Below are 288,358 nucleotides of genomic sequence, written 5' to 3'. Positions count from 1 at the left end.
TCGGCCCAGTGTATATGTGTAAATACACCATCTATCACACAAGTGCCATAAGTCTCAAGTTACCTCACTCCAAGGAACCCCAAACCCTGGCTTAATGTTTGTGCCCCTGCAGTTCTTACTACTCAGAGAACTGGGCTATGGTGGCATAATATCTTAGACAGCAAAACCCATAGTCCAATCCACTCATTTGGTGGAGAGACCCTGATCTTTGCTAAACAACTGTAGTACAGATGGAGGACATAATTTGGAGCAAAGAAGTGAGAGGAGTGAGAGATGGTCAACCCGCTTCTGCCCACATCTTTTCTAGTTCCAGAATTAATTTTTGAATTAATTATCCTCCTCCTAGATGACCCAGAATTTAGGAGGAGCAGGATGCAGGGTGGAAAGGACTCATGGAAATAATACAGGAACAGAACTGGGAAAATCCTCTCACCCCTACTGATTGGCCACCTTGCAACTCTGGCAGAAAACAGTTCTCAGACAGAGCTATCCTCAGAAGAACATGTATTTTGTGTAATAATGAGCCATTTTTATTTGCAAAGTTTTGTTCACAAGTTAGGTACATTCTTTCTCTGGAACAGCAGGGGGCAGATGATATTTTTTTAATTTAAATGTAAGTATAAAAATTGTGATGATTACTACATGGATTTGCCAACAAGTACCCTTCTCATCAACCGAGAGTAATGAGTAAGAGGACAAAATATTCTTGCCATGTAACACTCCTTCTGTTTTGAGGTCCCAATAGATCAGTTTTCAAAATGATTAATTCTATCTGATTGATCTATTAACATTTGCAGCTCTAACACATGGCTTTGGGAGATGGGTGCATTTGCCAAAATTGAAGGAAATGAATAATAAGTCGTTCCTGAGATGCTGGATTGCTGAGATGACTGGCAGGACACCACCCATAATTTATGTCTTCAGTTCTTCATTAATAAGCCTCTGTCTTGGGAGGAGGAGACACATTGTTATAGGCTGGAGGAGGAGGAGGAGGAGGACTCACACTTGCAACAGGAGGAGCCACACTCGCAACAGTCACACCGTATGGCACAAAACTTGAGACCTGAAATACAGAAGAAATGATTCACTGCAAGAACTGCAGAAGCATCATGGTGATCTATTTCAGTGCCATCTTCTCTCTAAAGATCATCATCATCATAGTAATTGCTCCCAAGTTCTTCTGAAGCAGAACTCTTTTAATGCAATCTGTCAATCCTTTCACTATTATGGTCTCCACAGTCTGGGAAAAGGAAAAAAGTTGCTTATTACCAGAACCATGAAGCTGAAACCATTTAGAAAATACTATCCACCCCCCGCCCGCAACTAGTTTATAGCTGTCTGATTTTCTCTGTCTTGATTTTCTCATTGAAATTGTGATTTTTAATTCGTATGTTGGAAAGAGAACACTTGTTATTGGACAGTGTAAGTTTATCCATGGAAAGATTCCAGGTGTTTATAAGGCATCACCATTTCTTTAGGCTTTTTAGATGGGGGTCAGTTGCAATCTCCGTCCTTATCAGTGTAGGTTGCCAACACTCAGACGTATTTATAAGCAAGAGAGGACTCCCTTGATTGGGTCGGAATCCTAATCCAGACCCAGCATACCATCAGAACCTTCAGAGAACGATTCGGGAACCCCACGGTAGCCTGAAGGCATTTTCCCTCGTGTTTTGTTCAACAAGTTTCCCATATCATTTTCTCCTCTGGTTTTTCAACACAACCTGTTTACCCTCTGAGCGAAATAGCCAATGCTCACCACCTCTCTCTTACAGCAGGCCACCTGGCATCCAAAATGCGCTGTCGAAACAGTGATGCAGAACTCCAGCAAACTGAACAGCAGGAGCAGGACACTCACCCCAATGGCACTTAGATACTGCAGAGCAGAGAAGCAGGTAAAATGACGTATCTTATTTTTCCTCATAGTATTGGCAGATTAGTTGAGCAGTTGCATCACAGCACATTGAAAAGAGCTCCAAGAACCCCCTTGTGGGTGTAAACATCAATGGAAAATTCACTTTGACAAGATCTGGATGCAATTTTGGCCATTTTGAATCATTTGGTCAAGGGGTCTGCTAGACATAGAAACAGAGCACTACGAGGCAAGGATCTCTGACATCATTTAATAGGCAATGATACTTGGAATGCATCAAAACGGCTTTCTTTTTCTTTTTCTTTCTTTTTCTTTTTCTTTTTTTTTTTGTGGCCAATCTGAAGGCTGTTTATGACCCTGTTTAGATGACATGCTAAGCCATGATAGTTTAGCGTTTTGAGCTAAACATTATGGCTTAGCATGTCGTGTGAACTTTTCTAACCACATTGGCTACATAACCATGATTTAAACATACTAACGCTTTGATATTGGGCCTGTTCAGATGACACACCATGGCTTAGTGTGTCATCTGAGCAGGCCCAATATCAAATAGATCACAGAAGAATTATCAAATATACATTCTAGATTATGATCTTTATATCAGTGTGAGAGACGAATTAAGTGAAAAACTAATTAAAGCTTCATGTCCTCATTATTAATCTTCCTGGATCATTTGTTGCATGTCCTTTTAGAACCTTGGGACTTGTGGAAAGGAAGCAGCTGGAGAGAACAGCTGGGAGTAAATGTTCTTTTTTGAACATTCTTCACATGTAGCCTTGTTCTTTGGATCCTGCCCACACAATCAACAAACTATGTGGATTTCTTCACTTATTAAATAGCTATAGTATAGGTAATAGTAAAAAAAAATTAAGATTCATTTATACTCAGCTCTGAGATATATAGGGCGATGCCAATTAATGCTATTATAGCACTTATGATGTTCATTGCCACACTGCAATTCACCTAAAGAGACAAAGAGTCAAGAATGAGCTAACAAAAATTACACAGAACACAAAAATTACACAGGTCCCCTTGAAAGAAAATAAAAGGATGGCAAAAACCCATTGCAACAAGCTCAATCACATAGGCCTCAGTAACTGGTGGCCAACTTACGTCCATAGCAATAGAAAATACAATAAACATTGGGAGCAAGAGAGGGAAAGCCAGCAATGGCAATGTCCAAAGCTATGTGAGAGGCTTTGTTATATGCCAAGGCGTTGACCAGACAGGGAGGTTCCTCTCCTAGGTCTCCGCCTTAAAGGCCAACTCATGGAAACCAACCAGCATCACTGATTGAACTATACTCCATCTGCCACATGGCTGTAAATCTAGGGTGACCATATTTTGGAAACCAAAAAGGAGGACAACATGGTCGCCCCCAAGGGGGCGTGTCCAGTACCAAGGGGGCGTGCCCTCCCGAACATAGCCTTGGTCACATATCTGATTTTACAGCACACATTTAAGACAAATCTGTTCTACATAACATCTTAATGTTAAAATCACTGAAATAAAGAACAAGTGAGAGATTCAATGTATCTGAAATTAACTTCACTCACTCCTACTTTTGTAGGTTTTGCTGTACTTTGAAGCTTTTGCTATACTCTGTGGGTTACATTCTCCCCTTCCCTCAAATATCTTTTCTGACTGTATCTTCACTCATTGCAAGCTGCTGTTGTTGTTAACAGGGTTTGCTACTGGCCCCAGATCTGTTTCAAATTTGGTATGGCTAAAGCTCTACCTAAAAGCTATCATGGTGCCAACTTTCAGCTCTTTATCTTTAAAAATGACAGTTTAAAAAATAATAATTTTAAAATCTCATTTTTAAAAAAATTCCTAAAAAATCAATGGATGAACGGATCTGTTTCAAATTTGGTGTGGCTAAAGCTCTACCTAAAAGCTATCATGGTACAAAGTTTCATCTCTTTAACTTTAAAAATGACAATTTTTAAAATAATAATTTTAAAACCTCAATTTTTAAAAAATTCCTTAAAAATCAATGGATGAATGGATCTGTTTCAAATTTGGTATGACTAAAGCCCTTCATAAGAGCTACCATTGTGCCAAGTTTCATGTCTTTATCTTAAAAAATGATGGTTATAAGCATTTTTGTTAATTCCCATTAGAGCTGCTCCCGGATTTGCTGTCTCCTGCTTATTTTGGCCTGCAAGAAAAAAAGACACAGAAGACCCCTTATGAAGGACTGAATACAGCTTAAAGACCAGGTGTCTGAGTGGTTTCTTAACACCTTCACATTCTTGTTTGTCTTATAAATAATGTTAACATTAACATTAGGGTGTTAAATACCTGTGATCAGCCTTGCTTCAAATAAAAATGTTTTAAAAATCTAAAGAAATAAAACAACCCTTAGAATCACTCTAAAAAGACTATCTAGTTGCAATGCGCCTGATAAAACTGTTACCTTAAAAGCAGACATTATGTCTGTTGTGACAATTATTTTTCCATATAAGTAAAATAGCATTAGTATAATGACAATGAAGCTTAAAACCAAGAATGAAGCAACAAGAAACTGCTGTGCTATTGCCAAATAGGTATGAAGGGAAGGGGAAATAATAGTAAATCAAGGTGGATCAAAAACAAAACAGAAGCATAAAAATGTCGGAAGGAAATATGTAATACCATTAGGAAGAAAGACCATCCATGTCAATGAACCACAATAAACAGACATTGTTTCAGAGCAGTTTTCTAACGGACGTTTTCATGTATGCATTGCATGATCATTACCTGCATGATCGTGTGCAGGATCATAACTTCTCCAACCATTCCTTTGGAGAGAGTAGGTTGGTTCGCACGATCACTACATAACTCTTGCATAAGTCACCCTCGATGGGTTTGTACAACACAACAACAACAACAACAACAACAACAATAATAATTTTATTTGTTACCCGCCTTTCCCTCTGGATCCCAGAGCAACCACCTGTTGGGGCCCATGACACACTCCATATACGGTTTTCAACCCGTTTTCAAAGTGTTATATCTTGCTCGGTGTAGATCTGGCCCTGGTGTGTTTAACACAAGAGTTTAAACAAGTGCCAGAGCCAGGCCTGTGAAGGAGGGAAGAGAAGTGTGGAGGGGAGAGTGGCCTAATTTCATGCAGCCCCCCTCAGTTCTTCAGACACTGCAGGGTCACTCCTGCTCTCCCCAGACTACCCCTCTGGGAGTTGCTTCTTCATCTGAGTGTGTGGCGGTGTGCGAGAGACAGGGGGAGGTAGAGAAGGGTGGGGATGGCACACAAAGAGCTATGCGATGCTCCAATGCTGCAAAGTCTGCGTGCCATAAATAGCCCTTCATGGGAGGAAAGGTTCACAACCCCTAGTTTATCAGAACAATCTACCGTATTTCTTCGATTCTAAGACACACTTTTCCCCCTAAATTAACAGCTCTAAAAATGGGGTGCGCCTTAGAATCGATGGTGTCTTAGAATCGAAGAAATACGGTATATAAGAATACGGTTGTGTAAGGCTTATAACTTGAGTTCTACTAGGCTGATTTTATTCATTTTGCTTTGAACTAAAGCTTGCACAGTATAGACATGCAGCAAATTTTGGAACTTTGAAAAAGTTCAAAGCTTGAGCTTTAATAGCAATATCATTTCCTCCATGCCAAACAGGCAGGGCAGCCACTTTGCCAGCGGCATGACAGTCAGCCCTGCTCAACCAATCAGTGTGGCGTGAAGGTGGGTGCTTGGGCACAGGGGCTGTCACCGGCAGCAGGGAAGAGGATGAGGATGGAGGCAACCAATCGGGGCAGGTGAGGGAGGGGTGGGGCGGGGCGGGGCTGTGCCACATGCAAATTTTGGAGGGGGCCTCACTATGCATGAGCCACATCTGCATTATTCATGAGCCCCTCTGTGGTGAGGGGACTGAGGGGCAAAAAAGCAGGAAAGGCGCAGAACTGCTTGTGCCCATGGCGACAAGGGCTTTTCCCTGGTATTGTTATATCTGAACTGGCCTAGGATCTTATATTGAGTTGCAAGTATGTTGATCCAGATCATGATTTCAAACAAAGCCCTCCCAAATTCCTCCCATTGTTCTTCTTGAACAGTTTCTTCAAATCCTGTTCTCATGCCCAGGCATACGAGGGTAGGGGTAAAGACTTACAGGCAAGTAGCATTATGATGCCTATATCATGGCCACATTCTTTGAAAGACTTCCAATATGAGACAAGCCTCCAATGAATGATTCAAGAATATAAGGATGTTAAGAAATGTTTCAACTGTATAGACAGATATTCTGCAGGTTGTTGCAGCTTTGACATATATTATATATACATATATTATTACATACACCTGACCTGAACAGCATTATAGAAGAGGAGGAAATGTTTGCTGTCTTACCAAGCAGGCGCCTTGATGTTTCTCTGAGCTAACTGCAAGGGATCCTGAAATAATGAACTGTCCAAAACAAGAAGGAAAATATATTTGACTGCAGTTCACTTAAAATGTCCAGAAATATTCTCTGTGCTCTGAAAAATTGGGTGCAATATGAGCGATGACAGGTAGTACCATATTTTTTCCCTTGAAGGACAAGTGGTGTCACGTATCCTTAAAGAAAGAGAAATATTGCCCTTGTGTATCTTAGGTTCCTTCTACCTCTGTCTCCAACAGAAGTGTGTTCAGATGTGGCAAATAGGTTGCATTAAACCTACCTAGTTTTGAATTAGTAAGTGTGAGTCTTGCATGGAAAAACAAAACAAAACACATTTAAGATATAAATGTTACCCCTACGTAGTTAATTCAGTTGAGTTACCGCCATTACTGCAAGGGTGTTGCCTGGGCTCCCCTCAACGGGGGCTTGTTTTTCTCTAGCAAATGCATTGTTATTGGAGACAAATAAAATTCAAAAGTGAATCCTCCACAGTTCAGTGGAGGCTAGTGACTCTGATTTCATTGGGGCTGAGTTTCAGTCAGAACTAGCCAGAACTCTAAATAAGCTACCCATCTGCAAAATCAGTTCAGCACATTGGATTCACAGCCTCACGGAAATCAAAGACACCAGCCTCTACTGAGCTATGGAGGATTCAGTCTGGATCTGGCATCATTTGAAAGATGCTTCCAATTCTAGTTAATTTGCTTGCTTGCTTCAGATTAGTAAACTGCTTGTCAGGTTAGGTAAAATGAAGGCCAGTCTTCCCCAACCTGGTGCCCTCCAGATGTTTTAGACTGAGGGCTTCTTTAGATTCAGGGGAAATCATGTTTGCTTACTCCGATTTTGCTTCCTGCTTCTCTTAAGCAATCATAATGGGGCTGCATTACACAGCTGGATAGGGGTGACCATGTAGTCTATAACAGAAAACTTCCCCTCCTCTCACTGCTTATATCCCTGAACAGGACAGTGTTCTGTGGTGGGTAATTTGTAATGCAACGTCCCCTGTACATAGTAGGAAATCCCAAGATATTTCAGCAGAATCTAGATTACGCAGGGTTTTTTTTAAAATTGAATTACTGGGGGAAGGCACAGGAGACATGCAGGAGGTTGCTGACATCATCAAAAAGACCCACAAACTTCCATGAGTGGCTAGTCACGAGCGTGCATTATTTCATTCATGTGAAGAAGCCCTGAAACTCCTATCATCTCTGGCCATTGAGGATGTTGACTGGAGCTGATTAGAGTTGCAGTGCAAATCATCTGGAGGGCAGATGTTGGGAAGTCCTGAGCCAGTCCCATGCAAGGCTACCAATGGCTTCTAGTCCTGATGGCTATATGCTAACTCAAGTATCAGAAGCGGTATGCCTATGTACAATAGTTGCTGGGGGACATGGGCAGGAGGGTGCTGTTGCACTCGTGTCCTGCTTGTGGGTTCCAAGTTGACATCTGGTTGGCTACTGTGTGAACAGAATGCTGTACTAGACGGACCCTTGGTCTGATCCATCAGGGTTCTTATGTTGTCTTTGTCCAATAGAAAACAGAAATAGGGGCCAATGTACACCAAGCAGGATATAACACTTTTAAAACAGTATGAAAACGGTATATGTAATGTGTCCTGGGCCTGAACAGTTGTCATAACCCTTATTAACCGTTATAAGCAGTAGTGTAGATCCTGCCAATATCTTTGATTTACCCAGAACAAACCAATTTGACCTCATTTTAATCCTCCTTGCAGGTAAAATAGAATAGCTGAAAAATGCTTTCAACCCTCCCACCAAAGAAAACTTTGGGAGGCCTGATTATCCCCATAATGATTTTATGATGATCCATTCTAGAGAATAAATATTCTGAGCCTAAAAGAATGTCTGACCCATTGGTGACTCTGTAACAAGGAGGGACACACACACACACACATTTTTTGGCCAAAGGGCCAGATTCCCTTCCAGAACAACAGAAACAGGTAGGGCAGAGATATAGAAAATCCCTCTCACTCTGTGTTCAAACAATGGGGGAGTGTGGAGAGAAGTATGGGTTAGCGTGTCATCCAAACCCAGGGGGTAGTGCAGTAGGGGTGGCTTTGTACCCACCCTATAATCCCTACTGCACATCATGAGTTGTAGGATGGGTATGAAACCACCCCCACTGTGCCCCACGCTGGGTTCAGACAACTCGCCAACTTCCGCTGCTCTGCAGGTAATATGTAAACAACTGATGGAGGTGCAGCAGGCCATGATGGCTTCTGCCCCCCAATTCCATGATTGACTGAACCCAGGGGCTGTCTTCGCAGTGCTGAGTTGGCACCACCACCATCCCAAAAACCCACGGTTTCACTTACCCAGTTGGCACATATATAGCCCTCAGCCTCCTAACAGAAATGGATGTGATCTCTGCCTTGAGTTTGAACTTCCATTCAAATCAATAAAACAGTGCCATCTCATGGCAGAATTATAGCACTTTTGGGGTAGTCTGGAAGTAGCTTAACCATTTCTCCCTTGTTCTGCTGAAGAGATGTACAAATATAATTGTTCAAGGTTTGAATAATCTGAGCACCTACTTGGGCGATGTATATCAAACCTCCCAGTTAGTATGGGGGTAACGTAAGCATTTTGAGGTGCACTTTTTGTGGTAGGGGATTGGGAAAACATTTTCAGATGCTTCTAATAACCAGACTGTCTCAAACTGCCAAATGTCAGGGCTCCAGCTTGTTAGGAAGTACCCAAATAACTCAGCCCCACGAGTGAGTCATTCAGGGCTTCTTTAGATTAAGGGGAAATTGTGTTACCTTACTGGGGCTTTGCTTCCTGCTTCTCCTGCACAATCATAATGGGGTTGTGTTACACAGCCAGAGAGGGGCGACCACATGGTTTGTAATGGAAAATTTCCCCTCCTCTCGCTGCTCATAGCCCTGGATGGGACAGCGCCCTCTAGTGGGTGATTTTCAGTGCAATTTCCCCTCTACATGGTAGGAAATTCCAAGATATTTCAGAAGAATCAGCATATCATAGGGGGGTGTGTGTGTGTGTGTGTGTGTGTGTGTGTGTGTGTGTGTGTGTGTTTAAATGAATTATTGGGGAAAGGCACACATGCAGGAAGTCGCCAACCTTGTCAAAAGGACCCATGAACTTCCATGAGTGGGCAGTCATGAATGTGCCTTATTTTGCTCAAGTGAAGAAGCCCTGTGTCAATCAGTTGATTTGTCAATCAGTCAGTGGAGCGAAAGTGTGTGTGCGTGTGCATGAGAGAGAGAGAGCCCTCCATTACACCAGGGGTTAACCTGCTCCCTACCGTCGCTTCTCCACCGGTGTTTTCATTATTCAGTTACTTCCTCTTTCAAAAGAGGAAGTACACAACGAGCATGAGGCCCATTGAGTCCGCTGCTCTAAGGGCACTGCTTGGCAGACGCACCACTCGTTGGGGACAAGGAGATGTGTTTACTCAGAAGTAAGTTCCCCCGCGCATGGAGGGTACATCTCCACTCCCTCCCACCCCCATTTCTGCAAGGCAGAAGCTTTTCGTCCCCCAATGATACATTCCCATGATGCAATTTAAAAGTCACCAAAGGCGCGATAAATCACAAAAGTCAAGGCAATTATAGAGCTGGTATAGATGTAGCCCTGCACACAGCAAGAGAGAGCAGCAATTCTGTGTTTAACAATACATCAGACTTAACCAGGGGTGTTTTTGTCACACAAGGAAAGCCAGAAGGGGCAGAGGGCACGCGGGAGGCAGACAACGTCATGTGAGGGACCTGAGCAAACTCCATGAGTGTCCAGTAACGAGCGTGCAATGAATGGATGGAGCTGAGAGAGAAGCCAGAGAATGACCTTGATTCCAGATGATCCTTTGCAGGGTATCTTTTGACCCAAAGGCTGGAATGTAAGCAGATATCAAAACACACTTACCCCTAGAGTCTTGGTTTCTGCCCGACAGAGTTTCTCCAACACCCCTTCTCGTGGGTTGCTGGGGCTTGTAAACTGCTGGCCTCCATATTGGACTTATTGCACTATCCCTGGTGGTTGAATAACAGTAGCAGGGATTCCTTGAGTTGTTTGGATTTGGTGGCTTCCATTGGGGGGAACGAACATCACTGTTGTCATAGCTGAGATGACTGGGGAGGAAAAATGCAAAGAAGTTAACTCTGCCTCACATTTGGCCAAATATTACAAACATACATGAGACACACGTATGTGAAATTAAACCCCTCAATTTGGATTCAGTCCAATGAGGGATTGATTCTTAAGTAATTTCTCTGGTGCTCTTTGGAAACATTGGTTTTATGTGCCCACACAAGCACAAGCACATGCTTGTGGAAGGGAGATAATAGAGACTTTGCCTCTTGTTATCCCCAAAATTAGGGTGACCATATGAAAAGGAGGACCGGGTTCCTATATCTTTAACCGTTGTATTGAAAAGGGAATTTCAGCAAGTGTCATTTGTATATATGGGGAACCTGGTGAAATTTCCTCTTCATTACAATAGTTAAACCTGCAGGTGCCCTGCCCTCTTTTAAATCTGGTCACTCTATATACCTCTTGCAGCTTTAACTGTGGTGATGAAGAGGAAATTTCACCAGGGGGGAATCCGCACGTCATTCTCAGGGCGCTTCCATCTGCCCCCAGTGCACCCCGAAAACGATCGTGTAACTTGCCTGTAAAAGAGCTGAGGAAGAAGCGTCCTTGCCGGCGCCGGTGCCGCCACCCAACTCCCTCCTCGCCGGCCGGCTCGGAGAGCTCGGCAGAAGAAGGCGGGGTGGAGAGCTTCTTCCGCTCTCCACCCCGCCTTCTTCCCCCGAGCTCTCTGTCCCAGCCGGCGAGGAGGGAGTTGGGTGGCAGCGGCGGCGGCAAGGACACCTCTTCCCCGGCTCTTCCAAAGGCAAGTTACACGATCGCTTTCACGTCGCACTGGGGTCGCTTAGAAGCGGTCTCGGTACGACGTGCGGATTCCCCCCAGGTTCTCCATATATACAAATGACACCTGCTGACATTCCCTTTTCTATGCAACTGTTAAAGATACAGGAGCCCTGTCCTCCTTTTCATATGGTCACTCTACCCAAAATAACAAGAGGGGGGGAAACCTTTTTTTTTCATTTGGCTATTTGAGGTGGTCCACCCCCAGTGTGTGCACATCCAAAAATCTTAAGAAATCCTTTTAAAAAGCCTTTTCTTTGAATTGTTCCTTCAAATATTCTTTTAAGTCCATTCAAGGCAGCTGCGTGCATTTACCTCTCCCATTAAAAAATCTTCTTGTACTTCAGTGTTTGTGTGCTCTGGGTTGTACAGTGTACACAAGCGGTACACAATTAATAAAGCACAATTTGATAGCATTCCATGAGGCATGGGAAACACTGACTGCTTCTGCTGGTTCTGGCCATGGGGGTGGGGGGGGAGAGGGGGAGTGCAGGGCTGGTTGGTTGCATGTTTCTTCTCGGACTCATAGGGCTCCATCACACCTACAAGTTTGCCCTCAAATTATCCGCCTTCGTTTCCATAGCGTCTGAAAGCCTGATCATTTACACCTTTGCGCTTTTATGTTTCATTCATCTTTACACCTCTCCTCTCCTGCACATGAGCACATTGCTGTTGTTCCGTTGAGATGCACAGTCAGATCTCCTTTCTTCATCCCCCTACAGTTCATTGGTTGGACACCTCGCCCTGGAGAGGGTTGCAGGATTGTGTAAATCCCATTTATTTCAACTGCATTTACATCCAATTCATACTAAAATCCCATGCATGCTTACCTTTGAGTAACCCATTGAACAGAGACAGACTTACTAAAATGGGGTTTACTCAAAGGTAAGCATGCATGGGAGTTTAGTATGAACTGGATGTAAATGCAGTTGAAATCAGTGGGATTTACTCTTGAGTAAGGGAACCAGCAGATCTGTAGTTTATGAACGTGAAGATGCACAGCTTCAAAGGAACGTAAGATCGATCCTTGAGAACTGCCAGGAAAATGGGTTTAAGGGGGTGGGATTAAATTTAAGGGGGGGGGATTAAAAAAAATCATAATTCAAACTTGGCATGCTGAAAACCTCCTTATCTGCCTTCGTTTCCATAGCATCTAAAAGCCTGATGCTGGAGCATCTCCCCTATGAGGGAAGGTTACAACAGCCTACAGTGTACTCCTTTCATTGCCAGCTGAAGACCTTTTTATTTTCTCAACATTTTAACACTTAATTTAACTTAAATTTAAACTCTGATGTTTTAATTCTATATTTTAACCTATATCAATTTTTGCTGTGTGGTTTTAATCCTGGTTGTGCTTTTTATATTGTATTTTGTATTCATGTTTTTAAATTGTTGGTTGTTTTTATGCTTTTCATGGTTTTAATTTTTGTGAACCACCCAGAGAGCTTTGGCTATTGGGCGGTATAAAAATGTAATAAATAAATAAATAGTTTAGCTTGGAAAAAAGGAGGCTAAGGGGAGACATGATAGAGGTGTACAAAATTATGCATGGTGTGGAGGACGTGAATAGGGAGAAATTTTTCTCCCTCTCTCAAAAAAATACTAGAGCCCAGGGTCAACTCATGAAGCTGATTGGTGGGAGATTCAGGACAGATAAAATGAAGGATTTCTTCACACAGCGCATAGTTAAATTATGGCATTCACTACCACAAGATGTAGTGATGGCCACCAATTTGGATGGCTTTAAAAGGGGGTTGGATAAATTCCTGGAGGAGAAGGCTTATGTTCTTATGATAATATTTTACCCTGCAAAGCTGAGGCAAAAAATTTCACATGAAAGGTTTTGACTCTGCCATATAGGAAAGGCTAAACAGACAGATGAAAAAGTCTAGTCTAATGATTTTCCCCCCAAAGGGCTTTGTGCCATTGACCCGGCAATTTGCCAAGATGAAGCCAGTGAAAGAACTGTAGCACTGCTCTTGACAAACATGAGCAACTTTAAGCATGTGTACAGCACTTTAAACAATGAATAACTGGGTGGCCTCTTTCTTATAGCCTCCAACAACAGTCAGGCAGTGTGAGGAGGAAGGCGGTGCTTGAACTCCATCCAGTCCACACTAGGGTGACCATATGAAAAGGAGGACAGGGCTCTTGTATCTTAGTTGTATTGAGAAGGAAATTTCAGCAGGTGTCATTTGTATATATGGGGAACCTGGTGAAATTTCCTCTTCATCACCACAGTTAAAGCTGCAGGAGCTATACTGCAGCTATACTGTGACCAGATTTAAAAGAGGGCAGGGCACCTGCAGCTTTAACTGTGGTGATGAAGAGGAACTTCCACCAGGTTCTCCATATATACAAATGACACCTGCTGAAATTCCCTTTTCAATACAACGGTTAAAGATACAGGAGCCCTGTCCTCCTTTTCATATGGTCACCCTAATCCACACCCCTTCCCCAGGTTCTCCATAGTATCAGGGCAGGACGACTGCTGCTGCCAGTGCTAAATTGTACTCTAAGAAGGGATATCAAGCTGCCATATACTGAGTCAGCACCTTGGTCTACCTAGCCCAGTATTGTCAACAATGACTGGCAGAAGCTCTCCAGGGCCCGATCTACACCAAGCAGGATAAAACACTTTGACAACGTTTTGAAAACTGTATATGGAGGGCCGCAACAGCTGTCAAAACTGTTATAAAGCGCTTTAAAGCAGTAGTGTAGATCCTGCCCAGGGTTTCAGGCAGGAGTTTCTTCAGCCCTTCCTGGAGATGCTGGGCATTGAACCTCGGACCTTTTGCATGCGAAACACATGCTCTACCACTGAGCTATGCCCCCTGAGCTCCCACTTAGCTCCACTTTTCCTGGGATGCTGATGTGCAGCTCAGAACTTAGTAATCTACCAGCTTTTGCACTTCCCAATTTTCCAAAGCAGTTTGTAGCTCAAACATGTATAAAAGTGCATTTACTATGCCTATTTTGAGAGAAAATATGTTTAAAAATACATGTTCAAATATACATTTTGAAGTGTTTTTCTCTTTTTAAATGATAGAATAATGCGGAAACAGGATGGAATGGAAATGACTTGTGAGTGCATACATCCGAGAGTGGCATGAAGTGGAAATAGATTGATTTATCTGTCCCAAATTGTAGGTTTCTTCAGAAGAAGCAGGGGCAGCCTCACCAAAATATTAATTATTTTATTTATTTATTTTATTTATTTATTTATTAAACTTATATACTGCTCCCATAGCCAGGGCTCTCTGGGCGGTTTACAGAAATTCTAAAATTGAGGTAAAAACAAGTATACAAAATTTAAAACTCTAAAACACAGAACATACACACATAAAGCATTAAAAACCGATTAAAAACTAAACATGTGGGTAATTAGGATGTGCTGCCATATGCCTGGGCAAAGAGGAAAGTCTTAACTTGGCGCCGAAAGGATAGCAGCGTTGGCGCCAGGCGAGCCTCATCAGGGAGATCATTCCACAGTCTGGGGGCCACCACCGAAAAGGCCCTATCCCTTGTTGCCACACTCCGAGCCTCTCTCAGAGTAGGCACCCGGAGGAGGACATCAGATGTTGAATGTAGTGACCGGGTATATTCATGTCGGGAGAGGCGTTCCGTCAGGTATTGTGATCCCAAGCCGTGTAAGGCTTTATAGGTCAAAACCAGCACCTTGAATTGGGCTCGGAAACATACAGGCAGCCAGTGCAAGCAGACCAGAGCAGGTGTTATATAGTCAAACCTTCTGGTTCCCGAAATCAATCTGGCCGCTGCATTTTGCACGAGCTGCAGCTTCCGAACCGCCTTCAAAGGCAGCCCTATGTAGAGCGCATTGCAGTAATCTAACTTGGAGGTTACCAGAGCATGGACAACTGAAGCCAGGTTATCCCTGTCTAGATAGAGGCGTAGCTGGGCCACCAACCGGAGTTTGTAGAAGGCACTCCATGCCACTGAGGTCACCTGAGCCTCAAGTAACAATGATGGGTCTAAAAGAACCCCCAAGCTACGAACCTGCTCCTTCAGGGTGAGTGCAATCCCATCCAGAACCGGTAGAACACCCCCCATCCTGTCAGCGGAATCACCTACTAACAGCATCTCAGTCTTGTCTGAACTGAGTCTCAGTTTATTAGCCCTCATCCAGTCCATTGTCGCAGCCAGGCACCAATTCAACACATCCACAGCCTCTCCTGCTGAAGATGAAAAGGAGAAATAGAGCTGCGTGTCGTCAGCATACTGATGACAGCACACTCCAAAGCTCCGGATGACCGCACCCAGCGGCTTCATGTAAATGTTAAACAACATGGGGGACAAAACCGACCCCTGCGGGACCCCATACTTGAGAGTCCATGGGGCTGAGTAATGTTCCCCAAGCACCACCTTCTGTAACCGACCCGCCAAATAAGAGCGGAACCACTACAGAGCAGTACCTCCCACTCCCAGCTCAGCGAGTCATCCCAGAAGGATACCATGGTCAATGGTATCAAAAGCCGCTGAGAGGTCGAGGAGAATCAACAGAGTCACACTCCCTCTCCTGTCTTTCTCCCGACATAGGTCATCATACAGGGCGACCAAGGCTGTTTCCGTGCCAAAACCAGGCCCGAAGCCCGACTGACATGGATCCAGATAATCAGTCTCATCCAAGAGTGTCTGGAGCTGGCCCGCAACTACCCGCTCAAGGAGCTTGCCCAGAAATGGAATATTTGCTACCGGCCTGTAGTTACTAAGATTTTCCAGGTCCAAGGAAGTTTTCTTCAGGAGTAGTCTCACTACTGCCTCTTTCAGACGGTCTGGGACCACTCCCTCTCGTAGGGAGGCATTAATCACTTCCTTGGCCCAGCCAGCTGTTCCATCCCTACTAGCTTTTATTAGCCAAGAGGGGCAAGGATCCAGTACAGAGGTGGTCGCGCGGACCTGTCCAAGCACCTTGTCCACGTCCTCGAGCTGTACCAACTGAAAGTCATCCAAGAAAACAGGACAAGCCTGCGCTCTGGATACCTCACTAGATTCAACTGCTATAATACTAGAGTCTAAGTCCTGACTGATGTCAAAGATTTTGTCCTGGAAGTGCCTGGCAAATTCATTACAGCGGTCCTCAGAGAGTTCTACAATGTCCTTGGGGCCAGCATCTAATAACCCCCAAACAACTCTGAAAAGTTCCACTGGGCGGCAGATTGATGAAGTAATAGTGGCCGCAAAATACTGTTTTTTTGCTGCCCTTACTGCCTTTGAATATGTTGTATTATATGCACTTACCAGGAGTTGATTACATCCATCTGGAGCTCGCCTCCATCTGTCCTCTAGCCGTCTCCTATTTTGTTTCATTGCTCTCAGCTCTGGGGTATACCACGGAGCCGTACGAGCTCTACTCAGGAGAGAGCGCTCGGGAGCAATCCTGTCAACCGCCGGGTCATTTCTGCATTCCACAGGTCAACCAGGGTTTCGACAGGAGAGCCAGCCCTATCAGCCAGAAAACTCCCCAGAGCCCTTTGGAAACCAATCGGATCCATTAGTCTCCGGGGGCGGACCATCTTAATGGGTCCCCCACCCTTGCAGAGGGGAAAAGCCGCTGTAAGTCTAAACCTCAGCAAGCAGTGATCTGACCATGACACGGGGACTGATGTAAAGTCCCCCACTTTCAGATCACCATCTCCCTGTCCAGTTGCAAAAACCAAGTCTAGAGTATGCCCTGCTACATGCGTCGGTCCGATGGAATACTGGGACAGTCCCATGGTTGTCATGGAGACCATGAAATCCTGAGCCGCCCCGGATAAGGTGCCCTCGGCGTGAATGTTGACATCCCCCAGAACCAACAGTCTGGGGGCTCTCAACAGCACATCCGAGACCACCTCCGTCAGCTCAGCCAGGGAGCCTGTTGAGCAGCAGGGTGGGCGGTACACCAACAGGATCCCTAATCTGTCCCATTGGCCCAACACAAGGTGCAAACACTTCAGACCAGTAGTTAAATGGACAGGGAGCCTGGAGAGGGAGATGGAATTCCTATAGACCACAGCAACCCCCGCTCCCCGGCCCTCAGGTCTACCCTGATGCTGAACCAAGTACCCCGGTGGGCATAGCTGGGAGAGACTGACTCCTCCCTGCTCACCCACCCAGGTCTCGGTTATACATGCCAGATCAGCTGCCTCATCCACAATTAAGTCGTGGATGAGGGAGGTCTTATTATGCACCGATCTGGCATTTAAAAGCAGCATCCGGAGGCTGGCTGATAGGGCAACCAACAAACCTGCGGGTGCATGGAGGGCCGGAATACGGGACAGCCATTAACTGTCTGCTCCGAGTTCCCCTAAACTGGCAAGTCCTTCTCGCAACGCCATATCTCCCTCTACCCGTCACTACACTAATTTATTACATGTGCTTTATATTTCGCCTTTCCTCCACAGAGTTCCAGACAATAAAGGGCTCCCAGTCAGCATCCCATCCAGGCCTGCTTAGCTTCAGCAAAGTCCTGGCTCCACACGCTTTCAGGCCAACTTCTGCGTACACCATAATATATGTGGACAGGCTGCTCCTTGTTCACACTTTCCTGGATGGAAAAAAATAATGTGGGAACAGAGGAGCTGTTGTGCAACTGAACAAAAGAAAGGTGGTAAATTACTTTGCAAACTGGAAATCTTATGTAAGTGATAAAATAAAAGCAAAAACAGAAAGACTGAGAAGCTTCAAGAGAAAGGCTGGATGTGAACCCAGGTGGATATTGATAGGAGACAGAAAAGTCATACTGACCTGGGAGTAAGCCCCACTGAACTCAATAGGAATGCACTAATGTTACACATTTGATTTAATGAAGGCTACTTGGTATAAGCTCTAATCACGATTGCTTTAATAAGGCCTGTCTCTTAAAAAAGAAAAATGTTTGAAAAACTACAGTTGGTTCAGAATACAGCTCCCACACACCCCTGCCCTGCAGCCTATGATATGACTTAACACTAGCTGAGGCAGTGCCTGTTAACAGGAATAACATGTTACGTAGGTGGACAAGTGAAATAGGAAGGGCCATTTGGACTGAATTCAGGCATCATCTTTCTCTGTACCTTTTGATGGACGCTATCAGAAAGTGATAGAATGGATCACTTGGGAGCCGTCCACGCCACAGTCAAGACATTTTGCTGCCCCAGAGAGTGCAGTAAAATGGTGCGCACACGCACACACACACACACACACACACACACCCTTCCAAAGGCATTGTGCACAGCACCCAGGTTACGTTGGTACCTCAGGCAGAAAATCCCACAACCAACGCCCTCCTTCCATGGTAGTAAATACACAGTAATGCAGTAAATATACAATAGTGCTAAATTAAAACAACTAACAATCCCCTGCTCTTTCAGGACACCCCAAATCAGCTGCCTGGTGCAGCCGTCTCACTCTTCCTAATGGTACGGATGCATCTTATGGGCAGCTGATTCATGTAGCAGTCTAGTCCAAAAGACAAAATTACAACTTCTGCACTCATTACTAGGCAGAATTGCAAGTCATGGTTTTGGTAAAACCTGTATAGCCTAGGCCCTGAGTGCTTGGAGGAGCACCATCTCCCGTATGTTCTCTCCTGTGCTTTAATATCATCTAAGGAGGCTCGGCTAAGGGGACTACCATGATGTGACATTCTTCAGGTCACAACAAAGACTAGGGCCTTTTTTATAAGGATGCCAGGAAATTTCACTGTTCTCCTTTCAGAAATTATTATTTTTATATAAAAACCTGTCTTCTTCAATAGGAAATGGTGCTCGGGGGGTGGGGTGGGGGGTGGAATTCGTAGATTACAGTGTACTTAACTCCTCTGTTGTTCTGTATAGTATGGCTATTCCATTTGAACACGCATGCACAGCGTCCCAATAATGAATACTGTCTATCTGTAAAAAAAAACACGCCTAGAAGCCCAATAATGAACACTGCATATCTGAAAACCAGCTGGCCTAATGAAAACTATCGCCTTACAATGGTTTTGTCTCTGGAAACCAGATGCAATTTCAGGACAGAATGGGGCAAGTGGAGGGTTCTGCATTATGCATCAGGGTATTACAGAACTGACCAGGGAATGAAAGACAAGGGCCTTGGGCTAAAGCACTGTTTGCACTCTCGCTTCACGCATTTAGCACTGTAATTCACAGATACCCCTATGCGATACATACGGAGTGGCACTCAGGTGTGTACATGCAGTGAAAAGGTACAATGAAACTGGTAGATTCCCCACACACACACCCCAGATCTAAATGGTCTGAAACCATTCTCTACATAGAGCCTAGTAGAGTACCTATCCCATAGTTTGCCTTTCCCTCCATTCACACCTTGTCATCCCTGCAGGTCACATTTCAACCCTTCTTGACAGCAAGAGATTAGATTCCATTGCAGCCCCTGCTGAGCTCCCATCTGCTTTCCTACCTTCACCTGTGTTGATGGCAAAGGAAGCATTCAGGCAGAGCTACTGGGAAGAAATAGGCCTGGAGAGAAGGAGCACCAGCTGTGCTTGGATGAGATCTTAGTTGAAGAGAGAGCTCTTCAAAGAACCCTGGACACGTTCTGGGGCAGCACGAAGCCACGGCAGGATTTCTTGCATCAAGCAGTCCCGATCGTTTGCATGCCCCCCTCCAACTCTGTGATTCTATGGCAATGAAACCAGCTTACCTCTGCAGTATAGAAAGACACATCCTTAATAAAGCTCCAACTTTCTCCAGTTTACTGCAGTGCCTAGCTTTGCGGAGCGGAGAGGGAGGGATTCTCAAGACATGACCCTGAAAGTTATTTTTATTTTTAATTCACACTTGCCTCATTAACCATGAAATGAAGTCACGGCAGAATGTAGCTACATGGATGACTGTCAAGACAGTAACTACACAAGCAATTTATTGTGCACTCATGATTGGTCACTATGGAGGTTAGCAGATCCTTGACATGGCATCATCAATGTCCAGGACATCTCCCCCTTTATCCTGCTTTCGAAAAGATCAGAGATAATGTGAAAAGGGACACTATATCAACTATGTGAAATGCCGGTGTAGCACTATGATGCTGCCATCTATTGACTGTAAATTGAAACACCCAGAAACAGTAAAGGAGCATCGTAATCCGACAAAGAAACCAAAAACAGAAAGCCCTAATGTAGAGAAGCTCTTAGTAATTCCATTGAAAGGAGCCATTCTAATGGAAAGTAAATTCCATGGGAATGTGTGATCCCGCTCTCCTCCATCTATATTTGGGCCACTAATTAAGAGCTTTCCCTGCAAAGGATTTTTTTAAAAAAAATATCATAATCTTTCCATTTTAAATTGGCTCATAATGAACTTCCTCACAATGCCACATAGGAACTGTAGTGCAGAGACAGGCAGCAGCACATTACGATTCGCTTATGGCCCAGCTTTTCCGCAGCCCCGGCCTAAGGCCAGGGCTGTGGAAAGTCTAGCAGGGTCCGTGGCTTTTCCCGGCTGCTCGCTTACTCACGAGTAGCCGGGAGAAGCCACGGACTGGGCACAGCACTCATAAGAGCGCTGTGCCCATCGGGCCGGGAGGGGGGAATCACGGGGGGGGGGGGGAGATAGGGGCCGGGAGAAAGGCCGGACCCGGCAGGAGAGGGGGGGAAGAAGGACAGAGGGCAGGCCATGGACATGGCAGACGGGGGAAGAAGGACGGGGGACAGGGCACGGACATTGCGGACGGGATGGGGGAAGAAGAACGGGGGACAGGGCACAGACATGGCGGAAGGGGGAAGAAGGATGGGGGACAGGGCATCGGGGAGGGGGGGGAGGACGAGCGAGCGAGTGGCCAGGGGGGCCATCAGGCATTGTGGGGGGGGGAATCAGGGGCAGGGGGAGCGGGGACCCTATATTTATTTTAAAAAACACTTACCTTCTCCAGCGGTGCGCTCCTATGCACATGGCCCTTTAATTCTGAACAAAAATGGCAGACACGACGGGGCTTCCCCTTGCCCCGTCGCGTCTTATGTGTGGAAAAGGGCGGCGGCGCGCGCTACCTGTAGCACGCCATCACCCCGACTCCCAGCCGGATTGTCCTGTCTTCAGCAGGATATAAACTGAAATCAATAAGCAGCAAGTAAATGCCTTAATTCCCCTTTCCAAAATCTTAAATTACTCCATATAAAACAATCCAAATGAGCATAAGTATATTGCATACCTGTATCCCCTTCTGTTCTCTGTCCAAGTCTGATTCTATAGATACTTACGTGCAAAGTTTATTTAACAGTATCAAAATACCTCCTTCCCACTTCCTCCTCCTCCTCCCCTAACACAAGTATATATGCAAAACATGCACCCTAACACAAACACAACGTATGCAGGTGATTCAAGAGCAGCTAATCTCTCTTCAAACACTCCCTTTTCACATCTCATGAGGTGCATAATTGTAGGAATTTCCATTGACCGATAAAGAATGAATACTGTATTTTATTTAAAGTCTGGAGGGAATACTTTAATCACTAAGCAACAGGATTCTTAAAGTGCATCAGTACAATCTGAAATATTGATATCAGGATAATAGATTCTTCATTCATGGGATCTGCTCTCAGCACAAACTCTCCCATTAAAGGGCCTTGCTCATGACCTCCTAGTGTGGAAGCTGAAGCAAGGCACTCTAATGGCAGCATTCCTCAACTTGGCGCCCACCAGATATGTTGAACTACAACTCTCAGCATCCCCCAGTCAGCTGTGCTGGCTGGAGATGCTGGCCGGAGATGCTGGCCACTGTAGTCCAATACATCTGGAGGACACCAGATTGTGGAAAGCTGCTCTAAGGGAAACTGTTAACCCAGCAAAGGTCCAGGGGAGACTAAAAGCATTATATACGTCCTGCCAGCTATTCCTCTTCCTGGTCCTTTGCTGCTTCCTTGTTCACATCTGGGTCTGTTTCCTTCTCTTGAGTAAGTCCCACCTCCCCAATAGCCCTCTCTTCCTGAGTAGTGTCCTGGCACAAGAGCTGCCTTCCTGGTGGCCTAAGGGCACTCCTTCAGCAGTTCCGCATTTGCCACTGGGATCCACTGCCACCTTTGCTGTTAATCAATGTTATTTCATGTTTCAGCAATGATATCATATGTCCAGAATTTAAAAATTGATATATGTGATAAAAAGTATTCTATTACCCCAGCTTTGAAATGTATTATAGATTAGTAGTTGTGTCCCTTGTGCATTATATATTTGTTTGATTTTGTCAACTGCTGCCTTCTGCCTTGATTTACCCTCTACAGTCCCAATAGCTGGAACTGTTGAGCATTTCACTTACCTTGGGTGGCGTCAGATAATTCCGATTCCAAGGAGGGAGCCTGGGGATTCCAGCAGTCATCCGAGTACTGAAGCTGCCCGCCCGCCCTCTTCCTGGTTTCCGGTGACCAATCACCAGTCACCATCCTCCAGATCGGTTACGGAGCAAGGTCAGATGGCAGAAGAGCTGGGATGACCTTGCTCCCACCAAAAAAGTCAAAGTAAGCCCCAGACTTTTTTGCTGTGCAGCTTCACTTAAAAGCCCCACAGAGCAGATTTCCAGCACTGCGGAGCTTTGAGCATGTATAGACAGCCCCCTGATCTCAGCTGGTGGTGACCAACCAAGAAAGAGATCTTGGGATTGTGGTGGACAGCTCAATGAAAATGTCAACCCAATGTGCGGCCACTATAAAGAAGGCAAACCCCATGTTTGGCATTATTAGAAAAGGAATTGAGACTAAAACGGCCAATATCACACTGCCTTTATACAAATCTATGATGTGGCCGGACTTGGCATACTGTGTACTGTTCTGGTCACCACACCTAAAAAAGAAAAAAAAATATTGTGTAGCTGGGGGTGGGGGAAGTGCAAAAAAGGGCAACTAAAATGATCAAGGGGCTGGAGCATCTCCCCTATGAGGAAAGATTAAACAGCTGGGATCGTTTAGCTTGGAAAAAAGGAGGCTAAGGGGAGACCTGATAGAGGTATACAAAATTATGCATGGTGTGGAGAATGTGGATAGGGAGACACTTTTCTCCCTCTTTCAAAATACTAGAACCTGGGGTCACCCCATGAAGCTGATTGGTGGGAGATTCAGGACAAATAAAAGGAAGGACTTCTTCACACAGCACATAGTTAAATTATGAAACTCACTACCACAAGATATAGTGATGGCCACTAATTTGGATGGCTTTAAAACAAGGTTGGATAAATTTCTGGAGGAGAAAGCTATCAATGGCTACTAGTCCTGGTAGTTATGTGCTACCTCCAGTATCAGAGGCAGTAAGCATATATGCACCTGTTGCTGGGGAACATGGGTGGGCGGGTGCTGTTGCACTGTGTCCTGCTTGTGGGTTCATGGTTGACAGCTAGTCAGCCACTGTGTGAACTAGACTAGATGGACTCTTGGTCTGATCCAGCATGGCTCTTCTTATGTTCTTACCCCTGTTGTGACATCCTCAAGCACAGTCTTCCCCTTGGAGGAAGTCATGCTACTGGAAGAAAACACTGTTGAAGTCAATGTGATTTGGTTCTGATTAGGCATGCATAGCATAGAATTGTGTTGTCAGCTACTACGTTTTTTGTTTTTTGTTTTTTGAGACAAGGGAAAGTAAAGGAAAAAGATGGGGAATGAAATAGGGAAGGCTTGAGAAGGCACTCCAAGCTCCCACCACCACCACCAAAGGATGCAGGATAGAGGAGAGAAGCAGCATTGATCTCACTTTCTGATTCATTGGGGAAGGCAGGCACACACACACACACACACACAGAGAGAGAGAGAGAGAGAGAGAGAGAGAGAGAGAGAGAGAGAGAGAGAGAGAGGAGTGGGAAGCCCTTCAGTGGGAGGGAGCTGAGAAGGCTGTTGAGAAAGGCTGATCAAGACCCTTCTCCTCCTACAAGCTGCCACTTGTGCATGGTCAGCTTTTTAATTTTTTAACAATATTTTTCAATGTGTACCTTCAAAGCTCCATACTTACGCGGAACAATTTAATAGGGAAATGAGTCATTTGCAGATGTATGTGAGCATTAGCAAGTACAGGTGGGTTTTTTTTTGGTTTTTTTAAAAAAAGTTTTAATTCCTGTTAATGCTTCCCCATTGCTCCCCCAACAGGAAATGGGGAACAAATCTCTAGTACTGCCGACAAATCTATCCTCCCCACCTCACCCCCCACAAAGCCAAAGGTGGGAAGAAAGGTTGCTGAACTGGTTCTATCAGATGAAGCTACCTATACCTACACATTAACATATGTAAATGTTAGGCATATCTCTGACCTCTTTTTCTGGTGATGCATTTTCTCTTTTTTTGGCAATGCATAAATGGCAACCCCAGCCCCCTACTCTGCCCCCTTTCTTTTGCACTAGCATTCACCAATGAAGATCCCTTCCATGCAATAAGAAAAGTGGTGTGAGCTTTGAATGTGTTCACTGAAACAAGTGAAAAGCAATCAATGTGGCCCATACAGGGTCACATCCACTCTTCCAATTAGGAAGCTTTCCAACCTCTTGCAAACAGGACACTGCGTTGTGTTCACAGCACAAGTCAGGAATCAGCATCTCTTTCCCTGGACTCACTGCAGACATCTCACTTTGGCACTCAGCAACAACTTCACAACAAACTCCTTTGTCTTCATAAACAAGGTGTGAATTCATTGCTTTGTCCTGGACAAGTAATTTAGCGCTCCATCACACCAGCATTTTATCACACTTTCATCCTGCCTTGTTTATCATTTTGTCCCACAACACTCACATGATATCATCCCTGTCCTGCAGTTGTCTCGCCTCTTTCCCCTCCATTTTCTGTGTTTTTCTAGGGCAGGGAAAGTCCAGTATTTTTTCTCCACGTGGAATAAAACTGCTCTTCCGTCCCTGTGTATTGCCATCCTTGCACTATGACCCGCTTTTCTGGAGGCGTGTTCATTGAAGGGTGGCCTTGCTGACAAAAGAGGAGGGCATGCTGAGTTGCTTGTGCTGAATCACTTGAACTGATTTCTGCTGCTCCAACCCCACTCTCTTTGATCTCTCATTGCTGTTTCTCCCCCTTGAAAGGCAGAAACGGCGTTTAACCAATCAAATGCTAATTCATTAAAACAGTAGACAACAAAACCAGAACAAGGGTTTTGTTCACGTCCATCACAATGTCCATCAACCACAAGAACCAAAGAACTGGAGGAGGAAGCAGAAGGGGTGTGGTGGGGTGGGGTGGGCCAAGTGCAATAGCAGGAGAGTGTTAGCGTGAGCCAGCACAGGTCAAAAGGTAAACAAGGCAAAATAACGCAACAGCGCATGCGCGTGAAAGTGACTAGTGCTTGACACACTAATGAAAGAGAGGTAGAAATCATGGATGCATGTACTTTCCAAAAATTGTCTCATTGTTTGACTTCCTCATTTCCCCATCTGTAAAATCTCCACACACACACACACACACTTTACCTTTTATGATGGAAAGAGGAAGAGGGGGAATACCAAAACTGGGTTTCTTGTTTTATCTTTGGGGAAGTCACTTTCTTTCAGCTTCAATTTCTGATCCTAGATTATTATTTTCTTTACTTGCTTTGTGTCTTTACTTGCTTTGTGTCGACTTTAGCCATTGAGGAGGAATTATTCTGAAGTCAACGTTCAAGATCTGTTTGACTGGGACAAAAGGGAGCCTTCTCTGTACTAAGGCAATAGAACTCTGTGCCTAGGAAGCCCTGCCTACTCTCTCCTTGATGGTCTTTTGCCACCTCCTGAGGACTGTTTTAGCCCAATATTCATTTGGCTTGTTCATTTGTTCTTGTTTTTCAGCTCCCTAAAATTGTTGGCAATCATTTTATCTGCTGCTTCTCTTTTTGATGCTGCCTCTTTTTAATGGCTTGTGGTTTTATATATATATATTCTTATTGTGGCAGTTGTTTTTAGTACGATGCTGTATAAGCTGCCTTGAGTGTATTTATTAAACCAGAAAGGTGGGATATAAATGGTCTAAATAAATAAAAGTGAAGATGCACAACGCATCAAGTGACTGAGATTGCCAGCGGCTCCTGTGTCTTTAGCAGCAGCCTGAACATACTGAAAGAAGCATGGGTAAAGTTTTTCCCATCAGTTTAACTCTAGGCCAGGAAACGTTTCACCCACTAGCATTCCTGCATGCCAGACTGCTGTTAAAGGCAAAAAAAGGGAGCTAGCAAAAACATTGGCAACTCTATTTGAGATTTGGGCTTCCAAGTTTAAATAACATATTAAGCCCCATTTTCAGCAAGTTCACCCCCTCTCTGAAAAGCAGGCACCATGAAGATCAGTTAGGTCTTAAAAGTGGAAAGGAATTTCTTTTTCTCAACCCCTTTGGCCATATTTGTGGTCAAACTAGAGAACATCTTGTGCCATCCTTCTTTCCTTTTAAAAACATATAAACCATTCTGTAAAATATGCCTAATGCATATTCCTAATTCTCCAAATCCAGCAAATTATGCCATTTTTTGTAAAATCACTAAGAGAAGTTCAGCAGTGCTATGTTTCACTTGCTGCATTGCCCTATATCTAGTTGTTATGTAATGTTGCCTCAGAAACTGCCTCTTGCAAGCTCTGTGTGGGCTCATTCTTCTGAATTGTACAATGGCAGCTTCCTGTTGTTTTAGCTACTGGTTTAGATGAGTATCTCCTACACACACACACACACACACACACACACACACACACACACACACATTTGCTGGAGCTCCCAGGATTCCCATACCTTCCTTTATGTCAGTCAAAGCAGTCTGATAACTATATTCCCAGGCAGGATAAATAAATCAGCTCATTTCACTGCAGATAGGAGAGCCAAAGCAGTTTTACGCTGAACAGGATTTGTCTAGCCTCTGCTGCCTTTGTATCAGTCTAATGTAAACTATTTCAGTCATTATTGTATCTGGCTTTAGAGTGCTGGGAGTTGTAGGGCCTTTGTCTGTCTAAACATGCATAGGATTGCACCCTTGGTTCATCATAAGAACATAAGACGTGCCCTGCTGGATGAGGCCAAGGGTCCATCTCGTCCAGCACTCTGTTCACACAGTGGCCAACCAGCCATCGGCCAGGGACCAACAAGGCAGGATATGGTGCCACAGCACCCTCCCACCCATGTTCCCCAGCAACTGGTGCACACAGCCTTACTGCCTCGAATACTGGAGATAACACACAAGCATCATCTGGCATGAGTGGCTACAGGATAAATCTGGTTTTGGTCTGACAGTTGGATTTCAAAATTTGAAATATTTCAGCGTGTCTATTCGGCGTTTTAAAATCTGAAGGCATGTTTTAGGACTGGATTCTTTCCTAATAAGCATGTCTTTGCTCTTTTTCTTCTCTTTTTCTTTTTTATTCCACTTTGAGCTTCCACCAGAAATTTAAGAGTCAGGAATATAGCATCAAAGTCTACTGAGTCAGACCTTTGGTCCATCTAGCCCAGTATTGGCGACACGGGCTGGCAGCAAAGGCTCTCCAGGGTTTCAGGCAGGAAGTTTTCCTCACACCACCTGGCGATGTCAGCAGTTGAACCTGGGATCCTCTGCATGCAAAGCAGGAGCTCTGCCACTGAGCCACGGCTCTACAATACAACCTTTTCCCTCAAATTCATTGGCAGTCCCTCCATGAAGCAGCTGCCCGGCTGCAACGAAGTGGGGAACAGAATGCTGAGTTTGCTTTCCCAGGCCCATTTTGTTCTGGATAAGAGTAAAAGGAATAAATAATGGTAGGAGGATGGGGGACCTTCTGTTAAACAGCAGAGAACAGTCAAAAGACAGATGTGTTGTTTCAGGTACATGTTTTATTGGTGTTTTTTTTAAAAAAAAAATCGTTTCCACGAAAAGCAAGATCAGACCTAGAAAGAGTGAATCAACTGCAGAATCTAAAACCTAAACTCTTCTAAGACCAAATAAACAGCTACAAGAATTAGACCTCTATGAGGTCATCACCCAAAATTAAGTGTCCCTGTTTCACAGACAGGCATTAAATAGTCAGTAGAAATTCCCCATGAAAACATGCTCTGAAGAAACGTTAACCAAGATGCTCAGAAGCCCGGGGAATTTGGTCCCGATTCAGCCATTCCCAGTTCCTTAATAACAATACAAAATCTTAAAAATGACAACTACTACTTATACAATATGCAGCTGAAAACAAAAATACAAAACAAAAAACCAACCCAGCACTCTTGGAGACCAGGATCAACCAGGAAGTTCTCCCAAAAGCACGACATGGTCCTATGTAGCTCCTATCCATTTAGATGGTGCTCAAGCGAGAAAAGATTCTGGAGGACTGTGCTGCATCCTTGCATTCACTTAGGCACCCTGAGGTTGCATTTAATTCAGTGGGACTCTAAGCACACATAACTGCAATCTAAATGCCTTCCGACTTACAGCAGACATCTTCTTTTAAATCAGCCTTCCCCAACCTGAGTGCTTCCAGATGTTTTTGTTTACAACTCCCATAATCCCTGACCATTGGCCATACTAGCTGGTAGGAGTTATAGTCCAAAACATCTCAGAGGCTGGTATAAACCAACAAGGCTCACTGCTCCTAGTTGTCTATGTAGAAGCAGGGACTAGTCCCATGGGAACCCCTGTCATCTCTTATCCTGGGGTCTGGCTCAGGGCTACTCGCTGACCTTGAATACTCTGAAGAAATGCTAAAGGTCCAACTAGAGAAATAATGACTGCAAAATGTTGCCAAAAGCTTTCTGACATCCACTAAAAAAGGGATGTCATTTCTTACAAAACCTCCAGATGTTAGATGACAGTGTCCAGCTCCTGAATGATGAAAGCTGGAAGTGATCTGGAATGTGTAACCCGGGCGTTATCACCTTTTCTCTGAGAACGTGTAAGACTTATGCCCAGTGACGGGAGCAAGGCCACGGCTAGTGAAAAAGAGAGATACAAACTGCTATTTTAGCTCACCATCTCTGCAAGCCATCATCTCACAAAGTGATGATCCTTCTAGAGAACAAACTGCCAGAACATTTCCCAGAGCAGGAGTTGTTCTATGAATATCCTTAATGGGCATGTATGTACAGTTAATTGAAAATGAAAACAGACTGCGCTGGAGAAAGCAGCGGGCAGTGCTCAAGAAAATCCAGCCTTGCTGATCAGCTACTTTAAATTCATTCTCAGATGCAGCTTTCTACATTGGACCCCTCTTTCCATACAGAAGCACAAAGGAGACGGCTGTAGACATTGGGGCCAAGGCAACCCCCCACGTTAGCTATATCTCAGAGGACTCAAGTTTGGTCAAGAGTCATTCTAAACCAGCTGCAACACTGGGCACACTGACCCATCGAAATCAATATCATCAAAGACTGGTTTCTCTTTCAGCTTGTACCACGGTCAGCCATGGAGCCAAGCAGAGGCAGGAAAGATGCACTAAGGACCGCGCTGCTACCTGCTGCTGTATCGTGTTCTTTGTGTCCCCAGCTGTCCTGTTACCACCACCCTGAACACTGTATCCAGACTGTCTTCAAAAGCACTTTGACGTGTAAATGATCCATGTGCCTGACACAGACGATTCATTCCATACACAGCCTACCAAAATGGAGTCCAAGTGTAACCTCCTAGTCCAAGGCAGAGCATATCAAGCCACATGCTTCTTAGCCCAGCCTAAAACTGAGACTGTATTGGAGAAAGAGGAGAGATAAGTCCCTTTGACCTCGTTGGCCTGTCAGCTAGAGTACTGGCAGTAGTTGAAGGAACTCCGTCATGCAGGAAAGGGCCAGCTTTTATGCCTCAATAAAGGTGTGGCTGGTGTGATTTCTCCATACAGATTCCTCCGTTTGAGTCTTCTACACAGTCTCTACTTTTAGATCGTAACTTACATCGTTGGAATTTGGAGGGTAGGTTACCGATGAATCTACTGAAGGGACCTCAGTATCTGTTCGGATGGTGTTTGGTTCAATCAATATGGCCTAGAAAACAGAATATATTAGTTTTGCTTATATGTCCAATATCTCCCAGAATTCCTCTGAGGAACTAATTCATTCTATGAATTAGTCAAAACATGACTGAATGGATCAGGCCTTAATTTTCCTTCTCCCCATCCAATCCAAAGCTATTTTCTTATGAGCTGCAAGATTCTCCCACCCACTTATCTGCCCAGCTTGGCTGTACCATCCTCCTTACCATAACTTCTTGCCTGTGGTGGAGCTAGATAATTTTAGAACCTGGACTTAAAGGTCTTATGTCCACCATCACCACCTTTAGATGGATATGTGTATTACTTCAGTTGTAATACTAATATTGCTATTCTGCCCTCCCCTTCTTTTGTATCTGGTCACTCTGGGCAGGGCTCCTGCAGCTTTAACTATTTATTTATTTCATTTTTATACTGCCCAATAGCCGAAGCTCTCTGGGCAGTTCACACAAATTAAAAACCATTCAAAATATAAAACAAACAGTATAAAAACATGATATAAAATACAATATAAAAACACAACCAGGATAAAATCAGCAGCAGTGCAGAAATACAAATTTAAAATACAAATTTAAAACAGCAAAGTTAAAATTAAATTTATAAAGTGTTAAAATGCTGAGAGAATAAAAAGGTCTTCACCTTTAACTGTTGTGATAGAGAGGGAATTTCACCAGGTGCTGCATGCATACAACTGGCACCTGCTAAAATCCCCTTTTCAATACAACTGTTAAAGATACAGGAGCCCTGTTCTCCTTTCCATATGGTCACCCTACCAAACACAGATACTATTATCATCCTGGTGAGAATCATGCAGTCACCTCGTTGGAGTCCGAGCGGGTTGCCCGGCACCAAAAGTATGCAGTGGCAGATGCGATGCAAAATTCCACGATGGTGAATGTCAACAATACAATGGCGATCCTGTTGCCTGTCTTCTCCCAAAAGAACACATATGCAATGTTACAAGCCAATCACCACATTGAAATCTATCCATTTATCTGATTCCTACAGGATGTTTGGGGGTTGTGGGGGGTTGTTGCTTTGGTCCATTCTGTACGAACGTAGGAAGAAGGCATTTCAAGCTGTAAAGTGAATGTCAGCACCTTCCTCCTTACAAGTAGCCTAATTGTGAACCACCCAGAGAGCTTCGGCTATTGGGCGGTATAGAAATGTAATAAATAAAATAAAATAAAATAAATTTAAGAGGCAACATTCAGATCTTGAGTAAATCAGCTTTGATTTGGCTGTAGCATGAGAGTCTAGCTGTTTACAGCAGGTGACACTCCAGTTGTAGGGCTGCAGCCTTACCCATGAGCCTAACCCAGGAGTAAGTGTCACTGAACACACTCAGATTTACTTCTCAGAAAACATGCATAGAATCTGGTCGCATGTGTCCTTAATCCAAATTATTTAACCTGAGAAAGCATCTTCCTTTGTATTTTGATTTGGGCTTGGTGCAAGCACTTTGATGCTATTTGGTTGTGAGTGTGTGAGGGGAGGGGGGTGAGAAGGGAAGAGAAAATGTGAGAAGGCAGGGGGAAGAGAGACAGACAGTCTGTTGTTCCCAGCACAGTCTGGCTCTAGTCTCAGCTGGAACCTTTCAGGATGCATTACTAATAAGCAGCACCGCAGTGTCAATGTTCTTAGGTTCCCTCTTAACTAGGATTTCAAGTCAGGATTGAAAGCTGGTTAGCAAACCCTGGTTAAGAGGTAAACCTGGTTTACTAGCATTCCTGATGCTTAATAGTGCTGAGGTAACATCTTTACCATGGTTAAGGCAGGTGCAGGAAGGTAAGGGAAAAGGCATGCTGGAGAAGGGAGGGCTGGGAGAGGGGACATATAATTCTGTGGGTCGCTCCCATTCTCTTCACCACCATGAAAAGGTTGCAAGCATTATGTTGTTGCTTAAGTATGGACACTTACCATCACCAGGGAAAACTGATGATTATCATCCGAATGAAATGGCACATTTATGCTCAGATCGACTATAAAAGCCAATATTCCAAGTAACGCAAAGATGGCACTGATGATATTCATGGCTTGCGAGCCTTTCACCTGAAATACACAAACACTGGATGGTAGGAGGGGGAATTCTAATAAACATTTAGAGCAGCCTTTAGACTACAACTCTCATTGCCCCTGGCCAGACTACACCTCCCATCATCCCCCACCATGTCCATTATGCAGTTAGGAAAGGCAATTTTAGAGCAGTGGCAAATTGGAGAGCCTTCGGAATCTCTCGTTCTGCTTCTATAGGCTTTGGAAATGAGCTCTGACTCTCTGTGCCTCAATTCAAATGTCAAGTGAGAGTCATGATGCTTCATTATGAAGCACTCAGTGACTGGGGCTGCCAGCCAGAGAAGCTGCTTATGCTGGAGACAGACGATACAGCTATTGAGAGAGCTGAAGGAGGCATGGTAGAGACATCATTTTCTTCTGTCCCATGGTTATCTCTGCTCAAACAGGTATGGCAGGTTTCCAAAACACTCCCCACAGCTGCAAAATCTGTGAACAGAGACAATAGTGGGGTGAACATGCACACACTGTGGGCAACAGTGATTGTCTCCTGTACCTGATAACGAACCAACTGCTCCCCTCAGTCTGAATCCCTCACCCTCTCCATTGTGACTCCATCTTGGGACCTTAGAGGCCCAACATCTCCCTACAAAGGCTTTCTTTGTCATTCTTCCCATAAGAATGAAGGCTGGGTAAGAAATTGGATGAACTGAAGACTTGAAGCTCTTTTCTACAAAGGTTTCCTCAGATACAACTCACACTGAATTCCACGTGGGTGAATCCTGAGGAGTATGCATAGAATTGTTGCCTTAACCCAGCAGTCTTAAAACTTAGTTTTTATAATAGGGTTGGGGGAACCTCAGGCCTGGGGGTCCCAGTCCAGCCCTCTGGGGTTCCCCAGGTGGCCGCTCCCCTTCCCCTGGCCCCACTCTTTTCCCTTACCACCAATTGTTTGAGGGTTACCCAGCTTTTCCCCATTCTAAAAGGCAGAAATGCCTCTCCTAAGGCTTAGTTACTGGCAGTGAGAGCTTTAAACTACGGCATGCTGGTATTATTTTGTATTTTTGGCTCTGCTCCCCTTTGCCTTTAGCCCCACCTATCACTGTAATGTAGCCCCTGAGAGCTTCTCTGAAATTTAATTTGGCCTTTGTGCCAGAAGTGGTTGCCCACTCCTGATTTATAACCATTCCCACGGGGTGAACTGGAATTCCCTTGGCAATGCCGGCTATAAACAGGAAGAGCACTTCTCACTCCTGCAGCAGCCATTCTATAGGGTGGCTTTAAGAATGATTGCTAAATCCTGGGCAACCAGGGAGCATGGTTTTAGTTGGACGTGTCATCTGCTATAGGGGAAGAAGAAGCCATGTACATACGTTCCATCCCCGCAACATCCTCCTCCAGGTGGTACACACAACATGCAATGGCCTTTGGCTCAATCCAGTTCATGGCTAGTCCATATGGAAAATGTGCCAGCTCAGTTACACGGAAGGGTCTGAAATAAGCTTAACAAAGGACATAAGCTTCATGCCAAAAGAAATAAGACTACTTTTGCTTAAAAAATACTTTCTGGTTTGATAACTATCCACCAGAGTATCCCTTGCACACCTTATGTTTCGCCAGTTCCTACTACCCCTACTTCCCATTATAATACATACTATGTATTTTGAACCACTTAGAGCTTTTAGGATATTAAGCAGCATACAAGTACTATAAATAAACAAATAAAATAAATATAAAACTAAGCTTTAGCAAGGTGTCTGAATATGCCCCCAGACCCTGCTCTGGGCAATTGTCATTCTACATAAAATAGAAATGTAATAATAAATAAATAAATAAACTGAGCAGTTCCTTTCAATACAGGATACAAACTTTATGCATTGAGCAGGAGGTTGGACTCAATGGCCTTGTAGGCCCCTTCAACTCTGCTATTCTATGATTCTACACAACACAGAGGAAATTCATTGAAATCTGGCTATAAGCTATCGTCTAAGCCAACCATCTAAGCCTCATCTAAGCCAATCAGAGCCCAAATCAAGAGTCTACTTCAACCTCAGGGTCTACTTGCACTTGAGGTGATTAAAACAAAGTCTCCACTATTTATTCATTATATTTCTATCCCAGCTTTCCTCGAAGGAATCAAGGTTCTTCCTCCCTGCTGCCCAGTTTTGTTCTCTCATGAAAACCCCAAGTGGTAAGTTCAGCTGAAAGAGAGAGTAACTGGCTCAATGAAAGTCATGACTGAAAGGGAGGAGGGTTGAACTGGGGACTCCCCAGTCCTAGTCCGACTTTCTAATCACACTACACCACACTAGCATTCCAATGGTTCCAGACATACGCCTTCGGTGTTCATTCCAGGTGGAATTAACAGAGTTAAACTGGAGCTAACAGAAGGGGGAAAGAACACCAGGGTGACTCACGGCACACTCTGTAGGGCTCTTCTCAGCACCAATGGAGAGGCATCCAGAAACAATGAACTGTTTGGGAAGAAGAAAACAAGGATGTCGTTGATTGTCACATTATCAATAGTCTCCCATCCCACCATCCATGGACCCACCTCAGATGGCTGCGTTAAAAATGAAGAGGAAGATGGTTTGATCAAGAAAGAGAGGCTATTATATCTTTACACCATGCAATGAGGTGTCTTGGCATCTGGCCAGAAGGTCACACTTTCTAGATGGTAAGAGGCCTCTACTGTTTGGGACATTGATGTTCTTCCATCTTATTTGTTAACTTCCCAATCTTTTACTTCAATCTTCTATGCTGGGCCTCAAAACTAAGACTGTTTCTGCACTTTCCCTTGGCAGGAAGTAGTTATGAGGCACCTCATCCCCCCACACCCCAAAGAAGATGGAGATACAAGATGAACGAAGGCTGACACCTCCATTCTGCTCTGATGCCATGTAGACTCCCCCAGCGCATGATTTCTCAAGCAATTGCTCTTAGCCATGCTATGTAAGGATTCTCTGCTGTGGAGCCACAGAACGATGCAGTGATGAGCCTGATGGGTTCGATTTTAGGGCTGAGATGAAACTCCTTGTCTTGTTTCAGTGTTGTCTCAAAATCATTCAGGGTGCCATTTTCAGCAATGTTCAACATCTGCTGTGAACACATTTGCTTTTTTCCCCCTGTAGTGACTCCTTCTCTGTGCCATTTTCCATCTCCTTTGCCCTCACAGACTTCAGTCCCATTTTCCTACACCACTGCTTAGTCCAATTGGCTGTCCAGAACCACAGTTTCATCAGTGGTGTCATGGAGGAAACACCTAATGTGATCACGTCATGGAAACTTGTGAGAGCACCACCAGCAACCAGATGAAACAGTAGGGCGGTAAATGAAGCTGAGGGCAGTGAGAGCAAAGAGGATCAGAACAATGCAATTATTCAGTGAGGTGTGTATTTCTTGTTTATCTATGCTAATTTCAAGGTGAATATTCATTGCAGCCCTAATCAGGTGTGAGAAACAAATGCACCTTGAGATAGACATTTTGCAGACTTCACTTATGGATGCTTTCATGTGTGAGGCTTAAATAATCCTTGACCCCCTCCCTTGCTATTCTTTGTAAACACATTATCATTTTTAATCTGGCCCAACATCTGAGTAACGCTAGTTCAGGGGCATTGTGGGAAATTTAACATGGTGGCTGCTGCTTGCCCATCACTGCCAGTAGGTAAGTCTGCAGCTGGGGTCCCACGGACATAGGCCCCTTCAAACATGGAGTCAGCCCTGTTGTTACTTGCTGGGAAGCAGAGGAGAGATATTTGTAATGAGAATGCACATACTTCCCAATTGATGCAAGAATATCTTTAAGCCTCAGACATGAAAACATAAGACAATACAGAAGAATGTAGGTAGGAAACGAATGAAAACCAAACTAGAGCATGAGATCCAAATGGTATGAGGCAGATGGCGACAGGAAGACGTGTGAACACAGAGAGCAAGATAAACATAACAGGAAGGAGTTGATGAAGCTGCTCAGAAAAGACAGTCACAACTTGACAGTAAGGAAGTAAGCGCAGATAATACACCACACACTGCTCTATCCCACACATCCCCAAAGAGCATGTGCTGCATGCATCGCCCTAAAGCTAGGTGAGGATGCACCCAGGAGTTTTTGCATGATCGGCTAAAGAAAAATCATATGAGGAGGTAGCACTTTCCAGATCGCATTTCATGATCTGCCTCTGTGTAACAGTCCACTCCTTTAAAAGCAAAAACAAACTGTGAGCACACAGGTTTCATTGAAGAAATAAAGACTTTTCACCCATGGCCTGGATAGAGCCTTCATGCTGTTTCTTCCCTGTCTGTGGCCTGTTGCCCACCCACTTCCAAAGTGAACTGTCGGCATAGTTTGATTTCTTTCAGTTGCTAAGTTGGGGTCATTGCAGCCATCCAGAGACAGCTCTGACATCCTTTCAGCTAATTATTTTTATCGGAAGCTCAACCTGCTTGCTTCCCAAACTGGGCTATTTCACAATCTTTCCCCCTTTTTCAAAATCAGTCGACATCCAATTTATTGGGGTGCATAGGAGCACAATTACATATATTCATCGGTTAAAAAACAATTCCCTGAGACCGCACTTCTGGGAGGGAAAGGCATGCATGCACAGGGAGCGAGTATTGAAACAGTGCAGGACAAAATTGTCTTAATGTGGGTTGAGGGGTCTTAATGGAATTGTTTTATATGTGATTGTAAAGCGCCACGATACCAGAAATGGTGAGGTGGCACTATAAAAATGCTTTAAATAAATAAATAAAAATAAATAAAATAAAAGTGAAAGAAAAATGGGACATGTCCAAAGTGTCAATATGTGCAATCCCCCTGAGAATAAAAGGAGTTGCTTTTTTATTGTGATTGTAAGGGCTTAAATAGACTTTAGAGTGAGGGGTGTTGACCCACATCTCCCATACACATCTCCCTGATAAGATTTATTAAAAGAACCCCGTGTTGTCGCTGTGCATTGCATTTCCCCACCTACCCTCCAGTTGATTAACTACTGTAAGGTGTGTCATTCCAGGACATTATTGAAAATTATAGAAAATCCCCCCTGACATCATGGAAAGAACAAAAACCAGGACAAATCCGGGGAAATCCTGACAGTTGGTCAGGATTTCCCCGGATTTGTCCTGGTTTTTGTTCTTTCCATGGTGTCAGGGGGGATTTTCTATAATTTTCAATAATGTCCTGGAATGACACACCTTCCTCTTTAAGGCTGCCATTAGCATGGCAGGAGGGAATGACATGCTTTCTTGAGGCACATCATTCCCCCACCCCGAGCTCCAATTGAGGTCTTAAAGGGGAAAGTGGGTCATTCGTGGACATTATAGAAAAGGCCCCAATTGGAGTGGATGGTGGTGGTGCAGAATGAAATCCTTTCCCCTCCTCCACTCCAATCGGGTTCTTTAAGGTGGCGGGGGAATAACGTACTTTCTGCAGGACTCAGAAAGCTGCTTCCCCCCCACACACACACTAGGTGTCCTCTTTTTTGGTTTCCCAAATATGGTCACCCTAAACTACTGCAAGAGATGAGGAAATGACATCACATTACAGGTTCCTTTGACCAGACTTTATTGGTGAGATATGGACAGGGGATGGGGTGGGTGAGTTGGCAGCAGCCTTCTATCCCATTAATATCTCATTAGGCCCTAACAGCAGCAAATGTATATAAAATGTATATAAAAGCTTTGCACATCGTGGAACAAAAGCTCCAAGCTCTGCACTGGAATCTGAGAAGAAGCATGCAACTTTCTGAGAATCACACCTTTCCTTTTTAAAAGCAAATTTCTAGTCCTCATAGCTGTAAACAGACTTTGAAAAATATGCAGACATTCCCGGATGAAAAGGAGAAAAGGAAGGCACATGGTGAAAAGGACTTTTGCCAGTCAACAGCTGGGAGTGCTTTGCTCTGCATAAGCTGAACTATAGCTCCCAGTGCTAGTATTTTCCCACCCCATAGCTCCAAGTCTTTTTTATCACTGGAGTTCTTAGGATAACATACACACCCCGCCTTCTGTAAAATCCAGTAAAGGTAATCAGATCAGAACAGATAGGGAACACTTATCACATGCTTAATTTTGAGCACAGGTTGAATTTTGGTTACCTTGTCAACACATTGGGAATGCTTAATATTTATTTATTTATTTATTTATGGAAGCAGAGTATGCCAATCCCAGGTTGGAATGTGCCAAGCACAAATTGACGAAGTCTACATTTTGCCGCCTTCAGGTTTCTGCTATAAATATGTAAATCATTGCAGACTTGATTGGATTTAGTCTCCGGATAAAACAGACACTTCCTGAATCAACATGAAGAATGTATCAATGTACAGATATAGCAGGAAAATCTGGAAAGGCCTCAAAATGTGTTTGGTAGCCCTGATCCTAAACGTATTTACACAGAATTAAATCCATTGGGGATTTGCTTCCTATTAAATATGCTTAGGGCTGCAGCATAAGGTGCTCCTAACACAAGGTCAAGTATGCTGTCATTCCTTTCACATCCGAGGGTGACAAGTGAAGAGACAAGGGAAAGAGGCACACTGAGGCGGAGTGACGTGGTTGTGCTTTTCCGGGATAGTTGTGCATTGGCGTAACAACCACTGCAGAGAGGACATATGGCATACCAGTTTGGAGTCCGTGCTGCAGTGGCAGAGACAGATGGTAGCCCAACATGCACCCTGGACAGATTGTGCTATTCCTAACTCTACAGTATGTTAAAGCTCCTTCTACCCTGACCAAAAAAGGAGACATTGGCAAGCCCCAGAGAACTCTTGTCTTCTTAATTACCTGTTATGGAGTGGGGAAGGGAAGGGCCAAGGGGACAAGCTAGGATCAGGGCCAGCCCTACCATTAGGCAGAGTGAAGCAACTGCCTCAGGCAGCAGATATTGGGCTGCTCGTTCCGAGTTATTTAATTTGTAATAATTGTATTTTTACTGCCAGAGAGGGAGAGAGACGCTGGTGGGATTTTCAGCCTCCTGGGCCCAAATAACTGGACTGGCTTTGGGTACTGTGCGCCTTGACTTGGGTGGGTCAGTGAGTGGGTGTGCCAATTACTGCTGCATCTCAGGCAGCAAAATGTCTTGAGCCGGTCCTGGCTAGGATGCATATTGGGGTAGACATGATTCTTGAGATGCTGCCAAAGCCAACTTCCTCTGAGGCTTCTGGGGCACTGCCAGTGGGGCTCCAGGCATCGAGCTCTCAGCACCACTGAAACAGCTTTCAAGCCGAGGGGAATGCCCAGTCTGATCTCTGCTGCTCTGCAGTGCCACCCTGCCGATGGCCTGGCCAGGCCTCCCCCAGCAGAGGGTTCCGGTGGTGGGTGGGCCCAAAATATCAGCATGCCGTAGCTTAAAAGCCCTTACAGCCAATAACGAAGGCTTAAGAGAGTCATTTCAACCTCTAAGAATGGGGGGGGGGGGACTGCACAACCGCTGAGAAGCCACAAAATGATCAGTGTCAGAGCAAAGGGGGCAGGGCCCTCTGGGTAATGCCAGAGAGCTAGATTTGGACCCCAGGTGGGCCTGAGGATCTGCACCCCTGCCATACAACTACTGACTCAGACATAGCTCCTCAGAGTTGCCTGGAAGTCCTGCATGGGCCTAGTGAACTGTTGTCCTGTCCGCAGACTGTTTAAACGTTCTAGACAATTTCATTGTCTGGAAACAAAGAACACTTTTGACACTTTTTCCCCCCTTTGGTTTTCACTCGCACCCCACACCCAGCCCTCGAGCCAGGGTACGTTCTAACCAGTGATGATGAATAATGTTGAAACTGATTCCTGTTACCTCAAGAGATGAAAAATACATGGTAGACTGAAGTGCTCATTGGATTTTGTGTGCAATCACAGTTTTAACCATCCGCCTGCCATTTGTTTTGTTTTGTCAAGTTTTCTGTATGTGAAATGCTTGTTAATAAATATTTTATTAGGCTGTGAAGGTGGATTTTTATCAAAGGGTAACTAGGTGTGCGCGCGCACATACTTGACTTTGCAAAAGACAGAATCAGAATTTCTTAAATTTAGCAAGGTTGAAGGTGCCTTTTATCCTTTCCGTAAATAATAACTACATGTGAGACTTGGAGACCTTTATACAATAATGTATTTACTTCATTACAGTTACACTGAAAATCTTCCCTATGGCTGTTTTTCTTCAGTGCAAACTACAATGACTAAGTTACTGCAGACTTACTCACTACTTAAACTTTTTATCTCTTAAAAAATGGATTCATCTCGTTCTTAGACATTGTTTCTACACGTCAAAATTTAGTTATGACCCTCATGGAATATTCTAGCATGCTTCAATATATGCTTTATAAATATCCCTGTCAACATTGCAAGCGAGCCCATAGTAACAACGTGCATAGCACTTTCCTCAGAAACCTGTACTTTTCAGTTTGTTAAAAGACGCATTTAGTTACTTTGTCCTGAGCACATGTCATACTACATATTGTTCATCTCTAGTATTGGAGGCAGTATGCCTGAGGAACAAGAGCAGGGGGGTGCTATCGCACTCATGTCCTACTTGTGAGCTTCCCTCAGGCAGCTTGTTGGCCACTGTAGGAAGAGGATGCCAGACTAGACAGACTTTTGGTCAGATTCAACATGGCTGTTCTTACGTTCTTATCTTCAAATGACTTGTAATAATAACTTGCTCAGTTACATGTTCACCATTCTCAGAACCTGATGTCTATTTCCACAGTTTGGGAGTTTGTACGGAACTGTGCCCCCATGAGCGTATTGTTCAAGGAGACACATTTCAGCAGCCCACACTTCTTCATGCAACTTCAGGCTAGTAGATTAAGCAAGGCCTGAACTGCTGGTGAACCCTCCCGTCCAGTGCCCAAGCAGCTACTCAATCCCATCTTTGAATTCCTACTTCCAGCCCCTGCCAACAGGACTTGATGTCATTTTGTAATTCTCCAAATTCCAAAAAGAAAAAGTGAGGCAGTCACAACAGGGCCTATTTATTATAGGCACTGTTGTGTCCTTCTCACTTGTTTTCTTTTGGTGATTGGAGTGCCTCCCTGCTGAACGTCTCCACATTGCAACCTAATTTACACATTTGGGCATGTTTCATCAAGGTAGTCCCTTCACTGTTGCAGTTAGTTGCTGTCTATCTCTCTTTTCTTTGCCCAGAACAGGTGATATCTCAGGTTATTGACATTCACTGTGGAAACTTTCAGCGCCTACAGAAAGCATGTAGAAATGCTCTGATTTTTCATTAGCGCTGAAGACAGATTCCACACTTGCCCCAATTCAATATAAGACAGTCTGTGTTTCTTTAGCAGTCGTCAAGATTTATAGGGCATTTGCTTTCCCTTTGCCACCAAGTGCACTTACACCATCACATCCAGTGAAGGCATGTGTTCCAGAACTAGAAGTAGAATTAGCAGTTCCAAGTATTCAATGGGCTTCACATGCATTATCTAGTTATAAGTCCTACAACAACCCTGAAAAGTAAGTCAGTATTATTACCCCCCATTCTGCAGATGGGGGGACAGAGGCTGAGAGAGAATGGACTATAGACTGCCTGATTTGTAGTTCAGTCTTACATGTCTGCCTAAGCTTGACCCTATTTTTCTGATGTCAAATGCAGTAGTGTATAATCTAGCACCACACTTGAGGTCCACCACCACCCCAATTTCTCTTTCTTTAGACCTCACATCCTGTCCCTCCCTCCCTTCCTCCCTCTCTTGCATATGGTGTTGAAAGTTTTCAGTCTGCTCCTTTTCCCATTCACTGCTCATGACATTTCCTTGCTGTGGGACATTCTCCAATTTCTTATGTTGGAAGATGGCATAGCATTGCTCCCCAATGGGAAAGGCATTCATCAAATCAGAGCAATGTCCCTAGCAAGCTGCCTTTCTACAGAAATGCTCCTAAGATTCTGGTTTTCAGCAAATGGGCTCCCCTTGCTTTGTAAGAGGCTCACAACTGCTGGCATCATGGCTTCCTTGTCCTTTTGCAGCCTTGACCTCTTGAGGTCTGCAGTGCTGAGGTTCCCCTTTCCTCTCCCTCAGTTGTCCAAGGAAAGCATTCTGCTGCTATTTAACAGCACTAGACATGAGGCTGAAACCTGCGGTACCCCTGGAGTTTGTGTCCTGGCTCACCCTAACTTTGGAGGCTGGATCTGAAGGGATATACCCAAAGTGATGGTTGCTGGAGATCAGAAAGGAGCAGCTGCCTCCCTTCAACACTCTAAACACATCAGGATGACCCTTTGCAAAGTTAGCCATTTGTGGGGAGCCTACTGACAGATCTCTTGCATAATTTAGATTGTCAAAGGCAAAGCACCTTGGGATCTATGAGCTCCATCAGACGAGCATTTTATTGCATGCTTGTTATGAATTTCTGCAGGTTCCTCTCATGACAACGTCTGCCTCCTGTGCACCTCCTGCCCCTTCTAGCCTTCTTCCCATGACACAAACACACACCAGTAAGTTGAAAGTTGCCACTATCTCCTGCTGTGTGCAGGAGAAGCGGCAGGATCAAAAAGGCCCACTGAATGGGCCATGTGCAAGTTGTTTACTTCCTATTTCAAAACAGGAAGTAATGAGGGACAAACGCATGGGTGGAGAAGCAACAGTAAGCAAACGCGATTTTTCCCTGTGTGATGACACTCATTAACCTGATCTTACCTAATGATGTACCTGAGGTCTCCTAACCTGTAGGCATTTGTCTGTGCTTACAATTTAGTTGTGTGGGGGAGACCCAAACTGTGGTTAGTAGAGCCTAGTGGCTCCAATTTTGGTGGGGCTGTGCTTCCATTTTTGGTTTCAGGCAGAACCAACCAGAATGCCAAAAAAGCTATCCAAGGTCCTGAACCCTATCCTCAAAATAGGTTCAGCACTTTGGATATCTCCTTCAGAGTTCTAGCTGGTTTGGGCTGAAACCCAGAGTGTCTTCATGGTCCCACCAAAATCAAAGCCGCCAATCTCCTCTGACCATGATGGCTGTCCTGTGACCACACAAAGCACTCTGTGTTTTGTATTTCATGCCCTGCCCCCATGGTCTTGCCATATGCAGATCACTTTACACCCTGTTGCATGGTTTATCTAAGGTTTATTTAGGTTGTGGTTACACACAAAACCCAGTGACTGCTGCAGCTCAGGGTGTAAATCACTATACGTATTATGCATCACAGATGTTACGGATTTTGGTCCTGGCTCGAAGACTACCAGACAGAAATGACCACTGGCTTTAGGAAACCATAGAAACATCAAGGAATTTAACATAGCTGTGATTGCGCAGCATGGTGTGTTCCTTATCACCCAGAGGTAGAAGCAAAGGCAAGGGCCTGTGCTCTTTCTAACTTTGAAAGGTTCTCATGTGAAATGTGTTATTGTTGTTACACACTTTGAAAATGTGATGAAAACACAAATACAACTTCCTAGCTATTAAACGTATATTGCAGGTGGGGGCTGCAACTGAGAGAGAGTGGGTTATGGTAGTCCTGCAGTGCAATCCACTGCCAGCCCCACACTGAAAAGGGGAATTTTAGCAGGTGTCATTTGTATGCATGCAGCACCTGGTGAAATTCCCTCTTCATCACAATATTAAAGCTGCAGGAGCTATACTAGAGTGACCAGATACAGCTTTAATTGTTGTGATGAAGAGGGAATTTCACCAGGTGCATACAAATGACACCTGCTGAAACTCCCTCTTCATCACAACAGTTAAAGCTGTATCTGGTCACTCTATACAACTGTTAAAGATACAGGAGCCCTGTCCTCCTTTCCACATGGTCACCCTACATTTGGAAACCTGTGTGAGGAAAAGCAGGAAGGTGATTTTGAGCAGGAAAGAAATGCCAGCAGGGAAAAGGTTAAGCACTGCTTTGCCCTGCCACACGCCCACTAGAAATTTTAGACTCCTGAGGCTGCTTTTCATTTTAAAAATACCAAAAACTCAGTCAATAATTCATTAAAAACATGTGCATATAGCAGGTAGTTTATACCTCAGAGGCTCAAGGTAAGGCCTGCACTGCATGCCATGCTTTTTTGCATAATTCTACATGGTGACCCATGACAATTGCATCAAAGGAAAACATCCTTGGGTGACAGGACGTAAAACAAGCCTTTCTGTCATTGGAAGTTTAGAGCATATCTGCTTGATATCCCAACAGCATCTAGATTTCATGTAAAAAGGAGGGGGTGGGGAACATACACATACTTTCTAGATTGTACCTGTTTGCTCTAACATGAAATTGATGCAGAACCCTAATTTTGGCTTCTCAGAACAGAAGTACACACTCTATTTGCTCCAAGGAATTCATTACAAGGACCACTCAGTATAGCACAGATAGATGATTGATTGATTGATTGACTGATAGATAGATATCTTTCCCTTCTCTAGAAGACAGAGAACAATGTTCTCTTCAACATCTCTGATAAAGTTTTGCATATACGGTATATATATATATATATATATATATATATATATATGGAAAAGGACATGTACTAAAAAAATTAGTGAGAAGACATCAGGAATACAATAAAATAAAGAACAGGATTTTGGACATTTCAAGACAGAGGGAGGAAGGAAGTCCAAGTCCAACATTATAATATTTTTTTCAAGCACATAGGACATTTTTAGGCAAAACACTTAATGAGATTCAAAATGGATTACACACTTTTGAAAGATGGAAAACATCATCTGTGTTGCCATCAGAAGCCAGGCAGGCATCTGAAGGTTTTACCCCACAGCACTGACTGAAATCTGCAATCCTATACCCACTTACTAGGGCGTAAGCTCCATTGAACCCAATAGGGCTTACTTCAGAGTAGACATGTATAGGATTGCAGTGCAGATCACACTGGTCCTGGAGCTTTCTGATGGCTCTGCAGAGTTTTCCTACAACAGCTGATGCCCCTTCCTTCCATTACCATCACTAGCGCCTTCTCACACATGGCATGCCGGGGGGCTAGCATGCTCTTTCCCTCTTCATTTCTCTCTGCTCTTGCCTGCCTGCCTGCGCTTTCACCTCACTCCCCATCTACCCGGGGGGGGGGGGGATTTGTCCATTCCCATGTGTGATACTCACGGATGCTCCTCCCAAGAAGGGGATCTCTCCAGACACAAAGAATGAGGCATATACACTGGTCAAGGTGCTGAGAATGATCCCAAAGCTAATGTGTATGAAGCCAGTCATGATCTGGATGGTCTGTGGGAACAATCAGGGGAATAATACTCGGCACTTGATGGATTAAATTCACACACACACACCCTTCAATGATGACACTGGCTCTAAAGGGTTGACAACAGGGAATCTGCCAGCTTGAAACTTTTTCATTGCACAGTTACTACCGTTTGTTTTGGTCCAGAGCCTCTTTCCACAGAGAAAGTGCTTCACAATCTTCACCTGTGTCACTATTGACTTTGTGTTTCATGAGATCTTTATGTTCTAAGTACTTCCCAAACATTCGTGAGAATAGTTAATGTCATCTGCTAGCTGAATGAAATCTGACATTTACAAAGCTGTTCTAATTAACACTTCCATACTGCTCAGATGCTAAGCAGACGGGAGGGCACCCAATCAAATCTAATACTGCACCAAGCTGATCAAGGTCAGCCTATGAGTAAGGAGGAATGGGAGTTGGGGTTGGGCATGTCCATTACCCAGAAAATATGATTGGATGGCCCCGAGTATTCTGAGGTCTCCCAGGGTGCAATGAACTCCTGACTATATGATCATCAGGTTAGCTCTGCTTATGGGAGATCATAGGACAGCTTTGAAAAATAGGTGGGCCAACAAGTTGAACTCCAGACACTCAGCTGGTTATAGTAGCCCACCAGGGGACCCTATAACCATCTTAGTTTTCCTTCCTCCCTGTCTCAGCAAAAATGTGGCATGTCAAGGACCTGGCTGACAACATTATCTAGCTGATGGGGTATGTCCCCAACTGGGTCACAACTTGTGCTAGAAGGGGGCATGGGGGTGGGTAATATCCTGTATCCATTCTGCTCTTGCACACAGGCAGCATCTTGGGTTATTTTTATCTGGTTTACCATCGCCATAGATTCTATGTGGTACCTGTGAAAAGGACACTGTTAAAATCCACTTTTCAGCTAAAAACAGTGTTGATTATCCAAATATTAATCCTCTCAACGTGTGAGAGAAGAGAATGAATAACGTCACCATGTTCTATCTGAAGAAACAGCAGCAGTGTATTAACATAAGCCTCTTGCATTTTTGGTCAGTGGTACAGACACTGATTAAGGCCCACACATGACGGACTTGGAGCCAGTCAGAAGACAGGAGAGGCAGAAAAGTTTCTTGAGGAGCAAGCAGGGGGCTGCCTGTCTCCTGGGGCCTAGGCTGTTTGAGGACCTTTCTTCTGCTGTCCTGGCACCAGCTGAAAAGCAGCTGAAGGTAAAAGGCCAAACACAGAAAGGAGTAAGGAGGGGAATTATGTAAGTGAGTGGTAGACCTCAGAAGGCAATTGAGTAAAGGGATTAAAAACCACAGAACATTGTTTGTGTGCCTGTGTGTGTGTGTGTGTGTGTGTACTACATTTCTCCCAATTATCCTCAAAGTAATATGTGAAAAACTAAAGAAAGTCAAACAACATGCTAACTCACACTCAGTAGTTGAGTGTGGTGGTTGTTGAACCATGGATTGTGTGTTGAACCATGTTGTCTAAATGTCTATAGGTGGCTTGTTAACCATGCAGTGTGAGTTATTTTCTTGAACAAGCCTCCTTGAGAACTTGTGGATTTTTGCTGGGTTGTTCAGGGGCAGTTAACAAGCCACCCTGTGGACATTCAGACAACACGCTAAGCCACGGTTCAACAAACAACCTACAGTTCAACAGCAACCCACACTCAACAACTGAATGTGGATTACTGTGTCAACTGAATGGCCCCACTGTGTGTTGCTTGATCAGTTTTTTAAAGTTAGGGGACACTGATGCATCTGATGAAGTAGGCTGATGCCTACAAAAAGCATGTACCATGAAAAATAAACTGGTTTGGCCACATCAGAGGACGGGTGAGAATTCTGCTTCAGATCAGTTTTGATAAGAATTTACCAAAACCCCCAAATTTTTCCATATAGAAGAACTTGAGATTTAAAGCAGTTGAATGTGGAGGAAACCAAAATTGACAGATTCATCCATCCAGGCTCTGGGTTTTGAGTGTTTAGTTCTTGAGAGTCTGGTTTTGAAAAAGATCCCAGTGTATTCAACCATGATAGTGCTTAATTAGGGTTGCCACTGCTTTTTTTGTGGCATGCTTCCTTCCTCATCTTTAACACCTCTGTGGTAGGCAGGTACATCATGGTCCTATCCCTGATTAAATAGCAGTACCTAATAAAGTTGGCTGGTACGGGTGGGGATTTCATTTCATTTCATTTTTTAAAAATTAGAATTTACCAAAAGTTACTTTTACTTGGGAGAGAAAGAACATGATTTAAGAAATGTGAATGTGGAAGATTCACTCATCCCTAACGAGGCCCTGTGCCTGACATTACAGAGAACAGCCCCCTGTTTCAAGGGTTCTCAAGGGACAGTCCTCTATTGAAAGGGCCTTCTAGGTTTAAAGATAAAGGGCCATATGAAAGGAGAGCAGCAGGGGCAGTTGGCCATCAAGAGTGACCACCTGGCCAGCAGACCCAGCAGTCACACAAATCACCTGGTCACTCTTCCTTGCCTATCGTGTGATGTATTGTATTTCTATTTAAATCCTAGTAATTGTTTCTACACTCGCATTTATACACATAAAACAGCGTATGCAAATCTGAGCCCTCTTTTTTGTCAGTGCATTTCCTCTATTGTTTGGCAGTGCATACGTGGCCACCCTAGCTACATCTTCATTGCTGGTGAATTCAGTCCCATTTGGTGGAGTATCAGTTTGTTCAGCTCAAAAATAAGCAGCGTTTGCCATCGGGAGACTACCAGCTGCATCCACACACACGCAGCTGCAATAACTGGAACAACAACCCTGGCCAGCATTTCTAGGTTGGCTTTAAAACGAACCTGATTATTTACAGCCTCCTTTTTTTCTTTTCTTTTTTAATCGACTGAACAAAAGTATCTGTCCTTCATTTTTTTTTTTATCTAAACACAATATTCAATTTAATGCATTTGTGCATTAAAAGAGAAAATGAGACATACCATATGAATTACATTTGTGCCAACTTCTTGGGACAGCTGGGAAGGAAGAGTAAATATAGTTCTTTTCAGCCAGGTACAACGTAGCACAGCAGAAGAATGTGCTGACACCGATTTCCTCGGATACAAGGCTTTTTGGTGGAGACCCAAAAAAACTCTGAGAGCATATCTGATTCCTCACAAGCCCACACACATTCATCATGAAGGGAATCAGTGCTGATGGTCTGGGAAATCCCAGCACAACAGTGCACCTATTTTTAGCAGGTAAGGGAAAGTCCCTTTCCATTGTAGTACTAAAGCATTGAATGAACCACTGGATTCCCCTTTGTAGATGTGACATATGCTGCACTCTGGCTTAGGCAAGACCAATACACGTCATTACACACAGCTATGTCTATGCGCATCCCGAAAGACCTAGGCCTGGGTCTAAGCTGTAGTCTTAAAAGCACAGCCATACATTTTACTGCTGCAGAATAAGAAACTTTCTTATAGCAATAGACAGCCTTTAAACATTATATTGGGAAGGTCAGTTCAGTAATGTGGTCTTTGGGAGCAGCCCTAGAGCTTCGTCTTTCCTCGAAGTGCCTCCCTCTTGTCTTGTCTTTTTCCATGGCTCTATGAAGAGCCAGGAGGAGAGGGGGTGGGGAGAAGGTTATTGTTGTGCAGGGGAGCGGGGCGTGGAAATGCTGATGTCCCTTCCAATTATCTGTTTTTAGCTGAACCGCTTGGAGATCCTGGGATGTCAGGCGGTTTATAAGTACCTTAAATAAATAAAAAAATCCAAGAGTAGGCATCTTTTGACTCTGCCCTTAATGGAAGCCATGGCAAAGATAACTCACTTTGCTTCCAGGCAAAAGCTTATTTTGAGTGATTGCTCAACAGCTTTCAGTCCACGAATCCATCTTAAAAGCTGGGCCTGAGCCCTGGCTCAAGCAGGTGGATTCATAATGAAGAGAATGCCTCTAGGCATGTGCAGAGTAATCACAGCCACAAGCACACCAGATCTGGGATTAGTGCTCAGGATTCCCAGATTAGCTTCCTGAACAGTTCCCGTACACTGTCAGCCAAATGCAGAACAAGCGCTACTTGGATCTGGCCACGGTTCCAGCTAGTCCAGCATTCTGCTTCCAGTAGCCATCAGCCTGATGCCTCTGAAAAGCTCAGGAGGGGGGAATAAAAGTGATGGCCATCCTTTGTTCGTCCTTCGCAACTGATATTCAGGGATATACTGCCTCTTACCATGGAGGATTGATTCAGCTATCAAAACTCACATCCCTCAATACAAGAATTCTCTCTTTTAAGCAGTTCTTTGACAGTGTTCTGCCCACATTTGTATTTTCTTAAAAAAATACTGTGTTCCTTGAGCGATGTTGCTCACTTCCATCCCTTATCAATGTAGAGGTAGTAATGCACATCGCTGTCCTAAAATTGTTGCTGAAGTCTGTACCCCAGCTGCAGAGACCAGGGTACTGGGCATTCCAGAGATTGAGGGTTAGCAAGATGATTTTCCACTCTCCTTGCTGGCTGCAGAATTAAATATTCCCAGTTCCCTGGGAATATTTAGCTTGGGAACACACACACACACACACACAAACACACACACACACCAGGTCAACATTATCCTGAGAATGAGATGCTTTCAGAAAGGTACTCCTACCAAATGGGCCATAAATTCCCCCTAATCTGAGGCAGAAAAGGCATAATAAATCCTGACATTATTTCTCTCCCCCATTCCCTCTGTTCCCCCTTCTCCACTCTCTCTCACATAAAGAGAGAGAGAGAGAGAGAGAGAGAGAGAGAGGGAGAGAGAGGAGAAATCTAGAATAACCCTCCTAAATTAGAAGATACGGTGCCATTTCAGGGAAACCCATGCCAGCCTCTCCCTCTCCCCCTCCCACACAGCTCCCTCCCCAAAGTGCTTCCCCCACCCCACGGCTCTGTCACTCACCCCCAGCACTCGGTTCTTCCCTTTGGGTATGGTTTCCACAGTGTACATCACGGTCCTTCTCCCCAGCCGGAAGGTCCCCATCCCCTGCATAGGAACGAGCTGGTGTGTTTGCTCCCGAGTCTACTGGGTCCCTAGCAGCCACTGAACGCTCCGCTGCATCAGCCACCCAGGCTGAGCATGGATGACAGCTTGGCTGTTCAGCTCCAGCACTCTCTCTTCAAGGGAAAGGAGAAAGCCTGGTCTTATTGGCTCCTGTCACTGATGATGTCACACACAGTCAGAGCTGCTGCAGAAAATGCAGAATGGGGTTTGGGGGGGGCATGTTGGGGAGGGCTCTTACTACCCTGCTCATAGGTAAAGCCTGCTTTCAGCAGAATTGCTCTCTCAGCAGGCAGCTAGGAAGGGCAGGAGCAGGTGTGTGTTTTGCACGACAGCCATACAACTGCTTTATCAAAGGGCACTGACAACTGTTGGGGCCCATTGACACATACCATATACCGCTTTCATACTGCTATATCCTGCTTGGTGTGGCTCCTGATTTATTTATTTATTTACTTACTTACTTACTTACTTATTACATTTTTATACCACCCAATAACCAAAGCTCTCTGGGTGGTTCACAAAAATTAAAACCATAAAGAGCATAAAAACAACCAGCAATCTAAAAACACAAATACAATATAAAAAGCACAACCAGGATAAAACCTGGTTTTATATACCGCTTTCATAGTGCAATATCCTGCTTGGTGTAGATCTAGCCTTATTCTCTTTCTTCGTGCATAACCTTCCAGGGGCTGCATGCCAGTGGTGGTCTGAGCCAAAGTGAAAAGTGGGAGTGGCCAAGGCCACAGGCACACTCCCCCTACATCCATTCACACTCTCCTCACACACACACACAAACACACAACCCACCAGTCCATCTACACTGTCTCTGACACACATGCATCATTCATACATACATGCATATACATCTCACCTACAAAGCTCAACGTATTCCCCTTAAGCATGACTTCCTTCCTACACACACACACACACACACAGAGAGAGAGAGAGAGAGAGAGAGAGAGAGAGAGAGAGAGAGAGAGAGAGAGAGAGAGAGAGAGAGTCCTACTGCAGCCCCTCAGTGCCAGGAGTTCCTGATGACCATCTGCCTCATCTCCACTCCACTGTGGTTACTGGAAGCTTCTCGTGTTCCCGAGCATCAACAGGCACTCTCGGTGTTTCTGATGTTTCCTGGAGTGCCGAGTGCTTCCGATGCTTCCCAAAGATCTCCAGTGTTCCCCACTGCTCCATGTGCTCACAGGATCAGAGGATAACATTGATCAGCTGCAGTCCCATCTGATCGCTGACTATGGTCTTATAATGGTGGTGGAGGAGATGGGCACAGGGAGGAGGGTCTTGGGTCTTGCTGAGAGCAGGCATGGCTGAGGGGAGAGGGCCTGGCCTGGCAGGAATGCTAACAGGCTGAATGAAGAGGCCTAGCTGGCGGATCCAGCCTGCAGGCCAAAGGTTCCTCACCACTGCTCTATGGGTAAGTTGCTCCCACAGATGTTGTGTCAGGAGTATGATAGGGTCTAGCAGCCACCTTCTCAACGTCAAAGCTGGACATGATCCCTCTCTGCCACCAACTTTCTCCAAACTTACAAAGGTGAGGGACAGTGGGGAGTTTTGATAGTAACTATAACCCTGGACTGCGAAGATGTTTGCGCCCAATCCAAAATGTACCCATAAAATTCACTGTCTAACACACATATACCCTCCAAAGTCTGGACTCCGACTCTTCACTAGTCCAACCAAAAGAAAGGGAAAAAATGATCACCCAAACATTAGCTTGGACAGAAACAAGCAAAAAATAAAAATGTAAGAAATGCCCCAGTGACTGTACCCCTATTCAGCATTCAAAGAAAATGTGGAAGGGATATCATGTGTATAGGGCATGAGGGCACACGTTCCAACCCTATCCCAATGTCCCCACAGGCGTTGACCTCGCCCCTTCCCTTCCTGACCTTCACACATTCAAAAGTCTGAAGGGAGGTTCTAAGCCAGTTCAGCTGGACTCATTTACAATCTCCCTTCAGAATTTCTGATCGAACTCACAGAGGTTGGAAATGGAAGACATGGTGCCACATTTGAGCCCTCACATGTTGAGCCAAACGCATGAGGTAAGATAAACCATTGCTATTAAACGCTCTTGAGATAAGATAAAACACTGCTATTAAAAATAAGCTAAATACTAATAGATGTAGAGCAAAGCTCTAGATAATAATCCAAGTCCATATTATACATAAAGGATGCAAAGGTGATTTGTGATATTCTTGAATTCAAGATTTCCATAGCAACCTCAAAAATAGTTGAAATCTCCCCCACACCCAAGACACACACACTGAATAGCTGCTGAGTAACAAGCACTATGAAGTCACGTAGGCACAATGTCCCAGTGCTAAACATAAGTTTTAATTAGACCCTTCATGCTGAAGGGAATTTTCAAAATGTATCCTAATCATCTGACCCGTGTACTATGATTAAGTCTGAACGCAAAGTAGCTAACAATTAAAACTAGATCTGGGCTGATAGTTTTGGTCCTGCTCATTTCGGCCATTTGTAGATGCGAGGAAATAGACACCCAAAATTGGGTAGGAGTGGAGGAATTGCAGAGAACTTTGGGGTGGAGTGTCATTTACCAATCTTCATAAGCGTAGGGGGTGGCCGGGGATTGTTATTCTTAAATGCATTATTTGTTTTGAACCTTTAAAAAAACAGCAGTGGACTGCTCACAACATTTTCAAGGAATGCTCTTGGTTGGATTTTAGGTGACGATGTCCTCCCATAGACATCTCTGGAAGAATGCCAGACACAGAGGTTGTAGAGATGCCAGAGAGCGGGACAAAACTTCTTTTTTTAAGTTAAAAGTTTTATCCTGTTACTAAACTGCCCCACATTAATTCAGGGAACAAATGGAGCCACAGAACTGGACCCATTTTTAGCACACCTTTAATCAAAACACAATAAATACAATATAGCCATACAATGACGTACAATAAAATGCTACATTGGATAATATCAGTAGAAGCCATTTTAAAAAATAATAACCAACAGTGCAATCCTGGACTTGTCTACTCAGAAGTAAATCTCATTGTGTTTCAACAGGGCTTACTCTGTTGAGTATAGGATTTGAGCCTAAATCTACTTAAAAGCTTACCCTGCTACTGCAGGGAATGGCAACCTCTGGCCCATCAGCCTAATTTGGCCCATGCCGGGGCCTAATCTGGCCCACAGAGAATTGAGCACACTTTGCAGGTCCCTCCCTCTACCCTCCCCATGCACCCCGCCCCTTTGTGGGGAGAGGAATCTCCATGTTATCACCAACTGGAGATAACAAAAGGATTCCCTTTTTCTCCAAACAAGAAGGCATGTTGTTTATTCATATAGCACCACAGTGTACATGGCACTTGACTTTACAGTCTCTGCCCCAATGTGTTTATAATCTCAATTTCCACCGCAGAGGAAAAGGAGGGAAATGGAGCCACAGGGAAACAATATGCATTTATTTCAGTTGCATGTCCTTCAACTTTATTATAATAGAGAGCATGTGGAATTGGGAGCTGAGCCAAGATTAAGGCCAGCCTAACTATTAGGCGAGTGAGGTCGATGCCTCCAGAGGTAGGTGCTGAGGGGTGAGAGCAGCTGCAAGGTGTTAGAGGATAGGGTTGTGTGTGCCCAGTCCCCTAAGCTAGCCTGCTGCCCTCAGGTGTGGTGGAGGACACTATTCTGTCACCAGAGCTGAAGTAAGACTCATCTGCCAGTCCAGTCAGCTTCTGTATAGGGAAGTGGGGAGAGACTCCATCTTGCTCTTCACCTCAAGCAGCTCTCTTGGCCAGGCCTGACCAAAGGCTTTGGGGGGAAAAGTGGGTTTTGAAGAGATATTTGAAGGACCCCCTTAGGTGTTTTCAGGGGGCAGTTGCACAGGGAAGGGGAAGAATCCTTTGAAGAAGTCGGAGACCTTTGGTTGTCTTACTTATGTTTTACTTCTGTACTGTTCTAATACACTATATTGTACAGGAGTACATTCTCCACTGTTTCCCCTCAAGTATGATTACATCCAGACTCAAAAAATAAAATAAAATTGGGGCATTGCATGTTTGCTGCCGAAAGCAGCAACCCCACGCCTTCTAATGTTTAATACTAAAAATGGACGATACAGCATTCTGTTGCAAGTTTCTCTGTTTTGCTCCATTGCTCTTCATTGTAGGGATGGAGTGATTTCCAATATGACAACATGTATTTGTTAGTACTAGATTAGACATTATCAGGAAAAACATGTGATGTGGAGCTGATACTGTCAGCAGCAAACTAGGAGTGAATCAAAGCACAAGATTTGCCGATGCATAAAACAGATTATTTTTTCTTGGATTGATTTGGAGACTGTCCACCTCAACTCTGGTCCGCATTTGAAACTCCATTCAGAAACCCAAATCTCCATGCCTCCCGTTGATTAATATCATCAATCAACAAATGGCTATAATCTTTTCTACGTTTGTCAGATTTGGATGATATTTGCAGGCATAATCGCCCCTTATGAGGGGATTATGCCTGCCAAATTTCAGACAAATGGACGCAGGGATTTTTGTTCTACACACATTTTTCCATTTTGATTTTTTTAAAGGGAAGTGCCAATAACATGTTGTTATTATTTCTTGGCAGAATTAGATGAATTTTTCAGGGACAGTTTCCCCTTCTGAGGGCATCACATCTGCCAATTTTTGGATTAATAAGTGGAGCAAGCTTTGTGTAAGAGCAGCATTTACAGTTTGGGCATTTCCCAAAAAAGGGACATGCTTATCCCCTTATGGTTTTTTTTTTTTTTTTTTTTTTTTTTGTGGGCAATTGTTATGAAAACAACCTACACCAGAAAAGGCCCTTGTTAAGAAACCTGCAAAATTTCAGAAGTATAGGTGCAGCATTTCTTATGGAAGGGAAGTGTTCAATTTTTTTTTGAGCGGGTGAAGTGTTTTACTTTCCCTTACCACCGCTACCTTGTCTTTGGTGGGTTTTCTTTGGCAATTGTATGAAAATAGCATATGTCACAGAGCCCCCCCTCAAAAAAAAAAAAAACCCTGATGAATGGAAAACAGTGAAATGAAAAATGAAATCCTGAATTTCCAAGAGTATTCAGAATTGGTTTCAATCCACTTCAGAAGAGACTCACTTCAATTCGGGCATCTCCCAAATCTGACCAAATCAGCCAGATATTCAAAACGTATTAAAAGCACCAGCCAAAAGAAGGGGAAATACTTCCATAAAAGAATGCATATTTAAACAGAAGACTGCACTATAACTCAACCACAGAACAACCACCTATGTAGACTCATACAAAACACACTTAAAACAGTACAAGAGTTAAAGTGTGTTTAATATTTCAGCAAACGAAACAACTTTGTGTGAATACTAGGGATGGGAGAGAAATTCATCCAATTTACATTTTAATGCACACGTACTAATTTTACACTTTTGAACTAAAACGTGACCAAAATTTAATTATCCTTGCAAAACTTCAGAAGGATAGGTGCAGCAGCTTGGCTTGTGGAAGGTGAGTGTTCAATTATTATTTCTTTGAATGAGTTAAGTATTCACTTTCCCTCCCACCACCACCACCACGACCAGATGTGGGTAATGTGCACATCTCTTAATTTTTGCAGTAGAGTTCTCCAATTAAAAGTGTATTTATTAGGCTGGGAAACACGCACACAAAAATATGTATATTAGTGAAAATAACATTAAACTGCATTATATTAGGAAAATTCTTTGCAAAAAAATGTGTATATTAGGCAAAACTATACAAAAATGTGTGTATTACAAAAAATATACACAAAAATGAACATGAACTGTCATTCAAACTTTTCACAAAATCTCAAAGACTGGATGACCAAGAAACTGGGTGAAACTGAAAGATTCATTCATCCCTAGGGAACAAAAGAGAATTGTAGCACAGTTCCCACTAAATTCTGGACTAGGGATCATGGCAGGGGAGATGCAGAGAACCTTGTGGTCCATACAACTGGCCACAAGACTGTTTTTCAAGTGCCAAAAATGAGCAAGAGAGAGAAGAAGACACAGAGAAAATTCAGCCATGTAGTTGACTAAAAGTTGGCAATCTCCCCTCCCCTTAATGGTCAAATGAAAATGGCAAGGAGGGATTTTGCCCCACCTTTAGGTCAAATACAGTTTTCAGTAGGTGGAGACAAGGGGGCTGCCCTGACAGCTACTGTGGGGGTGTGGATGCTAATCCCCACACTGAAGACAGCCTGGGGGTGTTCCGGCAGCCATTTGGTTCGACTTTCACCCAGAAATGCCTCTGCATCGAGGATGGAGTGAGGTTAGACAGCTGAAGGGCCATGTTTCCTTGCTCCATCCTGATGAGTCACGGTAAGTACTCGACTTTTAAAATGTGGAGCTTCTCTGGAAAACCTCACTGTGACTTCGAGGTGGCTGCTGTGTCGTATAAGTGATGCAGCGCCACCACAGATCCAAGTCGGGGCTTCCAAAGCACATAGAAAGCCCTATGCAAAGAATGTGATCATATAATGGGTTAACTGGGCTGCAAATTGATCCCACACAAATAACCATTTCCTTGAATGTCTCCATTCATTAAAGATATGGCTTTGGTAGACAGTTCGCTAATGTTTCATGAAAAGTACTTAGCTGTAATAGAAAACATTTTCAGATTCCATTAGTTGCTCTTTGTGCGGAAAGATGTGTTATTCTTTGCTTTTTAGAAGTAACGTTACACAACACCACTGTGCCTAAAAATATACACATGCTGCTAGACAGACTACCTTCATAAAATGCAGTCTTAAACACAGAGTTCTACCTTTCTAGATAGGTCCTTGGTTATTGGGGAGGGGGGAGGCATGAAGTTGTATCTCCCAAATTCCTATTAGATAACTAAAATAATTAAGCTTGCAGCATGATCATTGGCCCTGCCCCCAACAATCATGCGTTAATTCAAAGATTTGGATGGAGCCTATGTGTGGGCAACCATGTGCATGTAGGCTTTCTGTATGTGACTGAGCAGAGCCCTAACTAAAGCTTTTAAAACCTGATTTTGTTCTGACCTTATACTGTTAGTTTTACCCTACCCAGTGCCTGTTTACCCTACCCTGTGCCTGTTTGCATTCTCTTCCCCTCCTTATTGTTTTATTATGATTTTATTAGAATGTAAGCCTATGCGGCAGGGTCTTGCTATTTACTGTTTCACTCTGTACAGCACCATGTACATTGATGGTGCTATATAAATAAATAAATAAATAAATAAATAAATAAATAATAATGACACCTTTCAGAGGCTATGTGAATCTGTAAAGGGGGGGAGAGCAGGGTTCTCATTCATGTGGAGAAGTTGTACATGTGTGAAGGGAGGGAGGTGTTCTTCACAGGCATTGCATGGATATGTGGATGCCAATTATATATGATTTCATTCTCCCCCTTCCACATGTTCACATAATGTCTAAAAGGGGCTACACCTTGGCTGAATAAATGGAGACCAACAGTGGGGAGTATAGGAGCCCATCTTCACCCGTATCCGTCCAACACATGCTTTCAGTGAATGTGTGAAAAGGTCTTTGATGACTCACAGTCGAAGGTGCATCCCACCTCCACTGACACCACTGACAATCATGAGACATCATGTGATACAGATGTTTTGTATGTAGGGAACTGATCTGGGATGGCTCATTCAGACATGCAAATCACCATAAGCTGCAGTCAGTGAGTGAACCAGCATACAGCAATCTCAGAGACACTTGCGAGGAAGTAAGCCCGTTGAACTCAGAAGGACTTACTTCTGAGTAAATATGCTTAGGCACAGACAGAAAGTGAAATTCTGTGTTGCACAGAGTCTGAACAAGAGCCGGTTCGCCAGCTTCAGGCACCACATGAGACTTAACTATTGCTTCAAATAGGACATAAATAGCATTCTGTGCAGGCCTGGGCTGCCCCTTTGCCCAAATGTGAATGCCACCCTGTACGAAAAGAATTAGAGCTATTCAAGAAGAATGACTCAAGACCTACACGCAGCCTTTCGCTGAATCTGGCATGGGGGGATATTTGGGACAGAAGCCCGTAGGGGTCTTCCTTTTGATGAAGAGGAAAGGCTCTGGTGACTCACAGCAAACCTTCCCCTCCGCTCGCTCAGTGTGAACTCAGCAAACTGTGTGGTGTTGACAGTGATGCAAAGAGAGAGTGAAGGGAAGGGGGGGAGGCAGGCAAGTCCATCTGTGCTCAGGCAGCAGGAGAATGGGGGTGAGAAGGAGCACAGGCCTCGGAGCACCTCAGCAGTAAGCGAAGGGGGGCTGCTACACTGCCTGAGCATGTGGCAGAACCGAGGGAACTGTGCGAGATCAGGTTTGGTTTGGGACCATGCCACAAGGACACACGAGGGCTCCTCTGAACGACTGGCAGCCCATCCCCACGCAGGCTTTTCATCTGGGTAGAAAGCAAACAAACGGCACAGCTATAAGTAGGCACAGATGGAATCAGTGCAGCTAAAAAAAGCACCAGCCGCTGAAGCGTCGCGTAAAGCTCAGCCCCCAAGGTTTGAAAGCATTCCATCATGATTTCTTCGTCTTTTTTCTTCATCATGTTCTTTCAGATAGAGCGGGTCACATCCTCGGCTGTGGCAAACTGGCACAGCTTTGTCAGCGTTGTAAATGGGGAGATGGGGGTAGCACACTGATGTGCATGCATCCACTGCACAGGGTAGAAGCCTGCATCTTCACCATGGGGCAGCTGGTTGTGCTGTAGCACAACGGTGAGAAAAGGGAGTGCGGCTTCAATCAGTGACACCCCACATTCCCCAGACATTCAGCCAGGGCACACTTGGAGTGCCACAAAAGGCAAATGCATGAAATAACAGAAGGCCGAAAGAACCACCCACGGAAGAAGAGGCCCAGGCTGTGGACTGCGTGATTCCCTGCTCTGGGTTTGCAGTCCCCTTCCAATCTGATTCTGCTGCAGGGTGGGTGGCTAGAGAGAAGAACTTCTGCTGCATCACTGCATTGCGTGCAACTGGATCAGTCAGTCAGTCTCAAGGCAAAGGAACCTATTTTCTTTGTAGTATTTTAAAGATTTTTACACCATCCTTCAGCAGAGCTTCCAGAGCAGTTTCTAAGAACAAGACTAAAGACAAATAAAACAAGTTGAAAGATCCATTTTCATACATGGGCAGGTCAATCCTCTTGTTTATTCAGAGTGCTCTGACATTGCTGGCAGGTCAGAAGGGAGGGAGGACGAGTGGCATTTGCCTCTCCTTTCATTCTGTTCCACCACCCCCTCCAAAACCTATTTCCTTCCTACTGCGCATGAACCTAGGCTAGCTCTTGGGTTGGTTGAAGAGTGCTTTCAGATGGGGTTGGGGGGGGGGGGTCGCATTTCCCTACTGTCCCTTTGCCTCCTGCTTCTCTCCCACAATAGGAATGAGCAGCTTCCTTTTTCTTAGAATCATAGAATAGTAGAGTTGGAAGGGGCCTATAGGGCCATCGAGTCCAACTCCCTGCTCTTCACATGGGGAAGAAAGAGGAAGCAAGCAACGACCACGAGGCCCATTCAGTGGGCGTTTTTATAGCATAGCTTCTCTTGCACACAGCAGGAAATGGCGCCAATTATCATCAGAGTCAAGAAGAAATGGATTTTCCAGGTCTTATTTTGTAGCGCATTTTTAAAGGTAAAGAGATCAAAATTGGAACAGTGATAGCTCTTAAGTAGGGCTTTTAGCATGCCAAATTTGAATTAGATCAGTTTATGCCTTTATTTTTTAGGAATTTTTAATCCCATTGATTTCAACTGCATTTACATCCAAGTCATACTAAATTCAGATGCATGCTTAGCTCATTGAACACAGACTTACTTCTGAGTAAACACATATAGAGCTGACTTTTAATAGTATAACTCAGCTTTTATTAAAGTTTAAAACAACAAAGTGGAAAGAAGTGCTCTACAACCCTATGCTTACTTCTGAGGTCTTACTTCTGTTTACTCAGAAGTAAGTCTCTCTCTGTTCATTGAGGTTTACTCAAAGGCAAGCATGCATCTGATTTTAGTATGACTTGGATGTAAATGCAGTTGAAATCAATGGGATTTACTCTTGAGTAAGGGAACCAACAGATCTCTATTTTATGAACTTGGAGATGCACAGCTTCGCATGATCAAAGGAAAGGAAAAGCAATGCTTCACTCTGGTGGACTATTTAAGAGGGGGAAATTTTGAAATTCCTAAAAAATCAAGGGATGAAACAATCTGATTCAAACTTGGCATGGATAAAGCCCTCCTTAAGAGCTATCACTGTGCCAAGTTTCATCTCTTTATCTTTAAAAATTATGCAGATGTAAGCATTTTTGTTAATTTCCATTTTTAAAATTCCTTAAAAATCAAGGGATGAACCGATCTGAATCAAACCTGGTACGGGTAAAGCCCTCCTTGAGAGCTATCACGATGCCAGGTTGATCTCTTTAGCTTTAAAAATTATGCAGATGTAAGCATTTTGGTTATCTTGGAGCAAGAAAGGGGACTTGACCACCTTTACAAAAGAAATTAGTTAAAATGATTGTTCATCTGCCCACCCTTTGAAATGAGCAAAAGAAAACTTTGCTCCTCCACCCCACCCCGTGTAAACGTTTCCCAAGCGAAAGGGCAACAACAGTCTCGGCTCCCTCCTGCTTCCTACAAATGGCCTTCCTTCCTTGGAGTTTGTTTAACATGATCTTAGGGGAAAGTATAGTGTGTTGTTTTACCGTAATTGTGCAGTTTCAGGTTGCTGTACAATTGTATTTGGCAGAAATAAAGAAATATTTTTTTAAGATAAACAATTAACTGCAGGGGAAAGGAGAATGTAGGGAGTGGGGTGGGAGATTTCACCAGCATAGTAGCGCTCCAAGTGAAAAGATACATGAGCTGAAATAGCACAACACACAGATGTGAAAGTACCCACATGCAAGTTAGTGCCCATCGAACTTGCATGTTTCAGATCATATTTAGATAAAAGTTAATTGCTTGGGTATGGCGGGGGCATGCAGAGGGAGGGGGAGGGGCTCTCTTAAATACTTTGTCTACTTCTACAAACCCTAGGATTCTACACTCTCTGCTAAAAGCTTCATTCATTCATGTTCACATCATCCCCAATGTAGATACCTTGAGCTCCATCTGACGAGCGTTTTATTACATGCTTGTTACTGGGCACTCATGGATTTCTCAGAGGTCCTTCACACAATGTCATCTGCCTCTCGTGCCCCTTCTGGCCTTCCTTGCCCCACCAGAAAAACCAGAAAAAGTCCGGTTGCTGCTCTCCTGCTGTGTATGGGAGAAGCAGCGTGATTACAATGCCTGAATGAATGGGCCTCCTGCTCCTTGTTTAGTTCCTGTTTTCAAACAGGAAGTAACTGAGCGACAACAGAGAAGCAACGGTAGCCAGCGTTTCTTTCTAGGTGTGATGGAGCTTGTTGGTGCCATTCCTTATTTTCAGTTTTAAGAGTTGCTCTCCTGCAACATTTTTGGTGTGAATGTACCATAAGCGTGTGCTGTCTGCACAGCATCCTGTGTATTCTTCCAGACAGATGGAGGACATGTAGCATTTGGCTCTCAGCAAGATCAACTTCACATCCATCTATCTCAGACTTTCCCATTTACTATTCCTATTGAATGTAGGACTGCACATAAAACTTAACCAGGTGTGTGAATGCAAACAAAAGTACAGAATATGATGTTGGGTCCTGCATTTCACTTCCTGAGAAACTCATCTTTTCTTTTCTTTTTTAAGGGCATGTTTCTAGCCCTTGTCTGCTGTAGCAGAATATGATTTCTGAATGGAAAGGGGTGGGGGGTAGGATTGCAGCCTAGGACACAACAAAGGCCCACAAAAAGCTTATGCATCTAGAACTTTCAACTCCATCTCCTCTACTACATGGAACTCTTGCGAACTCTGGTGGACACGTAGTACAGCCAACAAGAGCCGCCGTGTCTCAGACGGACTCGCTCCTGTGGCCAGGCTATTGGTTGACGCGGTGGTCGAACATTTCCCAAAGGGTCTTCAACAGCCTCGCTAGCACAGGCTCACAGGCTTCATAAATCTCATGAAGAGCGCCCGACAGCGACACTGGCACCCAGGGCTTATCTCGAGCAGGTGGGATTTTCCTATGAAGGTTGGCATTTCTCTCTCTCAACATCTGTGTTCTTTCTCCCTTCAAAGTACTTTTGTATTTCATAGTGCAATGTTTACTCGAACGTAACTCTAACCATGTTCACTCCCGGGTATAATTGTGCATAGGATTGCAACCTAAACAGCGCGATCCTCCTCGTGTCTACTCAGGAGTAAGGTCAATGGGGCTTACTCCAGGGTAAGTGGGCATCGGATTGCACCGTGAATATTGATGGCACAGTCCCATCCCACAAGGACCGTTATTTTCCAAGGGAGTGGAATTCGTGGTTTAGGAGCCCCGTGTGATTTAAAATCAAGACGAATTGCTTCCTGAGACTAATATCAATGAATGAACTGCTGAACTGACCAAAAGCGAAAGAAAGCAGCCATCGCAAAAGTGACAAGGTTCTTTCTATCTGTTGACGTTTCCCGGGAATAAAACCCACAACGGGCCTCTTTATCTGAGTTGATTTTTTTGGGGGGGGGGGGGGGATGGATGGATGGCGTTGGCGTTATTTGTATATTGCCTTATTTCTCTTGAGCATCTTCCGCCCTACTTGCATTATGGGGCTTGTAGTTTAATCGCGCATTTGCCCAGGGCTGTACACCGCCAGAACTACACTTCCCAGTAGCCGTGGGAGAGACGGAGGGACCCTCCCTTCTCCCACGTGCGACAAACTGCTAATGTCTGTGTGCTAGAAGGTGGCAATAGGCTGCTTATCCTCATGGCACTGTGAGGCTCGTGCACCGTTGCTCAGAAAGCAGCGAGCGGGTGGCTGGATTCTGCCCTGTGGGCGGCTGAGCCCGACTATTAAGAAGTGCAAGAGGTAAGTAGGAGGTGGTGGTGGCGGCAGCAGCAGCATGGGCCTGTTGCTGAGCGTCAGTGAGAAGAAAATGCTTGCGTGCTACCTGTCTGGAAGACAACAGGACCGAAAAGTGCTCTGCCCCTTCAACGAGGGGAGGGAGGGAATGGAGGGGTGACCGCCTGCTCCCGTGTCTTCACTGTGCTCTCTGGGCTGTGTGCTTGGTACACTGAGAGGGAGTAGAGGTCAGGCGTCTGAGCAGGACTGCGGGTTTACACAACTTGTTTCTCCAGTCCGCTGTGGTTTCACATCCCTTCTGTACGGAGGACCTGGGCATGTTGGGAGACTAAAAGGGAATGCGAAACTAATAGAAATCAGAGCTTTTATTCTTACTTGTGTGTGTTTGTGTTTATTTCTTTAAAAAACAAGTTCTTAACCCTCTTTCCCTCCAAAAGTGGCTAACAGCACGCTATTAAAAGAAATGCAGTAAAATAAGATTACGAAAATTGCTAGAACAACAGGAACACACGCACACAACATTCGAAAGCAGCTATTGAAACAATTGGGTATCTGGTAGCGGTGAAACAATTCTATACAGCAAGGTAAAACAAATAAGCAAACAGGAATTTAAAAACAATTGATGGCCCCAAACTCTTCCTCAGTAGGAAGGTTTTAGCCATCTGGTGGAAAGCTATTAAAGATAACCTGGAATTGAGCTCATTTACAGTTCAATTCTAAGCACATTGAGTTCAAGGAAACTTACTCCCCAGCAAGTATGTTTAGGATTGCATCTGTAAACTGTTGAAGATCTGTAATCCATAGTCCTGTCTACCAAATTTGCATGATAAAATAAACTGTGTTCCATGAAAGCTTATGTCATAATAAATGTTAGCGTTTAAGGTGCTATAAAATTCTTTATTGGTTTTCCTACAACAGAGTAACATGGCTATCCCTCTAGAAAGTTTGCAAAAAAAACCTGTGCTCTCCTGAAAAACTACACCTTGGTTTGCATGTCGTGACAACCCAGAGGTTTTTGAAACGGCTCTTTGCAAGCGAGTGAGGCTTGTGTGTGCTGCCAATTCCTGGGAGAAGCTAAACATTCCAGGGACACAGTGGCCCTAGGTTGCTTAGCACTGAGTGTGAATCAGGAACTCTGGCTTGTTGGGAAAGAGACAACTGTGATTTAGAATCCAGGGTTTAACACTCATAAATCCAAGGTTTAAAAAATAATCTGGGTTGTCGTGACGTACAAACTGGACCTATTTGTAATGACTGTAGCTCTGTAATACTGATTCCTATTGATGGCACAGACGGAGAGCTGGGCTTGGTCTACCTAATGATTTTTGACAATATTAGTTATAAAATGGTGTCAATGATGTTGACCTGGTTTGCATGAAACAGTGCAGCTTGTCGTGGGTTATTTAACCCATGACCAGCTGCAATGCCCATGGACACCACTTCTCATATCCAACCCTCACTCCGGGGTTGTCGTGTTGTGCGAACCCGGTGAGCATGCTTGAGTTATGTGAGTGTTAAACAACTGTCGCATGAGCCTGAAACATACCTGAACAGTGGGGAGATAGGCAAAATAGCGGCCACATATGCCTCAACCTGTGGGCTGTGCAAACTGGCCTGTTACCTTTCATCAGACCAGGAGTGGCACACGGTTGTGCTGCAGAGTTACAGGCATACTCATAAACGTTTCTGCTGACCGTAGTGGATGGGTAGAATTGTGCAGGAGAAGATGGTTGTTCCTTTTAGCCCAGTGGTGGGCAGAAGGTAGATCTTCAGATGTTTTGGACTTTAACTCCTGGAAGACCCTGCAAGCATGACGTCAGGAATGCTGGGAGTTTGAAGTCCAAGACATCTGGAGATCTACTTTCTGCCAACCCCTGCATTTAGTCCCAACCCGTATAAAGGCTTTGAAGGTAATGTCAGGCACTTTGAATTAGGCACAGGAATGAATTGGCAGCCTGTGCAGTTGATATAAGAGAGGATTCAAATGCCCTGAACAAAAATTATGCCATCTGAATGCCATAGCAGCTGCCACCATAGCAGAACCATAGATCAGCCTGCCCAGTTCTCAGAATAAAATGTTACACAGTGCACACGTGGTGGTTGTCTTATTAACTGGCATGTATACTAAGTTTTAAAATCTTTGATCAAAAATAGTGCAAATTTTATGGGTTCAGGAGAATGCCTTTAAATGTCCATTGCAGTGGTTTTACTTTTGCATGACCATCTGTCACCACCCATGTTTGACAGATCAGAGAAGGTGCTGCCCCCCCCCCCCTACGCTTTCACAGATGAGTTTCCTGAAATTCACAAGCTTACACTTTGACCACTGGAAGTAGCCTATATGTCAGCCAATGGCTGGCCAGGGGTGATGGAAAATTGTACACTAACACATCTGCCAGGCACCAGGTTGGAGAAGGCTGCTATATATGCAGCACTTACATACAGAACATTTATTTTGTGTTTCAGTGCAACAAACAACTTTTCATTTAACTTTGATATTTCACTTGGCAGAATATTACTCTTGGGTTGGAGCCGGATGGTGGATGCAGCCCTATGAAGATAGTTGGCAGCCTTCGAACTCGGAGGCTGCCGAGTATCCTGTGCAGGATGGAGGTAGCGCAGAAGCGGTCTTCGCCTTTGCTCTCCAGACACCCTACATTTTCACTAGATGGGCGATTTCACCTGTCTAGTGGAGGTTTCAAGAAGGGGGAGGAAAGGAGGCTGGGGATAGCTCACAGCCCCAGTCTCCTCCCCTCAGTGCCCCCAGGAACGCCTCCTTTCCCCGTCTTCATGCTCTGTTTTGCGAGCGTGGAGAGGTAGCCAATAAGAGGTAGCCCCCTCCATGGCAACTACGAGGGGGCAGGGAGCACGGTTTCCTGGCTCCCAGCTCAGAGCCCAGTGAAGGCAGGAAACGGAGCAATCCCATGTCTGCCCAGACGCTGTCTCCGGGACATAGGGTTGCTCTCTCAGTCATACTTTGAGTGGTCCCATTGAACTCAATTGATTTCAGTGGGTCTCCTCTTAAGTATGACTAAATCTGGATCCAGATTGTGGTCTGGTATTATTGTTCTCTTGTTTTAATGCCAGTTTCACTAGCTACTGGAGTGACCAGTGTGGAAGTTACAGAAAGTGGCCTGTAAACAAAATGGTTTTTGACCAATTAGCATCACAGTCGTCGGCATGTTTATTCATTTGTAGGTCCTGCTATATGCAGTTGGACTTTCTCTCAGGTATGATATGCATAGAAGTGCAGGTTAGGGCTGCAATCCTATACACATTTACCTGGGAGTAAACCCCAGTTAACTCAATTGCCCTTAGTTCTGAGCAGATATATACAGGATTGCACTGATGTTCGCATTATATAAGAGAAACAGTAGTATAGATGTAGTAGTATAAATTTAAGGCGTCTAGTGCTAGTGTACAATTTCCTGAACAATTTGCGACCAGGATACCCAAGAGAGCATCTTCTCCCTTAGCAACCTGCCCAGTCACTGAGGACATCAGAGGTCATTCTCCTGGTGGTTTCAGATGGGCCTATGGCTGAATTGGCACCCACCAAGAGAAGAGTCTTTAATGTGGTGGCCCCCTTCCTATGGAATTCCCTGCCTTTGGAGGTCAGGTGGGCACCAATGTTAGGTTGCTTCTGATGCCTCCTGAAAACATTGTTATTTCAGGAAGACTTCCTTGAATAAACAGTTATCAGACCTCGGTTTTATCAGAAATGTTTCTTTTTTTAAAAAAATAGTTATTATTTTAACATGGTAGGGTTTTTTTAATCCTATGTGCTGTTCACCATTCTGAAAACTTGTATGTGGAGTGGCATACAAATATTGTAAATAAATACAAAAATAAATGTTCATACCAAAACTCTCAGAATGGGGAGCTATACTGTTCTGGAATCTCTCTCCAACTCAGTAAGCAGTCAGGTTTTTCTGCTATGTTGACATGTTTGCAGAGAAGCGTATCTGTTCTCTGCTTGGACATCATTATAGCAGATTAGAGCAATCTTGTACATAATGGTTTTATGATGCTGGGTTCTGCAAGTAGAGCAAGATCTCTCAACTATTCTAAGAACTAGATTTTAAAGGCAGACTCTGCTATGTTGTAAAAGGTAGGACTTGTTTATTGGTAGAAAAGTCATTCAGTCTAACCACAAATCTATGAAACTCAACACATTTGGATTTAATGGAATGTGGACTACAATCCTGTACCCACTTACATGAGAGTAAACTCTGTTAGGACGGTTAGGTTTGCATTATTAATCCAGAGGGGCAACCCCCAAGAAATGCAGCTTAACAAGTTTATGAATGGTACTCTTGGACAGTGGAACAGAAACTTCCCTTTCTTGATTTGAAACATCATTTTTTCCTGTTAGATTTGAGTAATTTCTGCATCTAACAGGAATGCTTCCCCCCCATATAATTCCATTCCATCTCTTCCCCCCCCCCCCACACCCCACCCTTATTGCAAAACTTGATAGATCATTCTCTTCATGGATAACCTTAATTTGCCAGTATGGTTTAAGCTTGTTAAAGATTGGTGAGATTTGTTCTGTTCACATCTCTGAAGTTGCAACATTGTACTAATACTGAATGAGCAGAATGGCAAAATATTCTCATTTGCTCCTGAATACAAAGAGGAGGTAATACCAGTTCAGTGGTTCTTTTGGATATATGCAAGAGGCTTATAAAATTCAACTTAATGAATTTTACCATATTTCTGAACACAGTAACAGTGACAAAACATTAGCATTGTAGTAGTAGTTGTCGTCGTCATCATCATCACCACCACTCTGAGTGTAATGTGGCAGTGGTTGGGCCCCATAGAAACTAGTCACTTCTGCCCCACTTTTCTAACTGGTCAAATCAACTTACAAATAAACACATTTATCAAAACGTTACAGAATTTGTTTAGTAGCAGCCAGAAAAGCTTTCAATGTTGTAAAAACATAAAGCAACAACAGAAAGAGCAGCAAGGCTGAATAAAGAGTGTTGGGTTTGAAAGCACAAGAAAATGGCACCTTCACCTGGCATCGAAAAGATTATTTATTTATTTATTTATTTAAAACATTTATATCCCACCCTCTATCATTAAGATCTCAGAGCGGCGTACAGATAAAAGCATAGAGTATAAAACAATAAATATGCACAGTAAAAAACAAATTAAACCATGAACCAAGTTAAAACAATATATAATTAAAAAGCAGTAAAAGCAGTTAAAACAATGTGCCAGTGAGTTTAATCATCAAAGCCATGTTTTTTACTTGGTGCCAGTATAGCACCAGGTAGACACCTTAGGAAAAGATGTTCCAAAGCTGTAGGGCCACCACAGAAAAGGCCTCATTTCTGGTCCTCATCTGGATTGCCTATGTTGGGGGAGTGACCCCATGCCACTTAGAACTTTATAAGTTACTCAACAGCAGCACTTTGAATGCCATCAAAACTTGGAGCCCGTGTAGAACTTCGGAAAACAGGAAGCTGCCTTATGCAGTATCAGACCATTTGTCCTTGTAGCCCAGCATTGCCTGCTCTGACTGGCAGCAGTTCTTCAGGGGTTTCAGGCGGGAGCCTTCCTCAGCCCTGCCTGGAGATGCTGGGGATTGAACCTGGGACCTTCTGCATGCAAAGCAGGGGCTGCATTACCACTGAGCTATGGCCCTTCTTTCAGTCCAGGCATATGTTCCTTGCCCTCAGTCCCTGTTCAGAGCCTCATCACAGCCATATCATCATTATCATTGTTACATTTATAACCTGCCTTTCCCACCCCCCCTCTTGAAAGGAACCCAAGGTGGCTTACTTGGCCGTCCACTCCATTTTATCTTCACAACAACCCTGTTAGGTAGGTTAGGCTGAGAATCAGTGACTGGCCCAAAGTCACCCAGTGGGAAGACTAGAACCTGGATCCTCTGAGTCCCAGTCCAGCACTCTAACCACTATATTACACTGTCTTTCCATTTGAAATGGCTGCATTTCCAAGTAGTCTTGAAAGGCAGTTTGACGCACAGTGCACTACACTAGGTTAAAACAGGCATTCTTTTAAATGTGTGTCTAGTAGCTATGTCATTTTTTTAAAAAAATGCTCTAGAGTAAAATGGGTCCCTATTGGGACTCTAGTATGTGAGTGGAGAGTGGTGCCACGACACAGGCTCTGAACACCAGACCCGACCATGGCTGCTCCCTGCTCAAGCCAAGCACCACCGCTTGATACGCCTGAGGCAAGTGATAAAAACCACCTTCCTCCAAACTATGTGGAGAAAGGTGTTAAAATGGAGAAGGATTTTAATATATAAAATAAAACACTGTGAGTTATATCTGCTTAGGTGAATGATTGTCAGAGTGGGTGTTATATGTGTAAACTTAAGATGATAAATGCCAAACAGACACGTGGGATTTTTGTGGTAGTTTAAAAACAAAACAATCAAAATTTATTTTTAAAAATTCACAAGCTTTGTTTCAACTAACAACATTTAAAAACCTTTTTGAAACCTTTCATACAATCCTGTCACTCATTCACATACACGCTTTCCTTTTTCTCACACAATCACTCTTGAACTTTCTTTATTCTCAGTATTGATTAATATACTTCCACTACGCGCACACCACACTCTAAAGACACCACTCACTACACTGACTCTCAAATTTCCCAGAACTTAAGTACCATAAACACAGAGAGCACTACAGACTCTAAGAGTACCTAACAAGTCTCCCTGAAAAGTTTTTTCAATCCCTTCAGTCATGCCCTTATATATCACTCCTCCCCCCTCCCAAGACATTCTAACTCCACCCACTCAGGCCAACATTCTAAAAACCACAGACTTAAAAACCACAGACATACATTTGGAATTGACTTGTGGGGTGTAACGCCACAAGTGGCTTTTAAAATCCTAATCAGGTACCCTGTAGAGTAAAATAAAAAATAAAAAAGACATTGCTGCTAAGCCCATATTGAAATTAACATCTGCCTTGGCGTTTAAGAGTACTCTAAAATAGACAGGATTAGATCCTGGGTAACTGTAGTAATAATTGCTGTTAATGACTGTTGATACTGCCAGTAATTACTATTATTGAGGGTCATTGAAGTATAGTGGCTATAGTGTTGGGTTTGTATGCAGAGGGAACCTGGCTCAAATCCCCACTCAGCTGTGTTCCAACCTGTGTGATCTTGGGTATTTCTCATCTTCACCGACCTTGTAGGGTTGTTGTGAAGTTAAAGGCAACTGTGTTCTAGGCTCATTGGAGCAAAGATAAGTGAAGGGATGAGATGGATATGTCTCATGCCTTGCTTCCAAACACAGCCATCCAGCTGAGTAAACCCTACGACACTCCAGCGTCCCTTGGCTCTTTTGAAGTTCTGATCTGGCAGCCCTAAAACATTCCATTGAAATGGTCACTGGGCAAAGTGTACAAACAAGCAGCGGGCGCCTTAAATGACATGTCAGCGACTGGGGCAGGCCAAGCAGGGCTTGTGATTGCGAAACTGAAGTAAACAAATTCCTGTTGTGATGACTGTGGGTATTTAGCTTATAAGAGTCTCTCCAGGAAACCTGATGTGGTGCCAGGCTCTTTCCTTTTCCTTCAGATATGCCAGCGGGACCGTACCTCTGCCTCTTGAAGACCTTATGCCACAAAGAGGCCAAGACGCAACCCTGAGAACGGCTCCGGCTGCGTGGGCTCCACCGCAAAGAACCGCTGCCTCCGGAAAGTGACCCAGGTGATGCCAGTGAGCGATGTCTGCTGAGGCTGAAGCCCCGGAGAAGCAGCCTCCCGATCCTTCCCTAGACCCGCGCTGGAAGCTCCTTGTCTTCTACCTCTGCTTCTATGGCTTCATGAACCAAATCCGACCTGGCGAGAGCTTCATCACGCCTTACCTGTTGGGAACAGAGAAGAATTTCACCATGGAAGAGGTGAGCAAATCTGACGGTTCAGCACACAGGGGAAAGTTGCAGGAGGGGAAAGTTGCAGTGGGCTGTAGCAGGCAGTTCCACTGATTTTTTCTTCTTCTCCTAGTTTTGGACCCATAAATGGCTGTCCTGTCCACACACATACACACACACCCCGGTTCTTCCTGGTATTTTACTGAGAAAATGGAGGGTGGGGCATGACCTATCCACAGTTGTGCTTGTGGAAGGAGATTGGTATATGGCTCCTTTCCCAACCTGGTGCCCTCCAGATGTATTGGGACAACAACTCCAGCTACAGCAGGGATGATGGGAGTTGGATTTCAACACTTCTGGAGGATATCAGGGTGGAGAAGGCTGATACATGGCTGGATGGATCCCTCTCCCCCTCCACCCCCCCAAGGCTGGAGTTCAGTACCATAAGATGTGGTGATGGCCACCAAATTGGATGGCTTTAAAAGAGGGGTGAATAAATTCCTGGCTACTAGTCCTGGTAGCTATGTGCCACCTCCAGTATAAGAGGCAGTAAGCCTATATACGCCATTTGCTGGGGAACATGGGTGGGCAGCTGCTGTTGCATTGAGTCCTGCTTGTGGGTTCCTAGTCGACAACAGTTTGGACACTGTGTGAACAGAGTGCTGGGCTAGGTGGACTCTTAGTTTGATCCATCATGGCTCTGCTTATGTTCTCCCCTATCCGTCACGAGATCCCCTGTGAGGTGTTGGGTTGGGGATTTGGACTGAGGAGCATGGCTCTTCTTATGTCCTTATGAGCATAAGTAACTTGCCCTTAAGGAGAAGTGGAGGACTGGGCTGGGCTGTGTTCATAGGCAGGTAATAGGCCTCCTGTTTCATGTAAGGACCTGCATGCACTTATGAAGCAGCCAATGTGGGAAGAGGGCCCACTGATCCCATGCCGACCCCCTTGGATGTACAGCAGCACCTGCCGGCAGGAGGGTGCAGGATGTACCCCAAATTATTAATATTGCAATGAGAATTATTGCAATCGTGTTGCAGTGTGGCGATCTGCTCCTTTTGGAGTGAAACCAAAAGCAAAACCAACAAGAACTCTCAGGCTGCCTGTTGCCTTGACGACCTGAGATGCCAACTCAAAATGTAACCTTTGAGGAAGTGAGTTGTTTGGCGATGCAGTTAGCCCATGGATCGTGTGCCAAAGAGAACTGCTACAACAAGGTGCAGTCTTCTTGCCCCTGAATGACGCAGCAGGCTGAAAATGAACATCGTTGTACGGTTTCCCTTCCACCCTTGTTGTTTTTGTCTATCCACACCTTTGTGCTGCTCCCGCTTCCCCAGCCCTGGTTTCACGTTTGCCATGATGTCTGAACTGCCCCAGTCTGCCTAGGCTTGTTCACCTTTATCGCTCAATAAAACTAAGAGTTTCACACTTTGCAAATACTTACTCGTATATGGAACTAATAAGTTGGGAATGGCTTTGTGTTAACCCTTTTCAGATAATGAAGTGTTGTTTATTTGCCGCTTCCAGTCAAAAGCACTCGGGCTCAGTCTGAGATTCATGAATACTACCAAACATGTCTGGGCTTTGCACAATTTCAGGGAGCAGGATCAAGCAGCAAGGAAATAAATATTTCTTCTGCAAGAGATGGGGTACTGCTGGTCTTGCTACAGCGACTGCTGGAGTTTAACCAAGCAGGGTTTTATTCTGCTTAGTTACAATTACAGTGTGAGTGTGTGTGTGTGTGTGTGTGTGTGTGTGTGTGTGTGTGTGTGTGTGTGTGTGAGAGAGAGAGAGAGAGAGAGAGAGAGAGAGAGAGAGAGAGAGAGAGAGAGAGAGAGAGAGAGAGAGAGAGAGAGAGAGAGAGAGAGAGAGAGAGATTTATATATTTGGGGTGTTCCTCGTAAGGGGAAGAGGTGAACATTCAAGGCAGTAAGACCAAGAAATGAAAGGGAGTAACTGATCAAGACATTGTAACATTTGCTAAGTAAGCTGACAAATCACAATTCCCAATATTATAAGGCCTTATCCTGAAATAATTTACTTAGTAAATATCCAATAGAAATAAAGAAAATACTTTTTTTATTTAAGTAAACTGATGGAGGGTCAACTAGGCAGCATACCTCTAGTTTAAGAACTGGATGTTGTTGTTGTTTTAAAAATATAGAGAGAGATTTCTCTCTGTACTAGCCTTAAAGAAGAAAATGCTCCATTTTATTTCATTTTAGTGAACTATGAACTGTTCAAAAGAAAATAAGTCAGGATTTTGCAAGAGCATTGCTGACCTAATTCTGCCTTGCTGCCCATGTAGTTTATGTTTAAACCTTCGACCTTCCTCTTGAGTAATGAGTAATTTATATTTTTCCCCCTTGATCCTCCCCAGAGGTCTCTCTGGGATACGGGCAGCTCGTGTTGCTTGTGACAGAAATGATGCCACGCAGGGCTGGCCCTGGCAAAGGTAGCAGGCAGGCAAGAACTGATCACTTATTTCTGCCTTCCAGCTCTGCCCTTTGGAAGGGTCAAAGCTCAGATTCGTTGGTGTGCTAATTATTGCATCAGTAGTTCCTTAACATGCAGAGAGAGCAAGGGCAGGGTGGGCGGGGCTTCTACCCCCAAATTATAGGAGCTCTTTTTTAAAATAAATATTTAACCTTTTCAATGTCCAGTGGAGCAGTAAAGCCAGGCTAAAGAGGAGTCTCCAGGTCAAACGACACATTGACCAGGTTTGCATGATCACGGAGGGTAAATAAGCCACAGTGGTTATTTTCCCTCTCTGCGGGTGCTGGTCACAAGCTGCCTAATTGGCATAATTGCCCTTGTTGGGCACAGGTTGCCATGATTTCTGAACATAGCAAGGATGGGTGGCTTACAGATCACCCTGAAACTGTTGGCTTGTTTTGGGGTGGTTGGGTGCTGTGTAAACTACTCTGGTCAGCCCCCCTCGCTGAGTTTGGCTGTCATGATAACCAGCGCTCTGCAAGGGTAGTTAGGGAAATCGGGTCACGGGCCTAGAATGTGCGAGGGTGGTTAACAAGCCACCATGGATGATTAATCCCTCTCATGTCATGCAAAACAGGCTATTGTGTTAATTGCCTAGCATGTAACTGAACCTTGCAGTTTTCTTGCCTTGAGAGTAATTGTGTGTTTCCCTGGTTCAGATTGGGATCCATGTGCACCAGAAGGGGTGCATTAAACCTTCCCCTCACCCACCCCTTTTGTTTCCCAAAATTCCCCTACAATTACGGGGATTAAAATCTTCATCAGAGTCTTTCCCCCCCCCCCCCTTGTTCAGTGGGGAGGAGCAGAAAGTGCTCTGTCGTGTGTCTCTCTGTGTTGTTGACTGTAGACTTTGATGGAGTCTTTCTGTTCCAGTCCAAAGATAAAAGGCTGTGGGGAGAGGTTATGCCCTATTAGGGTAGGGATAAGCCAACACTTTTACAGATTGAATTCTAATAGATGGCTTAAGACAGGCTTCCCCAGTGTGCTATCCTCCAGATGTTTTGGACTTCAACTCCCATCGGCCCCAGCCAGCATCATCAGTGGTCGGGAATCCTGAGACCTGTAATCCAAAGCATCTGGAGGGCATCTTGAGACAAGTTGCAGGGCAAGGAACTGCAGGTTGGAAACGTGTTTCTGACAGATACCAGGGGCCACCAGTGTCCTCCCAGGGCAGGGGAAAATGTATGGTGTCTAGGACCACCCTATAATAAAGAGTCCCAGAAGAAGTCCCCGAAGACAGACCACTACCCTGTGCATTGGCTCCACCTATCAGCTGTGTGTTCAGATGCCTTTGCTAAAATATCCAAAACCATATTGATCAGAAAACCAGACTGGAGCTGGCCATTCTTCATGCAAATCACTCAAGTGGACAGACAAGGCGATTGCATAAGGGCAGAGGAAGGAGGAGCAGAAGCAAAGGAGCCAGCAGGGCTGGTGCTGACAGGGGGAAGAGCTGAGGGCAAATAAGTGCACCAGCACCAGGATTGGCGTACTTTCCCCTCATTGTGAGGAATGGGGGGCGCTCCCCCAATCTGCCCTGAAATGCCTCCAGAAACCACGTCCCCCTCGGCCCGCAGACAGGCCGATCCACAAAATCCTACGGCCATTGGAGCGTCTTCCCAAGGACCATAGGGTTGCGCCCCAAATCTGCTGCCTTTACATAAGAGTGCTAATTTGTTAGCTGGTGCTGAGTTTACCCCCTCCCACCCCCCATTATCAAAGCTTCTTACTGTTTCCGTCTTTTATGGGAGTCTCCTGCTGATTGTGCTTTCACTCTGTGTGATGTTTGTTTCTCGATTTCCCCTGCCCTCCATCTCACCCGTTAAATCGGGCTGTGTGTTGAGATTCTGAAAGGGCTCCTGTAGCGAATGGAAAAGTGCACTGGGTACAGCTTCTAAGCAGGTCTAGTCTGGTCTGCGCCTGAGTGGAGACAATTTGGAAACCCCAGTAGCCATGCTGGCTGGGGATGACAGGAGTTGTAGTCCACATTCCAGAGGCCATCAAGTTGGGGAAAGATGCTGTGTAGCATCTTTTCCTTTTTTTCTTTTTAACTTTCAAACTAGATTTAAGTTTGGATGGTGAGCTATTTAAGATCTATGTGTGAATGTACAGAGAAACCTGCATTTTTATGATTTGGGTAACAATTTTTTTGTGGTGGGCAGAGGAAGAAACCCTTGACAAGATGATTGGGTTGAATATCCCTTAGAACAAGGGATGGGGAACTTCTGGCTCTCCAGGTGTTCTGTCCTACAACTCCCATCAGCCCCAGCCAGCATAACCAGTGGTGAAGGATGATGGGACTTGTAGTCTAGAACATCTGAAGTCGCCCACCCTCCATTTTAAGCGATGCTTTTTGATCTCTTGTCAGTGAAAGTTAATTTAAATCCCCCCGCCCCCGCCAGTGTGTTGGCGAAGCTCTTCCCCTGCACCTCCCCACTCCCTGTGGGTGCAGGTTTTTGTCCGTGCCCCAGGGCAGCTCTGGCTGGCCAAGGATCAGAGTGTCCTGTTTTGTTCCCATGGCTAAATCACAGCAAGTTCCAATCCAAAGAGGCTGGAAGAGGCTTAGCTGACCTCCTTGGCAAGGGATGTGGATGGGGGTTTAACTGCTGGGCGCAAACACAAGGAGCCCAAGGTTATTGAAATTACTATTATTTTTAAAAGACCAGCTCTTTATAATTAAGCAGCTGTGACCAGCAGGTAGCTGTTTTAAAAACCACAGGGCTCCAGAACATTTTGCATAATTCAGCAGATTCAAGTGCCACCAGAGTCTTGCCTCCCACAAACCAGCACAGAGTGGTGTGTGTGTGTGTATGTGTGTTTGTATTAGTATGCCTGACTGTTACAGGCCCTACGGAAATGTTCTCAGTGTGTTGCAAAAGAATCTTGGAAAACAAATACTCAAAATGGTGCATGGGCCCTTTTGAAAATGAACTCTGTCTCCACCTGATACTTACCCACTTCCCTTGGCCTCAAAGAGAACTCTGCAACATCACGCTTTTCAGGTTCGTTGTGGTGAGCACCTGTCTAATTGTTGTTTGAGCCTCCCACCACCACCAAGATCGTCATAAAAATTAATCACCACTGAGCCATGGGGAGGGGATGTGGCTCAGTGGTAGGGCACCTGCTTTGCATGCAGAAGGTCCCAGGTTCAATCTCTGCCATCGCCAGGTAGGGCAGGTAAGCCCTTGCCTGAAACCCCGGAGAGCTGCTGCCAGTCAGTGTTGACAATACTGGGCTAAAAGGAGTAGGTAAAAAGCAGCTTGCTAAGTTGTTCTTGTGCCCTTCTTCAACAAGAAAATAATGGAAAGGGGAGGCAAGAGAGCTGGGTGCCTCCGGTCCTTATATGAACTTCACTGGGCACAGTGGACCTGTTGGCTTCATAATCTGGGTCAGTCTGACTTGTGTCACTGCAGTAGAACATCAGGTCATGCATGGGGGAAGAAGGAATGTGGGTTGTACCTATTGTGGCTCGGTGAAACCATAACATTTAATGTGGGTTTGCTGAGGAGGACTAGCACTGAGAGTAAGCCAAATATTGAGTGTGCTATTCCAGAAGGACACTCTGAAATACTTGAACTTAAGCTGCATATACAGGATCCTACTAGCAGAGGCAATGTTAATTTTAAGTTCAAGAGCATTGAAATGCTGAAGAAAGAGTGGACTTGGAAGGATTGGAAAAGAAGATTTACAGGATAGGCCTAATCGTGTGGGCCCCAATCTGGAGATCTGCAAAGGCCTATGGCTCAGTGATGGAGCCGCACCTGACTTGCATGCAGAAAGTCCCAGATTCAGTCCCTGGCTGGAATCCTGGAGAGTTGCTGCCAGAGTTGGTCAGCCTCCCCCCACCTGGGGCCCTCCAGATGTTTGTGGATTATAACTCCCAGCATTCTTAACCATTGGCCATGCTGGCTGGAGCTGCAGGGAATTGTCATCCAAAACATCTGGTGGGCACCAAGTTGGGGACAGCTGGTGTAGGAACACAGGTCTGATGGTCTGAGTCCATATATGGCTGCTTCTGATGGAGGTGTGCTTGTGGAGCTGCCTTCTCATACCTATCAGTGAGATCACCTGTGAGGAGTTGGGTTGGGGAGTTTGATTGAGGAGCAGGGGCTCTATAGGTTCAGCATGCTGCATTCCTGCCTCTTTGCAGTATGGCAGAACATGCATGGAGTCCAGCCTGTTGTCTCCTGTAAAATCCTCTTGTGTGGGTGCAGGGGGTGATTGTGTTGCAGCCTCATTGATTACAGCTGGTCTTACTTCTACTTTAAGCTAAAATTCCTCAAAGTGATCACCGTCATGTTGCAGTGCTTTTGTTCAGGGTTCCAGCCAACCATTCCATCTCTCATCCCCTGCCCCCACCCCGGTATTCATTTCCCCCCTATCCTACAGTCAAGTCAGCATTCAGTGCCTGTTAAGCATGCTCAGTCCTCATTGGCCTATCTTTGTGGGATTTTCCTCTATTTTGTTCCATTTGGGTTTGGGGTGGAGGTTTGGACACACTTGTGTCCAGTCCCAGTTACATTTAGTAATTTGATTTCTCCATTGATGTCTATGGGTAGTTTTATATCTTGTCCCTGGGGACATTGTAACATAGCTTCTTAATGTAAACCAGGAACTAACTTATCCAGACACTGAGATGGTTCCTTCTACACTTTTTGGTCTTTCTATACTTCTATAAGTCTCTTCCTCTTTTTACAACCACTCCATTCTATTCACCCTCCCACCAAGTATTCAATTTTGACCTCCCTCCCTCACCCAACAAGCCACTTAGTTGTTGAAGGGGAGGAGTTTCCCCCCTAAGGGTTGTCCTCTAAATAATTTTTGCATGTCTGCGAACCTCAGCTGGGTTAACCTGACTCTGCTGATACCTCTCTCATGTGGGTGGTCCGTTTTGGCTCCAGGATGGGAAGACTCAAATGGTTACTAGTATAATATATGACAATCATAAAGGCCTCTGAGCTTTGAGGAGGAATGTGGCGAGACAGCTCCAAAATCAAGGGTTGGTTGTACTGGTGGAGGAGGAGGTCCTTACGTAGTCATACTACAGATGCAGGTGAGTGTATGCACCCCTGAAATCTGCTACACTGGAGTTCCTCTCAGCAATACTGCCCAACATGGATTTGGTCTTCGCAGAAGAGGGATGCCCAGTGACCTGATGGTTCCGTGTTCCGTTAAGCATTGCAGTTGGCTTGATTTTATCTTGCAGGTAACCAATGAAATCACCCCTGTGCTCTCCTACTCCAACATGGCGGTGTTGGTGCCCATCTTCCTGCTGACGGACTACCTGCGCTACAAGCCGGTGCTGCTGCTACAGAGCCTGAGCCACATCGCCATCTGGCTGCTGCTCATCTTCGGCACCACCATCCTCACCATGCAGTTCATGGAGTTCTTCTACGGCATCACCATGGCCGCCCGAGTCGCCTACTCCTCCTACATCTTCTCCCTGGTCACCCCTTCCCTCTACCAGCGCATGGCTAGCTATTCGCGCTCTGCCGTGCTGATGGGGGTCTTCACCAGCTCGGTGCTGGGGCAGCTCTGCGTCTCAGTTGGGGGCATCACCTTCACCACCCTGAATTACATCTCACTGGGCTTCATGTGCTTCGGGCTGATCTTGACTCTCTTCTTGGAGCGCCCCAAACACAGCCTCTTCTTCAACAGGAGCGAACCTGTGTGCAACGGGACCTCGCCTGCAGAGCTGGACAAAATAAACCCCGGGAGCCCGGGGGAGCCCAGGTGGCACCAGGCCCCTGCCTGGAAGAACCTGGTCTTTTTCCGGATGCTAAAGGAGCTGGCCCACATTGTGCAGCTGCCCCAGCTGAGGCTGTGGTCCCTCTGGTGGATCTTCAATTCCGCGGGCTACTACTTGATGCTGTATTATGTGCAGATTTTATGGAAAGAGATCGACCCCACCAGCGATCACAGGAAAGTCTACAATGGAGGTGTGGAAGCTGCTTCTACGCTCCTCGGTATATTGATCCTTCCCCTCCTCGCTCTGTGCGCTTGATGCGTCTGTGTGTGTGTGTTTCTCTCTTTCTGCATGGTTGTAACCCATTCATGAAACACAAGCAAGCCCTGCTGTCAGCCCTGCAGGCTGTCCTGGGCCGCTGACCTAAGCATCTTGGTGCCAAGGCAAGATCTCCTGAAACTGCTTGTACTTACAGCTGGTTCGGCTGTTCAGAAGAGCTTTCAGGTGTGATGCACCCCAAGAACCCCCTTGCATGGAGAATGTCACGTGCAACTCAGCCCCCCCAGGACTACAGAGTACAGAGCCTCTGTAGCCATTTGGAAGCGGTTCCCATTATTGCGGTCACTAAAAGATGTGCTGCCACCCTTTAATGGAAATCCCTGGGAGGTGACTGGATAGCCCGAGGCAGATGTTTACCATGCGAATTTGAATGGAGACGTGGCCTATGGAGTCCGCACGTAATGAGCACATTATTGTGGTTTGTTTTCTACAGCACATTTTGGACGCTTATCATTTGCGTAAGAGCTCAGGTGCTATTGCCCCTGCCCTCGGCCCTGCCCAGTACCCAGGGGACTCTCTCTGGCTAGTTCACAAGGCTGATGCATATAGCAAGTCATAGGATCATGGCGTCAGAAGGGCCTCTGGAGGTTGTCTGGATACAATCCTAGGCTGGTCAACTAGCCAGAGGGAGCACCCGGTGTTCTGGGTGTGGGAAGGGCAATTTCTCAATGCCAGCTCTGCACTGCAGGGGGCAGGTAGAACATCCCTGACAGATGGTGGTCCTCCAGCCTCTGCTGAAATGCCTCCAGCCCAGGAGAATCCACCACCTGCCAAGGCAGACTGTTCCACTTCAGAAAAGCCCCCTTCTCTCTGTGTATAAGAGAGCGCTGAGTGGTGGGGCCATCCTCTGCACACAGAAGATTGCTGTCTCTGTTTCCACAGTCCAAAGGGCAGGGAAGGGCCACAGTCAGTCAGAGCAGGCACCACTGGGAGCCAACACACTAGTGGCTGACCAAAGTCTTACGTGCACCATCCTTATCAACTGGCTTTCTGAGGGAGATGTGTACTGGCCTCATCTTGGGATGCCTCTTCCACTCTCTGGGCCGTGCACTGCAATTTCCCCACCAGTAATACAGTTTACTGTAGTCATAACTTCCTCTTAAATTTTTACTCTGTTCCTGCCCCTGGAAAGCCTGTTTGATTTACATCACCCCTCAAACCAAGCTTAAATTGCAGCATTTGCTGGATTTCAGTACATCCTTGGTGCAAAAGGGTGGTGCCTGGAAGCAGAAATCTGCAACTGCTGCTTAACATGAGCTGCCAGCCACCTTTCTGCATCAGCTACACAAGGAACTGGGCCCAGAGCAACCTGCTGGCCAAACATTTCCAACGGGCTGCCTTGGGACAGGTTCTCTTCTCTTTCATTGAGGCCTAGAGCGTTGCACTTCACTGGATCTGAATGCCGCCAAGTCCAGTATCCGTCATAATCTTGTTTGCTAATTGTTGCCTTCCCTACGGTAGCTTTTGGACAAACCTGCTAATTTCCTACACTTAACGCCCCTTGGCAAAGTTCTGCCTCGGAAAGACGACGGCTGGTGCTGTCACCTCTTGGTAACGCTGTGCGCTTTCTCCCAGGTGCCATCACCTCCTTTGCTGCTGGCTACATGAAGATCCGCTGGAAGCTCTGGTCAGAGCTGGTGATCGCTGTAGTGACGGCATTCCAGACAGGCCTGCTTTTCCTGATGAACACGACCACCAATATCTGGCTGTGCTACATGAGCTACGTCCTTTTCAGAGGCTCCTACCAGTTTCTCGTGCCCATAGCCATGTAAGTGGGGGAGGGGGGGACAACTTGATGAGCAGGTTCGCGTAACATACAGAAGCCCCCTCAGCCTTTGGAAATGGGTTGCAAACCGATTGCAATCCTCACTAAAAATTCAGATTTTATTCATGGCTACCCTAAATGGGTTTTAGCCAAACACATGTTATCACATATTATTACATAAAAAAATTGCAGTTTGCGGTGCACTATACAGCAATTACTCCCATCAACACACATCTTCTGCAATATACAAATCCTACTTCTACGGTGACACCTGAACCTGTTCCTTCCTAATTTTTGCAGCTCTTACCGCAAAATAGGCCAAATTCAGTAGGGTCAATTTTTCTGCAGTTAGTAAGTAGCCTAATTTCGCTTGGTCCCTTAGGCCCGTTGGTCCGTTTGACCACCATAGGGGCCAAATACCTAGCTAAATATTTATTCCTAGGGCTATTGTATAATCTGCAATATAATATATAATGAGCCGAGTCCTCCACCTCTTGTACTCCACAACAGCAAATTGTTTGATCTCTTGGTATATTGTTAAATCTTCCTTCTCTAAAATTCATCTGAACTATTTCAGCATTTGGGGGGGGGGAACTGTACAACTGTCCCAATGAATAGCCTAGAGCTGCTTGACTTTCTACTACCGCTGCTTTCCTAAAGGAGAGCTTATCGCCACAGTATTTAATCCTTTTCTGTAAGCATGCCAGAACTGGCAAGAACAGCTGACTGTTTGGCTCCATGGCAGATTCATTGTTGAAGGTTTTTAATATTTTAATAGGTTAGAAAAATGTGTCAACTGCTAATGCTCTGAATGGTATGAACTAATCCGTTGGAAATTCCAGAGGGGCAGGGATAGCGACTGCAGGTTGAGCTGAACACAAAGGACTGGATCAGGTGGCTTTCAGTACCCTTCCGGGCCAACATCTATATTCATCTCATCCTAGAATGTGTCGCTGATGATGATGATGATGAAGCGTTACGTCTTTCAGTACCTGCTCTCCCTGCCCCCCACCCTCACCCCAATTCCTAGCTGCTTTCTAAGTCCAACACAAACTTCCTAGCCCTCGCTGCATTGCTGTAGCACAGCTTTCCTCATTTTGACACCCTCCGGGCACATCGGACTATAACTCCCATCATCCCCAGATGGCTGGGGTGATGGGAGTTGTAGTCCCACACGTCCAGAGGGCGCCAGGTTAGGGAAGGCTGCTGTAGCACTTCCAGATTTGAAATTACAAAGCCTCGCCAGCACTTACGAGTGCCCCTCTTGGTCTTTAGGGTGGATTTAGGGCGGATTCCTGCATTGAGCAGGGGGTTGAACTAGATGGCCTTGTAGGCCCCTTCCAACTCTGCTATTCTATGATTCTATGGTCAGGGACGCTTCAGCATCCTCGCTGAGCGCCTTGTCCATAAAGTAACCCTCCTTTCTGCCCTTGTCAGCAGAGCTGATTTTCCTTCCCTCTCTCTTTGCCTGAAGTTTCCAGATTGCCGCTTCCTTGTCCAAAGAACTTTGCGCCCTGGTGTTCGGAATCAACACTTTCCTTGCCACCGTGCTCAAGACCATCATCACCATCATCATAACAGACAAGAGAGGCCTGGCTCTCTCAATCCACCCTCAGGTGAGGGGCCCCTGTTTACACTCTGGTTGTGGTTGCCAGCTCTTGTTCAGCCCTAGCTGTCTTTTAGACAGGGCTCGCACCGCTGCCTGAAGGTAGTATTGGTAAGCATAGTGGGGAATGGGCTCGGGTGAACTTTAGGGGACGTGTAGAATTCTCAGCTGTAACCTCTCTTGCTTTCCTTGGACCGTTCTGCTGCTTTTGTACTTCATTTTGTGTTCAACGAAGCTTACTCCCGGGGGAGTGTGTATAGCATTGTAATCTAGGCTGCAATCCAAAACACACTTACCTGGGAGTACGTGTGGGAGTTACTTCTGAGTAGACCCGAACAGGATTGTACTGCAAGTTTCTGTTTTGTATTGGAAGCCGGGCCACCAAAGGCATGTCAGCCATAGGCTGACCATGTGGAAAGGAGGACAGGGCTCCTGTGTCTTTAACACTTGCAAAGAAAAGGGAATTTCGGCAGGTGTCACTTATATGCATGCAGCACCTGGTGAAATTCCCTCTTCATCACAACAGGTAAAGCTGCAGGAGCCCTGCTTTCTTGTATCTGGTCACAGTAGGCAGGGCTCCTGCAGCTTTGCCTGTTGTGATGAAGAGGGAATTTCACCAGGTGCTGCATGCATATAAGTGACACCTGCCGAAATTCCCTTTTCTTTGCAAGTGTTAAAGACACAGGAGCCCTGTCCTCCTTTCCACATGGTCACCCTAGCTTAAAGCAGCATTTCCGTTCTCTATTCTTTCATTTCTGCCCTGTTTCATCCTTTCCAAATGTTAAAAGGGTTTGTACCAGAATTTATACCTTGATTCTAAACAGTCCCATGAGTCTAATGGAACCTGTTGCCAGGCAACTGCTGCTAAATGGACCCAGCTAGCCCAAATAAACATGCAGATTACTACTGAATGTTCTCCACTTGCTAATTTATCTTGTATTGCCTTCAACAAAAACTCCATCTATGCTGCAAGGATTAAGCATACACATTATTGGGAAAGAGGCAGGTTAGGGAGAGCAAATCTAATCTGTTCTCCTAAGGGTTGCCATGGCTTGCAAACGGTTACGGTGGGCTTAAGAAAGCTCTGTAATTACCTGCAGCCACGTGAAAAGGGCAGTGCATTGTCACAGGCTGGAAATCTGCAAATTTGGTCCTGTTAGTGCAGGTGGGCTCGACCACTGAGGCAGGAAGTGCAGGTGGTTTCTTTAGCTTGCTTCCAGCTCTGTGTACATCACCAGAATTGAGGGTGGCAGGATTTCTTCCCCCACCCCACTCCATTAGATGGATTCCTGCTGCTGGCAGAGGGGAGGACCAGACGTTGACTCAGGATGGCTGAATCGAATGTCCGTGTTCAAACATGGTATGCTGTGGAACAAAAGTGGGGAAGGCTGTTGCCCTTGTGCCCAAGAGGCATCCGGCTGGTCGCTGGGAGGCAGGATGCTAGACTGGAAGGGCCTTTGGGAGGCAGGATGCCTTCCAAAGGCTCATCTCCTCTAGCCTCCTGCCTCCCAACACACACACACGCCTGCCAGTCTATTGCATTGCACTGCACAGGACTGTCCTTACATTCGTACACATCCTTTCCATGCCTGGGGTTCTGCGGGCTGCTGAATAATTGTAATTTTGGATGCTTTGAGACCCTGCATTTTGCTTTCATTTAAAGACCATCACTCCCCCTCCCCTTTTCTTTTCCAGTTCTACGTTTACTTTGGCTACTTCACACTCCTGACCGTGGGGTATTTTGTAGCGTCGGTGTGTGTGGCTGTGAGACACCAGGCGTGCAGGAAATCTCAAGAGGCAGCACCAGCCAATGAGCTCAGCAGCCCGCTGGAGGAAGTCATGGGCAAGGGCAGGCTGACAGAGCTGGCGAGCTCCGAAGCCTGAGAGATGCAGCGGGCGGAGGAAAGGCAAGGACCTGCCGGCGCCCTCCCTGTTGGGAGGTGATCAGTGGAACTGCCATGACAATCAGCACTTACAAGGTCCACGCGTCTTTGGTTTCCAGAATATCGGAACACTGGAGGGACCAAGAGGTGGTGGTGGGGGAAGCCTTGCTTGATTTTCAGCTAGGAGTTGCGAACGGGCAACGTGTATCTGGCAGACAAGCGTCTCTTTGCTCTCTCTGGATCTTGCACATGCCCTCTGCACACTCTCTTCTGCGTGCCCCATCTCCTGAACCAAGTGGCGATTACGGAAGCATTTATCACTGTTACACTTGGGCAACCCAGTGATGGTAAGGAAGTTTTTAAACTCGGATGTTCCCCCTCCTAGCCTGTAAATGAGCCAACCAGGCAAGGTAGATACAAGCACTTCTTCTTTTTTTAAAAAAAGAATAGTTCAACCTTTTATAAAGCTTACCTATTCATTGGATACTAGTGAATATACTCTGCTGGGGCATTACGGTAGGATCCGACTGTACCCTATGGCTGGTGGCTAGCACCACCGGTCGCGGTATGTGCCAGCAGTGATGAAGCGTTTCTGGGGCAAAGCCCCCAACTGACCGGAAATTCTGATTTCTGGAAGGTGCGACCTGCTCTTTCCAGAAATGTGCATTTTTAGTCATTTTGGGCCTTTGCCCCTGGCAGTGCTACATTGCCACCAGCAGTAGAGGCTGCCCGTGTGCCATCACCAATGGGAGCAGCTGCATGCATACGGGCACTGGCCGCTAGCAGTAGGGCACTGTTGGGTCCTACCCATTGTGTTAACAATATTTTCCCCTCTTCCAAGAACATTGAGTTCATTCTTAAGTTTGGCTTTGAGGGTTCCAAGCTCTCCTGCCATGCTCAGGAATCCCACTGTTGAGAGTCAGGCTCCCCAAAATATGCCCTCAAATCCCTAGTGTGGGGTGGGTGGGTAGGGAGTGACTGGGAGACACGGGACCAAGGTGTGTTTGACAATCCTTTCAGATTTTGTTAAACAGCTTGCATTTTGCTCTGACATCAATTCTCGTCCTCCTCTCCTTTGCCTTCCCCCTGCCCTAAGATTTATTTTTGTGTCACTTTCACTGCCCCAGGCTGACCAATGGGGTCAAACAGTAAGCATTTGAGAGGAGGGCAGGTCAGGGCTTCAGCAGAGATCATGTCCCATTAGCAGCCCTGATGAGATTCTGAACCACCTGTCAGGTATGCTTTAAGGTGGATTTCTCCATTGAGCAGCGGGTTTGACTCGATGGCCTTATAGGCCCCTTCCAACTCTACTATTCTATGATTCTATGAACTAGCCTTCAAGAAAGAGGAAGGCTAGACAGACGGTTCTAATTTTTTTTAAAAGGTGCCGGGTCTCCAAATAACAGGGGGGGACACCCTTTGACATGGGACCCCTCCCCCCATCCCTAAGCCAGGAGTTTCAGTTGAGGCTGCCAGAGAGCCCTGTACGATTTCATGCATAGGAACAACAAAACATTAAAAGAGGATACTTTCCTTTATTCAGTGCCTTTAGAAAACAGTTTATAGAACAACAACACAACTGACAAAGATATAGAAATCCACAGGCTTTCAAAATCGCATTATTATTTCCCCCCACAAAATACAGTAGACAGAAACTGACTGTGTGACTTGCACAGATTTGTCCCCACCCACCCTGGTAATAAAATTTCACGACGACAACAGAAGGCTAGGTATAGAAGTTTAGCACCGTTCTTTTTTAAAATCAACTCACAGATCAGTGTTTAAAATGGAATTGGGACGTAACAAGCTTCTGCCTGACAGTCTTGTGGCATTGAAGCGGGAGGGGGGCCGTGACGTGGCGAGCAGGTCCTTGGTCACGCTTGAGCCTACGGACAGGGAAGGCCTCCAGCCTCTCCTTCACTGTGCATTCAGCCATCAGATAACTTCAATGCTGCTGGGCCATGACCCTGCCTAGCTGTGCTTCTGGGTGCTGAGCAGTGGATACATCATACCAGACAGTGCTTAGTTGCCAGACCTTGAAAGAGCAGCAGAAGTCACCATCCTGCTTTGGAAGCGTGGCTGAATGTACAGCAGTTAGGAATGGCTTCGGCCTAGTGGTTCCTGCCATAGAAGAGGGGTTGAGGGGGACGATAGATTTGATAGAGGTGGCCCTCTTCTACAGTAACTCTGATTCAGGAGCAGTTGCTAACGACAGAGTCTAGGTCTGACATAGATTAGGGCCAAGGATTTGGGAGAATAGCCACGGATGGAGGATCACCATCTGACCTAGTATAAGACAGCTTCCTGGGGCCCCACCTAGCTCTACTGTCAACTCTTAACTGACAATAGTCCTGCAGGGTCTTGCGTAGGGATCTTTCACATTGTCTGTTACTGGATACTTGTGATTGGAGATTTGGACCCAGGCCTCTTGCATGCAAAGCATGGGCTAGGCTAAAGCACAGGGAGGGTGGGCAGGTGTGTTTCCAGGGTTCTGCAAACCAATGGGAACTGCAGGAGTTCAGCCAGGGCCTGCCACTTGCTTTGGCACCAACCCATTTTCTGTGAAAGCGCAGAAGACAAGGTAAATGTTTTTTTAAAAAAAATACTTTAAAAAAACAAATGCAGATTCTTTTAGCGGCAACTTTGCTTCACTTCTACTTCCGTCACACCCCTAATGAAAACACATTGGCAAAATCACTTGTAAAGCTGTTACTGAACACTTCTGGCTCTCTTACAGAACTAGATATGGTAAAGGGCAAAAAGTGTGTGTGCAGAGGGGGAGAACTGTTCATAGCACGACATGCAACCACGTTCTCACTGCTCTGGGCATGTTGTCTCAGCAGACAACACTGCAAATTCAGCAACAGAAATGGTAAGCGGGCTACGAAGAGTGTTTTTCTCTTCTGTGTTTGGGAATAATAAGGCATAAGCAAACAGTTAAGCCTGCGGGTGAGTCAGGCAGAGCTGGGGGGAAAGGCTGTCTGACAAGCCCATATACAGCGAGTATATGGGTGGTTGTGCTTGGAGAGGGAGGCGGGAATTTTGCCCCTGTTCCTATCCTGGACAGCCACAGCAAAGCCAGCTCTGTGTTCACAGATGCCTTAACTGTGGCCGTGTGCTGTCCACCAGGCTCTAGTTTATGCCCTTAGCACTCTGCTCCCAATATAAAGGTAGGCCATGCCAAGAGTGCCTGGTAGCAAGTAGAGCTGCAGGGCTACACTCACAGGAGCAAGCTCCAAACAGCAGCACTATCACCACCCCTCTGCTTTAGGATGGCCTTCTTATGTTAAGCCAACCACAATAAATAGAATTTCTGATGTACCCCCACTTGGCCTTGGTTTTCTTTTCAAAAGGAACAACTGAGTAGTTTAGAAAGGCAGGGGGGAAAGAAAGTCAAACAGGACAGCTGAATGAAAAATACAAGTCAAGGGTTCAACATGAGGAGGATTAAGGAGAGAGAGATTGAAAGAGAGCATTTCCTGTACCGCGCTTGCCTGGAGATTGCCTTGCACACAAGCCTGTCCTGCCCCAGCCCCACCAAAGCAGGCAGGCATTGCTCACCACAGCCACGCCAGGAGGAAAATAACACACACAAATACTCAGCACCAGATCTGCGCTGGAAATCATAGGAAGACACTCTTTGGCTTTTTCACTCATTGATCTGCTTGACTGATATATGGTGGAACTGGCTGGAGACGTTATCCTGGTTGGGGGTGGGGTGGGGCGGGGGGGGGGGGAACCACCGCCCGCTCCCCAGGCCTTAAGGGAAACGTTTGGGCTCCCATCCTCCGCTTGCAGTCAGCGCTTTCGGTTGTGTGCCGCTTTTATTTTTTGGAAGAAGTCATGAAGCTGTTTTCGATGCACAGGACGACAAAGGCGTTCTTACAGCTGCTGTTCTTCTGCTCGAGGAGCTTGCCCGATGCTAGTGAGGAAGCCTGGCCTGTCACCACAGTGTCGTCTGTCCGCCATGTCTCACAATAGCTCTCTGTTAGCCGTCGTCCTTGAGCGTTGGAGCCGTGCCACACGTACTTCTGAGGCCTGAAAATCATCTGAGCGTTAGGGCCACTTCACACAAAAACACTGCACGTTCCCAGGCAACTACCCCCCAGGGCTGATGCATCATGGTTTTGTACAGGGCTTGCTGTGCCAAATGGTGTGTTGATTGTCATGGGCACCCGTTCATGTCATGTAAAGGTAAGAGGGGTGAGTTGCATCTTCTAGAAATGAATTGTTTCCCATCTAGGGGAGAATTCACCTACAGCCTGATCATAGGTCGATATGAGACGTTTGCTCCAATCTTGGGTTTGGGCTCAGCCTACAAATGTATATTATACTGCTAAGAGACTATTACAGAATATGCCTGGCAAAGTAATGTGTAAACATTTCAGTGTTGCAAACCTGCTCCAAGTAAAACAACACACATTGCTTGGAAAACAATACAACCTGGAAATCACCATGACATTCTGTTTATAAAGAGGAGGCTCTTGATTGATGCCTTCGGAGTTGTGAGACCATGGAGGAGCCAGGCCCAGCGGGAGGAAAAGCAAACATGCAACCCAAGTGCATTCCCAGATCTCCATCTACAGGCAAACATTTTCCCCCCACCTACCATGCCGAGTCTCTCAGGACGTCCCTTCCATCAAAGGAAAGGATACGAACCCCACTTCTGAATGGTGCCTCAGAGCCTGAGAAGAGGTTCTCCCAGTTATTAAACAGCACTTCATCCTGGAAAGGAAGGGAAAAGGGAAAAGGATTTGAATAAACATTTAGCCAAGGACAGTTTCTGCCGGTCTGTGATCATTTTCCTTTGCAGGAGGAAATCTGTCCTTTTCGTTACAAGGGCCACAACTCACTGGTGGAGACTGCCTTGGATCTGGTCGCAGATCCAATCCCTGGTGTGTCTGATTAAAGAATCCCAGGTAACAGGGATGGGAAATATCCCTTCCGAAGTATCTTGGTTCCATATAAGGCAGCTCATATAACTAGTCCTTTTGAATCTTTTTTGGAAATGTATACTCAGTATTCAAGGTAGAGACTTCTCACTGATCTGTGTAAAGATATTACGCTATTTTCTGTATTATTTTTATCTTTTCCCAAACCAGTTTCCAACACTGCATTTAAACCCTTTTTAGAGGATATGATACACTGACCTGGTGCTTTGGGTGAGATATCTAACAATGGATTTTTCCTGAGCAGCAAATGCTCCCATACAGTGAGTTGGGAATAATATGTCAGCTATTTTATTGTAATCCATTTTGGTTGTCTTGCAGAAAAGCGGGATACAAATATTGAACTTACTGCTGTGCTTCTCAGAACTGAAATTTATTTGCCATGTTAATTATGCAGCTGATTCAGCTTTGCTAAAAAAAAATCTCTTTAAAGATTACACGGTTAGCCTTTTTAGCTGCTGCATCACACTGCTGACTCCACTACAACCCATAGGATCCTTTTACGAAGTACTGTTGTCAAGCCATGTGCCAACCATACTGTATTTGTTTATCTGATTCTTCCTACCCAAATGCAGGACTTTACATTTATCTCTGTTGAAATTCATGTTCTTAGCTTTGGCCCAGTTCTCTATCCTGCCAAGATCATCTTGAATACAGTGTTTGTCTTCTAAGGTAGTAGCTACCCCACTCAGTGTGGTGTCATCTGCAAATGTGATGAGCATCCCCTCCACTCATTCATCCAAGTCATTTTGAAAGACGTTGAACAAAACTGGGCCCAGGACAGAACCCTGCGGCACGGCAGCCTACTTGTCACTTCTCTCTAGGTTGACAAGGAGCTGTTTATGGGTACTCTTTGGGTACAGTCCATCTACCACCCAACAGTAATTTTGTCTTACCAGCTTGCCAACAAGATCTTCATGGGCAGCCTTGTTGAAAGCTTTTCTAAAATCAAGTTATACTATGTCCCCAGCACTCCCTGATCCACTAGTCTAGTAATTCTATCAAAAAAGAGAGATAAGGTTAGTCTGGCATGACTTGTTCCTGAGAAACCCATGCTGGCTCTTTGTGATCACAGCATTTCTCTCCCTAAACGCTCACAGACCAATCGCTTAATGATTTGTTCTATGACCTTTCCAGGTATGGACATCAAGCTGACACATTAGTAGCTGCCTGGGTCCTCTCCCCCCACTTCCTTTTTGAAAACTGACTCACTTCAGCTACTTCTGAAAAAGCTCTGGGAGAAGCTTTCTGAAGAAGATGGTGAGTGAAGGGATGCTGCCCTGTAGCTGCGCCCCACTTCTGCAGCTATTGTCTTTGCAAACAAGTCTCAAGAAGTGGAAGTTCTGAATGCACCATCAAAGCCCTCCAATAATGTCACAGTCCTACAATAGGTTGCACTGAACTTCATGTATGGCTTCCATGTTATAAGAGTTTGATTTCCTCAGTACTTCCCACACCGCATGGAATTCACTACTGCAAGGCATGGTGATGGCCACCAATTTGGATGGCATTAAAAGGGGGTTGGATAAATTCCTGGAGAAGAAGGCGATCAATGGCTAGTAGCCCTGGCAGTAAGCCCATATACACCAGTTGATGGGGAACATGGGTGGAAGGGTGTTATTGCACCGTGTCCTGCTTGTGGATCCCTGGTCAGCCACTGTGTGAACAGAGTGCTGGACTAGATGGACCCTTGGTCTGACCCAGCGTGGCCCTTCTTATGTGAGTAGACCTACCTTGAGATTGACTATAGGCACTGCGCCCCTGTCTGCCCTGCGCACTATGCTGTAAAGGTCTTGCAGGCGGGAGGAGAGGAATGCTCGGAAGGTGCCCGTCAATCCAACCTCCCTGGCTTGCTGGAAACACTGGAAGTCAGCTCCCCGGATCCCCCGCATGCTGCCACTCAGGGGAGTGTTCAGGGCTACAAGGTGGAGCTGAGAAAGGAAAAAAGAAGAGCACACGTGAGGAAGAGCCAGCATCATTGCTTCATGGAGCTATCAAGTGCCAGTTTCTGAATGCGACTGGCAGGCATGCTAAGAGGGAGTGTGGTCCCCACAAGCCAAGCAACCAGTGAGCAATGGGGGCTCCAGTCTGTTCACGCCTTGGTTGGCTCCTATTGTTACATCCAGGGAAATGGCATAAAGTACCACCCTCCGTCTCATCACAGCTACTATGACATGGCTCTAAGATGCATCCTGTGAAATAAACACTGGATATACTAAACCTATTTTTTTTAGGAATGACACCTGAACAAGTACAAATATGCAAACAGTGAAAAAATATTTACACTTGCTGGGATAAATATTTTAATATATACAAATGTTTCCTTGAAGGCATCTTATTTATTTTCCCCTTTTTCTTTTGTGGCTTTTTTGGGGTGGGGGTGAGGAACCTCCTGCTCGTGGACTGGTTACAACCTGTGGGAGGCCCTCATCCAGCCTGCCGGCTTATCAGAGGAGTTTCCCCTCCTCTCTCCCCCACTGCAATGAGGCTGTGAAATAAAACCCTCTCCACTCCTTCCAATGAAGCCTGGGATGAGGAGTCTGTCTGCCTACCTGCCTTTGAAAGCAGGCACCATGTGGGTGGACATGATCTTCACCTGCAAAGCAGGCAGCAGACACCCTCTTCTTGGTGGAAGGGGGACTGGGCCCTTTCGGTATTCTGAACCTTGAACCTCCACCCTCCCCAGGGCTTTCAGTATGTGATTAGGCTACTTGAGGAGTTCATTTTAGTGCCCCTAAAATGAACCCCTCAGCCTTTTGCTTGCCTATCCCTACTGTTAGCAAAGGTAACAGAAGACCATTTAGGATCATAACAATGGCCAGTGTTTTGTACTGTACAGGCAAACTTTAGTAAAATGTGTGAGGAATATGTTTGCCTGGGTACCATCCTGAATATTTGAATTGACCAGTAAGGCATCCCTGAGGACACACATGCATACAGAATATAGCAGACTGCAGGCTGAGCTAGGTGGACACAGTGATGTGACCCAGCACAGTATGCAGGGCACCCATAAACAAGTCCCCACTTCATCATCAGGGGCAGCTTGGTTCAAACGCATGCAGAGAAATTCTTCAAGCTGCTACAGAGATGGAAGGCAGGACCCACCTTCCTATGTTTCCTATGCTTCCACAGCTTGTAACAATGGGTGTTATTTCTGATGCTTCCTTTTATTGTGACTTTATTGTAAGTGTTTTAATTTACGGGTTTAATCTGTTTGATGTTTTTAAACCCTTGCTTCTTAGCTGCCTTGTTATCTGCTTCAGTTGAGAGGCATGGCATACATTAAAAACAAACAAACAAAGAGCTTAGTCAGGCGAAAAGTAACTAACGTTTCATTAAGATGGGCCATGGATGAGGCTGGGCTGTAGAAAATGTAAGAGGAGAGCGTCTCAGCCAACCTGTAAAGTTGGCAACCCTTGCTCTAATGATAGAGGCAGGGACACCTCCCCAAATCCTAGTCCCCACAATTTCTGTTTTCAGTGATGGTCCCAATGCACCATGTGCTGCTCCATGTGATAACCAAAGGGGGTTACCAGTCCTTCTTGTCTCCCCCCAAGCTCTTACAAGTATAATCTGTGTCCTGTTCCCCAATTTCTGCTGCACCACTTGTTGACTGGAGCCAGTTGCTTTTATGACCCTGCCCTAAACCTCTTTCTGTGGGGTCAGTTGAGACCGCCACCCTAGCAATACTCTAGCCACAGCCAGAGTGACGACTCTACCCAAAAAATGTACAGGGCACTCACAGCAGGCTGGAAATCATGGTGTGTATGAACAGCAGAAGGAGCAGCCTCAGGCTGGCGATTGTTGAGAAAGAAGGTATTCAGTGACTCTTGCTGGTGCTGTGCTCCCTGATGGGGTTGGTGGATGGCCGGTTGCTCAGGAAGGCGGTGCTGGTTGGGAACACTCTCGTCCCCTCTCCAGGGCTTGGCCGTGGAGTAAGTGCTATATTCTCGGTGCGAATGCACGGGCAAATGGTGTGGGAATAAGCGCTGGGATCCAGAGGATGCTGTGCCTCCATGCGAGTAGTGGACACTGGGAAGCCTATCGTGCACCTCGTTGTCCTGGAAGGAAATGAAGAAACGTATTCCTAGACCATTTTCTGAGTGCTTTCGTATGTGGTCTGTGCCACAGAGCAGAACAAACCATGCCAAACCCACGTCTTCTGCTGCTCACTGTGCAAACCTGTCCCATTACCAGGACGGTCCAATGTGCATGCCAGCACAACACTCCATCACCACAACCCAGTATTGGTGGTCTGCAAGCCTTACTGTGGCCTAGTCATTCAACGTGCCTTCCCCTATGATAATGTAACTTGTTTGGATTTCTACTCCAATCTATCTCTGAGGAAACAATGTGGGTCTCTAGTACATATTGAAATACAATAATGTTTTAAAAGCCATATATGAAGATTGAAAATCTCTGCAACACAAGAGTCCTGGCAACTTTATAATGACCTTGTTCAGACGACATGCTAAGCCATTTGCAGAATGCTAACTCTTTTGCAGAAAATGATTAGTGAGCATGTTCAAACCATTGTTCAAACACGCTAAGCCATAATGTTTAGCTCAAAATCCTTAACCACCATGGCTTAGTGTGTCATCTGAACAGGGTCAACGTCCTATAATACGCCCCACCCATGGTACAATGCCAAATAATAGTGTTTCACTTACCAGCCCAGCACCAGAAATGGATATTTTTTCCTCAAGCTGTAATTAAACCAAGACCATTATTTTAGCATTTAAACAGTGCTCTTTGCTTTTTTGGGTAACACTTACAACAACCGTGTGAGATAAATTGGTATTATTATCCCCATGTTGTGGAAGGTCTCAAGGCTTGCCTAAAACCATCTGGTGAATTCATGGCTGGGGAAAGATTGGAACTAGGGAATTCCTAGCTCCCAGTTCATATTACTGCTTCCTTCCCATGAAATGAGTTAAAGGAGACATTTTGGAATGCAATGTTTCCCACTTAATTTGATAGGAAATTCATCAAAGAACTGAGCGATAACTGTTGCAAATAATCTTTTAATTGGTATTTTGGGTTGGGGTAAGGGAACAACTTCAACAGAAAAAGAAGAGGGTTCTTTGAAGAGTGTTTTAGACCAATTCTTCATTATAAGATAGCTTCCAGTGAAGGTTTAAAGCAGAATGCAGTACTTGGGTAAACCTGTAAATGTGCTACTCTAAAATAAGCAGCTTTTCATGGATTTACTGAAGGACCATCCAATGCATTTGAGGGCGTGATCGAAGTGGATATGTAACCTTAGTTAACAAACCAACACCTCATTGCCACTATAATGCATGTATATCTGAACCACTAATGGGCGAAGAGCCTCATATCCTAGAAGGCTGCTCAAGCTTGGTCACGTGACAAAAGGGACATGAATCTCTGAACAAGAACAAAACAGATGGAGAGGGGAAAGCTAGATATACCAAATTAAAGAACATACCTACATTTCAAACACTGGGAGAAGCCTATTAATGGAGAAGTGGACCTTATATCACTATATGTAGAGACCTTTATTAAGAAGCTATGCTATAGGCCAGGTTCTGACAATCAGGCGCCTGGGTGGCTTTTTAGCAAGTAAGGTGGTATATAAATGTTAATAATAATTCAACAGAAGACACGTGATGCTCCAAAGTAACTGTTCATATAAAGCTTTATAATAAAGTCCCCAATAATGCTGTAACTCAGTTTTGGGTACTCACAAGGATTCTCTTGAAACCACTGCGGACACGGATGTAGAGCTCTTCCCTCTCTCGGATGAAGACAAGCTGCCCTTCAGGCACTTCGTGAGCTCTGCCGATCATGCTCTGATAGGTTGGCAAGATACGCAGCTGCTGGGAAACAGGTCGTTTGAAAAAAGAAAAAGAAAAAAGTGCATTTTATTTATTTATTTATTTATTGCATTTATATCCTGCATTTTTTACTCCAAGGAACCCAAGGTGGCCTACATAATCCTCCTGCCCATGTTATCCTCACAACAACAATCCTGAGAGTCTGTGGCTAGATCAAAGTCACCCAGTGGGCTTCCATGGCTGAGTGGGGACTAGAACCCGGATCTCCCGACCCCCAGTCCAACACCTTAGCCACTACACCACACTGGCTCTCATCTTTGCTGCCATTCAAGTGCTAAGGTTTGATGCACCATTAATACTATGTGCTTCTAAACCTGCAAGACTTGGCTAAAACCAGTGAAGCTAAACTACAATAACTACAGCTATTAAAAGCTAACTTAACTTTTTAATTCCTGTTTGAATACAGCCTATTTATTTGGCCTCTCCTGCATCTGAATGGAGCCTGTTTATTTGGTAAACTCTGTATTCTGATGGCATATTGATAGCTCTTGCTTTAAGCAGGCAAGATCCTTTATCGCATATAGAGCATTTCATTTGCAATGGTCACAGTTACAGTCAGATATGCTGGATAAATGCCAGAGGCCAAAGCCAAATTTCCTGGCCATTACTTTTATGCTAGTATTGTGTCTAGTACAATGATAATTTGGAATAGTATCTATGAACTTAGGAATAATATCTAGGAACTTAGTATAGCGATGGTGCCGATTGCTACCTACTCTTCAGAGAAGCATCCTGTAATGTTAGAAGTATTTGTCAATGTTTGTAGACACTGCTTCAACAACAACTTCCCAGCACCAAAACACCCAACCGCTGGCATTCACTCATGTTGCATTATGTGCATGATGATATCCCATTGGCCTGTTTTCTTACCCCAGAAGAGAGGGATGTATCACTACTGCCTGGAGGTCCCGGTGGTCCTGGTGGCCCAGGTGGTCCAGGAATACTGATGGCTGGAAAGGAACCAAAACTGGAACTAAACCATGTGACCTGGTTTGTTATGGATCTAATACAAAAAGTAAGGCAACTTAAACAGCTAGGTGAAAAGGCTCCAAGTATCTACTCACATTGCCTATGGGGCCCTGGAAAAGAAGGTGGTCCTGGAGGACCAGGAGGACCAGGGGGGCCTGGAATTCCTGGGCGTCCCTCAAATCCTGCACCAGGAGGTCCTTGGGGTCCTGGAGGGCCAGGTGGACCCCTTATACTGTCCCCTTTGGTGCCCTGAAAAAACAAATAAGATACATGTCAATAGAACCATCGAAGGAAAGAACTGAAGGGTCATCTAGACCAACCCACCAATACTAATGAGTGTAATTAAATTGCTTGGACTAAAGTTCATAGTCCAAACCCTCCCATGCACCCCACTCTGTCCTTTCCAGGGCCCCTTGGTATATTAAGGGAGGGGCCCAAGACCAGTGACAGAGTACATGCTTTGCATTAGGAAGGCCCCAGGTTCTCCAGCATTTTCAGGGCTGGAAAAACCCTTCCTGAAATCCTGGAGAGCCGCTGCTGCCAGTCCATGCTGACAATACTGGGCTAGGTCCACCCATGGTCTGACTCAGTATGGCAGCTTCCTACGTTCCTAGAGTCACCGTTTTGCTCCTTGCTCTAAGCATCTTGTTTCAGCGTCTCATCCAGACACACCCTCCTTTTAGACGGTGTTGGCCATGGGCCAAGCAAATACTCCAAAGCTATAGCTACAACCTTCCACTCAAGGAGATCTCCTGCAATTGTAGAAGGTGCCTCCATTGCAAACTGCCTCCTCTCTCACTTGTCTTGCTCCCTCCCACCCCCCTCACTGCCATTCTTTCTGCATTGGTGCCTCCATCACAACGCTGGACAAAGCATTTGGAATGGTAGGCAGCCTCATGGGAGGAGGAAAAGCATTACTATTTGCAGGTCAGGAAAAAAAGGAAAGGAACCTCTCATGCAAGCACTGAGTCATTACTGACTCTTGGAGGGACGCCAGCTTTCGCTGACGTTTTCTTGGCAGGCTTTATAGCGGGGTGGTTTGCCGTTGCCTTCCCCGGCCATGATTACCTTTCCCCCAGCTAGCTGGGGACTCATTTTACCGACCTTGGGAAGATGGAAGGCTGAGTCGACCCGAGCCGGCTGCCTGAAACCAGCTTCCGCTGGGATCGAACTCAGGCCTTGGGGAGAGTTTCAGCTGCAGAAACTGCTGCTTTACCGCTCTGCGCCACACGAGGTTCAAATGATTTGCAAGACAAGCCCTATCTAAATGACACTCTTCCCTGCATTTAATAAAAATAATAAAAATTCACAATACTACATTTTATCAATCTGAGGATAGAAAACAAAACTTGCCACCTAAGGCAGCTATTTCTACTCTGCGTAATGATAAGACTAGACCTGCCAAACTGCCTGGGCAAGAGGCAAAACGTGGCTGCTAACATCAGAGGCTCCGGGTAGAAGAGAAGCATTGGAAGATGGAGAGAATCATTGCCTGGCCCTGCATCAAACACAAGATACCCTGGACCATGCTGGGAGGAAATTAATTAGTTGATATTTTCCCTAAAGGCTGCGCCAAGGCTGTTGCCAACCTGCTCCAGAGCATTCGGGTTTCACAGTAAAGCACACAAGCTCTGGTTCTAGAGCAAGGGCACTCAAGGGCTTATGCCCTCGGCTTTTCCTTCGTAGTCCAAACCCTCATCAAAGTTGCCACGTACCCAGGCTCAGCTTCCCTCCACCCCCTTGGAAAATATCAAAGAATGCAGAAGGCATCACCCCATGCATGATGCAGTATAGACAGCTCACCGGAAGGCCAGGATATCCTGGGGGACCTGGAGGTCCAACAGCACTTGATCCAAACAATCCTCCACCGCCTGGCTCGCCCTTTTCACCTTGCATTCCAGGGTCACCTTTGTCCCCTCTTTCTCCCTATGGAAAGTTATTAAACGAGCAAATATACAGCAGTCAGACAAAATGCACCCACCTCACCTCCAAAATTAGGGCTTTTCCCTTCTAGAGTAGGTCTAGGAGGAAAGAAATAAAACCACCCAACTGATGACACAGAGCTAAGAAAAAGCCTCAAGTGAGCCATAACCCAAAGACCTGGTATCAAACGGAAAGCTGCCATTGGCCATGATGCTCAATGGGTGCATACAGGCGTGTCACTCTACTCCTGTATCTCTGCACTGCACACTCTATATTTGGATGGCACTGGCAATTTGAGAGGCAAACTCGTTCAATTTAATACCAATCAAATGCCAGTCAGTACTGCACTGGGGATTGACTGGCACAGACCCAAGGGCAGAAAAACAGCTGCTTGCACCTTGCATGCACAGAAAGGGATCCATGTATAGGGTACTGTGTTGGGAAGGGTCCCTTGAGGAATATGAAGGAGTGAAGAGAAGCCTGTTTGGGGACTAAAGTGAGTTACAGGGTTAACTCCTAACAATAACAGAATGGAGAATTGTAAATGGAGAAGCAGCACAACAGGAAATGATATACTGGGCAGACTGCTAGGAAAACCAGCTGATCTGAGCTCCTTTGCCCAACACGTCCAGCTTTTAGAGGTACAGAGCAGGCACAATCAGTCTTGCAGGCAAAGGTCTCAATTCGTATGGAAATCGGCACCATCACATCAGAGAAGATTTGGACAATGTTCTCCTGTCTCCTGCTGCCAGCTCTGATTACAGCAGTTGAATTTTAGCCATTCAGCCACCCTAACAGCAGGTGAATATAACTGAACGCTGGGGCTTTGGCAACTTCCAGGGGCACTAAATTTGAATGCTGTTAAAACTGAGGAGTAGAAGGGAGAAAATGCGATCGCTCACGAAACCTGAAATAGAAATATCCTGGGAACCAAAAGTCTTCCCCTATGGCTGTTACCCTGCCTCAGTAAACACATTTTAAGCAAAAGAAGGTTGCCTTCTCTCTCCTAGATTCACTGCAATAGTTCCCCAGTGATCCTCCATTTTCTATACTTGGCATACTTAGAAGTCTAGATATTCCTCCCAAATGAAGAACACTTACCCTAAAGGTGGAGCCAAATCTGCTGAAATCATAGGGGAACTGGCCTTGTGAAGAAAGGAGAAAAAGAGAGGGATTAAATGTTCCTAATGGCAAAGAATGCACTCTGCTGAGGAGCTCAATTCCTCTGTAATGTTTGGTGCTTGCTCTCTCTCTCTCTCTCTCTCTCTCTCTCTCTCTCTCTCTCTCTCTCATATGATATGGCTTCAAGGTACAACTCAGCCATTTATGATTTTATGAAAATGGTCTTTATGTATTACTGGAAGAACGTTTTGGAAGTCATTCCCCTTTAAACATGCATCTTCATGAGTTTCTAAAGCACCCTTCCCCAACTTAGTCCATTCTCCAGATGGGTTGGGCCACAACTCCCATCATCTTCAACCATCATGGCCGATGGTGGCTAGAGATAATGGGCATTGCAGCCCAACACATCTGGAACACTCATCATGTTGACAAAGGCTTTCTAAAGAGATGTCTAAAAGCAGGGCTCAAATAGGAGTCATGTGCTGACTCCTAACACAGAAAGGAGAGGCAATGACTCCCCCCCCCCCCCCGGCAAAAAAAAGGCAAGGGCATAACCTTCTTAAGTGAAGTTGGTGGCAGTAGTGGGAAAGGAATGTTTAGGAGACCAATACAGAGGGAGAAAACAGGAGAAATACCTTTCAGAAACTTCTGCATATTATTCTTGTCCAAAAAAACCTATGAGAGGCATGTCATGTCTTTAAAGAATGATATTATGGGTCTTCAGTGATTCAAACTCACAGCCTCAACCAGCTTGCATTTTGGTGGGTGTAATTTGGCCTGCCATGTAATGTGCACCCTATTTATGCATGTAGGTTTGCTGGTGTGTACCAATGTGGTTGTGACTTTTTCATCTGCAAGAATGAATCAACCCTAGGCTTGAATTCAAAAAGCCAGCACATACACTTTCAGATTTGTTTCTGGAAGGGTAAAGATGAGATCAGCTAAACCAGTGACGGTCACTACTTTTCATGTTGGAGTCACTTTTACAACAACAACAACTTCAGTGCAAAAGCCACATTAACTTACAACTAAAATTAACACAAACTAATCATATGCAAAACTGACTTTGGGCCTCAAGTCCCATCAGCCCCAGCAAACAGAGCTGGGAGTTGTAGTCCAAAACATTGGGAGGGCACTAATAGGGGAAAATGGAAATTTCTGCTTGTTCCTCTGCAAAGCACGGGGGAGGGCACCTGCTTACGGCACTGGGCAGGGGGGAACTGACTGTGCAACACAAAAGAAACCACCCCAAATTTACCCTGGTCAGCTGCACCCTGCTTGCAGGGGTGGAGGAGGATTAACCTAGTCAGTGTCCCTTTTTACATTTTGTTGGGCAAAGACACAACTCTCCTTGCTCCCTCCCTGCTACAGATCCATTGTCCTGCTTTTCTCTTTTCTTCCGTTTTTAAACTTTGGAGGGGGCTTGGCTCTTTGTGGACCCTCCTTGACAAAATGCAAAAGATTGCTGCTGGTTGGCATATACTAGAAACCAAAGTTCAGCACTGATTCCAATGTTGCAGTCACACACCATTTTAATTGAAAACATTTCCCTCTGAATGAGAGTGGCAGCACGCTCAGCCAATCCAGTTAGGGCGATGGGGAGTTGAGGGATCCTCACTGGCTGCATGAACAGAAAGGCGGAGTCTGGCTGAGCACTTTGCTATTATCACTCCTCCAAGATAAACATTTGAAGTTAAATATTGCTGCAAATGCATCATTTAGCTTCTGCCTGGCTTGCTGCTGCAAGTGTAGCGTGTGTGTGTGTGTGTGTGTGTGAGAGAGAGAGAGAGAGAGAGAGAGAGGGAGGGAGGGAGGGAGGGGCTGGACATGTGTTTGGGAGGTGCCAGAGCAGTGAAGAACAGTGAATTAAAATTTGCCTTCCTGCACCATAATAGAGGAAGACCATTCCTCAGTGGTACAGTGCCTGCTTGGTATGTAGGTCTGACCTCTGGCGTCCCTGCCTAAAGGTACTCAAAGGTAGAAGGACTGGGAAGGTGCCTCTGATGCAGAGAACCAGCCTAGATGAAACCAGAGTTATTCCAGCCCTACAGTTCTTTGATTTTGTGAGTCTGATGAGATTTCTCTGTGGTAAGCCCTGTAAGAGCAACATTTCTTTCAAGCACTGTGGTTATTTATTTACAAAATTTGTATACTGCTCCATATCTGAAACAGATTGCAGAGCAGTGAACATAAAAATTAAAACAATAAAAGATGCAAAAATTAAAACACCATTATTATACTAAAACACACACACACACAGAGAGAGAGAGAGAGAGAGAGAGAGAGAGAGAGAGAGAGAGAGTCAAGGGCTGTCAGTCAAGGAATGCTTCCTGGAATAAGACTGTTTTCAGGAGGTACTGGAAACAACACAGGGTTGGTGCCTGCCTGACCTCTAGGGGTAGGGAGTTCTACAGAAAGGGGGCCACCACAATTAGGCCATAGGTCCACATGGTACTACCAGGAGCATGCCCTCTGACGACCTCAGTGACCTCAGTTATAAAACACAGCCCGTAGAACAGGTGCAAGAAAATACTTGGCTGTGCCTAACTGGTGGCCTAGGACAGCAGGACATCAAAGTGGGAAGACGGGCTAACAGTGAAGGTGATCTGCTGCGAAGCAAGAGCTTGTGTGGTGCAGCCTCCCACAAAGCAGCCCACCTAAACCACAGCATGCTGCAAGCTTAAGTCAGGAGCACTAAGCAGTACTACAGCACCAGTGCTTGGGGGGGGGGGAGGGAGCTCAGGATGGTTCGAGCAAGGGAGCCAGGCCACAAGGGGCTTCCATGCTTGCACTAAACACATGAATTACTCTTGTTAAGTGTTGGCAAAAAGGTGGAAGCTGAACGGAAGTATTGCACTACAGGGAATCTTACCTGGGGGCCCTGGAGGACCCATCTCGCCTCTTTCTCCCTTCTGCCCAGGAGTACCATGATAGCCTGAAACAGAACACGGACATAAGTCTTGACAATCCCCAAGTGTCTCTGAGAAGCACTACAGAGCAGACCAGTATAGAAAGGTAGACCATCGTTTGAATTCAGCACACAGCCAAAACTCCAGAATTCCTGGAAGAAACTGCTGATTTATTTATTTATTTATTTATTACATTTCCATACCACCCAATAGCCGGAGCTCTCTGGGCAGTTCACAAAAATTAAAACCATTCAAATACACTTGCATGATTCAAACTATCATGCAAGTGTATTCACAAATTCAAGTTCAATCTAAAATAAAATTATTTTAAATGCCTCTTGGACAGAAACAACAGCATGGTTCTGTACAGAGACAGACATACAGCTGGTGCTAAATAGACATCAAGATCAAAAATCTTTAAATGGTAAGTCAGAAAGGTCTGAAGCACTGTGAAAGGAGAATGTCGTCATTTCTTCCCCAACCTGGTGCCCTCCAGATGTTTGGGGCTAACATTTCCATGAGCTCCAGCGAGCATGCCCAATGGTCAGGGACAATGGGAACAGTAGTCCAACACATCTGGAGGAACCCAGTTTGGGGAAGGCTGTTTTCTTGACTTTCAGCCATTAACACAGATAAATTCCCCAGTTTGTACATTTCCCAGTTGCAGCTTTCTGAATCTATCCCCACCCCCACCTCCAATAGTTTGCAGAGCATTTGCCTCCAGAATCTTATGGTAAAACCCAATATTTCCCATCCCATCATGTACTTTAATGAGCTCTACAACGTTCTTACCAGGCAATCCTGGAGGTCCGGGAGGGCCCGTATCACCAAATGCCTGAAATTTTAAAAACAGCTTGTCACCTCATTGTATTATAGATCACTATGCATTCCATTTTTGGCCCTAAGCACAGGGCCCATCCCCAAGTTTCCCCAGAAAGCAACGTTCATTTAGTCCATTACTCACATTATTGTCATAAACAGGCACTATGCTTCCAGGAGGACCTGGAGGGCCAGGAGGGCCAGGGAAGCCTGGAGGACCCTAGAGAGAAGAAGAGAAGCACAACCAATGAGAGTAATGGTGTAATGGTTAGAATGCTGGACTGAGACTCTGGAGTTCTGGGTTCTAGTCTGCACTCAGCCATGAAGCCCACTGGGTGACTTTGGGCCAGTCGCAGACTCTCAGCCCAACCTACCTAACATAAAATAGAGAGTAAGAGGAGGAGGAGAATTATGTAAGCTTCTTTGGTTCCTTGCAAAAGAGAAAAAAGGCAGGTTATAAATGTAATTAATAAATAATTACATTTGATGGGGTTAGGTGCAGAACAGAGGCCAGAGAGAATGCAATAAGAGGGAAATACAATAAGCCACTGGCCAATATCCATTCAACAGGAACAGATCTGTAGCCAGCCTGTAACTCTGTGTGAGTTACAGCTGCTCTTAGTGGAGCACAAGTTCCTGTGGAATGGCTTTGCCCATAAACCAAGAGTCATAGTGAACCCAAAGCATGAAAAATAGGAAGGCAGCCTGGTCACCGGAATATAAACGCTAGACTTTGTTTCACCTCCTTATCACACAAAGCACCAGCAATAATGAAAACAAACGCATTTTCATGTCCTTCCACCACCCACAGACAAAGAAAGAATACTTGCTTCCGCCAGCTTTGCAAATCCTGAGCCAGCACAAAGACTTCAAAGACTTCGCTAGTTTGCACTGACACATGGGCGGCACACTCAATACATTTAGGAAATTGCTCTTGCAGTGTGGAGACAGCGTGGAGACAATATCATCCTTTTACCTGAGTCCCTTTCTCAAAGACCAAGTGGCATGACCAGTGGAAGTTCTGCTACTCCTGGATGAGGACCCAGGCAGGCCTTTGTTCCTGCCTTTCTCCCCAATGCTATTCTGCTGCCTGACTCTCAGAAAAACAATCACAGAATCACTCCAAGGCAAAGGGAATTTAGATCCTTGCATGCTGTGGGTTTGATTGCCAAAATGCTTGGCTATCACTGCCTTGAAAAATATTAGCGCCCTGTTTCCTCAGATGCTGGCAGCTGCGCTAGGACAAGGCTGACGAAGACGTTATCAGACACACTGTTTTTAGATGCACCCGGGAGAGGCTCTTTTTCTTCTCATAATAACAGAGCTTGAGAATAAGAACATAAGAAGAGCCCTGCTGGATCAGACCAAAGGTCTATCTAGTCTAGTATTCTGTTCACACAGTGGCCAACCAGACGCCACCATTGGGAAGCCCACAAGCCGGACATGAGTGCAATAATGCCCTCCCACTTGGGTTCCCCCAGCAACATAACACATAACTGTTTCTGATCCAAGAGGTAGCATATAGCCATCGTGACTAATGGCCATTGGTAACCTTATCCCATGAATTTGTCTAATCGCCTTTGAATCCTCACTCTCGGTCAAGCACGGGTAACATGTAGCCCTCCAGATGTTATGCCCTGAAATTCCCACCAGCCCTAGCCAACATAGCCAATGATGTGAGTTCATGGGAGTTGTAAGCCAAAACATCTGGAGGGCCACAAGATGCCGACCCTTGTTCTAGGTGATAAAGTAATACAAATAGTATAAAAGCTACCAGCTCCGCAAGTGAATCTTCACCACAGACTGCAGTGTACAGATAGGGGTGATCATTTTTCCACTTACCCTTAAGCCCAGCCCTCCACTTGAGTCTGCTGGATCACCTTTTTCTCCCTTCAAGCCATTCATACCAGGTCGACCCTGCAAACAACAAACAAAACAGCAGAATCAGCTTCAAGGGTCCCTGTAATTACCAAGCAACCATCACTTTTCTTGTACACATAACAAGGGTGGGGTGAAAGGGCAAAGACAGAAAAAATAACTAGTGATATCTCCAAATGTGTCTGTGGGTAGCTCCTAAATGACAGTCCTGCATCAAAAAGCTTCAAGAGCGGGAAGAGCTATATTGTGGTTATGTCTTGAATGGCTGAGTAGGCCAAGGCAGTCTGCCTGAGGTTAGAATTAAAGGGTGCACATGACCTCTCAACTATCACAGATCCTTGGTTAATTGTGGTTGGTCTAGCAAGACAGCCTCTGACCTGCAAGAGAGAGGCACTAATAACCAAGCCATGGGGTGAACATGAGAGTCATTCCATAGCAGCTATGGGAGATGTGATGTACGCATAGAGCAGTGGAGAGAGGCTACTTTAGTAGGCAGTTATCCTGGCTGGAGAAAAAGACAACCACTACATGGGCAAACCTGGTATTGCTGGGGGGTGGGAGGGTCATGGGCAGGAACTCACACGAGAATGTGAGGCTGGCATGAGGCTGGTCCTGCTGTGTCTATGCAGAGCAACCCGCTTTAGGGAGGCTGAAGGAATATGGAGGGGACCTACATGTATATTTCCAGCGCCGGTGGAATGCAAATCCACTGTGTTATGGAAACTGCATTTCTTTCATTAGGATTTATTTTCCATTTCTTCATGGTTCAGTCCCAAGTGAAACTCTGTTGGAATTTTGATTTCTGCAGCCACCCTTCTACTCCCTACCAGGTGGAGAGTATTTCCTAAAGAATGTCAGATTTGCCCTCTTCCCTTCCCACCCTATTTATACAAAGAGATGATACATCAGAAAAAATCTAAAATAAAATTTTCTTACAGCTCTTCCTGGAAAACCAATTTCTCCTTTCTGTCCATGCCGCCCAGGTGGCCCCTAAAAGAAAAAGAGGGGAAACAACAGTGGTCTGGATTAGAAAGATGTTAAAGCACTTGTAAATTTTGAATTCTTGTGATGCCTGTAATGTAATACCATGTGCTGTAGGATGCATAATAGAAACAGAAGCCCAAAAGACCATTATTCCTTCAAATAGCAAACTCAGGTGATGAGTGTTGACTAAAATGGGGCCAAAGTGGGGGTAACAGATAAGCAAGAGGTAGCAGCACGCTCAAGGGACTCTCAAGATCTGAGTTAAGTACCCCCCTCCCCCATTCAAACCCTAAAGGGCATCACTTGCAAAGAAACATCCCAACGGGGACTGAGCATGCTCAGCAGCCCCAGAATGTTGGGTTTCAATTGGAAAAGAAAAAATGAAAGGAGTGGGGAGGAATGTGCCCTGTCCCCCACCCCACCCCGCCCAACTTGAGCTCTTTCCAATTCATAGTATCCTGGAGAAGGGCAGGGATGGCTAGCAGGAATCCTGAACCAGAGCACTCCTATAAGGAGGTGAGGACACATTTGGTTGCAGATTCTACCAGTACAATCTATCAATCAGCTTTCCTAAGCAGTCCCACTGAAATGACTGGGACAAAAGCACAGCTGTATTTTCAATATTATGCACTACAACAATTGAAAGATGTTTTAAATGTCTGACCAATCAAAAAATCGAAACAATGAGCAATTGTTGGCAATGCTTAGATCTGGGTAAATTCCTTGCATAAAAGCAAAGATACCATTTATAACTTACTGCTGGCCCCAAAGGTCCTCTTGAGCCTGATTCACCCTGTAGAGAAACATAAAAAGTGATTCGACAGACATATAACTATTTAGAGCACCACGCATTATTTTGCTTGGGTGATCAGAGGATGGATTATTTCATGAGATGGGCCAATATATTCGGAGCAATTGGTTGCAGAAGAGCGGGTGTCCAGAACTTTTCCAGCCTTAAAAATACAGTAGTGCCCGCTCTTCCACAATTTGGAGTTTCCTTTTCTATCAGCAGTTGTCGGTGCTCCTTTCCATTTCTGTAGAGTAGTCAAGGGGGGAAGGGACCTCCACCCACAGGAGGCATCTTAGACTGTTCTGTTCAAACACATTGTCACTGGCTAGCTAGCAGCCCCCAGCATGGGCCCTGATGTGAATAGGAGCTGTCATCCACCATGTGCTTGCAGGGTGCTGGCTGAGTTGCCTGCTGCCTCCACTGCCACCTCCTCATGGTTACCAGGAAGGACAGCCTTTCCCCTCCCCAATTCCATCAGGCCACAATGACTGCAAGAGCAACATCTCACCAGCCACTACTGCTCTCTATCAGCTTCATGGCCACACTACAGGCTGCAGGCTTCTTTTTCCGGAAAAGAACTGAATGATGCAAGTGCCGGCTTTAAAAGGGGGGCCCTCAGACCATCTGGGGAAGCCCATGTAAGCGGTTGCTAACGCGCACTACATGGAGCGCACACATCCAAAGACTCAGGGGCGCTCCCTCCCAGATCACCAAAGGAAAACGGGAAGTTTCATTGCAAAAGCTCAACTGGATCAGGGGCTCTCTCACTCTTTCCTTCTTTTAAAGGAAGTTAAGGAAATCCTTCATCTTCTAATTGCGCAAGAACAGAACTGGATATGGGCACAACATTCTTCACATGAGAGCAAAATACACTTATTTCTACCTTTTCTCCTTTTGCATTAGCTGCCACGACTGTTCCATCGGGGCCAATTATAACTCCTGGCTCTCCCTTTTCACCCTGTCCAGGAGACAGAGGGCAGGAATGAAGACAAGTCTCCTCAAAATGTAAACTTTACAGTGATTTAAGTGATGTTACAGAGCAAATGTATCCCATATTACAAGAAACTATCTAATATAATGATCTTGTTGAAGCAGTGACAAAATGAGATGGATCCTCTAACGGTAATTTTTAAAAAATATTTGCCCAAGTTATTGTACAAGATTTTTAAGACTCGGAGTAGCATCAGACGGGGGGATACTGCATTTCCCTACTATCGCTTTGCCTCCTGCTCCTGTCCCACAATAGGGATGAACAGCTTCCTCTTTCTTCACACAGGGAAGAAAGAGGAAGCAAGCAACAACCACGTGAGTTGTTGTGGCCATTTTTACAGCACAACCTCTCCTGTACATGGCAGGAAATGGTGGCAAGCTTTGTCACAGCCCCCCCAAAATATCAGATTTTCTGGGTCTTTTTTTTTTTGTGACAGAAAAAAGCAGAACAAGTGGGAGACGCATGGGAGGCAGGTGTCATTGTGAAATGGACCCGCAAAAATGTGTGAGTTGCCAGTAATGACCATGCAAGAAAATGCTCACATGATGATGCTCTTGATCTGCCACTAAAAGCACTTGTGGAAGCGACTAGGTAGTTTCATCCCAAGCTGACCCATGTCAGCTTTGTCTTATATGCAGTGCATCCACTGCCCCATCATCAGCACATGAAATGATTTCCCCAAGGCTCTCTAACTGACTGAAAGATTCATTGTATTTTCTTATGGTTTTGGTGGGGAGGATGGAGGCAAGTTGCCCTGCAAACCTAAGGGCTGGTTAAGCTGTTCCAACCACTCCCATATGCATGTTCACATGTACAGATGCAACCAGGTAAATCATACATATTGGCCAACAGAAAACTCCATGACTTTTCCAGTCTTTAAGACGGCCGAAGCTACTACTGGACCAGCATGCACTATGTTTGCACATGCAAGCCTGCATGTAGAGACACTGAGATTATTCATATGAGCAAGGAACATAAGGTTTGAACTGGTTGTAAAAGTGCTCTTTTCTAGTTCATTTAGGAATGGCTATGTACTATTGTACATCCTTTCTGTTAACTTCTCCCAAAGAGATGACACATGGCTCTCTCCACATTAGGCTTTATTACACACGGGCTATTATCCTTTGTGCTCTTCCTAGAACAGTGAGAGGCCTTTACTTGCCATTCCCCAAAGAAGGTAATAAAAAAAAAATCTTATGAAGGATGTTTTAAGCAAAGGAAAATGAAAATACTGGAAGGTATAATCATTTGAGAAGATTGGTGGTTTTTATTCATACTTATAGCTTCGCTTTGACACCCCAAATTCCATCTAGTTTCATGAGTATTTGATTTATTTTCTCTGGTGCTAAATGTCTCCATTCCCAACAGAGCTTCTTCTCCAGTCTCCCACCAATAAAACAGCCAGCTAATATTCTTCTAGTGTTGAGGAGGGTTGCTGGCTGGGGAGAGTTCATGGAAACATGACATGCTATACTTTCCATTCCCCTAATAAATCATGGTAATGCTGAAGGAGGCCAAAGACAGAGTGACTGGTACTTCTGACGGTTGAAAGGGAATTGGACAGAAGACAGCAGCAAGTGCAGGAATCCTGTTGATGATCAAGAAATCTCCATTGCGTTGACCAAATTCCAAACGGTATTGAAAAAGAAAAGCACTTTTTATTGTCTTACCTTCAGTCCTGGACTGCCTTCAAAACCTGGGGATCCTGGGTCACCTTTTGGTCCCACTGGCCCCTGTGGATGCAACCATGGAAGAATACATATGATGATCATCCAAACACCCCTCAACACACACATATCTTTTCAGCGCTAGGGCTCAGTGGAGAAATCCATTGGGGACGGGGGGGGGGGGGGTTCTAACTGCAGGCCCTTCCCCTGGGGATACTAAAGCATGCTGCAAGCCAGCACGACTCTCCTTATTTTCTTTGATCTGCTTGCCTTGCTCTAAGCATAGTGGCAAGGAAATAATCAGCCTTGGACTAGTTGTCTTCCTGCCTTGGGAAACCTAATGTCGAGGAAAGCTGAAGAACCCTCTTATAAAACCAACAATATTCATTATTAAAATATTGGTGTTCTAAAAAGAATTTGGGTATCTGGGGTCATATAATACTTAGTCTACATATACTTTCTCCCTCTTGTAGAATTATGGATGGTTTGCTGTGTTGTTATCAGGTGGAAACTAATTATATAGCAGGAACAACTATTACCAGGCGGGAAAGGCTATGGGGCTGAGGAAGTGCCAGAGGAAAATCATTTAGTGTTTTCCCTAGTCTAAAAATCCATGAAGACTTCAATTCCCAAAATGCAGGCGCAGCTAGAGATCTGCAGCAGAACTGCAGGACTGCAGGTCCCTGCCTGTAATATTGAGGGGAAAGAAGTGGAAGGTGGACAAGCGTTGCCATTCCCCACCATCGTCATGCACACACTCCCTGGGTTGTGTTGTTTTGTTTCATTCCCTGTGCAACATATGTAACCCCTGACAAATAAAACAAGCAACCGCCACAGCAACCACATTGTTTGTCAACCCTCAAAAGCTGTTCTCCTTCACATCAGGGTTGTTGTAGGGAAGCTCTCAGGCAGAAGAAGCCCTCTAGGAGCGAGAGTAGCTCACAAAGGCTCGGAGAAAGGTTCACCCTGCCTCCTATTGCACTAACTTCTGAAGGACCACTCCATAGTCCGCACACATTTATTCTGGAGAGTCTTCAAATGGCCCCTTTCTGGAACAAAATAGTAAACCGCCCAGAGAGCTTCAGCTATGCGGAGGTATATAAATGTAAATAATAATAATAATAATAATGATGATGATGATGATGATGATGCCATGTCTGCAGTAGCATTATGACTCATTGGGAAAAAGCAAAAAGTGGGGCAACCCCTTTTCCAGAATGTATAAGTAGGTAAGTCCTTAAAAAAGAAAAGAAAGCTCAAGTTACATTGCCAAGAGTTGCTTGCAAGACTTTTAAATAGCTGGAGGAATTTGGAATAAAACTAAGGATGATCTCTGTCTATCTATCTAGATGGTCTATCTGCACATGCGCACACTCACACCATGCATGCATTCGTAATGACACGCGCATGGAGGAAGAAAGCACACTAGTAAGGGGGAGTCAGCAAACTTTGTGATCTTATTCGCAACGCTGATTTAAACATTGGGTGCAATCTTTCTCCTGCTTTCAACAGAGGTTATAACAGAAAATCTCTTGGATGTATTATAAGAGAAAATCACCCCCAGCCCTGAGTAGTTTCAAAGATTTATAGTAGCTGAAATCTTATATTATGAGCGCTATGACATCATTATGACTGATGAGGATGAACAAAACGACTTACTGGGAAACCAGCATGCCCTTGCTTGCCCTGCAGGAAAAAGAAGAAGTATCATCACCTTTACAGGAAATGGCTTCAGAAAATATAGGAGGCACCAAACAACTGGTGATGCTTTTAAATAGTTTTGGGGTTTTCTTAAACACAGCTTAGACATCAATTCAGCTAAAAATACAGATAAGGCCATATTTATCTGCAAGAGGCAAACTTCGTATTCTGAATGTGAAGCCTAGATTGCAGTTGGATTGCATTTTTAAGCAAATGGCACTATAAACATAGGAATACTTTGACCTGAAACAATCATTCATGAATCCTCTCTTTCCTGCATGCCAGGCATGGGAAACCCTTTTAGAACCAAGCAGTGCATTGGTTCCAAGCAACCATGTTGAAAGCCATACCAGCAGTGGGTGGGGTCACACTCACTGCTTGCATTCCTCTCCCACCATGCTTTTCCAAGCACACACATTGCAAGGAAAGGCAGCAAACTGCCCATGGATGGAGAGAGAGAGAGAGAGAGAGAGAGAGAGATCTTCCTCCATGGGCAGTTTGCTGCATTTCTGTGCTGTGCAGGGAGGAAAAGACTCATCACTGTGCACCATACAAATTCAGCAAATTGCCCCCAGAGAGAGAGAGAGAGAGAGACCCCGAGACCGAAACCCTTTTACCACACAGCAGGAGAAAGCCCTTATCTTGGATTAGCTGTTCAACAGAACTTTCCCCTACCTGGGGAGAGTGGGCAGGGTCTAGGGAAGAGGCTGTCAGGTGAGATGGAGAATCCCTGCAGGTTGCATCCTGCCTGTAGGCTCACAATAACTAATTGCTTGGGTCAGGTATAAATAACCTTCAAGTGACTACATCTAACCCAAAGTTCCATTTGTGCTGCTTATGCCCAGTCTTTTAAAAATAAAAGGTATTGCTTGCTTGCACTCAATGAAGCTCTAAGCTCCCGCTTTCTATATGAGTGAGGGTTGCTATAGTTGCTCAACCCTGGCATTCAAAATAGGTTCCTAGGGCAAGCCCAAATGTAGTGAGCCAAATTAAGAAGCAGGGAGAAAGATAATGGAGATGTTCCATCCATTTCCGTTCTTGGATTCTGAAGCTGTTGGTAAGAAATGACTTACAACTTCAACATTTTTTGCTTGACTTTATAGATATCTGTGGATGGGATGTCCATTATGATGACCATCAGCTACGTTATTACCTGTCATACAACTATTTCTGTTTCCAGAATGATAGCCATGTTATCCTATTGAAGGAAAAAAACCACAAAGGGCCTTGTGAAACTTTGAAGACTAATCAATTTATTATGGCATAAGCTTTCATGGACACAGTCCACTGCATCTGATGAAATGGACAGTGTCTAGAGAAGCTTAAGCAGGGTCTAGGGAAGAGGCTGTCAGGTGAGATGGAGAATCCCTGCAGGTTGCATCCTTCCTGTAGGCTCACAATAACTAATTGCTTGGGTCAGGTATAAATAACCTTCAAGTGACTACATCTAATCCTTACATCATCATTAGCCAGGTAGGTGATTTGTCCTGGAGGGCCAGGAGGACCTGGCAGTCTTATCCCATCTCAACCTTGTTTACCTGAATACTGTTTTGTTTTCAAGGCACACCAAGCCTCTTCATTGTTTTAACTATTTCTGTGTTCTTAAGGTTTATGTCTACTTGAAAACTCATATCACAAAGTCTGGGTGAATTAAACCACCGAACTAGAGATATCATTGTACTTACCTCTGTGCCTGGCAAAGTAGATAAGGTTTTCTAAAAGATAATAACAGTATCATACGTTTATAATGTGGTCTATATTATTGCAGCCTACATCACTTAGACAAATTCATCACAAACCTTATACCCAACTAGCATACAGAAGCTCAGTGTTATTATCCAGAATCATAAAGGAATGTGATTATCTCCAAGGTAACAGCTGTAATCAACTTTATTACTTTGTTAGCATAGTTCGGTTGAAATCCAAGTGCAATTATGCACCATTTGTTGATTTCGATATAATCAACCTTATCTATTAGCTATTGACTTTGAACTTTTTCTTCAACCTCCTATGAACCTCTTTTATGTTTTAAAAGATTATTCTAGTAACTGATCCAACAGGGTGCTGGATTTCCTTGACTGAAAACTAAAATGGGTAGGTGGGGGTGGGGGTTGCATATCAACCCTCTCTTAGCACCCTATGGAGACCAGCCATGCCATCAAGGAACGTAGATTTGAGGAACACTTCAAACATTTTCTAGAGGCAATTTCCTGGCAGGAAGGAAATTGCAAAATGTCTCTCGTTGAATTTTAGTGTGTTAACATTTTCATGGTCAGCACTGAACTGGAAAATACAACAATAAAAAATAGCCTGAAACAACAAATGAATCTCTACTGAAGTAATTAGTTTTATGGTTTTGTATCTAACCCTATAGGTCAAAGCAACCTTCCCCAGGCCAGCAGTCTCCAGGTGCGCTGAACTACAACTCCAGTCATCCCCATTTAGCATGGCATATGCTGCTAGGGTTGATGCAGATGTATTGAAGTTCAACCCATCTGGAGGGCTCAGGGTAAGGGAAGGTGGGAGAAAAAATGATCATAGCTGACAATTTCTGGTAGTTTAACTATGCCTGCTGATTGCTGGGATCCTTGCAAAGAATTATGGACAAGTGGATGTGGATCTGATCCAGCAAGGGTACATACACCCACTGAACACAGATTAGTTATAATATAAGAGATCCTGAGCATGTACTCATGCTTTGGACAATTAAAACCTATTAGTGGATCATATAGGTTCTAATAATAATAAAAAAGTAAATCATGCAAGACTCAGGTATGTCCACTTGTGCTATATGTAGTAAACCTTTTTCAAACTTATCTGTAAGACTTTTGGTTAAAGACTTTTAACCAAAATTTATTATGATGATCCTGGAAAATATTGTTTTTCTCCCAAAGTACCACATCACCTTTGTGGTCATGCAATAATAGTTACTTGACAGTAGAAGCTATTCAAAATAAAATCAACTCCTTAAAAATTAGAAGTAAATATTTCTATAGTGAATCCTATAATTTTTATCCATCTTGAAGAGATAACAGGATTCTAAAAGAGTAAAAGAAAAGGGTCTGTAAAAACCATAAGTATCCTTACATCATCACTGGCCAGGTAGGTGATTTGTCCTGGAGGGCCAGGAGGACCTGGCAGTCCTATCCCATCTCGACCTTGTTCACCCTCAAAAGAAAGGAGAGAAAAGTTTTTAGGGAGTTCAGTTACAAACTTTCTTGACTGCACACATCTTAACCAACTTATGCCACTCTTGTGCCATTAGGGGAAATGTCTGGATATAGTGGAAGGCTCTGGTTTCAGTTGGATTCCTGCATTAGACTCGATGGCCTTATAGGCCCCTTCCAACTCTACTATTCTATGATTCTATGGTTTTAACAATAAATAACACTAGGTCAAATTGCTCTCTTCATCTTTCATGAGAGAGTTTCTGACACTACTCTTAGGGTGCTTCCAGACAGATGGCTCCTAGTGCTACCCATCAAAATACATCATGAAGCTATTCCATCTTTTCATCTGTGATGTGGTAAAAATAAAGATGGAAGAAGTGGTGGGAAAACATGGGAGGGGTTGAAGCTAAAACCAGCAATGTATGGACTCCCCTCCCCGACCCTTGTACAATTCTGTGAATGAGGCAGGGCAATTTCACGATAAAAGCCTAGTCTGGAAGCATCCCAATGTGATTAGATTAAAATTCTACATAGGCCTCTACCACTGTCTGGAGCAAGAGCTCAAACAAGGAACAATCTTAACGGTAGTCATACATTCCCCTGCCCAGTAACACTTCCCATAAGAGGCCCTGGCACAGAGAAACTTTCTGCTCCTCCGATCTATGGTGGCAACTTAAACAATGGGGAGAGTAGGTCACATTCAGAAAAGAGGGAAATTGGGGGTTCATGTTAGAACATGTTATTGGCACAGAAATATATTGCCCAAAAGTTTTGAAAAGCACAGTCTTAAAAAGCAATCACTGTTACCACAACCAAATTGCATATTTTTAAAAACTCATGTAGACACACACACACAGTAGTTTTTCCTCAAATCCAGGATGTTACTTACTTTAGCCCCTGGGTCCCCACGGTCACCCTTTTCCCCCTGAGATGAGAAGATGGGGAGATAAACACAATTTCAGGAAAGGAGACAATTTCACATACGTAACAGAGAACTGTGTCTGGTGATGGAATGTGTTGCAAATGGCAGCCAGTGTGGTCCAGCAGACGGAGGCTGAATTCCCATTTCAGCCCTGGACTCGTTGGGTGGTTTGGGGTAAGCTAGTAACACTCAATCTGTTCCCCATTTGCGAACAAAGAAGAATAGTGACCTCTCTCTCACGGATTAATGCAATCAATATTGTGTGTACTGAGAGCTATACATAAGAACAACAAACATTTGAGGTATGTAATCACTTACAGATGAGAAAAGCAACAATGTCACTGTGAGTCAACTGTATGGGGGCACAAACCATACAAGGGAGATGAGAACATAACTGCTATGGACTCAAAGTCCATTTTCAGCAGTGGTTTCTGCAGTGTTTCTTGCACATATGTTATTTATAGGATTATCTTAAGTTTCTGTTTCCAAGGACCAGAACCTTTTGAAAAGAAACATTACTAGAATGTCACTTTCTGTGAGTTTGTCAGCAAGAACCAACTTGAGCACCATTTTAGCAGAAAGGCAGGATATCTTAAACACCGAACTATAGAATCCTGAAGGAATCACTGCGTAGAAATATATGCTCACCTGGGGTCCTGGGAACCCCTCCAGTCCAGAGCGACCATCCAGCCCTGGAAATCCACGGTCTCCCTGTAAAACAGATGAACAGTGTAATAAGGAATCCTAGACTTCACCACAAATGCCAATCACCAATCCAATCCCATCCAACCCCCTATAAAGTATTTAAAATAATACAATTAAACATTCCACAAAAACAGCATCCATGAGAGTAGAGGCAAAGGTTTCAAAGTATTTTTGCTTTATGATTCATATTTACCTTCTCTCCTGGCAAACCAGGGAGACCAGGGCTGCCAGCATCTCCCTGAAAGTTAACAACAACAAAGGACATTGCATACATTGCATGATCTACATATAACATAAAATGGTCACTTGTGTGTCTGCCTGTGCCCTGCTAGGCTATTGGAACGATGATTCTTAGCAATTGGCACTCATATTTTTGGCCAATATTCATCTTTCCTGAAAATTACAAAGCACAGGCATGAGGAGAATATTTATTTTATTTATTTATTTAAAACATTTGTATCCCGCCCTATATCACTAGGATCTCAGGGCAACGTACAAATAAAATCATACAATATAAAACAATAAATATACACAGCTAAAAACAAATTAAACCATTAATCAAGTTAAAACCAATATATAATTTAAAAGCAGTAAAAACAATTAAAACAGTTAAAGCAAACCAGGTGAATTTAACTATTAAAGGCTTTATTAAAAAGCCATGTTTTTACTTGGTGCTGGAATAGAGTCAGCGTTGGCGCCAGTCGGGCCTCCAAGGGGAGGGCATTTCACAGTCGGGTGCCACCACAGAGAAGGCCCTCTCCCATGTCCCACCATAGCGTATGTGTTGCGTTGGTGGGATGTGGGGAAGGGCTCCTCCAACAGATCTCAAGTCTTGGGCAGGCATACATAAGGAGAGGCTCTCCCTCAAGTATCGCGGTCCCAAGCCGTTTAGGGCTTTAAATGTCATTACCAACACATTGAATTCCAACCGGAAGTGTATAGGCAGCCAGTGCAATTCCTTTGCAATACCCAACACTTGTCATAGATAGGACTGAGCTTAGTGTCATGACAGGCTCGTCTTATACCCTCAATAACCTATAGTCCACTAGCGCTTGTATCTACTGCTATGCATTTTTTTTGCCTTATATAATTAATATGAATTAATATGATTGGCTTGGTAGGGAAACTATGTTAACTTGAATAGCATAATGAGGAAACCAAAAATGATCACTCCTAAGCCATACTAACAAACAAACAATCAAAACATTTCCTGACCTTGAGTCCTGGAAGTCCTGGTAAACCCTATAAAAAGAAAAAGTAAGTTATCAACCAAATTTCTGATTTCATGAGCTATAGGAGAATATGGCCTCCTCAAAGACATATTAATTCCTGCTTTGTGTGTATTTAGCAGTAGCTAATAATATTCATAGTGGAATCCTCTGTTCCAGTGCAAACAAGATCCGCTACTCAGATCTTAAATATCACAGCCTACAAACATGGCAGTCCACTGTTGATTGTGAAGTAATGTGCCAATTAGTGGTCTATGTACTTCATCCCTAGCATGCTGGTTTCTGCAAGAGAGATAGCAATTGAGCAGGGATCTCTAACTGAGAAGTGGCAACACAAAAAGCTTTCAGTGCATGTCCAGTATAGACCCGTTATGCTATATTGTTCTTGCAGCTGAGGAGGTCAGAATATGATTTCAAGTGTGCATCATTTTCTTTAGACTGCATCCCTTTATCACTAGCAGTAACCCATGACATTTGTGTAATGCAGTGTTGAAATAGTAACCATGACACCCCATGAAAATATCAAAATTATTTGCAGCCTAATCCTATGGAAGTTTGCTAAGAAATAACACTCACTGTATTATTCAATAATGCTTGGTCCCAAGTGAATAGATGGGGTCTTGGAGTCTCAGAGAAAGAAAAGGTTGAACAAAGGAGAGAGGAATTACCTGTTGTCCTTCTGGTCCACGTGCTCCAGGGACAGCAGAAACAAATGGCAGTCCTGAGCCCTCCATATCATCCTAAATAATAGCATATGGCATTAGTTACTCTACAAGTATGTATCTTGTAACTTTTCTCTTTGTATGTCATTTTGTGAGGGCTTGGCTCCAAAAAGCATATTATAAATACTTTGAATAAACAAACAAACAATCATGGGTAGAGTTACAACCCTGACAGTGGCCCAATTTGGATGCTTAATTCCTGGCTTGTTGAGCAGTTGGGAACAAATAATAGGGGCATATGTTTGTTCCTCATCCCTCCTCTCCTCAGTCAGCTGTTACATCGAAAATGGAGAACTGTGGTTTAATGTCAGTTTACTAACCAGGTTCTTAAACCAACTTCAAATTGGTTTAGATGCTGATTAGTAAACTGTCATGAAATCACCGGTTCTTCATTTCAGACAAAATGGCTTATTGGGGCTTAATTAAACTCGGATGCAAACACTGAAGAAGTGTGCACTTTTCCTTAATATACACATTTTCACTTTTTTTTAAGAAATCCATTGCAAAACTCAGAGAAGTCTGAATTTCAAGAGATAACAGAGTTTCGGTCCATACCTTAGTTCAAATGTGCAAAATTAGATAAGTTCTCATTAAAAAGTAAACCAAGCAAATTTCGCCCCATTCCGTAGTGAACTAAGCCTCACTATGTGCAATAGCTGAATTGAATGCTTGTCCTCCTCCTGTTTACCCTTGCCTCTCTCTAACTTTCTTCCCTCTGCATGGAACTTTAGACTGTAAAGTGACCTGACTTTTGCATGTTACTCTGTAAAGCATCGCACATGCATTGCTAACATCATTATTATCAACAATAAGAAACTGTTCAGTTTTTCAGCATTTTGCGCCTCTGGATCTTATTCCAGTCCACCCAACAGTGATGTATCAAATCTGGTACTCACAAATCCAGCCGCAAGTCCTGGCCCCGGGGGACCCGGAGGCCCAGGCTGTCCTCGGGGACCCATGGGCCCAGGAAGGCCTGCCAGGCCAGTTTGACCTGGTGCTCCCGGCAGCCCGGCATCTCCTTTACTGCCCTGGAGGTAAACAGGAAAAGATGTTTGAATACAGGAAAGAGCTGTAAAGTAAAAGTTGGCCAAAGAATAGCCAATAGCATGTCATAAATGGCCATATCTGTGCACCAGCACATACAAATGCAGAACCTGAGCAATGCATCCCTGATAATAGAATATTATGCACAGTATTCTCAGGACAAAATGTTGCAATGCTGCCTCTTGCATTACAAGCATTCAGCATATTTGTACATACACCTGTCCAGAATTGCATATGCTGCTTATCTGCACTCTGTACAGCCATCTTAGCAACCTGGTGCCCTCTAGATGTTTTAGACTACAAGTCCAAGCATTACTATCAGTCATGTTGGCTGAGGCTGATGGGGTTTACAGTGTAATTTTCCACATTATTGAGGTAAGTGTGCATAACTGGACAAAAGAACCCTGCTGACTTATCTTGTGTTTTGCAGTTGTCGATCAGCATCCTATTAAGTGAGTATATACCTTTGTAGAACACTACTCACAACTTCAGTGCACATGTACTCAGGGCATACATCTTCCTTGCACTGTCGTTCATCAGTAGGCTTGTGTGGCCCAAACTGGTGGTCTTCACACAGATAAATATCTTGTATGAGCAAGGGTTCTGAGGATATGTGGGGAAAACCTGCTTCAGTCCAGACATCTGACAACAGACACTGGTTTCAGGACTGTGCCCAAAGTCTTTGCATGTTGTTTACAGAATATGTGTGCAATAAAGAGAGAAAGTAATTATGATCTATCGGCAACATAGCTTACAGAAAACACATACCATTTTTATTTAATAGACGTATGCTATTGAAGTTCAATAACAAAAGGCATTCTCATTTGAATTCTTTTCTTGCATTCTCTAAACTGAATAATAATGCAAAACATTAACTCTAAAAATGGGAGGAAGTAAAACATGCATCCTTTTCTCTAACAGCTCTTAAGAATGCTGGGTTAATAAAATAAATAGAATGAGATCGTTATATTTAATTAGATGTGTCTATGTGGGAAACGAAATCTTACATGTAAGTTTTATAAAAGATGTTATAAGAATTAGGGCTACCACCATCAAATAGACCAAATCCAAGAAAAAGGTTTAAAGAACACCTACCAGTGTAAGTAATGCAAGATGCAATACATGGTGGTAGGTGTTTCTCTCCAGATGATGTTGGACTGCAACTCTCATGCAAGCTGGGGCTGATGGGAGTAGGAGTCCAACAACTTCTGGAGGGTTGCAGTCTCCCCCGTCCTTCTCTAGACCAACACAGCCATTCTTGCAAGACACTCAACATGCAGGAGCTCACTGCATTTTCTGCTTTTGTTACTATTATGTCTCCTATCAGATTATATTATTTCGAAAAGGAGACAATTGCAGCATATAACTAGACTGTGCCACACAGGAACATGCACAGAGATGTTACCTCCGTTCTTGGTTTCCCCCTATATGGGACTGTGTAGTAGTAAGAAAGTAGCTTAAGTACATCAGGGGGAATAGGAAGCAGAGTATTCTGGATAGATGGAAAAAAAGTGAATGAAGACAGAAAGAAAGGAGGAGGAGAATAAGTGATCTGTGATGGATCACATTTTTGCATGCTCCCCTATGTGCACGTTTCTCCCTCTGATGTACTAGGTTCTGTTTACTTTTTCTTTTGCAGGATTTCTACACAGTGGAGTTTTCAAATGGTATCAACCACCAGCAGTCTAAAGCAGTACAGCCCACGCTGCCATCTCAGGACCCTGCTACCTATTTGTGCTGCATGTGTAGACCAGGTTGAACACAAAACACTTCTCCTGGGTCAAGATAAATGTGTATTAGTTTTGAAATGATGAGTAGAGGTATAACTGTACTTGCAGGAGTCATGCGATTATATCTGAGTGGCTGGTATGTAAATTATAAATTGTGCCAACATCTGATTATTATTGGTAGTAAAAACGAAATATTACATGAAGTTGTAAATTTATGTAAGGAACTTTGGCTGTCATTCGATCTGAATTTAGAACAACACTCCCCCATTTTCCAATGTGGAAGGTAAGTTGGCTGCATAATAGCCTGGAACTGGGCTATACATCTACCTGTACAAAAGGAAAGATGTGGGGGACAGAAATGTCTAGGTAGAGAGACTGGGAAAGGCAAGAATTGGGCTGTGAAGGTGTTTCCCTAACAATTCTGTTGCTTCAGGCTCTCAACTTATAATAGCAATTCCACTGAAACCATCTTTAAAAACAGTCACATAAGATGTTGGGGAAATTTGACAGGAGCAGAACTGAAGGGGCAATGGCTGAAAACCAGAGCAGCCAAAATATAGACTAGGAAAAGAATGTAGCCAGGAACAGGGGTGTTAGTCAGTGAAAATGTGGCTATTTACAGTGATATTTGATAGCATCTGGACTACAGTCTTGTGAGGGAGAGGTTAAAACTAGTTTAAAGTATTCATCTGGCTTATTTCCTCACCTGTGTATACTAAGGAAGGGTGTTACTACAAAGGAAGTTCTAGCCCCAGCAACAAGCTGGGGAGGTGATGGGTGACTGACATCTTACAATTGTCTTTCTTAAAAAAATATATATCTCCAAATACATAAAGAATATATGGTAAATATAATGTTCATCCTAACCAGTTTCAGACCTGTTTTCCTGTCATGACCCCTAAGAAGGAAACTGGAGAATTGCATTTCATAGAATCATAGAATACTGATTCTAAAGAAGCATCCTTACCAATTAGTGGTTCTTTGCCCCACAAAAAAACAATGTCTGAACAGCAATTTGTAGAACTGCAAAGTGTAAATTCAAAACTGTATTCCAGGGATGGGCAACTTCATAGAATCATAGAATAGTAGAGTTGGAAGGGACCTATAAGGCATTGAGTCCAACCCCCTAAATGCAAGAATCCACCTTAAAGCATCCCTGACAGAAGGTTGTCCAGTTGCCTCCTGAATGCTTCTAGGGTGGGAGAGCTCCCTAGGTCATTGGTTCCATTGTCATATTGCTCCAACAGTCAGGAGGTTTTTCCTGATGTCCAGCCAGAATCTGGTTTCCTGTAACTTGAGGCCATTATTCCGTGTACCTGCACTCTGGGATGATTGAGAAGAGATCCTGTCCCTCCTCTGTGTGACAACCTTTTAAGTATTTGAAGAGTGCTATCATGTCTTGTGTTGTGTGAACCATTCCTAACTATGGTGGTTACATTACTACAGTTTAAACATACTCACTAAACATTTCCTGCAAATGAGTGAGTGGCCTAACCATGGCTTAGGATGTTGTCTGAAAAGGCCCACACTCAAAAGGACTTGCTGCTCAGAGAGGAAGCCTTACAATGGTATTGCTGCCAACTCAGGCCCTTTCTATACCATTCAGGTGTAGAGGGAGGGAGGGGGGCCAATCCCAGACCTACCTCTTTCCGGGATCGTCCCCCATGTCCAAATGGCCAGTGCAATGTCCGGGATTGGAGGAGGGACGTCGCTCAAGTGGAGGCGGCCTTTTTTTTTTTTTTTTTTAGGTTACAAGACCTGGAGCACACTCGCGCTCCAGCAAAAGGTACATGGGGGGGGGGAGGAACCACCCGCTCCTGATCCCCCACCCACCCCCGATTCCTCCCGGCCTGGCTCCCTCCCTCTACTAAACCCCGCTACTCTTGGAGAGGAGGGCAGAAGCCGGGACGGGCAACCACACACCTCCCACGGTCTCAGGATGATCCTGCGATAGCAGGAGGAATTGGGTTTTCCCAGGGATTATTTCTCCCTGGGCAAACATGTGCTCATCCCCCACTGCCCCCGGGAGTCCCTGTGCATCATTTGGATGCAGAGGGACTCGGCTGTGACCAGCCCAGATTTTCGCGCTAGTGTAGAAACGGCCTCTGACTGAAAAGATGCCACAGTAACCATTTATCCAGAAAGTGAGCTATTCTACCTTAGGTCCAGGTGCTCCTGGAAGGCCTAGTTCTCCCGGTTCGCCCTGGAAAGGAAAAGACTAGTAAATTAATATTGAAGTACTAAAAGACAGTTTTACAAAGTAAATACAGGCCAGAGGCAGCCTAGTTGCACAGGCTGTTCCTAAGGAGCTTGCTATTGTGGCAATATTGCAACTTGTTGAAAGAACTTGCACAGAAGAGAGATACATACGCTTGCTCCATTCAACCCAGGCTGACCAATGATCCCTTCTCTTCCTGGAGAACCGGGAAGCCCCTGGAAAACATTACAAAAGGAAAGCTTCAGAAGCCTTTTTAAAGCAGCCAGTAACCACTTTGTATCCATTAAACTAGGGATGCGGAACCATCTGTAGCTGCTCATGTTTGGCTCTGCCTGCACGGCAGCTAGGCTTTTAAAAATACTCGGTACCAATTAGGGATGGGCAGCGTTTATTAAAGTCTGTGTTTTGCAGGTTGTCAAGCATCTTTCTGACAGATTTGGATCCCGCCCCCTCCCCCCTACTTTGGAAAAGACCGCAAAAAACAAACTTTTGCTGGCACGTAACATTCTGTGTATTTTTCTTAGCTCAGGATACAATCAATGAGCAGAGTGCACACGCACAGAAAGGAAAGAAACGACATTGCTACACAGCAGAAGCTGAAGAGAGGCTGAAGAAAGATCAGAGATGTAGAAAACATGTGTTTTACGCCCCAATCTGTGTTTGTTTACAAAAGAAACATATTGCCTGGAAATCTGTTGTTTGGGCAGGGGCAGTGGGGCAAGTAGAAACATGGGGCAGCTTATTATATCCCCCACCCCAAGGAAAAACAGCCCTTAGGTTCTGTAAAGCACCCCAAACTGGTGCCCTCCAAGTATTTTGGATTACAGCTATCAGCATTCCTGATCAGTGGCCAGCTAGTGGGCTGATGGGAACTGAAGTCCAACACAACTGGAGGGCACCAGGATGGAGAAGGCCGATGTAAAATGTTTCTTTCCCCATAGGTACTAGTTTAGACAGTCACTATTCAACATTTTGGCAACAGGATCTATCACACATTCTGGCTGGCAAATGCAATATCCACATTATTATATTTTACAGTCATTATTTTGGATACTGTTTTAGCTTTTGGTGAAGCTCACAAGCATATAGATTGGAGTGTTTGTGATCTACATCCCTAGAGAAGAACAGAGGTTTCAATTTCCTATCCACATTCAGCTGCATTCTGTCCATGCGATGACAACTGAAGAACTGATACCCAAACATAATCCAAATGATACTGGGAGGCACTGGGCATCTTATGGAGACAGACTCACATTATATCATCCTTGGTTATTTCCCCCAGCATCCCGTTTAACTTACAGGAGGTCCTGGGAGTCCTGGCATGCCATCTCTGCCCGGCACTCCAGGGAGGCCAGGTGGTCCTGGGAGGTCAGTACCATTCGTCCCAAATCTTCCAGGTTGTCCTGGCAAGCCAGGCACACCGGGTGGGCCTGGGGGCCCAGGAGGTCCTCTGGGGCCCTGAAACACAATGAATATGATGCGTGCCCAATCTGTTGTAGTCTAAACACATCACCCCAAGAGACCCTACAGAAATGGAAACAGCTACTTCCTGAGCATATTCTGCACAGTTCATGTCTGAGCAGCATGCTATACTCTGCCCCCCAAGAGGAAGCATGTTGAATGCAACACCGGTTCAACTCCTCACATTGCTTAGATACTTACTCGCAAGTTTTCCAAATCCCCTCCAAAACCAGAGCCTTCCATATCAATAAATGTCTGGAAGAAAAGCACACAGCATCATTAAAGTAGTCAAGCATCATAGAATAGTAAAGTTGGAAGGGGTCTATAAGGTCATCAAGCCGGACCCCCTGCTCAATGTCTTCAGAAGGCATTTAAAAGACACCACATTTTCTGAATTACATGAGGGAGAATTTTCCAAATGGTGGGTGCCGCAATTGTAACTGGGGCAAAGAATCATATGGCTCAGAATAGTATATCTGCCTAACTCTGGTTGTCCTACTGTGGGGTGGAAAGGGACTACAATTATAAGGAATTAAGACTGTCCAAAATGAGAGACAGTCAGATACTGCGCAGGGCATGCAAATAAATCAGAAAAGAACAGTGCTCGCCCGTCCAACTGCCTAGCATTTCTTTTGACATTTATTACCCCGTTTTTCAGCCACAATAGCTCCCACGGCAGCTTACAATAAAACATGTCATCAGTACAAAACAATACAAACTAATAAAGACACTTTAGAACAGAGCACATAATAAATTCAGCAATAAATCTAAAATGCCTGGGCAACTAAGAAGGTTTTGCCTGGTGTAAAAAAAAAAAAAAGAGAGAGAGAGAGCAGATTCAGCAAATAAACAGACAGACCTAAATAAATATTAGGGAAAGGGGAAAAATTGCCTACAGAGAAAGTCAGATAACTGCACTGGCAGCGCCGTATTTCAGTATTACCTAAGAGAGGCCCAGTGGGAGCAGTGGCAACAAAACAAGCTCCTCCCCATCCCTTCGTTGTGACTAGCTGGAACTTACCAACTTGTCCAATTTAGAACCAAGTCCTGGTTGCCCTGGTAGTCCAGGTGGTCCAGGGGGACCTCTTGCACCAACGCCTGGATCACCCTAGATGTAGAGAGCAAGTTACAAAGCTGAAAATGTTAGCCACATCCAAAAGGCAGCCACAGAGAGAACACTGCTCAGAAAATGCTAATTTCCAGTGAATTTGAAAGTTCAAGAACAACACATCAAATTATATTCTGCTCATACCTTTTCACCTTTCAGGCCAGGCTCACCCGGGGTCCCAGGGAATCCTTGGGGGCCAACATCACCCTGTACAGGAAATAAATAAGAGATGTGACTAAGACTCGGTGATTCTGGAAACCATAAAGAAAAGGGCTGGGGGCAACCTTTTTGCCCCCAAGAGGATCACATGCAGTGATGGGTGGCAAGTGGGCGCCACACCTGCATGGGTGGCAAGTGGGTGCCACACTCCCATTCACACATGCAGGCATGCACACACACACACTCCCCCACCCCCAATCTCAGAGCTCAGGTTTGGGGAGATTTAAACCTATACACACACACACACACCCCTGCTAAAATCACTTCATGCTCCCCTTCAGTGGGGGAGACATGTGATTTCAATGGGGAAATTGCATGGAGGGATTACTCTCCCCATGTGTTGTCTTTCCCATTCAAGCAGCACTCCTGACAACTCACCAAGCAACTGTGGTGGTCCACCAGGAACCCAGTTGTGCTGGGAAAGAAGATGCATGTGGAGAAACATTTCCACATGCCCCCTTCCCCAGCACAATCATGGCAGCAGCATGGGGAGGAATTTAGGGGTAGGGCCAAGGCAACAGTGGGCCACCCATGATGGGCTGGATAGGAGGCCTTCAAAAGCTACATGTGGCCTACAGGTTCCCCAGATGTGATAGGGAAGCATCTAGAATATTGGTTTACACGCCCACACCTATCGTTTAAGGTTGCAATCCTATGCATGTTTAGATAGAAAAAAGTCCTACAACTCCCAGCATTAACCAGCTAGACATGCTGGCTGAGAAATGCTGGCAGTTGTAGAACTTTTTTCCATCTACACATGCATTGGATTGAGCCTTAACAGTCACATCAAGATGAATTGTTTCTAAGAAACAACTGTACTGCCAACCTGCCTCCAGTGGCTCACATGAATAACTTTGCCTAAAATCAACAAGAACGTAGTCTAAGGGTGCTTCCAGATGGAAGGCTCCTAGTGACACAAATCAACAGACATTGTATGCCTATTCTGGCTTTTCCTCTTAAAAGGAAGAAGCAGTTGGAATACACAGAAGAGTTACAAATGGAAGACCACAATGGCTGGATCCCATAAAATTCCATATTTCAAGTAGGGTGTTTACAGGATAAAGCCTCATCTGGAAGCATCCTGACTGTATCAGATAAAACTATTTTGATCACTCAGAAATAAACATTAGTGACACTTGCGGACATGCTTGTGCGTAAAGTAACGCAACAGAAAATATTTTGTAAGAAATATTATAAAAACTTAATAAATTATATTGAAAAGGTTCTGATTGTTTACTATTTTGATTCACCCAGCCTAATTTCCCCACTCTTTAGGTTGTTAAACCTTTAGGGATTATGATTTATTTTGTGAAAATGCAGTAACTCAGCTATGGCATAGGATGGGTTAAAGGAATAACTAATATCCCGTTTTTGGTGGATGACCCCAGAATAGGGGTGTTATTTTAAGGTGTACAAAAAACTGGTCTTGTTATTTCTATATAATACCAGGTAGAACATCTACACACACACATTTTGATCTCTTCCCCCTACCTCATTTACACATAGTGATGTACGGTGCAATCCTAAAACCACTTATTAGGGAATAAGCGCAAATGAACACACTGGGATTTACTTCTGAGTAAACATCCATAGGATTGCATTGTAAATAACTTTCTATATTCCAAAAACAGGACAGCATCACATAGCAGTCAAATATATTTCTCTACAACTATCCTAAAAGGAGAGATGCAAACAACAGAACTTACTGGTTTACCATCTTCACCAGGATCTCCCTAGCAGGAATAAAAGGTAGGAGGTTAGTAGAAGCTAGATGTTTTTTCACACTTTTTCATTTCAACCCATCCCTACATCCCAGGTCCTCTTTCCTTAGTACCTTCTCAACATTCACAAGGGACTTGATGTATGGGGAAGGGAAGCATAGGCCCAGACACACATATTTGCACAAACATAGAAAGGGTGTTTGGTTTTAACCCTGTCTGTGCTGAAAATGATTTAGGGCAATATTCTATGCTTATTTAGGCCGAAAAAGGTCTACCACATTCCAGCTGGAGCATGCTGGGAGTTGTAGGACTTTTTTCGGTTTAAACGTGCATACGATTGTACTCTTAAGAGATAAAATTGTCCAGGGAGGGAGGAAGATTAGTCAAAGAGAGCAGTTATAGGATTGGTAAGGGAGAGGGAGTTATTTTGGCCAGCTCTGCAAAGTAATAAAAAAAGATTTTTTAAAAAATAGCAGGCGCACCAATCAAGGGAGGTACTCAGTTTGCATGCAGACAGACCTCAGAGAGAGTGGGAGAAATGAAGTAAGCAACAAGAAAAGCAGAGGAAAGGGGGGAAATGGCTAAAGCAGAGGACATTATATGAATCATAAACTGCTAATAGTTGAAAGGCTGAGGAGGCATTACATTATTAGCAGGATGGATGGATGGATATAATTATTTATATATTATAAATATATAATATATAAATAAATGCCTTCCTGAAACCAACCAAAGCGGTTTACAAAAATTGCAGAACATAAAAGTTATAAACACAGAAAAACATAATCAAACATTCAAAACAACCTTTAAAAAGTAACAATCATTAAAAAAAAAGTTTTAAAAAGTGTACTCTCTCTCACACACACACGCGCGCATGAATAGAGTGGGGCCTGTCAAAAATACACAGGGGAGTGCTTTTCAGAGTTTGGGAACAACACAGGAGAAAGCCCTTTCCCACATGCCTGGCAAAACGGCCTCTGCAAATGAGGGTGCCATCAAAGGACCCTTCCTGCTCTTACAGAGGTGAGAATGATATATGTTTTTGGAATTCCCCTTAAAAGTGTAGCTCTGACACCAGGGGGCTGCCTAAATCCCCCCCCCCAGTGGCTATGAATCATTGCTGCATCGGTTAAATGACACAGCCGCCAATTGGCTGCCACTGCGGGGCCAAGAGATGAAGATGCGCATTGGAAAAGTGGGGGGGCTTATCCTGATTTTTCCTGCTGGAGCAAGGTCATCACGGCTTTTCCGCCATCTGTCCTCGCTCCAGCACCACGCTGCAGGCATTTCCAAGTGGAAGGTGACCTCCCATTGGTCACGAAAGCTGGGCAAGGGGAGGGGGCGGGCCCGGCAAGCCAAATGGTTGCTGGAAAACCTGCGCTGACTCTTGCATTGGGATTACCAATGCCACCCCACAGTAGCAAAAGCGAGGGTATTTTTCTAAAGCAGGGGCAAACTGGCGCCACCAAGGCATCTCCCTGGATCTCTATGACAGCGAACTCTAGAGGCCATTTTAGAGGTTAAGCATTCATCAGTCCTTTAGACATTATTTTAATAGCAAAGATTCAAAGAGTGCAAGTAGTTTGTACATCTGCTAATAATGCAACAACTGACTTGGGACCGCAATACCTGATGGAACGCCTCTCCCGACATGAACCTACCCGTACACTGTGCTCAACATCTAAGGTCCTCCTCCGAGGGAAGCTCGGTGGATGGCAACAAGGGAGAGGGCCTTTTTGGTGGTGGCCCCCCGACTGTGGAATGATCTCCCCAATGAGGCTCGCCTGGCGCCAACGTTGTTATCTTTTCGGCGCCAGGTCAAGACCTTTCTCTTCTCCCAGGCATTTTAACAGCATTTAACAACGCTGAGTTTGTTTTTACCGGACCCCAGAACTGTTGTTTTTAAATGGATACTGTTGTTTTTATACTATTGTCTTTATGTTTCTGATGGTTTTAACCTATCACAGGCAAGCCTTTCCAACCACTACGTGCATTTTCCTCCATAAGGCAGCCCACCAGTTGAAATCAGCCACTGCCTGAAACATTCACTTACGGGTTCTCCATCCTTCCCAGGCAAGCCATCCTTCCCAGGTGGCCCCGATGGGCCCACGGGACCTGGATGCCCAGCAACGTGCTCTACCATGGAGCCATCAGGGCGCTGTACGATGGTTCCAGGGGGGCCGGGGGGTCCTGCAGGGCCAGGAGACCCTTGAGCACCAGGCTCACCTTTCTGTCCTTTAGAGCCTGGGTATCCAAAGCCCGCATTTCCCTAGAGTTGGGGGAGAAATATTACAGTTAAAACAAGCCAAACGTCACTTATTTTTTAAGTTATAGAAGCTGGAGGTGGGCATCTGCTAGATGTGAATCACTAAATCCCTTTATTGGCTCTCTTTGCTATGAAGACCTTCCTGCTTTCCTCTCTGACAAACCAGTAGAGAATTAATTACATGTGTATTTTTCTTCTTCCTTTTTCCGACCTCAAATCCCTGTCCTGTTCAAAATAATTGCTACAGGCAACTCAACACTAGTGCTTTAGACGAGGAGGTCTTTGGAGGAAGGAACCACCCTCCTACAACATTTGGCATATTGCTGAAAACTGTTGCCATCAACAATAGTAGGCACAGTTTTGCACTCCCATGGACAAAAGCCACACATGTTAGTTCTGAGGCAAGGGACTACAGTTAACTCTGATGTGAAATCTTGCCATGTGACCTGGATTGCACCCTTGCAGTCCATGTTGGGCTGATCTGGATGCTGCTTCTCTGGCCCATCCACTCACCACCACGGGCAGCTTGAAGGATAAACTACCCAGGAGTACACATGCAGCCCCTGTAAGGAGCTGTGCATTCCTTTACAGCAAGGTGAGCAATGTGTGACCCTCCAGATGTTGTTGGATTGCAACTCCCATGTTGCCCACCACTGGCCACACAGGCTAGGGCTGATGGAAATTGCAGTCCAACATCTGAAAGGCCACATGTTCCCCACTCCTGTTTTGGAGCCTCACATGAGCGACAACCCTGGGAAGTCTTGTGAGAAGCCAGGGAAATCTCACGAGATTGTGAGGAGACAGCTCAGGCCTTTACTCCACTGCTGGGATATAAGTTGGAGCATGTGGAGGGGGACCACCCAGGTGCTTGTGAATCCCCTCTTCTCCATCTCTGAGGCCAAGGTGTTAAGTATATGAAAAGAAATACTTGCTTAGTCATTAAAATTGTGTGTGTATGGCTATCTCAGGGTTAAACAGAGAAAGTCTATCTGTGGGCAATTACCTTGAGATAGAGGCTGTTCTGGGAACCTTGCCAAGATTCTAAGTTAGCCTCATCACAGCTGTATGTAATGTAGATAAGAATTGTGTAGATCTGTATATAGTTTCTCACTTGTGTAAAATGGAACTGATCACTGCTTGATGATCACTGCTCTATGATCACTGCTCTCTGTGTATGCCTCAGTGTGCTGATCTGAACTGATCTGAATTGAACTGCACAGAAGCCTGAAGGAAATAAACCAGCTCTGCTGTGTAAGACCTGCATGATGTGTGTTTGTTTCTGAGCACAAACAGAGTTCCAGAGAGAGAAAAGTTCTGGCACAATAACCCAACACAAGGGAAGGAAAATCCAGGGAAGCCAAAGGAAGCCAGAGCAGAAGACTGGGATTGGAGTAGCTCTAGGACGCTTCTCTGTTCTCACTCATCTACTTGGTTTCCTGAATGCCTGAGTCAGCTGCTTATGTCTTGAGCTATAATATTGTAGTATTTCTCCAACCTGAGGCCCCTGATGAAAATTTGAGCTGTGTTCAAATCTGGGACATTAATTTATATTTAGAATATAAATCAAACAAAGATATTAAAACACATTTAAAAAAATAAAAGGGGAAGGGAAGGAGTGATACATTAAATTAAAGGAAACTGCAGGCAGGTACTATGGGGGTCACTTGCTTCCTGCTGCTTCTGGCCAGGCTAGGCTGCATATGTTGATCTGTGAATGACTCTACTTCCTTGCAATAGGGCCTTTGGTACACATTGAGCTCTCCCAATTTCTTTTTTTTAAAAAAAGCAGTATCCCATCAAGGTGATGAATTGAACAAAATTCTACTTGATCTCACGCTGATAACCCAGTTATTTAATTTATTTTTTGAAAGAACTTATACACACACACACACACACACACACACACACTGTTCTACATCAGGAGTGGGGAACAATTCTGGGCCTTGGGGCCAAAATCCCCCTGCCCAAGCTAGATGATATCGGGGGGGGTGGGTGTCACACACTCTTTCCCCAGCTAGGGAAGGCCAAGGCATCAGGTAGAGAAGCGCTCCTCCATGCCTGGCCCCCATTCCTGAGTTCTCCTGAGCCTGCTGATACCTCTCTCCCTCTTATATGAGGATGTTTGACCACATATAGAATAGCTAGGTTCTATGTTCCTTTTTAGAAATCTACCAGAATGAATTCTCATCCCGGTAGTCCTTTCAGAAGCCCTTTAAAAGCAACCAATACAGCAACTGCGCTCACCTTAACGCCCAGCTCTCCTTTTTCTCCCTGCAAAACAAAATGTCAAGCTTTTCAGCACAGCACAACTATAATCAGTTCAACAAGCAGCAAAATGAGGTTGCATTAGCTGTACTTGGAAACAAATGCTCATTAAGAACCTAAGAGCCACGCTGGATCAGACCAACGGTCTATCTAGTCCAGCATTCTGTCAAAGGGCCTTTTGTGGCAAAGGAAAGGAGTTCATGAATCATGGGTTAAAGGACGAATTAATGAATGTGCGTATCATGAACAAACAACCCAAAACTTGCCTCCTGTAAAGCTCAGGTCTTGTCCAAAAACTACAAGGAAATCTTCAATGTACAGGCATTGCAAGGAGCAGCTCCCTCGAAAGGAAGACACCTGTACAAGAAACTTTGTGCCTTCCTAATCTCACATACTTCTACATTTGCCTTCTAACCCTTCCCATGAAAAAGCAATGGCACTAAGTAAGTTGTTCTCCTGCTTGCAGCTGCTGCTGCAAATTCATTTCTTCAGCATGAAATACAACCATGAAACTATGACTCCCTTAAGGAGAATGGAAAGGTATGGTGGCATGAAATGGTGTCATATATGGTCAGCAGCAGAACAGGAGCAGGTGGGATGGGCTCCGGTGATCTTTGATCACCCTCCACAAGGAGGAAGTCGCTCCCCCAATTCCACCCCTTCTAAATGCTTTTGTTCTCTGTGCTTAGTGTTACCTTCTCTTTCCCTCCAGTCCCACTCCACCCAGGTGAATCAAAGCTGGAGAATCATTACAGTAAACCCTCTTGAATTCATTGACCCACTTGGGTGAAGTTGCACTTCACTGCTCATTAAAAACACACACCTCCCTTTTTCTTTTTTCTGCCCGCAGAACATCTGAGAGGAAGCAAATCTCAAGGCAAAGAGTGAGAAGGGGGGGGGAGGTCATGATTCTTTTGCTTTTAATGAAGCAAAAGAAAGGGGGTGTCTGTGTCTTCATCTGGCAAGCACAGACATAACTGTCACCTTTGGATGGAAATAGCCAGGGAGAGCTTTACCTTTTCACCTTTAGCATCATTTGTCGACAAAACTCCACCAACTCCAGAGTCCCCTTTAGAGCCACGTTCACCTTTTTCACCAGGGTCTCCCTTTTCACCTTTGGCTTTTACTATGGGAGGGAGAGAGAGAGAGAGAGAGAGAGAGAGAGAGAGAGAGAGAGAGAGAATTAGATACAAGAAACTGTTCTGAAAAAAAGGGGGTCATAGCTGCAAATTGAGAGAATGAAAATCAGATGCTTGGCAGTCAGAGCCAACATAAAAAAAGGCTGTCATATGTAACCCTAACCCTTTTCCCTTTTTATTATTATGAATGACAAATCAGGGAGTTTTTCTGGTTTACAATGATTTACTGACATGCATGACACAACAACGTCCTCTTCATTAAATTAATAAATATAACAAGGTCTACTGATGCCTTGATAACAACTCTCCTAATATTTATCACAAGAACATCACTTCCAAAGCCTCATAAGGCAATGACAGGTCACATGAAAGATGCCTCACTGGGGTTTCCTCAGCTGTGGATAAGTCCTGCTTCACAACTGGATTGGTAGATTTGCATATCATGTTTCAGGGGCCAAATAGTAATTCATTTACATGTTTATTTGTTGCCTAAATGAAAGTATAGTTGCAAAACTGTGCCACAGATAGGAAGGGACTTTATACATGTTAGTCAATCAGTGCTGTCCACAGCCAGTTCTAAAAACATGAAGAATTTGTAAGTTAAATCTGTTCATTGCCCTAACTCTGGTTTCTATATTTCTGCTTTCTTTGGGCAAGCACCACAAAGGTTTGCCCTGAGGCTAAGCTTAACAGGAGGGATATATGACATTCCAGGTTTCACTGTTCCATTCATTTCCACACAGCACTATCAAGAGAACTTGAATGGTTAGAACTGTAATTATACTCATTTTTCATTTTTTTAAACAAGGTAATTACCAATCTTAGAAAAACTAGCCTTACCTCCTGAAGCAAATGTCGGCCCCGCTTCTAGTTTGTCAAGTTCAGTTTGCAAAAGGAGTTTCTCTTCGGGCTGCGTGGGCTTTTTGGCGGTGGGAGGAGAAGTGACAGGTGGAGGTTCCGGAAGACCTGAAATCATCGAAGTCACCTGGACAAGGCAACAGGATTGGAGTAAACTTTCTTTTGTTCTGCAGTAGTCAACCTAAGGCAAATTCTTTGATCCTACAAATTATTAGGGTTGGATCCAGACTAAATTAGCCATACTTTATTAGAAAAAATAACTTTGAGTCATGCTAGTCTTTTCAAAGATATATGTACTGTGATGATAGGAGCAAGGGAATAAAATCAATAAATGTAGGTTCAGTTCAACTATTTGTATTTACTTACTATTACATTTGCAGTCATGCAATGTGTGTTTATTCAAAGGCAACTGCCACTGAGTTTAATAGAGCTTACTCCAGAGATGGGAAGAAAAAACAATCTAATAACAGATGATGATGATGATATACTATTCAAGTGTTCAATGTTGTTATAAAGCTTAACTGAATATCCACATTTATTCTTATTCCTTAATTACATAGATAGGAATAATTATTCTCTAAGTTTTTTCTTAATTTCTTCTGTTTCTACATGACCTGTTGATGTGTACATACTTTCTATGTGCATATATTTCAATTTTTCCAAAAAAATGTCTGGGTTTGTTTTCTGAATAAAATCAATTATACCTGGCTTCATTAATTACCAGAAATGTTTCATCTTTGAATAGAACGCGCAGGAACAGATAATATAGGCCTATTACACCTCTGGCCACTGGGTGGCATGTGTGTTCCACATCCAAATGCATGAGAGAAGATCTACACCTTGTGTCAAATAATTACGAATGTGGAATAAAAGCAGGAAATAACACAATGAAAGCAGTATATGGAATGTGGATTGTGCCCAAACAGTTATCAGCTATAAAGCAGTAGTGTAGATCTAGCCCATGAAAACTCTTGCATTTTCCTTTCCTATATACTTCAAACTCCAGTGCCCTGAATTGAAGCTAAGCCAGTGCCACTGCTATGGTTAAAACCTTCTGTCTTACGGGGTATTTTCTGCTATCAACTTGTTTCCCACCAGCTTCTAGTTTTGCTATTCTTTCTCTGTTTTCATTCAATTAAAAGCTATTGTACACAAGAGTAAAGCAGTGCTTAAAAGTGTCAGAGCAGGACTAAGGACACACAGGTTCAAATCCCCATTCAATAGGACACACAGGTTCAAATCCCCATTCAGTTGTGAAGCTCACTGGGTGACTCTGAGGCCTGTCGCATCCCTCAGCCTTACCTACCTCACAGGGTTGTTGTGAAGATAGAATAATCATTTCTCAGCCTTTTAGCTAAGATCAAGTGTCGCATGTGAAGTGTGAAGATAAAATAGGAAACTTGTATGTGACCTGGGCTCCTTGGAAACAGGGCAGGATAAAAGGCTATAAATAAATAGTTGCTGCTGTTTTCTGTCTGCTATCCCCGGTTTTAATATATGCATTTAAAATGAGCTTCATTGAGATCAAAGTCTTGTGAGCTCCGGGGTGGGATGCATGAGGCATTAAATGTGAGGTAAAACCATAAGCACCCGTTGTACATGCACACGCACTAACTCTGCACTGTATACAAAACAAAGTTGTTTTGAAAGTAAAGACAAATCTTTGCATAAAAATTACTGAGCAGTTCTGGAATATCCCCTGCATAGAATAACTAGAATATCCCCATTAGATTATCTAAGAACTTCAGAGATTGTGTCCTCCTCTGTGTTGGCCCCTCCCCTCTGGAATACCCTCCCTTCCCCCTGGTTATTCGGTCAGTTCCTGACCATTAGCATCAATCCTGCAGTCTTATATTTGGATATATTTGATTGTTTCCAGGGCTTTTGTAATTTGGGATATGGCCAAAGGAGCTGTCAAACTCTGGCTTCGCTAGTGGAAAGCAGGATGGGAAGGGGTGAAATGACTGGATCTGCTTGGAAAAAGACTCTTTATGACAAAGAAAGTTTTTTCCAAGGAGAATCAACTGTTCTCCCCTTTAAAATCCTGGGGATCACCTTGCTAAGGGGAAAATTTTGTCCCCTTTTGCCCATCTGTCAACAGCTGTCCAACGAGCCTAATTGTCAGTTACTTTGTATGTTTCATGATGCCATTCATTCTCTTCAACAGCTGAAACATAAAGGGCAATAGACAAGGTGGACCTATATATTTTTGACAGCCATAATTGCACACTCACGCAGTTGTGGCTGTCAATTAAAAAACAACAATAAAAATAGATATTTGCATAAATTAAAGGTCTAAAATAACAACAACAATAACAACAACAACAATAACTCTGGCCACATTTGCACAAATTTTGAGGCTCCCCAAAATAAAATAAAAATGCCAGGGGATCAGAGACAGCCCCTCCAAAGCGCCATTTGGCTACCATTGGAGGAGCTGTCACTGATGAGAGAGGCTTGAGGTGACTCGGCTGTGATCATGAAAAATGACAATGGTTTTGCCACTCTTGCTGAGCAGCTCTGTCACTACTTCCCTCAATCCAGGATGGATGGGGTGTCCCCAGTTCAGATGACACACCACCCGATCCTGGGTAAAACAACCCGAAGAACAAGCCATGGGTTGTCAGGGTGGCTTGCTGCCCACAAACAAGTCACCCTGTAGAAAGCAGTCTGGGGGTTTGGATCACACAACAACCCACTGTGGCTTATTAATGGGTTGTTATGTCGTGCTAAACCAGTCAAAAGGTGGGTCTATCTATTAATAAATCTATCCTTTTTACAAAGAACTGCATGAGCAAAAGAACTGCATTTCAAGGAACCTGTTACTCATTTTTGATAAGATACTTGGATCCTAAGAACATAAGAGCAGACATGCTGTATCAGACCAAAGTTCTACCTAGTCCAGCATTCTGTTTCCACAGTGGACAACCAGATGCCCCTAGGAAGCCCACAAGCAGGACATGAGTACAATGGCACACTCCCGCTCATGTTCCCCAACGACTGGTATAGAGAGACATTCTTGTACTGGAAGTAATATATTAACATAATGAATGATGGTCATTCTATACATGCCAATAAAGGAAGAGTGGCAAACTGAAACATTCAGCCAGAGAACAGAGGATACTACTTCCAAAGCATCTGTTGTCAATGTGTGAGAAGAAACAATATGTCACTGTGGAGGCCTAAAACCTGGGAGGCAAAATATTAGGGATCTCACACAGAGCTGTAAAACATCCCCTGGGTTTGATGTACAAATAGAACACAGGGCCGCAAAACGACATACATGGTGTTTCATTAACTTCTGTCTCTGGAGTTGACGTCAGTCAAGAACAAAAAACAGTATGAAATAAAATTAGTGTGCAAAATCCATAGCAACATAAATCCAGAAAAAAAAAGAGGATTTCACTGCTTTAAATCTATTCTTCTTAAGTGGAAACCTGAAAAGCACTGAATGTAGACACTGAATGTAAACTCTATCAATAATAGCCAAAACTGTAAGCGTAAAAATCAAATAAAAAAAAGTATACATAATTTCAAGTGCTAGTGATACAAAATATACATTTCTAGTGGACCTAATGGAAATGGATTTATGTAGTTGGTAGTACTTGTTAGTAGGATGAAAACTGTTCATTAAAAAAAAATCTTCCTTTTAGAAAAGAAGCCTTTTAGCAATGTAGCTAGGTAAAAGCAGTACTTTTTAAAATTTTCTCATGCAGATAGTGGCCATGAGGTTCAGGAAGAGCAAGTTTCTTCGAGGTTCAAATATTTTTGCTCATTTAACATTTGAAGCTGGTATCAAGATATCTTTTTGGAGAGAGCCCATACAGATATGTATTAATCCAAAGAGGAGAATTTTGGAGTCTGAGACCAATAAACTGCACCAAAAATTGTCCACATTTTCATACACTCTTTCTCAAGCTTGCTGAGGTTGCTTATATCTTATTATTAAAAACGTTTTATTGGTGTAGCAAGTGCAATCCCAACCCCAACTTGCTCACTTACACTTTTGCTAATCTGGCTCTTGAAAGAAAAAGAAAAAGAAAAACAGAGAACAAAAATAGGTGACATTAACCATGGCCAATAACAGTGATCAAGTCTGGCTAATCTGACACAGAAGACATTTGAAAAAGGAAAAATTAACAGAGTCTGCAATTATGTGATGCACCACTGGAGACGGCCAGTCAGTCGCACGCCAGGGATACCTAGCCAAATGCTTGACTGTTGCCAAAAAACCAACAGCAGCAAACTTCCATTAGTAGGAAATGAGGAGTCCAGCTTGACCAGCTGCCGCAAAGCTTTATTGCCCTGAAGCAACCTCACATCCGCAATGCTACAAATAACTAAGCCTGGACACATTGTTTGGATAAGCACAAAGGGGCAAGTTTCCAGGCTGCACTGCACATCTGGTGGAAATCAGATAATTAGCAAAATCATCCTTGGACTCTTTGGTACTTTGGGAAATCTTCCCTTGGGTAACTGAAATGCATGTTTCTCATGTACAGAAATAACCATATGCATGCGCACTATATGCACTGGGTTTGCCAACTGCACCCTATTTAGAAGCCAAGGAACTTTGCCCATTTCATGCATAGCCTAATAGCCTCTCTCGATTACTGTAATGTGCTGCATGTGGACAACACTTGAAGACTCTCCATAAAGTGCTGCTTGTAAAAATGTCATTACCCACTTTTTAGTTAGGGCTGAATTTAGAGAAATGAGTGACAGTGAGAAATCACTTCTCAAAGCTGGCTATGATTTTGTGTTCAAGCAGGACTCAGGATGTTGGTTGCCACTTACAAAATCCTAAATGCCTGACCCAGCATCTTCTACTACATGAGTGCACCATTTATCAGCTTAGGTTGATATACCAACTATGCCCTTATCTGGACAGAGATAGCCTAGCTACAGTTATCCATGCTCTGATAACCTCTCGCTTGGATTACTGCAATGCGTTATACGTGGGGCTGCCTTTGAAAACAGTCCGGAAGCTTCAACTGGTACAAAATAGGGCAGCCCGTTTACTAACAGGGACTGGCCAGCGAGATCACATTACGCCAGTCCTTTTCCAGCTTCATTGGCTGCCAGTCCAGGTCTGGGCCCAATTCAAAGTGCTGGTATTGACATTTAAAGCCCTAAATGGTTTGGGGCCAGGTTATCTGAAGGAACGCCTCCTCCCATATGTACCTACCCGGACCTTAAGATCATCTACAGGGGCCCTTCTGCGTGAGCCCCTGCCAAAGGAAGTGAGGCAGGTGGCTACTAGGAGGAGGGCTTTCTCTGCTGTGGCACCCCGGTTGTGGAACGAGCTCCCCAGAGAGGTCCGCCTGGCGCCTACACTGTACTGCTTTCGTCGCCAGCTGAAGACCTTTTTATTCACTCAGTATTTTAACACTTAATTTTAACTTAAATTTAAATCTTACTGTTTTAACTCTGTATTTTAATCTAATATCAATTTTGCTGTGTGGTTTTATCCTGGTTGCGCTTTTTATACTGTATTTCGTAATTGTGTTTTTAACCTGTTGGGTGTTTTATTGTGGTTTTAATTTTTGTGAACCGCCCAGAGAGCTTCGGCTATTGGGCAGTATAAAAATGTAATAAATAAATAAATAAATGAGTGTCCTCTCCCCAGCCCTTCACTTTGACTTCCTTTATCAAGAAGTAAATTTAAAGTTCAGAGAATTGACAGAAATTTCATACGATGCAACAGTAACATTAATTGCATAGTAGAAAATACAACTCATACAAAGGAGTTGCCAATAATAATGTATCGCTCAGTGGTAGAGCACAAATATTGCATGTAGCCAAATTTCAACCTCTGGCAATGCTGGTTATGCAAAAACCAATTCAACTGTCACTTGTGAACATTGCCTAAGAAAGGGAACTGCAGTGGGGTAAACAGATTTTGCTCTCCGAAAAGGAGTTCTCAGTTAATAAAGATGCTGGCTTTCGTTTCCAAAGAAACAGATATTTTATGATTTCTACAGCACCTTTCAAACTATTAAGTGCTTTCTAATTCCCGTGAACTCTGTTGCAAGGTCCATTGAACTGGAAGATAATAATGTGCCCTAAACCCTTAGGTGAATTTCAAGACTCAATCCGGTTTGCAGTCTTGACCTTCTAACTCACCCAAACCCTTTTTTTTATCCACTTCATTATATATTGGTGCAACACATTGTATGGATGTAGCTTTTACCCAAAAGGCGACAAATAAAGTGGAGAACCTTCTACTGGCAGATTATTTTTTTTAAAAAAAATCAGTTCTCATCAGCTACACTAGCCTTCTCCAACCTGGTACTCTTGGGAGTGGCAGTGCAACACATCTGGAGGGCAACAGGTTAGGGAAGGCTGTGCTACATTATACACATCATTTATATTTCCTTATTGGATATAATGTAGGACCTGATGACAATGAAGTAACTATTTCCAACAGCCATTTCCCACTCTGTCTGTAACAATTCCATGTGAGCAGTTGATGGATCATCACAAGCAGGTGCTACACCTTTGCAAAATACCAACCTTCCTCAGTGTGGGACTGAATGACGCTGTGTAATCAGACTACACATTTGCCACATCCAGAGGAAAAGAAGTTGTATAGGAGAAGGAGAGGAAGAGCCAGTCCACATTTGTCAAACCTAACTGTGAGGGTCATTTACAGGAAATGTTCCACAAAGTACATTTCTACATGGGAAAATGACTTTGGACTCACCTTTTTCTTTTCTGGTGGCTGTGGCTTTTCTCCAACTCCACTTCCTCCATCTCCAGACATCTATGGAGTTTGTTTTTGAAAGAAAGAAAGACAGACAGACAGACAGCAGACAGAAAGTAAGTTTGATTCTAGGTCAGCAGATGATATGAACAAAGGCTGGATGCACTTACTTGGTTTATGTATTTACTCTAACAAACCGTTTTCCAAAATCGCTGTGCAATACAAATGCTGGGATATGCCCACGCCAGTAGAAGTTTTTTTCTAGAGATACATTAACATACATAGTTGATAATAATATTAATGAGTTGGACTAGACCAGAAAATAAATTCACACAAGGCATAAACTGCTGTGGGAAGTGACCGCTCATGTTTTGTGGAGCTCTCGCCTTCAGAGGAGTTCACCCATCCTCTCAGGTGGACAAGGAGGGCCTGTGCTACAGGCTCCTATCTCTTATCAAATTAGTATCAGCCCTCCCATAGGAACAAATTGGCATGAGACATTCTTGGCCTTCTGGAGGCAAATGAAGATGACTTTATTCAAGGCAGACTATAAATGACTGGTTTCTAAGGGTGCAATCCTATGATCTCTGGAAGACAGTGGTCCACCCTTTGAGGTAGAGATCCAATCCTAAATGAATCCTCCCAGCCCCCACAAAAGCCTCCAAGGCCTTTGCCTCTCCAATGTCAGAGCTCAGATGCTGGAAGAGTCAAAAGGGGGCAGAGCAGGAAGCATATTAACTGGCCCTCAACATGGTAGGGAAGTGTATGCCAGCTGTAGAGCTTGCATAAATAATTTCCTTCCCACTGATTCCAATGGGAGGGAAGTGAACAAAGAGTGCAGTCACAAGGAGGAGATTAGAAGCCTCTGTTTCTATTTACATTAACTGAAGTTTAGCTTGTCTTTCTAACACAGATAAACTGTGGTTAATCTTCACTATGGCTTGAATTTGGATGGTGTCCACTACCCATAGTTAAGATTAACCACAGTTTATCTGTGTTAGAAAGACACAGCAAGCTGCGGTTAATTGAAGATGGAAACAAAAACAACTTCCAAACTCTCCTTCCTGCCATGCCAGATGGGGATGGAGAGTGTATGAGCCCAAGGGAAGGTTAGACTCATTCTCATAATACTAAGCCAGCTCTGTATAAGGCAGGTTCAACATGTTCATACGTTCAAAAGCTGCCTATGGTGGAGCCACTTACCACATCAGAATCATCCTCCTCTTCCTCACACTGGACATCAGCTGCCTGAGGATCTCCTTTCACTTTCAATTCTGCAATTACACCCTACAAAGTCAGAAACACAAACATTAAGTCTTCAGTTTACCAGAAGCAGAGGACACCACTCCCAGTTGTGTGGGAGTACAGCCCCCAGGCCTACACCCTAATAATTGATTACTTTCCCCCACTTAATTTTAAGTCAAGATTCATTTCCGACACAAATAACAGTTTGCTCATATTTACATTGGCAAAAATCATACTTTGCAAAATCCCCCTGGCAACAGCATCACACCTCATTGAAAAAAACAGTTCACTGATCTTTGTTGTAGCCGACAGGTAAAACACCTGCACTGATCAGAACTGTAGCATCGGATGCGAAACCTTTAAGACAGGAAAACAAATTCAATGCAAGGTAGGAGGACAATGTTACAACAGGGAACTGGACTTGATAAATTTCTGGTCCCTTCCAGGTCTATGGTTCTACTTTCCAGTGGGAGAGTTTTCAGAGGGTCAAGGGCAGAGGTAATTAGACTGTTAGAAAGACACACAGGAGCAGCTTTTCAGCAATATCAATGCTACAATGCAACCCTTGGATGGGTTGGGGTATGCTGCTTCAGGCACCTATCAAAAGTATAATCTTCCAACTGAATCCTTTCCGTGGAGGACTTTCCTTCTGAGTTAATAGTTTGGAACCTGAGAGTGCAGCGTGACCATCAAACAAGCTGCCCCTTGGAATCTGATAGAGAGAACATTCCTGCTCTAGCCTGCTGACGGAGTTGATTTAATGAGGGTCACTGACAAAAATCGTGGAGAAGGAAACGATAAGATTGTTACCCAAAATTTTGTTTGTGCAGCTGCCCTGCAAAGCTGCTCTGGAGCAAGAACTCACAGGTTTTTACATAGCACAGGCAGCATGGAAGCTGAGGTTGTTTCCCGGCAATCCTCCTCTTTCGAAGGTCACAAAGCCAAGCAACTTTCCCACTTGCAGGAAAAGGGCTTGTCCCATACATCAAACCATGCACCTGTAAACTACTGCAAATGCATGCATGCATGCACATACCTGAGAGTGCGCCTTCTCCCTTACCAAGCTGCCCGATCACTGAGGTCATTGGAGGGCATACTCCTGGTGGTTCCACATAGACCTACGGCCCGATTGGAATCCACCAGGAGAAGAGCCTTTAGTGTAGTGGCCCCTTCTCTGTGGAACTCCCTGCCCCAGGAGGTCAAGCAGGCGCCAACAGTATGCTGCTTCCGGCGTGTCCTGAAAACAATTCTGTTTCAAGAAGCCTTCCTCAACTGACTAGCCACTGTTTTTCTGGTTCCTTTGTATTAACTTGAACAATTTTAATTTGCTTTTAAAATCTTTTTTCTTTTTACTGTTTATACCTAGGTTCACCGCTTCAGAATCTGTTTTAGATATTGAGTGGTATATAAATATTGTAAATAAAATAAATAAATAAAACTTTGGGAAAACTTACAAATATCCTCCCCGTCACAAATTATCTTGCCGTAAGTCCACAATCTCTTTGTGGACTGGCCTTCCCTACGCTGGTGCCCTCCAGATGTTTATACTACTACACTCCCAGCATCCTTCAGCCCTCATGGCTGTTGTAGACTACTGAAAATGTTTATACGGAATAGCAAAATGTAATGAAGGTTTAAGTATCGCTCAGATCAGTAGCTTCTATCCTAACTTATGGAGATTGCTGCAAAGCAAGACTTCTAGTGAACTTTAAGATTTGTTTTCTATCAACTATGAACCAACGCCATCTATTGCTTAGTTTCTATTCATGTTTCAATGAGGTATGTGCAAAACTTAAATAGCAAAAATACATTCTTATAGCTCCAGCTATTACCACCACTAATTTATTACATCCTCTTTGATAATTATGGATGAGACTTTACAATCTTTCTGTTCAATCTTTCTTGTACAGCCAATTTGTTGCCTGTAGGTTAGCCAACGGCACTTCTTCATTGTCTGGCCTCCCAAGTCAGAAGTTATGAAATTATGCCTGCCAGTCATGATTTCTAAATTAAATGTACAACTTTCACCTGCTCCCAAGTCCACCATGGTTATAAAACAGAGACCTGGTTCACAAGTAAAGGGAAGCCACCATGGGTGAATTTAGCCATCATTATTTTGTGCAAATCCAGCAAGATTGGTTATTAGGGTGATTGACAAGCCACCCAGAACCAAAGCACTGTTTTAGGGTTGCAGATGGTTTGTCAACCTCCCCAGCAACCCACCCTTGCCAGGTTTGCATGTAACCCAAGCCGTGTAAGGCTTTATAAGTTAAAACCAGCACTTTGAGGCAGGCTCGGAAACATACAGGCAGCCAATGCAAGCAGGCCAGAGTCGGTCCTATATGTTCAAACCTTCTGGTTCCTGATATCAATCTTGCTGCTGCGTTTTGCACAAGCTACAGCTTCTGAACCATCTTCAAAGGCAGCCCCACGTAGAGTGCATTACAGTAATCTAACTTGGAGGCTACCAGACAACTGAAGTCAGGTTATCTCTGTCCAGATAGGGGCATAACTGGGCCACCAACCAAAGCTGGTAGAAAGCACTCTGTGCCACTGAGGTCACCTGAGCCTCAAGTGACACAGATGGTTCTAGGAGAACCCCCAAGCTATGAACCTGCTCCTCTAGAGGGAGTGCAACTCCATCCAGAACAGGTTGAACACCCTCCATCCAGTCAGCAGAACCACCCACTAGCAGCAACTCAGTTTTGTCTGGATAGAGTTTCAGTTTATTAGCCCTCATCCAGTCCATTGTCGCAGCCAGGCACCGTTTCAGCACACCCACATCCCTGCGTGTCATCAACGTACTGATGACAACGCACTCCAAAACTCTGGATGACCTCACTCAAGAGTTTCAAAGAATCATAGAACAGCAGAGTTAGAAGGGGTCTACAAGGCTATCGAGTCCAACCCCCTGCTCAATGCAGGATTCCACCCTAAAGCATCCCTGACAGATGGTTGTCCAGCTGCCTCTTGAATGCCTCTAGTGTGGGAGAGCCCACAACCTCCCTAGGTAACTGATTCCATTTCATATAGATGTTGAACAGCATGGGGGATAAAACTGACCCCTGCGGAACCCCATACTGGAGAATCCACAGAGCCAAGCAATAACACCCGAGCACCACCTTCTGGAGCCAACCCACCAAATAGGAGTGGAACCACTGCAATGCAGTACCTCCCACTCCCAACTCAGCCAGTCATCCCAGAAGGATACCACAGTTGATGGTATCAAAAGCCGCTGAGATATCAAGGAGAATCAACAGAGTCACACTCCTCCTGTCTTTCTCCCAACATAAACATCATACAGGGTCATCTGATGCCCTACAGATTAGTTGAAGTAAAACACCCACCATCCCCAGCCAGCATAGCCCCATCATACTTTATTGAGTAAACTATGACAGGGCTATCAGTAAACTATCATAGCTTACTTAATGAACTATGATGTGGCCATGCTGGGTGGAGATGGTAGTCCAACTCATCTGGAGGACAGTAGATTGCTATTCCTGGTTTATTCAAATCCACAATAGCAGGAAGGTACAAAACCAGCAACCTAATAGTACAAACAGTGCTTTAACTTGGACCTGGGGGATCTGAACCAAATCTTAGCTCAGATAGTCTTGAACAAGGAGGACGCTGACTTTTGAACAGAACACTAGAATTGGTTCACCATATCCTGGCACAATTCTGCCCTCAACCCCCAACCCCCGAGCAACACTTCCCATACATGTATAAGCTCCTGCCATGTAATTGCAAAAACTTTGTACGCAGCAAGATCTTGATCTGGGACACTGCCAGGCCTGTAGGTTCAAGAGAAAATTTATGTATCTCATCTCAGTGTAAACAAACTACACAATGTATCATGCCATGCTTCTAGGACAGGGTAGTGGAAATAGGAGGCAGGCAGGGACAGGACAGAGGCTGCAAGTAGCTGCATGACCAAAAGTGGGAGTGCAGATATACAAAAGATCTCCAGGTGCTCCATATTCCTAGGAGAGAAGAGCCGACTGGTCTATTGTGAGACAATCTGCAAGCATTTTATTTTGATGTCTCTCAGATCCTAACTCTGCCGTGGCGTTCCACCATTCATCATTCCAATCTATGTGTTGAGGGCTAAGAGATCATGGAAACTGCTGGCAGATAGAAAAGACAGCAGTTTATGTAGAGTACAGAAGCCTTGCGGCTGCTTTTTTCCTTAGTGCCATTTGAATTATTTAATTAATTAATTAATTTAAAACATTTCTTGGCTGCCTCACAAGGCGGCTTACAACAATAAAATACCTAAAAATGGTTAAAATATTAAAAGCAATAAAAACATAAACAATAAAATACCGATTAAAAACAATAAAAGCCAACAATAAAACACACACAGCCTTGTGCTTCTTCTTGAAGCCATTCCAGACAATCAGAGTTATTCAGGCAACATGATGCCATTGTATCATCATGCAGTACATTGGTTTTAGCAATGTAACAATGCATAAAGCCAAATAAGAACAAGGCCAGGAAGGAGTGCCCTCCCTCTGAAAAGCCTTCCTGATGATGTCATGTAGCCAATCAGATTTCACTATGTCATGATGTCATGATGCCAAATTAAGAATGAGGGCAATGTTTCCTGTCCTCATTCTGAGTGGGCGAACATTTTCATTATCAAAACAAAAGGGGTGCATTTCATGGGCACGGAGGGGGGTTGTGAAATACATCCCACTGTTTCAGCTCAGCACTAAACCAATTGTATTTTAAATGGATGCTTAAACCTACATTCTCAGTTTTTCTTTTACACATCTAAAAATTACAGTCTGTATAGGATATTCTTGGTCAGGCTTTACAGTTTCTTTCCAAGACAAATCCTTGGCCTCAAGAAGCAGACAATGCTCAATATTAGTTTACTTACTTTGCCCCCTCTAAAGAAGGAAAACTTTGTGTGTTTATTACGCTGCTTAACTACACTATCCAGTGTAAACAAACTTTCATCCATTAACCTGTCATGTTTATATTTCTCAGTATAATCTACACTTCCTTCGCATTTATTTATTCTTAACAACTATTGTATACATTTGAAGCACAGCAAATTCTTTCCTAAAATCCAGAGAACAGGACAAACAAAAACATAAAGTATAATTGGACATTTTAAAAATAAAGTGGCACCCCCACACACACTTGTGACATTGTTGCCTGGTAAGTAGGCTGTCCGCTTACACACTGCCAAGAAAGAATTACAGCATGAAAAAAGACACAAATTTGCATAACATTTGCATATGCAAATCTATGTTTGGATGTAAATTTAGAAAGTTCAGCTATAATTTAAATAGAAATATGATGCATCTCACCATGGTGGTGAAGACTGATCAAGTCACCTATGTACCAGCTCAGCCTGTCGTCCAAGTGCTAACCATTGATGGGGCAACTTCCACGTCCCTGCAGCTTTCCCTTCCAATGGTTTTTTGACTTTTAACCAAACGTGGATGGGACAGCCCATCAAATAGAGGAAACCTTCAAGTATAGGACTCTCCAAAACAGGGGACTGTCCTCTAGAAAGTAGGAAATCTGGAAACCCTGCTGTTAAGTCAGTGAGTTTTTACGTAAGTTACCTATTAGCAGACAAAATTCTTAAGTTTCTTTGGTGGTGGCACAATTTCTGTAGCTACAGAGAAGACCATGAAGCAATTGGTGAAACAAATGGCTCAATATTTACTGTCCCAAAATTATCTTTGTGTGGGTTATTATGGGTTGCGGTTGTTGTTGTTGTTGTTGTTGTCATCCCCTAATATTGTATTACATTTCTGTTTCTATTCTTTTAAGTTGCAACTGTAACTGAATTGGTAACACTTTTCATTTTGGTCTATTGACTGTAAAATAAAATTGGTTGACAGCAAACACCTAAATCTTTGGGGTTGGGGGAACTCCCAGGCTTTACAAAAACCACCACAACAACGGCAATCTAGTAGCCAGATTCCAAGACCTGTTGTACCAGCAAATAAGTGCGTTGGATGAGGCCTAATACATGCCCTCTCATGGAACTGGACTATTCAGTACACTGCCTGAATTTAATAAATGTGTAACCCAGGACTAGGCAAGCTGGTGCCCCCCAGATGTTTTGAATTACAGTTCCCATAATCCCTGACTATTGGCCATTCTGTCTGGAGCTTTTGGGAGTTGGCAGTCCACAGCATCACCAGGTTGCCCACCCCTGGTGTAAGCAGTACTGATTTTATGCTTAGCATCTCCCACGCCTGAAGAAGCACAAGTTTCTAACATGGCTACAATCCAGTGGGAATTAAAAAGTCATTCCACAAGCCTCTGTGATGGTGTTGAGAATCCTGGTTCACATTGGCCCAGTTCAGATGTGATGACAAACCATTATTTATCACTTTCTGGTCTTACTAGCATCCTGCAAAAAGTCCCATGAGAAACTGATTGCGCCATTCACCAGTTTTGCAGAACATGGCAAAACTAAGAAAAGCCATGCTGATTCAGACCAAGGATCATCAAGTTCAACATTTGATTCACACAGTGGCCAATCAGCTGCTTGTGGGAAGCCCACAAGTAGGACATGAATGCAATAGCATTCTCCCACTCATGTTCCCTAGCAACTGGTATACAGAGCTGTACCACCTCCGATACTGGAGGTAGCACAGCGCCATCATGACTAGTACCCATGACCACTGTTGGTTATCACCTATTCTGTCAGTGCATCATAAAACATGTTGCTCTGCTATTATGAGAGCATTTCAGGTAGAAATACAGACTAAAATGTTCAAGATCAGGGCTCAGTCATACCTGTCCCAAGTAAAGAGCACAAGTGAATCAAACCAACTCTTCTAGAATTAAGAGCAGCAATAACACAAACATGAGGAACTTAGACTGGGCTGAAAATACTTTCTGCTGTACCCCAGGTAACATTGTCTGTTTTTGGTGCTGGAGATTCCCTGTGCCTACATTGATTCTGTGTTGGTAAGGATGAAGACCATGTTATTTAATTTTATCTTACGCCAAGCTAACTGGAGATTCATTCTCCAAACGTTCACAAGGGGAAAGCTGATATGGGAATTGTAATGCCATGCTAAGCATGTCCTGGATAGCATGTAACTGAGTAGGAATCCCTAAGATGTACAGAGCTAGGAACTGGACCTTTCAAAATGTGGCCACTGCAAGTGCAGCAAAGGGCGTGCGGTGGGGAGGGGGGAGGATTATCCTGAATTACACTTTCTGAATACTTTTGATTCACACCAGATCCACAGTATTGCAAGTGACAAATTCAGACAGATTCCTTAAGAGATAAACATTTGGTGGCACCACCACCACAAAATGAGTCTTTGTAATTATTAAAAATCTAAATATGAAGATCTTTGTGTACTCAACAGCACTGTCAACCCAGTTTTTGCATTTTCCATCCAGATTCAGTTCCAGGGCATATGATGACTTTAATCCTCTTCTTGATCCGAATTCAAAACCACTTTTTTACTTGTTATTATGTGAAATGTTTCCCCATCTGGAGTCTGATTTAACACTTATGGGCAGGATTGCTGTGACTGTTTTGCAGATGCTGCAAAATAAAGTTTCCTCCCAATTTTGTTCTTTGAATCAAACTGGCGTTAACATGTTTCAAAACCATGCTTGTTGGCATGGTTTGCTCTTGTCTTGCTCTTTTCAGGGTCCTAATACTAATGTCTATCATTTCCTCCTTACATATTTCTACTAGCAGCAACCTAAATAAGTTATCTGTTGTACACATCACAGATAAATATCTATATCTGTTGCTGAGTGAGTAGGGGAATCTTCTCCAAGGGGGTCAAGCACTGAAAAGAAGCAAAATCAGCTTTTATCACATTTTAAAATCAGTTCTTAACAAGGCTTGGGTAGAAATACCCCATGCTTTGTCTGCAGACATCAGCTCCAAGGAATTCTTGCCTCCATCCACTTCCCAAAAAAGAAGAATGCAGCAGTGGATTTGATCTCAGTGGGGAGGCCCAGTATAAATCACAGGGGTCACTAGACTGACAAATTAAGCCAGTGTCTGGAAATGAACTTGCTGATGAAAAATGTTAATTACTTCCACTTCGTTTTTCTTACTGGATGATACAGTGGAATTATTATTTAGATTCATTTGTAATGCTTCTCAAAGTTGTTGTTGTTTTTAGATTCCCCCACAAAAGAAAGAGAGCTTTCTATAGCTGAAACAGAAAAGAAGTTACCACTGTCCCTCAGAAGTACTGGCTATAATCACTTCGATGTATCCCTCAACTGATTCTTCAAAAGAACGGAAAAAAAGAAAGAAAGATCCAAATATCCCCAGTGTACTTAGGTATTTGTACATAATAAACACGCACATGGGGTAAAATGGGGAGAAACGTAGGTTTAAAACCCCAGACATCCTTACCACTAATATGCTGACCTATATTCTGCAGTAGAAACACCCAGGAATCCTTTTCTGTAACATGGCTGACTGTGTTCTACTGGGGCTGCCAAGGATAGGGAACTGGGTTACCAGCTGTCGGCTGCACACCACACACAAGTCTCTATGCATGAGATAATGGTAATATACAGTATGCTGAATTTGGCCTATATCTAAGGAAACACAAGCATGTTAAGAGTCCCTATTAAGCCCAGACTCTCTCTTTTCCATGCTCTGGTTAGCCTCCCATTTGTATGAAGCAAAGAACGAGCAAATTGAGGCATTCTCATCTCAGAATAATTGGTGCTCATGTAAAACGCAGCGGGTGACCCCAATGGATCATTGCCCAAGAGATCTCTGGCAGGGTTGCATCAACTCATGAGTCACAGAAAGAGGTGGTTTATGATTCCCGTACTTCTGAATTGTAAGATCCTTGTTGGACTGCCTTTCTAAGCTGAGAAAAATGTATATGTTGATGGAAAAGTGTAGGATGAGGCACCTGAGGATGAGGCTGAAGAGAAAGTTAGGTAGGCCAAAGCTACTTCAAACTGGCATGACTACTTTCCTGTTTTTCTAAATCATGCAAAACTGGACAACTCCTTTCAAAACTCTTTCTCTCTCTCTGTTCACTGTGAAAACACATCAATGTATCATCATCATTTTATTGAAAATACCTTGGTATTAGTCATGCTCACCTGGTATTTATCAGGATCAGCTCCTCCAGCTTGTGCTACAAAAAGCCCTGAACCATCTTCCAGCTCCATTTCGTCAGGAGAGCGCTCAAAACGGACCCGCTCAAATTCCTCACAGTCCATGTGGAGAACCACTTCCTCATCCTCCACGCTGATGGCAAAGCGAGTCCACTGATTAACCAGGGAAGGCACTGTGAATGTGGCAGCAGCATAGGAGTTCTGAGAGCCAGGCTCTGTGTAGTAGAAGATGATCTGTTGTTTCCCATCTTTTACCTCAGATAGCTTCACACCAACATAGATGATTGATTGGGAGGCATCCGTGATAGCGAAAAGCACGCCTGCTTTGTCAGTGGTGGGTTGCACATGGAACAAGAGTGAGAAGTCTCTGTAAAAAGGGCTAGGGAGGTGGTAACGTGCCACTTGTCCAGTGTTGGCATCCAGTCCAAACACAAAGCCAGGGCTGTTGTCTGGGCCATACACTTTGGTGATCTGGTCTGGTGGGGGATCCCCAATTAGCTCTAAGAGACCAACTTCTCTGCTGAAATTTTCTGTTAAGAAAAGAAAATGTGCATTTCAGAAACAAGCTAAGCATTTCTGCATGATCATGAATTTACTCATACTGTAGAACCTCCCAAAAATCACACAATGAGAAAGGATGTAGCCCAAACCCATATCCAAAGGCAGAAAACAACTGGGGTCCTGTATATAGTACCTAGCACTGCATTTTTTGCTCATTCACACAGACTCCAATTTCTCACTTGTAGTACTTTTATTTCTGAAGAAATGCTGGTGAGGCAAGTTTGTAATCTGTATATTATTGCAGAGGTAAGAGTGCACATTGACTATATTCAGTCTAGCTGTGTCTTCAGTTGTAAAGCTGAACAGAGTAGCTACTGCACAAAGAGATTAGGTCTTAGTACTAATAAGCAATGTGCTATAACGAGGATATCAACAATGTGATTGAGTGAGCTCAGTGCCACAATTCTCTAATTTAAGTCTTCTTGATCCTGAATGTTTTTAAGGGATAAAAATACTGTCTGCCTACAACATTTTGCTCCTAGTTCTTTGACTGTACTGCTACAAATACGTATTTGAGATTGTAATTCCAAAGTACACCACAAAACACATACTAGTGGGTCCTACACATACTAAACTGAGTTTGCATTAAAGACTATACATGCAGCAAGGCACAAGTGTCTGAGAATATGGAACACCCTCATGCTTCAATGCATAGAAAACCTGTGATTCTGCACCTGTGTGAACCAGTCTTCTCACTTTACTTCACATTTCAGATTTTCAGAACTGCTGTTCAATTTATCAAAAGAACAACAAGCCAAAGCAAAACTCCCAAGAAAACAACACAGTTCAACAATTCTGTCTCTATCTGGGAAACTTTCACTAGATGAATAAATATGCCACTGTAATACTTCATGGAGCAATTAGTCCTATTTCTAGTTCTATAATTATCAGCTTTGAAAATACAACTCTTTCTTTTGAGTTTGAACATCCATCTTATGATACCATTTGGATCATCCAGATAGAAAATCTTGGTAATGAGATTAAAATAGCAGAACAACACAGATGCAGCAGTTTAGCTGACCTATTTTATTTACCCTGAGGGGCTCCCTTACTTTTTTTTCAAATTCAAATTATAAACATTATAATTAAGTGACTTAATTATATGAAAAACAAATTCATTTGAAAGCAAAATCATCAACATTAAATGTCGGAATACAATACTAGTACAAAACCAAGCCTTCCATTCAGAAGTGAGCAGAGGTATAAAGACTACACAATAACATATACATACTGGGCTAAAGATGTAACATTAAATTATGGATTTTAATGTATTCAAGCTGTAGAGACTCATTTATGTATGTATGTATTTAATTATTGCATGTATACCCTGCCTTTTTTTTCCTCCAAGGACTCCAAAGTGGCAAACATAATCCTCCTGCTGCCCATTTGATCCTCACAACAACAACCCTGTGAGGTAGGTTGGGCTGAGAGACTGTGACTGTCCCAAAGGAAGTGAGCTTACATTGCTGAGTGGGGACTAGAACCCGGATTCCCTGACTTCCAGTCCAACAGTCTAGCCACTACAGCACACAGGCACATGCAGTGCTATCCTATGCATGTCTACTCAGAAGTAAGCCCCAGTGAATTCAGCAGGATGTTCACCCAGGTAAGTGTATATAGGATTGCAGACTTATTAAAAATGACATTATTTTTAATAGACAGTAAACTAATTCCTATTGCAGGCTAACAAACCAGTTTTGACAAATAATAAAGCAAAGTGTTTCATCACAGCCTTGTTCAAGTACAAATCCCATTAGTTTAAATGGGATTTGTTTTAATGCAATACTTTGTGGAACAGGATGGAAATCTTCATGACTCAATGTAGGTGGCAGACAGTGTGAAACCACTAAAGGCATATTTTACACAAACAGGAACCACAGTCAGTTCTGGCTACCTGATAGGTGTACCTGTTTCATAGTTCATTTGCAAACTCATATTCAGCACATGAACACAGTGTATTTTTATATGTAAAATATTTTACTTGTACACAAAATATATGAAGTATCACCTAGTGTATTGGAGAAGAGATCTATAATGGGTTCAGGTGAGCCCTTTGAGAGCTGCTGATTGGTCATCCAGCTGCCAATCTTCTCTCCTCCTCCCCTTTGCACTTCCTGAGTGCACAACTGAGAGGAGGAGCCTTACTGGTATACCTCACATCTATACTCACATTCACTTTCTTTAGCTGTCAATGATCACAATCTGAACATAAGTCAGCAGTGCAACTCACAGCCATTAGAAGGGCTATTCTTTCTATATTCGAGGGAACAACAACCACTTTTCTAAGGTAATGCCTGCTGCGACATGTGAAATCATTTCATTCACACTGTACTTTAGAACAGCCTTCCCAAAGCCCAAGCTGGTGGAGGATAATGGAAGTGGTAGTACAACACATCTCGGGGATGGAGGGGGGAGAGCACCAGGATGGGGAAGGCCGCTTTAGAAAATATGCTTTTTCTTTAGATACTTTTCTCCCATAAGCAAATATAATGAGACTCAAAAATCAATTAAAAAACTATAACTCATACGACCAATCAACAAACTTTTCTTTGATGAGCTGACAGCCCTATAAAATGCACAGCCCCTGCAAAATGCACATGATGGTTGCCCATCAATTCAGGGCACATGATGTAGCTACCTTGCTGAACCTATGCAAGGTGTAGGTCAGGTAAGTGCCTGGATAGGCGACTCCATGGGAACCCACCCACTCACTCACTCCCATGTATGCTGCGTTGAGTTCCATGATGTAAGTAAGGTGGAACATAAATATATTAAAATAAATTATTGAAAGACACATTATTGCAGGAGAATGTGCCCATTTATTCACATGTGCCATTCACAACTGGTGATACTTCTCTGACTGTTATCTGCCCTGACATTCTCTTGTCCAAAGGTTCACAAATAAATAAAGCCAGCAATACTTCAGAAAAATGCAAATTTAAAAAGACAGCTGAACAGTCTTTCCTCATTCAAGGCAGCTATTTACATTTTAATTAGATTACTGATAGGGTTTAAATACATAATCCAACCCATGACAAGCTCCTTTTCTTTAAAGCAATTCAAATAATACACCCAGTGTACAGACTGTCTACAGGCCCATGCTCAGACATTTTGGGATGATGGGAGAAGGACCCATTATGGGAGTCAATACAAAACATCAAAAATCTACAAGTAGCCTAATACGTTGAAAATAAAATTGTTTAATTTTAATCATTTCAATAAAAATGAAATTTAAAAGTATTAACATTAGATGTGCGAAAGAGTCTTTGTGCTCATCAGTTTTTCCAATGAGTTCACACTTGTTCCCTGAGCTTATTTCTGTCTGAGGGCAAAGCTAGGGTGACCATATAGAAAGGAGGACAGGGCTCTTGTATCGTTAACAATTGTGTAGAAAAGGGATTTTCAGCAGGGGTCATTTGTATGCATGCAGCACCTGTAGGGATTCCCTCTTCATCACAACTATTAAAGCTGCAGGAGCTATACTACAGGGACCAGTTACAAAAGAAGGCAGGACTCCTGCAGCCTTAACTGGAGGGAATTTCACAAGGTGATGTATGCATACAAATGACACCTGCTGAAATTCCCTTTTCTTCACAATTGTTAAAGATACAAGAGTCCTGTCCTCCTTTCCATATGGTCACTCTAGGCAAAGCTACATGTTTATGAAGGAACCCTGTGTTTGTCTCATAACGTGAATGTGGGGGGTGGAATTTTCAGGGAGAAATTGATAGCTGGGAGGGGGTGCTTAACCCTTCCCCCACCTGCCAGTTCCTTCAATCACCTTCAGTCCACTTTTAAGCTGTTAGAGCTCAGAGTCTAGACATTAAACCTGGCTGGTGGGGTGGGGAGAATAACTCCAGTGGGGCATTTGTATGAGATGACTAGTAAGAATGATTAAATACCTCCTCTTGCCTTCTGATCTCCCCTATATATACCCCTTAACATTGCTTTGGCAAATATAGGTTTGGAGGCATTCACCTACAACATGCGAAATGCTAAACTGCGTAGTGGACATGGATGAGTGCACATAGCACATCCCTGGCTACATCATAGATATTCACATAGATCTGAATAGGGCTCTGTAACTGCATTGAACTGAATGCGCTTGCAGTTCACAAACACTGCCTAGCTCAGCCAGGTGTGTGGGGATGCTGAAGGACAGGGCTTAGTTCATGCTCGTATCCCCTACACTGATTAGCTCTACTCATATGTAGGCAAACGCTCACATAGGGACAGACAGACAGACAGATAGATAGCAATAAAAGCAGCAGTGAAAGCTATCAAACGTTTAAAGCCTAGAAAAATAAAACATGTTTGCCTGATGCTTAAAGGACAGCAATCTGCACCTGGTCCCCCTGAATGCCACCAAGACGTCCTTCTCTCCAGTCACCACCACCTCACCTCAGACAGTGGTGGTACCTGGAAGAGAGTGTCTGAAGAAGATAATACATGGGCAGATTGAGATAGGAGCAGGCATTCCTTCATGTAACTGGATTCCCAGGCCATATAAGGCTTTAAAATGACAAGTGCCAGAACCTTGAATAGTGCTTGGAAACAGACTGGGGCCAGATCTACAATAACACTTTAAAAATGGTTTGAAACGGTATATGGAGCGTGTCCTGGGCCTGAACAGTTGTCCAAACTATTATAAACCATTATAAAGCAGTAATGTAGATCCGGGCTGAAGTTCTTTAAGTACTGCCAAGATCTGTTCCTAAGGACCGTTCCCAGTATGTACCCTACTGACTATATTTGAAACTACAGTAACTGCAGTTTCCAAGTCTGTGGCAAACATCCACATACAACATGCTACAGCAGTCAAGGTAATATCTAATTCTTCCCTAAGCAATTGTGCTGACCACTCCCTGCTCTTTGTTTCTTATATTTCCATCATATAAAAAAGTAAAGCTGAAAACTCAGAGGGAAGGGCCAGGAATATCTCTGAGGGGACCAGTCTCCCCATAACCTCTTCCCCTTGCAACTGCAACCCTGGCTGCTGCTAGCACTTCATTTTGACAACTGTGTTATCAAAGGCAATTGTTCAAAATCTTTACTCAGATGGTTCCCCATTCCACAGGGATATATAATTTTCCTAATTTTCAAGGCGTGCATGGAAAATACCATAACATCAGCATCTGTTGCTTTCTGGCAGTGGCTGGACAATAGGGACTAATTTGCACCAACAACTGGATGCTCTGCTTCGATTTGTATTATTTGGATGCGGGGAAGGGGGGATTCTTCCTGAAGCCCGACTGGAACTCCCTGCAGCAAGTCTCTTGTGGCTCTGCTGAGAGCTTATGTTGGAAAGCTCGTCCTGAGAAAGTGAACTCAGCAAAGACTGCTTCCCTTTCTGTTCTAACCCCAAGAGAACTGAGCCAGGCAGTGCCTTTTTATCCATTCATTTAAAAAGGGTGAGGTAGGTGTGTGTGTGTGTGTGTGTGTGTGTGTGTGTGTGTGTGTGTGTGTGTGTGTGTTGAGGATTCACATAGATACCATGAAAGAGATTCTGCCAATGCTGGGAGATAGTATAATTTAGCCTACCCCAATCTGGTGCCCTCCAGATGTGTTAGATTGCAACTACCATCATCCCCAGCCACCATAGTTCAGTCTTTGGGGACGGTTGGAACAGTCATGTGCATAGCTGAACCATCTGCTAAATTGAAAACACAAGCACACACACTAAGAAGTCAATTAAAGCAAGCGAAACTTTGCTACATGCACCTGGTGTTGCACATCGTAACATTCAAACCCCAACATAACTTTTCAATTCCACTTGCATTTGAACAGATCCAAGCACAGAACCAAACATCCACTCACATGAAATAGGCTTAAAACCCTTTTGCACAATACAAAAAAGAGAAGTTGCTCCATAATATTTGAAATATAAATAGCTGGGAGCTTGACAAGGTGCTTGCTTCCATTTGCAGGCATGCACTGCAAATACCTTTTTGGGTATCACATGAGAAGATTCTCAAAAAAACTGACATCCTCCAAAATCATCACTTCCCTGAGCAGTTCACAGCCCTTTTGCTTATGCTCCAGGGAAAGTTTTTCCAAGTGAAGTACACAGATGTGAAAAACGTCTGTGGCAAGCACAGCAGATTCCAGCTAGGAGAGGCAGACGTTGGGCGAACTATCAAGTTCAGTGGTCTATTCTTAATGCTGACCTTGTGTCAACTTTATGTAAGTTTATTTGTAAGATGAGGTAGAGATCAGGTTTTTACAGCAGGAAAACATTGCACTGCTCAAGCACAAAGCCGGGCAAGTACTGTATATGAGAATATGAATGACAATTAGCAGAAAGAAGAATGTGACTCATATTTTTCATTCACCCACCCACAACTTCATTCCCATGTACATGGACTACAGTCATCCTGAACTGAAAACTTTTCCTGGCTGCACTTTCACGAAGTTTGTGGGACACCTGGCAATGCAACAGGATGACAAACCCCAACAGGATATGAGGGGGGGGGAGGGAGAGAAAGAAAGAGACAGAGAGGGGGGAAGCCTAAGCCCCTTTCATCATCAGCATGTGGCTCCTGACTGCTGGCTATGAATGAGCGTTTTCTGCCCCACCCACTTATGCTATCCCCTTCTCCTCTGGGGCGACCACAAGGAGGAGTTTGGAAGCTTTTGTTTCCATTGTAAATTAACTCACCACCTTACCACGTTATCAATCATAACTATGGTAAGTGCAAGAAGCCATCTTCAAACCATGGTTTCTGGGTTGGTTCCATACTTGCCCTTGTATAAACAGAAAGGCTCTGTACATTTGTGGAAGGGACAAGACACAGCAGAACAGGGTAGAAGGCATTTTCACTGATCCCCCTCCCCACTTTAGTAGAGATGTGAAGGCCCAGAAAAAAACCAGAAAAATTCAGGGGGAAACTGGGTTTTTTCCGAAGCCTCTTTTGGTTTTTTTCCGAAAAATTGGAAAAATTGAAAAACAGATTATGGGATGTTTTATTTTAGCATGACGAATAAAATGTTTAAGACAAGGTGTTCAGATATTTACTTCTCCAAATGATTTCTAAAAACTGTACAGTATCAGATTATTACAATGTCTGTGCACCAAGGACAAACAAGTCCTAGGTTGCAAACTGAGACTACAACTCTCAAATGCAAGAGCAAGATGCATTTCTGCCTCTAGGAGGCACTGCCACTGAAGCAGAGTCTGGAACTAATAGTGATAGCTATAGGTCAGAAAATGAGTCAGATTAAATTTCATGCATATTAATTGAACCTTGGTTCCCCCTTTTTTCTCAGTTCTTTTTTTGGGAATGGGTGCTTTATGTCTTGACATTGGAAGACTAGAGGAAACATAAATAATTTTCTTTGTTACTAATGTTGGTGGTTTCTTCTGTTGTTGTTTTAAATTGATTTTTTGCCTGCTCATAAACTGGCAGAACAAAAGAAGTTCCTTACAGTTCAGGTGTTCCCAACAGTTCAGGAGCTTGTAGTTCCATTTGTTACCAAAAAAAAGTTAAAAAGTAAATTAAATTTGTAATAATTGTTTGAATACACTGTACTTTTAATATAACAAACGTAATAATTTTATGCCAAACCAACTAGGACATAATTACATTTTATGTTGCTAAAATAATAAAGTGACTTTCAATCTCTAAAAAGATCTAATATTGCATTATTTCATTTTTTCCGAAAATTACCAGTTTTTCCCCGGAAAAAACGGGGGGGGGGGGAGTTTTTTTTCCATAGCTTCAAAATTTCTGGAAATTTTACATCTCTACACTTTAGCCCCCAGAGCTACCTCACATGCTATTCCGGAAGGTCCCCCAACCACCAGAGCTTGTTTTTGGGGGGCATAAGGGGCTACTGGGGAAATCTCTTCCTCGTCCCTTCCTCTGGCAGGAGTGTTCCATGAGCGGAACTCTGCTCATGGGAAGTCTGGCTCCAACCCTACGAAGCTGGCATGTTCCAATTAACTAAGACTGACTGCAGTTTACAGTGTGGAGGGCACTGTAAACTGCAGTTAATCTAAAGTGAAAGTGGGCGTTTTCCATCTCCTTCTCACAGCTACACTGGAGGAGAGGGAGCACACAAGCCTGAGTGGGGCGGCTAAGCTCATTTTTGGAATGCTAAACCAAATGGAAATATAAAGTGCAAAACAGCACTTAGTCTACAACCTTCTACACTCTAACTTGGGAATAAGCTATACTGAACCCGGTGGAGTTTACTGGCCTTAAGTCCAGTCCCAGTGGGATTTAAATGTGCAATGAGAAAGACTTTAAAAGTTGAATGTGACCACGCTAAGCCCAAACCCACAACACTCTTCACTTATAAGACACTCCTAGTAATACAAATTCCCATCCTCTGCTTCATGGGAAAGTCTCCTACATCATCATTCCATGCCTCCCAATTTCATTGTACATTTTTACATTTTGAATGGAAATGGATGTAATTATAAAGAACAGTTTACAGAGTTTCTCTCAAGGCATGTTGGACTTTTCTTAACCAGAAAGGATTCTCTTACCAGCCCCAGCAGAACATCTGGCGATGTGCATGCTGACCTCACAATAAATTCTTATTTTTCTGGCATTGTTCTACATCTCCTCTCAGTCACCCACACAGTGGGTGAGATTTTTTTCCTAACACATGTCAGCTCTTCAAGCTGGAGCCAACTAGTGCAAATAAGCTCCTTCACTATGTGAAACATTTTAACTCAAAATGTTGTTATAAAAATTCTATCCTTTAATTACATGTATTTTCGAGAAGTTGAACATAATCGGGGGGGGGGGGGGGGAGTGCTAAAAAACCCTGAACACAATTTCAAGGACAAAGAGTGTGAATAGGTAGGATGGAGTAGAAGGGGACAAAAATGTAAACCGAAAGGGTCCTCAAATCTGAAAAGCCAGAACTGACTACTAAGCTAAATGTTGATATAGGGCTCAAAGAAAGGATTAAATCTAGTAACAAAACTAAAACAGGTAGAAAAACTTCAGAAGTAAAAACAGTGATGACTTTCCCGAGTACTTTGGTGCAAATATGGGAACAAGCTTTGTTTCCCACATTTGTAAAAGAATCCAGGGTCGAGGGAAAGAAACATTATTTTGTACAGCTTGATCCAAATCCAGACTTGTGGGGAAAATAACATTTAGAAGCTGTATTAATTGAACCATTGTGGGAGAGGTTTTCTTGTGCAGCAAAAGGTCACCAAAGGCCATTGCGTTTTTAGAAGCCTCCCTATATTCTGGGAGAAAATGCCACATTAAAAGAGCTCATTTTGCACTATATAAACTAAGCAATACTATGCTGCGTGCATGGGGGATATCGCAGGCCAAGAAGCAAGTATTCCCTTTAGCAATGCCACCTGCAGCAGAAACACTTTGTGACCTTTGAGAAAAACATTAACTACAGTACCTAAACTCATTGATTTATAGGCAAACAAACTGACCCAGTCTTGCGTGCATTTGCATGTTATTGTACGCACAAGCTGCATAATCTCCAGAAGACATTAACTTAGCAAACCTAAAATGTGCTTGGCTAGTAAAAATCAGACACATGGTGGGTGTTTTTATAAAACGTTGGCAGAGATGAGGAAAAGCTGAAGCCAATAAAAAAACATTCTTTTTCGCTGAAAAATTAAGACAGTGAAAATTAGACCATTTCTTCTTCAAATGAACAAACAAACCCTCATTCTTTCAAGTGTATAAAATGTTGTTGTTTGGCCTCTGCAGATGTTATGTTTGGATCCATAGGGTGCTCAAAACCCTACAGAAGAGCAACTTCTGAGATAACAGATAAAATGTGCAGTCAACAATCTTTCACTCCCACGCTTGAGTAAGTAACATAAAGGGAGGCTGTCAGGCCTACATCCCACAGGAAATAGCACAGGGACACCCCACACGACTCCAGGACCGTGCTCCTTTCTGACCCTGACCAGTGCTTACACTGTGAACAAAGATAACCCTGTATCTGCTATGACTCACACACTGCCACCAGGAAGATTAATGGCTCCCAAGGGATGAGCAGTCAAAAGGAGATTACCAGATGCTCCCCCCCTTCCCTCTTTATATACAGCAAATTTTAGAAAGTGCCCCACAGTAGACGTCATAGCAATGGCCAGCCAGTACTCTTCCACCATACAGACAACTTTAGAACAAGGGATGGCTCACATGACCGCTTTGACCCTTTTACTGTGAGAAGATCAGTCTATCTAACCCAGAACTCTCTGCACTGTGGGATGATTGAGAAGAGATCCTGGCCCTCCTCTGTGTGACAACCTTTCAAGTATTTGAACAGTGCTAGCATGTCTCTTCTCAGTCTTCTCTTCTCAAGGCTAAACATGCCCAGTTCTTTCAGTCTCTCCTCATAGGGCTTTGTTTCCAGACCCAAGATCATCCTCGTTGCCCTCCTCTGAACCCCCTCCAACTTATCTGCATCCTTCTTGAAGTGTGGTGCTCAGAATTGGACACAATACTCAAGATGAGGCCTAACCAGTGCTGAATAGAGAGGAATCAGTACCTCATGGGACTTGGAAGCTACACTTCTATTAATGCAACACAAAATAGCATTTGCTTTTTTTGCTGCCGCATCACACTGTTGGCTCATGTTCAGCTTGTGATCCACAATTCCAAGATCCTTCTCGTGTGTAGTATTGCTGAGCCAAGTATCCCCCAACTTTAAAAGGCAGTTTACAAAGCAATATAAAACAATGCACATAGTGCACAATATTAAAATGTAATGGCACTGAAACAAGCAAAGCAAATTAGGTAGCAGGTAAAACAATAGATAAAAGGATCTGCAAATGGATTTCATCGGGCAACTAAAAAATAGCAATGACGGCAGCAGGCAAACACAGAGCTCTATAACTAAAAGCCACCATAGAAAAAACCCTCTCTCCAAATTTTAATGTGGTGGATTATGTGATAAAGCTGCCTCAAGTTGTAATCAGCCTTGTGAACATTCCAACACTTATCTAGCACAATCCAAGGAATCTTTTAAGAAAAGGGATTGAACCAGAACGTTTTGCGAAGATGTCTGGTCACCAATGCCCTTGACACCCATATTACTATCACAGTGGAACAACTGCATGAGGGAACAAGGTGCCAATTAACGTTGCACCTAAAAACTCAAATTTGACAATTGTTACACAGAAAGGGGAAATGAAGATATGTAGTTTATTCCTAATCTCAGTTTATGAACAAATGTGCATTATACAGTAATTACAATTATTGTTTCCAGCTTTAATTCACAGCCCTGAGGCCTAGAACTAAAAAGAATTACAATTTCAAGCCCCCGGGAAGTAGGGCTTTTAGAGAGATGACTTTGCTATCACAAGAGGCAGAAAGGCAAAAGACCGGGCCCTGCCCTATCCTGTTCCGCCTTTAGAAACTCACTCCATTTGGTTTACTTCTCCCCCCTCTTCCCCACCTTTTCTAAGCCCTTCCAGTGCAATCAAGTGTTATGAGAAAATCCTGTGAAGAGGGGAAGCCAAAAAGCAAACAGGGAGTTTCCTTGGAAGGCATCCAGGTCAATGCAATGTATCCAGTGTCAGTTTCCATTTAGGGCTCTATCCATGATGGCTGACACAACTCTTACATGAAGTTTAGGAAGATTAGGTTTTCAAATGAAATAAATAGCTGTGTTTCAGTAGAGGTCTATCGCCAGAGAAACTGAGGCAGGGGGATAACCACTTATGGGGAGTAAGGCCCTTAATGCTTGAAGTCTCATACTACAGATACACATCCTAGAATACTCTGTTTGCTTAAGCAATATAATGGAGGTTGAGGTGGTTCCATGTACAACACACACACACACACACACACACACACACACACACACTCACACACACACTCATGTGCCATAGCCTATGTTACTTATATAAAAGGCATTGCATCTCGTTCACTGTGTGGGCACCTCAAATCTGATACAGAACTTTTGCTGCTGATGGTGATTTTGCAAAATTAGCAACTAAGCAAATGTAAAACAGAATTCTTTGTTTCAAAAACGTGTGGTTGTGTGTGGTGCCAGTGGTGGAGGGAGTGCACAGGAACATTGGGTTCAGCGGATAAGCACACTGCACTCTACGAAACAGATTGCACACATTGCATTCATGTCCAGACCCGACCAAAAGGATATTTTTCCCCCTCGGATTGCTGACTACAATAGTGTATTATACTATATCCTCTTGACAGCTGTAAAAATTACAAGGTATGAATGCCAGCAAGTTTGGGACGTGATGCAAATGTTATGCCCTGAACTGGTGCCATTAAAAGAAAGAGAAAGAAGTACCAGATGTTTCAAATTATGAAGCTGATGAAATTCTTGTCCATACTCCTTAAGGAAGAGAAACAATTAAGAAAACCTCTTCAGTGCATATCTCTAACATTAAGGGGGGAAAGGGGGAGGTTACTTACCTATAACTGATGTTCTTTGAGGGCACAATCCCACATGTGGATTCTGTGCCTATACAGTGCCAACTCTAGGAACATCCTAGTGCTCTCAAGTAAGGGAGCTTCCACCTCTTGAGAGGATAACTTTGGCTATCTGCACATACATCAAAGGATGTGGAGAGCACTTTCTGGCTCTGTTGCTACTGCAACAAGGTATTAACTCCAGAGAGAAAGCGATGCCTGCAGTGGCACAGGAGAGCAAGTGCACAGGTGACCACTTAAAGAGCATCACTGCAGGTAAGCAACCTGATTTTCTTCTGTGCATTCATACATCTGGCTGATTGATTAGATAGCTGGCCTATGTGGAAGAGGGTTCTGGTGGAAAGAACCAAATGCTACATGTCCAACACAAAGTTTTAACAGGCGGTAAAAATGGTAGACCAAGTAGCCACCCTGTAGAGCTCAATAACGGAAATGCCAATTGAAAGGACAAAGGAAGTGGTCATGTTCCCACATAAATGACCTTTCATTCCATCTACAACAAGGGAAGGCTACAACAACTGGGATTGTTTAGCTTGGGGGGAAAGGTGAGTAAAGGGAGACATGATAAAGGTCTACCAAATTATGCATGATGTGGAGAAGGTGGATAGGGAGACATTTTTCTCCCCCTCTCATAATGTTAGAACTGGGTTCATCCCATGAAGCTGTTTGGTGGGAGATTCAGGACAGATAAAAGGAAGGACTTTTTCACACAGCACATAGTTAAACTATGGAATTCACTTCCACAAGTTGTAATGATGGCCACCAATTTGGATGCCTTTAAAAAGGGATTGGACAAATTGATGGAGAATAAAGCGTTCCATGACTACTAGTCCTGAGGGCTATGTGCTACCACCAGTATCCGAGAAACTATGCCAATGTACAGCAGTTGTTGAGGAACATGGGTGGGAGGGTGCTATTGCACTCAAGTCTTGCTTGTGGGACCCTGTCAACAGCTGTTTGGCCAAGGTGAGGGCTGAATGCTGGACTAATCTTGGTCTGTTCTAGCACACTGTTCTTATATTCTTAAGTTGCTTTGCCATTTCATAGCAAATAGCCATTGCAGGTAGTAGAGGATATGCAAACCCCTCCAAGGACAGTATAATTGACCAAGAGAATGGTTGTCCATTGTGAAAGGTCCTGTTCTTTTCAAGTAATAGGTGAATGCTCTGTGAACATAAAAATTATACAGAACTTATCCACTATTGTCCTGTGAATTATGGGGAGAACAAGACAGACAATATCTTGGCTAACACGAAAATCAGAAAGAATTCTGAAATAGTGCAGTTTCATTCCTGTGGAATTGTGCAATTGCAGAATTGTGAGTACGTGTGTATGAAATAAATGGCATAGACCAGTGGTCTTCAAATGGGAACTGAGACCCACCTCAGACTCCCAAACTGCAACATGGGACTCACTTTCACAATTTCACAATTGCCCAACATGACAGCAACAGCTTTGCCGCGACCTATCTGATCTTGTGACCCACTTTTGGGTCGCGACCCACCACTTGAAGACCAATGGCATAGTTTAGGTTACCTCCTGGCACAAAGTTGTTTCTTTTTACTTTAATATTTATTTTATGTTTTTCTTCCAGTAGCATTCCAGCAGAATGGACATTTTTAAAACAAGAAAAACAAATTACTCCTACCAGGGATTTTAAAATCAGAAAAAAATGTGTACTTAATCACTCCTTCCACAATATAACCAATTTTAAAATGCCTGTACCCGGATTTATTAATTTTCCTTCATTCAGAATCACAATTACACTCTTGCATGAAGGTTATATTTTTTTAAAAAAATAGAGGACATCCTCTATTTGGAGATGTCCTTTATTTGTAGGGCTATCCAATCCATGTCTAGTTTAATGATAAAGCACCTTAAGAATAGAGAGAGCAGGGCCATTGGAATTGTTCAGCAAGACTTAGCACCTGGTCATCAAATTGAGCAGCGGGCACACAGGGCAGGTCATTCCCCACGACACCTGTAATTTTGCATACATGAGGGCCTTATGGCCACAATATACAAAAAGTTTAATTTCCGGAAGAAGAGGAGCTGCCATTTTAAAAGAAAATGGCAACTCCTTCAAAGACAGTGACGGCTGCAGGCACTCTTCTGACAGGTCCAGGACTCCAGATAAGGAGGAGGCTTGTGAAGCTGGGCAGGCAGCTGTCCAGATCGGTTCAAAGCAATCCAAAGCACTTCAGACTAATCCTGACCTGCTTCAGGCTGAATCAGGCCAATCCTGACTCACTTTGGAACCGGTCCGATTCACTTCAATTAGGAATTCGGATGCACAGCCCTACTACTGAAGCAGTGCACAGCCCTACTACAGATTGCCAAACTCTCTGCTGAACCTTTTATGTCCATATGGCAAACTAGTAACAAGATATATAATTGTGAGTAGCACAATCCTTTCTGATTTCTTCCAGATCCATGATGAATTTTGTGAATGTCCACAAACATACACCAGTGAATATGTGCAGTCACACAAATTAGGTGTATTATCAGATAAGTGGAGCATAAATCATGGACTGCTGGCATCCACATTTTGTCCACCATTGTCACCACTAATATGTGGATACTGACTTTCATCACATTCCAGACATTCAAGGTAACATATGTATGAACCTGGATGGTGTGTGTGTGTGTATTCGCCTAAGTTGCATGTTATTGTATTCATGCTTTTTAATATGTGTGCTTAAATTGCACACTTTTATTTTGAAGAAAAAACACTGGCAGGGCCTTTGATCCACAATGTGCTCTACATCTGGATCAGGGCACTACAACCTTTTTTCTACAGAACAGAATTGCCCAGTATAAGTTCACTTTTCAAAAAGCATGGATAATGTAATGTGTAGTTTGACCCTCAGAGAAAAGTCTATTTGCTCCCAACACCCCAGCCTAGCAATCACATATGCCTTCCTGGAAAGGCCTGTTTAACTTCTCTACGGCTTGAGTTAAAGCAACATGTGAGTGCATCAACATTATGGAATAGTCAAACACCCTCCCCCACCCCCAGTTTTGTTTTGTTTTTTGTTTTTGTATATTGGGCATCCTTGAGATACAAAGAGCTTCTTCTTGGTGCAGTCTTAACTCAAACTACTGAAAAGAGTGAAACTGAAAACATTGTGCATCATATAAAAGAGGCCCACACATTTTCAATATCTCCAAGTAGCTCCACTAATTAATACATATTAATATGGATTCTCTATTGTGTCTGTGTTTGTGTGTGTACACTGTATATACATATACACAGGCACACTTGGGAGTTGCTAAATGCCAACACTTTAAATTCTAGAGGGATTTATTGGGGGAAGGGAGACAAAAAGCAACTACTTTTAAGGCCCCTTAACATGGTTTATATTGCCTTCAAGTTTCTAGTCCTTACATTTAAAGCACTTCCAGTCTGCCACTGAATATCTCCATCTTGTACCCATTCTTGCTCCCTCTGCTCAACTCATCTGGTATCAGTCCCCTTCATCTGTCTTTCATTTGTGCCATGTAACTCCTGTCACTAGCTGGTTTTATTGTTTTAAATATTTATTATTATTGTTGTTGTTGTTACCATATTATTAGTAGTAGTAGTAGTAGATTTTTATACTACTGCTGGTTTTTCCGCTGGTTTTACATTGCAGCTTTAAACTTGTAGAAGTTTTATATTATTTTTATCATATTTATATTATTTTATTTCATACACACGTTTTCTGTTTTAACTCTTGTGAATCATGTAGAGAATTTCAGCTATTGGGTGGTATAGAAGTATCATAAATAAATACATAGCACAGCATAGCCCACGGGCTCAAGTTACAGGAAGCTAGATTCTGGCTGGCCATCAGGAAAAACTTCCTGACTGTTAGAGCAGTACGACAATGGAATCAGTTACCTAGGGAGGTTGTGGGCTCTCCCACACTAGAGGCATTCAAGAGGCAGCTGGACAAGCATCTGTCAGGGATGCTTTAGGGTGGATTCCTGCATTGAGCAGGGGGTTGGACTCAATGGCCTTATAGGTCCCTTCCAACTCTACTATTCTATGATTCCCTGTAGTGATCAAGCCACTTCTCTCTCTTCCTTCAAGAACAACTGATTAAATATCCTAGAACTTTTCTACACAAGGCACTTATTGTATGTTTATGAGTTCCTTAGACCACTTATGACCTTCTAGCTACACTTTTGTTTGTAAACAGTACTTTTGGTGTGTGTGTGTGTGTTTAAAGAGCATGGGAAATGGGGTGTTATTTCTGAAAGCGGAAGAAAATGCTTTCCACTTTTGTATTTGTGCTATTCTGCTATACCAAAGTGGCACCTAGAGGTTACGTGGCAGAAAAGCAGGAAAGGAAACACTCCTCGTGTAGTACTCTGATTTCAATTCTGCGATGCAACCTAAAGTAGATGCAGCGGATTAACAGCCTTGTGTAGAAATGTTCCTAGTCTTAGGCTATAACTCATACATATAAACACTGAGAAGCGGGTGGTGTTGGTGGTGCCCTTGTCTTTTAAAAACACATGTGAGTGGATACCTGGCCTACTCCTAGTCACAACTCCCCTTGCTCATGTCTCACTTGAAAAGGCATACATATATTTGGTATTTGACTATGCCCACCCAAGTACAAGAGCTAGCACAGAGGCAGCCTTCAGTAGTACTGCTACCACCGCACACACAAACCAGTCTTTACTACTCATTGTAAACCCTTCATTTCTCCGAACTTCCCATTCTTGCCTAGCTTGTCAACTGATAGGTCAGAACCACTACTGACCCATTGACTGCTCTAAGGTGGGTTGCACCAGCAGCACTACCACCATCCAAATAGATGACAAAAGAAAAATGAAGAAGTGGATTGAGGGTTAAAGACCATTGGTTTATCTAATGTAGATTGTAAGCCCTTTGGACAAGAACAATGGTATTTCTGGTCCCTGTGCAATATACCCAAGCACAGTACTGCTGCTGCTGTACATAGGAAGAGGAGAAAGAGAAAGAAAACAGTTTTCTGTTCTTTCTACTACACACACTGATTAAAGCTTCCCCCCATCCTGCCCTGTCGCATTCTCATCAAGCATAGCAGCCTCCCCCAACCAGGTAGTAGTAGTTGGACTACAACTCCCAGCATCCCTGAGCAATAGCCATGCTGGCTGCGGCTGATATGCATTGAAATCCAAAACATCTGGAGGAGACTACGTTGGGGACGGCTGAAACACAGTGTAGAATAAAACACAATGACCCCATGCTCTAAAACAACCCCAACCTCACCAAGAACATTTTGACCATAGTCAGCAACCTTTGGAAGATATTGATCCACACACAAAAAGCAACATTTTGTCACTACAATCAGAAAAGAATGGAGTAATAGTCAACGAATGCTCAGCACTGAGCAAAAATGTACTGAGCAAAAAATGTACTGAGCAAAAACCATCATCTTCATTGAGAAAAGAGATCAATCTCTCTCAGGTTGGGTCAAGCAGAACCTTTGTAAGAATCACTCTAAGGGGTGAGGTGCTTTTTTGATTACTCCCTTTCACTACATGGGAAGGAACATGGGGTCAGGACTGGAATGACCTGGTCCCCCCAAATATTTTCATGACATCTTCCCATGAGAGCTCAAGATGCATTGGATGAAACGACCCTAAGAAAGCTGATTTCCTAATGGCTAGGAAAGTAGGCGTTCCAATGCATTGGGTTATAAAGGAACCCAAATCCACGTTAAGGAAGCCATGAATTACTTACTTATAACTGAAAGCTGGAAAGAGTCCCACAGAGCAGCCACAACTGACTCTCTTGGCTCCTTAAAACCAGGAGAAGCAGCCAAAACATCCCCTGCTGTGCTCTTTACAGCACATGGTTATGAATGTTCTCCCTCTCTCCCTCTCTTGGCTTTTAAGGCTGAGAGAGGCAGCGCATGAAACTACAGTAATCCTATGTGCTCCTTCCTTCAGCTGGAAAAAGCAGTGCTGCACTCTCCCATCATGCTCTCTGGGTTTGAAAAGGCCAGACCTCCCAATAAGAGGGGATCCCCACAGGAAGAGGAAGAGAAGGAGAAGGGGGAAAAAGGAAGAATTAAATTCAAGGCTGAGGTTCTGGGGACAAGTTCCCCCACAAGTTGCTTGATCAACATTTGGCCCTGTGTGTTTTCTGTGAACTTTTCCCAAACTTCTACAGCAGAAACAACAAAGAGTCTGTTACATCTTAAAAACTAGCAGATGTATTACAGGATAAGTTTTTGCAGACTACAGTCCACTTCTTCAGATGCAAGGGTTATCCTAGAGATCTAAGTATATATGCCTACACATAGGGGAGGGGGAATGGACCTTTGTCCACAAAAGCTTATGTCATAAAGCATGTGTTAGTCTTTAAGGTGCCACAAGACTCTTTGTTGTTTTCCCAAACTGCACTAATGCCAGGAACAACTTGTACGTACCTGGAAGGTGAAGCATTCAGGAACACATTGCAAAGAGGGAGGCACATGCCTAGACCCTTGTGGGAAGAAGTTCTTGGACATATATTTTACTGTCAAGAGGTGCATTTCTCATCTGACACATCCCTTAAAACACTTTCAAACATTCATCATCTACGCTAGAAAAAAGGGCTTTTATGCACAAATATCCCATCTTGCAAAGACAAATGTCTTTTCTATATCAGGAAGGAAAAGAATAAGCACTTCCATTGAAATATATACTGTGAATACCTTCCAACCAACATGGCCTATGTGTGCACAGTTCAGTCACTGCTGCTAGTCCTGGATTGGAACATGTTTCTGAAGCATCCACAGAGTGGCACCAAGTGAATAGTTGCGGGATCAAGAGCGTGGGCCAAACTAAGTTGGGCTGCATACTATCTTTTGAATAATTATTTGCAAGATTGTTCTAATGCAAGCTTTTCAACCCGGTGTCTTCCAGATGTGATAGACTACAACTCCCATCATCCCCAGCCACCATGGCCATATTGCCAGTGGATTTGGGGGCTGTAGTCCAACATATCTAGAGGACACTGGGTTGGGGAAGTTTATTCTGAAGTAACAAAACAGGAGTGTAGGCCAGACCCTTAATGTGTATATCCTGCTCTATGCAGATTAATTTGAACAGAGCACTGGATGTATGTAGAACAATTATGCCACCTTGTGAGGGCTTTTACACTAAAAGGTGTCCAAGAACTATTTTAAATCATCATCATCATCCTAGATTCTCAAACAAAATACATTGGAAATGTCATTGCAAATTTTTGGGTCATCTCAAACAGGCACTGATGTGACAATGCAGATGCTGCTGTCTGGAATTCTGCCAAGCCTTAATGAATGTCACTTAATTTTCAGGATTATTTGTGTAAAGTTTTCTCCTAAAAGAAAATCAGGCATTAAAACACTCAAGAATGCTTAGGATTTTTCTGAGTAAGTTCGTTGATAAATGCTCACAGACTAATAGAACTATAAAAAGAAATTAAAAGGAAAGTCCTCTTGTCTGTTTGAAGGAAATGAGAACAGACTCATTTGCACTCAAAGCCAAATAATTTAACTCTGCCATGAAATATAGAAGCATTCTAGTAAAGAAAGATGGCTCCTCTATACATTTTTTTAAAAGACAATGGATTGTTTTCACAAATCAAATCAGTACAGAAAAAATACCCATGAATGTAATGTGAGAACTAGTAGTAGAGTATATACAATTAATTTTCAAAAGAGGATTTTGTGAATTCTGGAGGCTATTTTGAGATCCTTGCTATACACAGGACAAAAACATGTAAATTTACACACAGATGTGACTCTTTAAAGTGAGCCCATATCACAATTGCCCCAAGGCAATACTTATTGATTCTAAATGTAGTAGTATATGGTATCTAATTTTCGGTTGATCCCATAAAAGGCAATTACAAATACCCCCTAGCTTTTATATATATAAAAAAATACAGCTTATCCTTTCCGACTATTTATTTTCCATTTGTAAATTAGGAGAGAGTTATGTTGAAATTAGCCCTATGCACAGCTTTAGATACATGAAGGGAAACGGGGAAATAGCTAAAGACAAATGAGTTTTTGTAATGTCACGTCCAGTCAGAAATTATACACAATTCCTAGTGACCTAAATAGTAGTAATAAAAATAATCTGGCTTCATAAAGGCTTATAAGAAGACACTGTAATAGCTGTTGGTATCTTAAGCAAAGCATGCCGCAAATGGAAATTGGATCGAGAATTATCTCTGGGCCTGTTCAGACAACATGCTAAGCCATGGTTAGGCCACTAAACCATGCCTTAGTGGCAGCAAATGGTAGTGAGCATGTTTAAACCATGGTTATATAGCCACCATGGTTAAGAATGTTTCATATGACATGCTAAGTTCATGGTTCACACAACATGCTAAGCCATAATGTTTAGCTCAAAATGCTTAACAACGATGGCTTAGGTTGTCATCTGAACAAGGTCACTGTGTCAGGTTCCCCTCACTTTTGCTTTTTTCTTTGACTTCAGAACTCAGACCGGCCTTGCAAGTACAGATAAAAAATTACCTGCTCACAAAACACACACCCCATCCTTCATCACCAGCCAGCCTATGTGTTCCTATGCACTGCATAGGGCTTGAGAATGAATCAGGTGGGCTACATATTCTGAAATCTATATTATTGATTTTCAAACTGCATTCAAGAGATCTGGAGTTACATGGAAGATCAAAAATAGCAGAAAAACCTCCTGAATAAAAGCTTGTCTCTGGAAAACAAAGTTGTAAGGTAATAGCAGGTGCACTTAAGAGCATACTCCCAGTGCACTTGGGATGACACCAAGAATGGTGATGTAGACAGAACAAACACCAGTCTAGCCCATCTATCCTGCTCTACTCTAGGCTCCTGTACACTACCTAATTAGGCTCAAAAGCTTGGATGTAAGATGATTTACCCTTACTTACATTACAAATATTTAGTCAATCCCAGCCCTTCTGCCCAACTGGATAGTGAATTAGGGATGCTTACAAGCTCAAAATATTTCCTAATCTGTCAAAGACATAACGGAAACCAGTGACTGGAAGTTAATATTTCATAAACCACAGGATGGTCAGAAATGGAAAGGGTGGACTCACTTTCATTTGGCAGGAATTAAAACTAGTCTGCGCATTCTTTGGGAAATGAAGAGAACCTTTTCATCTCTAATATCTCAAGAGGCAATGAAGCATACAAGAAGAGAAATCCAAAGTTGATGACGCTTATCTAGCTATAAACATAAAAAGCTCTGTGATCTTCCATTCCCCTTACAGATTGCCCCCCACTGCTTCCCAGCTTTTAAAAGACATGTCTGTGTGTACCCTGCTATTTTTGATCTTCCATGTAACTCCAGATCTCTTGAATGCAGTTTGGATGGTCATATCTCTGCTTAATAAGTTGATATATTAACAAACCTGATGGGGGAACATGGAGCATCATCACTCCTCTGTTTGTGGTTGAAGCAAGCAAACCAGGATTTGCTCACTTAATTATAATTTCCCATTTTGTCCAAGTCTAGAAACAATGGTTAACGCCTACAGGAAAAGCCCAGAGATTAAGCAAACTTCAAAAAATGGCTTCATATCCTGGCTTTTTCTGAAGCAATTAGCTATAGTTTCTCAGCTTGGGTTTAATAGGAATCTACAGTTAATTCTGTAGATTAACTGTGTGATGTGTGTGTGTGTGTGTGTGTGTGTGTGTGTGTGTGTGTGTGTGTGTTTTGTGAAGCGCCCAGAGAGCTCCGGCTATTGGGCGGTATAGAAATGTAATTAATTAATTAATTAATTAAAAACTTCCTGGTTGTTTTGTTCATTCTCTAATTCACATGAAGGGAAGACAAAACATTTGTTCATATAGTGGCTTATTAAGCTGAGATATATGGTTGTCCAAAACCAGGTTGCGACTCATGCAACTGCGACTTATGCACAGAATTAGACACTGATTGTGTTCGGGCATAATGCTATACTATGATTTGAAGTTGGTTTGTTTTAAACAAACCATAGTCAAAATTAACTACAGTTTGTCAGATGACACATTAAACTGTGGTTAATCAAAAATGGAAGTGAAAGCTGCCAAACTCATCCTCACAACCATGCTGGTGAAGGAGAGGAGACAGGGAACTCAAGCCCAAAGAGAGACTAGTCTCATTCCCATCACAATGAACCAAGCTGAGATATGGGGTGATTCCAGATGGAGGACTCATAGATGGACAGCTCCTAGCACTACCAATCAAAAGCATTGTGCAACTATTCCATCTTTTCCTATGTAATGGACTTTTTCCCCAAAGGAGCAGTGGGGAAATGTGGAAGGATTAGAAATTGAAGATGATGTTATCTGGACCCCCTGTAAAATGTCATGTTTGAGGCATCTGGAAGTACCAACTCTGAGTGGCCCAAAACCATATGGCTAAGAAGGGAGACTGGGATCTTCACACCCAAAATCAATATTCTAGCCATTAGAATGTGTGTTGAAGTATATGTGGACAATACCTACTGAAATTTCAAAAGAAGGATTTCCAGGTGTCAAGCAGCAGGCTTCAATCGCAGCTTTTAAAGCTCAACTAAAAACTTTTCTTTTTCCTAAAGCTTTTAAAACTTGATGTTGTGCAGACTTTATACTGTTAGTTTTACCCTACCCTGTGCCTGCTTACCCTACCCTGTGCCTGTTGGCATTCTCTTCCCCTCCTTATTGTTTTACTATGATTTTATTAGATTGTAAGCCTATGCGGCAGGGCTTTGCTATTTACTGTTTTACTCTGTACAGCACCATGTACATTGATGGTGCTATATAAATAAATAATAATAATAATAATAATAATAATAATAATAATAATAATAACTTTAGCCTGGAGCCACAGGATGCAGCAACATTGACAAAGTTGCTGCATAGCTCAGTGGTATAGCACATGCACATGGAATGCCCCAGGTTCAATCCCCACCATCTCCAGGTAGGGCTAAGAAAGAATCTTGCCTAAAACCCGAAGAGCCATTTTCAATCGCTGTCAACAATACTGGGCTAGATAGGCCAAGGGCCTGACTCAGTTTAAGACACCTTCCTATGTTTTATGTTCCTAAGTCTGGGTCTAGTCTGTGCCTGGACTGCAGACTGCCTGAAAACCCCAATTCTTTTGGGGAAAGGTGGGATATAAATGTAAAAACAAAACAAAACACTGCATTGCTTTGCTTTGCTTCTGGACTCTCCAGTTTTTACAGGCTGTATTTTAAAGTTTTTCTACACCAGGCATTCATTGTGCACTCGTCATTCCCTACTCACAGTTGTTTACAGGTTCTTTAGATGGTGAATACCTCCAGTTTTGCTTTCGTTTTTAAACAGTCCCTTTGGTGAGGTTTTTTTAGAGCAAGGAAAATGCAGCAATTAAATGTGAAAGAGAAAAGATGCATGATTTCCATTTGTGTATTTCTACTATTGCGCTATACCACAGTGCTATCTAGAGTATATGTAGCAGAAAAGCGGGACCGGAAATGCTCTTCACATGGTGCTTGGATCTCAATTTCTGCAATGAGACCAAAGGTAGATACAGCAAATTAACAACCTCATATAAAAAAGCTCTTTAGCTTTTTATAGCATCAAATACTGGTTACTTACCACCAACTTCCTACTTCTTAGGTAAAGGAGAGAGAAACATAAAGGACATTACCATTGCCCTGCTGGTCCACCCAGCCAGATGTACTTGGGTAACAAGGCACAATGGTAACAGCCATCCCTGTTTTTTGTCCCCAGCACCTGGTGATCAGTGGCAGGAGGTAATTTCCCAAGATCTGAAGGCAATTTCAAAGAGGAATGACAACTCACTCATCTCTCTTCCACTTCTGGTAAACAGATTTTCTAGGGTCTTATGATTGTGCCAATAACCTGCAAAACTCCTTTGACTAGTGGGAGAAAGCAAATATATAGCTGTATCACAGGAAGTGAAGCCTCTCTCAAGCCACTTTCAAATCTAATATTGCTATCTCCAGCCAGAGATAGAGTAACTCAGAGCCTTTACAGTTCCATTCTTAACTGTTATGGATAATAATCATTATTTAGATCTATCCTACATGAATTTGTCTAATAAAAAGACATTTGTGCCAACAGCTATCATAATACCCTGTAGCAATACATTCTGCATCCTGGATTAATTACGTATTGCATAAACTATTCCTTTTTCTCTGTCCTGCTGAATCTACTGCCAAGCAACTTCACTGGATGCCCCCCAAGTTCTAAAATTCAGAGGGGGGGGAGTAATTCTCTGCCAGCAGAAATCTGAGATATCACAGAGACACCCAGAAGTATGTGTGTCTTGTAGGAACTTGCTTTCTAGAATGCTACAGTTTGGGCACATGGTTCAGAGAACAGGAAATTCCAAGATATTGGAAACATGGAAACACCCAGTGCCAGGCAACTAAGTAAAGAAATGCCTGATGGGGTGCATTTCCTTTTGGGTTCTAAAATGCATTCTGAATGCAGCCCAAATAAATCCGAAGGAAAGGGACATTATAATGCATAACTGAAAATGTAAAGGCGCTGAAAGTGAAGATGGAAAAGAAACACCATAACTTTTATTCCTCCTCAAATGCCACACTGAAAATGGCATTCCGTTGGGATACAATATAATTCACAAAATCTGTCAAACATTTTATTCATTCATTCATTCTCACACACTGGCTAGGTTTGTACAATCATTGGGAGAAACTATGCAATATGGGCAGCTTCCCCAGCATGTGCCACTCACATGCCTGGCAATTCCCTAATTATCCACGGCACATCGCAGGTTGATTTGGTGTCTGAAGCTAGCACACGGCATAGCAAGGATGATTTCTAACCCACCCCACAATGCCTACAACAAGCCATGGGTTGTGGGGTGGGTTAGAAGCCACTCCCACCATGTCATGCACCAGGTTTGGGTGACATAACAACATGCAATGCAGTGCGGGTAATTAAACAAATGGTAGACATGCACAGGAAAGGAGGAAACAACCCATACAGTCTAGTTTCTCTTTTTTCCTTTTGCAGCCTTCCCCATCTTGTATTCCAGCACTCGTGGAGGGCAACAACTACCATCATCCCCAGCCAGCATGGCCACTGGCCAAGCTAGCTGGGCTGATGAGAGGTGCAATGTAGCATATCTGGAGGGCAACAGGTTGGAAAAGGCTTCCCTATGGTATTAGCACTCTCAGGCATTTTTAAGCACCGACAGACTCTCTGTTTATCATCACATATGTTATTGTGTGACTACATGCGTTACTAAGATAAGAAGGTACTTTGGTTGAAAGGTTTTTATAAAATGAAGCAACTGAAGGGAAAAAAGTTATTAATGACAGCCCAGTGATTTAAATAACTTCAGTGGGAGCAGAAGAGTAAATGAATCTATTCACTCTTCTGAACCACCTAGAGAGCTTCGGCTATTGGGCAGTATACAAATGTAATAAATAAATAAATAAATAAATAAATAAATAAATCTCTCTCACACACACACACACACACACCCCTCTTCAATATTTGTAATAATGCCTTCAATCTGGTTTCCATTCATATCCCATTCTAGTGTTGATGAAAGAATGAAATGATTAGAATATAAAGCAACTAAGACACACATTTTTGGCAAGTTTGTCACAAGTCAGAGCCATAGTGCCCCTCTAATGCACACTAGTAGCCTCTCATGTGTTGGTGCAGCTTCGTTTCTAGTCTATGGGGCCTCCTGTTCTTGCCCAGAATCTCACAATGCTTCCCTGGTCTTTACCTGTGCTGCTAATGGTATCTATTCCACAAGACGGTAACCCATGCTATAATGCATGGCTCACATCAGAATGACACTTGGCACCTGGATCATAAAGACTATAAATCCCTCCACTAAAGAGAAGATAAGTGAAAGGTAGCTTCCTTCGTGCCCTTTTCCCTCTTTCCTGAAAGATAGAGAAGTGCATTTGTGTCACAGCTTGACAAAGTGTCTGTTTTCAATACTGGCATCCATCACAAAATTAGCTTACCTGGTGGTGCAGAGAGACAGATTTGGTAAGACATATTACCCCTGCTACATTACCTGCTGAAACATTAACAAATACACATGAATATGCACCATCCTCCGCTGGGAGAGAGTCGCATGATATTGGAAGTTGCCCCTCTTTCAAATGAGTCCAACACAGATCTTTGAGGGCCTCACAAAATCCCCGGCATGGTGGAGGTGTGATTGGAAGAGAATCATTGCACCCAGGTACCAGTAGCAAGCAGAAAAACCACTCCAAGTAGCGGTGACACCGAGATTTAAGAAGCCCCTCCCACTCATGCAAAGCAGCCCAAATTTCCTCCTCACTGCCATGGTGCAAATAATTCGGCACTCGGAAATGCTTCATGCCCCGGTTGTTGCAATATGACAGCTTGGTTGGTAAGGGCAAGCAGTGGCCAGCTGCTGGAGTCAATCCAGGAAAGAAGGAAGGAAGCCCTGCACTACTATTGCTAAAATGTTGCACAGTGTAGGTTAGTAGAAACTCAAGAGAGTCAGAGTTATTGGCGTGAGGAAAATCCATAAAATTAGTTGCACTGGAATTAGAAGCAGCAGAATCACTAGTGTGGTTCTTATTTGCATCAGCTACTCCTATCCCAGAATGTTTAAAGAAGGGATGTTTTTTATGGCGGAGATGGGCTCCATTGCCATTAGAGACTGATGGGTTTGAATTTGTAACAAAGCGGAACAGCCAGTTGTCTAAAGCACCCACCACCTTGGATGGAATTCCAGCATGCATGCTGCTGCTATTAGCCTGAGGCTCCTGCAACTCCAAAGCGTTTGCACTGGACAGAATTCCTTGTCTTTCTGAGAAAGATCCCCAGGCTGCCCTTGTTTCTGGGGTGGCAGCACCTTCTTGCCCTGCATCTGTAGATTCTTGAAAAGCCAACATGGTGCCACCGTCATGATCATCTGGCGAAAATGAGAAAGAAGCACTACCTGGGAGTGGGATCTCAGGCTTCTTTAAGAGGACTCGAGTCTTGTTCCACAGAAGAGCAGGCTTTGTAGTCTCTGGCTGCCCAGTTTCCAGCAAGGTTTGTGCATCATCTGTAGAGATGGCAGTAACGTTCTGGATGCTTGCTGGCTCTGCAACAAGGACAGGTGATGCTTTCAGAGGATCAGCTGTTGCAGATGCCTCAGTCCTCTCTGTCCCTTTGGTAGTCTTTTCGTCCCAGAGTTGAACCAAATTCCTGATTCCTTCGGCTACGTTCAGTATCTCAGCCCCTACCCCTGCAATGCCTCCTTCTCTGCCTTCCAGCTGGGAAGGTGAAGCAGTTGTAGGGATGGTCGTGGCAGCAGTAACGTCTGGTCTCTTAAGGGTAAATATAGTCCACACTCTTCCTTTCTGCTGGGTAGTGCTTTCAAGGGGGATGTTTAGTGGGGTGGTAGCCTCAGGCGTGGCAGGATGCTGTGCCGTCTGCTCCTCAGTCCCGGCAGCTTTTGTGGGAGGGAAGGTTGTTTTCTCCGAATCCCCCCAACTCCACCAACTCCTCCAGCCCTGTGCATCTGCTAAGCAACAGGTCAGCAACAGCAGAAGCCCAATAGTCAGCTCAGCTCGAGCCATTAAAAAGTTGCTGGGGGGGGAATGTGCTGCGTAGCAGTGAGTGGTGAATGAAAGAATTCACATTGATCTGTCCTCTGGAGCTCCAGGGTTAGGAAGCATGCAGCTTCTCTTCCAAGTACATATAAAACTACTGGAGGTGTGGCTAACAGAGTCCTCCCCTCTAGCAGCCTGCTTCCCATTAAAATCAAACTGCAGAGCCCGTAATGCAACAGAGGTGCACGTTATAAAAGCATACCTGAAGATATATTCCTTTTTTCTTCCCTTTTTACCCAAGGCACAAACATACAAAAAAAGGCATACCTGGAAGCCAACAATTCTGCACCACTCCTCTATAATTTAACACCCCCTCGCCGAAGCTTAGAAAAGTATTTGGGCACATTAAACTCCTCCCTGCCCTGAACTAATACTAAAACAAGGCAGAGGTTTTTCCCTTTCCTAGCTGTTTCCAGCTAATTTCCAAAATCATTAACATCAGCAGTGAGAGACTCTCTTCTTTAGAGAATTCATTTCTAAAGGAGGGGAAACAGAGCAGAAAACTTGCAGGAGAGTAAATATGCTCCCAGTCACACAAGACCTCTATAAAGGATTCATAATTAACAGGTTTATTCCAGAGGCTACACTTGGAGTTAAATTGTTAACATGGGCATAATCCAGCCAAAGCTAAGCACTTTTGAACCCAATTGATTTAATGGGACAGTTAAATACTTGCTTGTCATTCAAATTAACAGGACTAAAATGTTTGGTTAGATCATGTCTAACCGCCCAGAGAGCTTGTGAACCGCCCAGAGAGCTTCGGCTATTGGGCGGTATAAAAATGTAATAAACAAACAAATAAATAAATAAATGTCCTTAGTTCTCAAGACTGAAAAGAAATGGGATAACCACATTTAAAAGGCCCCTTTGGCCAATGTGGGTAACCACATCCAAAGATGTTATTAATTGTGAGTTCAAAATTAACAGTATCTTGGGACATGCTCTCGCTTTTTGGTGGTCCTTTTGGTAGATGCTTTCCATGGGGCTTTTTGTTTGGTTTTTGGTTTTTTGCCAATGTGTGTAAGCAATAGCATATTTATTAGACTGGCACACACACAAAAAGGGGGGATGGGATTAATATCTCTTGCCTTCATAACAAAAGTTGCATTTCTGTCGGGGGAATGCTGGAAGTTTTAGGACTTTTTTGGGGGGAGGGCTAAACATGCATAGGACTGAACCCTTAAATCATCTAACCCCAAACATCCCAAAGTCTCAGCTCAGGTAATTCATTTTAAAGCCTATGGCATTTTTTTAGCAAGCAAAGCTGGATTTATGAACAACTTGTCTAAATGTAACCTGCACTTCCAATTCCAGTCCCTGGCCAGATGTAGCATGGGGTTCTTCTCATTTCTACCAGAGTACGGATAGAGAATAGCTTGCTAAGTCATTCCTTGAGAGTAAAAAGATGGACAGTAGGACCTTCCTACATAATAAACAACACCAGAACATATTCCACTGGGAGCTTCTGCAAACCTTACAGCTTTAATAACAGCAGATATTAACACTGAAAAATACCACTTACCCTTCATACATAAAGTATTTCTTTCTATAGCACTAAGTTATTTTATTATTTATTTTGCTAATGCACCTTCCTCATCCTGGTGCTCTCCAGATGCTGGATTACACTTCCAGTCATTCCCAGTCAATGGCCATGCTGGCTGGGGATCATGGGAGATATAGTCTGGCACATCTGTCAGGGGGGCATGTTTGTTACAAACTTCTTGATTTGGCAACTGTGCATCACTGGCTGGATAGCTCTAGCACGAAGCATAATGGAAAAGTAGGTCTGCGAGCTTTAAATCAATTAACTGGCAATATTAATCAACTACAACCTTAGTTGTAGATTCACATGTACACACACAAACAATCCTGGGATTCTTAAAGGGCCAGCTAACATTTATTTATTTATTTATTTATTTATTACATTTTTATACCGCCCAATAGCCGAAGCTCTCTGGAGAACATGGAGGCTGCACAGACATACCAGCTCCCTATCCACACAAACTTCACAGATTACTCTGTCTCACAAGAGTGTACACAAAATGAGCAGACAGTTTGTATTTCAAATTAAAATGCTGGCTTTTCCTGTAGCAACATGGACTACATAAACTAGGGCTTCCAACTGACCAGGAAAAAAGATTTATGACATATCCCCATTTTCTTCTAGGGAATTTAGGGTGGCTACATGGTATTCCCCCCCAGATGCATTTTATCCTCATAACAACCCTGGGAGGTAGGTTAGTCTAGGAGTGAGTGACTGGCCTAAGATCATCCAGTGGGCTTCATGACTGCTGAATAAGGATTTGAATCTGGGTCTCCCCAGTCCTAGTCTTACACTCAAAATCATTGTAGCACACAATCCTTTTCGTTGCTCTTTTGGAGCCTGTTGCCATAAATGCAAGGGGTGAAACCAGTTCCCCACCCTCACCCCCATCCTCTTCTGTTTTATCTGCATACTTTTAAGTGAATAGACCGACTCTGCAATGGGGCTCCAGCAGTAGATGCCACTGCCAACTTGCTCACTGGCTCTCTGCCTGTCAAGCAAGCATGTGGTAGCAATGATGAGAATGAGGATGAAGAGCACTAGCAGCTGGTGCCAATGGTGGTTAGAAGATTGCTTATTTTTGGCCAACAAGCCACCCTGGCAACTCATGGCTTGTCCTTGGGGTTGCTTAACCCACAATGGGCTTGTTGTCCAAACCCAGCAGGGCCAACCCAGCAGGAGTGCAGTGATCAGGCACTTGGGGAGAGCAGCAAAAAATCCCTGCTGCTCTTCCCAGTCACCTGGAGCCTCCCTGACCAGTGACTGCTGGTTTACATCCATAAAAGTCTGGGCCCTGTGCATTGGTAGGTGTGTTTTCTCATATATATTCCTTCCTGTCACTTAATCTTTTTGGATGCAGCTTGGTTCAGAGTTTCCTTGTTTACTGAAGTATCTGCTGGAGAACTGAGTAAGGCTGTTCTACGTTGGCACAGGTAGACCGAAACCTGCTTCCCAGAGATGTCTTTCAGGCCCATTCTCTTAAGTCTTTCCACTGGCAAAGACATACAGTTTCAGAATAGAAGTTTGGCTGTGTCCCTATACATGCTTACATGGGAGCAAGCCTTGCTAAAGTCAGTGGAATTTACTTTTGAGTAAACATACCTAGGACTGCATTGCCAAGCAGAACTGATCTCTGATGTGCTTGCTCTTGTGGTGCCAGATTGGTCTAGTTTAAAAATCAATATTCCATTGTTCATCCAATGACTTGATAGTCATCCGCATCTAGTCATATTCCAGAGTAGTGAACAATACAGATAAGAACATAAGAAGTGCCCTGATGCTGGATCAGACCGAGGTTCCATCTCGTCCAGCACTCTGTTCACACAGGGGCCAACCAGCCATCAGCCAGGGATGAACAAGCAGGACATGGTGCAACAGCACCCTCCCACTCATGTTCCCCAGCAACTGGTGCACACAGGCTTACCGCCTCGAATACTGGAGATAGCATACAACCATCAGGGCTAGTAGCCATTGATAGCCTTTGCCTCCAGGAATTTATCCAACCCCCTTTTAAAGCCATCCAAATTGGTGGCCATCTCTACATCTTGTGGTAGTGAGTTCCATAATTTAACTATGTGCTGTGTGAACTTCCTTTTATTTGTCCTGAACCTCCCACCAATGAGTTTCATGGGATGACCCTGGGTTCTAGTATTTTGAGAGAGGGAGAAAAATGTCTCCCTATCCACATTCTCTATACCATGCATAATTTTGTACACCTCTATCATGTCTGGATAGGATAAAAAAATAAAAACACCCATGCTAAAATAATTACCCATGTTAAAATAAAAACTGCAGCCAGTCACTCAAGATTTACATTATCTGTAAAACTTATTACAGGCTTATGACAAATAGTCTTTTCATATTCATGAGGCATGTTCTTCAGCAAAATAAATAACTATCACTAAAAACAGTAAATTTGGAGGCAGACAGATTGCTGAAGGCAGTTTGAAAGAGGAATAGCCTCTTATGGCATGTACAACTGAACATGGCTATGGTCTTAACTACCTAAAGGCTAAGTCAAGATGCAAGTAAAGTGCAAGTCTGCAAAGGGACAAACCTCTCCCAACAAAATAGTGAGCAATTTATTGCAGGTTGGCAGACTCCATCCTGCATTCTGGTTTTTCTGTCGCTCTGTTGACCATGTTGCCACTAGCAGAAAGGAGCATTTTCACATTTACAATTTTAACAGAATTTTAAAACAAAGTGGCTTCTGTTTTTCATCTGTATAACATGCCCATTGTATAGGGGATGCCCCTCTAATGAGTCAGCTAATTCTGACTCCTCTTCACAATAGTGAATAGCTGTATAGCTGTGGAAGATTGGGGGGAGGGGTTGAGGGTGAAGGGATTGGGCTGGCTCATCAGAGCACTATTAACAGTAGGTTCTCCTCTCTCCCTGACCGTTTTGCCTAACAAATGTTCAAATTTGGATTTCAATCTGTGTATGTTCAGAATATTGTGGGTCTACTAAACTGCCTAGGGGCAAGATTGTCAATTTCTTTTCTTCAGTGCTTCAAACCCATATTTTCTCTTTTCAATCAGCTCCATGTCACTGAAAAATTCATTTTATTTAATACAAGAATTCTACTGTTTTGGAGACCAATCAATGGCCACTTCTTTTTCACACGGGCTACACCTTCAACTATTCTCAGGGGCTACACCTTCAGTTCTTAAAAATTAGCTCACTGCTGGACCTTTAAACTAGAATAAAAGAACAGAATCACAAGCCGTGCAAACATAACTGCTTAAGTTGTGATCCCATACACACTTACCTGGGTGTAAGCCACATTACGCTCATTATGTATAAGTAGACATGCATAGGACTGCACTGTAAGAAATCTAATCATATGTTCTTTGTGGCCTTAGCTAGACCTAAGGTTTATCCCAGGATCGTCCCGGGGTCATCCCTGTTCATGTAAATGACACACAGGATATCCCGGGAGGAGGCAGGGACGACCCCAGGATGATCCCGGGATAAACCTTAGGTCTAGCTAAGGCCTATGTCAGCCAACCCAATCTACAATCAGGTTAAAGCAGAAAGGAGCAAAGCCATTGACTACTCTGGGAACAACAAATGCTGTACTTTTATTGAAACTATGTGGCTGCGGACATAGTCAGCAATCAGGGCAGTTCACTACTGGGTGTTCTATGAAAGAAAAGTATAAGATAAATAAATACTTTTAAAAAACAGAAAAGTTTAAATGAAGTAGTACATACAGGATCTACGTATAGTGCGATCGTAAGCATGTCTGCTCAGAAGAAAATCTCAGTGAGTTCAGTGACAATTATTCACTAGTAAGCAGCTTAGGACTGCAAGCTTACGGTGATCTAGAGTCTAAATTTCAGTGGGGCCAGACTTCAGGTAAATTGGGTTGTTAATCAGGATGTGATCCATCCTCTAAAACCAATGTGTTTTGAAAAGGGACATCATCAGTGGCCACCTGACCAATTTATTTTTTTAAGTTTCATTCACAAAAGAATATTTTATTTTAGTTGCCAGAGGGTAGCCATGCTAGTCTACTGCAGAACAAAGAGTCTTGTGGCACCTTAAAGATTTTTTCTTAGCCTTTAAGGTGCCACAAGACTCTTTGCTGTTTTTATTTGAATGAACATTAAACACCACAATAATCCACATTAGAAGCAGTTTAAGATTATAGCAAAAGGCTGGGAAAAATGCCTGTCACCGCACTTGGAAGATACAGATGTTTACAAAGCTCCAGGTAAAAGCAGGAGTTCTTAATGTTCTACACAAAGAAAACCTCATGGTGCATTATTATTTATTGTGCAAAGCTATAATTATATAAAAAGGAACAGCTTGAAGAATCCAGCTATACATGTATTTACACGAGTGTTGTTTAAAATGAATTTTGCCTACTGTTTTTTTTTTAAAAAAACCCACAAGATATCAATATGGCACTTAGAGGTTACACAAGACTCTTACAGTGCAATCCTATGCACGTCTACTCAGAAGTAGAGTAGATCTACTCTTGTTATGGATCAGTGCAAGTCCTAGATCAGTGCCTAAACACAGTAATGGGCTGGATGAGGCCCAATAAACTGAAATGGAATCCTGCCACGATAGAAGCCCTGTGGGTGAGTGGTTCCTGACTCTGGGAGGTAGGCTCATTGCCTGTTTTGGATGGGATTGCACGTCCTTTGAAAGATCAGGTTCATAGTCTCAGGGTACTCCTAGATCCATCACTGTCACTGAAGACCTAAGTGGCCAACAGCATTTTGGATTACAAACGCAGCTCTCGACGTGGACGCTCCACAGACAAAGTGTTTAATCTTGCTACTAAGGACCACAGTATTGTCCCCAACAGTGAACACTCCTTATTAGCCCCTGACGAAGGATCTTGGTATCCAAAATGTTTAGCTTTTTTAATTATGCATCTATTTTTTCAACGATACCGTTAAAGATTTATTATTCTTTATAGCACCAGAGCTAGTCTCTCTTTTTTCGTACTGTCTAATGGTGCTTTTTCTCCTTTTTCCACATCTAACTTTTAAATAAACCTATAAACCCATTCTTCAAATATTATAATAGAACCGCCAAGTGAAGTAGAGGTTTTGAAACAATGACCCTGTTCAGACGACATGCTAAGTCACAGTAGTTAAGCATTTTGAGCTAAACGTTATGGCTTAGCATGTCGTGTGAACCATGACTTAGCATGTCGTGTGAACCATTCCTAACCATGGTGGCTATATAACCATGGTTTAAATATGCTCTCTAACTATTTGCTGCAAAGGGGTTAGCGGCCTAACCGTGGCTTAGCATGTTGCCTGAACAGGCCTAATGTGTGGATAAATCCACAAGTTCCCTCTTTCTATAAAAACTGGTGTGCTTTTGGAAGACTAACTTACCAAAGCATCACCATTCAGTATTCCTGCATTCCCCACAATAAAAAAAAAGAATATATAACATGTATATGCTTTAAAATGCATCTTCTCTTACCTTCTACAAATTTGGTTGAGGGAACCTTCAGCCGAGCTCCTGCAATGCTAACAATGTTTAACACACTAGCATTCAACCGGTAGGTTGTATAACCCATAACTGAATAGCATCAGTGGCACCATCACCATTATTTTTTGTTAAAGGCTTTTTAAGAGGAGAAACTGAGTGAGGAGAACAGAAAGAAAGAAAGAAGGATGCATATGGGGTGAGGGGGGATAAATTGAAAATCAGTCTTACATTGCAGATTGAGGTTAAAAGGTACGTCCCAAGTCAGAAGATTATTCATTTAACTAATGGCTATTTCTGACATATTTCTCAATTTCCACCTCACAAAGATACAGTACAAATAGATTTCCCTCTTTCTTCTGGCTGTTTTCCCAGACTTCACAACATATCTCCTCATGTCTTAATCTTGGCACTTGGCACTGACAACATCCACCTCTCCACTTTGTTCTTCTTTCTGAAAACAACGGCTAGGGCAACAATCCCTCCAAGTGTGAGGCTCCTTTCAGTCCTAGAGATAAAAAGAATGTCATCCACCCCCAGTGAGAACACATTTTTCTCCAAATAACTGTTTTCATATATTCCTCTTCTTGCTCTCAGTGGACTCTGACCTAGCAAATCTCTTGATGTGTCTGGATGTCCTTCTATAGCCATGTTCCAGGGAATGCAGTGCCTGCAGTCAAACAGACATATCCTTGAAAGTATAATTATTTTTTTCCTGTCTGGAGATGCATTAAGAAGCTATTGGATTTTGGATTTCTGGACCAGTTTCCATAAGAAAGGAAATGCAGTGAAATTGGACTCACTAGGGAGCAGATAACATGGCAATGGAAGAGACTCTATTGCTGTCTTGGGAATCTGCCAAGAGCCTGTTTCCTTTCCTGCACACATCTGAATTCCCCTAGAGACATCTTAGTGCCAACTAAGGAGCTGTGACTAAATGGACAGCTCCATTGTGACCACTGCTTCGGGTCAGGGCCAGCTCAAGACATTTTGCTTCCCGAAGCGAAAGACAAGATGGCATTGCTTCCCATTCCATGTAGGAAAAAGTCGACTCAGCTGGTATTTCAACGCTGGCAATTCAACACTGGCAATGGGCTAAGATACCCCACCACACCCAAGGGCAGCAGACTAGCTTAGGAGGTGCAAGGCAGTCTATGTGTCCTACATCTCTCTCCTCTACCTCACTCTGCTTCATGGGGAGCTGCCCTTCAGATGTGTTCAGTCAGCCAGAGATAACCAGATCAAATTCCTTTTAAATTAATATCTTTCTAGCCCATCTCCTAGATCCAAAAGGTGAGAACAGTGATAGTTCATTTCCTTGGTTAAACCTGCTTGCCAGTGATGTGTAGCCCCCTGACCAAATGCCATAAACACTTTATTCCATTGTCACCTCCTTGAACCATCTGAGGATGCTGTGTGTTGAATTTACCCAGAAGACCCTTGTATTTTGTATGAGTAATTCTCCTTCAAGGGTCTTAACATTGCCTAGCAGGCTTAATGTTTGTTTTCTTTCCCTTCATCCCTTATTAGACCCCTTTAAAAAAAAATCTCACTTTTAATGATCAGAGGTTTTGGAGAAAGTTTCTAACAAACCCAAGGGAGACCTCTCTTCCCACCACCTATACTGCTTGAGTTATGCTCCAAGCTTAAAGGGGAAGGATGGACAGAGGCTTGACCAGCAAGACACTAAGGTTTGGATTGTTCCCCAGCACTGGGATTTTCCTTTCCAGTTATTCAATATAAATCATATTATTTAAGCCAGTTTAATACGGATGAACGACCGGAATGTCATTTCTTAGAAGCAGCATCCCAAGAGTAGATTGTCAAAGGCCCAGTGTACATATCTAAATGCTACCAGCCTAAATGATCACCACCAACATCCCTTAAGTCATGCAATAATATTGAAATGCAACCTCTAAAAACTGGAATAATACAAAAGCTTGGGGAAGAGGGACCAAAAAGAAAAAAAAGGCTGTGAACATTTGAGCTAGTTGTTCTCAAGGTCATGCAAAGGCATGAACAAGGAGGCCTTTCTTCAGAAAGAGCAGCCAAAATTGATTTCTCATGCTGGTGAGTCAAAGACCAAAGGGAGAGCTGCTGCCGTCTCAGTTGCTATAAGGAAAATATTTTGAATTGCTGCTGTACAGCTGTTGCACACTGTTGTAAAATAAAATCTCCAGCTGTACCAATTTCTTATTCCAAAATATGGATGTGTTATTGCCCTGGGAGGGAAGGGAGGGACTCCACAGACATTCAGCATTTTCTGCTGGAATTAACAGCACACCGATTTTATTTTTATTTTATTTATTACATTTTTATACTGCCCATTAGTTGAGGCTCTCTGGACAGCATGCAATTAAAACCATAAAAAACAGCAAGTATGCAAATAAATTTAAAATGTTGAAAGTTAAAAAGGCAATATAAGCTGCAGTCCAGGGAAAGCCTGTGTGAAAAACTATGCCTCCAGGAGGCATTTGAAGCGTGTTACATTTTCTGCCTCCCGAACCACATGAGGCAGGGTTTATCAAAAGAGCTTCACTAGTTTGCCAGAAATAAGGTATTGATGCTTAGGATTATATCAACTAAGGAGGTACTGAAGCAATATCACTGTTGTAGTAAATTCTGTGGTTGGCAAGTATGCATTCATATTCTCTGCTTTTATTACCAAATTCACATAGTCATAGTCTGTGGCAACTTTAGCAATGGCTCTCAACTTGTCTGAACATAGTGTTTATCTACACTAATTACATTTGATATGTATCAGTAGAACCCTAGCTAGACTTTACTCTGGACAGCTGCCTCACATTCACATTGATTTTTTTTTTTTTTTTTTTTTTTGCAGAAGAGAATTCCCCTCTATGGGTTTCACAACCTCTAGTGTGTGGATTCTATGCAGCACAGCAATTCTCAGCAGTATGCCTGTTTAATGGGTACATTTTGCAGCACATCTGTTCTTACATAGTACCCCAAAGCACTGAGATTTGGATGAAACGAGAAGTGTGGACATCAGGAAAAACTTCCTGACTGTTAGAGCAGTACAACAATGGAACCAGTTACCTAGGGAGGTTGTGGGCTTTCCCACACTAGAGGCATTCAAGAGGCAAGCTGGACAGCCATCTGTCAGGTATGCTTTAGGGTGGATTCCTGCATTGAGTGCCCCTTCCAACTCTACTATTCTATGATTCCTGAGAAATTAGAGTTCTGTTAACAAACACAGGAGAACTTGCTTCTAATGTGGAGCTATTCACAATAATAATAATAATAACAACAACAACAACAACAACAATTGCTAGCACTCCCCACTGGATCTACTGTCTTATCTTCCACTGTTTATTAAATTAGCACAATTTTACTTCAATACTACTACAAAGGATATACAAAAGCTCAATGTGGACCTTATAGCTGCAAACCATTAAATCTTGTCAGCATTTGTAGGATTTACTTCTGAGTCAACATAGGATTGCACTGTAATTCGTACTGAGTTCAATGTGGCCTGCTCCCAGGTAAGTGGGTATAGGATTGCAGCCTTAATGGCATGTAGCTGGGTGCAAGCTTGAAGCCTAAAACAGTAAACTCACATGCAAATTCATTAATAAATTTTAATTATTGCAAATTGTACTCTCAATTCACTTTCATACACAAACATGTAGACACCCCTTCCAAATTCAGGTCTTCAGGTCTTCTAGGAAACTAGTTTATTCTTCACTAGCAAATGGAGCCAGGATGGAATAGCCTTAGTTTGTTACAGCAAAGCCTTCAAGCAAACTTACCCATTGTCAGAGTTGGACATACATTGTGCCCACCTTGTCTGAATGTAGGCATGCCCGCTGGCACCTCTAGGCAAGGCCCCTGTCATGGTTCAGCTCTATAGCCCTCTAAAAGAAGGGTCTATCTAATCCTCTCCCCTGGGGGGCTACATCAGGTGGGAGGGGCAGGTGTATAAGTCTGTCCCTCATCCTACTAATCTCCCATGATTCCAAACTCTATTGACTCCTAAGTTATGTGCTGGTTAGGGAAGTCTGCCACCTAGTTGCTGAAGATTGTACTGCAGGTTTCAAACACACTGACACATTTTAATTAATTAAAAGTAGTTAATGCATTTAAAAACAAAATAACCCCTAGCTGTCTAGGTTTCACAGTCTTGGAGCTATGGCACTGACAGACAGATAGATAGAGAGTCAGACACACATCCTCTTTATTATAAATGTCAGCAACAACATTATATTGTGACTCAGGTGGAAAGTTGCCTGATACAAGCACAGTTTCTATATACATCTTTCCAAAGTATTTCTTCCCATTCTCCCTGTGGCATTAAAAAGAATGTATCAGCCTAATGCAGTTGGCAGGGTCTAAAGAACATTTTTTGTTTAAAAGACAAAACCTGAGAACAAACTACTAGACAACAGAAATGGTCTGAAGGAACTTGAATGGGTCTCAGCATTTGCTAGGAGTTCTGGGAGATTTTAAGCCAATGCCCTGTAAAATTATTAATCTTAAAATCCCAAATATGAAGGTTACTGGGATGCTGTTTCGGAATTGCATGAACCGTTATAGAAAGAGATCTAACTGTAGAAATGTGCACATAATTAAATATGGGGTTCCTGCTGAAAATAAGAACAATAATTCCCTCCTCCCCCAGCATAATTAGGACTACTTCCCAGTGTCTGAGCATGGTTCATTTCCCCTCTGCAAGCACTAGCCAACAATGCAGAGTGGGGGTGGTGAAATGCACAGACTCATGATGTCAGTACATAGGGGTTGAGTTGCCCTAGACATTATGGAGGGCAGCATTAAACGTAGAATTTCCATTTTGGGCAGCTGCCACTTGTTTAATGAAACATGTAGCCCCATCTTAAAAGCCTATGAAACCCCATTCTGCATACAAGACATAGCTACAGAAATCAGTCTACAGAATCCAGACTCCTAGATCTAGGATACTGCAACAATACATGTTTTGAAACTATGGTGCAAAGATTCAGTAGGCTGAGCAGGACCAACAATGAAGACACTTGCTTGTGATTCCATGTGTTTGTGATCCCATCTTGATTCTTGAAAAATCAAAGCATTCACTTCTAAAAGCATGGAATAATAATAATAATAATAATAATAATAATAATAATAATAATAATAATAATAGTTGTTGTTGTTGTTGTTGTTGTTGTTGTTGTTGTTGTTGCCCTCATAGTAGTAGGGCTATGGTTGAAAATATGTAATCACTTGTCACACATCCACTGAGTTAGCATTCTGAGCACAGTTAAGCCAGCATCTGCAAATGGCTCCAGTGTTTGGGGAAAAGACAAGGGAAACCCTCTTTGCCCTGCTGGGTTCCAACTCATTCCTTCTCATATACAGTCATGCTTCCTTCTCTGTAGACCAGCCTTCTCCAACCTGCTACTCTCCAGATGTTTGAGACTGCAACTCCCAGCATTCCTGATCATTGGCCATGCTGGCTGGGATTGATAGGAGTTGAAGTCCACAATTCCCAGAAGGCATCAGGTTGGGGTAGACTGCCATACACCAACCTTATGCATTACCAGAAAACGTAGCATAATTGCAATTCAAAAATGTATTTTTCATGTCTTTTGTGGTCAATCAATGCTCTGAATTAGAGCACCGCAGAGTCACATGCTTGGTGGTGGCCACACACACAGCCTTGCTTACAATCTGGGAATGTGCTAAATTTGCTATATTTAAAACAGGCAAGAATGACTTCATAAATTTTAGAATAAATTCATATTTCTAGAGCATCTTCTTTATTGTTGCAATTAACAATCACTAAATATATATGAGGCATTCACAGAACTTCTGAATCTGTAAGTGAAAGATGTCCAAAGGAATCCGGGAGCCATGAAGTGAGAAGCAACAAGTATCAGAATATTCCATCTATGGCACAGCAAGATTTAGAAAACTGTGCACAGTTCTGGTCAGCCCATTTCAAAAATATCACAGAGCTGGAAAAAAACTATCAATGGCTATTTTCCCTGTAAGGGAAGCCTAAAGTGTTTGAAAATTTGTAATTTAGAGGATAAAAAACAACTACTGAGGTTTACAACGAAGATATGAATACTATGGACAAAGAGAAATATTTCTTCTTCTCCTGTGTTATCCATTCATACAATTAAGCTGACTGACAACAGGTTCACAGCTGGAAAAAGCAAGTACTTGTTCACACAACGCAATTCACTTACAAAATTCATTGTGATAAAGATGCAGTGCATGTCCCTAGGGTAAGTTGGCTTTTTGAAAGAACTGGAAAAAATTAATCGACAATAGGACTGCTAGGAACTGTTATAAATGACAGCTAGGAAGACTTAGATATCTACAGCGAAATAGCATATTCTACATACAATGTCGGAAGCAACAGGGAAGGACCATCATCACCAGACCCTACTTTATGAGGAATCTGGCTAGCTACTGTTGGAACACTGAATGCTGATGGAACTTGGTTTGATCCAACAAGGCAATTCTTAAATTCTTTTGTATCCAGGGGCTGTCTATATGCGGGGGAAAACCTGCAGTGGCCATGGATCTGCACCCCATTGGTTAGATGACACAGGAGCAAGTTCACAGCCACCGCGGGTCTTCACCACGATGCTCTGATTTGAAAAAGTTTGGATTTACCCTGACTTTTCCAAAAGGAGCAACATCAACACGGCACTTCCACTGTGTAACATGGCTTCCTGGCCAATGCAGGGCCAACCTGGGGGTGGAGCCTTGTGGAAAGCAACCAGCAATTGGTCACCTTCCACCAGGAAGAGGACAGGGGCAGATCCAGGACCCAGATGGACACCCAGAAACCCCACGTTCCCTCCTTGGTGTCGGGATTACGCAATGCCACCCCAGGAGAGGGAAAGCGTGGGGTTGAGGAGGGAGGTGGCACCAACCCGGTGCCGTGAAGACAGCCCCCAGATGTATATGCCTAAAAGTGTTCAGAGAAATTTCCTCCAAGTGGTTTATTACTGCAGAAACCTGGACTGAGGATTAAACACAATGGCATCCTGACATAACACTTTTAACCTTTAATCCCCATTAAGCTGTTTTAAATTACTCTGTGCCAAGCAGAAACATCTGGACAGACATCCCCTGTAGATGTCAAAGTGGAAAGCAACTTGGTATAATTACAATACAACTGAGTGCTGCTTCACACATTATGGCCACCATATAGCAGTCACCTCTAAGTTGTCACTGCAAGGACAACTGGGCAGAGATACTTTTGCAGTTATTATTCACATTCTTGTAACCTCCCGTTTGATTACCTCAATGTGTTGTAAATGGGGCTGCCTTTGAAAATTGTCCAGAAACTTCAGTTAGGTCAAAACAGGGCAGTTATACTGCTAAACTGGGAATGGTCAAAATCATTATATTATGCCAGTGCTCTGCCATCTGCACTGGCCACTTTCAGGCCCAATTCAAACTGCCTGGTTTAAACCTCTTTCAGGTGCCCCCACCAAATGAGGCAAGGCCAGTGGTTATGAGAGACAGCACCTTTTCAGCCCCTTTGTAGAATGCCCTTTCCAGTGAGGCAAGTGTGGTCTTTCTGACACCAGGTGAAAAAAATTGTATTCTTCCAGACATTTCGAAAATCTATTTGAGTGCTTTCAGACACCTTTTTCGACATCTGCGCAGTTTTATTTTGTGATGGTCTTAACTTTGGTTATTACATGCTGCACTGTTTTTTACACCCTGCTAATGCTGATTTTACTTTACTTTATCTGTTATGATTTTTTATTTACTTGCACATCACCCAAAGAATTTTGTTTATGGGGCAGTATAAAAGTGAATAAATAAACAAACTAAAGTTGAGTCATGTGTGCTCTGTAGCTGCCCATATTTATTTATTTATCTATACCACAAGGTGCTATCCTTTCCCCAATGCTATTTAATATTTACATGAAACCGCTGGGAGAGATCATCCGGAGGCATGGGGCGGGATGCTATCAGTATGCTAATGACACCCAAATATATTTCTCTATGCCTTCGACAACAGCGTCAGCTAAGGATAGTGTGTCTCCTCTGAATGAATGCTTGGAGGCGATGAGATAATGGGCTAATGGGAGATAATGGGCTGGATGAGGAAAAACAAACTGAAGCTGAATCCAGACAAGATGGAGGTGCTCAGTTCTGGATGGGGTTACACTCCCCTGAAAGACTGTGTTCGCAGCTTTGGGGTGCTTCCGGATCCATCGCTCCAAATGACAGCCCAGATAGATGCAACGGCCAGGAGTGCCTACTATCAGCTTCGGCTGATATGCCAGCTGCGCCCCTTCCTAGAGTTGGAAGACGTGCTGGTAACTTCGAGGCTTAACTTCTGCAATGCACTCTACATGGGGCTACCTCTGTGCCTAGTCCGGAAACTTCAATTAGTTCAAAATATGGCAGCCAGGCTGGTCACTGGTACACCTAGGGGTGACCACATTACACTAGTTTTAAAATCTCTTCACTGGCTGCCAATTAGTTTCTGGGCAAAGTACAAAGTGTTGGTTATTACCTTTAAAGCCCTACATGGTTTGGGTCGTACCCGTGCAATCCGCCCCGCACACTCAGGTCCTCTGGGAAGAATCTACTTCAGCTAGCAAAAGCTAGATTAACAACTGTTACCCAAAGGACCTTCTCTTCTGCTGCTCCCAGGCTGTGGAATGGCTTGCCAAAGGAGATTTGTCAACTTGACAGTCTTTTAGAATTTAAAAAAGCAATAAAGACTGATCTATAACGGCAGGCCTATCCAGTGAAATTTTAGAACGTTTTTAGGATGTTTTTAGGATGTTTTAATCATGTATGGTATGTTTTTAATCAATTTTTAATGTGTATTTTATATCATGTTTTTATACTGTTTGTATTATACTTTGAATGGTTTTAGTTTTTGTGAACCGCCCAGGGAGCTTCGGCTATTGGGCGGTATAGAAATGCAATAAATAAATTAATAAATGTTTATTACATTTATATACCACCCCAAGCCGAAGCTTTCTGGGTGGTTTACAAAAGATAAGAACAGTGAACATTAAAAACAAATATACAAACATTTTAAAGCATATAAACAACAATATAATTTAAAACAGCAATTCCGGGGTCCGTTAAAAAAAGCTCAGCATATGTTGTTAACTGCCTGGGAGAAGGGAAAAGTCTTAACCTGGCACCGAAAAGATAACAATGTTGGTGCCAGGCGAGCCTCCTTGGGGAGATCATTCCATAATTGGGGGGCCATCTGGATCGGGATGTTATCTGTGCTGCACTACAGCCTTGGGAGAGGGGAGGGGGCAGCCTGCACAAGCACGGTGCATCATGTGGAACCAACAACCACTTTGTGTTATTTAAAATGGCTTCCATGTTGTCTAACCCAGTCACAAGTGTGAAGCATTCCTCCTCCCCGAACGTCACTCCTTTTCTCCTTCCAATCACTCTTGATTGATTGTAATCCTAACCACACACTCAGAGCTTCATGGATTTTTTTTCTGCCAACGCAAATGGTTAATGATAACTTCAGCCTGTTCCAACACTAATGGCAATAGCTACTTTATGGGTTTGTCGGTTTACAAACACTCTGCACTCACTTCACTACTGCTGTTATGTTATGTTTCTGAGTAATGGCTAGTCCCTAAACAACAAAGTCAGTTTAATGGACTTATCAGCCACAGTACCATGACAGATTCTGTGTGAGCATACCAAGCATACCTTTCCCATGTATATCAATTAAAACATTTCCCCACAGAGCCAGCCATGGATAAGACAAAGGAATACACAGATGTCTGTATCACCAGTTATCTTTTCACATTTTCAGACAAAAGTATACAGTGAGCTGCAGTCGGGATGTAAGTTCGCTCTCCCCTCAAGCTGCCATTTCATTATTCAAACAATCCCTAAGCAAAGTCCAGGCCTACTCTAACTTTTAGGGGGCCACTGGCAGAATGTCATCCCAGTGGGCCCCCTGCTACCTGGACGGCTTCTGACAGTGGCAACAGCAGTACTTTAAATCAGCATCACAAAACTGCTGCCATTTAAATTTTCCATAAAGCCCCACCCCCAATGAATGTTGCTCCAAGGCACCATGGAAAACGTAATTTGTGGCTCTAGAAACAGAAGCTTTTTAGGAAGGGGTCCCAGGGCAGGCTTCTGGAATAGGCCCCTGCTTTGGCCCTGGGTTCTGGTAGCTGCCCAAGGATGTTGCATACTGGCATTACAATGGGCCTGAATTCTCCTTAGGATAGCTACATTTGGCCATCCCGTATAACCTCCTGATGAAAGCTGACTTTACTGGAAGCATTTCACATTCCTGAATATCTAAGCCATCCACATGTTTTTGACTGAACTCCGATCATCCTGTCTGTCCATTGGCTGTGCTGGCTGGGGCTGCTGGGATTTGTAATACTAAACATGTGGAGGGCACCAGATTCCCTACCCTAGTCTAAGCCATCTTCAATATGAACACTATTTCTCATGGGGGCATCATTAGGAAGAGAGCAGGGATCCTCTTCTCCCTAGCTTTAGACCTCATGGAGTGATTGTTCAGGAACACCATCTGTAACTCTGGCCAATTCATTCCTTCAACAAACTGCGTCTTAACACACATTTGGGGTGAGAGCAATTTAACTCTGAAAGTCTGTAACTGTGTGTCTTACAACCTTGCTGAGAATTGTCATAAAACATTGCTATATACACATACACACAGAGAGAGAGAGACAGAGACACACAAACTTATCTTCTCCTTTCCCTGAAATCTTACATTTCTCATTCAGCCTCTTTGTACTAGCACCCCATGCAGTTGCTATACCTACCCTCTTTACTCCTCAAAAAACCAGTACTGACCAGTGAACTGCTAGAGAATGTAAACCACAAAAGAACTGAAAAGTAGAATTTTTTTGCTTAGTGTGCCAATTGCCTGTTTGGCAGCCCAGCAATTAGGCACTCACTCCCACAACAATTAACAAGTAAGAAGTTCCTTCCAGGCAAGTAGTTTGCTAAATCTACTATTCAAGCTGCACTGTGGATTTTGCTTCACAATGGTGATAGGGTGGGAGTCTCATAAAATTGTATAACTGTTTGCGAAATTGAATTAAGATTTCATATTCAAGAAGGAAAAGAAGGAAAGAGAGGGAGTTGACCACATATGTGTTAGATCAATGTTCTTTTCACCCAAGGACGAGATCCAAACAGCCCTTAAGCACGACTCCACCATTCCAGCGACAGAGGGTTCAAAAGCGCTTTATTGATTAGTAATCAAGGCCTGGTCTCTTCAAAGGGAGCAATCAGACAAAAGACATAGGGAATATGGTACAGTATTTGAGCTTTCAAGGGGTATAAATATTACTCAGTCTTATTGTGGTCAAATCTAGGAGTCTCGAAAAGTACAAGGCCTCTCTATGAGAAATACTGTTAGCAAGAGCTCCTTCCTGGAGAAACCGCACACACAACACAACTCCCAGAGTATGGGCTCCTACACATTTAGGATGTTTACATAACACTTGTTAATCAGAAATACAGCGAGCCAGTAAAGCTGCCCTTCCTTTATCATTAATTCATTAATTTTCCATTACTCAGTCAAGAAATATTGCCTGAAGTAATTTGAAATACTAAAACACAAAATACTAAAAACTATAGGTTTTTAGTATTTGATCGCATATGATGGGGATTTTAATGTCAGTTATTTTATCAGGTCCTGGTATTATTATTAGTCGTTTTTTTAAAAAAATGTTTTAATGTTTTGTATGTTAAAGATTTTATATTATGCTTTTAATAAGTTGTATTTCTGGGTGCTTCACAAAAATTAACACCCACAATATAACATATTAAAAGCATAATATAAAATATTTGGCTATTGGGTGGTATAGAAATGAATGAATGAATGAATGAATGAAATTGCACTATGTTAAAAAATCCAATGAAATACAATAGCAATACAAAGTAATACAAATAAAATACAATAGCATTAATCTAGCAGTTGCACGGTCAATTTTAAAAGCAACAGAAAACAGAAACAGTGCAGCTGAGAGAGGGTTGGGACTTTATGACAACTATGGACTTCCCCAGTTTATCAATCGCTCCATACATATTGCAAGACACACACTTGACCCAATGTTCTTTGCACAGGCTGCAGAGTTGTTGATGTGCATTTGGGGGCAGTTTCAATGTTAAGCTTTTTTCTTCTTTTTCTTTTCTTTTTTTTGCGGTGGGGTAAGCTTCCTTGGATAAAGTTTGAAATCCTCCGTACAAGGGAACAGTGAGGTTCCTATTGTCCAAGGCATGCAATTAAACTGAAATATGCTAGAGCCTTGCTTAATCTATATTTATTTATCTTGGTGCCTTGCTCCAGTTTCGCAAAGAAAAAGTAACTACGTGGTGCACAATGATTTTGCTTCAAACTGCTGCAATGAGAACGACTGGGCAAAATACTCAGTGTGTCAACGTATGTGGAAAATCATTAAATACAAAGAAAGGAAAGACAAGAAGAAAAGACAACAACAAGGAGAAAGGGGGGGAAAACCTCACTAACAACTTCCCTACCATGGGAACAATCCACACACAATTAAGCCTATAGAAGTCTAACTGAAATCCACAAGAGTGTGTGAAGAATGTGCTTAAACCTCCCACTGCAATCGGTTGGGATCTAAAAGTGGTCATCTTTAACTGACTGTGCCCGTTGACTTGATTCTATTTTGACGAGCATACTCCTCTATTTCATCATTACAAACCTTGATTTTCTTATTCCCTAAAGCTAGGTTAATTCATGTTCTTCCCCCACTTTGCCCTTCCTTCAGGCCTGAAATGGCAACAAGCATTGCGCTGCCGTGTCTTGCAGAGACAGGAGTAACATGCTTCACTCATTAGATCAGAGTATGGCACATATCCTGGGAACAATGGATAAGACCCACTATCGCTCTCCAAAAACCACTGACACGCCTATTCTAAATACTGGGAAAGCTCCGTAAGTGTGCATAGTCTGGCAGTGTGCCGCCATGCTGAAATTCAATCCTGGCCTGAGAACAGTTTTTCTTTTCTTCATAACCCTACTCCCTTTACATTCGGTTTGTAAAAAACACCTGTCAAAGTAATTCCACGTGCAAGTGTGTATGAGTGTGCGTTTATGTGTGGTGCTGGATAATGTAGCAATCTCTAGCTTACATTTTAGCAAGAGATGAAGAGTGGAAAAAGATTTTCATCAAGTGCATGCATATTGGACAGGAATAACAACCTGTTACATGGGGAAGCTTATGGGGCAGGCTTTGCTACAGAAAGATTTCATCTATTCCAATGCAATTACAGGCATGCCACCTTCCCACCTCAATGCTGACTATCAGCAACGGGGAATTTTGAAATCTGTGTGGCTTGATACTGAACTATGAGGTGTGGGATATAGCAATGTTAACTAGAGACTCTTTCAACTATTTGTATTGAAGTTCTCAGGGCTAAGAAGAAAAATCTGTAAGTGTTCAGGCAATGTATAAATATGTCTCAGCAACCAGACTGAGCCCTGATAGGCTTCTAGTAGTCAGGTTAGCAGGTGGTCTGTTTCCTTACTTATCCATCATTTCTTAAAAGCATGTCACCCCAACATCCATCCATTTCCACAACATATTGCTATTAAGGGAGCAGAGTACCACAGACAAAGAATTATGCCTGCCTGAAACCTAAGATCATTTTTAAAAGTCTTTCTCCCGGAACCCACACCAAATGAAGTGAGGTGGGTGACTACTAAAAAGAGGGCCTTTTCTGTTATGTCACCCCAGTTGTAGAATGAGTTCACCAGAGAGGCTCCACCGGCACCTCTGTTGTCGATTTTCGGTGCCACATGAAGACCTTTCCCCCCCCCCGGCATTTTAGTCTTTCATTTTAAATCTGTTGCTGTATTTTAAATTTTTGCACCTCTGCTAGGTTTTCTTTTGGTTTTTATTTTATACTGCAGTTTTAAATTTTTTATATTATATTTATGATTTTGTATTTTATGATTTTAATTGTTGTAAACAGCCCAGCTATTGGGTGGTATGGAAATGTAATAAATAAATAAATGACGGAAACCCACAGAGACTCACCTCATGTGTAACATTGGATAAATTACTACTGCTCACTCTAGCTTGCTTCCCAAGGTTGTTTGAGAGGATAAATGGGTTCCGTGCAAAGCAGAGGGTTCACTGAAACACACTGCATCAATACTCAACTACATCATGATATAATTACTTCAGAAGTATATTTTATAAGCAGAGCAATTATACTAATATAGACCATTTACTCATGTAGTAACTTGTCCTTATTATCTACTACAGGCTCCAGTTTCTCAAAGAAACAAACAAAACCTATTAGTTCTTTTTATGTGCTCAACACCCCAAGGTTCATTTCCCACTGTCTAGAGGCTCTTGTTAGAATCAAGCAAACCGCAGCTTCATTTTCCAGCCCTTATGGTTGCTTCTACAGAAGACAAAAAACTTCCTATGTGGTTCCTCTCACATGTGCTATGGGAAGTTTGGGCCACAAAACTTTAAACTCTACTCAGTATTATTTAGCATCCAGCTTCAAAAGGCTATTGAGGCCACACAGCTGAGCTTTTGAATTGATGCAGTATGTGACACCTGTATCTACAGAAACGATCAATCAACATGAAAATTATTTTCCTTCTGGAGCCTCTCCACATCAAACCAAACAAGCTGTTACTGCTCCATGCAGTTCACATCTGGTCACTTTGTTGCTGCTGTTGTTCCTGAGGTTTACTCTTCTGTACAATTTATTGCCTCCAATTCTTGTTTATTTATCAAAACAAAAACAATAAATACATTGTTGTTCATTTTGCCAATGATTCTGAAATGGTAAAAAAAAAAAATACCAGCTGATGAGGAAAAAATGTTTCCTGTGTAAAATTTGGGCCAACAACATACTTCCCAGAATTCATCTTAAAAGCTTTGGTGGCCCCACTCCACTGTTTAACAATTAAGAGAGTGGAACGCAATGTTATTGTTATTGGCAGTTACAGCAGAGGATTAAAATTAAGGGGCCACTGAAATGAAGTCCCAAGGGAGGGGGAACTTTAATACAAATACAAGGCCATCAACATGCTGCTTGGAATACTAGAGATGTTGAGAATTCTCTCCTCCATCTAATATACCTCACAGAAATTATCTCTTACACTTTCCCCAAAATGCACACTTTTCCTATTCAAAATGCATATTCTTATCGCAAAAGAAAACAGGAGCGAGGCAAACCAAGCCTTGAAGTAATCTACAAAGGATTTCAGTGATATTGAGCATCTCTGGCTCTCCCAATCCTAGCTGTCTCAATACCACATCACATCCATTCAATTCCTGAATGATCCAGTTATAAGGAAATCTTTAGTATCAACAGGAGAAAAGAACTAGGTGTTGTGGATTTTTTAAAAAATGCAAGGGATGGTTATCGCCATTAAACTACCCTGCTTGGCATTTCCCTGGGCATATGGCTGTCTATTGCTAGAATCAGAATGCTGTAACAGACTGGATGAATGGAAACATGTTGAAGTTTAATCCAGACAAGTCAAAAATGCCCCTGTTTAGTCGAAAGGTAGATCAGTGCATAGGGAGTCAACCTCTGTTGGACTCAATTCCATCCAGTTTGGACTACTGTAACCTGAGACTGCCTTTAAAAACTGTTCAGAAATTTCATCTGGTTCAGAATGCTGTAGCCAGATTGTTGACCGGGGCAGTTCCAGGAAACACAAAACTCAGTTGTTACAACAGGTCTGTTTCCAGGCACAATTCAAAATGCTGGTTATTTCTACCTATAAAGTTGAAAGTATGTGTGTGGGTTTGTATGTCCGGAAATGTTTATACACTTCCTCATGAGGTAGAAACTTTAAATTTTTGATGCTGATAGGTCTTCATGTACAAAGTTTTTTTAAAAAATCTTAAATCCAGAATTTTTGTGGTTTTTAATAATTTAAAACATAACTTAGGCTGACATGTACAACTCCCAGTGACTGAGTGCATGGTGGGAGGCGTAGGCATAACAGAGATCTCAGGGGATCACTGCGGTCATGTGGGCAATCATGTGAGGTTTTTTTAAAATTGCATTTTTATACCGCCTAATAGCCGAAGCTCTCTAGGCAGTTCTCTGTAAAGGCTACACAGCCCAGCATGCCTTTGCTGGAGCTGCCTATGTCGACAAAAGGAGGGAAGTGCCTCTCAAGAGGATGTGGGCAGCACCCACCAAAGGCATGGTGGGAGGTGTACGCATTTCAAAGATCATGGTGGCTCACATGCAGCCATGTGCCCCCACAACTGCTGCCAGCTGATAGTTGGTTGCTGAGCTTTGACTGCCACCTGCCACCACCACCACCTCAGGAGCCAGCCAAGGAGAGAAAACAGAGCTGAGGAAGCAGATGCCGCCTGCCGGGACCCAATTTCAATGCCACAAATATGAACGGCGGAGCAGTGGCAGCAAGGCAAGCCACTGTAGAAAGTGGCTGTGACAGCCCTGGTCCAGTGCAGAGACCTACCCACTTGGCATCGATGGGTGGCAGCAGTGAGCATGGAGAGACTGGACAGGTAAGGGAGAAGGACATGAGGACTGAGGGGATGGGTGTGCTCTTCGAGGACCCATGCAATGTGATCTATAAAGCCCTATACATCTTGGGGCCTGGCTACCTTCTCCCATATGAGCCTCCCTGGGTTTTAAGACACTGAAGGGAGGCCCTTCTCTCAGTACCTCCATCATCAGGGGTGTCATTGGTAGGGACACAAGAGAGGACTTTCTCGGTGGCCACTTCCAGGCTCTAGAAGTCCCTGCTGAGGGAGATTAGGTTGGCCCTTCTCTCTCGTCCTTCCGCCAGGAGGCACTTTTATTCAGGAAAGCCTTTGGCATATAAGCTGATCTGTTGTTGAAGTGGGTTTTAATTGGTTGGGTGCTGTTTCTTTCTTTTATTGTTATGCTTTTAATTATATTTTTAATTTGTTTTAGGTTATGTTTTAATTGAAATTTTGTTTTTAAACTGTGTTTTATTGTTAGCCCCCTTGAGAACCATTTTTGAGAGAAAGGAAGGCTATAAAATAATAATTAAATAAATCCATTTACCAAAAGTATAAGAACAATTCCATTCATCTTCCAGTGAATAGGTTTTCTCTAGCCTTTCTTCTGCTGAGCACACTTCCCATTTTGAGCTCATTCAGCACCATCTAGTGGGCAGCCAACTTTGCCATGCAAAGTTCATGGAGTGTCAGTAGCTTGCAAAAGAAAATGAATGGAACACCAGTGGGAGTCTCCCAGAATATAATCATTTGCCCAATATTGGCTGAAATGTTTTATTTAACTATGGCCACAATGCCGTAGTGAAATAAACAAAAAATACCAAGATTTTGGTTGACAACAATTATTTAGGATTCCCCAAACATAAAATGTGAAAACTTAAGTGGAAATGCATACAAGTTCTTGAGTGCATGATCTCATATAATTGCCCTTATCTAGTATACGTGTTCTTATATTATTGCACTTAGCTATCATCATTCATCACACATTCATGAAGCAGTAAAATTATAGAGATGTGGAGAGGATGAGTGTGGCAAGAGGCCTTAAGGGCATGGGGGCCACTCCTGTCAAGAGCAGCTTTACTAAAATGCAATTTGCCACATCAAATTTTAGAATAATTTATCCTCTCATCATCTCAATTCAGACAGAAACCGCATACTGTCATTGCAAATAAAAGAAGAAAAGAAAAGAGAATGGAGAAGAAACTGGGCAGATCCAGGAAACACACTATTCTTGGGCAGCTGCTGCACACTCTTCATGGAAGAAAAGACAGGGATAATCAGGCTGCATAAAGTTGGGGCTGGAAAATCAAAAAATATCTACTAATGTTTGGCACAGCAATAATCTGTACTGGGTGGAGTCACAGAAAAGTCACACATTTTTGTTTAGCTAACAGCAAAACAATACAGGAACGTCTGTGTCTGTTACCTGACAAAAACATATAAAACTAACTCTGGTTAAAGCAATTAGCCCATATTGAGGTGGGGTGGGAAGAGAAAAGATTTCTGTAACCAATATATATGGAATTAGGGTGCACACTTGGAGCTGGAGAGGTTGGAATAGCAGCTGAATGGTCGCCTATACCTAGAGCAGTACCAAACAATGCAGTTTCAATGCAATAAAAGTGAAATTACTACTCATTTAATGCAGGGTATGCATATTTCAATCTTCAAGATAGTGCTTTTAGTGTTTATGGCTTCCACGTTGGTTTTGGGACCAAGATCGCTTTGGTCATCCTCGTGGATGATCTGCACTGGGAGTTCGAGAATATGACTCTCTTAGGGCCTTGCTAGACCTGCCGGATAAGCCAGCAGGGAGGAGGGGCGACGGCGCGCTAGAGCTAGCGCGCGCCGTTGCCGGCTTCTAGACGTAAGACGCGAAGGGGCAGGGGAAGCCCTGTCACGTCCGACTTTTTTTTTTCCAGTTAAAGGGGCCATGTGCGCCGGAGAAGGTAAGTGCTTTTTTAAAAAAAACAAAGCCCCCCACTCCCCCTGCCCCTGATTCCCCCCCCAATGCCCGATGACCCCCTCCCACCTCGCTCGCCCATCCTCCCCCCATTCCCGATAGCCAATGCCCGGCCTTCTTCCCTCCCCCCATTCCCGATGCCCGATGCCCAGCCTTCTTCCCTCCCCCCATTCCCGATGCCCGATCCCCGGCCTTCTTCCCTCCCCCGATGCCCGGCCTTCTTCCCTCCCCCCATTCCCGATGCCCGATGCCCGGCCTTCTTCCCTCCCCCCATTCCCGATGCCCAATGCCCGGCCTTCTTCCCTCCCCCCATGCCCGATGCCTTCTCCCCCCCCTCTCCTGCCGGGTCCAGCCTTCCCCCACGGCCCCTATCTCCCCCCCTGGATCCCCCCCCGGCCCGATGGGCACAGCACTCCTATGAGCGCTGTGCCCAGTCTGTGGCTTCTCCTGGCTACTCGCGAGTAAGCGAGTAGCTGCAAAAAGCCACGGACCCTGCGGAAAAACCGGGCCATAAGCGAATTCGCTTATGCCGGTTTAAGGGAGGTTGTAGCGTGGCCTGACCCCTGAATCCCCTGTGCGTCATCTGGATGCACAGGAGAGAAACCGGGTCTCACACCGCGCTAACGCCTCGTCAAGCAACGGCCTTAGTTCTTCTATACCGAAGGTGGACAACTTGTGGCCCTACAACTCCTATTAGCCCTAGCCAGCATAAACCATGGTAAAGGATGGAGGCAAAACCATCTAGTGGGCCACAAGTTGCTACACCTGGTCTAGGCCTTTCAGTGGCTTTTGATATCGCCAACCCTGGTATACTTCTGCAGCACCTGGCTAGGAAGGGGTTTGAGGTCACAGTTTTGTAGTGATTCCCATCTTTCCAGAAAAGTAGAGCCTTCTTCAGTTGTTCAAAGCATATGTAACTTGTACATACACATGCAGGGGGTGGGGAGAGAATAAGGATGAGCAGGGCCGGCACTACCATAGAGGCAATTCAGGCAGCCGCCTAGAGCACCAAGGTAAGGGGGCACCGAATGCCACACCCAGAAGCCGCTCTCCCACAGCGGCTCTGAGAGGGCGGCTTCCGGGCGCGCCGTTCCAAAGCCGCCTGCCCGCCCCAGCGTCCTGGCTTCGCTTTGGCTGGGCGGGCGAGATGGCGCCCCGCACCCAGGTACACTGGAGTGGGGGTGGGGTGAAAGCAGCTCACCTGTCTAGGGCGCAAAATAGTCTGGCACCGGCCCTGGGGATGAGCACACAAGTTCCACCCTTCTCCATTGCATCCTCATCAGCCTTCCCATGTAGAGGGTGTCTGTGGGGGAGAGCCTTATTTGGTGATCTCCCATTCTAAAAGGAATTTTTATTTTTATTTTTATTTATTTATTTATTACATTTTTATACCGCCCAATAGCTGAAGCTCTCTGGGCGGTTCACAAAATGCCTCTCATAAGGTTCTGACAGTAAGAGCAGTAAGTTACTGACAGTAAGAGCTAAAATGTCACTGTCCCTATACTGCCAAGGAGAAAATCCAAGGTCTTTCATCTTCTGGAAAGGCCATTAAAGTAACTTCCAGTCCTCTAGGCCAAGTGTGTCTATTGCTAGAGACAAAAGCAGACAGCTACTTGGACAACATGCTGTATGTAGGGTTCCTCTCTTTGGCAGGGAATAGACAAGGACGGAAGTATAAAGCAAGCATTAAAATATTATTAATGAAAAAACTGCATAGTCCATTTAGAATAATTATCCCAAATTATTCTGAAAGGGCTTCCTCATACTGTTCTTCATGGGATAAATTAAAGTACTGAGAAAGGCAGAAGTTAAAGTACCTCTCTTTAGAATGGTTGCAACATTTTTCAAACCACCAGAGGGAGGTGCAGTGTTGATTAGAATTCTACATTACACTTTAAAGTGAAAACTACTTTCATGAATTTTAAAAGTTTGTTTCACACAGAAGGAACATTTAGCACAAGTATCATATTACCAGTGGAATGGAATGTTAACTTTGTGTTATTGTTTTTATATAGTCTTGTCTTTTTTCATTGGCTTTTACCTTGAAAAGGTCACCTATTTCCAAATATAATTTTAAAAGCAAAGATTGGATATAAAGCTAGCAAATCTACACCAACTCTTTCTCTGCTTTTATCTCAGCAGGTGGGATAGAGCTTATATATATTCATAATCATATCATATCATACTCCTACTGAAGCAGTTTTCTGAAGTTTTCTGGCCACACAGAACGTAAGAGCATTACTACTAACAGTGTTTATCGTGGAAGATAATTGCCATTCACCTCCTGATGCAAAGCATTTTGCCAAGTCTAAAACTATTTCTTATTATTATTATTATTATTGCAAAACACAGCACAATATAGAAAGACATCATGTATTGCAGATCGAGTCAAATATTATTACGGTAATCTCAGCCCAAGTAAAATGCTATCTCATAGGCAGCTTACCAAAATCTCAATGAGGCCAAAAACCCAGTAGCTGTGTAGCCATAATGAAGTTATTCCAAAGTCCTGAGGAAGGAGAAGGGGAGGCAGAGAATCTGAGCTGGGTAGTGCTTTGGACAATAGTGAACCAAACAATTCTTCTACTGAATCTGTTGTCTTCAGCATATGTAGTCTTCAGCAAATGGGAATGCATTAGGGTCAGCTTCCACCCCATGTAAATGTTATGACCCTCAAGGCAAAAGAAGACGCAACCAACCTTAGGCTTTCACCTCAGTGGCCAGTGAGGTTGGGAGAGGTAAGTAATTTAAAAATTCAGTGTTAGCAAGTGCACACTGAATCCACTTATGTTTAAGACCATAGAGCACTTAAATCCAGTACTAAGCCTGTTTTATACCAGTGGGTGTCTTTACTCGCAACAGTAAAGCTGGCTCACCAATTGGACTTTGTCTGGTCTAAAAATGTTTTAAAGGTTACATAGACAATTACAATTGGAAGGTGCCTTGGTGGTTAACTTGTTCAACTATTTGTTCAATGCAAGGTGCAACTACAGCAATCCCTGACAGATTGTTTGTTGTCCAGCCTCTGTTTAAATACCTCCAGAGCAAAGGAGATCCCACCATCTCTCCAGGAAGACTATAATACAGCTCTTAACATTAGGAAGTTTCTCCTAAAGTATAGCTGAAATCAGCTTTCTTTTAGTTCCCATAAAGAATCAAGATGTGCTGTTTCCCAAAATAAAAGAATAATCAAATACATTCAAGCTATTCATTCAAGCCATTTGCCATCATTTTAAATAAAAGCCCACTGTGAATATAAGGGAAAACTTGTTGCAAAATATATTTTTAAAGTCACACTGGAAAAATGTCCCACTAAAACTCTGGCAAACATCTTCTAGTAGGCAAATCCGAAAACTGCCCAGTATTTTTCTGTATTTCAAGCACTACAGCTTTGATGATATATAGCCTTTCTTCTTGCTCATTTTATCCCTGTTTTGTACTTGTGCTCTCTGCCCAGAGGCTGATTCCCAGAACTTAAAAAGGGTTCTCTTGTGTTCAGGAATGAGATTGATTGATCTACGTGACAAAGAAGTGTTCGGGCTAACTTCAGTGCTTCTCGGATTTGAAATTAAGAAGGCCGACATTGGGCAAGGTCCAACATCTAAGAAGAGACTTTTACTTATATATAATGTATGTCAGTCTTTTGAACATTTGAAGTATACTATATAAATGCTAAAAATATTCTTTATTTAAATACTCAATTTCAAAAAATTCTGAGACTAGAACACTGAAAACATTAAACTGATGACAACTGTCAACATTGTCTGTGACAGAAATAAACAAAAGTTAAGCTTTCATGACAAGATGGCTTGAAGGCAACATGACACAATGTAAAATAAGACAAGTGCCATGATAAGGAGCATTTTCACCATGTTGGTCTCCTAAGTGACATGAGCATCACTTCTGGAAGAGATTCAATTTGAGTAACTAAAGAATCATCATGTGTATTCAAGACCTCTGTGTATTCTGTGCAACCAAGCTTTTCCTATGCAAGAATTGAAAGTAGTTTCTTCTGCTTCTTAACTTACTAGACATTGTTCTAGTGCAGCCTTCCCCAACCTGGTGTCCTCCTAATCTGATGGACTACAACTTCCATCACTCCCAGCAAGCATGGCAATTGACTGTGCTGGCTAGAGACAATAGGTCTTGTACATCAACGCATCTGGAGAGTGACAGGTTGAGGAAGACCGATGGAGTGAAATATTAGAAGCCGCAGGAACACTGGACAGTTCTTTCAATAGTCAAGAAGGTGAGGCTTCTGCGGCATGCACAGATGACTATTTTCAAAACAGGATGGGGGCTTTCCAGTTAGCCTTATTACAGCACAAGCATCTGGTTAACTTCACAAATGTAATGGAGAGCATGAGGAGCCTTATCATGGAAGACAACATCCAGTGTTGTTGTTTTGTAATTGCAGTTGTTTCCATTAATCCAATTCAAAGGAAATGTGAAATCGATTAGACCATATCACAACTACTATTTGGTCTAGCCATTTCCACTTCAAAGGAATTTTTAAAAGAAAACAAAATGCCCTTGAAGGGCACTCAACCTTTTAAAAAACTGTTTAAAAAAATGTTTTATTCATCACAAGTGTTTTCACAGACATTACCCAACATGTGCCCATGGCAGCTGCACACACTCCTACAGATTCTTTACCTGAAAGAAAGGCAGCTGCACCCCAGTTCTAAAATAAAGGTATGGTCTGAACATAGCCAGTGTCCTGCAATGTCCTTTGCCCTTCTCTTATGGCTGCTATTCTTGGGGCTTCCATTCTAATAACAGTTTGACTCTATCCCACACTGCTCCCCACCTCCCATTGCTCTCAACAGACTCCAGTGGGAATGACTTAGTCCTCTCTCTCTCCCTCTCTCTCTTTTCCTGCCCATTCCAAGCCACACTTGGCCACGGCTGGCCTCATGGAACAGAGATCCTTCTGCTCACCCTCCACCTGAGCAGGCTGCAATGAGTAAGGGAATGGGAAAGAGAGGGAAGAATCCATTTATTTATTTAAAACATTTATAGCCCGCCCTATATCACTAGGATCTCAGGGCAGTGTGCAGATAAAATCATACAACATAAAACAATAAATATACACAGCTAAAAACAAATTAATCCATTAGTCTAGTTAAAACCAATATATAATTTAAAAGCAGTAAAATCAATTAAAAGCAGTAAAAACAATCCATGTCATTCAACCCATCAAAATTATAGGCATTTCATTACCATGTGAGAAAAAGAGGCATGGTTCTCTGTAACTCGGGCATACTGGCCCACCCTGCAGAGTCCTTGAGCTTGCATGATGTCCTGAAAGATATCTGCTTATAAAAACATCCACTGCCAAGTAGGAGGTCTGGCCATTTAGGCTCAGGCTAGTCAGCTGACTGGCAACAGCTGAGCCCAGACTAGATGAGTGCATTGAGTCCCAGTTCTCATGAACTCTGACCAGAATTAAAAGCACTTTATAGTTCAGCTATAAACTGTGTGATGGAAAGTTGATACTGCCCTTGAAAAGAAACCTAAATACATAAAGTAGCAAGTCGAGAGGGAGAGCGAGTTATAAAAGAATGCAGAGGCTCTGCCTACACATGGGCATTGCCACAATAACCTAAAGTGGGTTTAAAGTAATGACACAATCAGGTTTTTAAATGGATGGAGCACAAGTTTAAGATAGCACTATAGCAATAAGAACTATACTCATAAGCTGCTTTAGGCAAAAGTCTGTTTACACTTTTACACACACACACACACACCAGCATAGCCATTAGAAACCCAAAAAAATATGTCAACCACTGTATGGTTGTGTGCAGCCACTGTAAAGAAGGCAAACTCCACGTTATGCATAATTAGGAAAGGAATTGAGAATAAAACTGTCAATATCATGCTGCCCTTATATAAATCTATGGTGCAACCACACTTAGAATACTGTGTACAGTTCTGGTCACCTCGCCTAAAAAAAAGATAATATAGAGCTGGAAAAAGTGCAGAAAAGGGCAACTAAAAGATCAAGGGACTGGAGCATCTCCCCCTATGAGGGAAGTTTACAACAGCTGGGATTGTTTAGGTTGGAAAAAAAGAAAGTAAGGGAAGACATGATGGAGGTGTACAAAATTATGCATGGTGTGGAGAATACTAGAACCTGGGGTTACCCCATGAAGCTGATTGGTGAGAGATTCAGGATAGATGAAACAAAATACTGCTTCTCACGGTGCATAGTCAAACTATGGAATTTGCTAGCACAAAATGCAGTGATGGCCACCAATTTAGATGGCTTTAAAACAAATTCCTGAGGAAGGCTATCAATGACTTCTAGTCCTGATGCCTCTATACTACCTCAAGTCTCAGAGGCAGTAAGCCTATGTACACCAGTTGCTGGGAAATATGGGTATGAGGGTGCTGTTGCACATGTCCTGCTTGTGGGTCGCTGGTCAAGAGCTGGTTGGCCACTGTATAAACAGAATGCTGGACTAGATGGACCCTTGGTCAGATCCAGCAGGGCTCTTCTTGGGTTCTTATAAGGCTGTCAATGGCTACTTTTCATGAGTGCTATATAGAACCTCTCGACGTTCAGGAACAGAATGCCACTGAAGACCAGTTGCTGGGTAATAATGATAGGAGAGGGCTTTGCCCTTATATCCTGCTTGTGGGCTTCCAAGGAGTATCTGGTTGGCCATTCTGAAAGCAGTATACTAGACTAGATAGACCATTGGTTTGACTCCAGAAGGGCTCTTGTGTCCTTAAAACAAATTTGTGCTGGACATCCTTCTATAAAGAAGACCACAATGAAAAACTACTATCATACCATGTAAAACAGGGATGGGCAACTAAAAGAGGTCTGGAGGCCATTTTTGCCACATGGACACACATACACACCCCTGCTATATGCCATTGCCCCATCCCTTTTTTACCCTTTTGATCCTTTTGGCAACCTGCAATCTATGGACTCCCAATGATTTCCCAGTTAAAATTATTTTTTTGTTTTGGAGGGAGGCATAGCAGCATGTTAAATAACAGCATTATCTACCTCCTCTCAAAATAGATTAAAGACCACAAGCTGAAGGAGTTAAGATAATAACAAGAGTGCATAGAAAAAACACAGACCAAGTGAAATGATGACATCTAACGTCCTGAGCAAGAGCTTGGAATGTATTTGAAGGCTAGGGCTCTTCTCCATTTAGAAAAGAGATTCCACTGCAACAGCCTCCCCCAGATGGTGCCCTCAAGAAGGGCAGATGTGCATTTTAACCCATCTTGTGCTGTAACCTGAGACCACCGCAAAAAGAGATAAAAGGAAATGTGTTTCAACAGAAAGGGATTTCTTTCTTTCTCTACTGTACACCTGACCTTTAGAATTCAATGTCAACAAGGGTCAAATACAAGGCTTATCTTTTTCTCTCCCCCCACCCGTTTTTTTTTATTATTTTTTTAAAGCAGCTCTATTGATTTTTAGCTGGGCAAGTTGGGGCCCAGCATTTGCAATGTAAAGAAAAAGCTCTTGCATCAAGCAGATGATAGTCTGTGGAGTTTGGAAGTAGTGTCAACTCCTTTCCATTTGACCACTAAAGGAACATTCCTGTCTTTTCTTTGGAGCACTGGGTATCACCAATCATAAGAGGATACCGAGGTATATTATGGCACTGGGAAGAAAACTTTGTTGAAACCATTTTTAATGCAAAAATACACATTACACACATGCATACACACATAAGGCCTTTTGTTTGTTTGTTTAGATTGCAAAACAGATACAAAGGATCGGTATTGGCCAATAAAATAAAATGAAGCAAACATAAGCAGACCTTAAATACAATATAAAGAGATTTGATAGAACACCTTTAAATCATCTGTGAGCTCTCTTAAAGCTCAGCATCCTGTAGTCCGTGCTTAGATTATTATTAGTAATTCGTTAGCATGTTTTAGAATGCAAAGTGCTTTACAGTAATTTATTTCTCACAAATATCCTGTGAAGAGGATCAGTAATATTTCTGTTCAGCCGAGGGGAACGATTGCTAAGAGAAAATAACTTGCTTATAGCCATTGAGAGTTCTTGGCTGTGGAAGGAGTTGAACTTTCTCAAGGCCAACTTGCATGCAACCCTCTTAATGAAGGAATCTGAATTTGTGACCTCTCCCTTCAATACTGGCTCCATTCTCCAGTAGCCATTTTGTGTGTTGACAGCTGGAGAAACCCATTACAACAGGGGTGGGCAGAAGGTAGTTGAAGTCCAAATGTTTTGAACTTTAACTCCCAGAAGCCCCTGACAGCCTGGTCAATGCTCAAGAATGCTGGGAGTTGAAGTCCCAAACCTCAGGAGCTCTTTCTGCTCACCCCGGCCTTACTACACTAACTTTCTCCTCACATAAGGACATAAGAAGAGCCCTGCTGGATCAGACCAAGGGTCCATCTAGTCCAACATTCTGTTCACACAGTAGCTAACCAGGTGTCAACCAGGGACCCACTTTCAAAGAACTCTAAAAGATTAGTGAGACAGGACTTGCCTTTGTGGAATTCGTGTTGATTTTTCTTCAGCGGGACTTGTACCTCGCCCCTGCTTCCAACAAGGAACTATCTCTCACCCATCCTGGCAGCAGCACTTTGCAGTGCCTCACTCCATTGATTCAGTTCCTTATTCCAGCCTTGCCCAAGCTAGTGCCCTCCAAATGTGTTGGACTGCAACTCCCATAATGGCCATGCCGTCTGGGAATTATGGAGACTGTAATCCAACACATCTGGAGAGCACCAGGTTGGGGAAGGCTACCTTATTCTCTCCCACAGCCACTGCTCCATCCTGAGCATTTGGGAGGCAATGAGTCTGCTAGTTTCCTGCTCAGGGAAAAGCAGTCAGCAAGGAAGGTGTGGAATTCTGTTTAAGATGCATGACATGGGTTATCCAAAATACTTCTCTTGATGGGACACCCTTATGTGGAGATGCCAGGGATTGAATCTGGGACCCTCTGCACACAAAGCAGATGCTCTACCACTGAGCTATGTCCCCTCCCCAGCTGGAGCTGCAACAGACTTGTTTTGAATAACATGTGCACATGTAGGGTCCTGAACACCTAATTTGGGTGGAGCCTAAGGGATCAGGGCAGTCAGATGCCCACAAGGCCTTCCACAGTGAATGTACAGTGACCAACCCATTCCCTTGTAGTTCCTCTTCAATGAAATTATCCCCGATTGATTACCCACCCAGACCCTGCTCCCAAATAATTCCTCCTTCAATTAATTGTCCCATTCATCAATCATTACTACATCTCCTCCAATTAAATTTTTAAAAGAAATAAATAGGGTGCCTTGCCTATGTGCAGCTATCATAAGTGAAATTAGATGCCAGCTTAGACCCTCACAATCTCTTGTTTATTGACAACAGTGGGTTTTTTGTTTTTGTTTTTTAAACTGCTTGCTGCTGAAGGAATATTTAAAGCAACTAGGATTAATCTCTTGAAACCACCAACAAGATTCCCTGTAGCTTCTAGAAAGAAAGCCTTGGCCTGCATATGATTTACGTTCACCAGGAAACTCCAGCCAATCCTAATAACCAAAAGATTTCAGCAAGAAGAAGAGATAGTACAGGTAGTGAAAATATAAAAGTGATTTTGTTGGGGTGGAGGGTATTGGAAAGTTGATGAGATGGCCAATGGATGGTGATGGTTTCTCACTTGCTCTCTCTTGATCAGCAAGCAAACTTGTCAGCAGGCAGTTTATCTGCTACATGCTAAGATTTGAAGCCTCACAGTTGCTTTGGAATTGGAATCACTTTGTTTGGGTTCACAGGGGTCACCGTTTATTTTTTCCGTACAATAACCCTGGAAATTATGCAGTTCCCATTCCAGGGCAGATGAGGCTTCCAATCTCAAGCATGCAACCACCGAAGCTCAGCTCAGCTCCTACTCCCTCCCCACACCATCCTGCCATAATTCCCTGCCCCTCTCTGAGACTGCTGGGCACGACAGTGTGAAAGGGACCAACAGCATCCCAGCTAGCTGCAGTTCCAGCGGTCATATCAAAGGCTCTGAGAGCAACAGCAGAGCCCCTGTCCCACCTCCTAACAGGGCCAGAGGCTGCATTTGTAGCCCCTAGGCTAAATTACTGCCCTCTTCAGAAGTAATGCAAAACCATAGTTTAGTGTTACAAGAATGAACTTATGAGACACCAGGGCTCAGGGGAGGGCAACGAAAAGCAGGAAATGTTCCAATTAAAGTGTTAGCCCTAGCAGGGGCAGGAAACTACACTGTCTGAACTCTGCATGAGTCATTGGCACTGGTGGTATTAACACTAGTCTGGAGTAACCTTAGCTTATATTGTTTAATTGTGTTTTTTACCTATTTTACACGACTATCAACTTCCGTTTAATTGTACAGCCTATATTTTGCATTTACATTTTTTATTATTTGTTGAAGAGGGAAGGGCCTGACTCATGTTATAGCTTAGGGCCACAACAAATTTAAATCAGGCCCTGATTCCACTGCATGTCACTCCCCCTCCCAAGTACAGATCAAAGACAATAGCAGGGATTCCCCTTACTTGGTGTGCAGAGGACACACAAAGTGCTTCCTGGTCAGGGAAAGCCTAGAAGGAGCAAAGCCAGACTGGCTCAGACTCCTTCACTCCAAGGATTCACTTGCTCCATGTCCTCAGCCAATGGGAGTAGGTGTGGGGCAGGCAGAGCCACTCCAACTAACTCTCTGTAGCAGATCTGGGGGCATGCAGGAGCTAGAAAACCAATGCCTGCAGTGCTGTCTACAGCTGGGTGGACGCCACTGGATAAAACTCCCATGCTTTCACTTAAAGCAGAGGTAATACTTTTCATTTTGTCAACCACCAAAATGTGAAACAGCTGCTTCTGGTAATAGAACATAACAATTTGCAACTCATTTGGGATATTTAATTCAAACTTAAAGGATAACCTAGGAGAGAAAAGGAGAAAGAAGGATCAGCTGTTTAAATAACAGAGCAATAACTTTACCCACTTTCAATAACAGGTGTTGATTTGCCAGTCATCTTCCTTTATTCACATTAGGCATTGACAAAGGACTTTACCATCTATTGCATAAGCCTTGATGAAAGCATTGAGGCCGTTCATTTTTAACTATTTGATGCGCTAACTTCCAAAGGCTCTGTGACAACCATAGGTGTTGATGGGAGCTGCAGGATTAGGAGGGACAGGGAAGAATAACAGTGGAGACAACTTAAGACAACAAGTCCTTGGGACACCACCCCACAGGGCCTGTGAGCATCAACGAGAAAAGAGAATGAACCTTGTCATTCCCCCAATATCTAGGGCAAGCAAGAGAGCTGCCTTCCCTTTAGCTCAATGCTGAGGTAGAGGTAAAGCTTCGGCTATTGGGCGGTATAAAAATGTAATAAATAAATAAATAAATAAATAAAATAAAGCCCCAGTCATGTGGGGGAAGCTGCAGGGCACCCAAGCACTGCAAAATGAAAGCAAGTGCATCACACGTTCTTATTCCCGAGTTTTTGGATCTCAGCAGACTGGCGTGCTATAAATGTCAGCAGGCATGAGTTAGGCCTTTCAAAACAAGGAAAAACAATAACAGGAATTACATGATCCACCATCATTCCTCTGTACTAATGTTCCTCCCAGGGGGGCAGGTTGCTACATTTCTCTCAAAAATGTGCAGGGCACAAAAATATTTCCCACTGCAGTTCAAGAAAAACTAGCAAGAAAGAAAACACACACACACACTACCTTTTATGTCTCCAAAAGTGGTTAGTACATTTACCTAGTAAGTTAATGAGAATCACATCTGACTATTTAAACTCAGTTACACCAAATCCTCATGGAGCCTTAAACGTTGAGTTAAGTCTGAGTAGGTGTGCTTTCTTCCTTTTCTTGTTACACAGCTATCTTTAACAGACTGAGGGTCAATATACACTATTAAACAAACCAATGCATTTGTCAACACAGAGGCTCATTATCATCTCAAAGTCATCCAGAACTTCTCCCTACCTTCAGTACTTTTTGTCAGAGAGTAGAATGCTTTCTGAACAAATGAAAAACCAAGTCATTGCTCCAAATGCCACAGGAATACCCAGATTTGCCTTAACCCACAGAGTGTTTTACTGCACCCTAAATACTAACAGATGTATTTATCATTATCTCCAAAACATTCTCGGCTGAAATTTGTAACACTATTCAGAGAAATAATTAAGCAACAATTTGCAGGACCTTGTCCTTGTCCTCCATTCTTCTCTAGGGAAACCAATTAGTCAAACAGATAAAACGAATGCTTGAGGTTAAGCATGTTTATGAGGTGGGAAAGGCTAGGAGAATTAACTGACTCATGGAAGCAAATGGTAGCTTTAAACTTTACAAGTGTTTGCAATTACAATCTCAGTTTGTAGAGAGCCAGCAAATGATAGTTTAGGTACCTATTGACCAGGATTTGTTTGTTTACAAGGAGTGGAGGAAGATGCTACATCTCAAATTGACTGAACACCAGTAGAGAAAATATATGTAATTTCACCGCAGAAGAATGAAATTGACAACTGTACAAGTTATGGTGGGTGGCCAGAACTTAGGAATCTCCCTTTATCACTTAAATATGTGGGAGTGTTTTACCAGGATTAAAATATTTTCAGCCTTTAAAACCAAGATATGTAGAATGGAATAAATTTCCTGTGATACAACTTCTGTATTGAAATGCACACAGGGAGATTGTGCAGACCAGCCTTCCCCAACCTGATGCCTTCCAAATGTTTTGGACTTCAATTCCCATCAGCCCCAGTCAACCTGGTCGATGGTCAAGAATGCTGGGAGTTGTAGTCCCTAACCTTGAGGGCACCAAGTTAGGAAAGGCTGATGTAGTCTTTGGGACTCATTAAGCAGCAGGGCTGAGTAAGGCATTTCAATGGGGGAACTCCTTTGTGGAACAACTAGCAGCTGGGCTCAGAGTAACAACTTCCTACAGGTTAGGAAGATAGTAAATGCCGCCACTCCATTTCAAGTCCCTTTGCCACATAGATGCCAACTATAGAGGTAGGGCTTCTAAAACTACTTGGCAACCCTTGTGGTAAAATACAACTTTGGGACTTGTGTGGGCAGCAGACACCTTTTAGCTCCCAGAGATTGTTTTACAAGGGTTGTTTTATGCTGGAACACATAGTCACTGCAACCAAGCACATGGAAAGATGTAGGTATGTCAGCAGCTCCCCACCCCTTCAAAATTGCCAATAGTGTCGTAAGCAGCATCTAGTCCCATAGTCTGCAAGAAGCTTTTATTAAATATTTTGAGGTCTTCCACCCACTTTGGATGTGTGGATGTGTAAAACAGAATAAATTCCACTCTTGCTGCAACAATTGTTATAACTCAGAGCAAGATTTTTTTAAAAAAATAAATAAATAAATCTTCCTTTCCAACTCCCAACAGATACATAAACTGCACAAGCCATTTCCCCTCTATAACTGTCCTGGATAGAAGGACATTCCACACTAACAAACTTGCAATCCCAAAGAACTGCATGCCAGCAATTGTGGTTGTGGTTGATTCTTCTTTTGCATTTTTAAAAAAAGAAATGCATCATGAGGTTCGCCCTCAGGCAGCAGTGCTCTTACTGTTGAAACAGAATACTGAGTATATTCTCTTTTCTACTCTTCTAAATTAGTAAGACACCGTGTCACTAAGACTTCTGCATCCAGACAGCACCAGACATTTTGTTAGGATTGAAAAGATCTTGCTGGCATTAAACCCATCACTGCTGAAGGTAACTGCAAGAACCTCTTTTGGGTCAAGAAATGGTTAACTCTTCTGTGCAAATAGAACTTGGTGCACACTCTCAGCTCGTCATGGATTCCAGGATCCTCCAGTTTTAGAAATAACATGGGAATTTGACACTGGGTCTTATTTCACACCATGCCGTTCATGAAGTGAAGAAGAGCATCAATTTCTGAAAAGGGACTCTGAGCTCAATATATAAAATGCAAAGTCCAAAAGGCCTTGAAAACTAAATGCTTGTAGTATAAGAAACAAACTGGCAAAGAATAACAGAACTTTGGATATTGGTGGTCATTAGTTGTTTAAGGTTATGGATGTGGTTGTGAGGATATGTTGAACCCAAGAGTCAGTTTGGTGATGGCTGGTGGATAGGGTCTCTATAAGGTGTAAATTAGTAATTTGCAGTTTTGAGACATAAAAAAGTGGGTTTGTAAAGCCAATCTGTTTGTCATCAATTTTGAATCTAGCCAAGGTTGATCTCCCTAGGAAAACATCAGAGCTAAATATTTGATAATAATAATAATAATAATAATAATAATAATAATAACAACAACAACAACAACACTATTTAATACTTAGTTGTGTTCAAAGAGCATTATCAAGTTGTACTCCTACAACAACCCTGTCAGATAAGTTACTTTTATCATCTCCATTACTGCAGATGGAGCAACTGAGTCTCAGAAAGAGTGGTCTGCCTAAGCCCTGGTTCAAATCTCACCTCTGCCAAGAGTTCTGCAGTGAATATGCCAAACCAGCTCTCTGTAGACCATCTCCTTATTTAACTATATACAAGAGGGGAGTTGAACCTCTTTCAGACTGAGGGCCAAATTCAATTCTGGAGAAACTCTTGAAGGCCACATTCCAGTGGTGGGTGGGATGAAAGCCAAAGTTGTGGGGCCAAATTTCCATCTTATTTCAGCATAAAGCTCTTACTGCCAGGTTCTGCACCCTGATGTGCAATCTCACCTATAATTTCATTTTAAATGTACTTTAAACAGGTAGCTAAATTTAATTATTTATTTGCTATATTTATTTCCCTCATTATTTGTAATCCTTTGCTTTGCTGTGCTAGTTACCAACTTGTCAAGGAGGTATTTTATAATCTGGAATCTTGTTACTAACATTCTTTGTTTTGTCTACTGATTTCACATTATCTCATCAGAACTGTATTCTTCATTACTTTTCAGTAAGTATTTTTGTATAAATTTATATTGCAAGCATTAGCCTTAAAATTTAATAAAACCTTTAATAAACATTTACAGGCAATAAGGGAAATTTCCATAAATCAATAGATTATGTACTGCAAATGAATTAGTGCTCCCAAATGCAACTGAGTGCTAATGGATACTTAATTTGGATGGGAAAAGTACCCAAGTTACAATTTAAAAAAACACTTGCATGATGCCATGGACTTTTCATGTTGAGTTTAAATGGCAATGCTTCCCTGGGTTAAACATGAAGTGCTGATTGGGAATGGATTAGGTTTTTGCTTCCTTATTTGTTACTGTGGAGAAGCACAAGTATTTAAAAATGCATGCACCACCCAAAACAGAAAGAAAATTCCATGCTCAATGCCATTTAAACATGCACTATACTTTAAAAGTAAAGTATGAATAATCCCTAATTGCATATGCGCACACCCCTGTGTGAAACCATGTCAAATGGCAATCACCTTCAAAAGAAGTTGTGTTCAAAGCTTTGCATATAGACAGCAGTTCTCATTGTAGAACAAATGGACAGGAGGTAGCCAACAGGCTTTTTACAGGTCCAATTTGAGTTAATGGGTTATCATAGTTACTTAACTGAACAGCTTCGAAAGAATATTTGCTGACATCCCTCCAGATTTAATTAAAGTTGTATTGAGAAGGTTTGGGAAGCCGGGAGAGGAAGAATTCCACTATTCTAAATTTTTGAGGAATGATGAATTGACTCTGCTTTACTTCACCTAGGGCTAATTGACAGTTCAGAGATAAGGTGACAGGAGGATATGATCGGAATGTGACCTCCTCACACAGTGCCCACCAGCCCCCCTTCCCATTAATACATTACCTTCAAGACTACGGAGAGCAGAATGGGATTTGGGGAATGTTCAACTAACCATCTTGCTAGGATAGCTGGAGATGGTTTGTTTAACCTTCAGTCTATTTGCCCACACTGTGCAGCTCCATTCAAGCATTAAATATTTTAGACAGACTCAAAATAGGCATTTGATTCATTTTCTTTGTTCTCAACAGAAGAGGAAATCAGAGTGATTGGACATCTTTGTGGAAAGAATTTGTACCAGAATGGAAAAGAATCAACTGGCTTCAACAGAAGGTGGCTTAAAAAAAAAAATCCCTCAAATAAAGAAATAGTATAAATATCTGCATGGTGCTTCTATACCTTTACAGCAGTAGTTAGTGGATAAAATAAGATCTTTGTTTGAGGCTGGGACTTACATTAATCCCCATAATTATCACTTTCCAAAAGGGAATTTCTAAGTAAAAAGAGAGAGAGAGAGAGAGAGAACTGCCATTCCAGTTAGAATTGTAAAAAACAAAATGCGCCTGAAGAAACTGAAAGAATAATTTCGTAAAATAATATTTATTGCATGTAGCCATAGGCTATTGCATACATTATAAATAAAAAGCAAATGTCTGCAATATAGACATAAAGTATGAGGGATTAAGCTTCCCAATTCTCATTTCTATTTTATTAACTCCTTGTTAGATTTTTCTTTACTTACAGTTTGTTCAAATTAATTAATCATCTCTCTCTCACACACACACTCTGTTTCACACACACACACACACACACACACACATACTGACACATACCCATTTTCACAGACACCTTTGGGTGCAGTGAGGTTCAAGCCTCTCTCCCCAATAGCAATCCTGTTCAAGATCACTATTTCTCTGCTGCATCGGGATTGCTGGGAGTGGAGGGAATTAAAGCCTCTTCCCCACAGGAATCCTGATCATCAAGGGCCTGTTTCCCTACTACTATCAGCATCAAGGAAACAGCTATCTTGGCTGCACTGGGATCACTAGGAAGCCTCCCCTGACCCTGACCCAAACGATCCTGTTCAAAGTGAATGTTTCCGTGTCTGCTAACAGCGTGCTGGGACAGCAATCTGCTCCCCACCACCCAGCTGATGGCGGATCAGTTGGGCAGCAAGGAAAAGTGAGTGGGGCTCCCTGGGACTTCTGTTCATGCATTGTAGTTCTTGCAGACATTCCTGCATTTTTCCTACTACACACAGCTTACATAAATATGTAAATACATGCCATCCAAGTTAGAAGTGGGCATCTGAAACCAACATTTTGTCAAGGCTTTTCTCAGCTACGGGAAAGTAATATTCCAGAAATGCCCCGATATTTTAGTATGGCAGCATACCACTGAGAAGAGTAATTATTATTCATCATTCCGCTCTCCATGAATTAAGGAAGTTGGCAATCTGCTCACATAGTCCAGACTGAAGACCATGGACAGCTACCTACTCTATGGAAATTGCATATTGCTGAATTCTATCCTGACAGATCTGTGCCCAACCCCCTAATATTTATTCCTACCAACATTTCTTGAGTCTTGAATCAGCCATTTAATTTAGTCTGCATAAATAGCAAATCATACTCTTTGTGACACAACCCAGAGACTTCTTCCTGCATAACAACATGTTTTGGCAGATAGAGAAGAGAAGCATCTTCGCACATTTGTATCTCCTAAACCTATTTCATGAGCTAAACAAGGTGCTAAGTATTGCCATCCTCATACGTGCTGGACCTAACAAGGCCAGGACCCTATCTGACTGGATGCTGGCTTTCCATTTGTCCATTATAGCCCCCATCTGGAACACATCATAAAAGTGAATAGCTTGAGCAGAACTTTGTCTCCATTTGCTGCAGAATTTCTGCTTGCTCCCCTAGATGAAGGGTCCTGTGTGCCTCTTGACAGAGATAAGAATGTGCTTTACACTATGTTGTTCGAACTAACTTAGGAATTGCATCAAAGAAGAATTAGCTAGAAGTTAGTGTATTTTTATGCAGTTTCTGGTTTCTCTTACTGCTTTATCTTGGAACATTCAATAACTATACAAACCTATGCATGTCTACTCAGAAGTAAGACCCACTGAATTCAATGGTACTTATTCCCAAATAAGTATGCATAGGCTAAATATCATTCATTAGAAGCCTGGACTTGATTAAAGAGCAGCCAGATCATGGGTCTCATCCATAAGATGGCTGCTCAGAGTTAAGCTACTTGGTTAAGAGAAGGGAGCAGACTCGGGTCTGCCTCTTCTCCCTCAACAATACTGCAAGCCTGAATTCCCACAGGTTTAGATTAAAAGTAACAGTATGTGAGTGGTGGCAGCTCTACTTATGAGTAAATAATACAAAGGGCATCTCCCTGTGTGACCTACTTCACAAGGAAGATGGAGGCATGTATCCCTTCATCCCACTCTTATTAACTGTTGATTTGATAAAGGATTGACCTGTCTCTCCTCTAAAAGGGCTGATAATGTTCCCAGGAATAATGCTAAGACTTTCTTTAAAAATCCAGTCTGGAGTACTTCCAATGGAGCTACATGCTCCAATCTCGATCAAATGTGCATGCCTTCACATGACTATGAAAATGACCATTATGTATTTAGTCTATAAATGCTATAAATTTGGTGCCTTTATGAAAAGTGCACAATTCTGATATAAGTCACTGTGTTTATAGAAAGCACAATTGGCTGTGGATATGCACACATACCTGAAAATGTTCACCATGTGTTAGGCCACTACCGGTGTAAATTTGATGCTTTTCTGGAAAAAAAGCACACAACTGTAGGAGAGGTCATAGCTTAGTTGTAGGGCACCTGTTTTGCATTCAGGAGGTCCCTGGTTCAATCCTTGGCGTCCCCAGGTAGTGCTGGAAAAAGACACCTGTCTGAAAGCCTGGAGAACTGCTACTAGTATGTGTTGACAATACTGGTCTAGATTAGGGGTGGAAAACTTGTGGCTCTCCAAACGTTTTGGCTAACAGCTCCCATAAGCCTTAGCCAGTATAACTAATGGTAAGGGATCATGGGAGTTCTAGACCAAAAGATCTGGAGGGCTACGGGTTGTCCAACCCTGGTCTAAATGGACCAATAGTTTGACTCAGTATGGGGCAGCTTCCTATGTTCCTATGCTGTGAAAAACTGAATTATTCCACTATACCAGAGGTGTTCCTTAATATAAAAGGAGCTGAACACATCCTTTACAAGCCTAGTTGGTTGATGGGCAACAAAACTAAATCATCAACTGGGACCTAACCCTATTCAAGAGCAGGTGGATGGGACGTAGAGCAGAAAATATCATCTGTGATGTTATTAATAAAGAAATTAAATAAAAAGGGGTCAAAAGACCCTTCAGCAAATGACACATCATCACTGGCACAACATTATTTTGATGTAGCTTTTGAAGTTGCCACAATAATCTTTTATTAATTTTTGTACCACAAAGCCTCCATAATGCAGGTCCTGTTTATAGCATCAAAAGCTGAGGTTTATAAAGACTGTGGACAAACGTTTAGATGCCCCTTGCAAGGTTTTATTAATGAAGCAATAAAGGACAAAAATTAATCTATCATGCTTCAACCTTTATGAAATTATGGCTGTACCTCATTGGCAATATTATTGGCTTCATCCCATGTTTCTAATTCATGGACAAGGGAAATAGGGAACAAGTTTAGCAGCTACTTTCAGCAGGCCAATTGAAATATATTTTTTGTGACCCTTACCTTTTTAAAATATTGGGGAGACTCTAATTCAACCATGTATCCCAAAGTTGAATCCTCCACACCAGAATTCCCCAAAATGGTGCCCTCCAGATGTACTGTCATCATCCCCAGACAGCATGGTCAGCTCCACACATTAGTAGATTACATCAACATCTGCAGATTACATCATGCAGACTATAGCATGCAGCCAGTACAGGGCAAGCTCAAATAAAGCTCACCACTTGCCAGGATTGCCTACAGGCAAGGAAAAGCTTAGCAAAACAATTCAGATGAATTAAGCAAGTGAATTGAGTCACTCTAAGAAAAAGTCCTTGTTCTACCAAAGGTTGATCCAAGGAGAACTGGGAGGAAATCCCCCCCACACACACCTCAGTTAGGACAATAAGAGCCTAAGCAACAAGCAAAAGTGACCCACCAGCCCACTTTCTCAGACAGAGCAAACAGATAGAAACAGCACTTAATGTACTTTCTCTCAACATTTTATTTCTTCTCTCCCTCTCCCTCCCACCGCTCTCAAGGACCAGCAAAATAATTGAGGATAAAACAAAACAAGCAGCAACTTGTATTAAGACAGCATTAATATTCTATTCTTTTATGAAAATGCCATCTTCACAATCACTTTCTTTCCTGGTAAGCTACGGACAGTCCAGTTATTTTTGTCAGTAGGGTACAATCAGGGTAAAACAGGTATCAAAGGGTTTATTGCAATCGAAGTATTCAGTCAAACAGTTACTTTAGTTCTCCAATATGGAGCCAAACAACAGGACACTGGGGCTTGGCCAAGAAGATCAATGGTCTCTGGTAGGTTGCATCCCTGCCTCCCAGGAAGAACATCACAGCAAGGTGGATACCATCTTGGCCCCATCCATTGGCCAGATATGGAGCAGCTGCAGGGGGCTTGCTCCCTCTGCCTGCCAGAAAGTAAGGGAAAAAATGCTGTGGCCCAGTCCACTGACCAAGGGATCAAGGGCTCTTGGTGTGTGTGCATGCGTGCGAGAGAATTCTTATAAGCTATAATAAATCATCTTGAGGATAATTCAATGGAAAGATATAATATAAATATTCTAAATAAATGCATATCAATCTATTAATATATCAAATATATCAATCACGATTAGTCATTTATGTAAAATGTAATGTTATCTATGTGATTTTGTTTCTTATGAAAAGCATTTCATGACAGCAGCAAAAACAAATAAATGAAATAAACCCACTGAGCACACAATGGCTGCATTCGAATGTCACGGTAAACCAGATTTTCTTTTTTTTTTTAATCTGGTTTACCATGAGAGAACCAATGTACTAGTGCACGTGGCTCGATCTCTCCCTCTTGGTTCTTCATGCTACTGAGAGCAGCTAAACAAACCAGGGACTCTCTATCCCTGGCTTGGTTACTATGACATCCAAACAGGGAACTCTGGCTTGTCTCTCCCCACAAAAAATCAAAGTCATAATCCAGGATTTGTATGATTTTTTTAAAGAAAAATATCTGGTTTAACATGACATCCATTGAGTTCTATATTTGTGAACAGAGCTTCTAAAATAGCAACACTCCATTCAAATTATGAACAGCTGGCAATTCTAGGTAAAGCACTGAGGGGATTACTCAGCCTTAGGAAATTTTGCCAGGTTAGATGACCATTGACTAAAGGTCCCTTCCAGTGTTGTTATCCTAATTCAGACCTTGGTCATAACCAGTTACATGGTACTCAGATTTAAGCCAAGGAAGTGGTAATAAAACAAAAATCATAAACCAGATGTTGTACAAGAGCCAAGAGTCAGGTAATGGGATTGAAGGCAAGAGTCTGAGATCAGCATGCCTATACCAATCAACATAGTGAGACCTTTGAACAGATGCTTCCTGTTGACACCTTAGGACTGCTGGCCCATTATGTATTTGGTTTGAGATGGAGGAATGACTGTTAGTCCCTCAGGAAGGCAACTTACACAACTTGCTCAATCTTGTTGCTTTCCTGCAACAAATGGATCCTTTATTGGAAAGATCCAACTATTTTTATCTCCAGCCCTAAAGAGAATATATCCAAGCCTTTTCCTCTTTTCTATTGGAATTAGAAGTGCAATCTCAAATAGCTGCAACACTGGTAATTGTACTCTACTTGACTGTCATCTCTGACCTCCAAGGATAAAATCATGAGCATATTTTTTTTAAAAAAAATTGCATGTACTTAGTAGATGACTGCACACAAAATCAAGTAGCATATGTCTTAAATTCAAGTGCTGAATAAAACAGCATGTCACCTGTACGGCAATTATCTTGCTTCTTGTATTAATAAGCTGGATACTATGGAGAGAATATTCAAGATGCAGAAAGTCATTGAAGAAGGTCTGAAGGCCCAATGGAAAGGGAGTAAAATGAATTCACCACTTACTGGGAGGAGGACTATGTGGCAAAGCAAAATTTTGCAGTGATCTAGACAGCATATGAGTAATGCATTCCACAGACACAGGGATTGTTCAGAGATGGGTTGGTGCAGATCTGAACGTGAAACCAACAGGGTGTGCCATACCTCCAAATATACTGTTTATTTTCCACCCTCAGGCGCCGAAGTTCTCCAAAATATTACCTGGCAAAGATCAGCTTAAGTCTGGCCTGGCCAACGTGTGACCCATCAGACCCGCCAGCCATGGAAGGCTCAATAAAACATCCTGCTTTTACTGCCACACACTTGCTATGGGGCCACCTTGGCCTTATATACCCTTTCCTTGCAACTTCTGAACCAACCCAGTAGGAGATGCCAACCTAGAAGGTTGGCACAAGGTACAAGGGGTCTAAAGGAAATGCATACCAGGAGATCATCATGTTTGCATTCAGCAGTAGCATTGCAATGAATAACCACAGTGACTGTGAAGTGGGTAACAAACCTGATGCGCAGCAGGCCTTGTAAGGAATGCTTCAGACATTACAGAGAGCACAGATACCCACAAGCCTACTATATTATTTTCTGTAATGTTTGAAGGCCATTTTTGCATTTGAAAACATGCAGTGAAAATGCCCCGACAGCTACTGTAAGGCTTCTCTGGAGAGGAATTACCATATATTTTAAAAGGAATGCCCTTCAAACTCTACAGAAATGAGTCAACCCATTGTGGAAACATGGAAATCTGTCTTTTGCTGTAACACATTTTAACAGTCATCCAAAGACCCTGGTTGTCATCTTAATCCTCCCATTTCTGCACAAAGCAACCACCAGGCTCTGTTTGCATGAATCCACTGAAGATATTTCTCTTTTAGATATTCCTTTAACACAGAGGAAACAAAGAGGAGATTGCTCCAATTCACATCCCTATGAGCCATTGGTAGGTGCTAGTGGAAGATTCCCCTGTCTACTGTGATGTTCCTCAGATGTCCCAAGGAATGCTTACTTCTCAACTGTCAGGCTGGGTCCCCCACCTTCCTCCCCTGCCAACCCCCCGCCCAGCCCCTGTGCTGAACTTCCAGAAATAAAAAGAGTAATGATTTTCTCATGCTTTGTCATTCTCCAGAATGCCTTCTACGATTTGCCTGAGATGACCCAAACTATTTTCAAGTCACCTGAAGATTCTTTAGAAGTTACTTACAGCACAATCCTATACATGCCAACTCAAAAGTAAGCCACATTGGTTTCAATGGAGCTTACCCCCAGGTAAATGTGCATAGGATGATTTGTAAGTCTGACTTAGATATTATACAGTTCAATTAGATTTTTTTACTTTTATTTTTATCACAGCTTTGCTTTTCAACCTTTATGAAAGGCTGTTATGGAGTAAGGAAACTTCAAGGGGAGACTGGAGTGGGAGACTCCTAAGTTAGAATTCATCAATAAATTTAATTCTATTGCTAGAAGTCTGAATCGGGACAATGGTATTTTTATCACACTACATGTGTTAATTAGCTTACCTAGGCCAAAATGTTTCTTATCAGCAACAGCAGCACTACTGTTAAATGACTACTGCTAATAAACACTTAATACTGTGATTATCACCATCAAAGCTTTTTGCACTGAATATCTTTCTGACCTCACTGTGACAATTCTCATCACCACCACCACCACCACCACCTGTACGGTATATACAACTGAAACTCTCCATAATACTCCATGCATCTGATGAAGTGGAGTATAATGCACAAAAGCTTATTCCAAAATACATTGGAATAAATTAGTCTTTAAGATGCCACAAGGCTCTTTGTTTTTAAGTGCAAGCAAGGAAATGAACTGAAGTTAATATAAGCCAGTAACCAGAGACCTCGCTAGACTGTCAGTACCAAATTGCTTCTCAGTAATATAAATTTAAAGAACAGGGATAAAGATGAGAGGGGGGAAAAGAAGTTAATATAAGCCAACAGTCAAAAGTGAAAACCTTTTATTTTAAAAACATGTATCAAATCAAATTCCAAGGGGTTCATCATATGAGTGTTTTATCACACACTCGCTACTGCCCACTCAAGATTTATTTGCACGTCCTTTAGACAACGACATCTGCCTCCTGCACACCTCTCACTCCTTCTTGCCTTTTTTCCATCACAATATGGCACCCTGTTAATCCAACTTTTTTTTGGGGGGGGGGACAGAATGTGTTGCAGTTTCCTGCTGTGTGCAGGAAAAACGGTGTGATAAAAACGGCCCCTGAATGAACCACATGGTTTTTGTTTACTTCCTCTTTCTTCTCCAGGAAGAAAGAGGAAGTAATGTGGGGCAAGAGCAGGTGCAGAGAAGAGACAGTAGGGATCTGCGATCCCCGCCCCCCCGCCCATCTGATGCCGGTCCAAGAAAGGAAGCTACTCGAAGATGCGAAACTGAATGCTAAAGGAGGAAGACCCCCTCCAATAAGCTGCAAGCAATTTAAAGGCTTCAATGTCCTCATTAAATTTGGGATCTAAAACTCATTAACAAAAAACAAAACAAAACCCAAGTTAATAAGAGGAGTTTAATAATTTAAAGTTAAGGGAGAACTATATCAACACAAGTGCTTTGAGTTTCACTTGGAAGTTTAGAAAGGAAATGAAAAATAAAAACAAACGAGATTAAAAGCAGATAACAGCAAATTTACAGGAGCTGACTGCATCACAGGATATTTATTTTAAAAAGTGATGCTGTGGAGGTGGTGAGAGAAAATAAGAAATATGAATGAAATAAAAATGCATGACCATCAAATTTGAAGATCATTTTTTAAACCATTTTTTCACTCATTATTAGGTCATTATGCCAAAAATCATCTTTTTAGATCCAGTTGAATTACAAATTCTCTATAAGTAGCCAGATCCCAACTTTTCCTTCATACGATGAATGTGGTATCAAAAAAATAAAAACATTAAAGAGCTGAACAATCACAAAGAGACAGGGTTTGGTTTGGTTTTAATAGTTTGAATGATAAAAACAAGTTCACTTATACCAAATGAACCCTGTTAAGAAATAAGGCAGAGTTGTTACTTAGGCATATAGGCAGCCAAGAGCAGGGGTGGGTGTAGCACTGCTGTCATGATTTTAAGTAATGAGAAGTTAATTGAGTAAAGAATAATGTTAAATCATCATAGTTTTCCATGAGCTCTTCTTGTTCTAAGTGCAGCCTACAGACTTGCACAACACTCATTCTGTTCCCACATTTAGTCACATTCCCCAGCAAACACAAGAGGCATATATGCGTAAAAAAACTGTTTACAAAACACAGAAGGCCAGATGAGAAAACTGAAGTTCCTTGCCCTTTGGCTTTTTCTTACACATCCATTATTGTTAACATATTAAAGAGTAACTGTATTTTTGTCTGAAAATTAATTTGTCAAACCCCAAAATCCAGCAGTACAAATACCAAGTTATACACTCAGGAACTAATAATTAACAAATAATTAAGCTTCACCAGCTTGCAATTATCTCCATTCCACTACTTTAGCAGTTTTTTAAAAAACAAAAAACGTGAGCTTCTAGTCTAGGGGGTGGGAGGTATGCTTGAAGAAAAGGGCTGTAAGGGAAGGACTAAGAAGCGGGAGGGTAGAAAGGTCTGGGGGAGATGATCAGCTCGGCTGGTGAGGTTGATGGCATGTTTTCTGTGACTGTGGGTTCTGTTTTTTAACAAGGGATGTGAAAGTGAGTGGGGAATGAAGATGAGGGTGGGGGAAAGAGTCTCACTTCTCTAATGGCCTTTCATAAGTTGGTAAAAAACTTTGGTTTTGCATTTGGGATGTAAACTGCTATTCTATGGAATTGGTTTTTTGAATACTTTTCATTGCTGCTGTACTTCTTTTATTTCCTGCTCCGGTTAAAATTGTTAAATTATGAATTTATATTAGTTGTTAGCTGCCTTGAGCTATTTGGAGGAAAGACAGGATATAAATGTTTTAAATAAAATAAATAAAATATGGGGCATTTAGGAGGCAGGAGCCCATAGTATCATCCTAGAGAACCCCAATGCGAAGTTAAAATGGAGCTAATCTGCTTCAAAAGATAAAATGTGCAAATAGGTGAGCTGGTTTCAAACTCCAGCACAACCCATCATTTCCCTACATGTCAGATGAGGGTAATTAGGACATATTTTCATTGAGGCTGAAAGTGATAAAAGCATACACTGTGTGTTTGTCTTGCTTCTCAGAACATGACAACTCATACTCAAGGTTGAGTATGGGTTGGTGGTAGTTTGTCGTTGAACCGTTGGTCGTGAACCCAGCCACACTATCAAATTATTTGTTAACCATGAACAACCCACAGTTCATAACCTAATAACAAACCATGGGTTCTCTTCAAGGGTCGTTTGTGGATAACCATGATTTGTTAATGTGGCTGGGTTCAATGACAACCCATACTCAACTTGAGTGTGGGTTGTCATGTTATGTGAATCCAACCAATGAGTGCTGTTTCAGTTAATAATAGTTACGCACATCATATCAACTTGCATACTAGTTAGCCGTCTTCAGAAGAAAACACGGTTCTTAAATTTAATTTTTAAGAAGTGATGTGTGCATGGAAGGATATTCACAATGTAAATCATGCCAGCATAAATGGAATCTTAATATTACCCAAAAGAATTCGCTCCTAGGGTTTCTTCTCCAATGCTACAATGCTGTCATTGTTTTGCCAACAATTGTTAATTATCTACAAGCTGAAAAGCAATGGTATTCCCAGCCTACAGAAATAGGAAGTTGGACTTACGGTGAAGGTCCCTTCTGTCTAATAGATAGAAGGGCAGGTAGGATGGGGTTAACTCCTCCTCCAACTCAGATGGCAAGGCCAAACATTTCTAACATCCCCTTTCAGAGAGGAGTTATCTCCCAGTGTTCAAACAAAACAACTAATATATTCAAAACATAACAAGAAAAAGGCGAAAGAACTATGAAACCAGAATACCCCTGAAAGAGTAAGAAATAAGAAATTGAAAAACAAAAATATCCACAGAAGGCCCTACTGTAACTTTCTTTAGTGGGGAACCATGCAAATATGACCCAACCCCAAGTTTACATCCTGACCCACTCCTGTTTGATGTCCCATTTACTAGATGGAAGAGAACTTCATAGTGAAATAGTGTATGGTACAGTAGTTACCGTGTTAGACCTTGGATCTGAACCTAGTTAGCCTTGGAGCATAATGGGATTCCTTGGAACAGTCACTTTCTTTCAACTAACCTACCTCAAAAGGTTGTTGTGAGGATAAATGGTCAGGGAGGAGAACCATTAACATATTCCTAAACACCTTGGAAGAAAGCCAGGATTATAATGTAAATCATCATCAGTTGAACTCCATTTTTTTTTGTCTATTGGCAGGACAGGCAAACAACATACAGATGTTCCAAAGTACCTCCACATTCTGGGCAAGGAGCCAGGATAGACCCGCCCACTGAAAAATAGGTGAAGATGGCTTGATTTTAAAATGCCTGTGCCTTCTAAAAATCCAGTGCACCTGGCTCCACTATTCCAGAATAACTGTCAGAACACATCCCAAACATGCACAAACTATGACGTTCCCCTGCTAATGTTCTGTCTAGCATTAGAAAAAGGGTGATATCCCTGTATTCTCACTTCTCCCTTATACCTTCCTGGGTTGGAAAAGCCTTAATTGCCCATATCCACAGGTGCTACCTGCCAAGATGGTATTTGCCTCAAATTCTCTTCGTCACTCAATTCTTTGGATATGTCTTTGCCATCCATGTACTCACACGTAAGTTTTGGAACTTCTCCACAGGGACTGTTCACTGTAGATCATTCAGAGTGATACCTGATTTCTCCATTTCCCCCTTACCCTTAAAATTAATAAACCTTTTAATTCAGAACCCTGGGTTTGACTGCATGTTTTGATTTCTCAAGAATATCGCTCTTGCTCTCGCTCTCGCTCTCACACACACGTGTCACTCATCAGTGCTAAAGCTTGGTTAAAGTAAAGGGAAATACAGATTGGATTCAACTTCAAGGGTGATTGGAGAGAATTTGCTAAATAATTAACCCATAAGCCTTGGGAGTCTCTTGCTCCAAGGCTACAAAAATAGAATGCTGCTTTCATCAAGCAATACTTTAAATAATCTGGTGAATCAACTTCCTGCAAAAAGTTGTGAGTCCTTCCCCTCTTTCAGCTAAGACACCAGGATTGGGAGGCAATAAGAAGGGTTGTTGTTGTTTTGGTTATGAAATGGTGTGAGTTCTACTTTTTGCATTACAGATCGAACAATTCTTGCCCCTCCTCAGAAGGAAGAACCAAACACAGGGCGGGGATTGGTTGTCTCTATGCCTTCTGAGTTGGAGTTAAACATATCCTGCCTGCTGTCCTACTTGCTTGATGAGGGTGCTGCTGCATCAGCAACACAGGTTTGCACAACAGGTTCAAAAAGGTACAAGAATTACAATTATCCCACCTCCTCAGAGATCCCAACATAAAGACATATGCACTCAGAACCCTAACAGGATTAGAACGAGCAATGCTAACTGTAGGGAAGGGAATTGTATCTTTAGTTTATGCTATTTTAATAGACACCCAGATGTGTTTGATGGTGGGCTTGAAGAAAGTGTGGGAAGGAAATTCTGGAAGGGATTTAGAAGATGCTAGTTGGAACAAATTATGGGACAAAAGACCATTCAGATCAATATCAGCCTCTATCCATGAAACCTCTTTGAAAGTACTGTACAGATGGTGTTGCACACCAATACAGCTGACTCGTATTACTTCAACACGCAGCCGCCTTTGTTGGAGAAATTGCGAGATAAAAGGCACTTATTTTCATTTATGGTGGACTTGTCCACATGTACAGGGATTCTAGATGTTAGTACATAGAGAAATAATGGTTATTACTAGAGAAATGATTGTATATGATCCAGAATTATTTTTATTATCAATATACAAAGGATCTAACGTAAGTCTGAAATGTAAGAATTGTTATCATTTTTGCTAATTGCCACTTGCCAGACAATATATGCCCACTTCCGCTTTGAACATTTGGACATTATAACAACAAATGAAGATCACACAGCACACTTATTAGTTTATTTGTCTATTCATTTATTTCTTTTTTCCTTTTCTTCTTTTCTTTCTTTTGTTTTGTCCCCCCCCCCAAAAAAATTGTATTAACCAAGTATTTTGTAACAGCTCTTTAAACCCCAACTGTTATGGGATTGTTCTATTTTTATTTTTATTTTTGTTATATCTAAAATAAAAAAAAGTAAAAACAAAATAAAAAGGTTAAAAGGTGTCTTTTAAAAAGAAACAAACTATACACACATCCACACATTTTGTTAGTGTATCCCATGAAAAGCTTTCCCAGAAAGTCTTAAATATATCACAGAATGATTCTTTTAAAGAAAAATCTGAAACCAGAACGAGAAGCTGACTGTTTATTACATTTATATCCCACACTTCCTCAAAGCATAAACTACTTTGAGCTCTTTGGTTCATCCAGGCTTCTTAAATGCCAGACTTGTTTAGCCTCATCAGCAAACTTGCGTTTTGTGCCTTAAGACTATCTCTAGGCCTTTTTGTAAGGTTAAAAACTCTTGCTTTAGGCTACTTATCACCTACCTGAATATGGATTTATATCTGTAATTCTGAACTTTGGGTGCCCATTTTTTATATATTGCCCAACACTGATAAACATGTACACTTTTATCAATGGTTACCATTCCTAAAAGGCTAGACTCGCTTAGCTTTTAAAAGTATGAACTTAGAAATTGTACCTCTTATAATGTTGAATGTGTAATTTATAATACTATATACTAGAGAGCTAGTGTGGTGTAGTGGTTAGAGTTGGACTGGGAGTCAGGAGATCCAGGTTCTAGTCCCCACTCAGCCATGGAAGCTCACTGCATGACTTTGAGACAGTCACAGTCTCTCAGCCCAACCTTCCTCACAGGGTTGTTGTTGGGAGTATTCAGCACAGAAAGATTTGGCTTCACAAGAATCTCAGCTTTCATTCAAGTTTTGAATCCTTACTGCCATGAAGTTAAGCTTCTAAACATGTTGGCAGTGCCTGGTGAAATATCAGAATCCTGAAGGGAGTCTGAGCTGGTCTTCTCACAATCAGGCATTGAGGCTTGAGTGTGCAAGCACCCTCTCCATGGCAAGCATTACACTAAATATGCACCTCAAATACAACACACAATCCACCTCACCACACTGGGGACAGGGCAGGCCCCTGGCTCGCAAATTTCAGCTCTACCATACAGTTCATTGGGTGGCCTTAGGCAATTCACTAGCTCAGTTCAGATTAAACCATAGTTCAGAGGACCAGGAACAAGCTGTGTGCTCCCTCCTCTCTTCTTGTGCCCAGAAAAAAAGATTATCGCAGAAAGTTCACATAAATGTAGATCACAGACATCACTTCCCTTGAATGCTAGACGATGGCATTTGGCCCAACACCACAAATTAATGAATCTAGGGATGTTTTCCTCCCAGATATTTTTTCTAATGATGTTTTGGACAATACGGCTATTCTGTTGCTTTATATTCAGAACACTGAACTATGCCTCATGCCAAAGGAATTAAATGTTTTAGAAGAACAATGATTCAGATTCACTATAAGCTTACATGTGATATGTCATCTTTTCCAATCGCATAAAGGACAGCATTTGCATAGGAGATCATGTCGGAGAATGTCACAACAAGAAAAGGCACATTGGTCCTAATCAAGTTATGTCACCTTGTGTACAGCAGCAAGGAACTCACACAGGTTACAAAACAGAGGAGAAAGCATTTAAACATCCTGTGTAGAATTGGGTTGTGCTTTTGCAGGCTTGAAAGCTGTTACACTGGGGCTTACTCCTGAGTAGACATGCACACAATTGAGCTGTATTTTGTATGCTTGGTAAGAAAAATATCCAAACAAACTATTTACTAGTTACCTAAATAAATAAACAAAATGGAACAACTTCAGATACAACACTCCGACCTACTTGGAGGAAAGGCAATATATAAACCTGAAAACTAAGTCTTCTGGTTGTCAAATTTTGCATTGTGGGTATGTTATGAAACCTAACCTTGCAACTATGATAGTCAGAAGAACCTACCACTTTAAATTTTTGAAATTCTGATTTAAAACAAGATATGGATCAGCTTTCTTGTTGTAAATGTCAGACAAACATATAATATTTCTTTTACCTGTGTTTTGCCTTTGTGATGAATTTATTATGCTCCTGAATATTCTGGTTACTTCTTTTTTAGATTACTAGCAGTAGCAGGCCTGTTCTATGTAAGACCCAAATTTAATTGTGCATCCAGATTAGTATTTTGCTACATTTCATTTAATTTTACTTAAAACTATTACTGTCCCAGTACTAATTCTTGTACATTTTCCATAAAAGTGTGCTGCCCTTTTCTTGACATTTCAGGGCAGGATCTATACTTACGGGGGGGGGGATTAATGAAGGGTTACAATCACAGATTGGGACACATGACTCTCGTCTTTTAAAGTTTCATCTTCATTGTTTTTTCCTTCTTTCTCGCGTTGTATATTTTCGCTTTTGACGTTTTAAAAGAGTTGCATGATGTCGTATGTGCTCCCCTTTCTTCCTTATTGCTTCATCTCTCTTAAATTCCAAACCTCGTTGTTTAGCCAATCATTGTCCTGGGGGCGTGGACAGTTCTTTTCGGTGCCCAGAACAACTGCTCTGCCTGCGTTTCTGGGGGGGAGGGCGAAGGCAGGAGATCAGAAAGTGGGCGGAGCACAGAAATGAGCGACTAAGATAAACTCCAAGATACAGCGACACAACATACAGTGTGTCCTGGTTTAATGAATACCTGGAAAGCGAAAGGTAAGTTACGCAGCATTCCCTGAGTGTGCCCTGTGACATTTAAAAACAACCCAAAATATATTATTATTATTATTATTTACATTTATATACCGCTCCATAGCTGAAGCTCTCTGGGCGGTTTACAAAAGTTAAAAACAGTGAACATTAAAAAGAAATATACAACAAATACAATTTTTTTATTTATTTGTGTAGCAAAAGACATTACAAAGAGACAAGACACATAGAAACAAAGGTAAAATACACATCAATTTAAAATAATGTTAAAATCCAACTGTAATGGCTTACTCATCAATACAGATGAGCTTATCGCAAATTTCTCTCCTTAAAATTGCTGCTCTGAAGGCAAACTGGGCCACCTTTTCAGATTTAAAACCATAAAAAGCATAAAAATACAAACAAAAACAGACAATAACCATTTATAAACAACTAAGGCAAGCAAATGGGTTATATAAGGAAATTACATGGGTTACAGGAGTTGAAATGAGATGATTTATATTGTGATGTTTTATTACTGTGTTAATTTCAACGTTTGCTTTAATACAATTCCAGCACTGTCATTATTTCTGCTCCAGGCCTGTCATTCCAATGCCAGGAATCCTCATTCCAGTCCGAAGCCACGTTTCCAGTGGTAAGTAACAACGTTAGAAACTCTAGATTCACCCCAGGTTCAATATTTGTCCCCCTTAGTAAAAAGTTAAATAGTTCCTATTCGAAACAATACACCCTTTGATCAATTTCATACAGTGAGCTGAAAACAGGGACCAACTAAGGAGAAAATGCTGAGATGGGATCATGAAGTATCCAGGTTTAGCAACTTTTAAAAGAAATTAGCAGATGAAATTAACCTCAGTGGAGCTTCTGTGATCAGAGATGTAAAAGTACTGAATACTAACCACTGCAAGAGAAATGAAGAGAGCTCCTTTATGCCCTCCTTCTGGACTACCTAGAGCACCCTCCAGATGTTTTGGACTACAAATAGCAGAAGTAGACAACCTGGTGCCCTCCAGATCATTTGGACTACAACTCCCATAAGCCACAGACAATATGGCCAACAGTCAGGGATTCTTGGAGTTGTAGTACAAAATATCTGGAGGGCACCAGGGTGCCTTCCCCTTACTTGGAGACAATTGGCTGGATACCACTGCCAGCTGCAGACAAAATCCTAGACTAGATTAACATTTGAGTGTCATCACACCGGAGCGGGGGGGGGGGGGATCGTGTTTGCTTACCATTGCTTCTTCACACACACAATTGTCCCTCATTACTTCCTCTTTCGGAAGGGGAAGTAAACAATGTGCACATGGCCCATTCAGTGGGCCATTTTGATGACGCTGCTTCTCCTGCACATAGCAGGAGATAGCGGCAACTTCCAACTTTGAAAATACGTCAGACTTACTGGGGTGTTTTTCTGTGGCACAAAAAAGTCTAGAAGGGGTGGGAGGCACACGGAAGTCAGACAATGCCATGAGAGGGACCCATGAAAATCTGTGAGTGCCCAGTAATGACCGTGCAATAACACACTCATCTGATGGAGCTCTTCATCTAATCCATCAAAACTCTTCTGAAGTTTTGCACGAATTCACCATAGAAAAGGGGGGAAAGTGAGAGCTCACAGGATGGGTTGTGGATTGCTCCAACTTCTATAATTTACTGTAACATGACACAGAAAACATGTTGCTGTTTGACTGCCAAACAAGCACATCCCTTTGTCTGAACAGAGCCCATTAGACTATACAGATTCCTTGGCAAATATGAGTGTTTATCTTACTATAAGTCCTGTAGCATTTATGAGGATAAGGCACAGACTTTATTTGCAAGTACATCCCCCCCCTGAATATGTAGACTATTTGAATTTTGACCAAACAAAAGTCAAAATATATCCAGACATACACATTTAATGGTACCTACATATACATCTTGGAATGGTGAACGCATAACAATGATATGTGTGAATGGGTACTTGGATAGTGCTGAATAACACTATTTAAAAGTATCAGATCTGCAATCTCCTGTTTCAAGTTTTCCCCTGTAACACCCAGATGAACTTTGTTCCCCACCTTTATTATTCACTGAAAATGTTTACAATTAATTTGTTTTCTGTATAAATCCTGAAGGTAGCACAATAATGTTTCTAGTGCATCTTTCCACCATTTTAAGCTCATAGATTCATGTTTAAACATTCACTAGAAGCTCTGGTATTAGTCACAGCAATGTGGATTTAGAAAAGAGAGATTTGCACATGTGTCCCATGTCCACAAAATTAATGAGAGTGGGTCACAAATCTGCTACCTGTAATGGCAATTAAATCAGAATGCTATGAAAGAAAGAGGGAAGAATTTTACCATTAGACCAAATCACAGTATGCCATAAAGTTTTCCAGCAGGAACACTATCTACCCACACAGTATTTTACCAGCCATCTCAACATTGCTGTTCTTTTTAGCCACTCACTAATAACAATGTTTGGTTGCCAATAGTTCACAAGCACCCATGAAAGAAAAGAGCTACACAATAGCAAACATCAGCATTTCTCGTTCAGATGCACAAACCATGAAATGCTGCTCTCAAATACAATTGAAAAGCAGCACTATTTGTTGGTTAAAACCAGCTCATTAGTATAGCTATACAGGATGCATCATCCTGCCCTGATTAGTACCCCTCTTCCCTTTGTTAGTATAAGTTAGTACCTTATTAAACATGCCTTCATGTGATGACTCTGCTGCTTCCTTAAACAACCTGTATGCTCATCACCCTGGTCATTGCCTTACTCTGCTACTATTACAGTTTTTTTCTTTCTTTATATGCACTCCCACTTATTCAGCCATCACCACGAAATCAATATCTCATGTACACATTTTTCCCCAATACTACACAGCCCCAGTTATTTCTCAAACAGAGACTGAGATTTTGGTCACCAATTTTCCCCCACTTAGTGTTATTGGTGCATGTGTAAAAGTCCACATACGTTTTTGTGAATATTCAGACCACAGTCCCAAGAAGATGAAGCACATATGAGCAGGAGGAAGGGTACAGAATTTTGTACACAGTTATCAAGAAACAACTGGGGACAACACAAAATAAAATTAATTGCAACAGAGAGGCACTGATACAGACAGTGTTTAGAAGTGGAAGAGAAAGAACACTCCTCCCATATGAGATCAAGTGTTTTCCCGCTTGCAATTCCAAGCGTTCCATAAAATATATACTGTGAAAACAAATTGCTAAAGTAACACTTCTCAGCATTAACAATCCATTTTACCAGCTCCTGGGGAACATGGGTGTGAATGTGCTGTTGCACCATGTCCTGCTTGTGGGTCCCTGGTTGACTGCTGTTTGGTCACTATGCGAACAAAGTGCTGGACTAGATGGACCCTTGGTTTGATCCAGCATGGCTCTTCTTATAGTCTTATGTTCTTACATCATGCATATGAGCAGAAGGGACTTAACTTTGTTATTTAAGCCACTTCGAACAACATCATGGCAAAGAAATTAATATTAAATCAAACATTAAATTCACCAAGAGAAATAAATGCTTAAGCTGTTCTAATAAACTGCTCTATTAATAATGTGTAACTAATCAAAATGGGAAATTGAGCTTATTATTTATGTACTCAAATACTCCTTCTCAAATTAGCTACTTCTCCTAGAGTATGTAATATGCCTTTAAAAGCATTCATGATGATACCGCTGCGTACAGCAGTCTGAAAATTAGTATTAGTGCTGCATCTGATCACTCTGATAAAAGCTAGTGCAGGCCGGAAAGTCTGTTTAAACTCAAAAGGGACACCATCAGCTATTACCCTGACCTCTGTTTACTTTATTTTTATTTATTCAGATGTCAAAATGAGTTTACTTAAAATGGGGATAAATTAAGGAAATCTAACAAACAAACTTTTCCCCCCAAATTTCTCCTTACCAAAAAAAGAAAAAAAGCCATTGCACAGAAAGTCGCCCTTTTCAGGGTTACAGAATGATAACATGTAGTGGGGGATTGTAGCAGTCTAGACATCCCTCCTAACCTTAATGTGTTTATTAGAACATCTATGCAGCCTTTCCCAACCTGGTATCTTTCAGATATTTTTGACTACAATTCCCAGGATTCTGGACCATTGGCCATGCTGGCACAGGTTGATGGAAGTTGATGTCCAAAACATCTGGAGGGCACCAGGTTGAGGAAGACTGTTCTAGAGGGAGCACCTTGTTAGACATTCTAAGAACACGCATAGGCTGGAAGGCATAGGCCCATGCATTCTAAGAACACATATAGGCCCCACTATGTGTTCACTCTACACAAAAAATGCCTGAAGTGAAAAGGTCTAAAAAATGGGGGGGGGGGAACCTCACCAATAATCAAATATGCTTCTGCAGTGCTGGCTTTCAACATTTCCACACTGAGGTGGAAGTCAAAACAATCCCCTAATCCTTTGGGCTGGACTTCATATATTTACTTACTTACTTACTTACTTACAGACGAAGACTGGAAACTGGGGTGGGGGGATTTTATCCCTTCTCGAATCTGCTGCATTCTGCAACCCCCTTTCAGCGTAAAGCCGCCACTCCCAACCCTGCTTTTAACTAAAAAGAAGGAATACCAAGTCCAAAAGCAGGAACAGGTAAACTTAACATGAGAGAGTGAAACTATTCTCCATTCCCTTCAGGTATCTATGGCAACATAGCCACTAGAGTCAGGGAGCTCCACACCAAGATCAGCAAATTATACCTAAGAATGAAAGATACAATGAGAGCAGGCGGTTTTATGGGGACAAGTGTGTGCTAGCTGTTGGATTATATCTGCTGTAGCTTGCTTTTCCTGGGATAGCTCTGCTGATACACTCTGCACCTGCTCCCAAGTAATCTTTCCAGTTGGTGCTCCACTTTCATGTTTTGTTACAAGAAAATCAGTACCTCATTAAACGTGTGTACCATGAGTTACTGGACACAAGCTCAGTTCTGATAGTGAAACAAATTCCAGAGCATGTGCTCAGAGGCACCATGTTCCTCAATTCTGTGTATGCCCTTCACTCACTCATGCCCACCGACCACTATTTTGCACTGGGTGGACTTCAAGATGAGATCTGGTTTAAAACACACACACACACACACACACTCCACCCCGCAGGCACATGTTCATTCAAGTTAAATTGATTTCTGAAAAAGGTTAATGACCATTTATAGAATACCTGCCTGTGACTCATTCTCTCCAAGAAAAACATTTTCCCAAGCCAGTACTCATAGAAACAACAAGGAAAAGCATAAGAAATAACTAAAAGAATTGAGATAATTAATAATTACAATAAATGAAGTCATTTATAATAGTACATAAGGGCACATGTATATGAGGGCAGTAAATCAAACCACAAGATTAGTATAGATATTTCAATGCCCCTATGATTTATTTATTTATTTACAAACTTGATCATTGAAATAACACCCACCCACCCACACTTTATTCTGCAATTGATACTTTCAAAATAAATAAAAGCACAGACAATTTATTGAGCACCTTCCCACTCTATTCCAATACTAGTACACAGGATCAGTTATAGAAGACAGAATTTTTCCCACACACAGGCCCTTCATTCTGGAGTCCCTTTGCAAACAGAGAACAAGCTGGAGCCAAGGAGGTGTATGGCACTGGCACCACATACCATAGCAAGACTCAATGACTGTCATCGTCATTCTCAAACATTAATCCATGTTGCTAGGCAACTAGCTAGGGAAGAAATGCAGTACTTTCGGATTAGCGTCTAGACTGCATGACCTTTCCCTTGGTTTTCTGGATATAATTGGCACAAAAATCCTGGGCTCATGAGTAGGCAGCCATTTCAAGAAAAGTAAATTATTTGTAGTTCCTGAAGGACAAGACTGGGGATGGAGCAGAGGTGAGAAAGGGAGGCCAAGATACATTCTTGCATCTGAAACGCCCATTAAACTACCTGTTTTAGGAAAGTGATGTGCAAAGAAGAATTTCAGGCCTTGCAGTCCAACTGCCAAGATTTTGATTTGCCCAGCAACCAACTCTGACAAAGGGTTCTTTCACTGAAGGGGATAATGTCAACTCTTCAATTAGCAAAGAAAGAACTGAAAGAAGATTATTACCTCCAGTGCTGTGAGGGGAGGAATGCCCCCCCCTTGACATTTTCATTAACTCTTTTTATCAATGTGATTAAAAAAAAGTGCAAGAAAACTTAACATTCATTTGTAGTCTGTCATTGTTACCTTCAGTGTGTTGCTCCTTCTTTTATGTATTGTATATATTTACACACACACACACACAGCCCCAAACCATAAAAGCAGAATAGGTTGTGTAGTCTGAAAGCCACTACTTTCAATTTCTGGGAGTCTCACTTGGAGCAGGGGCTAGACTTTCGACTTTCAGCAGAACTCAGAATGGTGAGTTCCTAGAGTCTGGCAGTAGATCCTGTTGGGTTGCACCCTACCCTGTGGCTTGGGAAGGTTTACCAGCCAATATAAAATGGAAGCTGACTAATGCTGGAGGAAGGCAGTTTATCCAAGGCAGAATAAATGTCCGCAGGCACTTTTCAGAATGAAACTTCTGGATCATGTCTGGCTGTACCTCCATCTTTACACTAAGAGGGAGAGAGTTGGGATTGTCAAAGCCATAGGGCAAGGAAAATAACCCATTGTGGGTTGGCGTGTCATCCAAACCTGGCCTAACTGTCTTTTGCTGCTGGATTCCAGGGGAAGCTTCCCTTTAAATACAAATAGCTGTAGAGAGAGAATTTTTTTTGGGACCAGGGCAGAGAAAGATAGTGGGGGTCAGGTTTCTCCTCTGCTGCTATTTGTATAACAAAAAACATGCACATTAACTGCATTTGCACATTAACTGCATTCACACATTTAACATTATGAATAATTTCATTCTAAACTCTCCTGGAACAGATACAAAGCAAAAAGCCCTTGATTCATAAATAAATAAATAAAATGAAGACAATGTATAAAGAGAGCTTCGGCTATTGGGCGGTATAAAAATGTAATAAATAAATAAATAAATAAATAAATAAATAAATAAATAAATAAAAATAAACATGATATATTAATCCTGACCACATGTTCATTTCCAGTGAGTGATGGATAGTAACTTGCAAATGCTTTCAAAAGATTAATTGAATTCTACTTGAAACTAAAACCATAGCTTCCATATGTTGATGTGTGCGCACACACACACACACTTTTTCTTTACCTGTGAAAAAGTAAATAAGCACATTGTTAGATCTCCTGGAGGAAAGGAAGAAATGTTTTCAAATGATTTGGGAAGTTGAATACCTGCATTGTGCACTTATCTGTGCCTTACCTGAGAAAGTTATCTTCTTTTGCATAATCGTAAAAAAATAAAAGTTTGGCTAACACCTTAGTGGACTTAAGACGATAATGATTGTTAATTAATACTCTGAAACCTTTTGGTGACGTAATTTCATCTGTATTTTCAGACAATTTTCCTCAAGCATATCAAAAGTACTCTGATTAATAGATGTTGGCAGACTGCCTAGCATAGAAGCCTAAGAGACACTTTGCCCAAGTATTTCGAGATATTATGTGCTGCTGCTTTAAGAAGCCTAGCAGGCTTGCATCTCCAGCTGGAATGGGCAAGAACAACCAGCAAGGGAATGCTGCTTAGGTCATGAGCATCTGGTCACGTACCAAGGTCAAGATGTAGGAATATGACTAAAATTTGATGGTTCATGATGGAATTGGGCACATTAATCAGGAGGTAGGCATGAATACACCCCAGGCAAAAAGTTGCATACCCCCACAATCTGGTAAGTATGGTGATCCCCACTCTTAAGTACAGCAATCCCAGGGAAGTCCCAGCCTCATTAGATTTAGACAAAAGACCTCCAATGTGTCCAACAAGGCGATCTTTTAATATCCATTTCACCCAGGGATATCTTTCCCTTTGTCTAAATAGTATAAACACCCAGAGCTCAAAAGCCTGGTGTTCCTGGACACCCAAAGGTTCAGTACCATGCATTTTATGGTGCATGGCAAGCTCACTGTTCATAACTGCATCTGTTGGTACTTGCTCTCTTGGCTGAAATCACTCCCAAGGCATGGAACATGAAATTCTGCCAGAGTGCCTTGTTGAGCCTTCTCCCAAGAACACCCATTTCTGTCTGCCCAAGTCTCCATGCCTGCTAAAGTGGTACAATGTCATGTTACAATATTGCTGTAGCAAGTGCTAGCTTTCCATTGGGCTAGCAATCATTCCCACTAGCGCAACCTGATGAGCGTTAGTGAACTTCTCATAATTTTCACCTTCCCAAAGTTAAGTAGATGTACTGTGTATAGTTTCGCTCACTGTGCATGTGTGTGTTATTAGCGTTCCCCAACCTGGTGCCCTCCAGATGTGCTGGACTATAATTCCTATCATTCTCAGGCTGAAGGGCACCAGGTCAAGGAAAGCTGGTGAAAGCAATGGATACTAGAAGTGGCCACATAAATGCAGAAATTTAAAACACACAAATCAAGCACTCCGCTACAATTTAAAAGGCAGGTAATAGGAATGTTTTGAGAAGTACTGTTTAGCATGTGAATGCTTAATCCAACATTAAGCAATCTAAAGTTACAGTCACTGAGAAGACAGAGGGGGGTACTATTTTGTTTCAGTAACTTTCAGTACTGCGGGGGGGGGGGACTTGTTTTGTATTGAAAGCAACAGTTGTTCTACTTATCTCGGACTTCTTTTGCATGGGTATAGAAGTAGAAGCAGAGCAATGAATTTGTTGAAAATTGGAGAGTTGATTGGAGAGTTGAATAAATAACAATGGGTTGTTGATTACTGAAAATATTGTTACTGTACAGTGGAGTTACCCAAACATTAGAAAGGGGGCATTCCAGGGGCAAACTCCATATGCTCCAGGGGAATTATTAACGTCACTGAGTTCTTCCTTTTTGATGATACCACTTTTCATACCAGGGAATGAGCTAGCAAAATGACATTCTTCAGGCTCTTCTATATTATGGTAGGGACAACAAACACATAAGTCTATAACCAAATCAGGGCTGTCAGAAAGCAATATTCCAATAACGCAGCTGCATCCAACAACCCTTGATTGTAGCAGCTGGTGAAACATCAGATACTCCAGGAACAGCACAGCCTTTGTCCTTCAAAATGCCTGGGGTGAAATCTAAACTCTTTAATACCTCCAACACACCTTTCCCTTTTTGCTACTTGCTACAGTGAATGCTTTCTTTCCTAGACTTAATCTAAATGAGAACAGTCAATTCACTGCCAGCAGTTCCTGCTATTTCGTGACAAAAACAGTATGAAAAGCAGTTGCATTAAATGCATTTTTTGAGAGCTGGATATGTGATGACAGAGTAAAGGTGGCTAATGCTTACAAATTCAATATATGTTGTGTGTTTGGATAAACTCAGAGGATTATCAGTGAACAAACACTTCAGCCTACTTGCCTCCAGTCCCTGAATATTTTCAAGATGTACCCTTGTTCCTGCGAAGTATTTCTGGGGGCATTTCCAACATGAAAAGGGGGAGTCTGAGTCCTGGTTTGTACGCCCATCGTAGGCTAAACAAGCCACAGTGGCTTGCTTAAGCCACAGTGCATGTCAGGCACAATTTGCATAATCAACCACCTCACTGTGGCCTGTCATGGTGTCCAACCAGAGATGGCATGGCTTGTTTCAGGGGAAAGCAACCCTCAAATAATCCAACACCAGCCCATCAGTTATTGGGCTGTTGATCGTGCAAACCGGGTTTTTCTAGTCATTGAATTCCCATGAGCATAATACATAATATATTTTAAAAGTTAGAAATGGCCGCTAAGACCGTTTAACATTCTGTGCAGGACAGACCATGCAATCAACGCTATTTAAAATTGTTGAATGTAACCAGTGCTTCCCTTCTAGGAATCTGAGGCTTAAGGAGCACTTCCCACCATGTGACATTTTGTTTTATGTATACTTCATTGCCCGAGAGTCTCACAGATTTTGCTCTTACACACTACAGCCAAATCCCCACATGTATCTTTCTTCTTCTTTCATCACCCCCATTGTACCTGGGAAAGGTACAACTACCTTTAGTTATCACTATACCTTCTTGATCCATAGGGAAATATTTGTGTACATGCCACTCCATTACTAGTAATAGGGCCATGTGTCCATGTATCCTGACCCATTATGTCCTCCCATTCCCTCCCTCACCATAAAGATTGGAACAAGAAGGTGGGGCACCATATTCTTAGATCCAATGGTGACACAATGATCCCACCACCAGGCCTTGCTGTATCAGAGACCACCCCTGGTGAGAGGAGGAAGACAGAGAAGGCACAACGCAAGGAATTGATCAGCCAGTTATTGTTGCAGTTCATCTTTGCATTCTGTCGGTCAGTGCAAATGGATTCTCAGAGCCCTTACGACAGCTAAAGGACTTATATTATCACATTGGAAGGACAAGTGCTCACCTTCCATAATGTAATGGCTTGAGGACTTAACAATATTATCAACATTTGAACGGGTGTTACATAGGCGCGACTTGCAAGTGGAAAGATACATGGCCATATGGCCTGCTTTTCTTAAAATCTATGCAGACCTCCGCCACCCCCGCTTTTTTTTTAATGTATGGTATACCTGAAGGGGGGAATGATGATATTCCTACATATGCAATGTGTGTTTTTCTTTTTCACAATGTTCTTTTTTGTTCTGTTAATATTCACTATAAAAAGGGGGGAATTGCATTCTGTCCATTTCATACCACCCCTTAAAAAATGTGGGTTTCACCTCAACATCAGACCAGAGTTCTCAAGCAATTCACACACATAAATAATGGTACAAATCAATGGTGGGCTACATCCAACTCATGGGCTGCCCCCTCCCCCACAATTTGAAAATCAAGTTAAATTTGTCCCTCTTTAAGACTTTGTTGTGGTTTGTTGCCAAAATTTAGTGGCAAATTTCAGTGTGTGTGTGTGGCGCAGCAGGAGCTTACCCACAGGGGGAAAGCTCCAGGAGATGAAAAGTGCCTCCCAGTCACCCCCCCCCAGTTGCCCACCTCTCCGGTATATAGAAATAAAATTGCCGCTCTGTACCCCATTCCTGTTCTATCGCACTTGAAATACTGCATTAGCACTTTTAGCCATGTTGCATGCGCACACACATGTTAAGTCCTTTTCAGTGTCACTGCTTTCTGCCATTCTGCAGATCAGACATACATCCTTTGTCCCTGAGTGCATGTCTTTGTCTTCAATGATATTAATGTGCATCCTTTAGGAATGGGCCCATATGATGAAGCAATCCAGACAAAGCAGCAATACTAAGCAACCATCAATTCAGTATACCACGTATCTTTGTCATCTGCAAACCCCATCATGAAATATTTTATGCTTTTTCATGTAAATGGTGAAAGAATTTCATAGTATACATCCAAGACCTCATTCATTTCAAGCTCCCTTGGGAAAGCAATCATACTGGACTATCATGCTCCACTCTGACCAAACTATTTGCTGAAGCTATCAGTTAGCAAGTATTTAATCCATTTAACATGTGTTACTGGCTTGACTAGACCTATATTTTTAAGTTAGGATGCATTCATAAATAGCCGTCTGCTACAATATTCTTATAAAGAACAAGGCATCTAAGCATGTTCCATTAAGTGATCCTTGTGGTATGTTTTAATAACATAGGGTGAGGAGGGCTTTCTTTCAGAGGCCATACCTGCTTCAATGTCGTTATGATGTCCACTTCCTGGAAACTTCAGCCACAAAAGCGAAGCTACACAAATGAAGCACAATTCATACTGGAACATGATTAGAAATTTCCTTGGAAATTTTGGTCCTACTCCAAGAGATTCCTGGTGTCGGATATAGGAAGCTGTCGATGTTCAGCCCTGCCTAGATTGGGAAGTCTCCTTGGAGAAGGAGGAGGGAGATTAAGAAACAGGAGACCTCCACAGTGACCCTGAGGAGCCATTCAATCCACACATCCCTGCCCTAGGATTTGAAGCCTCTATACCAGTTGCCTTGGTTCCAGCTCTCAGTTCCCTCACCCAAGTCACCCCCAGGACCACAGAAGCAAATAAAATGCTGAACTAGGCAGGAGTTTCAGGATCACTGGCAATGTGCTCAACTAGCTACAGGTGAGTCTTTTGGGGAAGAGGGGAAGCATGTGTACACACTTGTTTGGATAAAAATACATGAAGAGTCATGCTGGATCAGACCAAGGGTCATAGAATCATAGAATAGCAGAGTTGGAAGGGGCCTACAAGGCCATCTAGTCCAACCCCCTGCTCAATGCAGGGTCCATCTAGTCCAGCGTTGTATTATGTAGTGGCCAACCAGCTGCCCACAGGAAACCCAAAAGTAGGACAACAGCACCCTCCCGCTCATGTTCCCCAGCAACAGATACACATAGGCTTACTGCCTCCGATACTGGAGGTAGTATATATCCATCAGGAGTAGTAGCCATTGCTAGCCTTCTCCTCCAGGAATTTATCCAACCCCCTAAGGCCATCCACATTGGTGGCCATCACTACATCTTGTGGTAGTGAATTCCGTAGTTTAGCTATGTGCTATGTGAAGAAGTACTTCCTTTTATCTGTCCTGAATCTCCCACCAATCAGCTTCATGGAATAACCCTGGGTTCTAATATTATGGGAGAGGGAGAATGATGTCTCCCTATCCACTTTCTCTACATCATGCATTATTTTGTGCACCTCTGTCAACTTTCCACTTGCTTGCCTTTTCTCTAAGCTAAAGAATGTAACCTTTCCTCAAAGGACAGCTGCTCCAATTGCTTGGTCACTGCACTTTTTACAACTCTACAATATCATTTTTAGGTGCAGTGTCCAGAACTGTACACAGTATTCTACATGTGGTCACACAATCAATTTATATAAAATCTTGGGTGAAGAAGGCATGGGGGGGCTCCAGCTTCAATAGAAGCTCCCTTAGAAATCCATGCTCCAGTGCAAAGCCCTTCATAAGCAACAGTCCACTTCAAATCCCACTCAGAGTCAATTCACACTTTACTCTTTGAACTTAGTCCTTGATGACTTGTAGTTGTATTTGTGAACTGACTCCACTAACAATTACCCTTGAAACATAATGCTCCCTGTAATGTTTGAAAGTGTGAATGATCCATCACAGAAGTCACCACTTGATGCTGCAGTCATAAAATGATGGTATGCTTGTAAGAACCAGCCCATGTTCTCTGCCATATGTGGAGTCATTGGGTTTATTATCTTCATCACATGGATGCATTTCACGAATTCCATGGCCTGTCTGCTTCAGTCAGAGCAATAAAAAAGTGTTTCTCTAACCACAATTTCTGCACATTCCCATCCCAAGGTCAGTCTCTGTTCTTGGGCTCATGTTATGAGTCATCCTCGTTAAGAATAATTTCACAGGACTTGTTCTACAATATGACCCATGAGAACAAGAAGACTATTTATGGGTCACTAGCATTGGAATTTGGACCTGCCGCTGCGTTGTCCCTCTGCTACACAAATAGGATCAGAAGCCACCTCTCTCCCACAGTGGAGAATAATATTTTTGTCACCAGCACAAATGGAAGTTCCCTTATGCGGATGTGAACCGAATTTTGCCCATCATAAGATGTGAAAAGTATAAGCAACAGCTACAGCTTACAACTGTGACCAACTATTGGCAGGTATAAGCTACAGTCCATAAATATTAGGAAAATTAAGATGTAGCTTCTGTAAAATATGTTGAAGGAAAGGAGAATACCAGCTTCACCAGAAGAATGAAAAGCCTGTTGCAGGGACAACAGCTATTCTCTCTCTCTCATATGCATACACACACAAATTCCCTAAGAGGTACAGCTACTGGTAAATAATGGGTAGGGCAAATTCTATTCGCATGAAGCAATAGCAAAGCCCAGCAGGACTGGCCAGCACCATGCATGAACTGAGCATGAATCCTAGAATATTCCCAGAATCCCTTGCAACACAAAGGGGCTCAATAGAAAATGTGCAGAGGTTCCTCAGCAAATAAGTTGATGTGAGAAAGTTTCCCTGATGTGAGGTTTTTCTGAAGCTATACTTTTTGAAAACCACTGGGCCAGAGAAACAGCACTGTGTACGTTATTGCCAAAAGTCCAAGATGGCACAAACTGAGGGAGGCAGTTCAGAAATGAGAGATCTTAATTAATGTAATTTTATCTAACGTCCCTTGTCAAGGTTTTCGTTGAATTTTGCTATTGACAACCACAGGAACAAAACTACTGCATTTGCACATAACAAAAAGCCAGAACTCCAGTGTATGCTGAATTATTGTGAATAAATTACATGCTGGTGCACATACCATTTGCTCCTACCTTACCAGGAACAGTTTGTTTAGCATGTCATCAAGATAAAAGTACCTGGACTGTTGCTCCAAAACAAGCAAAGAATAATAAACCAAGAACAAAACTTGGTTTCAAATTCTGGCTTGTCAAAGGAACAACTAGCCAGAATTCCCAATTTCAGACCCGCTAAAAAAAACTCTTCCTAGTTTGTTTAATGACTTGCTAGCAGGGAGGAGCAAAGCAGGGATAAATAGGCTGCATGCATCAGCATGCAGCTCATTCATGATAATCCAAAATTCTTTGGAATCCTGGCTTTATCATTCCATGCAAATGTAGCCATTCTGAATAATATTTCAAAGCCATTTTAATACTGATAGTATTTTTTTTTACTATTATTCCAAAGATATCTGTTAACAAACTGATACCTATACTCATTTAACTTTGATAAACTGAATGATTACTTACAACCCACATTATTTGAGGTATCAGGTACAAGTCATACTTATGGGGCACCTATGTGCCTTGTGATATACAAGACATTTTACCAAAAGTGGCACAAATACAAAAACTATTGGATGACTTACATGTTTATTTTAAAAGACAAAACGGATAAATGGATAAAGAGGAAACCTGAAAGAATATTAAAGGCATAATTCCATGCATGTTTGGACCCAAAAAAATCCTACTGACATTTATCAGTCTAAATATGCATAGGATTGCATCCTAAGTGTGCAAATTCTCATCAGGCACAAGATTAAGGCTAAACAGCAGTACTTCTATGCATTTTTGATTCAAAGGCACAAGTGTTTCACATCAAAGAATTTCACATGCTTTAAAAGGAAAACACCTTCACCTGGATTCTTGCTTTAGTACCAGTTGCATTTGTTTTGTCAAACAAGTCACAAATACAATTTTCAATACACTAGTTAGCTAGAAATAGATTCCTTGGAGCAGTTTACAGGACATACAGTAAGCTTATACCTTATATAGTTTCTTCTTCCCCTTCCTGCAGTCATACTGTAGGAATCTGAGTAACTAATTTCCAAAAATCTGCCTCTTTGCTAACATCAGGAGGAGAACCAATTTCACCTCTTGAAGGCTACACCTAGTCCTTAAGGGTTCCTTTGTATCACACCAGTAGAACTTTTGTAGTTTAAACAATTAGTGAATATACTGGAAATGGAATCCAAGAATCTGGTGTGTGCGTGAGTCCAGATTTTGAAGCAAATTTATGGGCAATCTAATAAAAAAGTACAGATAGGATTTGTTGATGAAACACTCAAGATAACTGACAACAGTTTGAATATATATATATATTTTAAAAAATGCACTTCAAGTAAAAGTTCAAAACCATTAAAATATCTACTAATACATGGAAGTGGAATGAGGACAGCAAGGCAGACGTTAGGATTGTCAGTTACTAGGTCTTTATTGATGAACCTCAACATCATAGGTTGTTGTTGTTTACAATTATTATTATTATTATTATTATTATTATTTTCTATAACAGAGGTGGGCAGAAAGTAGATCAGAATCTACTCATAGATCTCTGGGTGATCCTGTCAAAAAGTGGGATCCTCTTTATGAGGTTGGGAAGAGATAATTGTTACACATTTTATGTTGGATCCAACATTGTCATTTCACTGATGGTACTCCTTCTATCAGCAGAACAGAGAGCAAGGTGATTTGCACCGCGGCTCCCTCCCCAGTCCCTCATGCACCTTAAAAATCTGGTCTGGAAAGCTGGGAAACCCTTTGTAGCAGATGTTCAAGTGATGGGGAGGGCTGTAGTGGGGAGGAAAGAATGAGAAAGCCCTGTTGCACTAGTGGACTTCTATTAGCATAACACTGGATTTAACCTTATACATCTAATAACCATAGGCAACTCACAAGATGGAAGAAAGTATTTCCTCCCATTAAAAGAAGTTCTTGGCTTTTTATCATAAAAAGATAACTACAGTGATTTTTCCAAACTACTATGCCATGAGATATATTTAAGGATCATTTAAATGCTTTTATTAATCGTACAGTTTCAATCCACTGATATGTATCCGATGTTTAATCACAGATGTCTCCCTTATCACTTTGAACTCCCTTGAAATGCCAATTGTAATTCCTCTCTGGGTAAACTCTTGAATTTTTAAAAGGAACAGAACAAACTCTTTGAAACTGTTATTTACATGTAATCCCTGAAACCATTAAAAACAGATTAGTTTGAAAAGAATTTGGTGTGTACACAGGAAAAACAGCAGTTAAAGAAACTTTAAAAAAGGGGGAAAGGATGAAGAAATTGTGGTATGTTAAACTCTCTGATGGGTAAATTGCATAGCATCCGTCAACAGCACTATGCCACACACACACGATCCAGGATAAAAGAAGCAAACAACAGCACTGTGACCTAACTCAGCTCTCCACCATCTTCTACTGCTGTCTCACTAAATTAATTTCTAACATGCTCCAAAAATTGCTTCAAAGGATTCAAAAACTAGGGACATTTGCAGCGTATCCATCACTTGTGCCTTCAGTGAGCACTGCAACGTTTGAAGGAACATTATTTGCAAAATACAAAACAAACAGGTGGCTTCACAGATGAGCTTCAATCTAGAATGCATCTTCAGTAGGTGGTACAATTTATTTATTTGTTTGTTTATTTATTTATTTTATTACATTTATATGCTTCCCCATAGCCAAAGCTCTCTGGGCAGTTTACAATGCAGTGGACACATTGCAATTACTTCTCCATTTGTATCATGGGAAGCAGCCTCTAGAATTTTATTTGCACCAAGTTTATTGCAGTTTGTTACACACTTCCATTACAGTCAGACTACTATATGCAAATCCCCAATATCTTATGCAGTGTCTGTACCCAAAATATATTTCACATGTGTCTTAAAATATGTATTCATTTGTGTAAAGCTATCCAATTTGCATGCATTACTTTGGCCGTTGCTAGACGAGGGTTTAGCCCGTGCGAGGCCCGGGCTCCCTGCTGTGCATGCAGATGATGCACAGGGGATCCCGGGGTCAGGCGGGGCTAAACCCTCCCTTGACTCACTTGTGGCCCGGTTTTTCCGCTGAGCCCGGGGCTGCGGAAGGTCTAGCTGGTTCCGTGGCTTTTCCCGGCTGCTCACTTACTCGCGAGTAGCCAGGAGAAGCCGAGTGCTGGGCCCATCAGGCTGGGGTGGATGGGTAAAATCACAGGGGGAGATGGGGGCTGGGGGGGAAGAACAGACCCAGCGGGAGAGATGGGGGGGGAAGAGCGGAGCCAGGGTGGGGAGATCGTGGCCAGGGGGGCGGAGGAGGCATCGGACATGGCGAGCGGGGGGCTGACGGGTGAGTGAGTGGGGGGCAGACATGGCAAATGGGGGCAGACGGGCGAGCGAGCGGGCGGGGGGGCATCAGACCTTGGGGGAAATCGAGGGCAGGAGGGAGCGGGGAACCCTTTATTTTTTTTAAAAAAAAAAGTCTTACCTTTTCGTTGGTGAGCTCCTGCGCACATGGCCCCTTTAAGATCCAAAAAAAATGGCCGACACGACGGGGCTTTCCCTTACCTCGTCGCGTGTTACGTCTAGCTAGAAGCGATGGCCCGCGGTAGCTGCAGCGCGGCCTCGCTCCTACTCCCCACCGGATTATCAGGTAGGTCTAGCAAGGCCCTTTAAGTGCTATACTTGAGGTTTTTGTAGGACAGACAAACCAGATGTCTCTTGGAAGTCCTCAGGGAGGGTTTGAAGGCAATAGTATGTATTTTAGTATTTACTGTTGTTCCCCACCTCGATCAAAATGGAGAGGTCGGTTGTTGTTGTTGTTATTATTATTATCAGCCTATCTCCTGCTATTATTCCACAACAACTAGTACTCAGAGGCATATAGTCTCTGAAAATTCATTAAAGCCATGATGACTGGTAGGGAGCCATTAATTAGAATTTTCCTTCATGGAATTCTTTAAAGCCATCTGAGCTAATGGCCATCACCACATCCTGTGGCAGCAAATTTCATACATTGTGTGTTGTGAGACTTACTTTGTTTGGTCTTTCTTGAATCTACTGATAATCAGTTTCATTGAATAACCCTGCATTCTTAAGAACTGCTTGAAAGAAGCTATCCCCGCTTGATCTTTCAACCTATCCAATTCAATATATTCTCCCCTAAAACTCTGCACTACATTTGATGAATTTTGGAAAATATTGTCTTCCCATGATTCATGGCCAGACAGACAGATACTGCTTCATGTTTGGTTGCCTTCTACAAGGCTGAAGTCCAGCTGCTGCTAAAATCACACCTCTAAAAGAAGAAATTAGCAAGGGTGTGTGTTTTGCCCATTGAGCCACTTCATGAAAATTAAGTGCCTCAGTGGGCACAACACAACAGATCTAAACATGTTGCTTTGAGCCAGCATCTAGCCAATTTTGTGCCTAATAAGTCACAATCCCTGTTATTAACCAAGATCACAAAGCCAAAAGAGTTGGAGGTTCCCATCCCCACTCTCCACCCCTGGTAGAGCAGATCAAGTAAGCCAGACTTCAGTGTATGTATCAAAAAGTGAGCTGACTTACATGAAAATCTGGCTCCTGTTATATGCTACTGACAGTTATTTTGGATAATCAAAAAGAAATGAACCCTTTCAGCCTTGGGCAGCTACAGTTTTCAGCCAATCCTATGCCCATGCTGATATTATCTCAGACTCTATGGCCAAGCGGAGAGTGACTTTGTTGTTCATGAATTGATTCTTAGGCAGTAAGCATCTGAGAGGACAAAGGATTGTTCCATTTCCTGGCTCCAAGCTCATAGACAGGCCTCCGACCTGGGAGCCAGGATACTGCATTTCCTGCCCCTGCCCCCTCTTAGCTGGCATGGAGAGAACCATGCTGGCAACCTCTCGCATTCGCAAAACGGAGCACGGAGATAGGGAAAAGGAGGCATTCCTGGGTACAAGGAGGGGAGGAGACAGGGGCAGCTGTGTTACACTGTTTTCTATGGCTGTCCCAGTCACCTTCCCTCCCTCTCTGAGGCACCACTGCTAGACAGGAGAAATTGCTCATCTAGCAGAAATGCAGGCCGGGCTGGAGTGTGGAGGCAAAGATCGCTATCGTGCTGATCCCACTCTGTATAGGATTCCCGTCATCCTCCGAGTTCAGAGTGTGATGGGAATCACAGTAGGATGGCGCCCTTAAATATTATTTATTTATTTATTACATTTTTATACCGCCCAATAGCCGAAGTTCTCTGGGCGGTTCACAAAAATTAAAACCATGAAGAGCATAAAAACAACCAACTATTTAAAAACACGAATACAAAATACACTATAAAAAGCACAACCAGGATTAAAACCACACAGCAAAAATTGATATAGGTTAAAATATGGAATTAAAACAGCAAAGTCTAAATTTAAGATAAATTAAGTATTAAAATACTGAGAAAATAAAAAGCTCTTCAGCTGGCAGCAGAAGGAGTACACTGTAGGCATCAAGCAAACCTCTCTGGGGAGCTCATTCCACAGCCGGGGTGCCACAGCAGAGAAATGCATCATCATCATCATCATCATCATCATCATCATCATTATCTTAATATAATCAATTACATCAGAGGCTGTTAATGGTGAAAAAGAAGCAAGAGGAGTTTACACAATTCTAAGCAAGATCTCTATGCAAAAATAAAGTGGTGTCAGCAGCCTTATTGTCAGTTCTCTTTACATGCTTCCTTCAAGCGGAGAGCTCTGCCCCTTTTTACAAGCCTTACAGCTCCAATCCTAAATGCATTAGTTTGTGGGTTAATACGTTTCTGGCCAATGTGTTAATTAGTCAAACCTCTCAATCTATCCACAAAGCAGACAAATACCATGACTCGCACATGCAATGTAAATTCTTCAAGAATAGGTATACTAGTCTACTACACAAAGATATATATATTTTTAAAAGTGGCTTGACACCTTAAAAACCCAAATGATTAATTTTGACATAAGCTAAAATGAAGCTGACGCACAGAGCTGCTCCCTAGACACACAAATTTTTCACAATCCCAAATCAAGTGTCTGTTCACTGCGTTAGTACACTATAGGCCCTAAATAGGTGTTTCATCAATCCTTTCTCCTAGATTTGTTTCCTTCTTACCATCTGAGAATATGAGCTCCATAAAACTAAACGTTTTGGCTTGTTTGACTAACAAGGCAAGTGAGCTTATTAGCTTTTATTGAGCTCTTAAAACCAGCAGGCCCTGAAGCTTGTTTAAGCAGAAAGTCACCACTTTAAAGGCACCTCTTAGGTTTACTCAGCTCCACTTTTGTCCAGCTCCTGAAGTATTTACATAGTGTACAGGAAGATTGAAAGCAACTGACAGCAGAGCACATTAAAATGTATTATTTCACAGAGAATTACTTCTTTTTAATCAGTTTAAGTGCAACCCACCCCTTTCTGTGTAGAGGAAAAGCTCCCTAGTACCTGCATTTGAACTAAGCATGGTGAAGGATACATAGCACATCTAGGATGTCTGGGAGCAGATTACTTTTTAAAAACCTAGAAAGGAATTTGGTTAAGGATGGTGGGAGGAAAGGGAACTTTAAAAAAACTTCTTTTCGTTTACTGTCTTTCAATGTCAATATGCATTCTACTCTAAACAATTTTGTACATGGGGTATCAAACTTTTTGCCCTTGTACCAACCATAGTGTGGTCTATTATAAGCCGTTCCACAGGGATGCATTGCTATTGCACTCCTTTATCCTATCTACTCTTCCCCCATAAGAATTTGAAGGTCGCCATGTTGATCCATTCTCCTTCCAGTTGCAGCAGCTCGCAGCCAGCCAGGATGAAAGCAGCAGAAGAAAACAATGGGAGCATCTGGACAGGAGATACCATTTTTGCAGGTTGCACTCCCTGCCTCCCAGGTAGAACATAATGGCAAAGTGGAGATAAACCTGGGGCCATACATCAGCCAGAGAAGAAACACCCTTCAATGCCAGAAAAAAACACCTATAAGAACTTTGTAACAAAGAACTAGTGCCCGAGTTTACTTTTTTCCTTCTCCCTCCTGATCTCTTTTCCTTCTGTATCATGGGGATTGTCTTACTATTAAAGCTGCTCTGAGAGTCACTTCTGGCTGAAGGGCAAAGTAAAAATGCTTTAAATAATAAATATTAAAAACAACAACAATGTACCCTGTTCCAGCATCAGTACCCCTGTCATTTACAAAGCACTACTGGAGTTCTCTTTGTACAACTGGTGGGCTTCAGCAGGTGGGAGATACCTTACACCAAGGGTCTACATTCCTGCTCCAAGATGTTCAAAAGTAGGGATGGGCAAACTCTCCCGTTCAAGGTCTGCTCACTGGACTCCCGCCGGCTGCCCAAGCCTGGCAGGTACAAGGGTCAAGTCACCAGATGGTCTGCAGGCGACTGGTGAGAGCTCACGAGTTTTTCCCGCAAGCCACCATTTTGTGCAAAAATAGCAGGTATAGATATTACGGAAATCGCGATTTGCAGAAAATCTCAGCCCTACATAGTGCCATTTCAACAATATTTCAGATGCAAATGGTTGAATTAGACCATTTACGCCTGCAATTTTGTGCAAAAGGCGGCTTGCAGAAAAAGAAAAAGGAGAGGAAACTGCAAGCTTGTCTGACTCAGCGTGCACCAAGTCGGGCCAGCTCAGCGATCTGCAAGCTGGTGACTGAGGGGCCAAGCAGGAAAAAATCCGCCAGGTTCTAGCCCCAAACCAGATTCTTCCAACATCCCTACTCTAAAGCGCCTCATTACTGCGGCATAGTTAGGAGCTTTTTCTACCATGTTACAGCATCTTTGAGGACTTCCACAGATGTATAATTGCTCCCCAATATGTTCAAACAAAATTCTCTGCCAATGATATCCTGACAAACACGCGTTGTGTTCCCGGGTGTGGGCAGGAACAAGATACAAATAACTATGGTATATAATCAGTTTATGGATGGTCCCTGAACAAGAGAACATCACCTTAAGTACTGAAAGCGAGGAAACACTTTTTAAATCTACATCTTAGCATTCAGCTTGCTTTTATCTCTTATTGAAGATTTTTAGGGCTTAGCGCACACTGGATCTCATTTCATAGTATGGAAAGCTGAGGTGAGGAAGATGCTAGGAATGTTATCTGGTTAAGATTCCGTTCTACTTTATAATCAAGAAAGGGAGTTCAGGATTCTTTCATACACTTTCAGTTTAGCTGTCAAAGGACCATGGGAGTTTTCAAAGAAAAAGTCAAATACATAAATCAAGCTGAATTAAAACGAATTAACCATTAGGCCAAGTACAATACAGGGTAAGGATACAACCAATTTGATGAGAGGCTGACACAGCAAAGCCATACAAGTGTGACTCTTACTATAGGCAGCCATACCTACCACATATATACCAATCATCAAGGGTAACAATGATCAAAGCCTACTGTACACACCACTTACTTCTGGTGCTAGGTCAAGATGGGAGTTTTTCTGAAGTCACACTAACATCTATTCCTATGTGACAATAATCAGAGAAACTGATCATGGCCAAAATGTTTCTCTCACTTATAGCTAAAATTATTTTTAAAAACTTTGCATGAAAATTCATATACATTTTCATGCACATTTCTTCTAATACATTTGCACGTTTATAGGCAATTTTGCCTAATATACACTTTTTTTGTAAGCAATTTCCCCTAAAATGATACAATTTTATATATTGTTTTCACAAGCATATGGATTTTTTGTGTGTACTTCCCTCTAATAAACACTTTTTTGTGCTGCATTGTTTGGTTGGAAAACTGCATCGCAACATTTGATGAACTGCGAATTTCGAAAGATAGCTGTGTTTCAGTTTGCACACCAGTTCAAAAGTATGAAATTAGGTAAATTCATATTAAAATATGAAGCAAAGAATTTCCTCCCTACTTACAGCTATGCTTGCATATGTTGAAAAGGCTAACAGGGGTCACCCAGAACATTTGGTGTACAGAAGGTCTACTCTAGTTCTGTTCATCAGCTTCATTTTCCTCCTAAGGAATCCTAATAACAATTGTTACTGAATTATTAACTCAGCCAGTCACATGCTAAAAATGATACAACCCTCTGAGTCTGTACCACAAAATATCAAGCAAATGGGGCTTGGATTCTCTGTAGTTCCCCAAATATTAATTATGTACCAGTAGATAAAAAGGGGGAGGGGGGACCATTACATCTATTCATTCAAAACCTCTGATTTGAGCAAACACAAATTTGCAACATGTTATATAATCCTCACAAAAATGGTCTTTGGCTCAGTTGTACACGAAGCCAACAAAATGTTATCTTACGCCGCTTTTGAAGACCTCTTGGAAACTTTAAAATTGGTCCAAAATATTGCTGTTAGATACCGAACATATCTTGCCAGTTCCTAAACAACTTTACTTGTTGCCTTGATATTTCCAAGTGCAATTCCAAGTGCTGGTCTTAGTCTGGAAAGCCTTACATGGTTTGGGAGCCACATATCGGAAGGACCGCCTGCATGTTGAGATCATTACCCAAAGCCCTTCCCCAGGTATCCCTACCTCTGGAGGTTAGGCAGGTGGCGACCCCATGTCTGGGATGCTCCCCCTGGGGACACTTGCCTGGCACCTCGCCATATGTCTTTTTCACCCAGGCCTTTTAAAATACTTCTTGTGTTGGTTTTAATTCTGCTGCCATTTATTTTTGTAAGCTGTTCTAGGAACCTCTACATTGAAGGGCAGGACATAAACAAACAAGCAAACAAACATTTTGACATGTCTTTTGGCAAACCTGATTCTATTTCCTCTGGTTTACCCATAATGTGCCCTTCATGTTTTGGACACATGATGCCGTTATCCAATGTTCTCCTGAATTGTTCTCAAACTAGTGCACTGAACATCCTTATCATGTGGCCCTAAAGAGTCATCTGAAAACTTCAGACAACTAGGCTACCACATGATAATTCCACTACATGAGAAGATAGGGTGAACTTGCACAACCTGAGTTTGCTTCCAATATATTAGGCATAAAGACTACACTGCACAGTGCGCAATCTATGCAGGTTTCATATGCAGGTATACACATATACTGGTGGGATTTGTAGTCTAACACATCTGAAGGTTAGCAGGATGGGGAAGGCTGAGTTACAAGCTTTATTTAGGGGCCCAGGTTCAAGTTATTAATCTAATGTGAACATCAAACAGCAAGCTGGTATTTCCTTACTCAATATAAAAATAAACTTGCGGTTTCTGCCAAGAACAACCTATCTACTAGCACTGGAGAAACTGACATGGCAGCAGACTAATTTCTTTTAATTTGTGCCATCAAAACAATCTGCACAGATGCACCCTTAGGAAGTTATTCTCAAAGGAAAGAACAAATCCCCCCACACCCCAGATAGGTCTTTTCCCTCCCACAAGGCCCTAAAGGAAAGTTTTGAGAGTACATGATCTCCAAGGGATGGGATGTTTTGTGGGAGGAAACATTTGCAGATAAAGAAAGAACCACAGTGGGAAAGGGATGGGAAGGAGAAGAAGACAACTCAGGTATTTACTTTTCATGGAATCAGTCATAAACAAGGATGGATAACCCTTTATTGCTTGACAAGCAGACCAACCCTCCCAGTCTTGCTACATTTGAACATATCTCTTACAGCTATCAATTTCCTATGGATGTTTATTTAGATATATGGTCTGCTTATATTAGCATATTTGAAACGGAAGTGTTAAATCCGTCCCCCTTCCTTTTCCCCTTTGTTTTGCTGTTGCTACTGTTGTGTTTGCAAATTAAAACAAACAAACAAACAAAAAACCCTAAACCTCCCAGTCATTTTCTGCATAGATTTTCATCCCAGTATTCACAAACAGCAAACTGGTGATGCAGCTACAGCTAGACCTTAGAGCTCTGCAAGTCTTCCCAAGAGCAGCAAATGATTTGGAACAGGAACAAACAGGCCCAGTGTCAGAAACTGGGCTGGAATGGGCATGTCAGCAACCCCTGGTGCTGATGTTGGTCACCCCAGCAACTTTTCTGCTTGTCCTGATTCTCCTCATCCTGCAGCCCAGGTAGGACACAAATTACCCCTGCCCCCCAAGAGTGGTAGGAGATGGGGACAAAAACAAACAGGCTCAGAGCCCAGTGGAGCTGATGCTGTTCATCACATCATCCTTTCTTCTTATTTTTTTTTTTAAAAAAACCCCACACACATTATAGTCAAGGAGTGGCTAGCCTGGCATGTGCACGGTAGCAGATGCTCAGGTTATTATTTTAATGTTTAAATAACAAAATGGTTCTTATTCCCAAAACATGTTTTGAGTTTCAGAGCAGCAGAAGCAAGCTCCATTTTATTCCTATAGTCATGAAAACTCCACATGCTAAAAATATTTATTATCAGGGTTGGAAAACAGTTTTGGTTTGGTATGTGTGTTTTTTTAATCTAATGTAAAAGCAGTTCTGAAGCATGAAATGGGGTGGTGGGGGAGAAGAGAAATATTAGTTGTGTGCTTCACAAATGAAATAATACACATGGCCATCTAAAGTAGGGGAGGGCAAAAGACCTTTAAATCCAGGATCTAAATTTACATAGCTGCACTACTGCTCCAAACAATGCAGACACATGTTTCTCAAACTGTGCAAGCTTGTGCCCCCTTCCTATACTTATTCTACTTTCTATGCCCCTCAACCCAGCAAAAACCATCTATCCATTCTATAGCAGAACATGTGGAGATCCTTACACCCAATTCTGTACATGTAACCTGCTGTTCTTTGCAAAAATCAGTGGACTGGGGCATTCACTCAACTACAGCTTTAGAAAGGAAAACAGAACAAGATATCAAAGCAGCCCAGAGATAATGACTAGGTAGATATGACTGACCTCTTCTAACATGACAAGCAGTACTTTTTTTCCAAGTGGTTTTGGGATAACAGGGCCAGGGGCCAGGAGTAATCATTGCATACATCCAATGTGAATGAATGAAGAACACTTGCTAAAGTACCTGGCTGGTGAGAGGAGAAAGGATCCTATATCCCTTTGGAATTTTGTTCAAAATAATAATAATAATAATACCCAAGCTACCAGCATATTGTAGCTTAAGATCCATACTGTTAGTAACCAAGCCCCAGGAGAGCCCTCTCCACCTTTAAGAATGGGGGAAATCTGCACAAAAGGTCGGGAACCACCAAATGACTGGTGGTTGCGGTAAGACATGGAGATCCTCCGATGAACCCTGGAAGTCTCCAAAGGGACCAAATCTGGGCCCTGGGCCTGAAGTTCCCCACCCCTTATGTCTTTCACCATTAGTCCCGCCTGCCTCCCAGCTTGCACCATTCAACTGAGAAGCACACTTTAAAAGAGAAAAAGAAGCAATTCTAAGAAATATGACATTTTTACCACATGATCTATAGAACAAAGTGACCTTCCCAAGACATGTTTCTGCATCTGTGAAGATGTATCAGAAGAAGGAGACCTTACATAAGAGCAGTCTCACCAGTAAACCTCCCGATTGGACCATGCACTGTTTTCCTTCTGCCAGGTACAAAATGTGTGCTGGCAATTTTAAAGCAGCTGCCATGATCCATTCAAACGCTAGACAAGCAGCTGACACCAAGTGCATTAAGTTCTAGTCACTGTAGACACTATCTGTTTGTCTCCATAAGGACATGATTAGGCAGCCACTGTTTTTTTATTAACTCAACCCATATTTTGTTATAGGTTGGGTCTATTTTGCAAAAAAAAAGAAGTGCGTGAGAGAGAATTCCGGTTACTGGATAATCTATAAGTATAATAAATAAATACATAGCAAGACAAAAACTAAAGCTTCTCCCTTCCCCATGTTGCTGCACTTGATTGTTTCAAATGTTTTCTTTCCAGCCCAGATTCAGCACAACACAGCCCTGTATTAGAATGTGTGCAAGGGCATTAAAAAGGTATAGCAACCCAATTATGTTTCATGTAATTAGCCTTTTGCCAGTAATTTGCATTTTAATATTCCCCTTCCATATTTGATTATAATTATAGAAATATATATTTAGGTACAAAAACACTCCCCTCCCAAAAATGAACACAATCACTTGTGTGTATAAAAATATAACCTGGGAAGACTCTACTGACAAGGTGACCATTACATCACCCACCAGGCATTTTGTGGCTGACCTTAGCAGTCTATTCTGAGCATATTTCTACTGCCTCTCAAGGCAAATTGTACATTGTTCTCCTACAGCAGTATAGAAGGAACTATATTGGTTCTTTAATTGATTTCCTATGAGTTCTAAGATTGCAATAAAGCAGTATGAAATGCCACCACTTCAAAAGCAAAGCTCATATTGTACTCACTGAAATCTTTTAGGAGCCATTTGGAGCCATTTAATTTTATCCCGTTGAGAAAGAAGAAACCAGTGACCGATGCCTAAGATCTTATTTATTGTAATGTTTTGTCTAAATGTGCATTTGGAAGCAAACTAATCATATCCCTGCACATATTCACATCTGAGAGCCTTTTAATAAAATAAAATGAAAAACACCACAAATTCAATAATACCACAGCCTCTCAGCATCTTTATTCATTAGGGTCTTCAAGAAGGTAACAAACTAACAAAAAAAAAATCAAGTCAACAAAAAGCCTGTAAAGACAGCAGCAGAGGCAATTTTTGTTAAAGTCCTTTAAATTTCACAGTGTCATGACACATATTACACAGTCATTACAGCCCTTCTGTACAAAAGGGCAGAAGCCAGAGTGTCTAAAATTAGTTTCAGAATGGAAATGTGTCATTATTGGTAACTATCTAGCAGGAAAACTGGGACAGTACAACTCATGTTCTGTTCAGGTCTTCATCCATTTGAAGCCGCAGCTAAGAAAAGTGATGAAGTAGAATTAAAATAATCAACACAGGCAACTATCTCCAAAAGCTAAAAGCTCTTCCAAAGCAAAATTTAAAAATAGCTCACATGCATACTGTAGCTGTGTTCGGACAACACAATAGTCAATGGTGGGGTAATAAACTCGACAGTTGTTTATCTAGGGGGTACTCCCCACACAACATGATAATAATTAACCCTGGTGTGGATTAGGATCAGCGTTCAGTTGACTATTAGACCATGCTGAATTGACTCACTCATCCCCACCCCTCCTTCAGTCTGCTAGTATCCCATCAAGCCATTGCTGCCAAAAATCTATCCTGCTAGCTGGACTAGAGCGGCAGCCGCCACTTTGACCACTCTTGCCTTGCAACTCTGTGACGAAATAAGCAATGGTGGCTAAAGAAATAACCAACGATATCCTCCTCACAACATGATAACTTCTGGTGGTTCAAATAGCCAACTCTACATAGCATTGGTTATTTGGCTAAATAACAAACTGTTGGTTTAAAACTCCTGCCAAACAACTCAATAATTCACAGTGAGTTAAATAACCAACTGTCAACTATTTAAATCACTGTTGGTTATCATGTTGCCTACTATTGTGTAGCACACTACAAAGAGAAGCGTCCTCATCATCTTCCACCACCAAGAAAGAGGACAATCAATTCCTTTATTTTAAACTCTTATTCATTACAGTTATATATGCTGCTGGTATTTGGAGGGATATTTTATCCACTTTTTAACACACAAAGCTATGTGCGATATATGTATTAACAAGTTCCATTCTTGCCCATGATCACTGAGTTGTTACATAAATCCAGTAAACCTAGGACAGGAAGTTCTGTATCAGAATATTTAAAAACTTTTACACAGGCTCAGGATCATACCACTGTACTCCATGTAAATTAATCCATACTAATTATTAGTTGCTTCTATAGTCTAATCAATTAGAATAACTTTTTCACTCATAAGCATACTTTAAAATGAGTGGGTAGACATCAACCATTATGGATATGAGCACGATAGCAGGTCTATAGTGTATTTTAATTGGCAACTAATGTAAGTCCAGGTAAAAAGCCTCCGCAAGATGGACTGGCATGGAGGAGAGAGACTATTCAGCTCTTCCTGGCATACGTTAAAAGACACCACACATGATGAACTTCCCTCATGCAAACAAATGACAGAAGTATAAGATACTACATGCAAGATTCACAGGGATTTCTGTACAAAGGATATTTCATCCCATGGAGGGCTCCTGTCAAGTGAGAGAGCAGTCACTTTCCACCTTGGACAGGGGGCAACCAGACTAAAAGTAAAGCATGAGGTCAGGCTATGGGTTCAGTGTGTTCTACTGTCCAAACAGAGGAAGCAAAGGGAGCTTTGAAAAATGGAGGTCTGAGCCCCAGCACCAATGCCACATCAAACAGAAGCTTACTCAGTTTCTCCCTTCTAGCTGAATTAAGTTGTCAACATGCCAAGAACAATTAAAATAAAAATAAGAACAGCCTGAACTGCTTCTGTCTTTTTAAAACACACACACACACACACACACTAAGGTTTTTTCTCGCAAAAGTCAGCAGGTGAAGATTTTCAGGGTACAGAAATCACCTAACTGCTGTATATCAAACTGCTGTTAAAGTTCTGAAGCTGGCAACCTCATGCCCAATGGACACCCACAATTATGCTAAAAGAGGGATACAAGAAGGAGCTCTAGGATCAATAAGCTCCATTTTATCACAAATAATTATTTGTTTCAGAATAATCAGAATCCTTATCTTCGTAAGCCGCCCAGAAAGCTTCACCTATGGGGCGGTACATAAATGTAATAAATAATAATCATCCAAAGAAAGGGAACCATTAAGGCAGTCTCTGTTGGGCTGTCCTACCAGCACTTCTGCAGCTATAAGGCCAGACATGTTAGCCATCTCTCTACCTCCATTCCACATTGAGAAAAGAAGCTGGAAATCTTCCACATCCTCCAACTACTCAGAACTAGCAGGTTCCACCTAGGCTCATCCTTCCGCACCCTGATGCCCTCTAGATATTTTGGGCTTCAGCTCTCATGAGCCTCAGCCAGCATGGCCAATGTTCAGGAATCCTGAGAGTTCTAGTCCAAAACATCTGGAGTTTACCAGGATGGAGAAAGACTGATCTAGCTATTAGGGCTAAATGGTTGTATCTGACAGACATGCTACTTACAAACAAGTAACTATCATTTGAAGGTGAATTCCCCACATGTAATGAAGGTATACAAAAGCTGGGATTTAGACCTAGAAGCATTTGACATCTTGCATGTTTGGGCAATAAAGTGCTGCATCAATAAATCCCTTTCAAAATAAAATGCATATATCTAGCTATATTGCTTTTCTCCTATGTTCAGATGTCAATACAAATCAAGTCTTTTGCTAAACTAATACCAGATGGTGAATTAATTACAGTTTTATGCTGTTCCTGTCATAAGTTAAGTTATGACAAAAGTCATCTTTGTGTCCGTGGTTGACCAAAAACCCGACAAAACCATGAGTAATCAGGCTAATAAGAGGTGTAGGGAGACAAAAGCAATGCAGGATGGATTGTTATCAAGATTACAGAGATCATACAAACCTAAGTGGCACTTTGGGCAAACTTAGAGGATAGCTGTACAGCAGCCCCAATTAAGATAATGCAAGTCAAACTAATCTTTAGAAATAAAAATACACTCTTATTATGAGCCACATTTTTATTTCATTGTTTCTCCAAGAAGTCCAAGTTTACCCAAACAACCTGCATTGTTTTGAGATGAGATCTCCATCAAGCACTTTCATATGATTCTCATCATATGAAGTATGCCCATTTGAACCATGCAGACACTGGCTGAAATACTGCACGCAATATAGTATTTCAACAGTTGGCACATTCCAATAAACAAAATGTTGTAGGTGTTGCATTGCTTTCCTTTGACAACAATTGAAGCTCAACAAGTTGACATCAAGTTTTATAGAAAGCTTTATTTCTGTCTCTCCAAAATCTCTAGGTTGTGTTATAATTCCATGTGATACCATTGCATTACAGATGTGTAATGTTAGAACAAGAACCTTCCCTGCTACACATACACTTACACTTAGAACCATCAGGCTAGGTCCCTTGACTCACACCCTCTGAGTCCAAATTCAGCAACCACTGTGTTAAACACCGTGGTATGCAAAGATGACTAGGATGACTAGGCTATCTTTTCAATGGATCACAGGGCTTATTTCATCTTGCTCTCTTTTCTTTTCATTTCACACATACTGTCTTAAAACACAGGATTTTCCTTTTCTGTCTTGAATGTTCAAGTCAAGATCAATTCCCAGATACAGAGCGAACTGCCAGCAACTAATTGATGCAGTTGGCTTCACATAAAACCATGCTTCCCAATGATCCCATGAAATAAAACTAGAATTATGAATGGTGTATACATCTGTGTGGCTGTAGCCCTGCAGAGCTGTTTCTTTGAAAGGCGATGGGCTCCTGTCTGAGGTGATCACCCCTTTTGCACTGCCTGACAAGGTTATCTTAGCAGCGAACTGCTGGACAACAGCGTGCCAGTCAGCACCAAGAGTTTACCATCTGTATTAATGATACCTGCCATACAAATATGCTAAGTTCCACAGTTTTTCTTCCCTGGATAGATTGCATACAATAGAAACAGAAAGAGAGCGGGAAAACTCCATCTGGCCTCTGCAAACCTTCCTCTCCTTGTCCTAACATGTTAGCTTCACTGTAATCAAATAGATGTTAGCCTTAGAAGTCAGAGAATGAAACAGTCCTAAAGCTCCCATTAAGCAGTGTTAAAAAGGTCGCTTTCCCCCCCCCCCACTTACCAGTCAATACAAGTAGGGTCTACACTTAATGGAATGTGTGCATTTGTTGACAGAATATGTCACTCAAGTGCCACTCAAAGACAGCACATGTGGATCACATTTAAGCACTCTAGAGCTTTAAAGTCAAGGAATGTTTCATATTTAATAGATTAACTAATAGTGCAGATACACAAGACTTTTATTAACTCATGATTCATGAATAGACAAGAGCATGTTAAAGGAATCTTAAAGTGCCTCAGAACACTTGCCTGGCAAACACTTGTGTCCTTGAGGTTTCTTTGACTTCAATTGACTACTTCCTCATCACTGTGGGTAAAATGATACAGAAGTTGTTCACCTAAAGTGCACCATCCACTTTATTAGTCTTGGCAAAGTCCTTTAATGGCTAAACAAAATTTACATGCTAGGATTAAACTAAAAACCAAGAATGCCTCAGCATTTTCTGACTCATGCTGCACAGCTGTAAATGGAAAGAAAGGAAGAAAGAAATCCTCTCACAGTTTCTTGCATGTTTCACACTGTCAAAGGTCTAAAATACAGATTTCTAGTCATCAGTGTATGACCAGGCACTAATTATAAAAAGGGGGGAATCCCTTGATCTACCAATAGAACAGCTATGCAGAATTGCACCCAACAAGTGTCTCAAAAATCACAGGGTAAAATACTGAGTTTTAAATAAACATACATATATCTCATCCTGCCAACTCTAACTTGGATGTTAGTCCTACAGAATCCCCAACTCCTAACACATTTAGGGCACATCTACATGGAGTTTTCTGAGGGAAGATCAGAAGCATATCCAATGCCCAGTTGACTCACACAAACACCATCCATGCATCTGTACTTTTAGCCTGAGCTTGGTTCCCCAACTGCAATGCCATTACAAGGATTTTGATGTGTGTTGGGGGGAGGCGGTATTTAAAGGTACATATCCTGTCAAGGCACAGGATGCTCCTCTGCAGTGCCAGTTTTAACTAGGGTTTCAATGGAACTTGCACAAGCAAAGCATCTTCTCAGTTATAACCTTAGGACCACTTCCTAAAATGCAGAGAGAACATTTCACAAGTGATGCTAAGGCTGTGTTTTAGCTTGGAATAAGTCACTTATAAATACTGGTAATGCAAGACAGAGAGCAGAAGAGAATCAATTTCAAAAACAAATGTACATAATATCTAGCCAAGATAGTTTTAGATCAACAGCACAGCGATGGGAAATGCAAAAGGACATTTTAAGCATCAGCACTCATGAGAGTGGCCTCAAATGCTCATGCCTCTGTCTTAAGATGCATTGAGAGCTAACAGGAAAACTGTAATGAATATATTTATTTCTGAACCAAGGCATTACAGGGTGAACCTCTGGACCAGTGTGTTAGCTAAGAAATACAGTTTCATACATCAGAAGATAAGGGGGTGCTTGCTAGTGTCTTCCTTAGGTCTGGCAGGAAGCAGCTTCTAGACAAATCATTAATTTTAGCTTTGACCACAGTCCTTTGCAAGAACTGTCAGGTGTTTTTTGTGTTTTTTTGGCAGGACAGGAGAGTAGAACACCTTTAAATGTTGCACAGTGCAACACATTATTAAAAACATTATTAAAAACAACAACATGCAAAACAGGCAGTGCTTAGAAATGCACTTAGCATTTCTTCCAGTGTTAGCCCCAATACACTTTCCTAAAGGAGTAAAAGAAGTTCTGATGGGAAGTTTCTTTTACTCACAACTTCTTTTATAAAAAGTAATAAATCACCTGAATTCTGTGCCAAAGGAAACTAAATCACTGTAGTACTGCCACTAAAGTCATTAACCAACACACGGAGCAAACTCTCTCAAGAAGAAAGGTTTGATTTAGTACTTTAGCACCTCAAGTGTTCAAGAGCGCATTTAGGCTAATCATACAGCATGTCGTCGATTCGGGAGCCAGAGGAGACTCGCAATCGCGTTCCCAACGAAGGAAGTGCCACTGCTTTCCATGGGTCTTGCTTTCGAGTAAGCGTGTTTAGAATCGCAGCCATTTAGTGGGTAAAATCCAACGTAAGTCCTACTTAGAGTAGACCCACTGGAATGAATGGGATTTAAGTTAGTCGTGACTAATTTCAGTCCCATCTGCTTCAATGGGTCTACTCTATGTAAGACCTAGGTTGGGTTTTACCCGTTATTTGCCCAGCCGAAACTTTAGGAAATTCGAAGGCGACTTCTGGAAAAGGGGAGGAGAAAGGGCAGAGAGGCTCCAGGAGAGGGTGGGGCTCAAGGGCGACTTCCCAGCAGCCGCCCCCTCCCCCGGCAACCGGCTGCGAGCTACTTTCTGGAGCTCCGGGAGGCAAGCGAGCCCCCTTTGTGCGCTGACAGCCCCTCGGGGCGCGCCGCCAGGGCTACGGGAACGTGGAGAGCCCCTCCGCCGCTTCGCCCCCCTCAACAGCGCGGCGGGTCCTTTCCGACGCGCATCCCCAAGCCCGGCGGCTGGAAGTCCCCGAGCCACGCGCGGAAGGACGCGCGTCGCCTCCGCCAGCCCCCAACCCGCTCCTCCTGCTCGCCGCGAGGAGCGGGGCACGAGGGGGAAGAACGGCGCGCACACACACCCACACCCCTCCCGGCACCTCTCGCCTCCTTACCTCGCTGAGGGGACGCGGGCGCAGCCAGCAAGACAAAGAAGCCGAGCAGGAGCGGTCGCGCGAGACACCTGCAAGGCAAGCAAAGGGGGAAAGAGCAACAGGTTAAGAGACGTCCCCGGCCGGACCGGTCAGGTTAAGAGACGTCCCCGGCATTCCCGCGCTTGGCTTCGCCTCGCTCACCTGGCGCGCATGGTCGCGGCTGTGCTGCGCCGAGGCAAAAAGGAGCCGCCGCTACCGCCGCTTGCCGGGGCAGCAAGTTCGGAACAGGACTCGCCGCCTCCCAGGGCGCGCTTAGCTTGTCCGGCGGCCGCGAGGTCCTAGCGCCTTCTGGCGTCGGCCTAACCCGGGTGCCTCTGGAGTCCTCTCTCTCCTTCGCGCACAGCGAAGGCAATTTGGGGCGGATCTGCATAGTTGCTCCTAGGAGCCGGCGCTGCGTCTGAGATGCCGAGCCAAGCCGCAAGATCCATCATTTAATTTCTATACCGCCCAATAACGGAAGCTCTCTGGGCGGGTTACGAAGATTAAAGCCATTAAAAATACACTATACACACTGTAAAACTATTTGCAGACAAACGTAGAAACAGCACACACAGCACACTCTATATATCTACAACAATTTCAAACAATCAGCATTTTGGCCTGATTATGCTGCCAAATGCCCAAGAGAAGAGAAAAGTTTTAACCTGGCGCTGAAAAGGTGACAGCGTTGGCACCAGGTGGGCCTCATCGGAAAGATCATTCCAGAGTTGAGGAGCTACCACCAAGAAGACCCTTCCCTTCTTGCCATCCTCCAAGCTTCCCTGGGAAGAGACACGAAGAGGAGGGTCTTAGATGCTGAACATAGTGTACAGGTAGGTTCATGTCAGGAGAGGCACTCCGTCAAGCATTGCCACTTCAGCAATAGGTAGCCACAGGAAAAGCTCACAAGCGAGGCATAATGGGAGTGCCATCAGTGGTACCAAATGGATGGGACAAAAGTCCACGGCTTCAATCCACAGAATGCACAGGGGTGCTACCAAACGCAGCCAGGCTGGCTCATCACAGTTTAAAGTAAGTGAGGTAATATACATTACCTTCTCCACGGAGGCCGTGTTAGACCATTAAATCCAGAGTCTAAAATTACCTAAATGCACTGCTAATGGAGATACCCAGCCCCTGATCATTGTCTCCAAGTATATACTGCCTCTGAACATGTAGGCTTCATTCTTATGGCGCAATGCGCATAGCTATTGGTAGACCACAGAGTCCTCTAATTCTTTAACAAATCTATGTTCACGGTGGGCACTGCAACACCATGCAGCAATTCATGCTTGCTGGGGAATGATGGAAGTTGTAGGACTTTTTTCTGTCCAAACATGCATAGGATGGTGCCCCGGGTTGATTCTGTAGTGTGTGAAGAACTGTTTACTTCACTTGTATTGTGCCTCCTGCCCATCAGTTTCACTGCATGACCCAAAGGGGGGGTATGAGAGAGAGAGAGAGAGAGAGAGAGAAAGACACACAGAGAGAGAGAGAGAGAGAAAGACAGAGAGAGAGAGAGAGACAGAGAGAGGCAGAGAGAGAGAGAGAGAGAGAAAGACAGACAGAGAGAGAGACAGACAGACAGAGAGACAGACAGAGAGAGAACCATTTTCTCTATTAATTTTCTCTCCTCTAATATGACACTTCCCCCCCCTAAACTTAGAATCTTCCAGCACTTTAGTCTTTCTTCATATGGACAGTACTCCATCTTCCTGAACAGTCAACCATTTCAGCCCATTCTCCTGCTCTGTGATCCCTTCTTTGAGGTACTAAATCATTTTGCACTTCATCTGCTATTCTGTTGCCCACTCACCCATTCTGGAGAGAGGTCTTTCAATGTGTTTTTTTCACATTCTGCTTTAAATTTTATCATCCTGAATAATTAGGCATTATGCCCATTCTTTGCTACTTTGCTTGGCTATCTGTTTCCAGACAATTTATAGATAAGTTCAGTTGCACTGTCCCCAAACAGATCCTTAGGAGACCTCGTATTATGAAAAAAATGTTTCATACTCTATGCTTCGTCTCTCTTAGCAAGTTTTCAATATAACAAGTATTTCTCAGCCCACTGTTTCCCCTCACATACTCTATCGGTTTTTATTCGAACCACCCTGAACTGACACCCCCCCCTCCATAGCCCCTAGTTTCTTACCTCTTGGGTTCTCTTCCCATTCAGCTTCCCATCCTTCAATATCCCTGACTGCCCAGCTGTCCTGCCTCTGTCCTCCCTCCATCCTGCCAAAATCACAATGCCACTGTTGTCCTGTGTAAGATTTTTCCTAGCCAAATAGATCTTTCACGTCTGACCAGAAAGGGCACTATTTGTCAATGTACTATTTCTGAGTTTCCTTAGCAGTTAGAATGTCCTTTAACATTCCATGGCATCATATAAACATAACATACAAACATATGAAAGGGGCATGCAGACAAACTACGGCCTGATTTTATCCTGTTATATGAACAGAAAATGTTTATCTTAATAGCAGCTAATATAATGCTTTTGTTGGTAACAGGAATCCATACTTAAGCACGTCCTGAATCTGAGACCTGAGGGATATCAGAGAGAGATTCAGTTTATGAGCATCATCAAATTCTGCCAAAGCAGAGAACTAGAGGGAAGCCCTCCAGATCTGGAAGGAAGCCTTTTGGCAGCAATAGACCAGATCTTATCGTATGGTCATGCTTGCTCACTGATTTGAGCAACAAGGGGACTCTGTTGGTGTTTTCTTTGCCTTGAATTTGGTAATATCAGGCCTGGCAGTTTTTAAGAATAACGCTCAAAGTTCTCACTCTGGGAATAACTACACGTGTTGCTTTCAGTCCAGGCCAGAACCTATTCCTCCCCATTCAGCTGCTTGAAACAGTCTCTTTGTTTCAACAGTGGAATGAGTATATATGATCACCAAACCACTTTTGACAACTACAGCATCAACTCAGTGCACCAAGCATACACAATGTGGCCAGGATCATAACTATGGCAACCTCTCCAGTATCTTTTACCTTTAGATACAAAGTCCTGGTTTGGTGTGCTATTTATTACAGTGACATCTGCTGGCAGGCTCCTTCTTCTGCATGTGATGAAAAGGATTTATTACAACAATTTGTCCTGAGAAGCAGAAAAGAACCCAATGGATACTTGCCAGAAGAGTCCAATGAATGTTGGGACAGAACACTGCTGTGTCAGGAAGGGAGAATGAAAACTTTTTTAAAAAATTGGGATCCATTCACCAATTTAACATAAACAATATTGCTTTGTGGTTGTTGTGGTTGTTGTTTTTGGCTTCAAGACTTCACCAAACACCCTTATACTGTTTTTTATATTACAGAAAAATAGTACTCTTCAATAAAACACTAATGGATAAAGAAATTAACATAAAGATCTTTTTCACATATTCATCAGGTAAAAAGAAACTCCCCAGTTACAGAAGGCACAGAGTCTACATGGATCTAGAGACTGCTGTGGATAAAGTTAGTTTGTTTTTATTATCACGCTACATCTGTTAACTAGTGACAGGATATTTGTGTTAGCAGCAGCAATTGTTTTGTGAATGGCCACTGTCAATAATGTGATTGTCACTGTCAGTCCGACTTGACTTACAATTATTTCCTCACATCCACCACATGTAGTGTATATATACTTGAACCACTCAATAACACTTCATGCATCTGATGAAATGAATTGTCTATAATCCATGAAAGTTTATGGCATAATCAATGTGTTAGTCTTTAAAGTGCTTCAAGACACTTCATCGATTTTGATTTGTGGGATTTCCATATATACTCACTTGAGATATTCAATATTCCCTGCAGTGTGAAAAAAATGTCATTTTCAGATTAATTCAATGTTCAGTGCAATAATGCTTGTCCACAATGGTTGGTTAGTGTGACTGCATGTTATAAATGCCACGGATCACACTGAGTCCCAATAACCAAGGCGTTACTCTTGAAAGCAGTTGTGCAATGGGCGGGACACATGTGCCCTCCTCTAATTTTTAATCCCCTCCTTCCTAATCCAAGAGAGGCCGGTGCTTGCCTAGGACTTCTGAATGGAAGCTTTTTTACATGACAATAATAATTGTCATTGTGACCCTGAGCTGATCACAGAATGTGCCAGTTCATACCAAAAGAACTCCAAGACCGGCTAAGCTAAAATCAAATCCTTCCTCTGCCTCCCCCATCTCTTCTCCCTTACTTTGCTGGCACAAGGAAATGTTAAGACTCATACAAAACATCAAAGCAAGAAGGTCAAAGCCTGCTACTCTCTTTATTAACTTCAGCCATTCAGATGGCCATTATAGTCAGCCTGTGAAATGAGAGTGCTGAATTCTTCAAGTCATGATTTGGATGGGTTGATGTGGTTTTGCACTTTCTTTCCTGGTATAAATGATTTAATGCAGGAATTCAAGAGAAACACCCAGCCTATCAGTTTAATAGTGTTCAGATTGCACAGGAGAACTAGCCAAACTCTTTTTTATTGCAAATAATGCTCTTTTTCTTCACCAAGATGTAAACCACCTTGGTGGTAATATTACAGTGAATAAACAAGCTAGAGCATGTATATGTTTTCAATCAACATTTACTGTTCATGTTATTATTCCAATTTTAACAACAAAATCAAAAACAGATGATGGGAAATATGCCAAGTATTATAGAATTGGATTTTTACTTTTTGTCTGTGACATACAATGGTCTTGTTCAGAAGACACCTTAAACCACAGCTTTAACCATGGTGAATAAGGCAAAAAGCCTTATTCACCATGGCTAAAGCCATAGTTTGAGGTGTCTTCTAAACAGGGCCAATACATATATTTAATATGAATTTTGGGATAAAATAATAAATTGAATAACAGAAGGATGGCATAAAAATGGGGGAAAGGAAAGAGCATTATTGAGGTAAAGAAAGCTTTTGAATCTAGGCAATGTTCTGATTTTGCTAGTCAAGCATTCTGAAACTGAGGCCCACTTTAAGCTCAGAGAGTCAATTGCTGTGACACAATGGTTAAATATTTTTCAGGTAGCCCATAAAAACGTTAGGCAGAAGTACCATTGTTGTGATCTGTGCAGTACCTTTCAGTCTTAGTCGAATGCTCTTAATGATGAATAACAAATAATGTACTACACAAAAAACAGCCCTAAAAAAATATTTAATCCAGTCTAGTGAATGATACCAACAGAACATAGCTTCGGCTATGGGGCAGTATATAAATGTATTATAATCATCATCATCATCATCCACTTTTACTTTAATAGCAAGGTCTACCATTTCCCTCTCCCAACATGCCATTACTGGAGAGTTAAAGGGCACAACAGCCTGATGTAGAATAGGATACTTTCACTTTCCATATTCTGAGACTCATTTCCCAATTTTTCTGCATCTGGGAAATTACCTATTATCCCACATTTGGCCGTGTTTCATTTGCTTTGCAAGCATGGTGAAACTGAGGTTAGGAATGGATGGAATTTAAGAAGGCTGATGAGAGATGAAGGTGGGGTGATTTAGAACTGGTGTTAGCTCCAGGTTTTGGGGGACCTTTGCGCAAGATCCTCGAGGGGGGGGCCTTCCCTCTTCTCACCATTTCCCATGCAGTTCTCTTTTCCATTTGGGCCCAATCAACACAACTGTGCAGAGGGAGAGGGCAATGTGAGCAGAGATGTCTGCTGCTCCTCGTTCCTCCTGTCATTGCTCACTTGCTCAGGCAGGACAGGTGAACAAGCAGCAAAAGCAAAGACAAGGAGGAGCAGCAGGGCTAGGAGTCTCTGGGGGTTGATAGTGAGCCCCCTGCTGGGGTGTGGGCCATAGAAGGTGCCCAACAACGCTGTGACCTGATGCCAGACAAAAGACATGTATTCAGAAAGCAAGAGAGAAATATCCTCCACATTAATTATTGCACCATAAAAGAAGTGTGTGTGGGGGGGAATTAGCCATAACTTTATGTTCCAAAATAAGAATCTTAGCGTTCTGACTGAAACCAGGAGTAGATTCGCCGTCCCACTGACATCGGGGCCACCACCAGCCTCCACTGCAGCCTACCCTCTAGTCTGCAATGCATAGCCACAGGGGAGAGGAGGTAGGACACACTCTGAAAAAGTTCATAGCAGGCAAAACAGTACTCAAGTGAATACACAATGCACTCTACAACATGTTCCCAAATCCTCTGCAACACAGGTTTTGCAGCAGACGCATGGTTATGAAAAGTGTTCCCTGAATGCAGGAAGTTGAGCATGATGAATAGTTCGGCTCTCAGGTCAATGTTGTCTTCTGAAACATTTGGGGCCCTTTTGATTCCATCCTTGTAGCATATTTGGTTGAGAGAATATCTTTCCTACCATCTCTCAGGGAGCAGGCTTTCTTCCTGACTGGGTTACTTAGCTGTAAATCACTGTCTAATTGGTATGAATGGCTAAAACCCAGAGAGAGGCCTGTATCTACAAGCCTGAGCTCATGATTAATTGGGGAAGGTGCAGGTTTTTCCCCACACACTATAAAGTTTTAAGTATGACAGCAGTGCCTTAAAACAAATTGACAAAAGCTTATGCTGACAAAGAGCAAAAAATGTGTCCGGAGGCAACTGATTCATTAAGAAATCTACATGGGGAAAAGGTGTGCTGCACTTAGTGAAAATGCTGGTGCTTTAGTCCTGCGAGGCAATGCTCTTGCTTCTGGTTTTCAGATTTAAATGTTCAGTCGGTGTGTGGGAGTGGATGTATTTTCCAGTTACAGATTAGGGTGTTTTGGTTGCGTAAGAAAGGACCTGGTGGCCACTTAAGAGCTTCCCACACAGGAAACCTTCAGGCCAAAGCCATCTATGCCTTCCACAGATTTCCTTTTCAGTAACTGTTGCCATAACCTGAGGAGACAGAAGTTTCTCCATTCAGTCCAATGTTTGAAGGAAGAGATTACTTTGTTTCCGGATGACACCATATAGAATTTCTCCCTTGCTGTGAGTTCCGGTATGGTCAGAAGGGACAGCTGCAATGGGCTGATAGGAGGGGAACGTGAGGCTTTCTGCTGCTGCTGCTGCTTCAACAAATGGCAAAATGGAGGCCCAGTGTATGTTTGAAAAATGCCTTGCTCCTGAACTACTTGGATTGCTTCCAGATTGAGAGCTCCTAGCACTACCAGCCGAAAGACGTTGTTGAGTTATTTCTTTCTCCTTTCCCTCGTTAATGGATTTTCTTTGGTAAGAACCCCACCCACCTGGAAATGGTTGGAAAACACAGAAGGGTGACAAGCAGCAGGCATCATCATCCAGCTCCTTTCCTCCCGCCATAAAATTCTATGAATAAGACAGGGTGATGGTGTGATAAAAGCCACATCTGGAAGGAAAAAACTCTAAGATGAGGTGACCCATTTATACAATGATAAAGATACATCACATGCAAGTTTCAATCCATCACACTGGCAGAATTTGAAAAAAGCTATCACTGATACAAAGGATGGTAATGTCAAATGACCAGGCTGTCACATGATAGGAATCTCAAATGCATAGCCATAGTGTGGTGTACTGATTAGAGTGTTGGACTAGGAGCCAGGAGAACCAGGTTCTAGTCCCCACTTGGCCATGAAGTTCACCAGGTATCTTTGGGCCAGTCATAGACTCTCAGCCCAACCTACTTCACAGGGTTGTTGCTGTGAGGATAAAATGGAGGAGGAGGAGGATTATGTATGCTGCCTTGGGTCCTTTAAGGTGGAAAAAAGTGAGATATAAATGTAATAATTAAGTAATAAATTAATAAATAAAGTAAGGCCAGCCTTTGTCTGACACTATGGCCTAGAGAGAATAAGAATCTTGCAGTTCTCTTTAAACTGGTCTTTCCCCAACCTAGTACCCTCCAGATGTTTTGTAGGGAAACGTATCCATGCATGCCGACTAAGATTATGGGAGTTGCATCCTAACATATCTGCAGGGCACCAGGTTGGGGAAGGCTGCTCTTGATTGCAAGCACCTTGGAGCAGGGACCTATCTTTTTTGTTGATCCTGTGAAGTGTTATATTAATAATTATAAGAATGAATAAGAATGGCTTATCACATTTGTTTGTGTATTTATTATTAATATTTCTATTCCATCTTTTTTTGCATGACAACAGCCACCTCAAGGCAGCTGATAATGTGAGAATGAATACATAATAAAACATAGTAACATTCTTCAAAAGGCAGTGGTGACTTACGGAAGTTCTGTAGGGGTGATGATGGAAAGTGTCCATAAACCAGGCTTAGATGTTGCTGCTTCTCTTTGAAGGTTCCATAGAGATCACTGTGGAGAATGCATGCCTATTCCCAATGGGCCAATTCACATGGTTGTAGCAAGGGCAATAAGCCATGGTGGCTCTGACTTATTTCCCCAACTACATGTGCCAGGCAGATTTCCCATTGCAGGAGAGGCTTCCCATCGCATCCAGACCGAGGCAGTGTGGCTTGTTTATAGCTCAAATAACCCAATAACAGCTCATGAATTATATGAGAGTTGCTCCCCCCTCAAACAAGCCATGCTGCCTGGGTTCAGACGACAGGGCAAACCATGCCAGCGAGAGTAACTAGGGAAATTTGGCCGGAATGCAGAGCAGGATTAACAAGGCACTATGGCTCATTAACCACACTGCAGACAGGTGAACTGGGTCAATGTAGGCTACCTAGGAACAGGCAGCTGGGCTGTCTGCAGCTTCTGGCTCTTCCTGGGGGCAGCCTGATAAAGATGATGGCTCTGGGAAGTTCAAACAAGCTAATATTTCTTTCGTTTGTTCCAGAGCAGTGGTTTTCAAACTGTGCTCTAGGGAACCCTCAGAGGTTTATCAGGCAGGGGGTTCTCAATAAGAAGAACAGCAATGGATAAGTTTTCCTACAAAACAACTTTCCAGCCCCTGCCAGCAAATATTCCTTTGCAATTGGCAGCCCCATCCAGGGGGGGGGGGCTACAGGGGTTAGGGCACATTCTCAATTCATGCAGGGCAATTACGAGGTGCAGTAGACTTGGACCCAAGCTAACTCAATGTGAATCCTAGAATAGGCCTCAGCATTCTCCACAACAATGAACAAGGGTTCCCTGGCAGATGCTCAAAGAAAAATGTCAAGGTAGAACTTTTCCCCGGAACCATGGAAAAAAACCCTTGCACATCAGATTTAGCTAAGGGCCAAACTGCTTGTAACACATGACAGGAGATCTGTGATGGGATATCCCAGCCTCCCCCAACCTGGTGCCCTCCAGATGTGTTGAACTACAACTCCCACAATCTCCCAGCCAGCTATGCTGGACTGGCCAAGTCTAAATGCTGGCTGGGGGTGATGGGAATTGTAGTTACACCCATCCAGAGGGTACCAGTTTGGAGAAGGCTGGGATATGCCAATGATTCCATGTTTAATACAAAGCCGCCCTGGAGAGTTCCAGATCTGATCAGAGCAAGTCATGCAGGTGGGGTTCATCCTCCAGCCCTCTGCAGGACTAATAGCAACTTGTGACAGGAGGAATTTAGATTGGGAAAATAGCAGTGGGGAGGGGGTGATGACCCCTCCCTAGCATTGCTGCTCCAGTCAAACTTGGAGCACCCTGCAGCTGCTTTAAATTGAAAATGAAAACCCTTGTAGATCCAGTTATGAAATTGATGTCTTTCATGCTGTGGTATCCCTTTTGTTCCTCATATTGAAAATTATTCTCATGTAATGCAACCTCCTGTAAGGTATGCTTTTTATGGGTCCACCTAATTGGCATGTCTTTCAATATTATTTCCAGGTTTCATGGGATTAATTTGCCTGTGAGTAATATACAACCTCTTCTATTTTGGAGCTGCTACAGCTGCTAAATATCTCCTTTCATTTAATGCTCTGTGTTCTATACTTATGCTCAAAATTGAATCCCTTCAAAATATGAAAATTGAATCCCTTCAAAAAATAATTACCACCATTACCATAATATGCCTTATGCAAGCAAAGTTTGTCCAAATCCTTCTGTCCTGGCTCTTCCTGAACCACATGTATTTCTCAACCTATGATGTCTTTTCCCCCCTCATTTGTGTATTTATTTTTTACATCTCTACTTGAAATCTACATTTGGTAAGAACACACTAGTTAGTATGAGATGGGGAAAGCCAGTCCGTGCTATAAACTAGGTAGAATGTGCAAGTTTTGTGAAACTGGCCACACTTCAACAACATCGAACAATTAAGCAAATGTTAAAGATTGTGAAAGGGGGTAGACCCTGGTGGACACAGTCTTCCATGAAGGGAGAACAGGCACCTGGGGACAATTGATACCTAATCCTTAGCTATTCAGATGTAAATGAAATTGCCTGAGGAGAGGAGCAGCAGCTCCAAGTAGGGGAGTTACTAACCCTTTACGTTGGGGAAGGACGAGGGAGGTCTGTTTCATCAGCCCATGTTTACTCTGAACCGACTGAAATATTTGGCTGCACCCAAGTAAAATCACTGAGCTCAGGAGCCACAATGCTGAATGGGGCCCATGGTTGTTTAAAGAAGAAAGCGGACAGTAAGGCGGACATAGGCCACGAATAGTGTCATGCCATCCGGAGGCTTTTGCATGAAAGATTTGCTACAGAACAAACATTTTAATGTTTTGAAGCATGCAGAGCAAACCCTTAGGTAGGTAGGATTCACTCTTTGCTACTGTTCCTTTTTTGGGGCTCAGGAGATTCTGTAAGATTGTGTCTGCGATGTCTCAGTGGCATAAAATTGCTCAGAGTATAATTGTAATCAAGGCAGAGAATAGTTTTTGAGAAAACTGAAAAAGGATCTGAGAGAGGTTTGGCTTCCCAGTGTGTGTGTACACCCACACACACCCCTTCTGTTACCTCTGGTCAAACAGCTTTCGCAGGTTTTTGAGACACTATGTAAAACCAACATGCCCTTTTTATCAGAGGAAATATATGTTTTATATGGGAATGGCAAACTAATAGGAGAATGCTTTATCACTGAAGAGAAGAAAACTGAAAGGTTTTTTAAAAAATAGTCATTTATAGCCTATCTCTGTGCTTTGTTATTTCCATGTGCTGGCCCATCAAAATCCACCATGCCCAAATCCCTGATCTACCAAAATCTACAGTCCACCTGTAACTGACTCAAACCCACCACCCCCAGCTCCACCCAAGTATGTTAAAATCTCAAACTGCAGCCCTAGTTCAGCCATGAATTGTGAAGGGCCAGCCCTAACATGGCACAGAAGGAGGTGGCTGCCTGCGGCAGCAGATGCAGAAAGGCAGGTGACACTGGCAGCAGCACAACAGCAGACCACACATCATGACCATTTCTCCTGAGCCCCTGGCTATTCCCAGTGGCAGGGCAGCGATGCTTACTGGGCTGTCTGTCTCTCTGACCTTCTCATCTGCATGTCACAAACTGACTGTGCTGTTGGGAGATGCACCTGACTAAACAAATGGTCCGAGAGGCAGCCAGCCCAGGCTACCCTGGGCAAGTCTGTATACACCAATTTCTGGGGAACATGGGTGAGAGGATGCTGCTACACTGTGACCTGCTTGTGGGTCCCTGATCGACAGCTTGTTGGCCACTGTGGGAGCAAAATGCTGGACTAGATGGACCCTTGGTCTCATCCAGCATGGCTCTTCTTATGTTCTTTATGTTCTTACCCACTCCAGCAGGCATTATTATGCATGCACAAACAGTGGTCTATTCATGTGATGCCTGCTGCTGCTGTTGGCAGCATTGCGCTGACCCCAGGCAGGCAGCAGACATTGAGCAGAATGGTGAGAGGGCAGTGGTAGAGTGTTGGAGGACAGAGATCCATGTGCCCTGCGCCCCCTAAGCTAGCCCGTTGCCTTTGCGTGCAGTGGAGGATCCTGTCCCATCACCAGTATTGAAGTAAGATTCAGCTGCCAGTCCAGTTAACTTCTGAATACAGAATAGTAGGAGGGCATCTTCATTCATTCATTCATTGTATTTCTATACTGCCCCATAGCCAAAACTCTCTGGGTGGTTCACAACAAATTTAAAATTAAAACCTAACTGATTTTTTATTATCATCATCATCATCATTATTATTTACCAGTTTTAAAGTAGTGCTCAGAACTCTGATCCAGACCTGCTGCTGTTTTGCTAGAGACACTGTAGATGTACAGAGAAAGGCATTTGCTCCCGACTTCCTGTGCCAGTGGTCTATTATAATGATATTTAAAATACTGTGATATTAATAACGTGAAGCATCAAGGGACACCAATGCCCTGCTGTGAGCTGAAGGGGCAGGAGGGGGACTGGAATAGACACTCGTCTCTCTCCAAACCCTCCCCTGCAGTGCTGGCAGGCAGTCTCCGTCTATTTCTCAGACATTCCCTATTTAACCTTGCTTTTCTGTCTTGCCCTGCTGTTTGTTATCATTGGCTGTGATTTATATACTAAGTTGGGACTCAAGGGAGGAGCACTAGGAGCATTACATAAGGATTATTGTGGGGGGGGGGTTTCTCCCCCTCCCCCTTTGCAACAAAGAGGGTTTTTTGCATTTATTTTCAGATGTTCAAATAAGATCATGAGTGTATGAAAAGTTAAAAACTCTTTTTAACAGATCCGAAGACAACTCTGGAGAAACAGCCCTATTTGTACTAGAAAGAAAGTAGCTTCTATCTTAAAAGAAAGCAATCTCAATGCACGTTGGTTATCCTAATGCAGCTAGTGTGTCGGGAAGTAGACTCCAAAAAGCTTTTAGACTCTCCAGCTCCCCAGAGCAGGTGCAGTTTCTCATTTTAGTACAAAGGCAATAAAGTAGACGAGAGGAGACAAGCAGTGCCGGGAGCAGAGCTGAAATATTGGTGGGAGTTTAAATCTAAACAAGATGATCAAAATAAGTTTTGTACTTCCAAAATCAGAGCCTGGTCAGGGGCCCCCAACCATTTGGATTGGTGAGCACATCTGAATTTCTGAGACTGTGTCATGGGCACCCTCACAAAATGGCTCCCATGGGGGCGGGGAGTTAGCCATTTATAAAATGGCTGCCATGGTGGATGTGGCTAGTCACAAAATATCCTAGGAGGCACACTGGTGAGGCTAAAGGAAAAGTAACTTACCTAAGAAGAAGTACAGAGCAGATGCAGGGTCTGAGCTTCAAAACGCAAAACCATCATTTTGAACCCACAGTTTTCTATGGCAGCTGATGAGGCTCAGAAATGATCACTTGTGCGGGAATGCCACATACAGCCCAGAGGCATTCCTGGAAATCAAGATGGTGCTGGAGATCATCATCATTTTGTATCATGTTAAACTTTTAAAAAAAATTCTGTGTCTTTACGTGCTTACCCATGATTCTGTTTCCCTAGAAGGAGGTAAATAGACACTTACACATATATACAGGCTGAGCACAAGATGAGGATTCACAGCATTTGCACTCCAGCAGGTTCCTGTATCCCATCAGATGTCCAGGAGAACCCATAGTACCATAGGATTCCCCGCAGAGAGCAATGTCTCAGGCCCAGTTCCACCAAAGACTGATTTCCTGCTACACATAGTGACGTAGTTCACTTGTTCTTGGCAATTCCCGGATTAAACAACCCAGGAATTACAGCAACCTGTTCAATTCACAGACTCTCTCGCCCCTTCCCCTTGTCCAGTGGAAGAAGGATGAATCACCTCTGTCCATCATTTATGCCTTCTGGGCCATTTAGCTCCCACTGAAGCACATCATCAGAACATTAGTGGCGATCAACTGCCCTTTAAGAAATATTGCCTCAAGTCACACAATTTAAGATTCAAGGGTTATACAGTTTGATGGGATCCTGAATATTTTTGCAATCACAGGCACTGCAGTAAGGGACGCCTGAAGGCCATTCAAACCAAACCTATACATACACACACCTCTCTCTCTCTCTCTCTCTCTCCCCCTTCTGCCCAACTGAGGGCTCCCTAAAGCATGCAGTTACTTCCTTCCTATTTTTCAGTGGCCCAATTTTGGCTCCTTTTCAATTGGCACCCCACCACCTGAGTTTGGTATTATAAGGTGATACCCAAACTGGGAAGCAAAATCCCAATAGAATCACCAGCCTGTAAGACCTGGGGGCTGTCTACACCTGGGGAAAGCCACGCAGTAGCTGCGAGTCTGCGCTGTGTTAGTTATATGACGCAGATTCAGCTTTGTTCCACTATGGGGCTTTCCCATGAAGCTGTACATTGAAAAAGTCAGGGACTTACCCGGACTTTTTCAATGGGAGTGAGGTCAGGATGGGTCTTCTGCTGTCTAACATCGCCCTGGGGCCAATCCGGGAGTAGTCCCTGGTGGAAGGCGACTGGCAATTGGTCACCTTCCACCAGGAAGAGGGTGGGGAGGGCCAGTACCTGGGTGGCCACAGGAAACCCCACACTCCCTCCTTGATGTCGCGATTACCCGCCGCCACCATGGGGGAGTAAAACCGGGGAGTTTTGGAGGGAGGTGGCACCAACTCGGCGCCATGAAGACCACCCCCTGGAGGATAATCCCACCCCTTTCACTGTGATAATTTAGACCTGAAGTACATAGGCAGGTTCTGAAGTATGTAAGCAAGTCTTTCTGAGGCAAGATTTTTGTAGCACCTTTGCAGCAGTCATATCCATTTGTGCAATAACTCTAGCTGCGGCCCTTCTGTCACTGGCAGGAGGTGGGGCTGGAATAAAAGGAGCCTAAAAATGTAAGTGAGGAAATGGGTTCCTGAAAATGGGCAGGTTGAGGAAGTTTGTCCTAATGGATCGTTCCATGTGACTTTGGACAAGAACGAAAAAAATCACTTCTGGAGCCTGCATGACTGATGAGCACATGTTGGGATGGTTTAAATCTCAGAAATCCTATCAACATGGAGGATTGGAATAGATAAGGCTCGTAGGTAACTCATTTGTTATTATTGTACCCCTTTACCCCTCATTCAGCCTCTAAACATGCGTGCTCCGATGAGATTTCCATGTAATAATTAGCCACTGTTTCCTTTCTTTGTTCCTGTGACTCATTAAATACTGTTGAAAATCAATATTTTTGCAAGTATAAAAAGAACAGCTAAAAAACCAGCTCCATGGGAAAGTAAATAGGGAAATACTTTCTTAGTGTCTCATCCATTAGGTTTACAAACTTCTGGCACATTGTTGGTTAGTTCTGCTTTACAGCTGTGTGTATAAATAAATCCTGCCCACTTCCGTGCTGTATCTGTAAAAATGTTGGTGGGAAATCTTACAGCTGGTTGAGCCTGGCAGGTTTTACCATATAGACAGACAATTCCAAACCGGGGGCAACTCCAAATGAATGTATTTGACAGCTGCATTGACATCTTGAGTGCCTGCATGATTATGCAGAAGTCAGTTCTACTGCTTTCAGTGGAGGTTAGTCCAGAAAATGTGCATAGCCTCACAACCTCAACCATTGTTTTAACTTTCTCTGTATTGCGCCTAATATCTATTACTGGATAAGAACATAAGAAAAGCCATGCTGGATCAGACCAAGAATCCATCAAGTCCAGTACTCTGTTCACATAGTGGCCAACCAGGGACTTACAAACAGGACATGGAGGCAACAGCACCCTCCTGCCCATGTTCCCCAGCAACTGCTGTATATGGGCTTACTGCCTCGAATACTGGAAGAAGCACATAGCTATCTGGACTAGCAGCCATTGAAAATTTTCAGTAAGTGGCCTGCACTTCAGCCCATATTCACTGCTTCTTCCCCATGCTGTGACTTTCTCTGGTGGCCATCTTCTTCATGGCCTTGTCACCACACTTCTTAAAGATATTATGCATAAGAACATAAGAAGAGCCATACTGGATCAGACCAAGGATCTATCTAGTTCAGCATTCTGTTCACATCATGGCCAACCAGCTGCCTGCGGGAAACCAGTGTGCATAGGCATACTGCCTCTGGTACTGGAGTAGCATATAGCCATAGTGAATGCCATAGCTTAAGTAGGCATGTGCTTCCCTGTGCATTATTGTTAAGAAATGCAACTACTAGGACTAAAGTTGAGAAACTATCAGTAATAGTGAGAAGGGTTAGTGAGAAAATAGTGTTGGCAGCGGGGTAGAGCCAGGGGGCAGGCCAGGACAAAGTAATTGAATTACAGCAGGTTACGGTTTCAGCTTGGTGATTGGTTGCTGTGGTTAAATTAGACTGCACCTCTGATGTCCATGAACAATGCGTAACTAACCAAGGTGTTTGGCACTATGCAATATATCTGGTCTGTGCCTGTTTGCTCTGAAAACAGGTGTATCGATAGTAGGAATGTACAGATTGTACAAATGTACAAAATCCTTTCTGTTGGTTTCACAGATTGTCAGGCATCTTTTGTTCCATCATCTGCCCATCGACAAAATCAGTTGTTGTTTTTTAGTTTCTGAATTTGCGTAAATACAAATTCACACATGTGAAAATGCACCCAAAATGCTCATTTCACACTTTAGCCTATGGGGGAAATGTGCATTTTTGGCCATGTTTGCACAAGATCCTACAAGGATAAAAAAAAAAAAAAATGGTCCACAAGTCTGCAGAATCCACCTGACAGGGGGAAACTGGTCCGCTGCAGAATCTGTGGGTTTGATTCATAAAACCCTGAACTCATTCGGTTCTGTTGCACATTGCGCCGACATCCCTAAACCACAGTATCAGTGGCTACGCTGTCTCAAATGCAGTCTCAATGCAGGGGCTTTATGTGCCACATTACTCCTGAACCAAGAAGTATGGTATGTCCTATAACACTACTTCTGGTACCCAGATCTGTAGGAAATACCCATAAATGATTGTATGGAGAGATATTTATGTTTCTTTTATCGGCACATGTCAGTAGTCACTTCTTATGTGTAAGGTCTGTATGTATCACCTAAGGCCACAGCTAGACCTAAGGTTTATCCTGGGATCATCCAGGGTTCGCCCCTGCCTGAGCACTGGATCCCCTGTGTGTCACCTAGATGAACAGGTTTGACCCCTGGACGATCCAGGGATAAACCTTAGGTCTAGCTATGGCCTAAGTCTCTGCCAGAGTTCTTACCTTGGAATTACAGATTATTCAGAGTTATATGAACTAACAACACTAATTTGCAGAAGCAACACGTGACACAAC

General features: G+C 43.0%; 4 protein-coding genes and 1 non-coding gene across 9 annotated transcripts; 1 reads left to right on the top strand and 4 right to left on the bottom strand.

The window, feature by feature from the left end:
• Positions 1-931: 931 nt before the first annotated feature.
• LOC134393358 (membrane-spanning 4-domains subfamily A member 8-like) lies at positions 932-4,618 on the bottom strand. The gene is made up of 5 exons (XM_063118386.1): positions 4,613-4,618; positions 2,755-2,833; positions 2,016-2,026; positions 1,760-1,873; positions 932-1,063 (listed from the first exon to the last, which is right to left on the bottom strand). Exons 1-5 carry the CDS (start codon positions 4,616-4,618, stop codon positions 932-934), a joined length of 342 nt encoding a protein of 113 aa, XP_062974456.1.
• Positions 4,619-29,650: 25,032 nt separating this feature from the next.
• Positions 29,651-50,340, bottom strand: LOC134392549 (membrane-spanning 4-domains subfamily A member 12-like). Of its 2 annotated transcripts, XM_063116957.1 has the most exons (7): positions 50,094-50,340; positions 45,079-45,198; positions 36,198-36,238; positions 34,457-34,514; positions 31,947-32,078; positions 30,845-30,955; positions 29,651-30,021 (listed from the first exon to the last, which is right to left on the bottom strand). In XM_063116957.1, the coding sequence occupies exons 1-7, from the start codon at positions 50,181-50,183 to the stop codon at positions 29,899-29,901; spliced, it is 675 nt and encodes a 224-aa protein (XP_062973027.1). In that variant the 5' UTR covers positions 50,184-50,340; the 3' UTR covers positions 29,651-29,898. The 2 variants fall into 2 exon arrangements, with proteins under 2 accessions (XP_062973027.1, XP_062973028.1); XM_063116958.1 differs by lacking the exon at positions 36,198-36,238 and having other exon boundaries at positions 34,457-34,513.
• Positions 50,341-62,957: 12,617 nt separating this feature from the next.
• SLC19A1 (solute carrier family 19 member 1) lies at positions 62,958-86,170 on the top strand. Of its 2 annotated transcripts, none has more exons than XM_063116974.1 (6): positions 62,958-63,104; positions 70,677-71,001; positions 78,674-79,406; positions 81,068-81,260; positions 82,732-82,873; positions 84,559-86,170. In XM_063116974.1, the coding sequence occupies exons 2-6, from the start codon at positions 70,825-70,827 to the stop codon at positions 84,745-84,747; spliced, it is 1,434 nt and encodes a 477-aa protein (XP_062973044.1). In that variant the 5' UTR covers positions 62,958-63,104; positions 70,677-70,824; the 3' UTR covers positions 84,748-86,170. The 2 variants fall into 2 exon arrangements, with proteins under 2 accessions (XP_062973044.1, XP_062973043.1); XM_063116973.1 differs by having other exon boundaries at positions 78,674-79,433.
• Positions 86,171-86,261: 91 nt separating this feature from the next.
• Positions 86,262-271,525, bottom strand: COL18A1 (collagen type XVIII alpha 1 chain). Of its 3 annotated transcripts, XM_063116969.1 has the most exons (43): positions 271,502-271,525; positions 271,322-271,389; positions 151,116-151,660; positions 141,993-142,076; positions 140,790-140,849; positions 134,066-134,210; positions 133,103-133,212; positions 132,066-132,092; positions 129,609-129,824; positions 127,541-127,567; positions 125,760-125,822; positions 125,529-125,615; positions 124,709-124,762; positions 124,346-124,504; positions 123,199-123,261; positions 122,987-123,031; positions 118,951-119,082; positions 118,001-118,072; positions 117,319-117,345; positions 116,297-116,341; positions 116,047-116,109; positions 115,366-115,401; positions 114,394-114,474; positions 112,992-113,021; positions 111,265-111,291; positions 109,609-109,671; positions 107,831-107,905; positions 106,915-106,950; positions 106,110-106,163; positions 105,138-105,212; positions 103,441-103,515; positions 103,269-103,311; positions 102,440-102,502; positions 99,547-99,590; positions 98,326-98,448; positions 96,618-96,771; positions 96,424-96,503; positions 95,404-95,535; positions 94,366-94,401; positions 93,439-93,756; positions 91,429-91,626; positions 89,356-89,471; positions 86,262-88,784 (listed from the first exon to the last, which is right to left on the bottom strand). In XM_063116969.1, the coding sequence occupies exons 1-43, from the start codon at positions 271,510-271,512 to the stop codon at positions 88,571-88,573; spliced, it is 4,176 nt and encodes a 1,391-aa protein (XP_062973039.1). In that variant the 5' UTR covers positions 271,513-271,525; the 3' UTR covers positions 86,262-88,570. The 3 variants fall into 3 exon arrangements, with proteins under 3 accessions (XP_062973039.1, XP_062973037.1, XP_062973038.1); XM_063116967.1 differs by lacking the exons at positions 271,322-271,389; positions 271,502-271,525 and adding an exon at positions 178,982-179,688; XM_063116968.1 differs by lacking the exons at positions 271,322-271,389; positions 271,502-271,525 and adding an exon at positions 178,982-179,688 and having other exon boundaries at positions 95,404-95,532.
• On the bottom strand, positions 214,001-214,072 carry TRNAT-UGU (transfer RNA threonine (anticodon UGU)). Its single transcript has one exon. It is a non-coding gene; the product is annotated as a tRNA-Thr (tRNA).
• Positions 271,526-288,358: the final 16,833 nt, after the last annotated feature.

The sequence above is a fragment of the Elgaria multicarinata genome, chromosome 2, assembly GCF_023053635.1.
Source record: "Elgaria multicarinata webbii isolate HBS135686 ecotype San Diego chromosome 2, rElgMul1.1.pri, whole genome shotgun sequence".
NCBI lineage: Eukaryota > Metazoa > Chordata > Lepidosauria > Squamata > Anguidae > Elgaria > Elgaria multicarinata.
This window is presented reverse-complemented; position numbering and strand designations above follow the sequence as displayed.

Bases quoted from the DNA above. Each gene is read 5' to 3' on its own strand.
- LOC134393358 (XM_063118386.1), bottom strand. The intron at 1,064-1,759 runs GTGGTGAGCATT...TCTGTATTTCAG, and splicing joins TGGCCTGCTGTAAGAGAGAG to GTCTCAAGTTTTGTGCCATA.
- LOC134392549 (XM_063116957.1), bottom strand. From the start codon at position 50,183: ATGCAGGGGATGGGGACCTTCCGGCTGGGGAGAAGGACCGTGATGTAC. The intron at 45,199-50,093 runs GTGAGTGACAGA...TTGTTCCCACAG, and splicing joins GGAAGAACCGAGTGCTGGGG to ACCATCCAGATCATGACTGG. The intron at 36,239-45,078 runs GTGAGTATCACA...TTGCTTTTAAAG, and splicing joins CCTTCTTGGGAGGAGCATCC to GAGTGGACTGTTACACAGAG.
- SLC19A1 (XM_063116973.1), top strand. From the start codon at position 70,825: ATGTCTGCTGAGGCTGAAGCCCCGGAGAAGCAGCCTCCCGATCCTTCC. The intron at 71,002-78,673 runs GTGAGCAAATCT...TTTATCTTGCAG, and splicing joins AGAATTTCACCATGGAAGAG to GTAACCAATGAAATCACCCC. The intron at 81,261-82,731 runs GTAAGTGGGGGA...CTTTGCCTGAAG, and splicing joins TTTCTCGTGCCCATAGCCAT to TTTCCAGATTGCCGCTTCCT.
- COL18A1 (XM_063116967.1), bottom strand. From the start codon at position 179,606: ATGGCTCGAGCTGAGCTGACTATTGGGCTTCTGCTGTTGCTGACCTGT. The intron at 133,213-134,065 runs GTAAGGCTAGTT...TCCCTCCCATAG, and splicing joins GCCGACATTTGCTTCAGGAG to TAAAAGCCAAAGGTGAAAAG. The intron at 95,536-96,423 runs GTAAGAAAACAG...CCTGTTTCCCAG, and splicing joins ATACATCCCTCTCTTCTGGG to CAGCTGCGTATCTTGCCAAC.